The sequence below is a fragment of the Opisthocomus hoazin genome, chromosome 4 (genome assembly GCF_030867145.1).
Source record: "Opisthocomus hoazin isolate bOpiHoa1 chromosome 4, bOpiHoa1.hap1, whole genome shotgun sequence".
Classification (NCBI taxonomy): domain Eukaryota; kingdom Metazoa; phylum Chordata; class Aves; order Opisthocomiformes; family Opisthocomidae; genus Opisthocomus; species Opisthocomus hoazin.
The window spans coordinates 64,046,071-64,334,428 of record NC_134417.1 but is presented as its reverse complement, the minus strand read 5'-3'; the positions used below and the strand labels follow the sequence as shown (position 1 = coordinate 64,334,428).

At 37.5% G+C, this 288,358-nt stretch overlaps 2 protein-coding genes and 1 non-coding gene across 7 annotated transcripts; 2 read left to right on the top strand and 1 right to left on the bottom strand.

Annotated features, from left to right (window-relative positions):
- Positions 1 to 94,548: 94,548 nt before the first annotated feature.
- Positions 94,549 to 97,984, bottom strand: COXFA4 (cytochrome c oxidase associated subunit FA4). 2 transcript variants are annotated; one of them, XM_075419264.1, is made up of 4 exons: positions 97,794 to 97,963; positions 97,076 to 97,164; positions 96,718 to 96,778; positions 94,549 to 94,769 (listed from the first exon to the last, which is right to left on the bottom strand). In XM_075419264.1, exons 1-4 carry the CDS (start codon positions 97,833 to 97,835, stop codon positions 94,713 to 94,715), a joined length of 249 nt encoding a protein of 82 aa, XP_075275379.1. In that variant the 5' UTR covers positions 97,836 to 97,963; the 3' UTR covers positions 94,549 to 94,712. The 2 variants fall into 2 exon arrangements, with proteins under 2 accessions (XP_075275379.1, XP_075275378.1); XM_075419263.1 differs by lacking the exon at positions 94,549 to 94,769 and adding an exon at positions 94,776 to 95,602 and having other exon boundaries at positions 97,794 to 97,984.
- Positions 97,985 to 120,447: 22,463 nt separating this feature from the next.
- Positions 120,448 to 287,031, top strand: PHF14 (PHD finger protein 14). Of its 4 annotated transcripts, XM_075419260.1 has the most exons (20): positions 120,448 to 120,534; positions 120,985 to 121,095; positions 130,296 to 130,945; positions 135,302 to 135,446; positions 145,669 to 145,828; positions 153,186 to 153,297; positions 155,384 to 155,521; positions 157,408 to 157,554; positions 161,178 to 161,448; positions 162,035 to 162,141; positions 163,644 to 163,739; positions 165,319 to 165,422; positions 166,872 to 167,003; positions 175,693 to 175,861; positions 190,468 to 190,518; positions 190,678 to 190,799; positions 231,610 to 231,727; positions 252,624 to 252,737; positions 254,433 to 254,515; positions 286,840 to 287,031. In XM_075419260.1, coding segments are annotated over exons 1-19 (2,820 nt in total). In that variant the 5' UTR covers positions 120,448 to 120,533; the 3' UTR covers positions 254,505 to 254,515; positions 286,840 to 287,031. The 4 variants fall into 4 exon arrangements, with proteins under 4 accessions (XP_075275375.1, XP_075275374.1, XP_075275376.1 ...); XM_075419259.1 differs by lacking the exon at positions 254,433 to 254,515 and having other exon boundaries at positions 286,840 to 287,030; XM_075419261.1 differs by lacking the exons at positions 252,624 to 252,737; positions 254,433 to 254,515 and having other exon boundaries at positions 286,840 to 287,030.
- LOC142361264 (U6 spliceosomal RNA) lies at positions 124,707 to 124,809 on the top strand. The gene has a single exon (XR_012763859.1). It is a non-coding gene; the product is annotated as a U6 spliceosomal RNA (small nuclear RNA).
- Positions 287,032 to 288,358: the final 1,327 nt, after the last annotated feature.

Sequence of the window (288,358 nt, the reverse complement as noted above, 5' to 3'; positions counted from 1 at the left end):
CTCATGTAAAAGTTCAAACTCACAGAAAAGCTCGAACTCAAGAAAAAGGATCAAACTCAGGGAAAAGGGTTTTCTCCCCCTGGCCAACCTTCATTTATAAAATGAGCATGATGTCTATGGTATGGAATATTTCCATTGGTCAGCTTGGGTTAGCTGTCCGGCTGTGCTCCCTCCCAACTCTTGCACACCTGCTCATTAGCCAAACATGGAAATCGAAAAAAGTCCTTGATTTCTTAGCAACAACTAAAAACATCAGTTTATTATCAGTATGCTGCTCATACTGAATCCAAAACACAGCAGCCACTGGGGAAGACCAAAAACAGACCACATGACTTCCCAAAGAGCAATCAAAGGCAATTGCTTTTGTATCCCAAAACCTATCTCCAAAGATAACTACCAAAGGTCCAAAGGACCCTACCTAAGAAATGTTTGGAAGGATTATTCAGATCAGAGGCAATGGCAAGAATGCATTTTGTTACAAGCACTGGTTTAAAGGCAAAAGTAAGTTTGGGGTTTTAGACAAGGTTAAGCAACTGGAGAGATATCCAGTTACTAAGTATTTTAATTTCTTGTGTTTCTAAACTTGTCTTTTTGGGTTTGTACTTTTCAGTGTTGTTACATAAATCTTTATTTTGTTTCAGTGCTAAATGTAGATGGTGTTGGGGCAAGAAAATCACTGTGAAATCATTCAAGCTGAAGGTGCAATAAATCCACAGAGTTGGTGGAAACGAAACGATCTGTTCAGATTCCAGTCGAACAGAATCCAGCACCATGTATTTGAAAATCAGAAGCTGAAGCCTCTTTCCTATCAAGCTGAGAGAGGGAAAACATGAAGTCAGGATGCAAATTTTTAGAAAGGGCATCTTTACAGCAACATTGACTAGGGCCTCTCCAGAAAACTAACTCTGTAATGAGATATCCAAGAGATCCAGGCAATTCCCCAAGCACCAGAGGTAAGAGCTGGACTGGCACAAGTCTCTGTGAGAGAAACAGTAGAAAGGCAGAAACAAAGGAGCACAAGAAAACACACACAAAAAATCACTGGTACAAAACTTTAGTGCAAAATGCAAATAGTTTCCTGTTTGAAACATCCCATTTCAGGGAAACAGAACTTGTGCATTTTTCTGTAAGTAAATAAGACTGGCTAAAAAACTCCAATATGAAACTCTCCACCTAACTGAAACTATCTCAAGAGGTCCTGAATTTTGGTTAACAATCACAGGATGAAATGGACAGCTAAACAATCTATCATTGCTGCTTGTACTACTGTTAATGCTGTCCAGTCATGATGCTGATTCATATGTGCTGTGAATTGTAGACACACTGTGTGAAAGAGACAGTTTCTGTCCTCAGGAGATTAACATCTAAATTACCTCCAACCTTCTGAGGACTCACTGCTGAATGAGACTGCAGAAATATTTTCCAAACCTCATTTCCAATCTGTTTCCTCATCAACAATAATCCCAAGAATCAATGTTCCCACACCAGCTGAGCCAGTCTTCATCTATTAGTAAAAGATGTTTTAGCAACCTGATGGACCTTATTTCTTGTTTACCTTCAATGAGATTACAATTAATTTCTGAAAGGAAGCATCCATTTAATAGTGTACTCACCCAGGCTTACAGTCACACAAATTACTAAATTAAGGAAGAACAACACAGAGCTGCATTTTGGATTATTTCTTACATTCCTGTAGATAACGCTCAACACAAATACTTACAGTTAGCTTCTGTCAGTTCTGCCTTCTCAGACAGTCTCCTACCACTGGACAAAGCACTTCTTTCCTAAACCACATCAGCTGCGTCCACATCCTAGTACCTAATCAGTCAGGACCTTCCCTACTCCATGGACTCAGCTGAGAACACCTCAGCTTCCCAAACCAGGACAGTGTCCTTTCTTCCACTGACCTGTTCATTCTAGCAATTATAAATGTGCAACGGAATAATTCAAAGTAATCTGCAGCAGAGGTCCCTTTCACTCCTCTCCAAGTGTAGAAGTGCTGCCTGAAACATCCTTAACCTCTAACTCTGTAAGTGCAATGCCATAAGAAAGACCACAGAGAAATAAAGGCAGTAACAACTCTTTCAGGAAGCACTAGATGGAGATGGTCTTTTGGCAGCCAGGCAATAAAAATCTCCATTTGTTCCAGAAATCCTGGTTTGCTCCTGATTTCTATGCCTCAGAAGAATGAGGAATACCTGATACTCTGTAACAGTTCAACTATTTCAGCTGAAAATAAGCTATCAAACTACAATGATCCCTGCAACTCGCTGTGTATCCTTCTAAAGTTTGGCTTAGACCAATATGTCCACATTATTTTTCATTAAAATATCCATTATACCTCATTAAAAAATGTATTTTCACATCCATGCGCACACTAGCTAAATACCTAGCTGTAATATAAATACAATAAAAATCATTAGGTCAGCAAAGATTCACTAGCGCTCATTTACCAAAAAAAATAGAAAACGCAGTACAAAGTAATGGAAATGAAGACCCTAATGGATGGGACAGCTTGATCGTAAGAAGCCGTCTGTACATTGACATCTTTTATATATACTATTTTACTGTACCTCATCTGCTACAGAAGGGAAGCACATATGATGGAAAACATTTCAGTTATTACAATTAAAGTCACACCAAGGATGAGCTCTAATTGACGCTAGAGTTATACACTTTCTGTGTGTGACTTCTGTAGGGAAGCCAAACAAACCAAATCCATTCTACCACTGGAAAAAACTGAAACACGTATAGTGTTGATGTTACTTTAAAACATAGTATTTTAATACCATCCTTAATATCCCTTAATACATCCACTGGACGTCTGTAGACAAAGGTGACAGATAAAAACATTTCTTTGTGTTTAGTAAGGAAGATGTTTATTCGTGCTGATACATATGCATTATACAATTCTCTATGCTGCAATCTCTATAGCGTTAATACTTGTTTCTTGAAGCAAAAGATTTCCATTGAAAAAGAAAAAAAATGCCCACACTACTATTGATTAGAACAGTTTAATCCTAATCCTTTTTCTCTGATCTTGGCAGAGGATTTTTAGCAAGTGACTATATTTAAATAACTACCCAGAATTAATCTTTCTGGTTGCTCAAGGCATGAAGGGATAACAGTCAGAAACAAAGAATTCAGAAAAGTGTTGCAGCTGTTTCATAGAATTCACTATTTATAATTGAAAAGATTCTTTTTTTCTTTTCTTTTTTTTTTTGTGTGGTGTGAGGGTAACCTTCAAGTGCCTTGCTTGTCCTGTCTTTTTCACAATAGCAAACATCAAGAGAGAGACAGAGTAGATATAAAACATGTTCAGCATGAAGTTAAGTGTTTCTGACAGTTTACAGTGTGCAGCATAATGCTGTGTGTAGAAAGAAGATTCTTTCTTCTACATAGCTTGGGCTGATACAATAAAACTGGAAAAAAAACTTTTCCAAGTTTTTGTCTCAACAGTAATTGACTGAAAGTGTCAAGCTCATTCCTAGTTTGCAAAAATAGGAATTACATGTACTAAGAAGGAATTTTGTATGTAGCTTTAGTCTCCTTGATTCCACCTTCCTCTCATAACACTTGGTGCTTTAAAAGGTCCAAAAACTACCATGACCACCATGACCACTTCAATGTCAAGAACCACATCCAAAGTGTAAGTAAATCTTATTAGACCCATTTTAAAGAGCCAAAAATTGAGCCAAAAAGTACAGAATGCACATAAATAAGTGTTCTACTATTATCTCTGGTGAGACCCCTCCTGGAGCACTGTGTCCAGTGCTGGAGCCCTCCACACAGCAAAGACATGGACCTGTTGGGAGTGGGTCCAGAGGAGGGCCACAAAAATGATCAGAGGGATGGAACACCTCTCCTATGAAGAAAGGCTGAGAGAATTAGGGCTGTTCAGCCTGGAGAAGAGAAGGCTGCCGGGAGATCTTATTGCAACCTTCCAGTACCTGAAGGGGGACTACAAGAAAGCTGAAGAGGGACTTTTTAAAAGGGCATGTAGTGATAGGACAAGGGATAATGGATTTAAACTAAAAGAGGGCAGATTTAGAAAAAGAAATAAATTATTTTCTATGAGGGTGGTGAGGCACTGGAACAGGTTGCCCAGAGAAGTTGTGGATGCCCCCTCCCTGGAAGTGTTCAAGGCCAGGTTGAATGGAGCTTTGAGCAATCTGGTCTAGTGGAAGGTGTCCCTGCCCATGGCATGGAATTAGTTGATCTATAAGGTCCCCTCCAATCCAAACAATTCTATGATTCTATGATTAAGTAACCTATCTTTAGTGCATGAGTGTCTATGCCTTGCTCAAAGACTAGGTCTTTATAGTAGGTTTTGAATAGACAGAGAGCTAGGAAGATAGTTCTCAAGAACTCTCAATCTGCAGCATCCATTTCAAAACCTACAAAAATGCAGGTCAAAACATATAAAATAAATGAAATATTTGGGTATTCCAGCTGTACTTTTGACTTCTGCGAACAGCAGTCTGCATGAGGACTTGTAGGTAGAAGAGAGCAGCTGGGGTTTTATTATAGGAATTAGTTTTCCAAGAATGCAAAAACAAAGCTGATCAAAGAGTGAAAAGAAAAAGAATATCACATAAATTATCTTTCAATTTTTATAAATACATAAATAGTATTTATCCATCCACAGAGTAAGCTGTATTGGCACTTGTATCCCATAATTATAGCATTTCGACAAATCACCAACAATAATATCTTTACCGTATCACTGAGATAATCATGTGCCTCTGTAGACATTACGAATCAAAAGATTAAATCCAGAGAAAAGCAAATTGTTCAAGGTCACACAAGGAGTTGGGTGCAAAGCTAGACTTTTTTTCCTAGCCTTAGACATGAAACTCTGCTTCTTGAACAAATATAGAAATTATTATCTTTGTCAAGAATTAATGAAATAGGAGAGTTACTAAAAACTATTTAAAAAAATAAGCTTTCTTGTCTAAAAGAAATACAAGTCATGATAGCAAGTTCCTGTGTCTTGGTCGTTTGTCAGACTTCACTTCAATTATATGTTTCTTTTTCTGCTGTGTTTTCTCAGTTTTCCTGAATGCTATGCATTGGATCTCTTTTAAGTTATGGCCCAGCCTATATGCAATTCCTTATTGTCCTTTCGTCTCACACTTATGTAAATGTGTAAGAAGATGTCAATAACGGAAATCTCCTTGTAAAAAAATTATTACAATTCTTTCATCAGAACATTTTCATAGTCCTTGGGTCATATTTCTTACATTTGCATTGTAAATTCATATCTCTCTGAATGACAGGGTTTCCATTTTGTACAATTTTATATCCTTTGTCCTGATTATATTAGCAAAACTCCAGATCCAATTATAAAACATTTCTTTAATTCAGAAGTAGGTAGTGATCTCAGATTTCCAAAGCTATCTCTGTAAAATCTTGGACAAAGGATACTGGAATTCTTTAATTCTTCCACATTTTTGAGCAGTATCTATGGCACACGTAAGAGTAGGGTAATATCAGCTGGGAAACTAGTGGCACTTTTATCCCATGGGCTAACAGATTAGATAAAAGATCAATAGTAATAACTAAGTTGTTCCGAAAATAAACTAGTTGTGTGAAACATGCAAAATGCAAAGATTTCAAACATTTCAAGTGTTACTGGCATTTCTCCACATTTGATTACCATTTAGATGTAAAAGCTGAAAGCTCTTCCATCCCTGGTACTCATTGTTATTCAAATGACTTTTCTATCATCAGTAAGACTTCCGGTAGGTAGCTAAACGAAGTCAAGGAGGATGGTCAGCAAGTGCATGAAGAGGATGCACCAATCCGGGAAAAATCATGTTCTTCCTGAGTCAAGCAGTTACCAAGATAGTGCCCTGTTAAATGTAAATATTTTGTCACTCCAGCGAAATTCTGTGTTTTGTTTCACACATGATGTAGCCTGGGGTTCCCACAAACATGGCAGAGAGGAACCAAAGTTACTGGTAACAGACAAGTAAATTGATACCTAAGGGAGGGGTTATGAAAAATTAAAAAAAAAAGCCTGAATAATTGTGAATACAAAGCTGCTAACTGCTTTGCCTGCCTGCTTTATTTAAGAACGTACCACGAGTTTCAATCCATTACAGTTATAATAAAACATTGTGTCTCTACAGTTAAAAATGACACTCTGAAATATTTCTCCTCTTTTTTTCACCTTCTTCAGCCATGTGACATTGTTAACGCAGAAGAAAAATAAATTCCAGAAACCAAAGTCATGCTTTGTAGTCTATTAAAGCCCAGCTGTCGGCCAGAGTTAAGGAAATGATTGTGCTGTTTGTGCCATTTCTAATTAATAATAACTAAGGATTAATAAAGCAATTTGGAAAAAGAATGTACCAGGTAAGGATTTATAGGCAGATGAAAGTCATTTTATTGTAAATAATCACGGATAAAATTAAATGGGAGCTAAGACGTTTTATGGTGCAGCAAAAAATGTTTAACACATTTTTCAAGCTCTGCTTCTCTTGGAAGGATGTTAATGGAAGTGGAGGTACTGAAAAGTCGCAATTTCATCCCTGACAAATAGATAGTTAGCTCAGAGACATCTGCAATATTTAGTTGTTCTCCGCATTATTGCAAAAAGCATGAAAACTGATCTTATAGTGGGACTTTTCTCTGCCTATTGTGTATTAAGCCCCTTAGAGATTTCACAGCACGGTGGGTGACTTCTAACCACACTGCTGAGAAAGAAATGGTTTGGGCCTTTCAGGAACCAGACTCAGGAGCTGCCCTCAGGAACTCAGCCTACTGCAGCAGGTTTATTAGGTTTTGTAGCAAAAAAATACATACAGTTATCATGGTCATGAATTTTTCTGCTCATCAAAGAAGGAAAGAGCAATTCTCTACTTACCTCCTAAGGCAGCTCAAGACATGTATGAGGAGGAAGTTGTTCAGGTTTAGGGGAGTGTGCCGCAGTTGCCCTGACCAGAGCATCTCCTGCTCCACAGACCTACTACAGGCTGTTGATTTTCACATTCATACTCTAAACATGTGCCCAAACCCACTGTCTAGTCCTGGCCTGCCTGTCCGTGTGGCTTACATACAGCATTGGTGCAGCTTAGGTGCCTAAACTGAACTCACCTCGCACACATCGCTGGCGGAGAGCCAGCAGCTCCTCTCTGGGGAATCTCTCCTCGCTGGGGCCTCCAGGAGCTGCTTCTGAACGGCCCCAACGCAGACTGCCCTGCCCTCCCACACCGCTGGGCACACCCGGTGGGCCGTGGGGAAGGGGGGGCTGTGGGCTGCCCTGTGTGTGGGGGAGGCCACAAACCGCCCAGTCGGATCCGACACCGCTGTGAGCGCCCCATTGCCCGCCAAAACCTCCACCAGCTGAGGAGCACCTGCTGCCATGCAGATGGGAAATAGAGTCCAAGGGGACACGCAAGGGCGAAGGGATGACTGGGAAGAGATGGGCCGGTGCTCGCTCCAAGCCACTGCCCCGGCACAGCAGCCAGCAGCCTGCGGATCTGCCCAGGCTGCCATGCAGCTGGGCCCCAGCCGCCCCAGCCGCTGGGGGAGCAGCCGGCGGGCTGGCAGTGACCGCGCCAGCGGGGGAAGCCGACCCCTTGGATGCAGGAACTGAGGGCTTTGGGGCTGTGGGAGAGTAACATTTTAGTGTCATGTAAATTCGGAGCCTATATTGACAAAGTGTATAATACTTCGAGCCCAGCCATGGGCGCAGTCTGCGCTACGAACAGAGAGCACATGGGTAACATCCTTAGCCCTTCTTCTTCACCTCTTTTCAACCTCAGAACACAGACGGAGCCCAAATCTACAGTCATTCACTTCCCTGTCAGGCACCAGTTTCTTCTCTTCCTCTTACAAATGCTCTCTGGCCCACCAGAACTGTTATGGAACAGTTAGAGAGCCAGAAATTTCTTTGTAATCACTCAAAAATCTGCAGATTTTGTTTGCAGTAATGTGTCCTGTTCAGGGCCAGTAAGGCCTAGTAGTGCCTTCGGGAGCCTGACAGGTATATTGTGGCCAGGAGTTCAGGCTGGATGAAACCCCCTGTTACAACTCTTACACTGTGTATTTCATTAGATATTGTTTTCTTTCATGAACGATAAACACTTAATCATCTGTTGCCCTGCTGGAATAAATTCAGCTGCGTATTTGTTGAGAAAAATGCAAAATCAATATAGTTTATAGAACAGACATCACGGAGCTGACTCCACCTAAAATCTTGCTAGTCTATCTGCATCAGGGCCCTAATTTCCTTCTGTATCTATAGTTCTATACCTTTCAGAGCATCACGGCTACGCAGAGCTTTTACACCAGAGCCAGAGTGCCCAAAAATAGGTTTTACAGACATCTATGCATTTCTGTGCCACACCTTGGAAATGGGATCATATTCTCCAATCAGTGAAATTGATTGTTTTTAAACATCTAATTTCTTTTCAAAAATAAAGGAAGAAAAAAAGAAAGAAAGCACATAGATTTTGGTCTACTGACTGCCAAGGAATTTTGGAACTTTTAGTCCTTGGAACAGTTAGTCCTAGTTTCTTCTATGATTTACCTGTATGTTTATATACATATACAAATACACACATATGCACAGAATAACAGAGCCTGGTAGCTAGGAGACTGCACAGTTCCAGCTTGAATAATAAAAACATGATGCCTCAGGAAGGATTAGCAGAAGAGTTCAGATTGGCTTTATCAGTATCTATTCATATGTCCACTGTGAAGAAGTGTGACACAGGTATTTGTTGCTACTAGTGTCAAAATTCTGGAACTACTTCCACCAGGAATAGAAGCATTCTATAATTTAAAGGTGAATTTTTACACACGTGATAAATCTTGACCATGCACTGACAAAAAAGAGCTCAGATAAATCTGCCAAGCTGTAAATATTTCTTTTTAACCTTGAAACCTAAATTGAGGAAATAAACTGTTATTTAGGTTACTCCGTTTTTTCAGGGGAAGCTGTAACTGTGCTATGGTGATTCTTGCATTGTTCTTTTTCCTTGATTTCCATATTCATAAAGTAAATGCTTAGGCTGTCAGCTGCTCAGGTTAATTCTTTGCAGGACAATTGGATGAGAATCAAAGCAAACAATTTCTTTCTTTGATTAGCCATATGCCAAACACAGCTGTAGTTCTACCTTCTGATTATCTCTCTGCTTCAGTTTCATTTGGAGGATAACTTGTGTCAATAACAGAATAAATCGCTTTGTCAAGATGATGCATGTTATGGACACATTTTTGTCTTTTAGAAATAGCTACTAATTCTCAGCATAAAACTACCCAAATATCAAATATAGGATTATAGGAAAGGTTGGAAAGGAATAGTGTGGTCAGTTTAAGTAAGCCCAATATTTGTCTTAGTAAATTTATTATCCTGTACACCATCTTAAGTATATTTTAAAATGTAGGTCAAGTAAACTGTTTCTTAATCTTTATGTATCTGTTCACAGAATCTCAGAAATGCAGAATCAAAAAATGGTTGAAGTAGGAAGGGGCCTCCGAAGGTCACCTTACCTAATCTCACTGCTTAAGCAGTGACCCCTAGACCATGTCTAGGTGGTTTTTGAATATTTCCAATAAGGGAGATATTCAGTCTTTCAGGGCAACCTGTTCCAATGTTCTGTCACCCTGACAGTGCTTGCAGGAAGTTAGCTTTTAATCTTAACCAACTTTCTTGGATCTCTCTTCCATCCAGGGCCTTATCCCATGGGACTCTTCCAAGCAGATCCTTAAAGAGGCCAAAATCTGCTCTCTAAAGTCTGCTCTCTGAAGTTTGAGGTTGTGATCTTGCTTTTTGCCCTACTCCCTCTGTCAGATTCATGAACTCCACCATCTTATGCTCATTGAAGCCAAGGCTGCCTTCAACACTTGCATCTGCAATGAGCCTTCCCTCCTTTGTGAGTATGAGATCCAGCAAAGCACCTCTCTTCATAGGCTCCTCTATCATTTAGGGGAGGAAGTTGTCATCGATTCTCTCCAGGAATGTCCTTGCTTGCTTATATCCTGCTGTGTTGTTCCTCAATCATAGAATCATAGAAAGTTTTGGGTCGGAAGGGACCCCTAGAGGTCATCTAGTCCAACCCCCCCGCAGCAAGCAGGGACACTGCTAACTAGATCAGGTTGCTCAGAGCCCTGTCCAATCTGGTCTTGAATGTTGCCGGGGATGGGGCCTCCACTACCTCTCTGGGCAACCCGTTCCACTGTTTCACCACCCTCATTGTAAAGAATTTCTTTCTTATATCCAGCCTAAACCTACCCTGTTTTAGTTTAAAACCATTACCCCTCGTCCTGTCACTGTTGTCTCTACTAAAAAGATTGTCCCCATCTTTCCTATTGGCTCCCTTTAAGTACTGAAAGACTGCAATCAGGTCTCCCCGCAGCCTTCTCTTCTCCAGGCTGAACAAGCCCAACTCTCTCAGCCTGTCCTCATAGGAGAGGTGCTGGTTTTGGCTGGGGTAGAGTTAATTTTCTTCACAGTAGCTAGTATGGGGCTATGTTTTGGATTTGTGCTGAAAACAGTGTTGATAATACAGGAATGTTTTCATTATTGCTGAGCTGTGCTTATACAGCATCAAGGCCTTTTCTGCTTCTCACACCACCCCACCAGCAAGTAAGCTCGGGGTGCACAAGAAGTTGAGAGGGGACACAGCTGGGACAGCTGACTCCAACTGACGAAAACAATATCCCATACCATACGATGTCATGCTCAGCATGTAAAGCTGGGGAAAGAGGAAGGAAGTGGGGGACGTTTGGCGTTATGGCGTTTCTCTTCTCAAGTAGCCATTACGCATGATGGAGCCCTGCTTTCCTTGAGATGGCTGAACCGCTGCCTGCCAATGGGAAGTAGTAAATGAATTCTTTATTTTGCTTTGCTTATGCACATGGCTTTTGCTTTTTGCTTTATGTATTAAACTGTCTTTATCTCAGCCCATGAGTTTTTCTCTCTTTTACCCTTCTGATTCTCTCCCCTATCCCATGGGGGGGGGGAGTGAGCGAGTGGCTGTGCAGTGCCTAGTTGACAGCTGGGATTAAACCATAACAGTGCAGCAGATACCAGGGTGGCTGAAGTCCCCTGTAAGGACCAGGGCCTTTGAATATAAGCCTACTCATAGCTGTCTGTAGAAGGCCATGTCCACCTATTCTTCCTGATCAGGTGGCCTTTAGCAGGCACTACGGTGTCATCCATATTGATCTGCTCTTTAATCCTTACCTTTCAGATGGTTCACCACCAACCCCAAGGCAGAGCTCCATGTATTCCAGCTATTCTCTCACACAAAGACCAGCTTCCCCTCACCTTCCTGGCCTGTCCCACCTGAAGAGTCTGTATCCCTCCGTTGACTCCAATCTTGCCAGCCATCTCACTAAGACTCCATGATCCCAGCAGGATGGTAGCCCTACAACTGCACATAGATCTCCTTCGGTTTATTCCCCCTGCTATGGGCATTAGTATACAGGCACTTCAGTGAGGCACCTCAGTATGCTGATTTCCCAGAGAGAGTCTGGGGGGAGGTGGGTTGCCCCCAGAAAGGCACTTCCTTGCTCATATGGAAATACCAGACTTGGCTCTGCCTAAGTTCCATCTTGTTGATTTTGTGTTCGCCTCACTCCAGGTGCTTTGCTTGTCAGCCCATTCCCTCTTCCCTTCGTAGGGCTGCTGTTAACTCACTCTCAGTTATCCCACTCTACATACTTAGAGAAACAAACCTGTAAACTTACATACACAGAGAGGTTAGAACTACCTGAAATTTTTGTTTGTTTGCTCATTTTGCTATTTGCTTGTAATTTAATTAGTTTTAATGCAAAGTGTACTTATCTGTACAGAGTAACTTTTAAAAGCAGTTACTATAATTATTTCAGACTAACCTTGTTTCAAAAATCACCAAGAAAACACAAATAGTAATAAAAGAAACATCATTAGACATTCATTTCTCCTACAAAATAAAATCACGGACCAGATGTTCAGCTGGGCAAAGCAGAGGAAGTGTTCCATCACTTTTATCAGAATAATTGTACCCACGGACAACAGTAGAGTTCCACAAATTTACACCAGCCAAAGACTGGTCTGGTTTTCCTACCCCATTCACCCTAAGATTCTCATTATTTTTCTCTCAGGTTGTAGATTATTTATACAAATTTTGTCCAGATCTTTAAAGAGTGAACAAAGTCAGCTGCCCGTAGAATAATGACTGGTGCAGAAAAATGGAGAGGGATGTGTGCAGTTTGCTCCATTAGGAAAACTCACAGGCCAAGTTATAGCTTTGGGATGATTCTCGAAGCAGCAGCAACAGTTAAAGTAGTAAGGGCCTCCCATTCAGTAGGAGCTCAGGGTCACTTCAGCTTAGGACACAGGTTAACAAAATTCAGAATTTAAAACAGAAAATATGTAGGGGAGTTATCATTTTCCCATTCCTCTGTTGCTGTGAATGTGAATACATTTCCAGTTAGCAGTAGATTAGTTCCACATGCGTCTATTGCTGACTCTTGTGATGAGGAAGCATTACACTTGGAGTAAGAAAGCAAACTGAGAACATTATAAAAACAGGATATTTTGGTTTCATACTTACTTAATTCTTAAGCTGTCAGAACTTCACTATCAATAATGTTTTAAATAGATACAGTAGGCACTGTAGAAATGCAGCATTTCTGCAAGAATGTCACCTGCATTGCAAATGATACCAGAACAAGCTAATTGTTTTAGCGATAGAGAACAGTTTTTGACAAAGAGTAAAGGAGGAGGCCAAATATAAAACACATTTTTCTGTAAGGGAACCGACTCATACCAATACATAGGGAAATAAGGAGCACGTAATAAACTCCTCTTCATGTGGGTTTTTTAAAATGTCACTAGTTAATTGCTACGAATGTGTACTTCAGCATGCGGAAGGTAAAGTACTGACTGCTACAAGATACATGGGAACAGAGAATAGAAATTAGGAATTTGAACCTTGACAGTTTGTGCTTAAAGAAAAATATAAAATTAGGTCTTTATAGTCTTTTTAATCTTGCCTACATTCAAAGTATTCGACTCCTTTGAGTAACAACTCTGGGCTTCATTAAAAGTTTTACTTGTATAAGATCTACTCTATATGACCAAAGGAAGCAAAATCTTCATGATTTCCCAAGAACTTGAAGCCTTGTGTCCTGGTTTTGGCTGGGATGGAGTTAATTTTCTTTCCAGTACCTGATGTGTTCTGGATTTCGTATCAGAAGAATGTTGATAATACACTGATGTTTGTAGTTGTGCTAAGAAATTGAGGACTCTTCTCAGTTTCCCACACTTGGCTAATGATCAGGTCTACAAGAGCTGGGAGAGAGCACAGCCGGACAGCTAACCCAAGCTGGCCAATGGAAATATTCCATACCATAGACGTCCTGCTCAGTTTATAAACGGTGGTGGGCCAGGGGGGGAGCAACTTTTCCGAGTTCTGTGAGTTCAGCAGTTGCTGCTCAGGGACTGGCTGTGCAATCAGTTGTCAGGCGGTGAGAAATATTGTATTGTGTATCACTTGTTTTGCGTATTTATTATTATTATTCATTCCTTTATTCTCTTCTTAAACTGTCTTTATCCCAACTCACGAGTTTTACTTTTTGTCCACCCTCCTCCCCATCCGACTGCAGGGCAGAGGAGGAGTGAGCAAGCTGTTGTCTGGTCCTAGCTGCTGGCTACTCGGTTAAACCACAACACCCTGGATAATTTTCTTTATGACTAAATACAATATAACTCCATAAAGTGCATCTTTTAAATTGTTAAATATGAATTATTTTAAAGGGTAAATAAATTTCACCAGAGCATCCTTTTGCATCATGCTGCTATAGTAGAAGTGAGTTACCAAAAAAAGGAATCCTTCCAGGTATTGCATGGCTTGTCTGTGGCATGCAGCATGCTTTCAAGATGAGAATTTTTCAGATATAGCATTAGCAGTGAGGTCTGTGCTAAATTTATGCTGTTGGCTCAATTTCCACAAAGGATTATTTTACAAAAACTAGAACTCAGGTGCTGCTGTTCTACCACGCTTTTATAACATTAATGTGGGTCACAGACATGATGACAGAAAACTATGATTCATGTCAGCAGGGTTAAAATTTCAGACTTGAATAAAATGTTTCAGTCAGAAGGGACAATACTGTCAATGAACAAAAAGACATTTCCATTTATCTTATCTGATGGTAGAAAATATACAGTACAAGAAAGTACTACAGGAGCAGTTGCTAGCACCATTACAACTAAAGAGGACTTTCACACCAGGGAATGTTTTAAGCATTTTACTTTTAACTTGGATTCATTTCCCTTGCAATTACCTTTAAGGTGTTCTATCATTTTGGCTGCTCCCAATAACTACTACTAATGTATGCCCTCTGCTTCTCTTTGTCTACTTTGCAATTACATTAAAATCCATATTTTAGTGGCATTGGAGACTTTACTTGATGTATCCTGATGTGAGAATTAAGTCTGATCTATAAAAAAGGAACACATACTTAAAAAGTACTTGAACAGGTTTTTCATTCTGATGTATTGAAAAAAAATAGTTAATAACAAAGCATATCTTTGCTGATGATCTCAAATAGAAACAAACAAGATCTATAGATATGAGAACTATACCTGGTAAAATGTAAGGAACTTTTAAACTTTGCTCAGTGAAATTATTCCAAACTAAATATAATATATTCACCCTTAACACCAGAATGGACAATATTTTTTTACTCTATTACCTCTGTCCCAGCCTGGTGGAGATTTTTGCAGATGATTCCTTTGCTTCCAGTTAAGAGCTGATATAAATCTCAACTTTCTATTTAGTTACTCTTTATTTGCAGTGATAGATTCACAATCACATAATCAAAACATCAAAAAACACAGTGGAGAATGAGGTAGAAAAAATTGCTGGTAAAAATTCAGAATACAAACCTTAAACTGTGTTTAGGTTTTCCAACTTAAATACGGATAGAAAAGTTTCTTGCAGTCCATGCCTAGCAGCCATATCTTTGTCTCCCCTTGCATATGTATTGTGAGCTACTAATTCACCTAAAACTATTTCCTTAGGGACACTTCCTGACTAGAAAGTTAGCACGAGCTGCTGAAAACACTAATATCATTGCTAAGCCAAACCTTCACAAAAAATGTAAGACTTGGCTTAAAAATTGCTATGTTTAAAAAGTACAATGTGTGGACTTATTTGTTTTCATTCTTTAATGTGTTTTGAGAATTAGTGCAGCTTTCCTTGGACTATTTACCTATTGTCAGTTTGTCTTGGCTGTGCTTATTATGCCCTCTCCCACCAGAGAAAGTATTCTTGGCTTATACAACGACTCCAAATCCACAAAAGGAGAGGCACAGCCTACTAAGGCTAGACATTCTGCATTCCCAGGTTTTGCAGGAGAGCTTGGTCCAGTTTGAATTACTGCTTTCGGAAAGAACTTGGTTTTGAACCTGAACTTGCGAAAAGCTACAGTGAAGATAACGTCAATACCAGTGTTAGTGATGTCAGTGATGACAGAAGGCAGAAGTTACTATGTCTCGTTTTTGCAGAGAGATACCAGTGGCGGGTATGTAAGCTATCTTGGCCAAATTGAAATCTGACATATGTAAACTTCCTGTGGCATCCATTATTGGCAGTAAACCATCACCCATGAAAACAAATGCTCTCACAGGAGGGAAAAGAAAAGCTATAAAAAGATGCAAAAGATAACTTTTCAGCTGAACAGTTTCTGCTGGTAAATTCTTGATCCTGCCTTCCCCTACACTCAGAGACATTTCTGTGGAGCTATCAGAGTATGATTGAAAGAGATTCACAATTCAGTACAAAAGTTCATCATTTTGATACCTAGAGTAGGTTACAGGAAATGCTAGGAGTATCTTAGTAACAGATCTATCTGATAGTTGCCAGTGAAACCATTAAACCTTCTACCAACGAAAAAGTGTGGACTTAATTATAGCAAACTCCGTGAATGGCAGTGAAGACATTCAAGTTTGGCTTTAAGCCATGGCAATTTGGCTTTCAGCTGCTGAGTGAGTATAAGCAGCCTTCTTTGTCAACTCTGCTGGAATTTCATTGGTGAAGGGAAAAACACTGTCAAACAATGTCAGAACAACTCATGAAATACTACAATAATTCCTTGTGAAATGTTCTCAATCCAGCTGTTCTTACCTTTGTACCAAATAAAATGTTACAAAATCAAAAAGAATTAAGTTCATGACAAAGTTCTGGTTGACTTCAGATGACCAGGTCTTTTCTAAAGGCTTTCAAAACAAAATATATCATTAACTACGTAAAAACATTTAAAAAAACCCACTTCCAAGGTCAGTTGTCTATGGTGATTTTTACTGTATTGGAGTCACTCTTTAACAAATTCTGATTTTATGAAAAAAGTCTTTAGCACATCCCACAGAGCAGGTAAGAGACACGCTCCAGCTGTTTTGACAAGGTTATGTATTCATGAATTGCTGAGTCACATTCAACGATAAACCCCAATTCCCTGAAATCTGTAATTGAAGAGCTAACATGAGATCCATAGCAAGTGAGAAAAGACCAGGATGAACAACAAAGATATAGACTGTAAACCTAATGCCATTATATGCAGCATAAATACTCAGAAATTTTAAGACAGGTAAACCATCTTTTGTATATATTATACAGTATATACCTGGAGAAGCTGAAGGGAAACAGTGTAGCTATCAGTGCAAAACAACATTATAAATTCTGGAGAGCTTGCACCAGCTGACCCATGGTCAGCTCACCTGTAGCATCTTTATTTCCATGACTTCCTTCACATATCTTCATCACATTTTAGATTAGCTTCATATGGCAATCCACTAAAAACTGATTATGTTGAATAGTTATAGTCAAGTTATCTGTCAAAAGTGGATAAACTGAAGACGCTCGCTCCTTTGCTCTGAAAGGAAGCTGAAGGAAACAGCCATGGTAATTCCATATTTGTTTTGGTAGAAATACTACTAGCGAAAAATAAGAAGGTGTTAAGTCCTGTGCTCTACAACACAAGGAAGCAATTTCTATTTTTGCAGTTGTAGGTGTTTCAGCAGAAACACAGTGCATACTGCAAACTCTCAGCCATTTCTATTACTTAAAAAATCAAGATTCTGGAAAAGGCATACTTTTCAACCACTTTTCTTCTCAGCTTGGAAATGTCCTGTGCATTGGATCACCAGTGACAGCTGTAAGGTCTTGGGACCTTAGCCACAGAACGTGCTTTCCGATTACCTTGAACACACTCCACATGGCACCACGGCCTCTGTCACCCTGTAACTGCTTGTGCCAGACTCAGCTGTTCTGGTAGCATTTGGCAGATGGAGGAAGTGAGATGGAAGCTGCGGCAGTGCAAGGCAGTAGCCTTGTCTGACTACTCTCCCTGTGTAAGACTCCTACGCCACTTGGGCAAGGCTAATTTTCTCACAAAAAACCTGCTTTCAGATGGGGCCACTGACCTTTGACAATTCTACTGTAGTCTAAAAAATTTTCAGGAATATGAACAATTAAAGGATGGGCTAATTAGAGACTACTCATTTGTGACACTACCAATAAATAGTTCAAAGCCAGCAAGTAGTAATAAATGGATTTTTGAAGGGCTAATATTGTGTTTTGCAGAAAAGCAAACAAGCAGAGAAAGAACTCAAGAGCATATAATTACAAATGTCATAAAGACAAAATACAAGAGTAAACAAAAACTGAGATCAGATGGATTTGCAATAAGTGTTGAGCTAATCACAGCACAAAATAAAGGTACAACAGGTTCGTAGTTGTTTATTCAATAAAATTTCTTCTCATGTACTTGAAAGCACAAATGCACAGATTAGTTGCAATGTACTCCAGTGCACACATGCAGAGCCACTTTCACTTTGTCACAGCCACAGTACGCTTCACCAAGCCTCACTGGACACCGAAATCGTAATGTGCTGGTGAGTCTGCAGAATGACTCACCAGCATTTTCTTAAACTTTCTTCTGTTATTGTGAAAATTCACACTTGCTCAAATCCTTCACCGGTGTTTCTCTCTTATATCTTTCCCCTCATAACTATACTCCTCTATGTTTTATACTTCACTTTTTCACATTTATTCTGCTCCATCTAATTTCCTTCCAGCATGCTCTGATACTGCAGCCACTTGTCATTTTAAAGAACCAGACTTCCTCTCTTGTCGGACCTCTTCAACCTTCCAAATGATCCCAATAAGGGTGGCTTCCCTAAAGGCTGTGTCAAATAGCCTCCAATTTAATTAGTCCAGCAGAAGCCTTGTCTTTGGGATTTTGACTGACATGTTCTTTCAGACGTTAAGGTTTTCCTTAGCAATAGTCTTGTGTCAGTCTTAGCATTAGTCTTATAGGTAACAATTCCCTACAGAAAATCATCGAGTAACTGTGCTTTCTTGTGGCTGTAGCAGATACCAGGTCAGACCTCTGTTTTCTTTCAACTCTTGAATACGTAAGGGTCAACTATCCTGAGATCTGAAGCAGCACAACTTATTTATTCCATGTACTGCTGTATACAAGGTAGAAAATTTGTATACTTAATCCTCCATTCTTCTGCAAATACTTTTATTTCTTCTTTAACTCTCAAGTGTTTCCATATTTCTACTAACTTTCATTTTGATATGACAATAAGAGACAACATATTGTAAGTTTTAGCTCTCAATTTTTTCAGCTGGCTTAACCTTAAATGCAGCTTAGTGACTAAACCCTCACTTTTGAGAGGGCAGAAGCTTAAGCACTAATAACATATAGAAGATATTGCTTCTCTTTACATGGGCACAACTCAGTGGCTTCTGCCAAGTGAAGGAAAAAATTTGGTTCATTTAATTCATTTTATACTTGCTGACTGAATTCAGTGGTTAGGCCTATATATGATGGTCAATTTTCCATTTTCAGGACAAGTACATGCAGTAAGTGTGCTCTTCATTTAGTAAAATGGATCATTAACAAGCAATGCGAAGTGGTATAATAGATATTACTGTTGTTCTTTTGCATCTAATGCTGGGTTCAACTGTGGATTAAATTGCTTCATGTTCCACACATTAATAATTGCTAAGGGTGACATTTATGAGGGTAGCATGAAGGATATTTCAGGGTTTCAGATGAATGTCATTTCAGAGACTGTGGATTAGATGTTTACATGCTCATATGCCTGCTCATAATTAAAATGAACTTCAATTACTGGACATACAGATCAAACCTTTCTGACAAATATTAATAAGGTATAGATAATGCATATGTAGTATATGTAAGATATATATGATGCCAGTTAGGGTAGGTTTTCAGCAATAAACAAGATATTTCTTTACTCTCAAGTGTAAATTTACATTAGGCAAAAATTTTATCTGCTACTTAAATATTTTTAAAAAACAATCAATCCCAGTTTTTTCATGCAGAGGCGATACAGTTTTTCTGCTTTCATGGTGGAATGGAAAGTAATGATACATTCCAATAGAGGCATAATTCTTTCTTTTGGTGTTTATGATCAACTTCCATAAATACAATAAAGCACTGAGCTCAGGGTATAATACATGAATCCTGTAGTAGCAGAAATAGAAGTGATTATGCCTAAAGAGATATTAGCAAGTAAAAATGAATTGCCTGTAAAACTATTTCTTCATGCTGTAAGGCTGTTTGTTACAATGATCAACCTGTGCAAAGTTTCTGCTGACATCCATAATGCTATGTACCTACATTGCAGACTTTGGGTGAAGTATTGCTCTTTCCACCACTACCTCAGTGGACCAGAGTTTGAAATTCGGTTTGTTCTAGTTTCATTTTCCACTTTCTCTCCCCATCTAACATTGGCCTGCTCCTTGTATTCTTCAAGCAAGTCCATGGCCTGGTGTATTTACTTTTCCTTCCAGCACCTCAGGTTTAGCTATTCCGCAAAAGGAGTTTTGATTCCAGAACAGGTCAGTGTAAGTGATTTAGCTGTAATCTTGCCTATGGATATGCTGGGATCAAGACTGGACCTCCTGAGTACTCAGAGTCCCAGTTCTGCGTTGCAAATCTTGCAGTGAAGCTGAGCTGCCACGGATTCATTTCCTATGCTTAAACAAGCTAGATTAGAGTTGCCTCTGGTGTAATACTTCTGCTGCTATTTCTTACAGACTGTGCACTTACTTGATGGCAGCCAGGCAAAAAGCTGCCCTCTTTAAATTGGAATTCTCTAGCTCATTGCAAGTGATATCATATTTTATTCATAATTATTTGTTCTCTTTTTCCTTCTGAGATTGTTTAACTCCGGAATTAGAGCATTGAAACTGTCTGAGGATACTGCATATGAAGAGTTGCACTGCATTATTCCAGTCATTTGATCTTGAAACAAGCCATGTCATTTCAATAGACTAATGCAAAGCAAAACCAGGAAAAATACCTAAACCTGATCAGTAAATTTTATGTATGTATTGAGAAGAATATCAGTCATGTCTCATGAAAGAAAGGAGGGGTGAGATTTTAAGAGTCTGTTTATAAAAAAAAACCCAGTTAAATAGTAGTTTCTTAATACCCTCCAGATGACAAACGGACCAGATGTTGTTTAAAAAAGGGCAAGCACGAACTGAAAAATGCCAGAGAGAAATATGTTTTTGATTCCATGCTTTCTACACCTAAAGTATACCCTCACTGCTCTAATTTAAGAGATAATACCAAAATTCCTAAGATTATGACCATAGTTATAGAAGAGGGAAATCTCAAACAGAAGTACCTTAGAACAATTTTTTTAAGTCTTTACAAACTACCAGCGCCATCTTGAAATTATTCTACTGTTATGGGCAGCCAACTTAGAGAATGCTGGCAGGGGATAGTGGTATCAGAGTTGCTCAGACAAATAAATGAACACGTTTCTGCATTCCAAGAAGCTGCAGGGAACAGAAAAACCTGCATAAGCTATGCGAGAATTACAGTAAACATGCTTTTTGATCACAAGGGCACATATTGCTGTTGTGAGGTTAAGCACAACAGAAATAAAGTCAAGATTTTTTAAAGTGGTCAGTTGGGGAAGAAAAACTACCTTTTTCTACTAGAACTGATACATTTTTTTCCATGAGAGGGGATTATTTCTAAATATTGTGGAGGTTTTTGATTGTTTGGGGTGGTCCCATCCCCTCTCCCCCCAAAAAATAGGAAAATTAATTGCTATTTTTACTAAGCCAAAAGCAAGAAATTGCAGACATACTCAGGGCTTGCTCAGTCAAAGACCAAAGTCAGTGTCTCTATGACATGCATGTCTCTATGCAGCATATTTTCACTACCCTTTCACCACCACTTTCTCCCTGTAGCAGTTGTTCTCACAGGTGCCAAGGATTACATGGGCCTAACTATGTGTGACACATTATGAACGAATAACACTGTCATCAACTATAAAGATCTCGTTGTGAGTGTAGTCACAGGTACTGGTTTTTTAGAGCCCAAGTGTCTGACGTTGTGTGAGGGTTCTAGATTTTACTATCTTTGAGAAACAAATAATCTAAAATTACTTTTCCACTCCTTCTGTCTACGGGGGAGAAATTCACAACATAAAGATTCAAAAAAAAGAGGCCACAAGTACTAACAAAAAGTGTGGATTTGTGGATTTTTATCACAATTTTAACTACTCCTGTGTTTTTTTTAAAACGTGGGATATGGCTATGTTGTTAATGTGTCAACACAGGAAAACCTGCAATTACTATCGGAAAGGCACAAGTAGGAAACAGAAGTCCAGACATTTCAATGGATGTTCAGGTTTCCACAGAAAGCTGTAGTCTGACCCTGAATCTGAATCTCCTAAACTACAAACCAATCACTTATTCATTAAGCTAGCTTTATAATTTAGGTAATGTTTACTTTAATAAGAATAACTGATTGCTGAAACCAAAACTTTTGGGGATAAGTATTTTGCATAAAAAATACTTACAGGTACCTATGCAGTGAAATCAAGAGTGGGTAATAAGCTGTTGAACACCAAGCTTAGCACATGAAATTTGCAAGAGCTTGTAGAGGAAAGCTTAGTAATATTTCCCAAGTTTTTATTTAATTTTAAAATCTGAAGTATTTACCCTTATTCACTCCAAAACTAAAACAAAGTGCTTTTCATTTTTTGAAGTTTGTCTATTACGGAAGGCAGATAGAAAAGAAAGAGATCATATTAACAGAGAGTTTGACTTTTATTGAGATAAAAATTTTCAGTGAGCTTTGCATTGCTAACATCTACATTTGAAACATGTGAGGCAAGTTTGGTGAAAATCAGTGTACAGACCATGGCATGCAGATTTATTTGTTAATACTGCCTATGGAAACCAAAATGAAGTGTAGCAGAAGGTGGACATTCTTGCAAATATTGTGCAAAGGTATTGAAAGTCTCTATGTTTATGAATGTTTGCTAAGCCCTCTTTTATTATCTTCTATCTAAATATCTTCACAAGGAAATGTCTTTACTGATTGCTATTACCACTACTATTACTATGGGTAAATGATGAAAGGTATATTACATACAGCAAGTATTGAAAGGGCTGAATTCAGGAATAAAAGTAGGTTTATATGGCGTGTACTTCAGGATTTATAGCACAACCATCTTTTCAAGAAAGGGTCACTTTGCAACACAATAGTTGTTTCATTTATCTTGTGCTGAGTTATAATAGAGAGTGGGCTCAAAGTTGATTAAAAATTAAACTGCACTTTATTCAACATAATGGCAAAGCTATTCGGCATAAATTGAACTGACTTTTCCATTTCTCTCATCACAGTCTGCTCTCTGGTTTCTTTTCACTTGCTGATATTCTTAAATGCTGGACATTTTCTGAGAATTTAAATGTTAAGGATTAGAAGAGCTAATTGCTCCCAGGGCTAATGGCCACTATTACACGGAGAATGACTGGAACATTCTTCTGCTTCATTTGGTTCTCTGATATTCTCTTCCTTACAGTCAGGAGGTCACTTGCTATACTCATATGGCATAGAAATACAATGAAAGTATTTCCTACTCCATACATTTCACAGAAATATATGATAGAAATATATTTGTATTGCAGAGAAATGTGTTGGGCTTCAGTCCATGAAAATTTCCAGAATTGGACTTCACATTAATTCATCCTTACTGATAGGAAAAATTTTATCTGCTACTAAAGAAGATCTCAATTTTTCTGTCCTCAGATTAATTGTTAACATTTCAGAGTATGACCACAGTTACACAAGGTATAGCAATTCACAGATAAGTAAGAATGACAATTAAGACCACTTTCTCACAGGATTACACAACCAGTGTAATTTCTCATATGTAAACTTTTCAAAATTCCAGCTGATTTTTTTCCATCCTTCCCTTACATTCGGATTCTTTGATAGTCCTATTCATTCTAGGTAAGTAAAGCACTTAGCTGGCACAAAACATGTAAATATCTAAGTCCAGAGGCATCTTGTTCTATTACATTCTTCTCTTCTGTAAATGTGATTGCATTATCTTGAATACAGCTTAATTGTTTTCTTTCTCCCAATTATCCTAAACTGTTGTTAATATTATCATCAAATCTACTGCCTGTACCATCTTTTTACATAAAGCACCTTCCTGTCAGTGAGAAAGTTCATGCGCCTTTGATTTTTGGATCATTACTCTTTTTCATAGTGTGGTATCTACCCCCTACCTTCAGAATCCTCTTACTAAACATAGTTAGCATTTCACCATTTTCAGTTTTCTACTTCACATTGTTACTAGTCTTTTATATATTCTATGCAAAATGAAGTTGTTAACTGATATTGATTTGTTGTTAATATTTCTTTCTATATAAAATCAACAGATACTCTTAGGTGCTTTTATCGCTTTCCTGTGAGGCTTTTTACTGCTAGAAATCATGTCATGAAACACAGTAATTTCCAGGTAGCGAAGGAAATACTTAAAATAGATTACATTAAAAGACTCCAAGGTCCAAGAATATTTGTGGTTAGCCCGCTTTCTACTTCCCCTTTCCCAAGGCCTGGATCTCAGGTCAGCCATGCAACAGTTTTTAAGGTCAAAAAACTTGTTAGCTCGTTAAAAGGAACCAGCTTCAAAATGGAAAGGCCTGAAAATCACCCTTCTCCAGCATAGCCTCTGTTAAAAAACATCCCTTCTAAAGTCAGAACTTTGTAACAGAGTAGAGGAGAAGAGAGAAAGGAAGAATTACATGTGACAGATCCCAGTACCCTCACTTAATACATGCAGTAACACAGTTCTGAAAGTCATGAGCAACCACAAGTATGGGTAAGGATAGGTATCAGAAAGTAATAAAATTAGAGTCTAATTAGAATCAGCAGGAAAATGTAGATGACAAAACAATAAGCAAAAAAAACCCCTAATGCAATATTGTGGCTCCTTGCACATACTGGAGTGTCTCACATCAACATTATTTTGTGTGATTCTCTTTCATACATTATACAGCTGCAAATTCAGTTTCAAAGCCTCTTCTCACACCTTTTGTGCTGAAGTTGATTTTCCATACATTTTTCTTATTCCTCCATGCAGCTTCCTGTTGTATGCACAATGAATTATGTTTTGGATCGACCTATCTTTGTCCTGCCTCTAGGATTCTCTCGGATGGGCTTCTTCTGCACTGGGCTTAGGCTTCTCAGGATGGTTTCACTGGTTCCTTTTACAGCTTAGCAGCCTGTGCCATTTGGAAGGATTCATCTCATTTATTTGGAGGTATCTGCATGGGAATAACATAGGGGATAGATAAGCATTTATAATTCATTTTTTTGTATATTTTCAAAATTTTGCCTGTGGGCCGTGGCTCTCATGCTTCTGCCTAATGGTTCAATTTTTCTGCTGAAGCCTTCATACAAGGAAGTATTTCGTTGTTTTATCCTCTTGCTTAGAATCACAGCATTCATTAAGTTTTTGGCACTTTTTATTGTGACTGTGTAGAATTTGTGCTGTTCATTTCTTAGCCCTTCCACTTTTTTCCTCCTTTTGAATAGTAAAATCTTGATTTCTTTTCCTATGTCCCCTTTTCCTCCTTGATTTATTCTGTATAACAGTTCAGTTCTTAATTTCACCTTTTAAAACCAAATTAAAATCCAACTTTCTCAGCGATCATTCTCTATGTCCTTATGACTGCTCTTGACTTAATTCCAAATAGCAGGGAGAGTACTTTGAAGTCATCAGTCTCCTCATTAATGCTTCTGTATTACATGACATGGTCAAGGCCACACAGTCACTGATCACCTGCCCCCTTCAAACTCTGTTATCACTGGGTAAGAGCTGCTTTGTCGTACGTTTAGTCTCACAGAGGAATGAGAATTCAGACCACTGTGGGTACAACAGTGTGCAGACATTAGATAATGCATAGCAACTCCAGCCACAGGAGGGACAGCGATATACAGTAAAGGAGGTGTTTAAATCAGGGAGTTGGTATTGGGCACAAATGCTGAGGTCTGCTCAACAGGAGACCAGGGAACAGTAAAGAATGAGACAGGACAAGGAGGAAAAGGAGAACAGCAAAAATAAGATATGAAAAAAAGAAGAAAAAATGGTGAAAAGAGTCAGAAGACCTATAGGAGACAAACTATGTGGTGTTTAAGTCCCCAGAAAAGGAGAACGGGTTTCCCTAAACTAGGCTTCAGGTTGGAGCTTGTCAGTTCTGTTTATCTAATACTGATGGTTAACCAGTCTGGAACTATACTAAAGAAACTAACCTTAAAGGAATTTATTTTTAAGCTTTCCAAAATCATGTTAACCTTGCCAAATTAATAACCATAATAATTCTCTGCCTAGGATAACTTAAACTACAGCTCTATAAAATGGAATTTGCAAAGAGATCTGTGAATAGAAATAACAGTGGAAGGCAACGTATACTGCATGGAGTGCTGCCATCTTTTGGTTATAACAAATCAGGATTGTTACAAGAGAGCTCTGAATATATTTAAGCAAGATGAATACAGTCTGAAAGCATAATATGCAAGCTAAGTATTATTAAATACAATTACCATTATTATCAAAATGACTAAATTTTGTATTAAAGACTCACTCTGAAATGCAAGATTGCTACTTAAAATAACGAGTCATTTCATTTAGCCTTTCATTTTATTTATTTTTTAAACCTTTTGCTCTTTCAAAGGTCTGGCTAAGTAGAGCAATGAAGGATTCCTTCTGATCTTGTTGCAGAATAAGTGAAAACAGCATTTAAAGCACGCAGGAAATTACATTAATTAATAATTTCTACAAGTCTCTCTATTAAAAGCAGCAGATTGAAAGATAATATTATAGTATCCATATCATGTCGGCCTAATTTTACTTAGAAAATGATTTCCAATTGCTTTCCAAATTTAAAAACAAGAATCTCTCCTTAAAATATGTTATGTTTTAGAGATACTACACATTCCCATAGTCCTGTAGCAGAACAGCAGGCAGCAATTTCCAGCTATTTTTATGTTAACCAATAGTGATTGCATTTGTTACTAGTAATTAATAAAGAAGTAACCATCTTTTTGAGGAGGATTTCCAGCAGTTTGTTTTTACCTTTTTCCTTCCATATAAGGATGCAAATATTTTTCTTTCCGTGCATAATTCATTTGAATTAATGGTATACCCAAGTTCCACCCTCATCAGAGACATGTCTACACAAATGACTATCACATAATTACCTTTCTTTTATATAATTTCCACAGAAGAAAAAGTGTATTTATAGAGCACTAGTTTAGCTTTCGTAGAGCTTAGAACTGGATCAGGCCGTATTGTTCTGAAGGAAGTGAACCATTGGCCCTTGAGCAGAGTACTCTTATTTTGATCTTTCTTTCAAATCTTTAATGTTTCTTTACAGTTTAGTTTATTTAAGTCTCTGGATTCATGGCTAATAGTAAAAGCTTGAAAAGTTGACCTAAAAGGCATGAAAGTCAATTGGCAAATAAGAATTAAAACCAGGTTATTTTCTCTGAAAATTTTGAATATTCAAATTTCTAAATTTAAGATTTAAATCAATCTGGAAATGTATGTATTTGCCCTCAGATTTCTTTGCTTTTTCACTGTAGACTGACAGCTACAATAGGAAAAAAAAAAAAAAAAAAACACCACAGATACCCACCCAAAACCTATTACCTGCTGCAGTGGATTTTTGTGTTGTTTTCTGTGCAAAGCAGGTGTTTGCTGTGCCTAATACTGATATTTCTCACTTATTCAAAGTGGGTTTTTAGCTGTTAGGAGAACCAGTGTAACATCTTCTTGGCTCAGGCTGTTTCTTCAATGCACTTTACAAGCTTCCCAGTGATTTAGATTTCTTTTTGTTACAGGAGTGTTTTTTCTTGATGCAAAGACATTGGCATTCACTCTTCCACGTTGTGTATGTTTTGTCATTTTCTGATTCTGCTGATGCAGTGATATGTTTTCTGTCAAAGGCATTTTACAGGCACATTACCCTGCTTGACAGAAACAGCGAGCTACAAGGATTTCCTGAGGAGAAACTTCCAGATGCAATGTGTGAGATTTCTCATCTCCCAACTACATTAATTACATTATCTCCCTGAAACAACATTCTAAATGAAATCATTCACTGAAAGTCTTACACACAGTCCAGCTGCCTGGACTTCTCTAATGCTTCTGTCATCTATAAATAATTCACAGAAAGCCAGCTGGGAGGCTGCATACTCATTTTCTGCTCTCTCAATATCTGCCAGTCATGGGTAAGAAAAGATTTTCAACCTGGCAGCTGCGGGGAGACAGAAGTTTACCAATTGCAAGTCTTCAAAAAATCTCAGGTCCTGCTTTAATAAAAAATGAAATTGGCTTTAAAAAAAAAAAGGATTTTAAAATAGAATTTTAAAATATTTTAGCTCTTTTTATATACTTTGGTGTTCACTCAGGTCATATTTTCGCAAGCTGCATCATAATCAAGAGGACAAGAATTTTAGTTTGAAATGAAAAAACTGTCCTTTTTATATAGTCACACATCTCTGGAAGCTGGAACATTCAGAAAAAAAAAGGTAAGAAAAAACTTGAAAGCTGGAAAAAAATAATGAGAATTAGCAACACTGATACAGAAAGTTTCTTAACTTGGCAAGACGGAGCAGTCAGTTACAACAGAATAATACAATACCTTCCATAGGCAAAAGGATCATAAATATTGCTGTCCTCAATAGTTCAATAACATGGATGAAATTTGACACACACAAGCCCTGAAGCTATACCTAACAGGACTGGTTATTTTGCTCTCTGTGTGTCTTCTTTGCACATTAATGCTATGGGGGAAAAAAATTAATTAGGATGTCATTAATAACATAATTCCCATCAAAAGACAAGGAGGCTAAACTCAAATGTGGAGTAATTGAATTTGTACTTACAGCAGTTACAGATTTGGTTCATTATTTGTATTTTCATGTCGTGTCAAGTAGCAAAAACACTTTTTGACCTTGTGATCAAAGGGAAAAACACTCGCAATTTCCCTTTGAAAGACAAATGGGACATGCAGCTCTCTGAGTTATCTTTTTTATAGTTACGTCCTACCAACTTTGATTATAATAAAGGGAATTTTGACTGAAGATTAGAGTATTGGACCAATCCTAGACCTAATTTAGCTCCAAATAGAGAGAAGTCCATTAAAAACAATTGGTTGCATCTATTTACACCCGAACTGATTTTGGATCAGTTCCTTTGAGAGACTGTATTTCCCTTCAACTATTAGAATCTTGTCTCCCAAAGGCAGAGACATTATCGCATTATTTCAGAAAGAAACAACATCAAATGCTGCATACATAAGAATGGAAAATTAAGTTTTAAAAGAGCTGCATGTTTCTTCCTTCAGCACTTTGAGGAAGAAAGTATACAAGTGTGACCTTATATTCCAATATCTATGGGATGCTCCATGGAATGGAGAGTCCCAGATTCCAGTCTGCAAATTTTCGCTCTGCTTAATGTAGTCAGCTAAAATTTCCCCACAAATCCTCATTTAAAACAACTCAAGAGAAAAAGCTGGTAGCACCTGCAATGTTAGTCATACTTCTACATCTTCTTAAAATCACTGCAGAAAAAAAATGTATAAACGTCTTGGTGACTCTTTTGGAAAAAATACAATATTTGCTCTTACCGCCATGTCATGCTAGGCATTTTTCTGCATCTTGAAACTGCATGGTGAGTTTTTCTCTCTTCTTCATTGCCTTGCTGCATGTATTGTTTTCCTGTTTCCTGTGGAGCTGAAATGAATAAACTGCACAAACTACAAAATAGTAGTAATAAAAGGTGATTTTCAGTTCAGAGAAAACATAAGTATCTCTTTGTAGCATACCTGAGGATAGAATTGAAGAAACAAGACTCATTCACAGGCTTGACAGGATTAAGTTGCTAACAAATATCACCTTGTAGTGCCTCAATATTTTTATGAGATAGTCTCAGAACCAGCATTTTTGTTGCTTGAATCGGTAATCAGTTTCTGCATATACAGAGGTATTATTATTGCTTTGGACTCTCTCATAGGAAAGTCTCACAATCCATTTAAAATTAAGTTATTAATTTCTTAAATTATTGAGACTTGCATTTAGACAAAATGTTGTGAATAAGCCCTCCAAGCACTCTTTGATGGAGCTTTATACTCTGTGGTGCATCCCCTTTATAATATAAGGTCAGATCTGTATGTTTTCCCTCTCCTGAAAGTAAGAGTTTCCACTTCTGAAGTAACATTCATGTTCATCAGACACTTGAAGAATGCAGGCCTGAAATTCTTTGTTAAATATTTTTGAAGGATATTTTTAAATGTTTTATTAGGGTTTAAAAAGTGGGGGTTTTCTCTCAAGGGGGAGGGGGGAAAGGAAGCTCGTTAGTATAACTGTGTATAGCTTTAGTAACATACTTTGAACTGTTGCATTTGATAAGATGAAGAACATCTCAAGTAAAGATTATTTACATACTCTTTCAAACAATTCTTCTCTCTTCCTTTCTAAAATGTGACTATATGGAAAAGTAATTTTTCTTAAGACACAGATGTCAGAATCTGGATACTAGGTTGATCTTTCTGCTAGCAAAAATTAGCTGTTCTTAGAAGAAATAACCATGTCTTCTGTTGTCTCTCAGCCACTTGGTTATTAAAGTATGTCTACATTCACTGTAGGTAGGGTTCAACACACCAAATGTAGGCTTTTCTATTTAAGAGACTCCTAAAGTAGCTATCTAAATGAAAACCAGAAGAATCAGTTGTGATCATCTGTCCATAAAGAAGTCTGAAATTTGCAGAATTGGATAAGAGGGATAATAATGGTACCACAAAATTCTTATCCGTTTAGGTACCATAGACATACTTCTATCATATTTATTCAAAGCTGTTACAAAGATTTTGGCTGGGAAATAAATTTTATTTCCATTGTTTATTCTGAACGGCTAAAACCCACGTTTTTTTCAGTCAAAAATCCACATAACTAATACCTATTCAAAACTACAAGATTATAAGCAGTATTATGCCACTTCATTGACAGATTCACTCTTAAACTTCTGATACATAGCATAAAATCTCTCAAACAACAAGTTTTCAGAATGAGCTGTTGAGCAGTTGTCAAAATGTCAGATTCTACACATAGTACTGTCTTTAAAGAATGTAAGTGTTGGACTTGGGGAGGAAATAAAGATTTCTCTACTAGGATTGATGAATTAAGGCCAGTGTTTATGTCATATGAGATGAATTGTGGCATTGTTCCTTTCTCTGTCAGCATTTATGGACCTATTCTTTCTTCTGCTGTCTCTGTTTCAGTTAAAATTCTCAAGATCTATAATCAGTTTCTGAGAGGAGCATTTTCCATTCTTTTTGAGACATGCTGTGTATTTAGGCCAACTAGAACATGATGCATAGTGATCTCACACACAGAAAGAAAAAGCAGTCATGAAGATTTCCCTAGAAACTATACCAAATAAGTCTAGTATAGATATCAAACATAAAATCTCTTTCCTCTTGTTGTTTCATTCTTCATTTTATCATCATACTTAAATATCTAAAGCTGGACAACCAAGTCTATGAGGTCCAAAACAGCAGAGACGATGGATGAAATTTTGATATCTGATGAAAAGACTGATCTAAAAAGAAGTCTTTGACACTGAAAATAGTCATAAGATGCACTTCTTGTACCATGTCCCAAAATTATGTTTCTAAAACCTTCGTTTAACACATTTCTGTCTCAGGTGGTCTCCAAAACTCACTGAGCAACTGATTAGATTAGAAAGTTCTCTGGAGAATGTGATTCTGCTTTTGCACTTGCCTGAAATTGCTCTAGTATGGGTATATGGACCCTTTCAAAAAGCCAAAGCTGGAAGTGCACAGAATGGCCGCAAAGTAGTTAGAGGTTGCAAGACAATGGAAACATTCAGGGGACACCTACCATATAGCGGATAATACTGATGCCAAAATATAACAGTAGTTAAGCTTCCGGTTAAAACAAAAAAAAAAAAAAGAGTAAGAAAAAATGGACCATTCTTGTACTAGCAGGCATTATCAATGGAGTTGAGAAGGGCCCTGTGCTGTTCAGTAGATTAATAAATTACTCAGAAAAGGGTGAACACAACAAGGGTTGGATGATGACATATAATAACCAAACAAACAAACAAACAGCTTCTAGAGTGGACGGTATCTGACAGTGGCAACTCTTTCATACCCTACTGCTTTGTGGAAATGATTTTTCCCTATGAAATCTAAAATATAAGTGTATTTCAAGATAACCCTCCTGAGTTGCATCAGGCCCAATTCCTTCCTTCAAGACTTTGAAGTTTTAATGAACCTAAGTACTATTGTCTCTACTGCTGCAGTATTAAACCCTTTATTGAATACTATTTAAAAATCGTATTGAAACTCAGTCCAAGGCCTAACCTCTAAGACAACAGGAACTTCATTTATCATTCTGCTAAGAACAATCGTTTATCCTTATTCTTTCCTGTCAACAAAAACAAAATAATTATTCCTTTCACCGCATGTTATCAAACATAATAAATGTCTCCATGGGGTCTTTTCAGTTTTATTTTCTCTCTCTTCTCTCTTCAATTTCTAAATTTACCTGAATAATTTAATTTACCTCACTCACTTTCTTTGTACATCTGATTACATTTTCTACTAATTTCTGTATTTTCTACTCTTTGTAAGGGATTAACATGTCCCATTTTGAGACCATTACCTAATGCCTCTGTCTGTTTTGGACTAACAGAAACAGGTTGCATAGGCCATGATGGCATAATACAGTGCATTAATTACATCCAAGAAAGAAAATTCCTCTGTTATGCATCAGATATATTTGTCTGAGTTCTTCATATATAGGCATGTATCATCATGGTATTAGCTCTGTATCTGGACTACTGCAGCAAGTGGTGTGGGCACAATGCATCACCGACAGGGACAGTGATCATGGCTCCAACAAGCTGGGTCAGCAGTGCTCAGTATCTGTCCAGCACTTCAAAGAGCTATGTAACATGCCCATAGTTGTGGGACTGGCCAGTTTTTGGTCTTTTAATCCCAAATTAGGGCCTAAGTTGTTCATCATTTGTGCTGCATTATGTAAAGCCAAATATGATCCATGTATTCTCTGGAAAACATATGATGTTAGACTTGCTGTTGCTATGTTAATAATCCAACTTAAAATACTAGCATCTGCATATTCTAAAATTTAGGCCTTGTAGACACATTAGTTTATGTTAAATTAAATTACATGTGAAGTAAAAAAATTACCACGCTGTATTTCTCTGTTCTGAAAGACAACATGAATAAAAGTAATTTACTGAAGTGCCTAACTAAACAGAAGTCAACAAATTCTACAGACATTAGAGATAGTCTTAGAAATGGTTTAATAGTTTTTTCTCTTCAGATCTTAGAATGATGTTTCATGTCTTCTTAATCTCTCCCTCTCTGTGTCTTGTTTTTCTCACTTTCTCTGTTTATTCATAATTTAGATACAGTGAAATATAGATCCAGAAAATAAACACACTTGTATTAAGCCTGTAACTAGTGGTGTCCCCCAGGGGTCAGTACTGGGCCCAGTCTTGTTTAACTTCTTCATCAACGACCTGGATGAAGACTTAGAGTGCACCCTCAGCAAGTTTGCTGATGACACCAAACTGGGAGGGGTGGTAGATACAGCAGAAGGCTGTGCTGCCATTCAACGTGACCTGGATAGGCTGGAAAGTTGGTCAGAGAGGAACCTGATGAGGTTCAACAAGGGCAAATGCAGGGTCCTGCACCTGGGGAGGAACAACCCCATGCACCAGTACAAGCTTGGGGCAGACCTGCTGGAGTGCAGCTCTGCGGACAGGAACCTGGGTGTCCTGGTGGATGACAAGTTGACCATGAGCCAGCAGTGTGCCCTGGCTGCCAAGAAGGCCAATGGGATCCTGGGATACATTAGGAGGAGTGTGGCCAGTAGGTCGAGGGAGGTTTTCCTTCCCCTCTACTCTGCCCTAGTGAGGCCCCATCTGGAGTACTCTGTCCAGTTCTGGGCTCCTCAGTTCAAGAAAGATGAGGAGCTACTGGAGAGAGTCCAGCAGAGGGCTACAAGGATGATGAGGGGACTGGAGCATCTGTCCTATGAGGAAAGGCTGAGGGAGCTGGGCTTGTTCAGCCTGAAGAAGAGAAGGCTGAGAGGGAACCTAATAAATGCTTATAAATTTCTCAAGGGCAGGTGTCAGGAGGATGGGGCTAGACTGTTTTCAGTGATGCCCAGCAACAGGACAAGGGGCAATGGGCACAAACTGAAGCACAGGAAGTTCCGTCTGAACATGAGGAAGAATGTCTTCCCTCTGAGGGTGATGGAGCCCTGGAATAGGCTGCCCAGGGAGGTTGTGGAGTCTCCTTCTCTGGAGATATTCAAGACCCGCCTGGACAAGGTCTTGTGCAGCCTGCTGTAGGTGACCCTGCTTTGGCAGAGGAGTTGGACTACATGACCCACAGAGGTCCCTTCCAACCTCAAATATTCTGTGATTCTGTGATTCTGTATATCTGTATTTTTCTCTTTAGTTCATCGTCACTGACCTATTATATAGATAAGTGTCTTTTATTCCAGTGCCTTCTTTTCCTTTGTTTCTGACTTTGGATGTTGTGAATGTGTATGCAATTTCCTTTGCTATATTAAAACCAGCCTTTTCTTCCTCTTAGTGCAGCACAACCCAACAAAGGACGGTACAAGGACATAGAAACCATCATGAAATGCCTTTTATTTCACAGCTCTTTTCATCTGCTCAACAAATAACAGAAACCACAGTTAATCATTGCATATTTCTGGTTCCCTGGGCACTCATGGAGCTCTCCATATGGTCTGTTCAAAATGGAGGCACTTGCATATATCAGATCTAAATTATGCAAAGAAATATGATCATACAGTAGAACAGAGTAATAATAGAAAAGATACACGCTCAACAAAAACAGAAACCTAGCTAATAATCACTCTACATTTCCAACTCCCAGGGTAGGAGAACACTGTTCTAAATACATAAATCTCCATTCTGACATTAATTTCATAATCTTTAAAACATATTCACTCTTAAGCTTTAAATATTTTTCCTTCATGCAAGAAACCAAATAGTGCAATGAATAATTAGGTTTTCTTCATTCCTCTCTTCTTTTTGTCTTTTTTTCACCTTGCTTTTATACAATCGAGCTCCTCTAAGTCTTTGTCTTTACCATTTATTTTGCTTTCTATTGTTATTTTCATTTTCTTCTTCCTTTACTATTTTATCACTTGTTTTTAATTAGCATCCCCTAAGATAAGAGAGGTTTCTAAGAAATGCAGTATATGACTATTTTCTAGGGAGAAAAGTTTAAAATAATTTTATTCAGGTACTATAGGCATCACATTGAACAACCCGTAGAGAAGATTACAGATACATGTCACCACTGAGAAAAAGTATTTCTGATTAAACTTTTTTGCTTTAGCAGAGTTTGAGATGGTACATAAGTATTATGAACCAGGGGTACTATTCAGCAAAGAAAGCAGGCCAGAGCAAATAAATGAGTCCATTCTTACTTGGCAGTAGTAGATCAGACTCTCAGCTGGTGTAAACTAGCATTAGTAAAGTGGGTACCAGGTGTTGTTATCAAGGGCAACTAACAGATGCAATAGGTGCCACAGATTAGCCCTTTCAGGCAAAAGGAATTTATTCAAAAATCATTAAAACCGCACACGCACCAAAAAAAAGAATACTCAGACTGAAATTTCAGGAATCAAGTAATGCCAAATCTAAGTTTTCTTGTTAATTTAGCCCACATGTGTTGTGAGTCTAAGCCTAAGCCTTAGCCTGATTAGTATCAGTGCCTAGCTGAGCTGAAGGACACTTAACAGTCTGAAAAGTTGTGCAAGAAAATTATATATGCCTTAATTTGAAAAGTAACATAGATTGGATTTTACATCTGGCAGGAAGTAAATAAGGAAATTAGTAAGAATTACTCCTTCTCTTGTTTGGATTCAGGTTTTGATTGCTACATCTTGGAATTGGCACTTTAGTCACATATTAGCACTTTTAACAGCAGATCAGATAAAAATTACTGGAAAGAAAGCTTGGAAGAGTGAGCTAATTAAAAACTTTGGGGAGCTATGTGAATGATGTGAAGGGCAGGCGATAAAAAAATCCACACACAATCTACGAGCCTAGTATTTGCTTGAACCCTGGCAAGAGATCCCCAATCATCCATCCAACAATCCTTTAAGTAACAAGTATTTAGTCCTGCCAGATCCCTCTTCTCCACTAAATAAAGCTTGTCCTTGACAGCTGTACTGTAGTGTTTCTCCAAGGTAAAAAGACTTCATTTTCCTGTAGAGATAGAAGAGAACGTGCTATTACACAAAGTAACCACATAGTGTTTTTCCATGGGACTTTAAGTGTCTTATTTGGCACGTAAGATCATCAGCTACCTGGACATAAACCAGAGCTGTGTAGTGGGAAGAAAAAAAGGTAAGTGAATACAGCTAAAACTTCTAGTAGATCAGCTGGTGCTTTGAGATGTAAAGGTCCAGAACAAGCAAGGAAAATGATAGTAGTTGTGCAACTACAAACTTACAGTTCAATACCTGCTTCACACTGACAAAGTGAATGCCAGAGCTGGCTGCTGAGAAGATTCCTTCTGACACACTTTGAAGATGATATATACATGAGTTTCAACAGGGCAGAATCATCATCAGCAAGCTTAGCCTGAGCCACCTTCATTAGTGGGTTAGGCCAACTTGGTACTAAAGGAGAAAAGGCAAATTCCCTGTGTTTCATCCCTACGGCTTTGCCGGGAGGTGTCAATCACCTGCTGAGTGGTAATAATAGTTTATATTGCGCTACCCACTTGCAAGAACTGTGAAAGAAGTTTCTGAAACATCTCTTAACTGCTTTTTAAAATTACTGTAATAGAAAAGATATACTAAATATCGTATACACTTTTAAAATATTCACAGAGTTGCTTTTGTTCTTAAAACTGCATGTTAAAAAGGTAGACATAAATTTTTCTTAAAGAAGATGAGTTTGCACTTGAAGCTCTAAATCGTAGTTTGAATTTTTCCTTAACCAACGAGTTTCTCATTAATGGAAGACATCAGCCTTAGGGTTATCTACTGTTAAATATGTAGTAGAGCTGAGCACTTATCTAAGCTATCATCTTTATTCAGGACAGACCCTGGTAAACCTTTATTTTCTTATACACCTTTTAATGTGAAACTTCTCTTAGTATTTCCAGATAAAAGTTTAGCTAATTGTATGCATAAATGCATTTGTCTATGTGGTGATGGGGACAGATGATCTCCAGGGAGCTAGAATAATTTCTGAGACTTACCCTCACAGTATCCCCTCTTCCACTATGGAATGGAAGCCAGATCTGTCCCTCTACTTTGATGGATCCTGCAGTTCGGCCTCTTACTGGAAAGCTGTGTGGCCTTGCAATGCAGATACACTCCACTGGAATATACTTTCATCAGCTGCACCCATATAACGTGTCCCCTGCTTAATGTGTCCAAATAATTTTGGAGAAGTTTAATTTTAAGCTTAACTGCCACTGACACTAAGCACAGGTAAGACAATTTGGCTAAGACTTTAGCTAAACAACTCTAAACATGAAAGGGACTTAAACAGTGTCTTCTTTTTGTCTGGATTTGTTTCTTCTGCATTCAAATGAAGATTTGAATTCCATGTCCTGTGCTTGGTCCAGTACATCTTTTCCCCCCAAGGAAGTCTGGACTACCTGAATTAGACAAAAACTGTGTTTTTATGAACATCACAGTAACGTTGTCACATTGTTCTAGTCCTAAGAGTGAGATATTAAGAAAAAGCCTGCCTACTAGTCCTGCTCTCTCTACCAGCTATACTATTAGTAGAGTCTGCTAAAGGCAATTGTTTCTCTAGGACAAGGGATTGTCATTTAGCTTAGCCAGGAGCTAGCCCTTTGCCTTAAAAAATGTCTAACTCAATAGTATGCAGTATTTCATTTCCCTTATGTACAGCCAGCACAGTTTGATCAGTGAGCAGAGGGGCTGTATTCCCATGAGTGTGTGCGCACACACAAATGCAGACACACACCGAGGCACACATACACACACCCTTCACAACACCAACAAGAATGCAGGAACGGGGAGAGACCATGCCAGTCTACAGTGCTTCCTCAACTCTTCTTGCTGGTGGAGCTGCAGCCCTCTTAAAACACTATCTTCTGTCTTATCTTTCCTCTTTTCCACTTGCAAATCTCTATCTGTTTGAGAGGCCAGTTTCTTCTCAGCCATTTTAGGAAACAATTGAGTTTTTTCTTTTTCAAAAATATATGAGGAGTTGGGGTTTTATTCATTTTTTTAATGTCCATCTGCCCCATCATGGTTAACAAATGTACATTGTTTTTTACCTGCTTTTAAGCCTGTGACTCTATTTTAGGGCACCAGATGTTTCTCTGCATGAAAATAGTCTCAGGAGATCGTTAATTTCCTAGTTACTCTGAGCATTTTGTTTCAAAGTTCTGAACTGGACATGGCAATGCTCAAGGATCAGCACGGAATGGAATTCATTAGAGATATGCTGATGTACACTGACTTGGGCTGCAAATTGCTGCAAAGTGACCAAGCATGCATTTTAACCATCAATTTATTTAGAAGATGTTTTAATGAAGATCGTTTTTAATATTTTATTAATAGCACAAGGAACAGAATTCTAAGGCTCTCAGATACGAGTTTTAAGAAAGGCTATGGGTAGGTGGGGACAAAACACAAAGAACTAATTCAAGGTGAAAAAACTCAGGCATATGAAGCCGTATGGACGATGGCCTAGATAAAAGCAAGAGAAAAATTCAAAGCAATTAGTTGTGAAGCTCTGGGAGAATAGCATGGATATGAATTCAAGAATGTTGCTTGTCTCAATCTCGATTTGAATTCAATTTATCCTTTATCCCCTTCTCTTCTTACTTGCTTTAGTAGTGCAGAATACTAAAAAGAAATAAATCTTCCTACTCTTTTTCTATTTTGAATAGGAATTAATCAAATCGACTGGTTGTTTTGCATAATACATTTTGTTGTGACTATTTTCGCCAACACATGCAGATTTGATGCACTGTGTGATTACCGTTTCTGCAAATCTCAGACACCTAATCATTTCTTTTCTTAAATGTAGTGAGAACACATAAGATTCAACTAGACATCTAAGAAAAGTATGTGAACTCATTCACATTTGGTGCAATGCTTCAGTATTGTACACACACATCCAAATATATATAGTGAGCTGCTTCACTGGAAAAGGGACCTGAAACTTCTTGTGTTGTTAAACTAATGTCAGGGAAAGATTTGGTTGAGCTGAATTTGAGATATATGTCAAAATTTGCCTATGGTTTATCAAAATATTTTAATGAAATAACTGCATGTCCTAAGAAGATTGTGTTTTTTCATATTGGCTTAACAAACCAAATATTGATTGAAAAAAAGAAAATCTATACAGATCTGCATTAAAACAATTAAGTCAGTTTGAATTCATGATATTTGAAATTTCCATCATGAGTTTTGACAAGCTCTGAATCTAACCATGAGAAAAGCCAGTATAAAGGAAGTGGAATACTGACAAGAAGGGTACAAGTTCAGTTTCCAGGTATGTTAGAAATTGACTGTGTGGTCCCAAAAATATGCAGAACTATATGGTACTTTCTCAGTCAGTCCCCTGCTACCACAGGCAGCTGTGTCATTTAGTGCCTCACAGACTAGATGATCATTTCTGCTTGTAATACTATCTACTTCTAAACCTGAATAACTACACCTACAAACATGTTAAAAGGTTTAAACAATATTTGAAAATGTGTTGAGATTCACAGATTACAGATACTAAGGAAGTCCAGAACATTTAGGAGTTTTAATAGTGTTGCAGTTATCTGTGTTTTTCTCTTGTACTTTGATCTTCACAGCCACTTTCCATTTCAAAGCAATAAAATACTGAACAATTCCCTCAGATGTAGTTTCTGCATAAGAAATCTCAGTTCTTTCTAAGATACTCTGCGTGACAGCACTGGGATAACAAATGGTTATGTGTCTGAATTACGAAGAATCAGAATTGTATACATGCAATTAAAAATATGATATTTAATTTCCCTATTTGTTCTGAATAAAGCCGCAGTTAAGCAAACAGTTTACATTTCTCCTTACCCAAAATGTGATTTGATCAGTAGTGTAAAGCTAAAGGTATGCTTATTTGCTTGGCTAATCAAGGCCTCACGTGCATACCACCATAAAAGACAGTAAAGCTGTATGACAACATGCCTATATTTCCTTTTTATTTATTAGTCATCATATGAGCTTACAATTTATCGAAGACACCATTGTTTTTGATTCCCAGACAATGGTTGTGACGAATTGACTAAAAGACCAAATGCCCCTCACAGTCATTACCCGTGCAGCTCCAATGGACTCACACATGGAAGGCGAGAAGCATTCGGCTCATAAACTGCAATACCTTCAGTACTACAACTCCCTAATTTTCCAGGAGTGGCTCTGCTAACCCACAGACAAAGAAGAGCTGTATTCAGATCTAATATTCACATGCTATGTAATATATTTGTACATGCTCATTTATAACTGCATAGGTAGCAAAAATGAAGATGCATGTTGTCGTAGCACAGACAGCACTGGAATGCTTCTCCAGCCCGCTCCAATGTCTATATTAAAATGCAGGGAAGAAATGCCATAAGTACACTTCTTGAAACAGAATAGCACATCAGTAACAGTGTTTAAAGAGACTCTGTTCCAGAAATGAAATGTTCATTTCATTTACACTCAGCCTGAGGTGGGTTTTTTTCGCAAGAGGGAGGGGGAGAGAAGAGGGAATGTGGCCAAGTGAGCAAAGATGGGCACGGCTGCAAAGAAACATTTAGTCAGTAAAACACCATGCTTTCTCATAATGTCATGCATCTCACTCACAATAATTCTTTCTTATTAACTGCTTGGGAACAATTTATTTTCCTCTCAGGCTATGAAGGCAAGTGCAAGTGTAGCAGACTCTGGTCGGAGCTGATAAGCCATATTATAGAAGCAACACTGCTGGCATGATGAGATTTGTTAAGAGGACAATATCCCATTGGCTCAGACAAACCATGCTGTATATCAAACCTATCAACAATAATATCTGCAAAATAATACCTTTATGTAGCTGCCAACTGCCACAGAAAACTCTCTGGTGTTCCTTTGGAAATGTAGTTTGACTTTTTTTTATTTTAACTTCTTTTTTTTTTTTATTTTTGGCTTGACATATGAAACAGTTGAAGGCTCACCTAGTCTCACTTACATTTTACAGTATTTTTAAACCCAGCTTCCAAGAACACTAGGCAGAAAACTGCACTCAGTTAAAGACAAAATTATCAGTCCCTGCTGTAACAGAAAAATCAGCCTTTTCTTTCCAACATAAAATAAAGTTACCACATTTGCACTGTTAAATTATTGCTGTATCACTGTTTAGAATGTTTTAACTGAACTATATGATCCTATAAGAGCATGAATAAAGCAAAAGTCTTCTAGTCTCATGATTAAAACTGTATCTCCATTATCATAATTGCTTTTGAAATGCTTTTTTTTTTTTCCCCAAGTGATTCTGTTTACTATTTATAAAATTGTTTCAGATGTCATGCATTCAAACAGTAAGGGACAAATCCTGTTAAGAATTTTTTTATACTAAAAAAAACATGCTTAACTGTGTCTAATGAAAACTAGTGTTGGTCAAGGTCAGCAGAGTTCAATTTATTTTGGGAAAACTACTGTAAAGGACAACAGAAGTTTGACCATCATAGGAAGTAAATTTGCATCTCAAAGAGCTGTAAAGACAAAAAACAAATGTGAAAGTTATTTAAAACTACAGACTGAAGCTTACTTTTGTGTACTTCATATTCACATTCTGGCAGGAAGAATGAAGATCTCATAAAATTTCCGGGAGAACATTTCCTGTCAAATCTGTCAGTAAGTCTCAGGTTGAACAATTCAATAACAGTTTGAGTGGCAATATCATGAACAATTCAGACAGAAACTCTGTTTCTCTCTCCACTCATTTCATTACAAATATTTCTGGGAAATCAGTACTTATCTGAGTGGACTGCCCAGCTTAGATCATAAGCGCTGGACTCCTGCAGAGCTTAATTTGTTCAAAAATAAATTCCTTGTTGCATATTTTGCTAGTATCTCACCTTTCAGTGTAAAGCACAGGTTCCATATGTAGAAAACAGGAATGCAAGTATTTCTGCGCTGGGGGATAGAGAGGGTGGATGTGAGAATTCATGTACTGAATACAGGAAGCATTCCTCTCTCATTCACCGGAGTGGTGTAGGAGCAACATGTAGGCAGACAGGCACCTCCTATTGCAATGAAAATTAACAAACTATTTCTTTCTTCTTCACACACTGTTTTCCTGGGGTGGGCTGAAGTTATCTGTCTGGCTCATTAGCTCTTCCCTGTCACTGCTGCTGCAATCTCGACAATACCTACATCCTTACTACTGTACTGCAGCTCCTCTCCAATTCCCAGAACCCACCCGCCAAATCTAATCAATCAGAGCGAAGCTGCAATCAGTTGGGTCTATGTAAACAGGGGATGGGGAGGCTGCGAATAACAAAGAAGGAGGACTACGCCCACTCCCCAGCTAAAATCCCAAGTTGCCGGCACAACTCTATCATGTTGTACTATCTCCATTCACATATGGAGCTGTGTCTGCTCCTGTTCTTCGTGACCACACATGGAAGTTGGCCACACTGGCAGTGGCTCAGCTATACAAGGGCTCAGAGAGTGTGTATGCTGGCTGCTCCTGCACCCTGCATGCAGAATACACACAGGCACAGGGGTGAGAGGTGGATTAACTCCAGCTGACTGATACTGCCACTGCAGTAGTTTTCCTAAAAGAGAAAGCTGGTAGGCATCTCCATGGCTACAGGTCACTGGCAGGCCTCTACTTGCAGCCTTTTCATGCAAAACCATTCAAACACTGGAAGCACCTCTGGTGCTTTCTCCTTATTTTTCCTCCAGCTCCATGTAAGCAGAGCTGTTTTACACACGGAAGAGCAGTGGACACATATACTATTGTTTCAGCCTTGCAGAACATGACGATAGCTGCTTCCACGGAGCTCACATGCCTGCAGACTCAAGCAAAATGAAGTCTGTTCTTTTCAGTGGTCACAGATGACAGGTTTGGAGCATGGGCTCAAACGGTTGTAATCCATTTTATCATGATGGACAAGGTCTGAGGCTCTCTGCTATAGCCCCATACTGTTAAAAAGAAAAACTACTGAAGGAACATGAAGTTTAACGGTCATGCTGCTGGTTGAAAGTCTGTTTTGCCCTGCTTCTCCACAGATATCCAACACCCAATGCGTAATGGAGCATTAGGCAGATCCACCTCCTCCCGGTGAGATCTACCTGTCGGAAACGTAAGGCGCTCTTAACTCCCCTCAGTATTTGGGCTGTGATCTGTCATCTCTTTACTGAGCCATTCAGAGGGAAGAGGTTTTTTATATTACTGAATAAATTAATGCAGCATTTTCCAAAATGAAGCTTATTTACTGATTAGCACTTTCTGATTAACGCAAGCAATATCTGAAGATTATATTTGTAGTGTTCAGTTCAACAAAGCACTTAAGCTCATGCCAAACTTTAAATTCATCTCTAGTAAAACATGTTAAGAACATAATTTCCTTACTGTGGCAGAGCTGATACTAAGAAGCAAAACTCTTTCTGCTAAAGGACACTTCACACTGCTGAAATGCGATTGATAGCAAGCAGTTTATGACCAGGTTGAAATTTATCTATATAAAGAGATACAAAATAATAATAACTTTTTAACAATCACACTCATTGTACTGCAGCTTAAATTTTTAGAAGCACAAAGTGGCATTGAGAGCTAGTCTGAAATCTTTGTAGCTGAAATTGTCTACTGAACTTCTTTCATAAAAATATATCTTCTGCATATTCTGAAGAAAATATTCTCTATACTCCAGACCTCAAAGCTTCTGTTTTACATTGCTTGCAGTCTGAAAGAATCTTTCACACTGTCCACAAAATGCAAACTGTCCTTCTGGCAGCCACAGCTTCCCAAGTCCTTTCTTAGTTTTCTCTCCTTGTCTATCACATCTTTGACATTTCTGTCAGTAAGTAAAATCACAGGCAGAGGCAGGCATTGACGTCTTACCATAATCCAGGCAATAACTCCTGCAGAAGAGATTATGTTTAGTGTCATGCTTAAGCTGCCCACCTAAATGTGTCTCCAGTTTATCCCTAGACCTGAAAAACTGGCATATAGCAGTGTTAACCGGCATACTGCCATGCTGACAGATGGGCAGGAGTTTAAGCGGCCAGGAGAAAGAATATGATATCTAATGTGCATTTTATTTGTTGCTTTCCCAGCCAGGAATATCACTTCTGCAGCTTTTTCCCAATGCTTACGCCTATGGCTAAGGGGATACACCACCACTAGTTCAGCTCTGAGGTATATTCATTTAGATAACTAATGTCTGTTGTCCGTGCCATGAGGCATGGTTTCAGAGATTTAGCATTAGCTGTCTACAGAGGAGTCTCTTTGTCTTTGACTCTCTACCAACAGCTTCCACTGAATTGGCTGTTAAAACCCACAATATGTCAGCTGAGAGGTTGAGGCAGTTGTCCAGAAGTATTAACAAGATAAGATTAAGTTTTGAAGCAACTGTTATTACTGTTCCATAGCACTGAATAAATGGTGCAATACACAATCCTGAATACGCCATCAGATTGCAGAAAATCACACAGGACCATTTAGGTTGGAAGGGACCTCTTGAGATCATCTAGTCCGATGCCCCTGCTTAAGCAGAGTTGGCTATAGAGAGTAACTTAGGACCATGTCCAGACAGCTTCTGAACATCTCCACAGATGTATTCTCCACAGCCTGTCTGGGAAAACTGTTCCAGTGTTTGACCACTCCCATAGTAAAAAAGCTTTTCCTGTGTTCAGATGGAATTTCATGCCTCTTAATATGTGTCCATTGCTTCTTGTCCTGTCTCTGAGCACTACTGAGAAGAGTCTGTCTCCCTTTTCTTCATTGTCTCACATTGGTTATTTTGCACATTGATAAGATCCCTCTTGAGTCTTGTCTTCTCTAGGCTAAACAGTCCCAGCTCTCTCAGCCTTTCTTCACAGGAGAGATTCTCCAGTCCTCTCATCATCTTCGTGGCCCTTCACTGGATTCTTTTTAGCATGTCCATGTCTCTTTTGTACTGGGGAGCCCAGAACAGCAACCAGCACTCCAGGTGTGTCCTTGCCAGTGCTAAGTGGAGGGGAAAGATTACCTCCCTTGACCTGCTGGCTACCCTCCTGCTAATGCAGCCCAGGATGCTGTTGGCCTTCTTGCCATGAGGGTGCTCGGCTGGCTCATGGACAGCTTGTTGTCCACCACAACCCCAAGGTCCTTTTCTGCAGTGCTGCTTTCCAGCTGGGTGGCCTTAGCAGCTCAGGTCCCTTTTGGTGGCAGCACAACGCTCTGCTCTATCAGCCACTCCTCCCAATTTCATATCATCTGCTAACTTGCTTGGGGTGCTCTCTGTCCCATTCTCCAGATCGTTAACAAAGATGTCAAACAGCAGTGGTCCCAGTATCAGTCCCTCTGGTACACGACTAGTGACTGGCCTCCCTGGGTCTGACCATTCAGCCAGGATACATGTCTAACACTTGCATATTTCCAGTGAAGGTTTTCAGAAGCAGGTTTCTACGCTGTACATAGAAATTTACATAGTTCTTTTATTCTGGCTGCCGTGCATGCATCTGCAGAAGTTAAACATTACTAATGAGTCCAAGCAATGCAGAATGACATGATGGTGCCAAGACATATCCTTCTAGAAATAATTAATTTCATTCTTAGTTGGTAGTTATGCTAATTCTAGTCTTTCTGTTCGTATACAATCGTGCCAAAGTAGGTGGTAACTGGGTGTGATTTAACTTTTCATCCACACATGAGAGTAAACGAGAGCAACCAATTTCATCCCAGAGAATTTGGATTCAGCTGCCAAACACAAGTGGAAAATTGTGAAATGTGATTTGCTAAAATAATTTCAGTGGAAAAAAGATTAAGAACATGCAAAATGAAAGGTCTGATGGCTCCCACTAATTAAGGCTCAACTAAAGTGTTAGTGTAGCTCCCATTAACTTGTCATCTTTCTCTTTCAAATTTAAACTGAAGTGGATCATTTGTGCAAATTTTAAGAAAATAATGTTTTTTTTACCAGGTGAATCACAATTTAATTATAAAGATAACATACTTTCAGTTATGCTGCCATTCATACCACTAATTTTTCAGTGACCCATGAAAAGATAAAATTTAATGTTGCTTTTCTGTCCTTTGGTCATGAGAATTAATTTTTTTTTCCTGAAGCTGAATTCATGAATGCTGTCTGAAATGGCACTGTTTGCTTTTGGCTCTCTGCAGCTCTGGATCACTAGTTTAATACTCTGCACTGCTTTAAAAGGGATCCACATCAAAGTGGTAAACTTCCTTCTGCTACACTAGACAACAGAGTTGCTAAAGGATAACAATGCCCCCTGGGAAGGAATTGAAAAGACTTTCCTAAACTCTTGTAAATCAAACCAAAATTGTAACATTCTCTGTATTTGGAGGCAGAATAACATCAAGAAGAGGTATCAGAAAGGGTCTAGTCAGACACCAAACACAAAATGCAAGTTATCAGGATCAGAAAAAGTTTTATTTCTATTATTTGTTACAATTTCAAGTAAATAGCTCTATAGGGTTAAAAAAAGTGGTACCTTTAAAGTTGGAGAAGACACCTCTGTATCTGGCAAGTGAGTGTATTTCTTTTTTATAAATTATACTCTGTAATCCATTTGTACATGCAGAGACATAAATATATCTATTTGTCAAATTGTATCTATCAAAGCAGTCAAAATAGTCCTCCACATAGGTTTATAAAATGATAGCACATCTTAGAGTTATAATATTTATTGAATATAGCAAAAGTGACTTTTGAGTATTTCTTTTCTCTGCTACACTTTCTACTGAATGATTAGATTTTAATATGAAGAGGAAAGCCTTACAGAAGACAAAGCTGAAAGGGGAGTCATAGATTCCAACAACCCTTTGTCCATCTCTAAGCTTTCAACACCATATTTCTTTTATTTCTCAGTTGAAATGAAATGCATCAAACCCAGTTCAGTTTCTGCCTTTTAAAATACTGAAGGTGAAAAACAGGGAAGCTGTGGATAATGTGGTAAGCAAAAAAAAAGCTCCGTGAGAAGGGAATCTTTGTTCTGTATCAGCCATTGTCAGAAAAGAAAAGCGGCTGTTCAAAAAGAGAAATGAGAGGCTACATTTTCTTTTTAAATACCAGGCATAATATATTCTACAAAAGTATATGTGTGATATGTAGATCACCACTGAAAAAGTATTATAACAGAGGTAGGGGATAGGGGTGATGATAGTTATGGTAATAGAATAAAGGAAGAAATACTGCACAAGGATATGCATATGAGTGTCAGTTGATTAGGCAGTACCAAAACATACTTACAAACAACATCTGAGGACAAAAAATCATGGATACTTCACAAAGCAGTTAGCAAAATTTAAGTCAATGGCTAGATTTTTGCTAATACTGGCTGCTCTGTGTTTGGCTGCTACACTCACATTTAATTACTGTCTCAAGATAGTTCCCTTACCAGAGACGACTGCCCATACGAGTCAGGGCATTTGTTGCAGCCATCTCATCAGCCTGGCATTTGGTTCCAGTGTTGGAGGCACACATAGGAAACAGTTATTTACCATTCCTGAGGCCTGCTGAAATTCACTTTTTACTGGGGACCCGGCTTCATAGGCCTTATATGACCTCTCTCACAGACTGACCCAATCTTCTTCTGGAATATATAGGGACATTTTTCTTACTGTTCATCATTCAGATTTTAGGTACTGCTTTTAGATAGTGCCCTGCCCTCCATCCTTTTCTTCAACGGACTTGGGATCAAATACTGTCATAAGAGCCTTCCTAAAGGCACTTAACTAATCTCTCTTCATTATTCCAGCTGAGCTTGGTTCTGCTTTTACGGTTATGTGTTTGTTTGCATAGTCTTCCTATCACATCTTCTTAGGACTTTGTCTCCCTGTATTGCCTTAGTGGACACAAAAAATCAAGTCCCTTTTTTTCATGTACTTGTCTGTACTTTTCTTCCTCAGTGAAGTGACCAAGTTCATGTTCATGTGGAGCACCTGGCCTGCTACAACTGAAACTGGGTCTATCTTCATAGTTAAATAGAGCTATAATACTCCACAGACAGAGAAGAGAAGAATTTGATCTCTTTGTTCACACCTAAACTTCCTCTCTCAAGAATTTTTATTAGTAATTAATGGTTCTAGATAGCATATTATCTCAGTACTGAAATTGGGGGTTATGACTGTCTATTTAGGTTTGTCCAAAATCTGACAAGCAGCCATCAAACAAAACTGAAACGTTATCCCTTGCCTTTGCAGCTTTTCTAAGCCAAAGATACACCTATTTTTTGGTTTGTATCTATCTCACCTTATTACCTTTTTCTGAAAATCATATAAAAATATGTGTGTATTCTGTTTATATTTGTGACTTTTCTCAAGTAGTAGCTAAATTTTAACATCTTCTGTTGGAATTCATATTGATTTTACAACGATCTGACTTATATTACCTTCTAGGAGGAATTAGTGTAAAAGGACCTCAGAGATAGGCTGTTACAGGGCATAAACAGGAATAGAATACCTTCACACTTCTTCTACTTTCTTTCTTTCTTTTTCAAAACTGGGTATATAGCAACCATATAGAATAGGTATATTCTTGGTTTCTTTTCAAACATCCAAACAAACAAAATGAATGTGTAGAGAGTTTGTTTGGCTTCCCACTTCTTGTGTCTAATACTTCAGCGGAATTCAGTGGGTTGATACCAGAAGTTTTGTTGTTTGAACGTTCCTGATGTCTCTTGGAACTTTTCAAAATTCGGTTCCGCAACAGTGAGCTCAGCCAATGGTTGTTCACCTTTACTGAGCTCTTCATTAAAGAACTCGCCAAAATATCTCACCATCTATCTATAACTGCATTTTGTGTAAATGTGTATTCTATTCATGTGATAATTCCATTTTTGTCCTTTATTGAGCTTTGTTGTTGTTAATATTCTTGCCTCCGTACGGTGACATCCTCGTAAAATGACCTCACCTTATTAGTATTTCTATCCTGTTCCATCTGCTCTACCAAGCTAGGCAAGTATTGTCATTTGCATTGCTTTATCAGTCTCTTGGCATTTGTTTTATCTTGATCATATTCCTCAGCAGGAGTCTGACTCCCGCTCTGAACACATGCTGTTCTCACACTGCTAGCAGACAGTGTAAATAATTAACCTTTCTACTATTCGGTTTTGCCCACAAAAACAGCTTCAAAAGGCATTTACTCTACCTTGTTCTACACTTGCCTAGATCACAGAAATCACAACCTGAGTCTCTCTGTTGACCTTGTTGCACAGTGGTACCAGCTACACTGGAATTAACCAGAGTTTCAACCATCAGCCCAATCACAGAGTCGAAGTTACATAGGCTTCACGATGGGACCCAGAAACCCAGCAATACTGAGTGTGAGTTTTATCCCTCTTTCTATTTTCACATTTTAAGCAGAGAAGCAGCTGACTTATTTTTGGCCAACTGTACCTTTCACAGGTATCCTTCTGTTTAACTACAGTGCACTCTGGACTACTAATGCCAGGCAATAAGCCCTTCATCTGCTCAGACATAGACCTATTAAGTAACACACTTTTCTGTTCTACCCCAGCATTTCCAGATAATTAGATTCTGGAACCAAAGATGCAACACGGCTTTCCCTAAAGGGAATTTGATCTTCAGCTGGAATATTAAAGCAGCATAGCTCTGTTGACATCACTTTATATCAGCTGAGGATCTGGCCCATTGATTCTTTATTGAGACATGAGTATAATCAGTACCATTAATATCTTGCCAGAAGGCACTAATCCTACTTTTAGAGCTTATTGTTTTTTGTAATTTTTTCAATTGTCTTTGCTGCTGATTGAAAACAGATGCTTGCATTACTGATTTCAGTGAGGCTTAGAAGAATAAGAATGCAAAAAAAACAGGTTTGCATGTGGAGACACTTCTGAATTTATAGTATATTTGTTGGTTCATATAAATGACATTTGTGAGGGTGAATTGGTGGGTAATTTGTGGCAATTCTATGAGCCATTTTGTGCCATGCATAATTTTACCAGCAGATAAAATTGTTCTATGTAAAAGTACAAAGCTTCACGCTCTCCTCCACTCCTCAGATTTAACAGGCAAAAGTAGGCAAACAGTGAAATAAATGCAAGTGAAAGAATTTTTTTTTAAAAACCAGGGTATTATTCAATAAACAAGCTAATAGATGAACATTGTCCAAGAATAAATATTGTAGGGCAACAGAAAGATGCTGCTGAATAACAAATAGATTTGTTACAGAGACAGAGTTGTTTTCTGTGTTCTTCTGCACTCCTCTGTTCTTAATTTTCCCCCTTTTTCCTTCCTGCCTCTAAGCTGACTTTCCCTCTGTATGGGGCGGATAAGCCCCTCATTGCTTTTTCTATTTTCTTCACTTTTTCTCTACTTGTCCTTTTCTTCCAACTACAACTGGATTTCTCTTTATTGCATAATCAGTTTTCAACTGTAATCACATTTTTAAGTGCCTACTTTGTATCAGTATAGAGGTATTTTCAGTCTCGAACAAATGTGATTCCAGATGCACTACATGTCCATTGTGTCAAGTAGAAGGAAACCAAACATGACAAGTCCTAAGAGCAAGTTAGGAAATCCTCCAGTCTTTCACAGAGTCAGTTGCCCTCAGAAGAGGTGAAATAGCTGAATTTACTGAGCTGGTATAAAAACAAGGTCTCCAGGCATGCGTATTTCCCTTCCCACATCCTGCAGCACCCATGTGTAGAAAACACGGGACACCTTTCTAATGCAGCGATATTAATGTTTCCACTAACAAGGTCAACAACTTTCTATCAGTTGGAGCTATGGGTCTCCCAGATTGTGTCCATGACATACAGACTGCCAGACAGGGTCAGGAAATACTTTTTCCCTACTGAGCACTGGAGTAGTGTTTTCAGTCTTCCTCAGCTGGTGTTTTAATTGTACTGAGTAATTAATATCCAGCACAAACCATCTGTGTGTCACTTGGCACCTTGTCAGTGTTGAAGTGGTAGGGAAAGCCACAAGTTACCTAGTCCACTTTCTTGAGGAATGCCGTGAATTCCTGGGGAAGCCAGTGAGGAGCTCTACTAGTATTTAATTAATTTCCTGTGTTGATGAAATATGGCAAAAGGCAGACAACTCAGGTATAATAACTTTGATGGCTTCAAAGGACACTTACATTATTGCCGATTGGCATGGTGACGAGTGTGTCCGGCTCTGAGACTACAGAACCTCGTACATCACCTTTGGGTATGGCCAGGTTTTATTCCCTGCAGCGTCCAGACGGTAGGACATCGTACAAGTTCTGTCAAAACAGGTTTTCACAGAAATGCAGTGGGACTCCGCAGAAAGAAAGATGGTTGCATATTATCAGTTGAGGCCCACTGGGAAAGCAGCTACATAGACACCGGCCAAAACAAACTCTCTATAAAATGTCCAACTATTTTGATAGCCTAGCTTAAAATGAGAAAAACAATGAAAGGCAAAGTTTAAGCTGCCATTTCACCTTAATTTATGTCTTTGTACCAGTCCAGGCGTCTTTCCCTAGAAGTTTGCAGAACAGTAAAGGAAGGGAAATAAACTAATGACAGGACATGGAAATAAGACCAGCATTTTCATGAAAAAAAAAAACAAAAACATAAAAAAGCCCCACATAGCATTTTAATAAAAGTCAGTAACCAAACCTGATTTGTTTTTTTATTATCTCCTTTGTCATAGTATAACCAGGCAAATTAAGACAGTATTTACTGATTTAAAGGTATTTTAGTGAAGCGTTGGGATTGTTGGATTTTTTGCTTAAGGACTGAGTGGTAGGTTCTTCAAAATATTTTCAGTGTCATTATAAATTAAGTGAGAAAACTATCGCTTTATCTCAGGTGTTCGCAGTATAACATTGTGGAGAAGTTTTTTTGAAATCCTATACACAAATATATATGATAGAATAAACGACACCTGCCCAACAGTTTCAAAGTGCTCAGCTAGGAACACTGTGCCTTTCTCCTCTGATTTAATGGAAATTTGTTACATTCAGTGAAGTACAGTGAAGTGGAGACACCAGGTTCTTTCTTAAATGGGGGAAAATACGAGCCCCGTTACCTTTACATTTTATGAGTTGCTTGCTCTTTAGTGTTTGGCAAGACAAATAGAATTACATACTGTGAGTGACTCAGAACAGAACTTCACTATCAATCACCTGCCTGACTCTGCACAAATTCTGTAGGGCACTCAGGACATTTTGCTGCCTAGGAATATTTCAGACAAGATGAATCCCTAAAAGCTTCCTGATGGATTAATACTGGAAAGTAGGACTTTTTCTTGTTTTATAGCTGTTTGTCAAAATTCTATTGCCACTACTGTTCTGCAGTAGAAGCATATCTCTTTAAATGAAGGAGCTAACCCAGTGGAATATTGCTGACTCCTTTTATCACAAGTCATTTGAAAGTAATGATATTTAATATATTAATATTGTATGAATTACAACAGCGGAAAATGGAGAGTTGTATTAGCTTCTAAGCCTTTAATATGGCACTAATGAAAGTGAACTACAACAGATGCTTTAATAAAACCACATCAGCAGCCAGAGTCAGCCAAAGGTGCAGGCCATAGGCCTGGGTCTGTTGGAAATCTCTGAAGGTTCCCCAGCAAGCGCTATGGGAGGAGAGTCCTCCACACGTTACAGGCAGATTCTCTAATCCCAATAAAACTGTGCAGCTGTTGACTGTCTTTTTGTGATGACAAGCCACTTTTCTTGAAACTTTTCACTGCCAGACACTCTGGAAAGGGACCATTCTGTATACAGAAATGACTCTGATGATAACTCCAGCATACATGTTCATCACTTTCAAAGTGCATAGGATGGAGAATTGCTCTGTGAACACACTTACCTGCCCTAGGATGTCCAGTCACTAGTGCAAATAAGGCCTCCAAAATGTTTAATTTACCTCTACCCATAACAATTTTATAACAGGAAATTATCTTATTTTGATATTACATTGGCATCTTATTATTGGAGAACTAAAAGGGCAGCTGTCCATGCATCCTCAAGAGACTGTTCCAAAACCAACAGAATAGATTTTCTCTGATCTTTATGATACTTTGCTCACATTGGGGAAATCAGAAGTACCATCTGACACATCATTTTTATCAAAATATAATTTTGCTTGCATCTGATTCACTTAATTCATTATCTGTCCATCTAAGTACCTAGAAGGCGTCCATTAGTAAAGTGTCTATTTCTCTAATCAATCTACAACAAACTGCAGTTATCATGCACCAGGCATATGGAATCATGATTCAGTCAACAGACTATTCACCATAATGTCCACCCTTCAACCAACCTTGGACGCTATACCTTTACTACTGAAAAACCCTCTCGCTTTTCGCTCATCTCCAGCCTTAAACTGTGCTTCCACCTCCTGTTAAACAGCTGCTACATGCCAGTCCAAGGACAGCTGCATTTCAATTCATGTGAAAGAATTCCTTTATCTCCCATGACTAACTCTCCAGGTTGTTATAAGTATTAATTAAATTTTGCAGAAGGCTTAGAGACATTTGGATGCCTGCAAAGCATTATTAATTAGAACCTCATGCGAAAAGCAGATATCTTCAGACTTACACAAGTCCCAAACAAAGTGATACGTGCCTAAGCATTCTTGAACTTTGCAGCAGTTTTCACAAAAAGACATGAAATTTGGAGGTCAGGAGTACTTTCAGTCACAACATGAGTCTTTGCAGAACAGAAAGAAAATATTCCAACTTCCCTCATTTCATACTTTGTCAAAAGACAGAATATTTTTCTTTATTAGCACAAATATTAAACATGATCTGACTAGTATAACTGTGGTACATCTGTTGTAGTAATGGATATGAATTTGCCAAGCTATTCTCTCATTTTGTTGTAGTAAGAATAAAAAGCCCAGCCCATTAACGAGACAGGGTAAATGATCTCACTTCATCATTTTCAAAGGGACTGATGGAATATGAAATGAGTTTCATGGCAGTAAAGCATCACGGTATTACAGAAATTGTTTGAAATTACATAGATAAATGGACAGATACACAGATACCTGCAAATCAGTCTCTTGCATATTTGTGTGTAAATGTGTATTTATATGTGCCTGCATGTATATATATATGCATTTATATTTAGATTTGAATACAGATATAGCATAGTATTGTTGTCTCACTTCTATTATTTATACTTGTGGCATTGTATATGTCCTTACCAGACACATGCGCTTTCTGTGAGGAATCAAGTTGGTTTAAGTAATAACTGTTTTTTCCATCAGCTGAGGATCTGGCAATGCATGTGTTTATGTGTGTATGTATGTATGCATATAGATAGATGCATTTATATCTACATATACCAACACATACCATAAGGAAACTTGGAGTAAGAGCAGTTCAAGGTTTTCTTTTTCCATTATAAAATATTCTATGCCCTTTTTATGTCTTCTACCTTCACAGAATCACAGAATATTCGAGGTTGGAAGGGACCTCTGTGGGTCATCTAGTCCAACCCTCCTACTGAAGCAGGGTCACCTACAGCAGGCTGCACAGGACCTTGTCCAGGCAGGTCTTGAATATCTCCAGAGAAGGAGACTCCACAACCTCCCTGGGCAGCCTGTTCCAGTGCTCCATCACCCTCAGAGGGAAGAAGTTCTTCCTCATGTTCAGACGGAACTTCCTGTGCTTCAGTTTGTGCCCATTGCCCCTTATCCTGTCACTGGGCACCACTGAAAAGAGCTTGGCCCCATCCTCCTGACACCCACCCTTCAGATATTTATAAGCATTTATAAGGTCCCCTCGCAGCCTTCTCTTCTTCAGGCTGAACAAGCCCAGCTCCCTCAGCCTCTCCTCATAGGAGAGATGTTCCAGTCCCCTCACCATCCTCGTAGCCCTCCGCTGGACTCTCTCCAGTAGCTCCTCATCTTTCTTGAACTGGAGAGGCCAGAACTGGACACAGTACTCCAGATGGGGCCTCACTAGGGCAGTGTAGAGGGGAAGGAGAACCTCCCTCGTCCTGCTGGCGACACTCTTCTTGATGCACCCCAGGATCCCATTAGCTTTCTTGGCAGCCAGGACACACTGCTGGCTCATGGTTAACCTGTCGTCCACCAGGACACCCAGGTCCCTCTCCGCAGAGCTGCTCTCCAGCAGGTCTGCCCCAAGCCTATACTGATGCATGAGGTTGTTCCTCCCCAGGTGCAGGACCCTGCATTTGCCTTTGTTGAACCTCATCAGGTTCCTCTCTGCCCAACTTTCCAGCCTATCCAGGTCACGTTGAATGGCAGCACAGCCTTCTGGTGTCTACCACACTTCCCAGTTTGGTGTCATCAGCAAACTTGCTGAGGGTACATTCTAACTCTTCATGCAGGTTGTTGATGAAGAAGTTAAACAAGACTGGGCCCAGTACTGACCCCTGGGGGACACCACTTGTTACCAGCCTCCAACTAGACTCAGCGCCGCTGATGACAACCCTCTGAGTTCTGCCATTCAGCCAGTTCTCTATCCACTTCACCGACCACTCATCCAGCCCACAATTCCTGAGCTTCCCTAGGAGGATATCATGGGAGACTGTGTCGAAAGCCTTGCTGAAGTCGAGGTAGACAACATCCACGGCTCTCCCTTCGTCTACCCAGCCAGTCATGTCATCGTAGATGCAGCGGCCCCACATTGTCCCTAGCCTTTCTTTTGCTGCTGATGTAGTTGAAGAAGCCCTTCTTGTTGTTTTTGACATCCCTTGCCAGCTTCAGTTCCAGGTGGGCCTTGGCCTTCCTCGTCACATCCCTGCATGCTCTCACCAGGTTTCTGTACTCTTCCCAAGTGACCTGCCCCTCTTTCCACATTCCATGGACCTTTCTCTTCCACCTGAGCTCCGCTAGAAGCTCCTTGTTTAACCATGCAGGTCTCCTGCCTCCTTTGCTCCATTTCTTTCTCAGGGGGATGCGTTGCTCCTGTGCATGGAAGAATTGCTGTTTAAAGAGCGACCAGCTCTCTTGGACCCCCCTGCCTTCGAGAGCCCTGGCCCACGGGATTCCTCCCAGCAGCTCCTTGAAGAGGTCAAAGTCAGTCCTCCTGAGTTCCAGGGTTTTGATCCTGCTTATCGCCCTGCTTCCTCCACGCAGGACCATGAACTCGACAATTTCATGGTCACTGCAGCCAAGTCTACCTCCAACCTTCACATCCTCCACCAGTCCCTCCTTGTTTGTTAATACAAGGTCCAGCAGAGCGCCTTTCCTTGTTGATTCCTCCACCACTTGCATCAGAAAGTTATCATCGATGCTCTGTAGGAACCTCCTGGATTGCGAATGCCTAGCTGTGTGGTCTTCCCAGCTGGTGTCAGGGTGGTTGAAGTCCCCCATGAGAACCAGGGCCTGTGACTGTGACGCTGCTTGCAGCTGCCTGTAGAAGGCCTCATCAACCTCCTCCTCCTGGTCAGGTGGCCTGTAGTACACACCCACCGTAATGTCACCTGTGTGAGCCTCTCCCTTAATTCTAACCCACAAGCTTTCAACTTGTTCCTCATTTGCCCCCAGGCCAAGCTCAATGCATTCTACTTGCTCCCTCACATATAGAGCAACTCCCCCACCTCTCCTTGTTGGTCTGTCTTTCCTAAAGAGTCTGTAGCCATCTATGACAGCATGCCAGTCATGCGAGTTGTCCCACCACGTTTCTGTGATGGCGACCAAGTCGTAGCCGTCCTGCTGTATAATGGCTTCCAGCTCCTCCTGTTTATTGCCCATGCTACGTGCATTGGTGTAAACACACTTTGATGTAACAGGAAAAAATCAAGAAAGCAGAAAGAAAATCCATGTGAAAATGAAATGGCTTTGAAATTACATTAATGTTTAGCTGGATTTTTTATTTATTTATTTATTAAACAAGGTTAAAATCTTGGTTTGTTCTTCATTGGGTGGTTTCCTCAGAAAAGTTTTGGCCTTCTTCCCAGCAAATGTTCCAGAACTGGTCCCCGTATGATATGCTGTACCAGAGATGGACAAACTGTTGGACGTTGTACAGTGTTTCCAGACACAAAACCCAGGCTTGTTATCCTTTCAGAAATAAATACTTTTATAAATACTTTTATTTAGATTTGAAAGGATAAAAGGCACCTATTAAGGTTCTGGCTATCCTGACATATTCCTTACAAAATACAATGAAATACCGACTGTCCCTTGGCATATGATTAAAATGCTGAAACTCATCACGAATGGGTCACAGTTCTAAATCTCACAGCTGAATGAGGAAAAATATGATTATGGGGTTCTATGAATTCTTTCCTTTAAGAAAACTAAGAAATAACACTTTAAGTTCTGCTGTAAACGGTGGGGGGGTAGTTTGCAAAATCTCAGTTACACATTTAAGAAGTGTTAAATACGTGTTTTCTGCTTCTTTATGTAAAAATCTTATGATGGCTTAACTGATTATACACTATTTTTACATAATACTTTGGCTTTGTTCAACACACGACCTGCTCACACAGGGAAGGGGAACGAGGCTTGCACAAGCAGCTATGCATCTTAGCACTTCCTAATTTCTGTGAACATGATTTTGCAACCTAAATAATACTCCTTTTTTTTTTCCATACTCTTATATGTTCCACAATGTAAAAGTCCCTCGCATCATGATTTGCTCCCAGCTTCCTGTCCCTTAGGGAGCAGTTGAACCTCTCTGTGCCCTGACAGAAGGATATTGATAGCTGTAAGACTGGGATGGCTGCCCCTGGCAAAAACCACGCTGAGTTATGAAGGTCATCAATGAAGAATTATGTTCAGATTCTCTTATTTGCTAATCAAGCAAGAATACATTGTATTTGAGCAATAAAAGTGTTTTACAGTCAAATTTGTTATCTTTGCTCACCTAAGATTCCCACAGAATTCAGCAAATATATGGACATGTTCAAGAAATATGGCCCAAAATAAAGGAAGAAAAAAGAAGTATTAGTAATACCAAAGGATAATCCATACTTTAATGTTAAAATACAAATGTAAGAAACTTAGTAAACGGCTTCAGACAGACAGAAAATAATATTAATATTTCAGACACGTAAACACCAATTTTCAACACACAGACTATCATCTGCCAGGTGTAAATGTGAAATGATCCCCTGTTTCCTAAGAATCCTAGCTATTCGTTGCAGAATATTTCATGCCACATAATATATTTTCTAATATTCTGTAAATTAAATGTATGAACAGGTATTCCAAGTTTTAGTGTTGGAGGTGTGAAATTAGTTCTGTACTCACAGGTGTTTTCAGTTGTTGGGGATTTAGAACATCCAGAAGCTTAGGTAGAAAAAAATTGCTCCAGCTACATTATACTAAAGTTAATACAGAATAAGAATAAAATCAGAATAGATTTTTTACAGAATTTACCACGTAAAATTAAACAGTGATTTTTTAATACTGTTTTGGGGATTCAATGGATTTTAAAGAAACCCTTGTTTCAGGCACTAAACGTGGTAGTGCGCCTTATTACTCATAGCTTTGGAGCCTCCTTCACATTGCAGTTATCACAAATTCTCTATAATAACAAGATCATTTTGTTTACAAAACCATAATCTTGCAAAACATTTGCATCCCTCATGTAATTAAGTACTTGTGCACATGCTAATGTGTTCTACCGAATCTTAGGTTCACAAATTTTTAATTCTGTATAAGGGATAGAATTACAATTTTTTCCTTTTAGTAAATGCTTCAGGGTTTAATGACAAAAATTAACTGGATAGCATTAGTATACTCCAAGAGACAAGGAAATCTAGGCTGCAGGAAATTATCTTGCCACAAACAAACAAACAAAAATCTTTCCATGTAAATTTTACATGACTAATGCTAAGTATGTGCTGAGCTTTTAAGATAATAAACTGTTGTGCTATGTTGAACCATCATTTCATGCTCCAAACTCAGACAAAGTGAATAAATGCTAATCAAATACTCCTAATCCAGAACTCATTGATGTCAGCAGGAGACATTGTACTTGTTCGGCAGTCTATTAAAGTGTAACCAGTACTCTAGAAGCATAGGCTAAAATGAAACTCTGTTTGAAATGTTCTGAATTGAGACTAGGTGCTGTCTGTTAAAGCAAACTACTTTTAGGCATCTGTGCTACACCCCAAGGTGGAATACCTGCTCATTGTTATATTAAAAGCTCATGATTCCTAAATAGATTTTTCATTAATTACTGCCTAAGAAAACAATTGGCCTGAGCCAGACAAAATGCAGAATAATTATAATTGTCAAAGTGCACAGTCTCTTCTAGGACTGGATCCTCAGTATGGCTATATAATACACCACTAATGAGGCTTCATTAGAGAGTACCCTCTCAGTCTAAATAATTTCTGTATTCACATTCACTACAAAATAAAATGTGGGTTTGTTTGGTTTTCTAAGTGAGTCCTTTCCAAGTTTTTACCTATGAAAGTCCTAGATCTGCTTACTTATTTCTCCACATTAGTTTACATGTAATACTTAAAACACTTGACACTTACCACACAAAGTCATTAAGAAGAAATTGGTTACTAGGCCATATCTTCTTTGTCTTAGAAGCGATAGTTTCCAGGGTAGGGACATAAGTCATGTAAGTAAAACATGATAAACTTGTCAGCAAAGTAGCAGAAAGAAGAAGTCTCAGCTGTTCCAGTATGGTCAAGCGGTAATCCATGCAGTGATTCTTCACTCTTCTGGAGTGAGGATACAAGAGTTGAAAGACAATAAATACGAATTTAGGCCATGTCTAGCATATCCTGTTGAATGATCTAATCAGAAGCATGTCCCACCTAGGCTCCTTCCCCAGTCCTTAGCGTGACTGTGCTGGACACCAAATGACCGGGTTTACACGTGCTTCTATCTCCTCAAGATGCTCAGAGTATTTGAGTGGCCAGAAGGTAACTCAGAAATCCGATGTTCTCCTGCACCTAAAGCCTTTTATTCATGTAGTTCTAGTTACAATTACTGCAGCATTTACTGTTTCTGAACAATTTTAGTACCAGGTCCTAGGCAAGGGAGCTCCTACTGATTTAGTGTTTCTCAAGATGAAAAGGTTATCTAAGAGTTAGACTTAGAGATTAAATATGACAAAAACAATATTCATAAGAATTTTTGAAGATTTTAAATGTCCTGAACATAACATTTATCTTTCATTAGTCACTAGTAATGAACATTCAGTGAACAATTTCTTCTCCAAGAGTGTTTGCCTGCTCTTGGTACAAAGCCTCAGATCTACATTCAAATGTCATCCATTAACTAGGATAGTCTTTTAACTACTGAATACTGATTACCTGAACCTGTTTTCTTTCTTCTCCTGTTTCAAATAGTACTTAATTCAGGCACAAAAACACTATCAAATTAGCTCAGGGATCAGCTAAACTTCAAGAATTAATATTCAAGTGGACATGACTAAATTGTGTTCAGGTTATTACTAGTTATTTTCATTTCCAGAGACTGCTCAAGAAATGGGTCACAACATCCCCGCTCACAGAAGCACAGATCTCGTTAGAAAAGGGGACCACTCAGTTGCTTAATAAATGACTAACAGCAGAAGGGGTCATAAATTCTGCTGCACACTGGAGTGTCTTTACTTTCAAACACTTGACTTTGTAACCTTCGCATTGTTGCCTTAACATCTTTTTTTTTCTGTAGAGTTTTATAATGAAGATAGTTACTGAATATTTAAAGCTTGTCATATCCACTTAGAGTGTACTTAAGTATACTTCAGGCCACAGTGAAGCTATATTCATCACACTCTAGAAGTGGAAGACAAGTACCAAAGATTCAGTAAAAGCAAAGCATTATAAAACTGCAACGTTCATGAAGTCCATACGAAATAAAAAAAAATTCCATATGATTTATAACTTAATAAAAGCTGGTTTAATATAACATGTATCTATGCTTATGAGCTTCATATTAACACAAAATAAATTCTATCATAAAAACATCTAATACTGAAGTAGAAAAATAATAATCAAATAAGAAGTCAAAAATATACTACTATACCACCAGCACTGGTATTTTACTGTTGTAAAAGGTACGGGTCCAATTTCCCACATAGTGAAGAAAATAAAGACTAGATTTGTGTTCATCTAGGGAAGTTCAACATTCCTTTAGTTACTCTGACACATGAAGTTAACAGTCGGTGCCAAATTAAGATAAGCTTCCAACCCTTTTTTTGCATTGATTCCCAGAAGCCAGGTCTCACTGTCTTCTTTTACTGCTTTATGGTATTCACCATACCAGAGATTTTCCCATTTGTAGCTTCACAAAAGCCACATCAGAAAAAAAGATCATGGAAATTTATAATGTTTCAAAAATGAGACTCCAGTGTCCAAGTTCATATTTGGTCTCCTCCCTCCTGCTGTTCTCCTTTATGTTCTTCTCTGTCCCCAGAGTCTTTGGCAACCTGGCCAGTGTGATCTCCCCTCTCTGGTTTTCTGCTGCAGCCCTTGGAAAAGCTTTCATCCTCCTGCACAAAGGAAAGGGCCTCTAACTACAACAGACAGAGCAAAACAGCTAGTTCATACTGGATCTTGGGCAAAGAGAGAGCAACATACAAGAAGAGTAAGGCTGCGTATCAAAGCACTCAGCCCAGGAAACGTGTAGGTACACTGAGCAAGGCCAGTGCAGGCTGACTCCTACACTGACCCTGAATGCTATGCTCGAATCGGCCATTAAACAACACAATGCATGGAAAAAAGGTCAAATCCCACAAATTAATGCAGTTTGCCTGTATATACTTTGAGAGAAGCAGCGTGTTAAAGCTACTCAAATCACTTGCGTTGCACCTCAGCTGTTAGGTATGTTTTTCATTATTCACTGCAGGTTGCAGTCCCCATGTCATTCCCTTCAGGACTGTCTCTTCTTTTAGAGAAAAGAAAAAGCAATACAAGTTGTAAAAAACCTGGTTATTCAGACATGCATGCAGAAGCTGATTTATTTTTAATAGAACTGCAGTACTTTAGGTTTAAATCATATTAACGTAAAAGCATGTTTCCTAGCCCATTAAAGCTTAAATTGTGCAGATTAATATACTACTTCTACTACTGCTCTATTTTGGAAAGCAACCAAACTGAAAATTCAGTTCAGCCTGAAACAAACATATTTTTATTATTATCTTTGGTATAACTGGTCTTGTTACTAACAGTATATATCATGAGTGTAATTTGAAGCAATTGAAACAAATGAGGATATAGTTACGCCAGATAAAATATAAGACTATTTCATTTCCTCCCTGAAATGTCAAAGTTTACGATTCTGGTGTCTACAATAGAATAGAGTTGAGATAACCACAACCCACACAACAGTTTCATTTGTGGATTGCGACACTCCTTGATCTGTGCCAATAGATTACAGTAGCATGCTTTTAAAGAGCTCATCATTTATATAAAACGACAAGAGTTGAAATGAAAATGTGTAGAGGAAAACAGCCCTCATAAAGTGAAAGAAGCGCAAGATATCTGTAAGGTGACATAACATCTATCAGTGAAATGAAGCAGCTGTCTCGGGCAAGACAGATAAAAAGTAAATGACTTCAAAGCAGAGGAGGAAAGTCAGGACCAACCCTGGATTCCTCAGTCTTAAGGGAAGTCCATAATGAAGAAAGAGGCTTGAATACTAAACATAAGATTTAAAAAACTTCTCTGCATCTGGCAGCTGTTGGACAAGTATCGAACTAGCTGCTGTGTTGATGAGAATCTGTACGGTAATTTTTGTCATTCTTTGTATTCTTGGCATGCATATGACAAAACAGATTTTTTAGAGAAAACTTATAAATTTTTTAAATCATCACTCAATGACATTTCAAAAATTTCTGAAAGTATTTTTTCCACAAAACCCCCTCTGTTAAAGACATAACAATGATATAAAAAAAAAGCAGTATCTGTCTTATACAGAAAAAGTCATTACGGAAAATTGGAAATTACTGCTGAAAGCTGAAATGTTGAAGCAGTTCAGAGTTGAAGGTATTGACATTCCAATTAAATGAGAATTAGTGCCTGTTTCCTTAAAGTTTCCCTTAAAATTAAGCAAGTGAATAAGAACTAATGTAGTCTAGCCCAGAAGGAAATATAATTTTTAATGCCCTGCAGCAGATCAAGCAAAATAATCCTATTTCAAACATTATGTCATTAGATTTGATCGGGATGATTAGTTTTGATTGGGCAAAAAATAGCCTAACACCAAAGTACATTATCTGTTCAGATGAAATAATGGAGAGAGCTTTAAAATTGTTGCCGGGTGTTGGGTATTATTTTTATGCAAAGCGAAAATTGTGCACTCATAACCATGTTTTATGTTCCTCATTATCTGAAGTCTTACTTCCCTGCATTTGCATGTGAACTTGGATTTCTGTCATAGTTCTGAACACCTACTGATGAACAGGTCCACCATAGCACATACAAATAAAAGTGAAGGTGCTTGAACTCTTCATAAAGCTAATTAAGATACTGAGAACTGCTGATTTACACCCAGGAGGTGTCTGATTGACTGTAAGGTGGCAACACAAGCATTTTTCATGTCATCAGCCCACCAGAACACTGGAAACGGTAGTTAAAGGTGAAAGACTTTGTTTATTTTGTTCTTTTCTTGTATTCGTGCTGGAGGTGGTTTTTGGCAATTAAATTGGCCCACAAGCTATTCATATGTAATGAATGCATTCAAAGGTAATTTGCATTATTCAAGCAGTCTAATATACTCATATAAAGGAAATTTACTAAAATAGTGCCAAAGAAATATTTCCATTACATGCTAATATAAAAATAATTCACAGAATCACAGAATCACAGAATCACAGAATGGTAGGGGTTGGAAGGGACCTCTGTGGGTCATCCAGTACAACCATCCTGCCGAAGCAGGGTCACCTACAGCAGGCTGCACAGGACCGCGTCGAGGCGGGTCTTGAATATCTCCAGAGAAGGAGACTCCACAACCTCCCTGGGCAGCCTGTTCCAGTGCTCCGTCACCCTCAGAGGGAAGAAGTTTTTCCTCATGTTCAGACGGAACTTCCTGTGCCTCAGTTTGTGCCCATTGCCCCTTGTCCTGTCGCTGGGCACCACTGAAAAGAGTCTGGCCCCATCTTCCTGACACTCATCCTTGAGATATTTGTAAGCATATATTAGGTCCCCTCGCAGCCTTCTCTTCTTCAGGCTGAACAAGCCCAGCTCCCTCAGCCTCTCCTCATAGGAGAGATGCTCCAGTCCCCTCATCATCCTCGTAGCCCTCCGCTGGACTCTCTCCAGTAGCTCCTCATCTTTCTTGAAGTGGGGAGGCCAGAACTGGACACAGTACTCCAGATGGGGCCTCACTAGGGCAGTGTAGAGGGGAAGCAGAAACTCCCTCATCCTGCTGGCCACACTCCTCCTAATGCATCCCAGGATCCATTAGCTTTCTTGGCAACCAGGGCACACTGCTGGCTCATGGTCAACCTGTCGTCCACCAGGACACCCAGGTCCCTCTCCGCAGAGCTGCTCTCCAGCAGGTCTGCCCCAAGCCTGTACTGATGCATGGGGTTGTTTCTCCCCAGGTTCAGGACCCTGCATTTGCCCTTGTTGAACCCCATCAGGTTCCTCTCTGCCCAACTTTCCAGCATGTCCTGGTCACGCTGAATGGCAGCACAGCCTTCTGGTGTATCTACCACTCCTCCCAGTTTGGTGTCATCAGCAAACTTGCTGAGGGTACATTCTAACTCTTCATCCAGGTTGTTGATGAAGAAGTTAAACAAGACTGGGCCCAGTACTGATCCTTGGGAGACACCACTAGTTACCAGCCTCCAACTAGACTTAGAGCCGCTGTTGACAACCCTCTGAGTTCTGCCATTCAGCCAGTTCCCAATCCACCTCACCGACCACTCATCCAGCCCACACTTCCTGAGCTTCCCTAGGAGGATATTATGGGAGACTGTGTCGAAAGCCTTGCTGAAGTCGAGATAGAAAACATCCATGGCTCTCCCCTCATCTACCCAGCCAGTCATGTCATCGTAGAAAGCTATCAGATTGGTCAGGCATGATTTCCCCTTGGTGAATCCATGCTGACTACTCCTGATAACCTTCTTTTCCTCCACTTGCTTGTTGATGACCTCCAGGATAAGCTGCTTCATCACCTTTCCCGGGATGGAGGTGAGGCTGACCGGCCTGTAGTTCCCTGGGTCCTTCTTCTTGCCCTTTTTGAAGACTGGAGTGACATTGGCCTTTCTCCAGTCCTCGGGCACCTCACCTGTCCTCCAGGACCTCTCAAAGATGATGGAGAGTGACTCAGCAATGACATCTGCCAGCTCCCTCAGCACTCGTGGGTGCATTCCATCGGGGCCCATGGATTTGTGGGCATTCAGATTGCTCAAGCGATCCCTCACACAGTCCTCCTCGACGAACAGAAAGTCCTCCTCTCTGTGGGCTTCTTCTCTTTACCTCTGGGGCCTGGGATTCCTAAGGGTCTGCCTTGGCACTGAAGACTGAAGCAAAGAATGCATTCAGTAGCTCTGCCTTCTCTGCATCCTCCGTCACCAGGACGCCTGCCTCATTCAGCAGTGGCCCCACATTGTCCCTAGCCTTCCTTTTGCTGCTGATGTTGTTGAAGAAGCCCTTCTTGTTGTTTTTGACATCCCTTGCCAGCTTCAATTCCAGGTGGGCCTTGACCTTCCTCGTTGCATCCCTGCATGCTCTGACCACATTCCTGTACTCTTCCCAAGTGACCTGCCCCTCTTTCCACATTCCATGGACCTTTCTCTTCCACCTGAGCTCCGCTAGAAGCTCCTTGTTTAACCATGCAGGTCTCCTGCCTCCTTTGCTCCATTTCTTTCTCAGGGGAATGCACCACTCCTGAGCATGGAGGAAATGACATTTAAAGAGCAACCAGCTCTCTTGGACCCCCCTGCCTTCGAGAGCCCTGGCCCACGGGATTCCTCCCAGCAGCTCCTTGAAGAGGTCAAAGTCAGCCCTCCTGAGGTCCAAGGTTTTGATCCTGCTTATCGCCCTGCTTCCTCCACGCAGGACCATGAACTCAACGATTTCATGGTCACTGCAGCCAAGTCTACCTCCAACCTTCACATCCTCCACCAGTCCCTCCTTGTTTGTTAATACAAGGTCCAGCAGAGCGCCTTTCCTTGTTGATTCCTCCACCACTTGCATCAGAAAGTTATCATCGATGCTCTGTAGGAACCTCCTGGGTTGCGAATGCCTAGCTGTGTGGTCTTCCCAGCTGGTGTCAGGGTGGTTGAAGTCCCCCATGAGAACCAGGGCCTGTGATTGTGACGCTGCTTGCAGCTGCCTGTAGAAGGCCTCATCAACTTCCTCCTCCTGGTCAGGTGGCCTGTAGTACACACCCACCATAATGTCACCCATATGAGCCTGTCCCTTAATTCTAACCCATAAGCTCTCAACTCGTTCTTCATCTGGCCCCAGGCCAAGCTCAATGCATTCCAGTTGCTCCTTCACATATAGAGCAACTCCATCACCTCTCCTTGTTGGTCTGTCTTTCCTAAAGAGTCTGTAGCTGCAGTAGTGGCACAGCCCATTTTGCTAAATAATGAAAAAAACGCAGCCTTACATATGAAGAAATTATTGCTTCAGACAAGACCACGGACATTGGGGGAGAAAACCATGTCTGCAGAATGAAAAGGCTATGGCTTATGGACTAGTGCATGTTAGTGCTGTCAGTCACATTGCCAGTGAGGTCCAAAGGGCAGCTTTGGTTCAGCACCCTCCCAGGCTATGTCAGACATGGTACTGGATTTAACTCAGCCCAGGGAACAGTCTCACCAGGTGGTGTAGATGCATCCAGCCTATTCTGAAATGTTAGTTTAGCTGTAAGGATGTGACCCATAACCAGACAGCTGATCTGAAGCTGGAGAGGTGTTCACGGTCTGTTTACAGGCTTTTTTTGCTATTTGTCATGAATGTATCACTGAAAAATTCAATGGTTAGTGATACAGCAGCCAAAAAGCACATTCTCCCATAAGTATTATGGTAGGAAAGAGGAGGTGCATGCTATGTCTTCAGAAACATTTACTAGACTCCACCTCAAGTCCTTTGTCCTGCTCTGGAACCCTCAACACAGGAAAGACATGGACCTGTTGGAGCAGGTCCAGAGGAGGGCCACAAAAATGATCAGAGGGCTGGAGCACCTCTCTGATGAGGAAAGGCTGAGAAAGTTGGGGTTGTTCAGCCTGGAGACAAGGAGGCTCTGGGGAGAACTTATTGCCGTCTTTCAGTACTTAAACAGGGCTTAGAAGAAAGATGGGGACAAACTTTTTAGCAGGGCCTGTTGCAGTAGGACAAGGCATAATGATTTTAAACTAAAAGAGCATAGCTTTAGGCTACATATAAGCAAGAAATTTTTTACATTGAGAGTGGTGAAACACTGAAACAGGTTGCCCGGAGGGGTGGTAGATGCCCCATCCCTGCAAACATTCAAGGTCAGATTGGACAGGGCTCTGAGCAACCTGATCTAGTTGAAGACGTCCCTGCTCATTGCAGGGGGGTTGGACTAGATGACCTTTAAAGGTCCCTTCCAACCCAAATTCTTCTATGATCCTACGATTCTATGATTCTGCATCAGGCTTGGAGGATGGAGAACAAGAGCATCAGGATTATTAAACAGGGGAGATGCTGGCTTTTTAGAGGCTGACTTTGAGGTGTGGGTCACTGCTCTGAAAGATCTCTGCTGCTTTATCCGTGAAACTGGAACCAGACAATTACCCCTTGTGGTGGGTAGAACCTGGCTGGATGCCAGGTGACCACCATAGCTTCTCTATCACTCTCCTACTCAACTGGGCAGGGGAGATCAAATATAACAAAAGGCTCGTGGGTGAAGATAAGGACAGGGAGAGATCACTCACCAATTACCACCACGAGCAAAACAGACTCGACGTGGGGAAATGAATTTATTGCCAATCAAATCAGAGCAGGGTAATGAGAAACAAAACCAAATCTTAGAACACCTTGCGCCCACCCCTCCCTTCTTCCTGAGCTTAAATTTACTCACAATTTTCTCTGCCTCCTTCCCCTCAAGTGCTGCAGGGGGATGGGCAATGGGGGGTTGCGGTCAGTTCATCACACATTGTCTCTGTTACTCCTTCCTCCTCAAGGTGAGGACTTCTCACGCTCTTCCTCTGCTCCAGCATCAGATCTCTCTGACGGGAGACAGTCCTCCATGAACTTCTCCAATGTGAGTTCTTCCCATGTGCTGCAGTTCTTCACGATCTGCACCAGCATGGGTCCCTTCCATGGGGTGCAGTCCTTCAGGATCAGAGTGTTCCAGCATGGGCCCCCCCACGGGGTCACAAGCCCTGCCAGCAAACCTGCTCCAGCATGGGCTACTCTCTCCACAGATCCACAGGTCCTGCCAAGATCCTGCTCCTGTGCACGCTGCCCATGGGGTCACACCCTCCTTCAGGTCTGGGTTGACCCGAGGCTGCAGGTAGATATCTGCTCCACTGTGGACTTCCATGGTTTACAGAGGAATCTCTGCTCTGGTGCCTGGAGCACCTCCTCCCCCTCCTTTTTCACTGACCTTGGTGTAGGCATAGTTGTTTCTCTCACATATTCTCAACCCTCTCTTCCAATTGCTGCACCTGTTGCACAGAAACCTTTTCCCCTTCTTAAATATGTTATCACAGAGGTGTTACCACTATTTGCCTTGGCCAGGGGTGGGTCTGTCTTGGAGCTGTCTGACATTGGCTCTATATGTCATAGGGGAAGCTTCTAGCAGCTTCTCACAGAAGCCACTCCTGTAGCCTCCCCTGTTAGCAAAACCTTGCCTTGCAAACCCAATGCAACCCTTTTTTTCCAGCCTCCACCCTTGACTGACTTGATTTGACCTTCTCTCATCTAAGGAAGATGGCGGTGGTGATGGTGATGATGACTAAAATGTAACTGTTCGAAAAGAGGCAGCAACAGAGCTCACTGAAGAAGATTTACTTCAGGCAGTATGTTTCAGAGACCAAGCAGCTGCTCTGGTCCACACAGCCATCTACCAAAAAACTGGACAGTCCTGCTGATGCTTCTCTAACCTTACCATCTTGTGTGAGGTATACTGTCCCCATCAGATAAAAGACTATATATCTGCCATCATGTTGTTTGCTAATGTCTTTGATATCCTGAAGGATAATTCATTGTTTTAATGCGTGATATAGTGTAATTCATCATGCAGCAAGAACAATACTAATCACCCTTCCTGTTTGCATCAGCCATAAGTCTTAGGCCCTATTGTATCTGAATCAATCTGAGCTCGTTTATAATAATCATGAGTTGTTTGTACGGAAAAAAGCCAGTTGCAAAGTGTATGCAGAGGTACCATACTGCAGAGAAAAATATAGAGATTCGAGTATTACAAAAGATACAAAGAGGAAATCAGAAGGATGTTTTCGTTTCCTAGGTTTATAAAGCAAATAAATAGGTTAAACAAACAGCATATAATAAAATGTTACAGTGAAGAAAATATTCAGGAAACCTAGTGTGAAAATGCAGATAAGCTTATCTAAAAGAAATTGAAGAAGAATTTTCAAAATACCAGAAGACTTAAAAATTCCCTTCTGATTTGCACTCTTGGAGAACCGCAATACAAATACTATGAAATGTTGCATATAGCTTTTCAAGGGTACGGTCTCCAAGGCATAGCTCTCTATCAAGTTCAACGCATTTGCACTGAGATTTATCAACCTCCTCTTCTAAGTGTGCAAACTAGACATTTATTTATTTTGATTTCCATTTACAAGGGTTTTTTACATTACACATCAGCTGCTGGGCTTAATGCGGTATTCTATTGCTTGTAAAAAAAGATTAGCTTTAACGCTTCAGTTTACAATTAAACCTAAATATAAATGCTTCTTGCATTCATTTGTTACAAAAATGCATATGGCTAATTTTAAATCAAAAAATAATTTTACATCCAAAATAGTAACACTGAAACTAAGTGTGCCATCAGCAGTGAACTATATCCTTAAATAATTCTCTGACTCATGGCTATTACAATTTTCCATGGACATAATATGTCATAAACCAGTGTATTTTAAAGATGACAGTATGAGATCACCCTATACAATATTTCACACCAGTATTTCCCAAGGCACAGTATAAAACCAGGGTGTAAAGGTTGCTTATATAATTTAGAATTAACTGAGTCAAGAATTCTTGTTTTTCTCTTTAAGTTTTAATACTTATTAACCTGTCAGCTTGAATGTAAGCCAAAGACGATTTCCATATTTCTACTAATGACTAAGAAATTTTGTTTCCGAGTCTTAAACCTTATAATGGAATAGCTCGTAGAGAACAGTTTGAGACAACAATAAGAATAATCTAAAAGTACAGTTCAGCTACAACCATACTTTTTACATCGTCAATCCCATTTCAAAGGGTCAGTTCCCACAGAGTATTCATAAACTCCCTTGTAAGGTTCACAGCCATTAAATACAAGGAAACTGAGAAAATATAAGCAATCTTGATATCAAGGCAATATTTATCAGTAAGCGAGTTTAAAGTACAGCAGAATATTAGCATTAAAATAACCACAGGGAACAGAAGAAAGAAAATGCACTACTTTGAGCCAAGTCATTGGCTGACATTTTGGTAACCAGATCTGGTAATGGTGCCATTTTAAATGCCATGAAGAGGCTTTGATTCTCCTAGTTTTTGATTTACCAATTGCTCACAAGTTACAGCTCCTTCAGAGATATTGAAGTCATACATTTCTACCTGCTAATGCCCAAATACATGATGGAACTAAGATAAGGACTCAGGCTGCAGAAACAATCGGAACCTATTCACACTGAAAAAATCCTAGTACTGCAAGGCTTGTATTTTTATGTAAATTATTCCATTAATTTTTCATGGAGTTTTGTTTGTTTGTTTGTTTTCAGTGGTTTTTAACACAGAAAGAAAATAAGAGGCTGTCCCATTATCATGGTATGCGAGAAGGTGAAGAAACAACATTGGCAGCCTCCCTCAAAATGAGGCAAATAAGGGTGTTATCACTCTAGCAGTGTGGTGACACTGAACTTGAATATTAGGCTAAAAATTTCAGGAAAGCAGCAATAACAGGTTTGAAGGCACAACAACAGTCTCCCCTACAGGTTTCCAGGCATGACTTAGCATATGTATCAGAGTGCTGAGAGCACTGGGGGTTTTTAGGAATAGTAAAAACAAAATTTCATAAAGGTTCAAGCAAAAAAGGCTTGGTCTGAGAGGTAACATTATTGACAGGAGTTATTGAAAAGATAGGCAAACCATTAGATTATTACAAAATACAAAAATCTCTTTAAAGGATTCATTCATCCAAAACAGGATTGGAAAAATATTATTGAAGACACTCTGTTTGAGCTGGATATATGTTCTGCAGTGTGATTTTTGATATAGGAATTCCGTCATCCTCTTTATCATTTTCTATCTAAAAAGCAGACTTTGAAATGGCATTTTTCTTCTAAAATTAAGATTTATTGAAGAGATAATCAGAAAGATTAGACTTGTCAATGTCTGCTGGATGTATGATTTCAGCAACTCATTTTTCATTTTGCCAAACAATTTTTTAAGCTCAGAACAAGTTTTCTAAAAAGCACCCTTCATTGCATGAAGCCTTATTTTGGGAACTCTTTTAACTAGAGAAACAAGGTAACCGTCAGAATTATAAGACATCAGAAGTAATCCAAGACTCCTAACCATTCTTATGTTGCTTTAAGGACCATGACATGAAAAATTCACACCTTGTTCAGGTTTATTTCTATTTATTTCTGTATTCAACAGCTTTGTATAAATATACATAAACAAAACCTTGATAAAAGCACATTATACATCTCAAGGAGAAGGAAATTCTACTGGTATCCCCACTATTTGATTCATTGTATTAATTAATAAGTCTAGTCACATAGTAGCAGCCCTGAAACACGACAGGGAAGTAAATTGCTCTGTGTTATAAGTGGTGAGGTATTTACATATTTGTCCAATTTTTCTGCTGATCTATGAACATATTAGTGCTGTACATGATTTTTTTACTTTACAACTTGCACATAACATTTCTGCCTGAACATCAGATAAAAGCTTAAACGAAGGCTTGGTGTTTTAAAGAAAAACTCTTTTCTCACTTAGCAACAATTCATCATCCAAGCCTAGGGCCTCCTGAAAGCAACTGCAAAGAAAAGAGTGAATGTTCTGTTTTTTCACTTGCTTTCTTGCTGTCATTTATTTTATTAGCAACGCTACAGGGGACCAATTATAACAAGAATAAACAAGATATCTATCTGGGTTTTTCATTATTTGACTGCTGCAGCTCCTTTTCTTCTGTTAGACCTTTTCAGTTTCAAACACCCCATGGTTTTGTCTATAAACAGGTTTTTGGAAGCATACTTAGAATAATGGTATCCACTGGTGCAGAAAAAACTCAATCATAATGTTAAAATGCAGTCTCTGGGTTTGTTTCTGCACAACTGCAAGCTTCAGTGTGAATTTCAGTCTGGCTGCACCTTACACTACCTTTAAAAGAGTAATTGCAGTGCTGCCCTGTTTCAAAGACTTTGCCAGAAAAGAACAGCTTTAGCCAGTGGTCCCCTGTAGAGCTTTCAGGATATGTACTTAAATTAAATAATAGCTGTGCCCATGTGTCTAGGTCAACGTTGTCAAATTTACAACCTCTATCAAAGACAAGGCCAAGTCTTGCCTTTGTTGGCCCATGTGACTTATGACTTATCTTGTATATCCCTATGGCTTACGGTATTTGCCCTACTATAATAACCTTGGGAAGGAGGAGAAAAGCATACACTACAAACAGAAAATTTTTACTATGCTACAGCCATTTAGCATTGATTCACTGACATGTTTAAGACTTAAGTCTGTTAGTTCTTTTGAGTTTGCATGGAGGATCTGCCAATTTTAAAAAAATATAAAGATGTTGGACTCCGCCTGCCAAAGAAAGGAGTTTATATCACATCAAGACATTGGCTACTGCTTGGGCAGGAAAGTTTGGTGAAAGGACCATAAAAATCTACTTAAGGTATTTGTTCCTTTGATACTCCAAACACAGACTGGATGCAACCCCAAGATTTGCCCCTGTCAGAGTTATTTTTGATGATTATGATTCCAGCCATAATTTTCTACTAAAGCCCAAATATTTAATACCTTATGGACAAGAACTCAGAATAAGGGAAATATTCATACATCTTTTCACACTAATTAACACTTACAAATCTGTGAGAATCTCTGTGCAAAACTTTGCATTCTTACTTTCACCTTTGTTTTCATCTCGTATGAAGTTTTTCTGCTTTGAATGCTTCTATGCTTCCCAAGTTAATTTGTCTCACAGCTGCCCCATGTTTCTCTAAGTCTGTGAAATACCTTCCTTCTCAACCATATATAGACTTCTTTCTTCTAGAAGACAAAAAACCACCTGCCTACCTATCATCTGAGCATCAAAAAACTATGACAACATTCAAACTAACTATCAATAATCATTAGAGAAATAGGATGAGGTACTGTCCTTGTTAAATGTCATTTCTTCTCCCTCATATGTATTTTATGTAGATTATAAATCTTCTGGGCAAGAGCCCTTCCTTCTTCTGAAAAAGCATGAACAGTTGTAGCTGCATGTTTTGGATAAAAGTGGAGATAACCACACACTTTATGGTGTTGTGAATGTGGCCTGCCCATCACATTTTTTGAGTATAACTTGATGGCTGTTGGTTTTGTGATGGCATGTATGTTAGTGTGGAGGTCTCATGCACACACGGTGTTACCAATGTAGGTCGCTAGATTCTGTGCTGAAATTTTTATGTGGAAAGATGATGGCCTTGGGGTATTCCAGCATATTTGTCTGCTATAGAACTTTGCACTTGCTTGAAAATATCTGTTTCTTTCCAATTTATTACAATCTAATAAAAAATATTATTTCTTCATACAAGATTCAATACAAACAGGTGTTTCTATATTATTTATTTTTGTTAAGTAGATGTCACATTCATATTGCACAGGTAGTGTCTCTACACTTGACAAAAAGCATAGAAAAGTACAATGAATTTGTTTCAAATGATTATTAACACAATTTTACTTCCCTAGACAATAAAGTGCAAAGAAATTTATGAATTGTGTTCCAAGTTCAGAAAAAATAAAAGGAAGATCTTCACCTGGTAAATTTATGAGATCTATGACGATTAAACATAGGTGAGGTTCTGTCTCATAGTGTTGGAGGAGATGGTAAGAAATACACGATTTGGATTTCAATTTGGCTTTGGATTTCACCCGATGACACCTACTAAGTTTATGAGTGTGCTTAGGGAGTTAAAACCAATCTGACAGTGGTATCGTTACACATGTTTGTGAAGCCCCATCCTTCCTGACTGACTAAAACTAGTGGAGAAACATGAATTTCTTATTGATGAGATTGATACTAATGTTTCTCAAGAAGATAAGCTTCCAGTCCCACATAAACAAGAAGAAATTTTTGCTAAATAAGTCTTCTTCAGATATTAACAATCTCACCAGCTGTTATTCCTTCCTGAACTTGACAGGAGTATAGAAAAGCAGTCACAAGGTCCTCCTTCAGCTATATTTTTATTACACACATTTATGTTGTTTCTTTTAATCTAAGTTTGCAACTTTACAAAAGTCTTCAGTGATTACAGATATTTAAAACCAGTAATTTCTTACTAGTCGTGAATAAGAGATATCTATGAAAATCTGTGCAAGCTGTACTGTTAACCACAATAAATCCACTGCAAATCTTACAGAAGTAAATAGAAAGGCTCATTAATGAGTTCATTCATCACTCTCCAGAAGGCCCTGAGGTTCATATTGCAGAACTGCTTTTCTTCATCTGGGTCTGTGTATGCTATACCCTGTATAAGTCCATCTTTTCATCTTTCTATTTCAGTACAAAGATGAAGCCTAGATACAGCTCTCAGAAACCTTATCAAGTGCCTTGCAAAGAGAAGAAGCTAGATTAAAATAGTTATAAGAATTTTAAGAAAACAAAGAAATACAAGTTAACACAAAAAATATGTACTATACCCCAAGGATATCACAATTATTATAGTTCAAATCCATTAAACCTATTACAAAACCTTCATTCACACCAATAGCTTACATGCTATGTGGCCACCTGGGAGATTATGTCTGTCCAATGAATACCTCACAGTGAGCACCCACATGTCTGTCACAAAGAAGGTTCTCACTGAAATTAACAGGGTATTTTGAAATTTGATTCATAGGCCCACTTAAGTGACATTAATTTGTAATGCATCTACTCAACAGCTATCTGTTTATTCTTGGTTTGATTTATGCATTTGGCTGTGCTCTTTAAAACTCTCAAGTTTCAATAAAGAATGCCTTTTACACTTTTTACTGCTTTTCTAAAGAAAAACAGAAAGTTTAGCTTGGTATAGAAGACACGTGATGTTCAGTTTTGGGCCTTTCACAACAAGAAAGACACTGAGGTGCTGGAGAATGTTCGAAGAAGAGCAATGAAGCTGGTGAACAGTCTAGAGAGCAAGCCTCGTGAGGAGTGGCTGAGGGAACTGGGGTTGTTCAGTTTGGAGAAAAGGAGGCTCACGGTAGACCTTATTGTGCTCTACAACTACCTGAAAGGAGGCCGCAGTGATGTGGGTGTTGGACTCTTCTCATAAATAACAGGTGACACGGTGAGAGGAAACAGCCTCAAGTTGCACCAGAGGTTGAGACTGGACATTCGGAAAAATTTCTTCACCAAAAGGGTTATCAAGCATTGGAACAGGCTGCCTAGGGAAGTGGTGGGGGTCACCATCCCTGGAGGTATTTAAAAGAGGTGTACATGTGGCACTCAGGGCATGGTTTAGTGGTACTTAGCAGTGTTATGTTAATGGTTGGACTCGATGATCTTGAGGGTCTTTTCCAACTTAAATGATTCTATAACTCTATTATTCGATGAAATTTTAGCATTCCTTGGCTGACTTAAACTACTCCTTTAGCTGAGGGCTGCTACCTCTGAAAATGGACTCATTACAAGGCTGTCAGACCTCTATATAGAGAATCTCAGGCTTGATGCAAAATGTTTATTTAGCATTTAATGCTTTTGTTTCTGTCATTTCCATACTTCTTATTACTTTCATACTCAACATCAATTGCTACAGAAAAAACAGATAAACATTGTCTGAGTTGACTGACAAACTGCAATATTTGAGGCTTATCATTTGCAACTCAGAGCAACTCAGCCAACAAAAGCTGCATCTTTTCAGCCTGTTTCCTTAGCAGTTCCTTAAGGATTCCTTACCCTTAGTGCAAAGGATTTTCCAGATAATAATGAAATTAAGAGAAAGTTTTCACTGGTTTTTGGTCCATCTTTGGACAGTTTTTGTCAACATCATTTTACAGTGAAGAGGAATGTTCAGTTGTTCTAAGGATACAGAGGTCACAGACAGCAAAAGCTGCAACGCACTGGTGTAAAAGTGGCAAAAAAGAAATCTATAAATAACTAAAGACAGTGAATGCTAATTAATTAATCTAGATTAATTAGTCTATTCAGACCATAACCCTATAAAATCCTTTTACTTGATTTTGCCAAGCTTCCTGAATCTACACTAATTTACTCTTATTCTATGTACTGAGTTCCCATGTACTGAGTTCCCAGAGCTCTATCTGGAAGCCTACCTGTAGTAGCAGTACTGACAGAGTCATCCTTGTTTTATTTTATCCTAATTTAGTGGCTACGAAGAAAGTTTCATATGATCCATATAACAAATCCAAAGTACTACAGATCTAAATTACACTTTTGACCAATGTTTTTCAATATTTCTTGAAAGCAGGAGGAGGTTAGGAGAATTAAAAGCTCTTTGCTGCCATGAGAATGAGAGTTTGCAGTTGTTCATCCTGCAAGACTCCACAATGGGTATTTTTCACATGGAATAGAGCACTCGGTAGTAATGGGCCACCAGAAGCCAAGAAAGAGCATTTTGTTTATGTAGGAACTATTTTTCTCTGACATAAGTCTTCCATATTTATTGGTCTGATGCCTCATATATGGCAGAAATTAGAATCAGGGGTTTCCAGGAAAATAGCTAACAGATTTTGAGCAGTATAATGCTCCACCTAATCCTGAAAGCTGAATGAATCACATAAACAGTTTCAGGTAAAGGCTCATTGGGGCGGAGAACTCTGAAACATTGAATTATCCTCCAGTAAAGCCAATTTCACACAAAAATAGGATTTTAACACTATTCCCACTTTATAGCCCAAATCTAGTTGTCTCTCCCCACTGCTGAGAAACATTTTGATATGTTTACAATGCTTAAGAAGTACTATCGTGATTTATTCAACTTAAACTGTGCCAAAATAAATAAAATCTATCTGGTAGTTGATTCTTCTTTCTCTCCTAATGAGTTTTTGAAAGTATATTAAGGTTTCTTATGCAAAACAAGCAAAGACTTTGTTTCTATATCTGCCCATCTCTCCTTCCCTACCAATATGTACATCTGTTGACCTACTTTTAAAAGACAGAGGACGGTGGTTTAAGTTTCTAGAATGATTAGGTTACTACAAGCTTCATGAAAATTGGCAGCTGGAAAGAGGAGACCCAAATATGCTTCTCTGGTGTGAAGGGAGATAGAAATTCAAAAGTTATTGACTGTGGTTGTAATCAGTCAAATGGCCACACAACTAGCATGCTGGCTAGCCACAGCACGTGCTTCTGGTGGATGCCATGAGATGATGGAAAACTTGGGCTTACTCTTCTTGGAAGCGTTAAGGGGACAACATTAAAATCTGTAGGCAATGAGGCATTGATAATTCTACTACCCACAAAATAACTTCCTTTTATTGTGTTTATTCATGTACTTGATAGCTCAGAAATGTTAGGGAGTTTTTTATTTAAATGTGAATATTTATTACTACCATATAGGAAACAAACAAATTGCTCCTGGAATAAGTGGACTTTAATGGGGTACCTTCAGTATCACAGAAAAAGCAATTTCTAACAATGAGTAGGGAATTGTATCAGAGAAAGGAAGATGTTATTTTCCCAGAAACTAACTCTCTGACTCCCTGCCTCACAGCAGAGTTGCTGACTGTAACCCTTCCCACACCTCTTTCTCCCTAGTTCCTTGCAGCAATCTTAACAGAGAGTCTAGCTGATCCCATTATTTGACATGCAAATTTTTGAGAGAAATACTACATCTGAGAGAAAAAGGAGATATCTTTTGTGTAGCAAGTTTGTTTGGTTACTATTACTATTATTACTACTGTTATTACTCTTATAGATGCTTCATGATATTTAAGAGCTAAATATATAGCAAAAGAATTTTTAGGGAGATAAATAGCTGGAGGACTGAGAAAGTATTCAGTATTGCATAATAAATGTTTTTTTCAGATTATGATACCATTTCTTACATGGCTTTAATGCCAATATATATGGAATGTCTATTTACTTATATAGAACCCTGGAATTCTTCTGTATGTTGCAATTCTGACTTATTTCCTTTCTTTCTCCCAAAATGCTGAGATTTGCTATGAACCTACCACCGCCTCCCTAACATATTTCAGTTCAGTCATACTCATTATGAAAATTTGAGGATTTCTGACATAACTGCTAAACTTCCAATGAGGTGCTTGGAATTTAAAAACACTGCTCTCATTGACTTTAACAAGATTAGTGAGAATCTACTGCATGCAAAGCTCTGGAAATTTAGTTGGAACCGTTAAACCTTAATGACCGCAATGGTTAGCCTCAAATAAATTAAAACAATTGAACTAATAATACCATAGTGCCTCACCAGAATTTGATGATAGTTTCCCATAAAATAAAGAATACTTCATGAAGGAATTTTATTTTGTCCTTCCTTCAAATATTCCTTTTTGATGTCTCCTGTCAGCCATGACAAATAATTCCCACAGTAGTACTGTTTATTGTATTGTGCTGTACAGCTGGGTAAGCTCTTTTCTGTTTTCTGTTCGAAAAATAACAAAGGAAAAATGAAAATTGGTGAAGTAGTTCTGAAAATACAATATTTGTCTTAATGTTACAATGCATTTTAGTGATAGCAATGGGAAAATTGGTGGAGAAAGTACTAATTTTCAGTGTGGCTTGAAAAGATGAAATAATAACAAAAAGAATAAATCAGGTGTAAAAAGGCACAGTGTACAAAAACTAACAAATAAACATCAGCCTTTACTATGATAACTGAGGGAAGAAAGGGCCGTGGCCACTAGGAAGTCTGCAATCAGAGATTTTGTATGTAGAGGAATGTGAATTCTGCAACAAGATGCACACATCCGAGTGCATCATGGAAGGCAGCAATGTGGACCCCAACACACAGAGCTAGCAAGGAAAGCAGAAAAATAGAGCAAATGTCCAGCTTCTTTTCTGCTCATCTCTACCTGCTCTTGTCCCTAGCATCCCTCTGTAACAGGTGATCTGCAGATACTTCCCCAGAAACCTGTAGCTATCTGCTGGAAGCCTTCAGATGTGGAGAGCAGGAAGGCTGCTGTGATTTCTCAGTGGAATAGGGATGTGTACGGCACTGAGGAAACCCCAACTAAGGAAGGAGGCCATGGCTGCTGTGCTGGTGTGTTCTCAAGTCTCTGCTCTCTGCTGAAAGTATCACGAGCTCCAAAGTGTTGCTCCTCCAGAAAGCTTTGTACAGAACAGAACTGATTTGTCTGGGGCACCAGACGGATCCGAGCAAGCACAACCTCCTGTGCATAAGGGTGCACGGTTTGGTTTCAGAGACACTAGTCACATAAAAGAAGCTGTGCTTTTGATATATATTAGATTGGATCACTTTGTTATCTCAGTTATTTTTCCCTTCATGCAATATAGTTGTTATTCTTAAATAATCCTCCTGGTTATACAAGCAGAAAAAAAGCCACTTTAGACAATAAAGCTCTCTACATATATTTTTTTTTTTAATTCACCTAATTTTAAAGTAGCTGACTTCCCTCCTCTTCTATATTTGTCATTGAAACAAATAAACAAAATAACAAACAGAAAGTATTGCTTCTGGACTTACATTTTCTGTCATTTTTCTTCATGAGACAAATTTTTTACAAACGAGTTAAAAGCTCCTCAAAGGTCTTCTAACAAAAGTGCTGATGTAGTTTGGTAAGAGCTTTGGTAGTAGGATGCTCTAATTGGTGCAGATGGATAGCTACAAAACTGTCAGCTTAGCTCCACAGCAGTCACCTAACAAAGGAGTTTCTGTGTAAGCTATAGTGTTTTCTCCTGAGTTAGTTTCATTCTGACATTTATTTCCATTTGTACTCATGTTGTTTCTCACTGATTAAATTATTTCCCAAATCACCTTGTTTTTTCCATCTTTCCTTATAGTTCAGCACTACTACCAAATTGGTTCTGCTCAATTTACATATTAAATGCAGTAAAATGTGTTACCACAGAAGTATATGCCTTAGAATGTGACAACCTGAAAACATATAATTTTCTGTGTTAGTGGGTTCAAAAACTGTGAAATGTTTCATATTTTTTCTTGCCAGACAGCTAAATTTGCTCTATTTCTTGTCTGCCCTGGTCAGTTCTTTAAGTAATTTCTAAGCATTTAGCTCACAGTATGAGAAATGCTTTAATTTTGAAAAAATGAGTTTATATTTTTAAGTTCAAAGTAAGCCATCTTGGCCTAATTAGGTGGTTATTCAAAATATTCTGAGGACAAGTCAAACCTACAATGGTGAAATTGCACCGAAGACAAAGCAACTATGCTTCAATTTGGTCAGAAACATAAGTGGAAAGAGTAGCTTCACTACAGATTTTAACACAATCTCTGATCTCTAAGTAAAAATTCCCAGAGTTTCAGTGCAATTTAGGTAATTCGAGTTAATCAATCAAGTCTGTTTAAAATGAATAAAGGTTACAGTACTTTTCGTAGTGTAAGTGTACCTAAGTTGCTGGAGACCACTGGGCTCCCTAGGTCACCCATCACCCCATTTTCATTCTCACTTCTTTTCTGCCACGCTTTATGCCAGAAGGATGTGCCTGCCCCTGCTTGGTTACAAACTGCGATGCAGGAGCCTTTTAGGGCTTTACAGCGTCTCTGAACATTTCACACTGACCCTTAACAGCATACCGATTCCTCTAGATCTGTGTTGGGCTTAACAAAAGGAAGCTCTGGCTGTATCTGGGCAGCATAACTATTCGCTGTGGTTGGCAGGGAAAAGAAATTGTACCGAGACAGAGCCAAGGTGCAGAAGGATGGGGAGCTGTGTTACTTCAAGTAGCTAAGTTAGAAAAGGAAAATAATATTTGATTTTAAATAGGTACCAACTTCTTTAAGGACGTGCTCTCCCTCTAGACAATATGCTACTAGCTCTCTCCATTTCTAGAACAGAGGCTTACCTGAACCTCAGCTTCCTGCACTTATCCAGTATCCCAAATGTTGTATACACCCTATATTCATTAATAGCAATATATCTATTTACAGTTTCTATCATGATAGCATTCTATATTGAAAGTCAGCAGAATACATTTTCCATTTTCATAAATGCTATTCCTAATATCATAATGGAAATTAATATAGATAATTCCTTTCACTGATTCCACTGACCTTGGAGGTATTTAGTAGATCAGCAAGTTCTACTATTTTAAGCCAAGTAATATTTTATTGAGTACACAGAATTATGTAAGCATATAATGAACAGAACGGTGCTAATATATACACACAAAAAGTGCCCCAGGCAGATGCTGATCACAGTATACTCATATAGTCAAGTAATAAATATCAATAAATGCCGAAAACTAAAAAGAACCAAAATCATTGAGTTCCTTAACAAATTGACTTATAATCATTGGTTACATTTTAGTGCAACAGCTATTTTAAAAAAACCAGAATTTTTAGTATCTAACTATATTTTGTCAAATCACTTTTAAAATAACACATTTCTGACAATTTTGTAAGCTTGTGTACTAAGGTTATCTTAGTTCCTGTTTTATCTTATGCATGGTATAAAAATGAGCACTTTAAAATTCTAAAAGAAATTCTCAACAGTTTAAGTTTTATATTCCTTTAAACCAGTGTTCTTACGTTCACCAGGATGAAGTATACCTAAAAGCATTGCTTAATTAAAATTCAGTATATGATTCCCTGGGGTTTCACTTAAGCGAGTGAAAACTCACCAAGCAGCCTTCAGGTTTTGCTTTTCTCCCACAAAGAGAAAGAGTCATTGAAAAATAATTTATCACATTTTTTTCTTCCCCGCCTCGGCAGCCACAGGAGATGGAAAGCAAGCCCTCAAGCCTGACCAGGTATCCAAAAACATTTCTTATCCTGCAGTTTTCTTCTCAGTTCCCCCTTCCAACAGTGGATAAGGGCAAAAATTATCTGCATGCAATTACCAAGTTTGGGGATTTCTTACAGTGACTTGGTTTTAGGTACCTTGGTTCGGATACATAAGGCTAACGGAAAAAGAAACAACTTCCTGTTTCTGCTGGACCCTTGACAAAAGATGCTCAGCTTTTCCCACAGTTTATAAACTTCTCCAGTTTATACCCAGTAGATGGTTACAGATGCTCCAGGAAATGTTCTGAATCTTTTTCTTAGCCAGAAGACATTTATACAACTTCATATTGAAAGACTATGTTTTTTGATTTTTCTGCAATAGTAACCACATTGCTCTATAATGTAACAACGCTCACAAAGAAAATGAAGTTCTTGTTAGTGCCTGAACATTTTGTGCTGAACTACATATAATAGTTTTCTTTTTCCACACAGAAGGATTAGCTCAGGATAGGAAATAATGCAACACAGGAAAAGTAAATCTACCTGACCTTTGGGGGTAGATATTCATGTAGTCCTTGATGTGAGACGATAGCTGTATGGTCAGATACCTCTGGCTAACAAAATGTTTGCTCTCATTTGACCTTTCATTTATTAGGTCAATTAATTAAATTTATTTTACAAAGTATTTCACTTTGGCTTTCCTCATTAATTCCACCACCAGTAGTCAACTCCATTTAATCAGACAGGGAAACAAGAATTCTAGCTGCATGCCAAAGTTTCTCGTGAATTACATGGTCAAGCTTCAGTTTGAGAGACAATGACAGTTTCACAGAGACGTCCATGCTTTCTTCCATTCACTTCCACATTTTCAGAGGAATGGCCATTTGGAGTGCTGGTGGATTCACAAAGAAATGAAATGAGCCTTAATTTTGATTATGCTTCACAGAATCAGAAAAACAGGAACAGGGTTCATGTCCGGATTATTCCAAACACATCTGGACTTACTTTGCATCAGGACTAACCTACAGGATTCGTGGGTCTTGTGGACATATGTGTGTACAGGGCAGGATGTATATGACATGCATCAGACAGGACTTAGCACTGGATAGGGTTTGTGCTGAGCCTAGCCATCACGCAAAAGTGCTCTACACAGTCCTAGCTTCTCAAATAGCATCCCTTTTTTACTCCTCCACTGGCCTAGAAACCTTGTCGAACATCTGTGCTGTCTTCTGGATTTTGGTTGTCTGGTAATCCTGAAACTACAAAGTTTGAAAGTACAAAACAATAAAATACTGCTTGCTTGCTTTTTTTTTTTTTTCCCCCTTCACCATGCTTGTCTGTATATAAATCTATTGAATGCATCTTTCCTACTCTTTTTATCACCAATGTGGCTGCAATGCTGAGTTTAGGGTTGAGGTAATTTTACAAATGTTTATCAGTTCCAATGTTAAAAATAAATTGGACCAACTTGGTGTTTTCAGCTCTCAAAGTACAAACGTGAGAATTATAGCCAGTTATGCTGGGAACCAGAGATTTGGTGAACTCTAAGCTTTTCTTCAGGCAGAGGAAGCTACACTCATGCTTGTCAAGGAGATTAACGAGAAATCTGATTGAGTCTGGAAGACTATTGCTGCAGTGGATTACAAGTTTGATCTTCTCTCTTTTCGGGGATAAAAAAGCTCAAGGGCTAGGACACTGGCACAGAAAAGCAGATAATATCACCGGCTGTGAAGAAAAAGTGTGGCCACATGGCAAGCCCAATAAAAGAACGTAAATTAAAGTGAAGCAATACATGCAATAATAGTATGGTTATGCATCATTATACAAAATTGTTACTTTTAATTTTGTATTTGTAGATTAACATGTATGCTTTCTCCAACTCCTTTCTATCTTATTTATTCAGACTGCATATTCTTTGGGAAAGGCCAGTCTAGTATTAGGAGTATGCATTGGATTCTGGAGCTATCATAGTGCAAATGTTTAAAATCAAGTCTTTGAATAATCAGATTAAAATAAACAAAGGGATAAAGATTTATAGCTGCTGGTGGAGCATGGAATTTCTAAAACTACGTAGTATGCTACATACTAAAGAGAGACATTCAGGAGAATTTAGCAGTTGACAAAAGAGATGTACCCTTTAACTCTTTGAACTCAAGGACCACAAGTATTGAGAGAATACTTACCAAATTAAAAATTTAAATAAAAATAGAAACTCTCACAACTGGTCATTTCTCTCTAGACTGCATGTGACACTGTTTCTTAAACAGGCTGTATCCTTTAATATACAAACAAAAAACCCCAAACAAACAAACAAAAAAAAAGGGATAATGATAAAAAACCCCCAGGATTTCAAAGTCCTCCCTTGTAATATTTTATTGTATTCAAACACCATTGCAAGACAAAACACCACATATCTATTCTATGTATACTTATTAGCAAAAATAGGGCTACCTACCTACCCTAACACCCAAAAAGTAAACCACAGTAACACCCAAAAGCATTAATTTCAGTGATAGCACATCTGCACTAAATGCAGCTTTCACACTTCTGAGTGAATGCTTTCCGAGTAAAATCAAGAAAAGTATTCTGATGGTTTTAACTCTACCCTAAAGCAAGATGATCACTGAATCAGATAAACTATTAATCTGTTTAAAGCTTGTTACTCCTATTTTGCCAAGGCTGAGATGCTTTGCAGCAAAAAGCAGCCAGGACACTTCCTGCCAAGAACCAGATATCTCATGCATGTTTCATAAATATGTTTCTCTACTGAAAACACAAGGATTAAGCAAACACTAGTTCAGTTTGCAAGAGCTTCCACTAATGATTTTTAAAAAACTCTAAAAGAAACTTTGGCTCTATTTAAATCAACAGTAAATTCTCATTGCGTTCAGCATGTCCAAGATTTTACTTCTAATTTTCAGGCACAGTACAAACACCTTCAATTTTAAACAGGAGTAACAAAAAGACATACACCTGCACCGAATATGATGATGATTTTTTTTATTACACTTGTTAAACTTCTAAATAGCCAAGTAAATGCCTTTTTACTATTCAGTAAAATCTCCCTAAGATTTGGATAGAGAGATTAAAAGATTAAACCAAATTTATGTCTGCATTAAGTGTTCATAGTAAATATTAACTGAAAGAAGCCAAGATTTCATAATAAAGCTCTGCCATTTATAGCATAACATCACCACACACCCAGATTTCATATGAAATAGATCATTTCTCAAGGAAGCACCTTTTAAAGCCAGACAAAAGACATTTCAACAAAATATCAGTGTTATATCTAAAAAAGTGTTGATAGAGAGTCCTCCTTCACTTAGAAAACCATAAACTTTATGCAAGAACAGAGAAATAAAAATAAACAACAGCAAGGTTTGCTTTGCAAGCATGCTGGGATACCAACATGGAATATTAAAACGTGCTAAGAAGTAGGCTTATTGGCTGACATGCAGTATGAGCATAATTACTATCGCAGCACCTCACACACCTGGCAACCCAGTGGAGAGAAGATAAAGAGAAATTTTCCTTCCCAGGCAGTAAAATGGTAAGAGGGCTGTTTACGAGCAGCCACTGGGTGCCTGCAGCAGCCTCCACTGCTCTGATGATGCCCAGATGTTAGTGCAGCTGGAAGGGCTTGGCGGGCTGGCGCACCGTTCAGCGGACCGCTTCCGAGCCCGGCAACACGGAGCGAAGCCCTCGGAATCCTGCCTGCCGCTTGCCCGGCATGTCTGCCTCCTCCCTTTTAAAAACTGACATCCCTGTACAGATTGAGCTGTGAAAGGACACACCATACTCACAAAGGAGAGAAGAGCATATGCCATTTAAATGTCATGGGAGACAAGCGCTCTGTAGCAGCTGCATGCATGTCACCATATTAATATGTAACATAGCACCTGAAGTGCAAAGATTAAAAAATACTTCATGTGTGTTGACTATATCTGTATATAAGGCATGCATTATGTGTGCATATATGTGCACTCTCCACTAGAAAATATTTTTATACTCACAGCTGTACAAAAAGCGCTTCTTATTTATAACATACTTTCTTCACCCTGTTTGTATTTTGTAGCATGCAAACACAAAAAAAGGAAACCCCATGGCTCTTTTTCCTTCCAGTCAAAAAAACATCACAGAAACAGTCTAAATCCTTCAGTCTTGCCCTTTAAAATCATTATGTTCTAGACTGCATAAATTCACAAGGCAGAGGGCAGTGCTGCACAGCAATAATTGAGATAGCTCTTAACAAGCTGGCATGGAGACCGGCAGCCGTGGCCTGCCGGTAGCTCTGCTAGCCTGGGCAGATGCAGTGTGCTATGCTCATGTGGCTAGACTGCTACTAGTGTGAAAAAATAGGCTTGTTTGCCCAAAATCGTCCTGCTGCGGAGTACAGCATTTCGCTGAATAGGTTTTCTTAAGGCTTAGGGCATCCCTGAAAGCGAACCGTATGGTCCTTTGATGGCGTTAGCCAGAACATCCCAGCACACCTCTCACCAGAAACGAGAAGTTAATTTTTCTTCTCTGTTGGAAATTGCATGTGCTAATTAGTCCTAAGAAAATTAATATAGTTAAGATTGCTTAGAAAATACAAAGTTTATTTGGCTTAGGAAAGAGAGATAAAATAAAAAATAGTATGCATGCTACAGCATTAATGTTGTTGAGTCAAAAAATTATGAAAAAACTGACTTTGCTAAAGTTAAATGTATTTGTATGCATATACAAAATAGTAAAATACACAAAGTAGCTCTCAAAGTCGTCTCTGACACCTTGGATTGGTAAAGCAGCTTTTGTGAACCATCTTTACCAAGCTGAAAATCCAGTCCCAAAGGGAAATCTTAGCCTTATTCAAAGCCACCACAAAAATGCATTTGACAGTGACACGAAAATATCATCCTGGATGCTCCTTCCTTCCTCCCTCCTAAAGTCGTCGATAGGCTCTTAATGAAAAGCCTGCTGTAGCTGATGGGGAACAAGCCCTTAACTTCAACAGGTTTTGTATCAGTCCTGTCCAATACTACACAACACTGGCTAGAAGCAAGCATACCCCACCTCTGAATCTACAAAGGTCTCTACTTGGTATTAACAGTTTTTCAGTAGAAAACAAAGCAACACAGAATACAAATACCCTTGTGTCCTTTACTGATGCACTTTTCAGTCAAATATATATTTTCTTATAATCTTTGTGCATGTGGTGCATACCAAATCACATACTCATACAGTCTTAAAACAGGTAATAATCTTCTAGTTATTTAATGTACAGTGAATTCCCTTTTTCAGGTATTGTTATGGCCAGGATACGATATCCCTTCTTCTTCAGAGAGGTCAGGCTTCCACCAATGATCCTCGGTTTGTTGGTAGACACTTTTGTATCAAGGCAGTTTTCTATCTCAAATTCTACAAAGTTTTACTTGGATCACTTGACTTTCCTGCTGACTCAGAGAGCTGGTGTCACAGCTGTAATGAGATGTTGATGGGAAAAGGTGCTATTTCTTTTTAACACAAAAGTAGCCAGTGATTCTAGTGTGTCAGGAAACAGCATAGCCTAACAGAGGGAAAGCTCCTGACAAGCAGAAGATAGATGAGTGAAGAAGATTTCTCAGGCTAGTAAGCAGAAACCCTGGCTATCCAGCTGAGGAAAGGATGAGAGAATAAAGACTGAAGACAAGAAAAATGGAGACCTTAAGCAACGTATCTATGCACATTTATACACCGCTGTAACTGAGCTTTTTTTCATTTTCAATAAATGCATCATACAAACAAAAAATCCATCCAATTTTCTATGTCAAAATTCATGTACAAAACCATTTCCCTATGACAATAATTTGTAATGGAGGAATTCATTATGCTTCCACTGCACATTTTACATCTTCTGCCTTGCTATGCCTGAGCGAGTAGGCCACTTGTTTCTGTCTCTCCATTCTCCTTGCTTCGGATGTAACAAACCTCTGTTTCTGGGGTCTCAAAAAGCTCATTCTTCTTTCCCGTGAAAGCTCTCTCTGTAATGACTGAGAAACACAGCGAAATACATCCAAGTAGAATTTCAGATACACTACTGGACTGTTTATTTTGTGTTTGATGTGCACACAGGTAGATAATGGAATATTAAGCCTCATCCCAAAGAGCTCCATGAGCCGGTGCATGCAGCTACATGACTCTTTTGACTGCCAGGGCAAGCACCCAGGCTTCAGGATTAGGAGGGCTACTGCTATGTGCAATATAAATCATATCCACCTGCCTGACCACTGCATTCTGTGCTCTGTGGTGGAAATATTTCTTGGGGAAGATACTCTAAATTTGAGGATCCCATTTTAATTTTGTCCATTGTCCTCCATTATCAGCTCAAGCTCAGGTTATTAAACTGCAGAATTTGTAAAAAAAATTTGTGAAAGATTTTATTTGATATGGGAAATGGGTAAGGTTTGAGTCATCTTTTTTATAGTCCCCATGTAAAGATTGCGTGGCAGTTTAGATCACCTTTAAACGCATCGCTGTTGTAGCCCAGGCCATCAGGCAACTCCTGACCTTACTCCCCTCTGCCAGGGATTGAGAAAAACAAACAGTTGCCAAGGCCCTGGATAAAAATCAGGTTCATCTATCCATGCAAAAGAGTTCTTCCATATTTAGATGTTGTGCCACCAGCATAAAACAGCTCCTGGAAATTTTTTCTCTCTGTTTTGGGGAGAGGTATATTCAACTGCTTATTTTGTTACACTGCATTACAGAAAAATGGACAGGGTCCCTTCTCCGATGCTGAATAACAATTTGCTGAACAACTATTTCCAGTGATGCAGGTGTTTAATTTTCATACATAGGAATAAAATGAGATTTGAGATGGAGGATCTTCTGAAACCCTTTTCCTGTTGAAGGTATAAGACAAGTTTAATTCAGGTACAATAATGTAGGGTGAGATATAAAATACTACAATCTTAAACTAGTATAAACAGTTACCGACAGTGAAATCACTAACAGAAAGCATATCAAATTAAAATGCATACACTTCAGACATGATTAATATGTTTTACATTATTTGAATATTTCAAAATAAGTTAACCTTTAGAGAATGTCATTATGAGTCTGTAGAAAGAAATACTGCTGTTTTTCAAAATTAATCATAAACTTGTTTTTATTTTAATTTCACACTATTGCACGAATATAAACTTGTCGTTAGTAGTCTAAATTCAGAACAGGGTGCACCACACCTTCTTCTGTAGTTATTCTGCTACTGCTTTTTTATTTTGAGTAATAATTTAAACCCATTGGAATACCATGCTCTTGTTTTTACTCTCAACCTAATTCTCACTGCATCCTAATAGGCCAAGCAGTCACAGTATGTGTAATGAGCAACTTCTGTGTTTGTCAAATACATGTAGAAACTGATGGACATAAACAGAGAAAGCTCCTGCACTAAAACCAAGAACTTGCTGTAATTGATATAAACACTGATGCACCTTTATCTGCCTATCCCATCACATGTATATTACTCTTTTATTTCTGGAATAATTCCTGAATTTACCTGGGCTTTTATGAAGGGGAGGGAGAGATACGATTTGCACATGCAGAAAAACACTTTAGTGATCCTTGGTCATTTTAAGCACATTGTCTTTATTGCAGGGATGAATTTTCCTCCCCTAAGCTTCCAAAATGCTAGGAAGTTAAATCTGTTCGACAGGTCATGAAGATAAGTACAACATCTGAAGAAAATTATCCCCTTAACGCCGTACCAGAATCCCACAGACTATCATGAGATGTAAGAGGTACTAGAGTAGGAAGTTTGAAATTGGGATGAAATTCCTTTTTCTTCTGTTGATAACGAGTTCTGCTATTTTCCTGCTCTCAGTCTAGTAAAAAAAATAAAAAAGAAAGCAAAAATGTTATCAGTACTGAGGAAATCTTATTAGATTCAACTCTATTTTTAAATAGCTAGGACCAAAATCTTCATTCAGACACACTGGTGCCACCCCATGAAATTCCAGCAGTGGCACCACTGGTGGAGAAAGAATGGCACTCAGATTTTTCACCATTAAGTAATCTGTTTTCATTACCTTCACAGCAGTTTGTTTCATTTGCCTGCAGTAGGGAAACTAAAATTAGAAAACATTTCATGTTCATAGTTAGTTTGCTTCCAATGTGAAAAAAACAAGTCTACAGATTTGTCTATTGGGTTATGCCTTGTTCAGTTCTACTAAAAAAGTTGTCTTAACATTATAGTGATGAACCATAAATGGTGTAGTGCATTATTTTGTCCAAAGTAATTCAAATTAATGACCCTAGAAATATTATTTGAGGTGTCTAAGTTCTAAAGCATTGCCAACAGTCATTACTATTACCAGCAGAATTTCGATTCTCCTTTGTAATGTATACATTGCCATGTGTTAATAAACTATTTGCTGATCGTCTTCAGAACCTGCTGTCTCTTGCAGCAGTTCCACATGTCAGTCTTGTAGCAGTTCTAGCAGCAAATGAATGTCAGGCAAATGCTGACAGCAAACTATCAAAAGTTTGAATGCATTGTTCTTGCTTTGACTTGCATACTTAAGTTCTCATTTCACATTACCTAAAGTAATACTGATTCTGACTGAAAAGAAAATAGAAAAAAAAAAAATGAACAAGTCAAAGTGTGGTGATCTCATAGGCTCTTCAGCTGATAACTGAGAGAACAACATTAGCTTAGGAAGTCTAAAAATTATTTTTTTGTTTTATTTACATGAAACTTTAAAAAAGGAGAAAAAGAAAAAATGTAAAATACTTTTCTGGTTTAGATGAACGTTACTCTGGATGCTAAAATCAGATTTGCTTCTCAAGAATGGACGGGGTGTGTATTTTCTTGCATTGTACTGGCTCATGTCATTCTTACTAAGCAAGTTCAGCCTTACCAACCATAGATAATAAGATTTTGAAATTATTAAAAATCACCAAAGTTCATCCAAGCTGGATGGCACCAGAATTAACACACATTTGGGAAACATGCCATCATAGTGGTATCGAGAGGCACTCCTAAGAAGCTTAGAGATCAGAAGAGGAGATGAAATGATTTCAGCTTCATAGGAACATCTCATGATTAAATACTGATGCCAAGACCACTTCTAAGGACAAGTGGATGGATCACGAAAGCACGAAGTCAACCAACTTCTATATTTCAAAAGAGAGGACTGAAGAGTAAGGTTTTCTATGAAGTAATATATAAAACTTACTGTGGCAATGATGCAAGTGAACACCTATTTTTTGGAGTTCTCGTACGGCAGGCCGATAAGTAGAAACAATAACTTCGTGCGCACTTGCACATATCTAATGTTTTTCAATAACTCTTTTTCTGCTCTAAATACCTTCTTAAAATTCCTGTAATAACTTTTCAACCTTTCTTTCTGGCAAAGTATTACAGTCCAATCAGCATTAAACATACATTTGCTTAGTTTTAAAGGTCATTCCATAGTCACACACCAAACTAACTTTAAAGGTACAGCAGAGCTTGAAAACAGATCTGAAATTTATTTCCTCAGATGACATTTGGCTAGAAATCCTATGCAAAATTTAAATCATTCTTTTAATATCAGGCACACCCTTCTAATTTCTTAGAGGCAGTTAGATTTCTTCTACTTATGAGGAACTTTCCTTACTGCAGGCAAGTAACATAAATCCTACTTACTGGCTATACTAAATATACAAAGGAAAAACATTGCAACATGCTGCATGGTGTATGTGTCCACTTGCCAAAGCTATGGAAACCTGTATTTCTTTCCATCCTAGGTGGGCAGTATTACTTCCAGATTTGATCACCCTGCTGAGTACCAGGATCACTGATAAGGAGGCACACAATAATTGTGCTAACAGAAATCTGACAGTGGCAAGCACAATGCTGTGTTGTGAAAACAACAGACAAACCTTATGCAGGTGGCTCATTAAGAAGACATGCAGGCCAGGACGACACTGCTCATTCCACAAAAATCTGCCACAAACTGGAACGTAGCAGTTGTATCCATCTTAGTCAAAACATAAGACAGCAGAGTATCAGTCTCTTTCAGATAACACGTGACATCTGCTCAAGCAAAATTACAAGCCACAGTGTTAATGAAGGACCTCAGTTTTCCTATTAATGACAGGACTTATTTGTTTCACAAAAGTTAATTGCCAAAGATGAAGATTAGAAGCTAGGATCCTAAAAATCCAAACTACAATCGTTTCTTCATGCTATCTTCAGGGAATACAGTCTTGGACTTCACGAAGAAGAAAGAAGTAGAAGATGGCTTTAAAGAAGCAGCTTTAAAGAAGTGGGCTGAATATTTTAATATAGATAGAATATTGCTAATCTGTGAAAATGGTTCTCTTTCAGAAAGAGTACACTACAAAAATGCAAAGAAATGTACTGGATACCAGTAGACCACTATCAAGTAGTTATAAACTAGGGCCAAGCATGTGCTTTGGTTTTACAGGGAATAAAAGGTTCCTCTGTCCCTCAGGAAAACTCACAGTGAAAAAGGCAAGCAGGAATTTAAGACCTTACAGGACTAGAATTTTAAGAATAAAAAGAATATAAGAAACAACAAAAAAAATAACTAGGCACTAACAAAGTGCATTTGTGTGTTTAAAAAAAACCACAAAAACCACCGCAAACTACTGAAGAAATTGTAACAGATCACAGAACTGAATTACTAGGATAGATCTATCAACCCTTAAGTTAATTATAAAGTATCAAAAATTGTGGAACTTTTAGGGATTTGAACACACCTTGTCATGTTACCAATAAAGTTGGTGAACCTCAATGCTTCTGTGTTCCAAAGCTGAAGATTTATGCAAGTGCTTAATTTCTGCTCACAGAATAATTTAAGACAGACTTAGATTAAGTAGCTTGGCCTAAAGTCTCCATAGGTGTGAGGGTTCAACAAGAAAAACATCTGCAGTGAGAAACTAGGCCCATGGAACCAAAAAACAGCATCGTATGTTTGTTTGAAAATGTGTTATTGGTTGAGCTGCTAAGTCACACAAAATACACAGCATTCTTCATTTGACTCAGCTTCTTTTTTGAAATTATGTAACACTTCTCCATTACAAGACTGAGAAAGAAACAAAATTCTCATGACATTTATAAGTTTGGTAGGTAACGGTGACTATTGTCTGTTACCATCTAAAATAGGCCAGAAGCATACCCTCAAAAGGAGCGTCACCTCACTGTAACAGCTCTTAGAACAAAGTATGATGGTTCTAGCTCAAAAGACTTAAAAGTTCTGTGTATTTTCAGCAGCAACTATGCTGCTAGGAGGAAAGAGGAAGTAACATTGAATGAATTGCCTTTTTTGTTTTCTAGTCAACCCATATTCAAAGCTTTAAATAGCTTAAGTACTTGTTAAATATATTTTGAAATATGTCAGGGGCAGACTATTTATTTTATCTTATGTGCTTTTATTAAGAAAAACATGAGCCTATTACCTCTTCAGCTGTGACCAAAACAAGGTGAACAACCTTGTCTCATGTTAGTAAGAATGAGGTTTACTTCCAGATGGGATAATGGATTTTCTTCATGTCTGGAGAAACGACCTGCATTTGGAGACCACAGTAATACCAGCAAAATCCAAAAGGATTACCAACTAGCAAGCTGTAAGAACACCTCCCATTTTTACATGACATGTTTTTAAAACTAAAGAATGAAAAGTGTTGCAAGAGAACATTCTACTTCCTAAAAATATTTGGATTCAGACAACCACAGTCCCCAAGGACGCTTACAGACTTTGCCCACCACTGTAAACATCTCTGTCCTAACACTCATTTTCTTCTTCAGATTCCATGAGAGCCTCTCAAACAAGCAAGTGAAAATTGCAAGTAAATCCACCATTTTGGTATGTAATGAAGATGTTCTGAACTGCTACCAAATAAACCACATCCAATTGACCTGGAAGATTTTTCCATATAAAATATGAAGTCTTTGCAAATATGTGTTATTTTGCAGTCCATTACCACAGAACAGTAGTTCCTCTCCAGTAAGAGTTCTTGCTGCTGTTTCTTTGAATCCATCCTTATTATTTGTAACAGCAGCTATGGTTATCTACATTCTGAGTTCATTTTAACTGGACTGAAATGTATGAAGATCAGAACAGCTGTGCTCTGTCAGATAGTCCAGAATTATCTCCCTTAGCCAAGGAAATACCAGATGTTCACAGAAAGCCACAAAGAAGAACCTACTGTAAGCGACAAGACTTCAAAGTTCTTTTGTCTTCCCATAGCAAGACTCAGCAAAGTACTGAAGTACAAGAATTCACCCTTGCTGAGAGACATTTTTGTTCTTACGTGAACACCTAATTCTTTCTCAAATCCTGTACCGTTCTGCCTACTGTGTGCTTCCCCTCTTCAAAAGCGTGATCCACAGGAAATCTTGAGTATGTTCCTAGAATTGTTATTTTTTAAATATTTGTCTTCTGGTTTATTAACAAACTGCTTATGTCTTAAGAAAGAAAAGAAACAAAACATTTTGCAGAGAGCTTGGCCTTCTTCCTTTTTTCCCTTCCTTTCTGCAACATATGGCAACATCTGTTGCCTCGCAGCTGGACAATGACTTGTCTGCTACCAAGCCTTTTTAAAGTGGCAAGCAGAAATATTCAGATGCAATTGAAAAAAAAAAATACATACCCACATATAAATACGTGCTTTCAGTTCTTGCAGTTTGGTATACTGCATGAACATGCAATGATTTCTCTACAGTCAACAGAGTATAAAGCCCATCAAGCCAATTTTGCCTTCTTGTTGAAGAAACATGAATTAGCTTTTGCTTACTATTTGACTGATCATACAACAAACTGCTAATAGGAGGATTTTTTTTTTTTTGCAAAATTAGAGTAAAGAGTAGACACTTCAAGTTTCAGACATTTATTAAGCCTCATCAAACCACTTTCACACACATGACCAAGTGCAGTGTGAGGCAAGTTTGATTATTTCCTGGATGATCAAGCATGACAATTGTGCGGACGGCTTCCGGAAGACCTTTCTGTGCAGTTTATGGAGATGAGTGTGTTGTTCAGAAGTCAGGACGATCCTTTTTCAGTCTACTGTAGTCTACATTAACCGAGTAGAACTAGAAAAGACAGGGGAAAGCATGAGTAAGAAGCTCAATTATCCATTTTCCATGGTATTTACCAAAAAACCATACGTCATTTGAACAGATGTCAGGAAATTGAAATCATACTTTGAGTCTGTACACTAGACAATAATAAATAAAAACTTCAAAGAACAGTAACTTTTTAATATTACCCTCACTCTGCATACAATATTCAAAGCTCTGCATTTAAAATGAGGCAGTGCTTGCATCTACAACTAGAGAAAACCCACAGTATCTCTTCTTTAATCCCCAGAATTAAAAGCCCATTCACAGGAAGTTCTTACACTACTGCTGAGTTTATCCTTTTTGCCCCAAATCTATGTGCTCCTGTATACCAAAGGCAACACCCAGCTTGCCAAGTGGCACAAAGCATAGCATATGTGAACAGATAAAATCACAAGGGAACATTTAGAGCAGTGCTGCAAAAGCCAAGTCTGGTTTAAGTAGCTGCACCTGGAACTGCAAGGTATGACAAGGAGGAAGGAAAGTAAGAACAGATCCTTTAACACTCTTGGTTTATATTAATAAAGGTGGACCGCATTAAAAGCATTAAAAACAGCCTAAGTAGTCACAGACGACAATGAATTTAGAGACTAACAGCGTATTTTGGCATCCCAGCCTGACTTGACATCAAACATGTGATGCTATAGTTTTTCTTGAAAAAAAAGAAGAAATATTTATCTATTAGCTTATGCCCATATTTTTTTTTTTTACTTCTTCAGAGAAAACAGAACAGCCTACAGCACATTCAAATTACAGCTTTCTGTGCAGCTCCCACAGTAACGATCAGGTCTTCCAACTCCTTGAGTCTATAACAAAGAAAAGTTTAAAAAAGAAAAACTACTTCATCAAAAGCTAAAACTTGTTACATCACAGCTTTTTACTAAAGTCACCCTCAGTTTAGGGTATCTGCCTTTTCATTTCCCACAGTGCAGATTTGGAAAAAAAAATCCCCAATGATACACACATCCAAATATGGTAAACCCTGAGGTTGTGTTTGCATGCTAAGACAGAAGGGGAATGCAACACAAGGCATGCACTCTTTAAAAGAATTTGTGCTGCGCACTATGTTGAATTTGCTTCTTTTAGTTATTTTAGAAACAGCCACATTCCAGAAGCACCAATGAAAACAAAGTATTATGTTCTTCCTGGACCTTTAAGCGAACCGCAACATATTTTATTTTGAAGTCTGGTCTTTTTTTGCTTATTTCAATGATCGGAATCGTAAGAAATGGTATTGAACAGACATTAACTTTAAAAACATAGCAGGTTTGCTTTTTTAGTAGCTTGAAGATAATCTTAAAATATTCTTAACAGGAATCTATTAGACATCACTTTAGTGAAACACGATAGAAACATGATTTCTGTAAACTAACAGATGTTCTACACATCTTTGCATGCTTCTTCATTGGTTAAAAGAAATAACTTGAATATTACTTACAAGAACATTCTATGCCACCCATTTACTTACAATTGTTTTGTTCTCAAACAACCAACTGTAGAATTGAATTAGTGTTTATGTTAAACGCTGACATTTTCCTGCTTTGCTTCTCATGAGTTAGAGCAAACAGTTTAGAGCTTAGAAAGGTTTAGTTCAGAGATTACAAGGTTTTGTTCTCTCTAGTTCTGAGTATTAGGAGCTAGTATATTCTTCCTCTCGCATCTAATTCCTATTTCTCTTACTGCGCAATATATATGACTGCTTCCGTATAGACTCCTTTCGCCCCATTATCAACCAGCTTTAGGAAAGCATTAAATCTCAAACTCAGCTCTCTCGGCTCTAAGTTCTGGAGACAAACAAATGTTGCACAGCAGAGGAAATACACCATTCAGTCAGCTACTTGCCAATAAATGCAAACATCCTAAAGCAGTAGGCTACACCTTCGATATCATGTTTCCTAAAAACCTGTATTTTTCATTTTACCTTGTACTGGTCACTGGGAGACAGTTTGTTCCATGGTTCTGGATTGTTTTTCTTGTCCCAGCTATTGAGAGAAATGCAAAATATGAGACCATACTAAGAAAATCATACCAGCTTGAAAATAAATAAAATTTGTATGTGTACTGTGCTTATTAGGCCATGAAGTCACCCATCCAAGCAAGTTTCCACAGAAAAAGACACAGTCCTTGTCAGAAGTCTCTAAATATCATACGGTAAACAAACAAAACTCCAGATAAGGAAATCTCCACACGCTTAGCGCCAGTGATATCACAGCAAGACATTAAGGCCTCCAGAAACATGCAGCAAGAGGATTGGGCGCTGTGAGTTACTGTATACGTACCAGACATCAGGGTTGAACACTGCCAAACGCATGAGATACAGGCCTGCACCAACGCCTCCAGATCCAATGATCAAAAACAGAGGGATCAACTAGAACAACAAAACACTATTACTACATCGCATTCCTGACTCCTAGCAATGACAAACCGCAGAACAAGCTCACACGCTTTGAGCCGTAACGCGTGGCCCTCTAAAACCTTGGCATAAGCTCCTTGTGTGCAGGACATCCCTGGGGTCGCGAGGGAACTAACAGCTACGAAGGGGGAGACGTGAAAAAAATATTGCTGTGTGCACAACAATCAAACGCCCCGTAACAGCACATTTCTGAGGAACAAACATCAGTCCCTCCGCTGCTCAGAACAGCCCCTGCCATCTGTGCCCTGACCATAAGGTAAGAAAATGGGAGTCGGGCGACCCAGGGAAAAGACATGAGCGAGGGAAATGGAAGAGCCACTTGAGCCTTGCTGCTGCAGCATGAGAAAGGCCTACAGGTACCGGAGGAAGAAGGGGGCCCGACGGCCTCTCGCCGCTCGGCCCACAGGCCGCCGGCCCCGGCCCGCCCCAGGGCCAGACGCCCCGAGGGGAAGCAGACGGAAGCGCGAGGCGGCGGCACCCGGCGAGGCGGGGGCACGGGGCCCCGGCAGGGAAGGGGGCACGGGGCCCCGGCAGGGAAGGGGGCGGGGGCCCACCGGGCCGAGGTGCCGCCGGCCGCTACTCACGCTGGGGTGCTTCTTGGCGTGGCTGACTATAACGCGAAACATGGCAGCAGCGGGCGCAGGCGAAGCGAAGCGAAGCTCTCGCTCTCTACCAGGCTCCGCAGTCCGACCTCCCCGTCCGGCAGCCGAGGCCCAATGTCACCCGAGGCCCCCGGCGCGGCAGGTGCCCGCCGCCGCAGCCCGGATGTAGCAGCTCCGGCGTTCGCCTGTTCGCCCTCCGCCTGGCCCACCCTGCCCCACCCCCCCGGCTGGCGCCCTCCGCGGCGCCCCGCGCCGGCACGGCCTAGCGCCCCGGGCTCCGCAACCGCCGCCTCAGCGCGGCCCCCGGCCGCCCAGCGGGCACCGCTCTCGGCGAGCAGGCACCCGCCGGGGCACCCCGCGCCCGCCCCGCAGCACCGCCCCGCCCCGCCCGCCGCCGACCGCGCGGCGGGTGGCGGGGCGGGCAGGGCGCGAGGAGCCGCCAGCGGCCGGCCCCTGAGGGCCGCCCGGCCTCGGCGCTTTCCTCTCACGCCGGCTCCGAGCCGCTGCCGCGCAGGCGGGGGCCAGGAGCCGCCGCGGCCTTCCCGACGGGCTGTGGGTGCGCAGACCACGGGCGCCCGCGCTCGGCTTCTCCTCCGCCAGGCAAACCCGGCGCTGGAGGTCTTGTCTTTCCCATCGCCCGGGGTAAAAGCTGAGGGGGTGGTTTACAGGTGAGACAGGAGAGTTAGGGTTTCGTTGTCCTGAAAAGGGTTTAGGGGAGTGACATTCGTCGTGAAGCTGCCAATTTAATTACTCCGCTACAGTCAGGGTGGCAAAAGCTGGGTGTGTACACAGCACTGAGAGACACCTTTGGTTTTCAAATTTAATGTGCACGTGCCACCCAGAAGTCTTTGGCATAGAGGTTCATAGTGAAATCTTACTTATTTTGGCCAGCGTTGGGTTGGTTTTCATTACTAAGTAATTCTAAATGAGCAACAGAGCTACTTTATAGTGCTGAGCGTGTCCAAGTGCTGCCCTAGTTTGGTCTCCATTGCTGTAGATCTTACTTTATGTAGAACTGGGAACCTAATGCCTGTCTTTGGGTAGGATCACCAGCCACTTTGATTTCTTTCACCAAAGGAAAGTTTGCACCCAGTTGTTAAGAAACTCATTTTTAAGTAGAGGAAATACCGGCGTGCTACTAAGACAAAATGAGTCCCTTTCCTAGACTAGAAACAGAATAACTTCACGTGAATGCTGACGGTTTGTGTGGATGTATATCAAAGTAGAATTTTGAAGTAAAAAATTTAATTTTAGAGAGCAAATGTATTTAAGCAAACAGATGTCTTCTATTTCACTTACTACTTCCACAGGCAGACGAGCTTCTGCATATTTTCAAGAATTGCCTCAAATTGTCCTTGTCACAATAAATTCTGAAATAAATCACATGATTCCTTGCTTATCATTCTGTAATCCAACATTTTCAGTTTGTCAGAGCCAGTTTAATCTGGCTAACATAACCATGGAGAAGATAAAAATGCTGGCAGCTGGCGATATTCAGCAACTTGTACAGATACATTTGACAAGTCATTGGATGACACCAGAAAAAATAAAACAATGTTTTCTTTGGAGCAATGCAATCCTATTTTCTCTCTTATTTGTTTCAGAAAAGAGCATGTGTGTGCTCCAAGAGTCTGTTAACTGTTTCAGTGTATGTTATGTGGTGGGGCCAGTATTTTTCCATTTTTTCCGAATGAAAAGAGCAATTTGCCCACGCAGTTAAAAGTACTGAAAATAATAGTATCACCACCATTTCTTTTATAAGAGAGAAATACCTGAAACCTCCAAGGTTAGCCTGGAAGGTTACACTGCTCACCCTCTAGTACAGTAGTTGAACTTTCCACCGTGTATTTGGATCACAGGAAATACCAGGTGCCGGAGCAGCTGCAGGAAAACCTGGGAGAGACCAAAGGGGAGATAGATGTCCAGTAACCGTGTGGGGCTGCTCAGCAAAACTCGCCTCGGACTGAAACAGCCTGCTTTCGACAGAAGGCTAAGTGGCAGAAATTCAGAGACTTTGAGAAGCCGGTTTCTACCTTACTAAGGGAAGTCTGTCAGGGATACACTGTTTCCACTAGGCGTGTCTTGAGCACCTACTTTTAGGAAATACAGCATGGTTTTTATATGCTTCTCAGTATATATTTTTCCCAATGATTTATACTTTTGCTGGATTCTTGTGCTTGTATGAATTTAAACAGAGGCATAGCACCTGATCAATTTGCAAAATTTGTCATGCATTTTATGGGCTTTCATAAATTTTAACCACTGTGTACATCAGCTTTTATTGTCTGGGCCTGTATGGCTCAGCTGGTTCACTGCTCATATACGTGCCTTATTATTTGTGTTACTTGGACTTTTGTGTATGTTAATGAATATTACAGACAAGAAAATTAAAGTCTGAAAACAATCAGAAAACAGATTTTTTCATTATAATTTTAGAAATCGTGAGTTAATATTCTTAATGTACACCCAGTGCAAGCATTGCTAAAAATGCAATCTCTCGCTTGCTTGGCTTGGTGAAATTCTGAGTATAAATTGAAGCCGCTTCATGGTGTCTTGATGGTGGATCCATGGTTCCTGGAAATACCTACTTAGCTGCCATGTTTGTGTGCTTGAACTATGCTATAGTTACATAAATTGTATGTGTTAACTTATAGCAATGATGTCAATATATTGGCCATACTGGAAGACTTAATTTTCTGTTATGCATCAAGAATCCATCCATTCCCTTAAAAAGAGTGAACACTAGATAAAGGTAGAGAATTTTTCCACTCTTTTATCTGTCATTTAGCTACTCAAGCTGAAAGTAAACACATTTACTTCCTCTTAAAGTTTGGTGTCTTCGTGTTCACACCTGACAATTAAATTTATGATGCTTTAGTTAGACTAGTCACTTCTTTTATTCTGAGTAAAGTTATTTTTGTGTAGGTTTCTGCTTTTTAAATAAGTGAATCCATAAATCCTGTGGGTATTTTGGCAAGGTTTTGTGATGAACCGGTCCATTAAGAACCAAGGGGCTAGATTTGCAGTAGCGCTCAGCACTGCTGAAAATCAAGTCCTCGGGTTATTCCAGTGCTTTATCATTTATTTTTTCCTCTTTTCTTTTGTTCTCCTGTACAGCCTCACCTCATGCCTTCTGTCTCTCACTTGTCCTTCTTTGATTGCTATCATATCTTGTTCCTATCCTTAGGCTCTTTTGAGCTTTTTGTTTCAGAAACTTTTCCTGTATTCTAGATGCTTTGTCTTCATATTTCGTGACCTTCCTGTTTTTAAGCCTTTCTTCCCTAAACCTTACCTGTTATTATGAATCTCATATCCATAGATTTCTACTCTGTTTAACATCAGTTATGGTGTGCTTAATTTTTTTTTATATTAAAATCAATCGATTTTAGCCACAGATAAAATCATGTCTAATGTCCTGAAGAAGAGGAATATGAAGTTGTAATAAAATCAGACGTTATCTAAAGAATTGCACTCTTAAGGTTTGACAGAATCAGTTGATTAAAAACAAACGGAGACATAGTCACTTTGAAGTTACATATTTTATTTGGAGGAAAATAGGAAAGAAAGACTACTTGATTTGGACATGTTCCAGTTGGTCACACATCAAGAAACTAAATTCATTGTGAGTTGTCCTATACCATCAGGACAGTTCTCTGTTAATCAGAACAATGTATAAACTGAGAATTTTCTGTAGGACATACCAGTTTTGGTAAAAAGGCAAAGACTTTTCAAAATAATTCTTAGGAGGAAAAAGGAATTCTAGGAGAGCAAAAAGTATTTAAAAACTTTGAAAAAAAATGTTAACTTGTACATGTAAACCCTGGCTTTCATGCAACAAATACACAGGGATTCTTGTGATTTTTTGGTGGTTTGTGATTCTTTTTTTACGTCTTCTTGTCCCCATTTGTGTGTTTGTTCCTTCTGTTGTAAGTCATGTTCCTTTCTCTGCACTTAGCAGGGGCAACAGCAGAACAGGATATGTGTTTGCACACCTTTCCCAAACCTATTTGGACTAGTCTGTTTACATCTTCCTTCCAACGTATTTGTTTTTAACACAGTGAAATGGAGTGGCTGCATATCCTATTCTTGCATCCCTGGCCTAGGGGAACTTACGGGACTGAGGTGCATGCATAGGGGCAGTAACGTTGCAATATAGCATGTGGTGATAAAATCTTCCATTAAGTGTAAAAATTGTAAATATTATAACAGTTCTGCAAAAAAAGGCCAAGAATTTCAGTGTGTTACAGTTAGTCAAGTCAAATGTTATGTTTACAAAGAAAAAAATTTGAAAGAAAAAATTACAGATATAGACCAGATTTTTTTTTTTAATGCAACAAAAATACATGTGGCATTTAAGAGAACTATTGTGAAAGGAAAATAGCTACCGGAAATCTTGAATACTAGCAAAGTAACACAGGGCTGTAACTAAGAAGAAATTAATAACAAATGGTACTGAAATGCATGGTACAGAAATATTCTACTACTTCTCTCATTTGTCTGTCAAAAGTATGGTTTGATAAAGCTTCTTGTCTTCATACAACCCTTAAAAGTGCACAATAATTTTAGCATTATAAATAGATAATTATTTTTGAAAAAAACACCCAATTTCAGTTGGAATGAGTTGATATAAAGACATGTTATGAGGCATAACCTACTAGCAACCATAGAAGCAAAATTTCTGTTAAATAAATGTCTGGTGCTAGGCATCTGGAGAAGAAAAAAACTTGGCAGCAGTGGTTGTATGTTCTATTATTAAGGGAAGAATAGTTTTCTAGAGTTTATGTTCTGCTCAGCAAGTCACAGAATAATACTCTATTAATACCAAGAGAAAAAAATTCTTAGTTCACTTGCATTTGTGTACATAACTTAATTAATCATTTACATTAGAAATATAAATTGTGTCCTGGATTTTTACAATACTATTTATAAGCTTAAAGATATTAGCCCTAATGTATAGAACTTCTGTGATATCACACTTTTATTAAGTGCAAAGCTATATAGACTGCTGTGGCATTAAAGGAATTACAATTACTCTAAACTAAGTAAATCCTTACTTCAAAATACAGGGTTTCATTTTAAAATGAAAATAAATACACTCTTTATACAAAGAGAGTGAATATGTAAATATGTGCTATTTAGCAAAAGTGAAATTACCAGTAATAAAATGAAGCAAGGATTTCCTTAATCATTCTTTACTGAACTTACGCATCTTCTGGCGAAATGTGGATGTATTTACAAGTATTTAAAATTTTGTCCTTGAACATAATTTTAATAAAATCCCAGTTCTTCAGCTGTCATAAATTGTTACTGGTGAAATGGCATAAAAAATATGTAAGTTCTTTGTTTGTCCATACAGGATATAAAAAAGAATCATTGGGCGAGTATTTCTTAGTATAAAAGTGCTCTTATCCATTCCTTGCGTAGAAAACCTATTAAAGTGTGTATTTCACAGGGAACCTGGTGGCCATATGGGTTGTTCATAACAGAGTACTGAGGTTTTGTACCTGTCAGTTAACAGATTCAAATCTGTCTCAATTCAATCTCTTCAGAGCGTTTGGAGCAGCATGGGCTGAGACAGTGGGAAGCACCTCAGGTAACAGATCCCGCAGGAGCAAACAGGTTAAAGCACCTGTCACCAGCAAGAGTTCTTAGCCTACTGAAAACAAAACATTTCAGTAGAAAGACTTCAGCAGTTATGGGAGAAAAACAGAAACAGAGATGCGTAAGAGTAATAAGACATTCCCAAATGGATGAAAATACTCACGTTTTAAATACAAACATTTATAAAGTGTATGGGGTTTTTTTTAAATGCAGTATCGTTCTGTGACTATTAGGAACAGGAAGCGAGAAAGAGAATGACATGGCAAAAGCAGAACAGCTGAGAATCAAATACGTGAACTAAATTGTGGTCCCTGCTTACTCTCTAGGTTCAACACAGCAAATGAAACAGCTGATCTTTACATTTAAAATATAATTTGTTTCAAATTATATAATCTGCCAAAAGTTAGGATGCAGAAGTATAGGCCCCACACAGCTTGCACCCGACTGGAGGGCTTGAACCTTACCAGAAGACCACTAAAAACTATGGTGATTCAGTGCCATTTTACAGGCAATCTGTTTCCTGTGATTGCATCCATAGATGGTCTTTGCCTGTAAGCTGCTCTTGTGTTTGATTTGAAAAAACATCTGAACTATAAATAAAAGTTAAGTTTAATGGCACAATAGAAAGTCAAAATCTTCACTAAAAATGTAAACAAGACTGGTACTTGGAACTGTTTTTAACTAGGTGCTGCTTCAACTATTTAACAACTCATTAGAGACAAATTAGAACTGCTTCTGTTTCTAATGCCTGTAATTGTCTTAAGGTTTTTGATCATTCATATTAATACACAGGAGGTTAAATGATGCTTTTTAGTTTCTGCTGTGAAGTAAGAAGTACACTTGAACAATGCTTCCAGGACCATTCTGTGCCATTTCTTTTACATTTTCTGGGGAAGAAACAGATAGTCCTCACAAGTCCTCTGCTCTGATGGTCAAAACTTAAGTTAGCCTTTGATTAATCTTTTGTTTGCCTATAGTTTTACTGAAGTTTACTCAAACCTCAGCTGATCTTTTTTATGATGGGAGTCTATACTAACTGAGACAAGTCATGGCTTTCCAGAGCTGGCATGACAGTCAAGTTCATGCTACTAAAAACTGTTATATTTCATCAGCTATTGGCTAATTATTTATAAAAATCTGATCAGAGTTTGCTCTCTGAATAAAGCTATTCTCCTTTACTGGACAAGAATAATTTGGTATTGACAGGCCTTTCCAGGACATATTGCTGCTTAGGAGAAAGTGATGCAGCTGTCACAGGATTGACTCAAGCAGACAGTCTGGGAATAGAGCAAGCTGCTTATAAGCAGCTTCTGAAATGTAAAAATACAAAAAAAAACGTATAATTGACTGTGCAACAGCTGTAAGGAATGATGTATGAGACCTCACATTCACTATGTATTCCAAACATTAAAGACAACAATATAATGTTAACGAAGAAGCATGGAAACAGCATATGTTTACAAAGTATAGTCTTATTGCTGTGGCATTATTTGCACAAGCTGCGCCAACAAAGGATTACACAGTTAGAAAAGTATAAATAAATTTCGTGCTCTAATTTATTTTTCTATATTTTTTTTATTTAATGGAGAATGTCAGTATTTTAATGGAAACACAATTTATAGAAAGAATAAGGCTCCCAAATCTAACGGTTTCAATAAGACAAAACTTATTCTCATTTGAGACAGTGATAGAGCCTTTAGGGGAGAGGATGAGACATAATTTTGATCAAGCTATTTTCCGCAAACCTAGGCTGGAGAAAATATCATTTTTCTTCCATTAACATGAGTTGTATGGTTTTGTTTTCTTTATGGAAAGGGTAAAGAGGGATTCTTGCGATTTATGAACAGGACAGATACTGCTGTTTGGGAAGTAAGAATGTTATTCATGTACTTTCCAGAGAAAACTTTTTTTGCCTCTTTTTTCTGCTGTAGGTTTTAGAGGAAGGTTAATGCTTGCTAAGTTGAAGGGTTTACTGACCAGAAATTGCAAAAGAATGTTTTGGAGGTAGTTTAGAAATCCAGGATGTTTTATGCATTGCAGCAAGAAGAGGCACATCAATCCAGCTGCTAATACCGGAACTATTATTGATTAGTTCAGGAGTCTTTGAATTATGTTGCAGATCCTGACACTGTTGGGTAACACAGAGCCATCTAAAAAGCGTGAATGTGGAGCGTGTTTTGCTTGTGTTTCAGTGAATAACAGTGCCGTGGGGGCAATACATTTCACAAAACTTTAGAAATGCAAAAGTTAGAGGTTTAGTTTAAGCAAGTCTTCCTTCTGAAATCAGTGGAAAGATACAGGCAGCTCCCAGAAGCAATCTAAAGTAGACCTAGAATAAATAGCTCTTTCAGGATCTCATCCTTGGCCTTTGCCAAAATCACTGGAGATACAAGCTGATGCAGGGGGCTAGACTTCAGCTGCATTTCAGAAGATATTACTGGATAAACCTCATGCTTTCATTACCCTTCAGAGCAAAACCAAGACACCTCCAATATCCTGGTATGAACCTAGTAAGACCTGGACAGCTTGCGCAGAACATCTAATAATATCTGTTTCTTGCTATTCTCACATGGTTCACGCTGTGCAAAAACATTAGTCTTGGGGCTCCACCTACAAGAGCTAGGATGTCAGACACTGCAAAGGCTGATAAATTTTGTAGGCAGGCTGATTTTGCAGACAGTGGCATTTATAACTGATGATAAACTATTAATACCGTGGCAGTGGTTTAAACCTTCTTCCTGGCTTTGCCACCTGAAGTACAGTTTAGACATAAAGAAAATCTGCATGGAAAGGCATAGTGCCAGGTTCTTGTAAAGAAGCAAGTAGTGGATCTCCAAGCCCTCACCCTTTTACAATTACAATATCTCCAATTATCACATTCACTTGAATCATTAGTACTTTATACAGATAATTTCTAGTGTAGCGGAATATGAAATCTAGTCCCAGCTTGCCTACTTTCTGAGTTTTAGCCACTAAATAAATATACTGTACTCACTCTACTTGGGAGAAAGGAGATAGACCTGGATTCTTGTGCCTGGATGCACGTTGAAGTGCTGCATTGTACTCTTAACTCATCTGCCACATTTTGTGAAATGACATTGTTTGTCTGTATATACATTTTTCTAGATTAGTACAAAACTCAGCATTCTGTTTCTAACAAGACAAAGTATCACATGATCTCTAATAAATCACAAAAGCTTTATCAAAAAGTGCATGAAAGTAATTGCTTTGGCTACTCTTGAGTTTTACTTGTGGTTTTTTGGAAACTTCTACTCCGTTAAAAAATTATATGATGTACCACTTATCAAGAAGTAGTATTCCCATATTATAATCTCTTTAAATACAGTTTCATTTAAATCTAGGGAACTGTGTTATTGTATTTATGGGAGAAGGATAATAACGTGTTTTGATGTGTGACTGACGCCATCCTCCTCTGAAGGCTATATAGCGCATATCTGTAAGATTCACATTGTGTGATCGCAAGAAATATATACCTGTAATAAGACTTCTGAGCAGGAATTTCTTATTTTATTTGAACAGCAGAGTCTAGACTGAAGTGAAAATGATGTAAAGGGGAAAACTATAGCATATCTTGATTTTTTTTTTATATATGCTAAGACATCAAAAATTTTGTTTGAGAACAGGCAGAACATAAGAGCAAATTTAATTAGGAAGGAGTTTCATAAAGTACTTTCATTTTTTTTCTGTGAAATGCTGTTTTCATCTTACATCACACAAGAAATCAGATTAAAGACAACAGAATATTCTGTTTGCTTACTTGTTTGTTTCAGAACATCCTTGGTCCAAAAAAGTTGACTCCTATCTTTCACTAACCTCTTTGTCTGACTAAATTTGTCTGTATACTTTGCGATGTTACTCCATTGATGCTGTCTCTGCCCATCTGTTTTTCCTCTTTGGGACTTGCCCTTAAGAAACACCTCCTTCAGGCTGCCATCCCTATTTACGAAGACATAAACACTAACACTTGTGTGAAAGAGCTGTCTTAACAAACACATGTAGTACTCCTACAGGCATCCAATACTCTTGTCTTTTCTCCATGGAATGCAGAACAGATGTAGATGAAATGTGTAAATTTTAAAATTGGTATCTTCTACAAGCATAATTTGAAATGCTGGAGTTCTGAAAAGCAACACCAGGACAAAAAATATGTTCCATGGGAAATACATCTTACACACTCTCTCCACAGCAGAATCATTGCTAAATAAAAAAAAAAAAAACCACAACAAAACATGTAAGGAGGCTAGTCTAGAGATGAACTAAATTTTTTTTTAAGTGAAATAAATAAGTCTTTAAAAGAACAACCTGTCTTATCAAACTTGGATTCAGTGGATTTGTTTGTAGGGTAAAATGAGCTTTGATTAAAACTTGGCCAAACTGAAATGATTCATGTGACTTAAAATGAGAAAATTCCTATGCAATGAGTTTTGAAAGAAGTAATCCACACTGCATCTTCTGAGGAAACAAATCAGGATAGTGGGAATTTTTGATCCCCATCTCTTCCTCTCTGCTCCCCCATTTGATCTGGGAGGGGAGGAAGCATGATTTTCAAGGTCCTGGTTCTTTTAAATCGACTTGCTGGTGTACTATTTCATGACCACAGAATTTGGAAGAGAGAGAAGAGTCATTTGAGGGGCAACAGAAAAGACTGTGTCCTGTGGATTCTCCAAACCTTTTTTCTTTAGAGCCACCCTGAATCACAGAATACAAATAAATAGTAGTGAGAACACAGACAGGTATGGTTTTATTACATGGAACAGTAAAGGATGTAGTGAATCACTAAGACCGAGGTTACACAGTCATTTTAATTCACAGTAAGTCCAAAGTGCTACTCGAAGAGACAGTTTTATTCATCCTTTGCCCTTGGCTGCTCATATTCCGGCACCAGTTCACACAAGGCTGTGCAAAAGAGATGAAAGAAAAAGTTTTTATCTGGATCGATTCCATCTCATCGCTAATGCTAGCATAAAGGATGTGACTACAAAAAGCATCCAGCAGAAGCAAATGGGAGAGGGGCGATGGGATCGTACCCTCTCACTACAGGCTTGACTGATCTGATGACGTAGCTAGCGCCCGCTGTGTGTCTCACGCCCAGTCTAACAGGGACTGCTGGTGAGCTGGGCAGTTGTACCTGCTTTCCTCTCTCCCCACGTGCTCCTGTCCCTCCCTCTGGCTTGCACCAGAGCAATTGGTCTCGGAGCCACTGGGCTTCTTGGTAGGGTTGCTTTCTGTCAGATCAAAAAGCTAATCGGGCTCACTGTATGGTTGGATAATTGCAAAATTCGAAACGAGTATTAGGAATGGAAGATGTCAGACTTCATGTGAAACCGCACCCTACCATCACTGTCACGAAGGACACATCATTATGGTTGGACATTCTTATTAAAAAAAAACAAAAAAAACCACCAAGTTATAATCATGTCAGTGCAATTGAAAAAAACTTTTATATTTTAATTTTTACAGCATTTTCTGAGTTTGACAAATATTTAAAGCAATCTGGAAGTTGATTCCATTCTGTATTTGATGAGAAAAATCCCAGTGGTCTTATTCTTTTTCTTTGTGATTTCTTTCCCTTTCTAGTAGAAGTATTGAAGGGAAAGAGTTTAATCCAGGGTCTCTGATTTCTCCCCTTCTCTTCATCTGAGAATGGGAAGATGAGTGGAATGAGGAAGGGGAAGGGGTTAGGAAACCTTTTACAATTAAGATTTAAATTATGAAACATTTAGGAGGATGAAGAAAGGTACATCTTCAACATCAGATTGTTGTTCCTGCTAGACTGTAACAAATTAGCTTGTTAAAGCTCCGCTATTATTTTCTGAAATTAGGGTATTTTCTGTTAAATAATTTAAATACAGTGTTTTTGTTATTTCCCCTTATAATTGTCACAGTGGAATATGCATATTTAATCTGTATAAGCATAAAAATGATCATCACTATAGGATGATACTTAGCATACAAATATCTTCATGGAAGATGGAGTGTAATCATCTAGCTAGAAGTCTTGACCATATTTGGGACTAGAAGCGTTAAAGTCTCTTGAGAATCTCTGGTTTATGAACCATGACAATTACAGTAGATTCCATCTCCACTGAGTACCATTAAACCTTCCAAAACTGTGTACTGCCAAGCTAGGTTTCAAATAATGTAGAAATAAAAAAAAGAAAAAAGTCAGTGCTTCTCTTTTTCACATGGAACAGGTTATTATTCTGAATGTCTGGCTCAGCAATACAACAGCATGGAAGAAAATCAGCCTCTTTTTTAGAAGTTGTGCTGCTGCAGGATTTCATCCCAGTTCTCAAGAAATACTTGAAATTGAGACTGACTTGTTAAATATTAAGTTAGCACCATTATTTCTTAAACATTTATACCTTGAAATATTTATTTCACAGTAGCATGTAAAACACAATTACACAGAGACCTCTGAAGGTCCAGCTCTAACAAGGACTGTTCTGGGGGCTCTGCCATCACTTAGGGAGATAAAATCTCTTTCCCTGACTTGCAAAATCAATTCACCTTCCTGCCTCTGTTTTCAGGAACTTGTGCTTCTTGCCAAGCACTTGATGGTCGCAGGCCATAACACTGGCCTTTGCTGTAGTCTGTTTTCTCTCCAGCCACAGAATGAGATCAGACCTATCAGTTCTTGCTGTACTTTCCAGGCAAGGTGCCAGTGTTTTTGCCATATGCTGGCAGCAGGGTACCTTAACAGAGGCATGTCTTAGCGATTGTTTTTCTTTAAAAAAAAAAAAAAGAAAACTGTGTATATATGTCTTGATGAAATGGAACTCTAACATAACTGAATGTCTTTTCTTTTGCAATGGATTGGATCTTGAATCATCTCAAATTCTTAAAATACAATTTTTCAATAAAAAAAATGCATACTTTGGAAAAAACAGATGAAAACCAGATTAGTTTCTATAAGAATTACAACAAAAGATGTCTTCTATGTCTTTGCTACACATTGTGCTAATCAGTGAAATAATGCATGTTAGAAAAAGAAGCAAATTGATTCCTAAATGTCACAATTACATTTAACAGAGAACATTAAAAGCAGTTATTTCCTTTCTTTATTGCTTACTGTTTTCATTATTTCGTTATAATTTTTCATACAAATCCAAACTAGGCCAGTTCAGCTTCTTTTGTTTACAGACAATAACTAAATAGAATTTAAAAGGAAGCTACAGAAACCCCTTCAGTAGAACTTATTTTATAGCAATTCACAAAGATTTTTGTCAGGATAGCTGAAGCATCTTTTGTCCTCACTGAGATGAAAACAAGATTGTATTGGAAGAGTTTTATGTGAGAAGGGTCATTGACACTCACATTCAAAGTAATTATTCTTGTAAATTAATTAACTTTTTTTCTTTAAATACAAGCCCTTAGAATACTTCCCATTAGTAACAGCAGGTCTGTGCTTTTTATGTTCATTGTGGCAGATGTTCTTTACATCCCAGATTTTTTCAGAAAAATGGAATGGTTTGAAGGATGAAAGGCTGCGTCTGGAAAAAGTCTATCAGTCTTCATCATTAAAAGCGTGAGCCAGAGCCCACTGAAATCAGTGGGAATCACTGGCTTATGTTCACGTCTTTCAGATCTTGTTAAGAGGGAGCGAGCCTCGATTGTTAAAAAAGAACGGAATGACATTCTTTACTTGTATTGCACCTAATTTCTTTCTCCAACAATGAGGAAGAGAAAGGTTGTATTGGTGGGAGAATCTGTCATTGCACATATAGATGGCTGGGTTTGTGACCCCAAGAGGCTTGCAGGCTTGCATGGCGACTACCAGGTGGCAAACCCCCTTGGGGAGTCTGGATGGGCTCCTAAGAAGTGCTGTGAAGGAGTAATTGGCTGTGGTGCACCAGTACTATTGACAAAGGGAAGAACATTTAAGCAAACAAGGAAGCTAAAGACTAACCTTTCTATGACAGGATTTTGTAAAATGCTTCCTGCCCTACTTGGGACCATGGGAATAGGTGGAAAGGCAGATTTTTTACTACCGTTACTGGATAACATAAGTAGGAAGAATTAATATTCATCATGAATCGAGAACAGTTTCAGAATACAGGGAGCACTTTGAAATTCATCTGAACGAGGTGTCAGGGAGCTGCAAGAGGGAGTTGCTCCATAAGGGAAGGTGAATGAGGAGCTGGTGCTGACAGCAAGGCAGGGAGGGCAGAGTGCCAGGGTACCCAAAGAATAAGAGGAGAGCAGGTCTGGTGATGGTAACCAGGGTCAGCCAGTGGTTTGATGACTACCAGCCAGGTCGTAGTGATAAGGCAAGTCTATGGTCAAGCCAGGATCAGGCAAGATGCTGGTAAGATCAGGCAAGGCAATACAATGTTGTTCAGGCAGGGACCATGGGTAAGACCTGAGCTTAAATTCAGCTCCAGAGCTGCAGAGCACCCCCAGCAAGACTTCTCCCAGCTCTTTCTCACTGTCATGGTTTAACCCGGCAGCTGGCAACTAAGCACCAGACAGCCTCTCGCTCACCCCTTCCCTTCCCCTCAGCAGGAGAACTGGAGAAAAGGTAAAACTTGTGGGTTGAGATAAAGACAATTTAATAAGACAACAAAAGAACTACTACTACTACTACTACTACTACAACAACTACTGAATATGCAAAACAAACGATACACAATACAATTTTCTCACCACCCGACAGCCAGTTAGCAGCCAGTCCCCAAGCAACGATTGCGGAGCCCAGAACTCACAAATTTCACAGAACTCTCAAAAAAACGAAGAAACTCACAGAAAAGTTCGAACTCCCCTCCCAAAAAAGCATAGTTGAAACTGCCAGAAAAGAGAATTCCTGCTCCCTGGCCAACTCCATTCATAAACAGAGCGTGATGTCTATGGTATGGAATATTGCCATTGGCCAGCTTGGGCTAGCTCCGCTCCTGCGCACCTGCTCATTAGCTGAATGTGAGAAACTGTAAAAAGTCCTTGATTTCTTAGCAACAACTAAAATCATCAGTTTTATCAACATTCTTCTCGTACCAAATCCAAAACACAACAGCTACTAGGAGGAAAATTAACTTTATCGCAGCTGAAACCAGGACACTCACACAATTCTTTCTCTGGAGTCTGATCCAAGGTCACAGGGCTGGTCTTGAGTGTGGCACCCTGACACCCAGACTGCCCTGGGAGAGTTAAAAGCCTGTTGGTGCAGGTTCCTAACAACAAGTGACACTGTGTGATTTTAAGTTTTACACTTAAAATCTAGAAAGTCATAACTGAGCATTTAAACTGGAGACTGAAAGAGCTCACAAATGCACAAGAGCACGTGGCTCTGAAATGGCAATGCTGCTGAAAAGAAAAACTTGGAAGTTCTGTATCCTCCAATCCTCCAATCTAAGGATTGGCCAAAAGATGTAAATACTCAGGTAGGAAATGGGAAACTAACTGAATGTTATTTAAAAGAGTTTGCAAGATGGGAACAAAACAGAGGTACACACGCTTATAGGCAAATGCTAGAAGTATAAGAAATAAAATGGAGAAACATGAATGTTCTCCCTTACTTAAAAAAATTACATAGCAGGCATTGGAAATTTAGTGGGAAGAAGAAAATCAGTGGCATATGGTAATATCAAGACAGAAAATATACACGACATGATACAATAAACTGTGCCTGGGGCAAAGACATAGTATACATTCAGGAAATCAGAATCAAATAAAATCCACAAATTAACCACCTCACTGAATTTCTATGGATTGAAATTCCAGGCCTGAACTGGACAGAGGTGGTACTAGGTCTCTCTTAGTAACCACTCGGAAAGGATGGCAACACAGACTGCAATATTCTGAGAAAAATCAGGAAGGTAGCAGTTGTACTGAGGGACTTCAGTTACCCCCCTTCAGACTGGATGAACATGCTACTGAGATACAAGTGGAGATGAAAACAGTAGATGTTGTGAATGACTCCTTCATGGAATAAGTGGTTAGTGAACCCACATCCAAAAACACAGACACTGACTTCATAGCGAGCAACTAGCAGCATCTAATAAAAATGCAACTGCTAAATTGCTCTTCTCCAGCAGTGATCGCGTGCTTATTCAGCATTCCTACAAAGGCGACAGATCTCAAAAATCCACACTTCTTGTGCTCTACTTCAAAAGGGACATACAGGAAATTACGAAGCTTCTTAACAAGATATCCAAAAGGAACAGTCCAAGGAATTAAATCTGCATAGGCATGTAGCTACTGGAGAACATTGTACTGGAATCACAGCATTAGTGCTTATCACCTGTGGAAATGGAAGAGACATTATAAAAGGAAGCTGAAATCACTTTCCAGGAAAGTCAAGGAGACTACTATAAACAGGAAGGAATCCTTTAAATTGTATTTAAAACAAGAAAATAAAAAGTATCATAAGCTCTAATAGATTAAATGTAAAAATATGATCAATTAGGCAGAATGTAAAAATAACTTGAGGATCAACAAGATAAAAGAATCAAAGTTAGTACTAAGTCATATTTCAAACACAGCAAAAAATATGCCAGCATCCATTGGGCCAGCGGATGATTTGTATGAAATGTACTTAGGGAGATGAATTCTTTCCATGAGTATTTTCTGTGGAAAAGAAATTACAATACTCCCATAATAGAGTGCTATTCTCTGGAGGAAAAGGGCTCAGCAGACAATCTGTCTGAATTTGAAGTTATTGTGGAAGCAGCTACAGATAAAATATTAAGAAAAAAATATGAAATGCTCTGATAAAATACTAGGAAACCACCACTATCACAAAAACTCTGAAAGAACTCAGGTATGAGACAGTTCGGCTACTAATGGTGTAAACTCTTCTTTGACTGGACAGTAGATAAAACAGCAGATGAAATTCAATCTACATAAATGCAAAGCAAGTGAAATGCAGTGTAGATAAATGTAAAGAAATCAATGCTGCTGAGGAAAAGCAATTCTAGCTTCACAGATCAAATGATGGACTCTGAGTTGACTGTTTCCACTTAGGAAAAAGACCTTGGGATTACACTAGTTTTATGGAAGTGTCAGTTCAGTGCAGTCAGTGCTCACTCCATGTCCCAAGAAAAAAAAAAGTCTTAAAAATTACTAGGGAAATAATAGAGAACAAAACAGAAAACATTATTATTCAACTGAATAAATGCAGTATTTGCCTGTATTTCAGTGCTGTCCTCTCGTTACAGAAAGGCTACTTATAAAGATTGGAAAAGATTCATGGAAGGAAAACAAGGGTAATTGGAGAAATGGAAGTCTGTATCAGTCACAGTATCAGCAGTGACTGGATTGGCTGGGATTCTTCAGCCTGGGAAAGAGATGACTTAGGAGATATAGCAGAAGATGACAGCAGACAGGTTCAGAACAAACAAAGAAAGGTTGTTTTCATACATGAGGTGGTAGATCTGTGGAATTTTGTGCCAGATAATGTTATGATAATAAACAAATCTACATGGGTTACAAGAGAGAATGGACAAGTTCTTAGAAGAAAGATTCTTGAAAAAATACTCATTACAGGCCACTAAATGGACAAACCACATCAGGATGAAGAAATTGCCAAAGCTGAAAATAATTGGAAGTTGGGAGATCAATAGATAGTATCATATATACTTGCTCCATTCCTGCTTTTCTCTGACTGTCCACTTAGGCTAGATAGACCCTTAACCTGAACCAGTACGCACCTCTACAGTCTAATAATTTCATAATTCGTTATTATTATTAAACATATGTACTTCACAAACAAAAAGAACAGCTTACTTGAGCTCAGTATCTGAAAGTCACATGATAACAATTACTAATATTCCTTCTGCAGCTTTTATGTCTAGGAGGTTTAATCATGACTCAAAATTCTGCTACACCTGAAATAAATCACAGACAGAAAAACAATGAAAAAATGGAAATATTAAATCTGCCCCAAATGGACTGGAAATACAAGCATAGAACAAGAAACAGAAACAGACAGCTATAGCAGAGTAATACTCAAGTAAACTCTGAGACAACGTGAGAAACAGTATCCATTGGACCTTACAACATTTTTCGGGAGAATGGTGGTAGGAGCGTATTTTGAGAAGAAAAATGAACTGAGTTTGCAGGTATCTACATGGAATACACTTGAAGTATGAAGGATGCCTGGAAAAAATCCCCAAACTTGTCTGAAAATTTAACAGAGAACAGGAAGCCAATACATTGTGTTAAACACGTTTGCATGGCAAATGTCATCTGCCGTAAAGAAATGGCAGATAAAAGAAAGAGTAAACTGTGAATGTACTGAAATCAAACCCAAGAAATTTATGACTGATGCAGCAGAGGGGAATTCACTGGAGGGATGAAAATGGAAAAGGAATGTGGTAGAAGCTAAGAAGAATCATTACAATAGATATGGCAACATCAGAACTGCAGTTTTGAAAACTAGAGAAAGGAACATTGATGTAAATGTGCAGGGAGATGAGCCTAGACAAGAATTTTAGCTGAACGGAGAGACAGGAAAGCTGCATGTGAGATATGTTTTGTATTGAAGCTTTCAGACTTAACTGCTGTGGCGGGATCTGCAGTGAGGTCTGAATTGAGGCTGATGTCCTTTGTATGGGCATGAGAGATGGGGGGTGGTCTCACAGTGGCTGAAAAGGAGGTAGGCATATAGAGCATACAGAGCTAGGGTAAAGGCAGGAAGATCCCAGGGTTTAACACCTTCATCCTGTATCAGGAAGTAAAAGAGGGAGAAGGACCCATCTCTGCCTAATCCTAAAAAAAGACACACATTACTTAGCATAACAATTCACACATGACTAAAGATATAGGTAGCCCTAACTCTAATATTTCTTAACCTTTTCAATCTTTGTATATATATATTTCTTTAGTACAGAAAGCTATTGTATTGAACACATATGCTGTTATTTTTTACTTTACCTGGACTCTTTTACACCACGTGTACCACATAATCAAAAAAACTGAGTGTGGCCTAGGGAGCACAAGAAATATCTTAATATCTGATGGGAACATTCTCTGGCAGCATTTGACTGCAGTAGACCTTGTAGCAGTCTGCAGTCTATTATTTCAAAGTCTTATTTTTCAGAGATTTCAGATATGGATACTGAATTTCCTCCCTTTGCAATTTAAACCAGGAAGGACATCTGATTCAGTCTTTTTCTCTTTATATGTTACCATATAATACTAGACAAAAGAGCAGAGATCGCTGAGAGAGGTGCTTCCTGTTAAAGCACAGTTAGAGAGTGAAAGCCGGAACAATTCTCTTTGGAAAGATTTTTGAAGAGGTCAGTCTCCCTACTATAGATGGTGTTGTTTTGATGGACAAAAAAAGAGTTTGCTCTTTGGATTCAGACAGGTAGGTCACGGCTTTAACTGTCTGCTCACTGACAGGAAAAAAAAATAGACACAGGATTTGATACTATTATTTCTCCATTCACAGTTGATGGATGAGTTAAAAACGTATTTACTCTTGAGTTTATTCCCTAGGTGAGGAAATGTATTATTGTATTTCTTTCTTTGAAAACTTGACACTTTCATTAAGCTAAGAATGATATTTTTAAGGTAATTTATGTGAATGGGACTGTATTCTCTGCTGACTTGCTATTGTATAACTCCTCCTAAAATGGTCTTTACAGAACCACAACAAAGATTCCTTTTTTTCTTAGGGCAAAAGCACAGTCAGAAGATATTATTTTCTCTCTTTCTCCAGCAGTTGAAGAGCAGCATTGAAATGGAGATTCAGACACCTACTCTTGCAACAGGCTGTGCACTGAAGGCTCGACCTGAAGAGAACCACTGGAATGCTGAGATAATTGAAAGACCTGACGTGTTTGACATGACCTGATACACTGAAATATTTCTAGGCATTTTTTTAGGTATTATGTTAGTGATGGAGCTGCCATGACATTTTCATACTCGATGTAATATTTCAGCTTTTCATAATTTCACTGTAAAAATGACCTTTTAAGATAATTTTTTTGTATGTGTATGAGGGTAGTACTTAAAGGTGCTAAACTGACAACACTTACAAACTATTTAATGGATATAGCAATGTCATACAGTGCCCAGCTCCCAGCAGTGTGCCAGTTAATACCTCATTTCTTCAACCAAAAAGGAAACTGTACATTTCAACATCCTTGATTATCTGCTGAGATTGGCAAAGGCCTTGCAGAAATAAGGGGATCAGACATTCTCTCTAAAGGCTTCTTTCATTTGGAGCATGAATTCTCCCTTCTTTTCCCCTTATTTGAAATAATAGTCTGACTCCACTAAAGGAGGTTAACATCTACCAAGGGGAACTTATATTTTAGTAGATGTTTTAATAGAAGAAGAATAATGACCAAAGAATAATGACCAAAAGATAAACTGGTAATTCTAGGTAGTTTCTATGCTGTATGTTTTATTTACTTCTAATTACTAAACTTGGAGGATGTGTTGGTAAGCCCTATGTTTGTAGTGCACAGAAGTTTAGGGAAACAGTGAATACATTTTAGGTACTTCACAGTTCTTTTCATTTTATTGATGTGTTTTTTTTCTGTTGAGGAATGAGGGCGACTATGTAAGCTGACTACTGAAGATAACAAAGAACATGTGCATGCTATTTTCAGAAATAAAAGTAAGTGTGAATATTCCTTTGGAGAGGGGAAAAAGGAGAGGAAGAATAAAAAGAAAGATTTGGGACAAGAAATAGTAAGAAGAGCTGAGAGGGCTCAAGTCATTGGATAGAGTACAAAGAGCGAAGGAGGAAGAAGCAGTTGCACAATGTGAGGTAGTGATGAGGAGCAGGGGCAGCTGTTAATTAACTTCTGCTTGATCACCTATTCTTGCCAGAACTGCGTAGGCAGAAACTGGAATAATCCCAGCATTGCAGGCTGCCCCAGAGGGCTGAACTGAAAGCCAAACAGTCCCTACATCTGCTTTGACTTTCATGTTCAAAGGAATCGGAAGTTCCTCCACTGCTCTGCGTGGCGCTCCCCTCCCCTTGTCTGCATTACGTGCTGAAAGCCCTCATTCTTCAAAGCTGTCTGTGCCCCTCAGTCTGCTCTCCTATAGAAAGCGAAATCTGGGGTCAGTTCTGTTTACTTTTCCTTCCCTTTACAGGTGATTGAGTTGTCCTGCCAATCACCGTGTACGGGACAAGATCAGGGGCTTGTCCGTTGGCAGGCAGGGGGTTCTGCAGAACTCGTTGCTGTGCACGTTGGCACAGATCTGCAGAGTCTAAATGAAGGGATCTGAGCTCTGCTACGTGTCCTATTAAGGCTGAAATTGTGTGTGCAGAGAAAGTAGGATGGAGATGCCAGTTAAAGGGGGAAAAAAGCTCCTAAAGAGTGAAAAGCTAAGATGTATGCAACTCCTGCTGGAACATGGAAGCTGATTGGAGTTTTGAAGGAAAGACTAGACTGCATGGGCCGGTAGCATAGTTGGGTAAGACTGGCAAAACCAGATTCAGGGGTTCATTGTGCAATCAGGCTACCGATGTAGCCAAAGAATTGGGGGAGGAAACAGGAGGTGCCTGTGTGAACACATCAACTAGTGATGTGATAATGTGCTGTAAAAAACCCTAGGGAATTCAAGCACAGAATGAACACAGAACTCACATTTTTCTTTGGAATTTTCCGCCCTTCCAAAATACTCAAAATTGGAAACAAAATTATTACTGAAAGTATTTCAGATGCATAATTATTAACCGGCCATCTCTATGCGCTATTTAAAAAAAAAGACTAAACCACCCACAACGCACTACCTGTCCTTGCGATACCAAGAGGCGTTTTGGCTCTGGGAAGGCTTTCATGGCTGATACACGCAGAGCTGTGCTGAATGTAGCGCAGGCTCTTGTCATGGGTCCGTGCTTGCCAAATGTTACCTTCCCTCCACGCTTCATCGCAGAACTAGTTTGACCCTACTTGCATTTGTCCACCGTTGAACACACATCTTCCAATAATGTTCGGTTGCAAGCTGGCATGTTTATCACCGTTCTTGGTCCTCGAGCTCTTGAAGTCATACCAGTATGAGTTAAGATGTGCCTGTACTTCTAGTTACCACAACTAGTTTGGGGAAAAAGCTAAGTAACAGATTATTCCCTCGTCTGTTTTCAACACCTCATAAAGGTTTTGTGGCGCTTTGAGGCGGGGAACTGGCATTACCACGCATGCGCAGGGGCCGGCTCTCGCAGCTGGGGTGGTGTTGGGACTCCTTTGCAAAAGGCACCGCTCTTCTTCATAGAATCATTAAGGTTGGAAGAGACCTCTAAGATCATGAAGTCCAACCATCACCCCAACACCACCACGTCTGCTAAACCATGTCCTGAAGTGCCACATCTACACATTTTCTGAACACTTCCAGGGATGGTGACTCCACCACCTCCCTGGGCAGCCTGTCCCAGTGCCTGGACACTCTTTCAGTAAAGAAATTTTTCCTAATATGCAATGTAAACCTCCCCTGATGTAACTTGAGGCCCTAACTTTGCCGTCCATCTCTCACCAGGAGGTTTTGCGCTTAGCTCCTGGGCTCCTGTGGTCACACAAAAGCCCCTGGTTTTTCTTTTCTTCCCACATGCAATGCCGTTTTTCAAGAGTGCAAAAATGAGCTTGACAATGCAATGAAGTCCACAAGGAACCCAGCTCTTGGAACGGTGCTTAAACGGCTTCACTCCCACACGGGAATCAGAGGAAGCGCCAGACTGGGTTTTAAGCCGTTTTCCCTAAAAACTGAGATCCTGGGACATTCCCCCCCCCCCCCCCGGAAATAAACGGGTCTGCACTGGACTTGGCGTTAAGTGCCCCTGACTCCCGGGATCCCCGCACGCCCCGACACCGCAGCTCCCCGCGCTGCCCGGGACACTCCGAGCTCCACCCCCGCCGCGGCCCTCGCAGAGGCGGGAAGCGCCGGGCGGACGACGGGCGCTGCCCGCTCCTCGGCTTCACCCCGCGTCGCGCAGGCGCGCCCGGACGGCGCATGCGCCGCGGGGGCCGGCGGCGGGCAGGTGCGCAGGCGCAGCAGCGCGGGCCGGCCGCCGCGGGCGGGCGGGCGCGGGTCTGCATCCGGGTCGCCGCCGTGCCCATTGTCTGGGGAAGGGGCCCGGGGCTTGGCGGCTTCGCGGCGCTGCACCCGAGGGCCCCTGCCCGCCCGCCGCTCACCTGCACAGGCTTTAGTAAGTGATCTGCAGCGGCTCTTCCCGCCCCTGCCCCGGGGAGATGGCGGGGTGCCGGCGGAGCAGCCCCGGCCCCGGGCGGGCGGGCGCATCGCTGTCCCTCGGGCGGCCCCGGCTGCCCTTTCCCCGTGCCTCTAGTCGCTGGCGCCGGTGGATCGCGCTAAGGCGGCGCGTTTGGAGGTGCTGGTGGCCCCGCGGGCCTCAGGCGACCCCAGCGTCCGCCCAGCGCCCTGCGAGGTCCCGCCGGGGCCGCAGCCGGCACGGTGCCGTGCGGGGTGCCGGCGCCTGGGGGGTCGCTTCCCCCCCCCCCCGCGGGACCCCGGCGCCGCCCGCGCTTCGGGCGCTCTGGCGGAGGCTGTCTCGGCCGTTCTGCCTTTCCTTCTGCCTTTAACGACGCTGAATTCTCTTCATGCCTCCTGGTAACAGTGCTGTGTGTTTTTTTTCCTGCAGTGGACCGCAGTTCGAAGAGGAGACAAGTGAAGCCTTTGGCAGCTTCGCTGCTGGAAGCTTTAGATTATGATAGCTCTGATGACAGTGATTTTAAAGTTGGAGATGCCTCAGGTAAATATCCTTCCTCATCTCCTCGGTTCAGAATTATCTCATTTTTGGTTTATGGCTGCTCGTTTAGTATCATCTGGGAGACAGAATGGTGTTAGTGGACTGTTGGAACTTCGAGCCACTTCGAGTTCAGTGACTCAGTGGGACAACTGGGAATTCTTATGCTGTGAATAAGAAACAACTGATTAAACAAAACATCCATACAGTACTTCAATTGCAATTAATTTTTTCTCAACAGATAACTCATGATTATCAAACAAGTTTTGGCAGAAGTGTTTGAGTAGCTGCTGTGCCGACTGCCTTAGCTATATCTATTGCTTTTTATTTCTTCAGTGTAGAGATAATTTTTAAAAAATTCACTGCATTAGTATTGAAATAAGAATATTCTAAAGCCATTTTGTTTTGAATCAGTCTGGATAATAGTATGTTGTGGACTTAAGAACTTGACTGTTTCTCAAGGCTCATTCCACTCTGTGAGTGAAGACCTTCAGCAGAAAGAGAATTTGTTCAGGTTTTTATTGTTTTGTACAATAGACAAACTTATAGACAAAGTGTCCATTCAGCTAGCTATGCAGAAAGGTGTACACGTTTCATACTAGAAGGAAGTCCTTGCCTGAGAGTGGTTTTGTTCTGCAGTGTTTTCTGTGTGTGCAGATTCTTGTACCTGCAGTGAACATCCACAGAAACTGGAAGTAAACAAGATGCCAAAATAAAATTAATAAATTTAGGCATATAGGAGGGAAGGGAAAGAAGGGGCAGGACTGTGTTTGTGAATAAACCGCACATTGGATGTTCCATGACCTGTACTTAGGGAAATAAGCAAAGAGATGCAAGACGTGTAAGATGTAAGGGAAGCATTATGACAGCTTGTCAAATAACTTCACTTTGTTATGTCTGCACTGAGGATGCTAATCTGTGTTTTCATGTGAGTGTATTTTGCAAATATATTCCCCATCTCCATTTAAAGGCTTATTTTTTAACATTTGGCAAGCCCCTCCTTATTAATGAACTTAAAAATGCTTAATGATTATTTCACCACTGCCAGTTTTAAGATATGCCCTAATGCTCCTTGGTTTTTTTTTTCCCCAAGCTTAGACATACTTCCCTTGGTTGCTCTGGTAGAAGCAGGCTGCAATGATTTAAGAGAGTAAAACCGATATCATCTTACCAATTTCATGCTAAGATTTCTGGGGGCTTGTTTCATTCACTTTTTTAATCTTGTTTAGGGGATTTTTGATCTTTTCTTTACACTAAGGGCACTGTCTTTTTTTTAAAGACATAAAAGAAAATTCTTTTTAGTTGCCAAAGAAAATCTCCTTGTTCTGGAATAGTAGTGTAGGCAGGATTTAAGGGAAAAGGAGACTTGGAAATGGAGTGTGGGAGACGGACATGTAATTCGGAGCAATATATTATTTAATTAAAAGACAATCATTCATTAATTAAAAATAATGAATAAAGCTTCCTGACTCAAGTGTGTCTAAACGTAGAGGATTCATTTGCAACTGATATCCAGTTTGACTTTTAGGATATTGTATGTACACATGGCGAGGGCTCAGCGTCTAGCCTTGAGAGTATTTCAATCTCAGTTTCATTTTGAGGAAGTCAGATTGGTTTTCCTTTAAAAAAAGCAACACTGAATTGAAACAAGCATATGAGAAAAACCGAAGGTCTACTTACAAAATGTTTTTCTAATTACTGTTTTGTGTTCATGTATCTCGTATAGCTTTGTATTCACATTTCAGAACTTACGTCTGTTGCTTGTAGTAGAAATTAATGTTCTGTTTAATAGGATTTAAAATTTAATGAAAACACTTTGAAACAGCAGCAGTTTGACATTTTACACTTTATTAAAAGATTTTCAGTGTGAAAGGAGAAAGTTGTGAGGGTTTGAAGAAGTTGGAGAGTAGAAAGTTACTAAACATATAACCTATTAAGTTGAAAGAAAAAGGGAACGTTTGTTATATGTAATACAACTTAAACCAACAGTTGCAGGATATTTGAAACAGAAGATTTGTACTCATTTAAAATGAAGCTGGTATAACATAGCCTTAAATTTGGTTGTACCTAGTCCATTTAGATTTGGATGGAAGAAGCGCTGAAATAAAGGGACATTTTTACACACGTACATGTATATAAATAAAATGGATGATTTTAAAGTTATATATATGTAAAGAATATGTGTGTACACACACAAGCAGCCCCACTAGACTGCTCAAAATTCTGGATTGTTGCTAATAGGAAACAGGTTTTCCTTTTTTTTCACTGTTGGTTAAGCCTTCAAAGCATAATGTGTATTTCTCCAGTACAGTCAGGGCTGTTGCTCTTTTTCTTCTTTCAATGACCGTTGAGGTCTCTCCGTGTGTAGCCTGTTGCAAATCAGTATTTAGTATTTGCTTGAATTCAGAATTTCATAGCATAGTTTGCTTACAAAGGGAAATAAACGTGACAGAAGGAAGAAACAATCTATCTACATTGAAAACGACCATGAATTCTACTCATGTACGCCAAAAAGTCCCGTAAGTATGGTAGTTCCACAGCTCGGCAATGTGTGTTTATTTGATTCACAAATGCACATGTAGCTGTTTAAAAAAAAAAAAAAGTTTGACAATTAATGGGTCATATAAATACCGAATTAAAAGAATTCTGAAGTTGTTTACTCCCTGCTGGTTATGTTGTATCCATATGTATGAGCTTTGGGATGTAAAGTGATATGTACTAGTAGATGGTATTGTGCAGGACTAGGAGGGCTGAGTCCTGAACATTTAAGCTTTGACATGTGTTCATTGTTCTATCGGATTTCTGGGAATCTGAGATGCAGTAAGGATATGAGAAGTTGGTATTAAGTACTTTTAGGAAGGAATCAGCATTTCTGAATTTTTGTATTCAGAGTCCTGATGCCTTGGTAATTTTTTTTCATTACAGAAAATATTTCTAATCACTTAACCTCCATTTCCACCAAAAAAATCTGTAGGAGATATGGCCTTTACAATGTAATTAATTTCTTTTCTTTTGGATTTAGGTCACACGAACAGGCAATTACTGCCTTTTCCCCTTTGAAGTTCTCGTCATTCTGACATCTCTTCAGGGAAACTGATTTTAGAACTGTTATATTTTTGTAAATTTACTGAATGTAAATAGCTTTCAGGCCTGTGCACTTTTAATTATGTTAATATTGAATGAAGTAGTTTTTTAATGGCTTCTGTTTCTGTATAATACAAAGTAGTAATGCCATATTTTAAAGTACTGTAATTTTCTGGTTTTTATAAACATCTTGAAAAATTTATTCCTGAAGGAGTGTCATATTGAATCTTAATGTGGGATCAGTCAAAACCTGTCCCTTTGGAGTCAGAGCATATGAATATGTGACTTGAAATGATGATACTCTACTATACTCAACTGAAGCTTTTTAATAATGTGTTTCACAATACAGATTTGAAGCTTTGCATTTAAGTTAACTAGAGCATATTTCGGGTTTTTTGTTGTTGTTTTTTTTTAATAAGAGCAGCTGGAGATATACTGACGTCAGAAATCAGTGTACAGTTGTAGAGTAATTCCCAGCAGGACTCCAAAGCAAGGATTTGCTACTTTTCTTCTCTCTCATTGGTGAAGTTGTTCAGTTTTGGCAGCTCATATACTGCAACTGAAATGATACAGAGAAGTGTAGTATGGTCCCTGAACAAGAATGATGTGTGAATTTGAGTACTGGCTCTCTGTCTGAGTTTAGCTAAGAATAGCATAGCTGAATGCTGCCTTGAAGAACTGGATTCTGTCACTACTTCTGCTGCAAGTCTCCTAGACTCAAATTTTTAAAGACATTTGTAAATGTTTGGTTTTTTGGTGTTGAACATAGAGCCTGACTTGCATAAATATTACGTACTATTACTGCAATTTAGGATGGTAGGAGCTCTGTTTAAAATGTGTAATAATGTATATAAATGCATATATTAGGTATTCTGAAAAACCTGTGATTTGATCTAGAAGTGAAAAGTTGCAAATATCTTTATCTTTCTGTAATTCGTTTCCTCTTAGCACAATGGAGACTCCACTTTTGCTTTCCTCTACAGGATACTGTAGTATAAAGAAATGTTTGTGAAGCACCAAAATACTGTAGTGATAAACACTACTGAAATATTGATGAAGAGACCAATATATTTGTTTTTGAGAATAAATTTAAATGGTATGCAACAGAAAGGTTGTAGGGTGTTTCAGCAGACAGTGAAAGTAAGAGAAAATATTCAGTAGCTAATCATTAGTAAATTCTCATGTAATTGCATAATCTTAATTGTTACAGTCATTTCAAGGCTTGATTTTGCAGCTGCAGTGTGTAATCCCTCAGAATGGAATTCCCAAGGGCTTTTTCCCATTGAGAAAAAGGAAAATACGGGCATTATGTTCATTTGGATTATTGTCATCCCAAGTGAGATCTTTTATTTGTACAGATGTCTGCTGCTTGAAGTAACACTATGGAGTGACTGGTGGGCATTTTGAACTTGCATTCACTTTGGAAACACTGAGATTTCTGTTACTCCATGTGTTTACTGACAGCAGAGGAGTAATGTAGCGGAAATCTAGGCTTTCATTCCAGTGTCTGGGCAGGGTGGATTTAGTGATGGGGTGACATTTATTTTTCTTTGTTTTCCTCCTATTGTGACTCTCTGTGCCTCGTCTTTCCAGTCTGTCTGTCCCCTACGGAACCCTTGCTCATCAGTTCATTGTTGTTCTGCTTGTTCAGACAGTCTTGAACAGGATTTTCATCGTCTCCTACTTTACTACTCCTCCATTACTTTCTCTTGCATCTCCTCTTTTTTGTGTGTATGTCCATCTCTTGTGTATTTCCTGCCACATGGAGAAGATTCTTCTGTGCTTTATTAACTCCAGCTTAGTGAGATTGTCTGTTTGCAGCCTGGCCACCTCTGAGAGCCTAGACGTGCTCAGTGAGGATGGGACGTTTCAAGTGTTTCTTGAACGTATGCTTGGTACAGTGCTTCAGAGACTGAGACTTAGACTTAGCATGTCCCAGACAGATGTTCAGCTGTCTCCCAGATGTCACTTCCTTCGTACAAGATGTGAGACTCTTAGGTGTTTCTGGGAAAAATATCTATTCTTGCTCACTATTCAGTAATTTGTATTGGAATCCAATTGTATGGATTATTCAAGTCTGTAACTTCGCTGAGGGAAGTCATGAGGCATGCAGTGCTTCATCGCAAACAAGCAAAGTTTGAAAATGTTAAGAACTGTTGAGAACAGTGTCTGAAACTGGGAAACATTAAGCAAATTCAGGAGGCAGGGTAATCAATTCCATCTGTGTGTAACATTGTAAATAAGACAATTCCCAATGACTCAAGTCAAAGTTGGCAGCCTTTAGTTTTGAGTGCTTTTATGACTTGAGTAGACATCTACTGAAATGCTGTGTGATACAATTACTGCTAATGTAGAAGTGAGGAAACTGCCTTATAAACAACTTTCATTTGTTCCTCTTCCATTGGTTTTTCTATTAAACTAAATAGCTTCTGAAACAAGTGTGATTGTGGTTCGGTGATCAGTTTCATTTCCTACGCTGCCCAGTGTACACAGATTTTGAATATGGAATTTAGACACTTTTTTCCAAAACATTATTTGAGAAGTGAATTTCTCTCCTTAGAGCAGTATCTTAATCTATGTTGGTTTTGTATGTTCTTAATTGTTTTACTTTTGACAACTCCATTTTTTGTTTAGCTGCCAGCTTTACCAGTGTTGAATTTCCAGTAGCCTACCCGTGTTTAATCATCGTGCTCAGCAAAACAGCATAGAAAGGCAGTGGTTTATGTCTAACTGATGCCAGATCCTTGTTGAAGTTATGTTGAAAGTGAGGTGTTAAGCCTTTTCAGTTCTTGCTTTCAGTATAGTGACATTGGTCGTAGCATAGTGGACCTCTGTGGCTTTAATCTAATGGACAAGTGTGGCCAGGAATTTACCAGTTACGCAACTCTGCCTTTGGCAATTTAAAAGTTCATATTTTCCATATATGATCTAGGTTTCCTTAGCTTATTTTTACATCCAGCTATTAATATGAGAACTTTCTAGTTAGTGTAAGCATTTCCTTAAGGTATTTTTGAATCTTTAAATTTATTTGCAATTTCTACATCAGATGTATAGGAAATACATATGCTTTTACATGTTTGGTATAGCACGTGCAAAGGAGTTTTTGTGACTCTGGAGCTGTTCTTGTAAGGAAGTTTATGGGCAGAAGCTGCTGTCAACAAACGCTTTTTGCAGTGCTTTCCACTTTCCTCGTCTGTCAGGATGCAGGCAACCTGGGTAAGGGATTGTACATGGTGTGTAACACGGTGTTTTAGCAGAGATACCTGGGTAATTTCATGTCATCATGTCAGAGATGTCTGCTGTGTGATTAGGAGAAAAAGGCTAAGGGACCACTAGACAGGGTGATGGTGATCAACTGACTTTAACCTCCAAAAGCATTAACCTCACCTGTAGCCTGTTTTTTGTTACCACCCTTGAAAAGAGGGTATCATGAAGCACACTGTGGGCTGGATGGCTGACGTCGCACGTGATTCCTGTGGATTACTACTGAACAATATTATTTAGTAGGAATAACTTCAGTGTTCTGTATTGCATGCTCAGTTTTTCAAGTTTTTCACTCCTTTCAGTGTTCCAGAATCCTGGATTGGATTCTTCGTATGTAGCTTTCAACACCTGGGTGTAAGACTCAACCAGACAGTACTCAGTGCAGAAAAAAAAAGAACTTTCCAAAATGATGCCAGATTGCTTCTCTTCTGCTGCCTGGGGTTGGTTAGGCTTTGTTAGTGAAAGAGGCAAGCCCAAAACCAAGTCTGTGATTTCCTTTAACTAACTTATCCTTCAGACTTCACTTAAAAATGAGAAATAAGGCTGTTTTTTGCAGAGCTGCTTGTTAAGCTAAATACTACATTGAAGAATCAGCCTGTCTTCTGTGAGTGGGTGGCCATGTACTTTTGTACTGTAGCGCTTACTCTCTGTATACATGCATTTTCTAAGAATCTTTAAAAAAAAAAAAAAAAGGGTACCATGTTTAAAGTTGCTTGTAAGATGGTCCTGCAAAACCCTGGGAAGATTTTTTTAACTGCTGCAGTGATTTTGGTAGTTTTTTCTTACGTTAATTCTGTAGCATAATGTTCTGTCCCAGAGAATTCCTCTCAGAGATACCCACTTCAGATTTGACTGCCACCTGGTGTTGTGCTCAGTAGAGCTAAAGATACAAGGTGTACAGAAATAAATGATGCCTTTCTCACAACTGTTATTCCTTGTATTTGTTCTCAGTGAAACTCTATATTCTTCACTATTTGACAGTGTATCTGGCCCTATCTTTCACTGAGAGTAACTTGACTTCTCTCACATAGGGAATGACATGATATGGATGCCAATTTGAAAGAGCCATTCTGTAAAATTTCTTTCAAGGAGAAAATTGTATACTACAGCCTCTTCCTAACTGAAAGTGAATCTGACAGAAGAACACCTGCGAAAATGGCTGTTATCACAGAATAGCTCTTTCTAGAAAAGTACCGATCACGGTGGATGCATTCAGACAGAAGAGGGATATCCCTTACTATAGGTAGCTCTGGTGTGTACATGTGTGCAGAAAGGAGAGCACAAAGCATAATGTGCAGGCAGAAGGCAAAGAGAGTTTGGAGGAGAGAAGTGAATGAAATGAACGTTTATTTGTTCTCTGCTTTATATTGTTTTGTTTGCATGGCGTAAAGCAGCTGGAGAGTATCCTCAGCATTGTAGTATTGATGTACAAGAATCACTGTTGTTAATTTAGAGTGTTGTTAGAGATCAAACTATGCCCTAAGTTTCCCCGCAAAACAAAGTGGAACCTTAAATTCACAAGGAGTCTAATGTTGTGGTTTAGCCCCAGCTGGCAACATAAAACCACGTGGTCGGTCTCTCACTCCTCCCCCATGATGAGACAGGGAGGAGAATCAAAGGAAAAGGCAAAACTCAGGGGTTGGGATAAAAACGGTTCAACAGAACAGCAAAAGGGGAAGAAAATAACAACAATAATACACCTAAAAGGAGTATACGGAGTGCAGTTATCTGACTGCCCGATGCTCAGCTGGCTGCCTGATGCTCCACTCGCTACGAAGTAGCAAATCACCGTGCTCCAGGTAGCTAAAGTGATTAAGGATTTTTTTTAATTTGCAAGCATCAGCATGTTTCTTCTTTGCATCTGTGTGACAGCGCATCAGGAACTTGGTGGTGGCTCTGAACAAACTCAAAAACTGTAGCCATTACGTAATTGATCCCTGCATTGGATCAAGCAACTTTATATTTTGTTGTTAATTTTTAAAAATACTTTCAGAGATTTGTTTCTTTTAAACTAATACTTTAAATGAAAAGTAGTAGGTGAACATAAGATGAGAGATAGTCAGAGTGGATGATTTTTAAATTTAACAACTTGTCATCTTTTTCAATAAGTTTTACATGTACTTTATAGTACAGATGACTTATTTTTGTGATTTTTTTTTTTTTTTTTTTTTGTACAAATCCTCTTCTGTTCCTGTCTGTTGCACAGAATGGCCTGTGTTAATTAATGGAAATAATGACTACATGCAGAACAATACCATAGGAGTGAGAGAAGGTTAGAACTTATGCACTGTTGTGCAGCTGCAACACTGAATGAGGCATAGCATATGTGGGATAAGGGAAATAACATTGCAAATTAAAAGAGCCCCCAAACCCAGAAAAATAAACCTGTACTAAAAATGAAGGTGGGATTATCCATACTATTGTTAGTACTTGTTATGTAAACTGTTCATTTTGTAATTTTCAATCTTTTCTATTGGGTAGCCATTTTAATTTGAAGATTTAGAAAACGCCTCCAGAAATTAAAAACTGGAATGTTCTTTTAAGAGTTGACTTCACATGGAAATTATTCTGTGCTACTGCTTACTGTTATATGAGCTGCAGTTCAAAGGAACATTTAGAGTTCATTTAATAAATTCTGCCATCTTTTTTTTTCCATCTTAAAATGCACTCATGTTTAACAGATTCTCGACATACCACTTGAAATAGCAGTATTTGGACACCAGCTGAAAAAATAGGTGGAATACCTTATGAGGGAGGAACATGCGTCATTCTTTTGTTTAACAACTTGCTTCAACAGATTTTATTTTTGGGGGTACATTTGTGTCGGAATTTTTTTTAAATTTTCATCTGCTCAACAGATTCTGAAGGAAGTGGTCACGGGAGTGAAGATGCATCAAAGGACAGTGGTGAAGGTTCCTGTACTGAATCAGAAGAAAATGTCTTGGAGGAGGAACTAGCAGAAGTGAAAGTGGAAGAGCAACAGCCAAAAAGCTCCGCTGAAGAAGAGGTGCCAACAGCAGACAAAGAGGTAATTAAAACTGAAAAGAAAGAGCAAGAAGATGAAGAAGAAAAGCCAAAAAAGAAGAAAGAGAAAGAGAAAGCAGCTGAACCTGATGCTGTGGCTGATGAGCAAACAAATGAACCAAAAAAATGGAATTTGCGCAGGAACCGACCTTTGTTGGATTTTGTATCGATGGAAGAACTAAATGATATGGATGACTATGATAGTGAAGACGACAATGACTGGCGGCCTACTGCCGAGAAAAAAAAAGGAAAAAACGCACTGCGAAAAGAGGGCAGTGATGGAGATAATGAGGATGATGAAGATGATGGGAGTGGAAGTGATGAGGATGACAATGATGAGGAAGGTAATGAAGAAGATAATAGCAGCACGGCTAGTGATGGAGGATCCAAGAAGAAGAAGAGTAAAGTTCTTAACAGGAATAATGCAGATGATGAGGAATTGACAAATGATAGCCTGGCTCTTTCACAAAGCAAGAGTAATGAGGTAGTGCAACCAACTTTCTATAATATATCTGTTGACAAGTGGAAACTACTCCCCAGTAGCTATTCTGTTGATTTGAAAAGTTAAACTGATTGGCTGGAATTGTGTTTACAGGAATAAGCGAAGCAGCAAAATTGTGCTGAATAGGCACTGTGTATTAAATAACCTGGCTTGGATCATTTGGCCAATCTAATGTCACTGCGGTCAATAGAGAAACTTCTCTTGGCTCTAGGGGGCGTTAGATTAGTTCTAAAGCAAATAGGAGGTGCAGTATGCAAATCAACATGTATTAGCAAGACTTTTAGTTCTGTTTTAGCATAAAAGTTGCATATCTGTAAAGTTCTAAAAGTTAAAAGCATCTGTGACATGTACATAAAATAATGAATGATAAGTTATTCTTTATCCTAGCCCTTCTTTGTGACAAACATCAAAGTCTGAACACTAAGTTCACTGATAGAAGAATTCTAAGTAAAGAAATACGCACACTGGGTTTAAAGTCAAATAGGATAAGCATGACAATTTATGTTGGGTTTGCTTATAATGCTCACAAATGAAGTAATTCCTCACAGTACTAAAAGCATTTGGGAACTATATTGTTATGTTAAATATCTTCGAACTGCAGAATGGGAAAATTATACATTAAGTGTTTAATGCAGCTTTTTCTTCCTGTGCACAATTACATTTCCCTAAAGGTTGTGCGGGTGGAAAAATTCAGATATTAGGTTGTCAGAATGGTTGACTTCATGTCTTTCAGTAGCAAAATTTTGAACCAAGTAAAAACAGTTGCTGTAAAATTTACGTTCAATTTTCAGGAAATAATTGCAATGTCAGCATAACATTTGATAAATGCTAGTGGTGTGGCACTATTTTAAGTTCTGCTGTTACATTTAATCTTTATTTTAATGTGTCAAAAGAGAGGGAACTAAACAGAGTATTTGGAAGAATTAGTTGTCTCCATTTCAGATAGTTTGTTATGTATTTTATATATGTAAGATTGCAAACGAGCTGTGCTGTTTTAATTACTAGTAACAATTGTGCTTGAAAAAAAAAGCATTTTTTTTTTCACCTGTTGTATAGGCAGCATCTTTCATTGTCTAGCTCTGTAATTGTAGTGTTGTTACCTGTATTCTCTTGGCTCAGGAGCTGAAAGTGCTCTACCAGTACTGATCATCAGAACTTCAAACAGAGATAGGCAATTTTCTGTTGAAGTTGTTTCCCCTATCAAGTTGGAGATGTGAGTCTACATTCTTAGGGGTATATTCTTGAATATGTCCATAATTTCCACTTTATAACGGTATACTCTTACACTGCAGAAGCAAAGTTCTTAAAAACAGATGTCTGAATGCATAATTAATTTATGAAAGAATGTTCAGGTAGTTAACCCTGAACATGTAGTAGTGTCCTTAATATGCATTGTTCCTTTACTTACTTTTTGGGGGTGGATTGCTTGGGTTCTGTTTCTGTGTGATTTTTGTTTTTCAACATTTTATGAAAATATTTTGAGGTCTGGATAGACAGTATTTTTACCTGTGCTGTAATGAAATACTATGTGCTTTTCTACTGTATTAAGCACAGAAGACAAACAGAACTTTCTTTTCTAGGGTCAGGCATCATTAGTAGTAAATAGTGCTTTTCTGTTTTTATAATTGCTACCGTTTTATGGGATTCTTCTGTTCTATTTTATTTTATTGTATTCCTTTAAAGTTAGAAGTATAAAAGCATATAGCTTGAAATGCTCGCTTTCTTCATTAACACCACAGAAATGGGAATTACACAGTGATTCAGCTGAAATCCTTTCTCTCTCTCTGGTAGGGAACAGGACTTATTCAGGAGCTGGCAGCAGCTACCCTCTCTACAATGTAAAGTTCCTATGCTTTAGGCAAGTAGGGTCAGCTTATGGGATGGGGTCTTTCAGGTGCTTGCATGAACTAAGCAGGGGAGAGCAGCATACACACCGGATCGCTCCCTCTCCATGTCTGCGTAGAAAATTAAGTCATTCTGCTGCTCTGTTTGACCTGTTGGTTGTCTTCACATAAGGTAGACCATAATGGGTGGGGATCCTAACATTAGATCCAAATTTGCTGCCCTTCCGTCATTGCTTGTTTCTTTTTTTTTTAACCCATATTTGCATATGTTCTCACTGCCTAAACAGCTATTGTTATTTCAGTGTTGTTTTTACAGAGCAGTTCTGTTTATTTCTTTTAAGGTAATAATTTGGGGTTTTGGTTTTTTTGTGGGTTTTTTTTTCTTCTCTTTTTTTAATTATCAGACCTTGGGCTTCTGTAACAGTAGAGATTGCAAATTTCTTACAAACTTCTGTTAATTGAAGCCAAATAACTTGCTTAAGTCAAAGGTACTGTCAGAAAAAATTATTTCTGTAGAGTTGCGAGATGCGTCTGAGAAGCTTGTGCCATTGCACAATCATTCTGCCAAAGTTAAGGAGTAGCTACTACCATTTTCCTGTCTGTAATGTGAATGGTAAGCTAAATGTGGGTAATTTGAATAATGATGGGCCACAGCATTTTTGAAAAAAATGTGTAAGTTTCTTGCTTTCCTCAAAATGCTTTGCAGCTTTGTCCTAAAAGGAAGATGCTGGAAGAAGCAGCCTCTAAATCTGAACTCTGTAGGGGAGAATCTTGTATTTTTCACAATTAATGATATTCCTGTAAGCAAGAGTGACCGTGTGAGTGGTTTTATAATCTTTTTTACCTCTAGATGAGGAGTGGTTTTTTTTTTTTGAGAGGTCATGTTTCCTTACATTGTTTAGAGAAAATGAATGGGAGATCCAGAAGCCTTTCTTAACTGCTCAAAGTATGTGTTTGACCTTTCCTAGGTCAAAAGCATCACAACAAGCCACCTTTATTACTTGCGGTAAACTATTTGAGCCCAGCTTTAGGTGATAAGGTTACTATACCCCTTAATCTTGCTTTAAAGTCGGGCAAAGGTTCCCCCTCTTTACACTCCAGTTACCTGCCCAGATAAACCTAAATTACTATGAGACTTCTTTAATGATTCACTGAAAATTTTGTGCAGAGATTTACTGTATCAGATTGAGAAGCTGTTGTGAAATAATTGCATAGATTAGTGTGAGAATTTTAAGATCCTTGAGGCAGAATACCTACTTCAGGTAGCATTCATGAGACTTTTTGTCTGCTTAGGCTACACAGGCACAGTATTGGTGCTGTGTTTTATGTCATAAATGGGGCTTTGGAATGAGAAAAAGATGTTTGAGAGGGCACCTTCGGCCCTACCTTGCTGTGAATGCCACAGCTGTTTTGGAATATTTTCAGATCTCTAGTGTTTTCACTGGATGCCATTTAGGCTTGAACTGTCAGCCTCTGCTCTGAAACAGTTACTATTTCTTTATCCCACAATAATTTTTTTTTACTAGTATGCCTAATTTCACACTTCCCTATATGTCTTCATATCACCAATGAAAATATTCAAGCTCAGTGTTTGCTTTTAGTATAAAAATAAATGTATGGAAGCCATGAAACTTTGCAGAAGAGACAATGTCTGTTGCTCACAATGAAAATAATAAGAAGCCTAGATGGTGTTTATGAAAAAATTAAAATTTACCTACAGCTTTATTTGGTTTGTGAAACTCTTCTCTGTGTTTCCTTAGAGAAATTCCCTATTAAAAGCCAAATTCTTTTTAAATGGTGTGGTTCACATTTAAGTTTGCCAAAACAGAGCCATGTACTTGTTCTGCAAATCGTTATTCCTGTATATAATCAGAAGAAAACTAGTTGCTACAGCTTTAGTAAATCGTATGATTTTACACAGAGACATATACATTTGCAATACAACAAAATAAAAATGAGTTGATAATTTGTTGTATTTCACGTAAATGAAAACTTGTCAGGCTTGTGTTAGGTGTTTATTTTCAGATTTTTCAGATCCATGTGACTTTTTTTTCTGGAAGGTGCAAATTTTAACAAAATGAGGCAACTTGTCTGAATACTGGGACATTTGAAGACCACCTTTGCCCTTGGTGGGGTTTTTTTTGCTTTTAAATGGTTTCTTAGGTGTGTGTATTTGTTGCTTTTTGTAGAACATAAAGGGTTTAAAGACATACATGTTTCTGTCTCAGGAAAGAAGACCCTTGTCAGGCCTCTGGATCTTAACAGGTCTCTAGGTATATTGAGATCAGATTGTATCCATCCTTTCTCCCAGCTCCTATATTTGTGGATGAAGAGTTTAAATGTTTTGACAGCAGAAGCTTTTGTTCTTACGAAAATATTTTTCCATCTTTTTTTGTTTGTTGTTCAAAATTGAGCAAATAACAGATCTTTTGTTTGTTTTAAATAAAATTGAACTTCCTGGCATAATCCACATGTCTTCATTTTTCAATGTTAGGACTCATTGATCCTTGAGAAGTCTCAAAATTGGAGTTCCCAGAAAATGGACCATATTTTGATTTGTTGCGTTTGTCTTGGAGATAACAGTGAAGATGCTGATGAAATTATCCAGTGTGACAACTGTGGCATAACAGTGCATGAAGGTAATACGTTCATTCTCTTTGTGGGAGGAAAACATATGCTTTGCTTTTAATAAAATTTTGACTTGCTTTCTTCAAAAAAAAAAAAGAAGCCTTTGAACTCTGGCAGGTAAATTTTTTGTAACACTACATGAATCCGTTTTATTGGTGAAACATGAATCTTGTACTTTGGCGAAGCAAATATATGCAGCTACAGGACAGGACATACATGGACTACAGATACCTAAATAATGAGTCACATTGTGTAAAAACTAGAGGTAGAGATTATATTTTCAGGGCTTTGGGATATTTTGTTAAATGTATTTTTGTCTTACCTATTTCAGTATACAATTTTGATTGCATAACTGTGATGCAAGGTCATGAGAGTAGGAGGTCTCCTAACAGGAAAGGGTTTTTTACATATATTTTTGCTATATCAAAAAGGCAGAGGGATGGGAAGGAGGAGAGAAAGGCACTGTCCGTGGCGTTTAGTTGTAAGTGAAAACAGCTAGCCCTGAACTTTCCTGTCATTTTGACTGACAATTTGAAATGGGGAAATTTTAAAGTTAAAACATGCTCAGATTGTTGTTTTGCTAATTGCCTCGAAATCTAGTCTATGTTGTGTTATAAATGTAGGAAGTCTGGTTTTAAAGGAACACTTCTGGAGTAATTCTGAGGTGAGTGTATGGAATTTTAACAGCCTTACAGGGAAGGTGTATTGTGTGTCGTTGCTCTTTCTCTTGGGATGGAAGGTAGGACAGAAACCAACACAGAGAGGCATACCTATTTTGTTGTAAATGTTTTTTTTCCCTTCATTTATAAGGTTTCTTTTTTGTTTGTTTGTTTTTAGCATTTCTGATGTCCTGTACCTTTTTAGAGCTTCACTTTTTTTTAAGGTTTCACAGGAAAAGGAGATACGTTACTACTTTAAAAGCATAAAAGGCATTTATTTAATTTATGTAACTCCCATAATTTAAAAAATTTTTTTGAGCTGTTTAGCATGCCTTTTCAGGTAGGAAGTGCTTTTCTTAATCCCTTATTCCCCTTTTGTTTTCTCATACTAGATTGAAAATTGTTTCAAAACAGTATTTTTCATGCACTGAGCTGTAGTTCAGTTCTTCGCTTAACATCAGTTAGGAAACTGAGGATGGAATTTCTATCCTCAGGTCCCAGGTGCCTTATGTTAAGTGCCAACATCTTAACTCCTGAACTCCTGTTGTGATCCTGTGAAGAGCTAATCTGTAGTGTTAATGGAGCTTGGAGAGCAATTTATTTGAGCTAATTTGTGATGAGCTGAATCACACTCGGTGTCTTTGATGGCATTATGCAGGTCTTCATTGGCTATAACAAGTGTTAAGACTTCTAAGTTTACTTGTCTTGGTATGCTTGCAGAATTCCCTCCTCTGTGTCCGTAAAGTTTTTGCAAAGTAATGTGCAGAATATATTCAATTTGAGATGCAGTAAGCTACTAAAAGTTAGTTTTATAGAATCTTGATAGATTTCTTTTTCTCTGGCACAGTCTAATATGAACTTATGAGAAAGGAAAAATTGAATAGAAGTGTCTTTTTGCTGAGAGTTATGAATGCCTATTTGAGAATTCCCCAAATATTACATATAGTTGGTACATCTGAACCCTAAAGCCCTGGAACTCCCTGAAAATTCTTCTGTAGGGTTTATTTAATGATTGTACAGTTAGTCATATGAAAGTGCAGAATGACTGTGATAGGAACAGGGAAATTTTGACAGGGCTACAAGGATGGTGAGGGGACTGGAACATCTCTGCTACGAGGAGAAGCTGAGGGAGCTGGGCTTGTTCAGCCTGAAGAAGAGAAGGCTGCGAGGGGACCTTATAAATGCTTACAAATATCTGAAGGGTGGGTGTCAGGAGGATGGGGCCAAGCTCTTTTCAGTGGTGCCCAGTGACAGGACAAGGGGCAATGGGCACAAACTGAGGCACAGGAAGTTCCGTCTGAACATGAGGAAGAACTTCTTCCCTCTGAGGGTGACGGAGCACTGGAACAGGTTGCCCAGGGAGGCTGTGGAGTCTCCTTCTCTGGAGATATTTAAGACCCACCTGGACGCGGTCCTGTGCAGCCTGCTGTAGGTGACCCTGCTTCGGCAGGAGGGTTGTACTAGATGACCCACAGAGGTCCCTTCCAGCCCCTACCATTCTGTGATTCTGTAAAAGTGGTGATGTGGAACAGAGCAACATAGCCAAGAGTTAGAGGGGGATTCTGAGTCAGACTTAGTCATGGACTGTTAATAAACACTTTTACTTGCCTTACTGACAAGTTCTGAGATTCCTAGAAATTCGATTGCCTTTCCAATGCAACTATTTGCTGTGTGATGTTCGTATCACCTGCATGGCCTGCATCACTTGTCCAAAAGCTGTCTTTGCTCTGCAGACACGTGTCCAAACATCTATAAACTTTGTGGAGCAAATAACTGGTTCAAAATCACAGAAATCTGTAACTGCCTCTGTAAGCGCGTAAGTAGCATACTTGTAATGCTAATTAAATGCCCACTCTTATACTTTGTATTTGTCTAAACAACCTGGAATTAATTAATCATCAATTAAAAATTTGTTCTCATTTTACATACCAACTTATTTTCTTTTTCAAAAAAAAAAAAAAACAGGAAAAATTTTTACATTGCTAGGGAAAACATCTTATTGTATTTGTGGTAGTACTGTTGTTTTTCAGACTGTTTACTTCTGTGTGGAGATAATTCTCATTTCCTTTCACAAAAATCTTTAGGCACTAATCTGTCATTTTGGATAAGCGGTTTTGTGGTAAGATCTTGTAATAGTGGGACACCTCCAACTGTGGTGTCAGTTTTTTTGACGCATTGATTGCAGTGTGTCTGAAGAAAATGTCTGGTGCATATCATACACGGGCCGTAACTGTAGGCAGTACACTTGCCAGCTATTGCCCTTGGGTTAGTTGCTGTGAATTAAATGAGAGAAGTTCTAAATTTTTCTAGCTGTTTCTTTTCCATGCCCTCTATTGGTTTCTTACTTCAATGTGATGTGTATGGCAGGGAATAAAATTTCTCTCCCTAAAAGCAGTAGTGTAGTCGCCATATGATTTACAGCGTAGTAAAACGTTTTTGCACTTTAATTTTGCTGCTTACCCTGGTCTGCTGCTGTCTGGTATAAAAATTCATTTTGCGAAATCATGTACTTTAGTATTCTACATTTCCCAAATAAAAATACTGTTCTGAATTTATGATGCGTGAATTGATTGATGTCTTGATTCTAAACAGTTGGTCCAATTAAGGATTGACTGTAATGTGAGAGTACCCTCAGCAAGTTTGCTGATGAAACAAAACTAGGAGTGGTGTATACACTGGCAGGCTGTGCTGCCATTCAGCGTGACCTGGACAGGCTGAAAAGCTGGGCAGAGAGGAACCTGATGAGGTTCAACAAGGGCAAGTGCAGGATCCTGCACCTGGGGAGGAACAACCTCATGCACCATTACAGGCTTGGGGTGGACCTGCTGGAGAGCAGCTCTGCGGAGAGGGACCTGGGTGTCCTGGTGGATGACAAGTTAACCATGAGCCAGCAGTGTGTCCTGGCTGCCAAGAAGACCAATGGAATCCTGGGGTGCATTAAGAGGAATGTGGCCAGTAGGTTGACGGAGGTTTTCCTTCCCCTCTACACTGCCCTAGTGAGGCCCCATCTGGAGTATTCTGTCCAGTTCTGGGCTCCCCAGTTCAAGAAAGATGAGGAACTACTGGAGAGAGTCCAGCGGAGGGCTACAAGGATGATGAGGGGACTGGAGCATCTCTCCTACGAGGAGAGGCTGAGGGAGCTGGGCTTGTTCAGCCTGAAGAAGAGAAGGCTGCGAGGGGACCTGATAAATGCTTACAAATATCTGAAGGGTGGGTGTCAGGAGGATGGGGCCAGACTCTTTTCAGTGGTGCCCAGTGACAGGACAAGGGGCAATGGGCACAAACTGAGGCACAGGAAGTTCCGTCTGAACATGAGGAAGAACTTCTTCCCTCTGAGGGTGACGGAGCACTGGAACAGGTTGCCCAGGGAGGTTGTGGAGTCTCCTTCTCTGGAGATATTCCAGACCCGCCTGGACAAGGTCCTGTGCAGCCTGCTGTAGGAGACCCTGCTTTGGCAGGAGGGTTGTACTGGATGACCCACAGAGGTCCCTTCCAGCCCCTACCATTCTGTGATTCTGTGTGATTCTGTATTTTCAATACTGTGATGTCACAGCATTTATTATTGCAAGCCTATGGTTTACCTTAAAGTTCATGTTTTCATGATCTTTATAATAAGATTATGTTTCAGAGTGTATGTAGATGTAGTTAGTGTGTGCAGGTGTTCTGTTTGACTGGCAAAAAATTACCCTCTCAGAGAGATGGAGAAACAGATGCAGCCAAGGCAAGTATTAGGTCTCTCTTCCTGTTTCCCTCCGTGGTATAAATTTCGGAACAGTTGTTGTAGTGGTAGCATTTTGAGGTGTTTGTAGTTTCGTTTAATGATAATCAGATAAAAAATAAGCTATTGAGAGAGTGCAATGACTTTAAAATCAGGGAATAAAAAAGTTTGTTTACTGTTTAAAATGCTATACATTCGACAGACAACTTGGCTGTAGTTGCAATATATAGATGTGGTGTGTGAAACAGTAAATGTTGTGAGAGTTTTAATGTCTTGACTTTCATGTGTTTAAATTCATAGCTTAGCGTTATACTAAACCAGTTTTATTGTTTAGTGTAAGAGGTATTTAAGGAGGTGGCAGAAATGGAGTTGTGATACAGTAATTAAGAATTTACAAACATGAGGATTTACTGAACTTAAGTTGAAAAGGGGCTCTCGCGTTTTCTAAAGATCCCAAATTCAAAATTTTTGTGAACGTTAAGGAAAGACAGCATGCATTTTAAGCGAAATGTTTAAAAGATGTTTTATTTTCTTCAGCATATTTTCCAGTCAAAGGGGCGGGTGGTTGACTTAATGCTGAATAGGTCAGAGGTGCAGGGATAATAACTGAATCCAAACATGTTGTTTACAAGCTGTGTATGCTTTTCTTTGTTGTCCGTTCATTCCTTAGGTAGTCACACCAGCTACACAACTGTGGTGCTTTTAGAAAAATCTAAAGATTACCTCCTGATGTTGCTTGGGAGATCTACTTGTAGCAAGTCCTTACTTTGCTTTCTGTTCCAACACCAGTAATTCCAAACAATTAATATGGGAAAGTTGGACAGCCTTTTCTTGCTCATCACTGTTTAATACTAGAATGGAAAGATTTATTGAGCAGCAGCTTCGTGTCTCTGTGTCTGTGCATTTTCAAGAGTCATAAAAATATTGCTTTTTAAAATTTTTGTTAATATGATCAAAAAAATTCTTTCAGTATAGGAAAAGAAAGGAGACAGTAAGAAGCTGAACCTTTGTTGTACTCAGTAGTTTTAATTATCCTAAAATTATGTGTTTAAAGAGGTAATTATCTGTGACAGAGAAAAGAATAGTACCGTGGTAGAAATATAAAAATACAGACGTTTTTAAAAACTCTGAACTCTTGATCTGTATATTGTAACTTTTCAGACAGATTTGGACAAATGTACATTTAGACTTACCAAGTGCCTTTTGTACTGTAGCTCTGATTTAATATACAAAAATTCAATTATAGTCATGCAGTAGAAAACACTTTTGCCAGTTTCAGCTCATTAAGGGATACATGAATGATACCATGATATTATGATAGCATGGCTATCATAAACTTGCTTGAAATTGGAAAGTGAAAGCCACTAAAAGCGTGATCTAGAACTGCAAGTTCATCTTTTTCATTGGTGCTAATTAATTGCATCTGCGTGCTTGAATGTGTTTGATAATCTGTTTATCCACAATTCTAAATTTTGACAAAGTGCGTGTAGGATTCTGCTTTTTAAAAACGTGTTGTTAATCCTGTCAAATTAGTTTTTCCTGTTGGCAGTTAATATTAGAACTTGTGATAATGAGAAAAAATGAAGTCAGTATGTTGAGAAACTTTTAAAATTTATTTTTTTAATTTTGACACTACAGATGCTTACTAGATGAGCAGCATTCCTCAGCTTTGCCAGGATTTTCATTGTGGTTGCTAGTTAATAACCAGGAAGTAGATTTCCGTTTTGTGAAAAACTGTAAAGTATTGAAGTTTTTTGTTTCACAACATCTTGGAACAATTTTGACTTGCTGTAGTTAAGCTGCAGAATTAGTAAACATCTAGTATAATAAATACTGTAGTGTTTACATGCAGAAGTGGAGCAACTCATGGAAGAGACTGAGGTATTTATTCCAGAGTAACTACTACCTGTGATCAGAGCACTGAGTATGGAAGAATAGATTGATATCCTTGCTCTGGTTTGGACTGGGCAGGGACTTCAGGCTTTCACATCCCAGGTGAGTGCTGTAATGATCTTAGCTTTGCATTGTTCCAAATACACTTACTTGGACTGAAATTCAAAGTTTTAGCAAAATTGATATATTTCTACAATAGGGTTTTGTTCTGAAACTGCTTTTGCCTTCATATCTCAATTGAAGTGAAATAGATTTTTTTTATTCCTTCTACATATAAAAACCAAACACTACATCTGCTCCTATACATATCTGGCATCTTAATGTCAAATGACATCATCATTGTGTCATCACTTGTTCTTCAAATCAGAACAAATATATTTTGTCATTGATTATTTTTTATTAGTTATTTCGATGTTTTTGAATAATGAAAGTTTTATTGTTTAAAAATTGAGCTACTGGTGATTTTTTTGCTTCACTATATGTTTCTGGGCTGCAAGGAACTTCCACTGCTAGTTTTTTTACAGGAATGTAGTTCTCTTCATGTGCACACTGATTTTTGGTGTGAAAAGCACGTGCAAGACTTGTCATCTTACACATTCTAGCTTTACAGCTATTTCATGAATACAGCTGTTCAACAGGTTTGTTATTATCTGTATGAATATTATATTGACAAAATTTGACCTCTCCTTTGGTTTCTGTTACCACTAAACAACCCAAAAGCAGCAAATGCCCCATTATAGCAAGCATATGAAAAATTTGGGGTTAAAATAGTTGGGTATCCTTAGCAAAAAATACAGTGTAAGAAGTGGTTTCTAATTAATTTTTGGGACTCAGCTCTTCATTTGTTTTTAACTATTGTTAGATCAAATTGAAAATTCAGCTGTTGGGTTGCAAGACTTGAGTAGAAGTTTTTTATGGTGCATTACCTAATTACCTATTTAAGAGCATTGTTCATAAAGCTGTGTTTTGTTTCACTGTATATATACATTAATCCCTACTCCTAAAAAGTAAACTCTCCAGACATATTACGTAGAGTTCAGGCTTATTTTGGAGCATACTGAAATTGGTCCATGCCACTACTCAGTCAAGAACAATTACATAGCACCTTCTCTGAAACCTTGCACTGAAGTTTTTTTCCCTCGTGGTTGAAGCTAGTCATCTGATGATGTATGTGGGTATACAAAGCTGCCTCCAAGTGCAGCCGTTTTGTTGCTTGTGTGGCTTTAAGCAAACAAGGCTTTGTATTGCACCTTTGATTCTGTAGCTTTATTTGACAGGGTACCCTGAGTCGGCAGCGGGCTTATGGGCTGGATTTCCTTTTCTTCAGCTCTGCTGTGGACAAGATGGTTTCAATGTATTTATTAGCAAGGATTAATGGTAATCTAGTCTATTTTCTCCAGCTAATGACTACCCCTTTTGCTGGTTGTAACAGTATGGTGTTTAGCTTTTGCTAAATGGCAGTTAGAGAAAAGAGTAAATGCCTCCTTGTCTGTTAGAGATCTAAAAGTCTTTAAAGCTCTCACTAAGAATTCTGTATATATAGGGACAAAACATTTGAGTTAAAAATCCAGGATTTTTTTTAATCTATGTGAAAAAGGGATCTAGATTTGTATTGTTATAGAAACAGTGTTTCATGTCAACATATATGGTAAAGATGGAAGCAATTACAGCACACATGTCACTTTCTAGGAAGAAATAAAAAAAAACCATATAAAAATGACTGAGAAGTACTATTTCAGAATGAAGGTAAAAATTGGGGGAAGTCACCATTGTGATTTTAGCAGACTAATGGCACTTATGTAAGAAAAGGAAACCTAATTACTTTCAATTGGTGAAGAAGCATCAGTGGAAGAAACTGATTTTATTTTGGCATATGGATTGATGACAGTATTACTGCTTCTACAGTGTTAGGTAATTTTTAATAAGTACATTTAGGAAAATGTTCCTATGGTAAGAATCAGTAGGAATTACGAAAAGCTTAATTATTCATCAGCTCTATGATATTAATGGGCTTTGTGTTTGCACATTAATGCAATTGCTGAAAAGTAGCTTTACTGGCATGTATTCAAGATTGTGTTATTAGGACTTAAAAAATGACTTTTTGGAATATCACCTGAAGCATTTATAAAGAAAATGGAGTTACCTTATGTGTGAGCTACATGACATTTTATATACCTAATGAAACTCGTCTGTGAATGCACTTCTGCGCATTACTTGTCCTTTGATTCGGGAATACTTTTGTAATGAAAGGAAACATGCTGGCTTCTTCTTTTAATTCTTATTGATGAACCTCATTCTGTAATGGAAGACTATATTTCTTAAGCAGTTCCTACAGTATTGTTGTGTATTTCCTGAATGTAGGTTTAGTCTATTATGCAGAGCTCTGTTTCTGTCACAAGGGGAGTTAGAGCACTGTTGCTATTTTATTACAGTCAGTGGGTAATGAACCAAGGTAACAAATCATGTGGCTATTTAATTGCAGAATTCAATAGTTTTAACTGTTCTGCAAGCACAGATGTTGACTTGATCACTGTTTTTGACAAATGGCCGAATTTAGTATTTTACTGACGTTTCTACTGTGGTTTAAATGTTGACAATGAAATCCTATTTTCTATTATTGAATAACATATACACATTCAAAGTGTGGCATATGCAGAAATACAGTTTTGTGGTGATAAGCTTTAAGATTTTCCTTTTTGTCATTTGCAGTAGTAATACTACTACTCTTATTCCTGTGCAGGATTTAAATAACATGTTTCTAAATCACTTTGAACATAGTGTTTTCCTAAATTTTGTGGTGATTAAGCGTGCGTAGGCACCTTAACAATCATAAAGAATGCAGTGGATATACCAAAGAAGAATGGAGACACTAAATGATTGAGTTTAGCCATAATTTAAAACCAGGTAAAAAGTGATAATGTTGATTGAAGTATATTAGGGGGGGTTTTAAGCAGTCTGGTGTCTCAAATCTGTCAGCTTGTGTTCTGCAAACTACTCTGCGGTTTTGAAGTTGTAGAAGATCTTCTAAGCTCAGTCCCACAAGCCCTGAAGTGTGCAAATAGTGTTTTTTTATTTCATCTGTATATTCTCTTCTAGCTGATTTGGATGCTGAATGCAAAGTAGAAAAGCGGAGTGCAGATTTGTTGACTGGATACTTCTGGCATAATCAACCTCAAAAAGAAACAAACCCCACACCAAAACATTGTTCATTTTCAGGATAGGGAGAAGTAGAAGGATATCCAAGCGAAGCCTGCAGGTGCTCACAAAACTGCAATCTGACCCATCATGTACATGGATTCTTCACTTGGTGCTAGTATTCAGGAAATAATTTTATAATTTGGGTTAGACTGTTGATCCAACTGAAAGTGGACTTGACAGGTTGCTTGGGACGATAGGTAGCTCAACATAAGTGCTAGACCTGCCACACTGGAGGAGTGGGATGAGGTATATAGCATCTTATAGGATAATAATAAAGGAATGAATAACTGTTCATGTAAATTTCTCCATAAAATAGTGTAATTGATCAGTGTTTTATTGGGATTTTTAAAGTTTTCCCTTAGCTTGTGGCATTTTAACTTAATATATTATTTGAATAAATGGTTGGAGTTTTTTTCAGTCTTTGTTTGTTGCTTGAAGTCTTGTTTTCTTACTTTCCTTCTTAAGGGATAGTCTGGAAGAACACCAAGCATCATTAAAAGAATAAAGTAAACCAGCCTTTTTCTTCTTGTTTTTCAGTTGTACTCGAAGACAGTCGCATAAAATAGCTTCTTAGAATCAGGTTCTCTTTGAAATGTAAATTTGGCACTAAAGATAATATATTTGCAAAAATAATATAAGCTTTCTTGGGACTTCCAATGTCATTCCTCTGAATGTATATCTGTGTATGTTTCCTGCTGAAACCACAACTGTCTGCTTTTACAGTTGTCTTTCCTTATATTGGTCTTCCATTTTTCGTGTGTGTAGGTTGCTATGGTGTTGATGGAGAGAGTGACTCTATCATGAGCTCAGCTTCAGAAAATTCCACGGAACCTTGGTTTTGTGATGCATGCAAATGTGGTGTCACACCCAGTTGTGAACTGTGTCCTAACCAGGATGGGATCTTCAAGGAGACTGATGCAGGCAGGTAAGGCTGAAGAAGTGATGTTTTGAAGTTGATGTCATCTTACATTTAAAAGATTGGGTTTTTCCCTAGTCTGTTCTTGTAGAAGACAGTGTCATAAATTAAACTTTGTTGTTGATGTCCTCTCTCTTTCACCTCACTTAAGAGTTGGGTGCTCTTTGGACAGTCAATCACCTAATTTTTTTGTGTGCTTCTAAAATTCTTCACGCCCACTATAATATTAGGAAGATGTTGTCTTAAGGTGAATTTGAGAATGAAGACTTACGGACCTATGAGAAAAAGATGTACTAGGTGAAAATTGTGTAGCTGTTTTGGGTTTGCTCAAGCTTGGAGGTTGCAGTGAGAAAAGCAGGGCTTGAATCCCTTGAGCCTCACTGCTGTATAGTAACAGTATGTTCCAGCAAGGCCAGCTGATGGGACTGGTCACAGTGGTTCTCTGACAGTAACTGAGCTTATACTTTTTGGTACCTGCTGTCAGTCATGGTAGAACATGAACATGTGTTCTGCTAGTTCAGTTTAATCAGCTGCTAGAAAGCTGCATTTTATGCCTTGCTAGTATTGTGTGTATTTCATGGTTAGTCCTGCAGAGTAGCAAAACACCAAAGTGCTCTTCTTTAGTTAATAATGCCACAAAAAAGAATGATGAAGTCGACAGCAGAGGAGAAAAACACCTTCCAGACTTCTTGTTGTACTGGATTGGGAGAAGTATGTGGCCGTTGGAAAAATCAAAGTTGTGCTACATTTGAAGGAAGGAAAAGTAGACTTTATTCTTCTGATATTCTGCTTCGTGCAAGGTAACATCACTGCATCCTTGTACAGACTCTGCTCAAGTCTCTCGACTTTCAAGTATGATGGAAGTCAGAGGACAACTCCATGCTTCTTTTTGGGAGGGCTAAGGACTGGGTGTTGCTGATGTCAGTAGTGGAAGAAAGTAACAAAATTATATTGAAGTTGTGCTAAAGGTATTCAGACAGATCTAGTACGTTATGATTATTTTGAATGATGAAAATTATGTTCTTGATTTTTGAGAGTATGCTTCACTTCTGATAATTTCCAGCCAGAGATGGGCTTTTTAGGAAGGAGTTTAGGTCTAATTTGAGAGTAAGCAGATTAATTCTTGTGATGTTTTCCATTCCTGTCGCATTTGGAGAATAAGATGTAGATATCAATTTTAACTGATTTTCTATAATAAATGAGAGATCAGGGTTATCAGTGATGTCTAATTTATGGCTAGTGTTACTGATTTTTTGGTAGGTGGTTTTGGTTTTTTGTTTTTTTAAGACCATTACAATTAAGTTCTTTTTCCATACATTTTACAGTTACATAAATTGTAGATACGTGGTGATATACAAAGCTTTCAGATGCTGGGCCTGTCATAAGCTTTTCATTGATCATGTTAATACAGGAAGGCAATAATTAGTTGGTAAAGCTGTTCAGAGGAGAAAGAAGCTTTATTAATCCTGTTTCAATGTATCTGTTTGAGATGTAGGAATATAAAAATCTGCAGACATATCTTACTGATGGTGATGGGTGAGTTGGAAAGAATCCCGTTAGATATTCAGTATTAGTACAAACACTTTAAGTGCTCTAAAAATCAGAAATGTCAGCATCTGTTACTGTAAAACTATTTGTATTTTTTAACATGAATTCATAGACACATTGCTATTTACACTTAGCTATATATTTTAGAACAACATCTTTTGTACTAGCAAATCACAAAATATAGCCATGCCTTCGCTCTTTCTTCACCTGCTGGTTTGTGGTGGTCTTTGGTTTTCCCTACTCGTTGTGAGGAGTTCCCTAGTTAGACTTGCACAAACACTAGGACGTGAGTTAAAATTAAGTAGAAGTTTAATATTACAACCTGTGTTAGCAAGCTTTTGTATATGTTATCGCTTAATTATACAGCCGTCTTGTAATGTGTGCATAAGCATATCCATATCTGTCAGTCTTTTCCCTTTTTCCCCAGTTTGCTATATATATTTTTTTTTTCTTTCCAGTCTTACACAGACTTTACTGTTTCTAATACTGTAACAATCTGGTCCTTCCATCATTAAAAGCTCAGCAGAGCTCAGAGTGATGTTTTGGAAAGCTTTTTTTGACATACTGTGTTGTCTGTGTTCAGAAAAGTAAATACAGTGTTACAATGTCATAAGCTGATTCAAGCTTTGTGGATTAAATTGTACGTGCTCTTGCATTTCTCCCTTAGTTTGTATTTTTTCCTGATAGCAGACACAATTTGATTTTGGTATTGGGAATAAAGAGATAACGAGGATATTCATAACACTGAACTTTGACCGTTGGATGCAGATGCCAGCAATAACCTTTGCAGGATTCTGCCTTTCTCCATTGAATATACATTGAGCTCAGCTTCTGTGTTTGTAGCTGAGATGCATTTTAAAGGTATATATATACAGTACGGAAAAGAAATCTTTTTTTTCCCTTCGTGTCTTCTACATGCATCTTATAAAGGGGAAACAATGGAAGTAGAAGAAAATACTGTGCTATTTTAAAACAAAAAAGTTACAGAAGTGGGTCAGGATTTGTAGTGAATGATTTTGACCTCACAGAAGCAGTTGTGCTTCTTTTTAAATGCTTTCGGGGTTCAGATCCTCAGTTTCTAGTCTGTCTTATGTTCCACAGTGTCTGTGTGTCTTCCTTATAAAACTCTTACACAATTAAACAAATTTTAGTTTCCAGTTCTGATTTCTATTTTAATGATAATGCTGTTATATGGAAAAAAGTGTTTTCAAAGACTAAAGTCCGTTGTCTAACAGTTAGGAAATGTGAGAATCAATATCATGTGGCGAATTTTATTTCAGCCTTCTTAACCCTGTGTTCTGTAGGGCAGATTAAACACTATATATAATTTCCCAGGTAACCGTAATACGAAGTACAGTCAACATGTAAAAAATTGCTTAAATTTCTTCTTGTGAAATAGTAGTATGCTTTTGTTTAATGTGGAAGTGTTTTCTCTGTGACACTGGTTCTCTCTGCAGAAGCACATGCCTTTGGTGATTGTGGGCATTAACACATTAATTTATTATCGTTATTACTGTATTTTCACCTGCTAGATAATGTGATATGGCCATCATGAATAAGTTTATTCCCCCAGATGAATAGAGCTTATGTACTAGAAAAAACAAATACTAACTACCAAGTGAAAATTTCTGTGCTCTCTGTTTCTATCATTTATTTACAAATTTAAATTCTCAAGGGTAATGGGGCACTACAGGCTAAGGGTAGGGTCTTGGGGCAGGCAATGTCCATTATGTTTTCATTGTACTCAGTAAACTGCAACCCAGTTCAATTCTTTTCTTGAGATACTAGCAGAGAGAGGCTACTGAATAAAAATAACTGACCGTTGTTCTCCATCCCCTTACCACCTTTATAAAAGAAATTCTTCGTTTGCGTCGGTGCTGGAAATTACACAAACAAACCTATTCAGTTTCTCTTCGTAATCAAGTTGGAATAATTTCTCTGTTCCTATGTGAAAGGTGAATCATTAGAATAATGAGGTGCTTAATTTCTCAGCAGAAGCCTTTTCACATTAACCTCGCAGTTGCACAAAAAATAAATGTGAACTTATGAAATTTTATTTCTCAAAATGCTATTACCAAAGAATATGAATTCTGTCCTTGTTTCGTTATGGAGTTTTTCTTTTTCCCTAATCAACATCTGTCATCATTGCTCCAAGCTAAATGGATGGTAGAGTAACAAGGAAGATTATTCTTCTTTGATTACCCAATTTGTCTTAATTACAAGCTTCTAAAACATGTGCAGCTAAACAAATGAGCAGGAAAATATTTAGAACTGCTGTTAAAAGCAGCTGAAATTGCTTCAGCTGTGAACTTGAGTGACTTGTGTATGTTTTGTAATAAAGATTCAGGCCTGAGTTCGCATAAAGGTGGTTATAGAAATGAGGCACTTGTGTGCCAGTCACACTGAAATGGCAGTTTAAATCTGTAGTACTGTAATACTTGGGTGACATGTACTAAAACATTCTGAGAAGGTCAGTATGAAGCAAGCAGCCAGCTGTTGGGTTTATCATAGATAAACTCCTACGGAGTGCAGCAGCATTTAATACACCAGTGGAGCATGAAAAAACTGTGCAAATTAAATTGAGAAGCAGCTGCTTGTAGAAGATGTGTATCTTTATATTGAACTTTGGAGGGTACATTTAAGAGACTGTGTTAAAACTTACTATCAAAAATCTCCAACCAAAACCTTGGATTTTTGTGAAGATTTGTAATTGTAGAGATGTGTACCTTCTGTTCATACAAATTTGTCCTATAGAACATGTCTTAAATCAATGGAAGGGTAGCGAAAAGAAGCCGTAAAGAATTCAGATGTTTTTTATTTACAAAGAAGCAGCTCTTTATCTGAAGGTTACATGTCTCATTCTGCACGGGGTGTTTTACCTTTTTTTTTTAAAAAAAAAAAAGTATTTTGATTCCTTCTGAAAACAAGTACAGTATGCTCATTGAAATGAAGTATTTATTTTAGTAAATGCTTAATATTTACCAAAAATACACATTTATGCACATGCATACACTTTTTTGTAGATTAATATTTCCTAAAAGTATGGTAGTGATTGAGGCCAAACTATGGGTGGTTCTGGATGCAGTGTGCAAGGGCAGAAAAATTCCTATTAAAATCACTTTTGCAAATACTTTTGACAGTGATTCTTTAAGCAATCCAAACCACTGATTTGCAACAACGTGATACCAGGTGCTCCATTGCTCCCCCGCAGGAATATCTTGTGCCTCGATTGCTTTTGTGGGGAGACAGACGGAAGATGCATTTTTCATGTAGTAATGAGAAGAATATTATTTTTTGCATGTAACATTGTATGAAGTTAGGGGGTTGTGCTGGCATGCTGGAGTGTTTATACTGTAATAAAATCAGCAATGAGCTTTACTCCCTATCTGAGCAGCAAGAAGTTTGGCAGAACACTTGAGTATCTCAGCTTGTTCTCTGACAGCTGGTATGCTGTCATATTTGTATCATGTTATTTAAAGACAAGGTTGTAACTCATCTTTAAATTTTCTTTGAGTCTTCAAGTAGTTACAGTGCTGTGACTAAACCCTTTTGTGGATGTGGAGAACCCTAATAAAATCTGTAAAGACAAAGCAATGCAGTTGTTGCATATAAATGTGTATTTGGTATATACATTCTTCTCATTGTTTTAAGCTTTCATGTTTTAAAGGGAATTTACCACTTAGCATCTCAAACCTGAGTGATTTAGCAATAGGGTAAAAACTTGTTTTCTAATAGACAGGTGAGAAGAGCCTTGTCAGATATGACACTATGCATAAGTCAGTGTTGTGACTTATGTTAGATTTATGGAGGAGTTTGTTGTAGTGAAGTGAGTTAGTGGCTTCTAAGTAGTTTCTTACCATTACTAGGATTTTTCTGTTATCCAGTTATTATCGTGGACTATTTTTTGGGAAAATGCTAAATAAATAGTCTATCCACCAGTTTTGTACGTTGCAAGATCATTGTTTTCTTTTGTAAAGACTTATATGTATATCTATTCTTGAGCTTGCTATTGAGTCTTTCATATCTAACTTTTTTGAATTTCCGTTTGGATATAGGAGTCATATATAATTAACATGAAATTTAATAATTCTGAGTATGATAAATTCCAGCCTTGCAGGTCTAAGGATCCCTGAGGAGAAACGTGCTGATGTGGGAAACATGAGAAATCATGTTAATAAACATGCGGTTAAGTGCAGCTAAAACTAGGATCTTACTGTGCTGGTCCTAGTTGAATTTTTTTTTTTTATAGACACACAAAACAAAGAGGAGGGAGAGGAGATAGGCTGAACAGTGGTAGAAGATTGCAAGAAAAGAGCATAGCTGTATGGATGCATGTTTAGGTGGGTGGTAACAGGTCTGTGCTGAACCCCTGCTGTTTAGGGAGATTGGAAAATTGCAGTATGTGGGTAATGAAAGAGCCAAGGGAAGAAGTGTTTCTGGCATCATCATGAGTCTTCTTGAATACAGGGAGCAGATTCTGTGATTCTGTTAGAACAGAAGCGTTAGTCTTCACTAGTGATATATTTGCTGTTAATGTCTGGAAAGACCGTGAAGTGCTGAATTGACTTGCTGTCTAGAGGTCAAACAAAGGATATTTCAGCTCAGTTACGTCCAAAGTGTCTAGTTGTATCCCAAGTCATATGGGAGCTCATAGGTTGAAAGTGGTAGCTACACACCTCTGCAGTTGTAAGGCTGTTTTCTTGAATATTTTAAGATAACAGAGAGTAGCAAACTTCATCTGTCTATGACAGTTTGCTCCCACCCAGTGACTTAGCAAGGGGTAGCAAATAGTTTTTGGAATTTTGATAAAACAGAACGATTATTTTGGGGAGGAACACTTTTTAGAGTAGTTTGTCTCAGTTAATTTGAGTTGTGCATGCTATGTAGAACAGATTTTGAGTTTGTCACTAGCTGATGGTTTGTAATAATGAGAGTTGGATCTTTTAGAAAGTGTTCATTCTATAAGAAGAAGAAAATGTGTCTTCTGCTGCAAGGCTGTCTTTTGGTAACTGAGAGTGTCAGGAGATAATGAAGATGTCTGTCAAAGTCAGACTTAAGGCTGAAGCCTTTATCATTGTGTTGTATTTAATTACTAGATACCAAGGTGCGGGTTCATACTGTCTCATTTTATGCCCCTCAGGGCTGGAAATTTAGACCTATTGCCCTCCAGTTTGTTTATGGCCAGTGAAGAAGAGTATAGCTAAGTAACAGTCTGTTCATCTGAGTTTCATAGGCATTTGTGTAATACAACTCAGGTATGTTTATAACTGAATACAGATACTGTCCATGTGGCTTAAAAGTAGTTTTGCTGATACTAACGGGTGTAACTGTAACAGTTCGAAGACTGACTGATGCTGTGTTGTAGGTACTTCACAGTTGTATTCCTAGAGCTCAGTGTTACTGTGACTACCTCTACAATTTTGTTCCTCCCCTTCCCCCTGCCTCACCCTGTCATGAAAATGTCTGTCTGCCTTAGCTTTAAAAGTAATATCAAAATCTTCATATATGTTTCATGTTGCATAAAAAGTGGGGTTGAGCCCCAGGTGAGAGCCATCAGAACAGAAAGGTGATGGTAGCCCAGCCCTAGATCCAGACAGGCAGAGTGATCCCAGTGGCTTTGAAAAACCTTATTCTGTTGTGTGTGTGAGCTGCTGAATTCCAAATATGTGTTCTCTCCCTGCTTCTAATGTACTTTCCTTCAAACACATTTCTTCTAGCATCTGTAACATCTACCAGACACTTTGAAATCTGCATGTGGTGAGTATAATACAGGAACAGAACGTAGATAACGGTAATCTAATTTTATCTGCTATTTTAGGTGGGTCCATATTGTTTGTGCCCTCTATGTTCCAGGAGTGGCATTTGGAGATATTGACAAACTGCGGCCAGTAACGCTTACTGAAATGAATTATTCAAAGTACGGTGCCAAGGTAAGTTTAGAAGAGATGTACTGCCAGCAAGCAGCTTTATTTTATATTTTTACATGTAGTAGAATAACATACATCTTCTCAACTTAATTTTTCTCGTTAATAGCAATTGCAGTGAGGTTCAGGACTAAAAGTGAAATGAAGTTTGTTAATTGTTGTTATACCATTGCTCTTCCCTGCCTCTTTCTTTCTATTTTTCTTACCACGGTTCTCCATAATTTCGTCATTTCTGTTCTGATTTCCCCCTAATTTCCCTTATTTTTTTTGCAGGTGCCAATTACTTTCTTTTGCAGTCAGTTAGTGGCAAGTTGCCAAAATGTGGATAGAAAGTGAAGAGGATTTATGGGATGAGAAATGGAAAGTTAGGTTGATTAAGAAAGTGACAGATGCACTTTCAGTAAGAATTACTTTAGGGTCTATAGCATTGTAAGCTAGAATTCATAAAAAAAAAGGTTGTTGCAAAGCAGTATTTAAGAAAACTCACAACAACAGGGGGCCCTCAACTTGAACTTGAAACATAGCTCCAAATTAGGATGGTTGTAGGTGCATACGTTTTCAATCCAGATGAAAATGATCATATACGAACCATACAGAAAACCGTGGCACTGGGCAGAGGACAGCACCCAGTAATTTGCTAAATACTGTTTCTGTAGCTGATGGGGACAGTGTGGAGAAGCCACATGTATCAGGCCAATGTGAGGGAAGGTGGTTGTACTCCTGCTGTTCTAATGCGTCGTTTGTGCATAGTCAAGTTCATTTCCTGGAATGTCCATTTGTCACGTTGAATACTAAATGAAAATACATAGTACATTTTAAAAAATACATATAATATATAAAATAAATTAAAACACTTTGGGTTGCCTGTGTGCAACATACCTGTATCAGAAGCATGTTCAGCATGGGCCTGTTGAGGCAGTTAGTACTGTTTAGAAATGTTTGTATAAAAAAAAGTTGGAGCAAGTTCCCAAAACCCTACAAACTGTTGTTGCAATGTATCATGCATTTTTTTTTTTATGAACATGAATGATGTGTAGGAGCAGGGCTAAGAATCTGGGTGTATTTCATTATCATAAGGTAAGTGAACTTCACAGATGAGGATTCATGACTCTTGCAGAGATGTAAACAAATGCTGTTTGCTGTATCAGGTGTGGAAATTACAGCTTCCTTAGCTAAATTTCCACCTGCAAAACCAGCTTAATATAATACCCTTTTTCACTTCATTTCTTACCTGTTACGTGTTGGTGTTGCACAGGTAAAGGGTGTGCTTTTAGGGTAGTGTATGTTGTGTTTTGAGATTCTTCAATCACTGAGTTTTCTTTCCCATTGCTTTCTGGTTTTGTTTTAACTCTCTGTGTGGAGATTATTTTCTGTAGGTGGTGCACAGCTTTGCTCTGTATTTAGCGTGTGAGGGATCAAGAAATGCATGCCTGTATATAATAAGTTTGTTTTTTTTTTTCCAAGTCACATTAAGAGATACCAGTTCGCTGTGTTGCAAAGGGCTGTGCCTAAAATGCATGTAGCTGATACCCAAGTGCAGTGTTGAAGTGAATCACAACCTCCTTTACTGATATTTAAGATTCTTTAGTATTTCTTTCTGCATTGTCACGCATTTGCTTCTCAGTCTTTGCTTGTCAAAGGACATGTGTGTAATTATCTGTGCTTTTCAGTCATCCAGAGCACTGCTCTTTTCTTGTTGTTTGTCCTCTGAACTTGTTGAAAATTGAACATTTGCTGAGCAGCAATGTTGTTTTATGATACCTTACTTTTGTGTAAGTAATTGTGCATGAATTGCTTGGGTGGTATTTAGTTGTTGCTCTTAAGGGGAATACGAGACATGGAAGTTCATATAAAAATTCATCCAACATGCTGTTTAGGTTGTTTAAACACAGTTCTGTTGCTGTTTGAAAAAGAAATCAATAGTGGGGATTGGGAAGGGATGAAGTTTGAAGTATTGTCAATTGTCAGCAGCACACTTGGTGTCCGGAGTAAGCTACCTGTTTGGTTTTTATGTGTAAGACGTAAACTATCAAATATTAGGCAAAACACACCTGAAATATTTACTGTGGCATTTTTCACTCTCTTTATAAAGGAATGCAGTTTCTGTGAAGATCCTCGTTTTGCCAGGACTGGTGTATGCATTAGTTGTGATGCTGGGATGTGCAGAGCTTACTTCCATGTGACGTGCGCTCAGAAGGAAGGCCTCCTCTCAGAAGCAGCAGCAGAAGAGGTAGCTATGGATAGAATAAGAGTTGTGTTGAAAGGTTGTGGCGATGGCCTGAAATTGTGCCTTTTTTGCTCACGAAGCCTGAACAAAGTTTTTGTAAATCAATAGCAAGTCATAGGCCGAGTAAAGGGACTGTCCAGGGAGGGTTCTTTGTTTACCAAATTGTCCAACTCTGAGCACCTTTTGAAATGGTCTGGAAAGAGGGATAGAAAAGGTTAACACAGAAGTTGACTTAATAGGCTGTCAGTCAATACAGATGTGAATTCTGACTCTAATTCTTGAACTTCACCTATGATGACATACTTACCTAGGTGTTTATGTGGTATAGTAATATCTCTCTCATAACAAATAGGACTTTCTTGAGAAATTAACTACGTTTCTAATGCTGTTCTTTCATGCATGTCTGCCAGTATTTTCTTCAAATTGCAGTATGGGTATATGACTTTCCTTGTGGTAACATTTATATTAGGAATCAGAATGAAGAGCAAACATTTATAACTTACTGATAACTTTTTAATATCTGTTCTTACCAGTTTTCTGCCTGTAATATGATTAAAGCAATTTAGATTTGAAGCTCCTACTTCTGAATTAGTTTTCATGGTATAAGTACTGTTACGTTGCCAAATTTCATCCTGATATGTATCATTTGGATTAAGCTTGTCATGTTCATAGCTGCACGATTTAACTTCTTACTGCTTTAGGAAGTACCACAGGTAAAGCACAAACAAGCATCACATGCACTATTGACACTGATACTTTTGTTTATGAAAACAGTGGGCCACTAAGTTGTCCTTAAAGGAATCCCAAAATAAATTCTTCTGTGAGATTGATAAATAGGAAGATAGTACAATTACCTCATTGTTGTTGTCATAATAAATTATGTGTAACGTTGAGTCTTCGAACACGCTGTATGGATTTCTTCTAGGTATATGCATTTACTTGCCTTTACACCTTAAAATTTTCTCACGTTTTCTGTAACCAAAATATTTTTAATCAGGGCCTCACAGAATCTCATTTTAGAGTGCTGCTAATTTTTGTAAGTAAGTTGTCACACACTGTGAAATTGTAAGTAAAAATAAAGTATGTTTTTAAGGAAAGCCTGTGTAGATTTTGTAGGTCTGTGTTTTATGGGTGGAGTAAAGGAAAATTTGGCAGGCAAATTATTAATATTTTTATTACTTTATGAAGGAAGACTGCTTGAAGTTCTTAGTCTGTACACTTATGATAACATTTCTACACTTTTGAAAATATACTGGCAATGAAATATACTCTCAAACCATATTTCTTCATGGCTCGGATATTTGTAGTCTGCTTGCAAGGTTTGCAAGTGCAAGAACTTGCTATAAACTTAGAGCCATGATAATGTGCAGATCTGATGGCGCGAAGCATGAAGAATGGAAAAAAAAAATACCGTCTAAGATATGGTAAATCATGTGGGGATATAGCCACCAAAAACATTTGGAAAATCATTTGAGAAAACTGAATATGTTTCAGAATTGCTGATCGCTTGTAGGATATAATGCAAAAAATTACACAGTGAAGCAGCACAAAGTTAACAATACATGCTATGAGTTTACGAATTTGTACGTGGGAATTTCTTCTGCTGTTTCTTCTGGGAATGAGAAACTACAGATTGAACAGCAGAGTTGAATAGTTGGTGCACTTAAAAACGTTTAGGGTCACACAATGAAAACAGTGGAAAAACACTTTGTATGATAAATTACATCAACGTGACAAAATTGATTTAGAAACATACATATTAGCTGTTTTTAAAAACGTCAATTTGAGCATGAGAACTGATTGCCAGAATGTTTATGCTGTTAAGAGCCTTTTGACCTTGTATGTCTTACTTTGTTTTTGTTCCTTCCCCTTTGTTTTCTCTGAAACAGGATATAGCTGACCCTTTTTTTGCTTATTGTAAACAGCACGCAGACAGGTTAGACAGAAAATGGAAGCGGAAGAACTACTTGGCATTACAGTCTTACTGTAAAATGTCCTTGCAGGAGAGAGAAAAACAGCTCTCACCAGAAGCTCAGGTATTGTATTCATGACACAAATGTGTCTATACTAATCATCCATGTTAAACAAGAAAGAAATGAAGAGGATGGGAAATTGTTATTATGGTAGGAAATGAAATGTGAAATATATTGATAGTGCATGGTCATTTAACGAAGCAGTGAATTTGTACATTTTAGTCTCTCTCTGTTATTAGGTAGGAATATCTATGCTTGTCTGACTTGAAAAATCTTACTTTGGTTTTGTGGTAAAAGGTTGATAATTACATTTCCATTGTAATTCATAGATTTTGTTGAACATTTTCTTCAAGATTCTTAACAAAAAAAGACAAGAAATTAGGTATATTTCTACATCTGAGTTCAGTAAAAATCCACTTTTTTTGCTTAGTAATATATTGAACTTGGCATAATAGTTTAGCTTGCCTAAAGGTTTTTCTTGTTAGATCCTTTTTCACTTTTTGTAGGCCTATGTAGAATTTTGTATGCTGGTTTTTTTTCATAGTTAAGATTTCCTAGACAAAAAATTATGTAGGTATGGAAACCGAGTCTGCGCTGCTGGGTGGGAGTTGTCTGCAAATCTTAGGCAAAGTCGATATCCCTATCTAGTGGCAGATCCATGTAAAACTATTAGTTACTGCATAAGCTCAACTGATAAATGCCCTGTTGATGTAAAGGTTTCAGTCCTTCTGAAGGAAGTTATGGGAGAGAAATAACTGCTTTTTTCTGAAGAGAGAGCTGTAGTGTAATGATCAGAAAATAAATCTTCATATCATTAAAATTTTTATTTAAAAAAACATACCTTTCTGGTTCTTCAGAGATCTTTGAGTAGGTGAAAATAATACTAAATTAAAATGACCTGTGCATGTGAGAATGAATATGAGCAAGCTCTGTCACAGAAAAATTTTGAATAAAATATTTCTGTGGGTTTTGTATTGAGCTTTATGTAGCTCGATTTAAAACTGGTTACATAATTCTTGCTGAATACACTCAGATCTCAGTTACGTGAAATGCACCTGTGTGGTGGAGAAATCGCAGTAATATGAATACTACCCAGCATAATGGTAAGTGCAGACTCAGTTTGGGTCCAGAAGGGCTTATTAGCTCTGTTTTCATGCATTTGTTAAGCAGTGCAGATAATGCTGATAAGTTCCTAGCATTTCCCTCTCTTCTTCCTCTTCCCCCCAAACCAAGACCCTGCAGATTTTTTTAATCCAAATTATTTGGATTAAATGCTTAGAAACTGAAAGAATGAATGCTGAAAACTGCAGGTGGAATTACTTAACAAGGTGTCATAGGCACCTTGATACAAATTTGATAACTTGCATACATTTTGTATAACCACTCGATTTCAGTATTGATGGCTCTGGCATTGTTTGAGTTTGTGTTAGCATTGTGTGTGTGCGCCTGAGTTTAAATGGATGGAAACAGACTGGATGCTTGAAAAACACATTTCTATGTCCAATTGTATGTATTGGGATTTTAAGAGGCAATTGAGTTGTTTCTGTGCCTTTTTAGAAATGCAGAACTGTAACGGGTACTTACTACATACTAGAAATGTTTGACTGAGGAGTTGACCCGAAGTGTGTATGATTTCACCCCTTACCTTACCCTGTGTTGTCTGCGTGAGGAAGTTAAAACCCCACCAGTAAATCATAGAATCATAGAATTGTAGGTTGGAAAATACCTCTAAGATCATCAAGTCCAACCGTCACCCCAACACCACCGTGCCTACTAAACCATGTCTCGAAGTGTCACATCTACATGGTTTTTGAACACCTCCAGGGACAGTGACTCCAGCACTTCCCTGGGCAGCCTGTTCCAATGCCTGACTGCTCTTTCAGTAAAGAAATTTTTCCTACCATCCCATTTCTCACGTCCAACTATCTTTGTTAAATTAGGATTTTGTCTAAGAACTAAGAATCTTGAGACAGCTTAGTCTGTTTAAAAAGATTAATTAGTAAATATATATTTATAGTGTGTATATATATGTATGTACATACAAAAGCTCACTTCCACAGGAGTTCATAGGCTTAATTAAGGTTTACAAATACTGAGCTAACACAAAGAAGTATGTAGTTATACAAAGAATTTATCTGGTATTGTGAAAGTGGATTTTTGAGACACGCTTTTGAGGAGAAAGAAATATTTGATGCTTTGTAGCACCAAATAACTGAGCAGGAATAGCTGAGCCTGTGGTCTGGCAAGTCCTGTGGCTCGGGAAAGTAAATCCCGCTAGAGACTATAACATATAAAGCTGTCTAGGACTGTTATGGATTGTTGGAAGATGTTCTACTTTGAAATACTCTTTTTATATCAATAAAGGAAATATACATTCCCTGAGTGAAGCGTATACTTGAAAATTGCTTAAGTCCAAGTAACTTAAGTTCAGGATTTCATTTAGACATTAGTCATTTTAATGCCATCTACATCTGGAATAAAGCTCTAGGTATACAGTTGTATGACATCTTAAATGACCCCAAGGGTTTCAGACTGGAGCATGTAATCAGTAAAGAAGCATCTTAGATGAGGAAACTATAAACCATCCTTGGTCCTTCAAGTGGAGAACAAAGCGAGGCGGTGGCTTTAGGTGGATCTGTTGCTTGCTGCTGTGGGTCCAAGAAAAAAGCCTTTGGGTCAGAGCTGGTCTGCAAGTCACATTGGCCGTGTTTCTTGGTCATCAGTGTTCAAGACCTAATAAGGTAACGTGTGTTAAAGTGTCTGTAGTATTACCTTTAGCGATGCTATTTGTAATCAGAGATGTTCCTTAACCGTAGCGTGTATATATGCACACTTTTTTGCTTTTGTCTCAGGAGTATCTCATACCATATGGTGGGGCAGTTGGATTAGTTTAGTTTCTTCTTTGTGCAGGCAAGTAAACAACTTCAACTGATAGTCAGCTGGAGTTTTGTCTCTGAAGGTTTGTATGTTGATGTCATTTTCTGCTGGAATTGCCACTACACAGAGTTCGCGCAAGACAGTGTTTTTCTACTGTCAGTGACAACTTGATCTTCTGGGGTTGGTCTCCCAGATGGTCACAAATATACAGATGTCATCAACAATACATACTGTGAGCTTCTCTTGCCTACTTCACTTCTGTTCGGATTGTGTTTTTGGCACGTTATAATCAGCTAGTTTAACATATATAAGGAGATGTGGCATTGGGAAAGGAGTTCCTATGAGAAGATGTCAAATATGGCAAAAATGCTATTCATCAACTTCTGTTGCTCATGTAGATACCAATTTAAAGTGTATCTAAATGTATTTTTGATAGGTCAGCCAAGGCTTTTTCCAGCGGTGAGTTTTCACAGTCCCATCAAATTATCATTATTAGAAGGGATTTTCTGAAAGCCAGCAGTCATTTGTGCTGCTTTCATTGGTGGGGACATCTCATTAAGAAACTCTGAATACGTCCAAAACCTAGTGAAAGGACAATATTATTTGTGTATGTGTTTTGAAGTAAAATCAAATATGTGTATTGGTGACTGTTTCTTGACTCATAGTGTTCCAGAATGAAAATAGTGTTAATTAGATCGTGCAGCTTATAAAATACAAATAAATTGCAGAGGTGTTCCAAAAGGATATAACTCAAAATCAATTTTGAATTGTTCCCTTATGTTTTTAATTTATGGAATTCTTTATTGCAGGCTCGAATCAATGCCAGGCTACAGCAGTATCGTGCCAAGGCGGAGCTGGCCCGCACCACCAGGCCTCAGGCTTGGGTTCCCAGGGAGAAGCTACCACGACCACTTACTAGCAGTGCTTCAGCCATACGTAAGCTTATGCGCAAAGCTGAGTTAATGGGAATTAGTACAGACATTTTTCCAGTGGATACTTCAGATACTAGTTCCAGTGTTGATGGAAGAAGAAAACATAAACAACCAGCTCTCACTGCTGATTTTGTGAATTATTACCTTGGTAAGAATGAAAATTGCATATTTTTCTCCATTAAAAAGTATCATTATGCTGTATCTGTACTGTGCTGATTCATTGGCTTTTTAATTTTTCTTGTGTTTCGTTATTGATAGATAAATATGAATTATGGCTTCATTTTAGATCAGGTATATTGTTATTTGGTATCTGTATTTACACAGAAAGGTAGTGATTTTTGAAAAAAAAATTTCAGAAAAGAAGAAAACCTTTCAAATATGAACAGGAGGCAGTGTCTTTGCTAGGAAGGGAGTGGAAGCATAGGTACCTTTGGTGTCGTTTGTTTTTTTTTTCTTGCGTTTTCCTCCCTTTCTGTGTGTAATAGTGTGATTTTGTCGTTGGGACTGGAAACTACATGACTGATCAAAGCTCACTGTTTAAATAACTATGCTAGTTATGCAGCAGAAAGTAAATGTTGTAACTGTTCATTCTGTTCAGTTTGTGTAATAAACCTGTAGGCTATGGTTTTGTGTTTTTGTTATTTTGGTTTTATGCTTTTCATTGCTTCACTTTTTTCAGTGCATAAAACTGGAAAGTATAGCCAAGAATAGTAATGCAATTTTCTTTTAAATAGAGAGAAATATGCGCATGATTCAAATCCAGGAGAATATGGCTGAACAGAAGAATATCAAGGATAAATTAGAAAATGAGCAAGAAAAACTTCATGTGGAGTATAATAAGGTGAAGAAAAAGGGATAATAAACCATTGTACAGTTTTAGTATTGCTGCTGTTAACTTTTATAGCATTTTGCTTTCCGAACAAAATGACTTGGAAAGAAAGATACAAACCATTCTTTGTTTAAAAGTAGTATTTAAAAATATTTTTCCTCTTTTAAAAATATTCTGTGTTCCACTGCCTCCAGCCCCATGCAAGCAGAATCAACTTGCAAAATGTCGGCTGGGCACAAGTTCTGTAACTGACCCCACTGAGAGCTCCGGTAACGAATTGCATGTGGACAGACAGATCCCTCTCATGAGTGAATTGTGTCTTAAGGCCCTGCTTTTTTTCATTCTTTTGAGGCTTTGAGACAACAGAATTTGAGTCCTTTCTTTCTCTCTGGTTTTTTTTTTTCTTTTTTGTTTTGCTTTGTTTTGTTGGTGTGTAGCTCTAGGTTCTTTTTGAACTTGCTTGGAATCCTACTTCGTAATTAGGAAACTAGGATTGTCAGTGTTTGTTTATTTATTTATTTATGTCAGCTTCTACTGCAGTTGTGTTCATCCTAGATTTAGTGACTTAAATTTTTCAGGCTGAAATAATCAGTATTCATCCATAGTGTCCTCGGAGTGTTTTGTTTGAGAACAGGAGATTTGGGACCCATAAATGATGGCATTGCTCTCCCAAAATGTTGCTAGTGTAATTTTTTATTAACTAATCATCATGGTTAAAAAAGTGTTTTTTTAAATTGCATTTTTACAAAATAATTATTTATTTATTTTAATCTTTAAATATTTTTAAATGCAACATAAAAATACTGTGTCTTTTGTGACAGATGACATGCTGCAATTCTTGCTGAATTCAGCAACATATAAAATGATGGTTAGTGATGACAAAAAATAGTGTTACTATTAAATCTTAAACTGTTGGGTGTGTGTTTTAAATAAGAACATACGGAAATGAAGCAGCAGGTCCTTGTGAACTGCCCAAAGATGATAAAGAGAAGGAGATTGTGTGGGGGGCTTTTCAGCAAATTAATAGGTTTTATATGCTGTGTGGTAACTAACAGTTACTTCCAGAAGAAAAAAAACCATTTTTGTCTGCTTGCATCCTTTAATAAATTACATCTTTTTCTGTAAGAGTGAGTGAATGCTCTATGATAATGCAATATAGAGCTTGAATTCATTTATGTGGTTATTTGTTATACTCTTGGTGCTGAAGTAGTGTGGAGAACATATACAAGATGTCACTGTATTTTAGTTTTGTTTTCTAGTTGACTTTATGAAACCTTATACTCAAGCTGAAATGCTTCAGATCTTTACAAGATAGGTGGCTGCCCAGGTTTTCATCTTAGTTCCATTAAATTGCTGAATGATTGCACTGGTCTCAGCTATATTGACATGAGTTTGATTGTTTCTTAATCCCACAATAAAGTAATGCACCCTAGATTGGTAAGAAGTTTAATAAAATTTATTAGATAGTTGTTAGTGGATTTTCATTCCTGTTGTTTTTTTCTTTAACTCTTCAGCTGTGTGAGTCCTTGGAAGAGCTACAAAATATGAATGGGAAACTGCGAAATGAAGGGCAAGGCATTTGGGCTCTGCTGGGTAGAATCATTGGACAGGTTGGTTGGTTTCTCCACCACCCCCCCCCCCCTTTTATAGTTCATAGGCAGACCTGGTTTTCCAAGGATAGGCCTTTTTGTTTCTGTCTGTCACTTCTGTGACCAAATACCTTGATTTGATCAGACCCAGGCTTTACTCTGGGAATAATGTTTCCTGATTGAAATATCTAGACTTCTGCAAACCACCTACTGGGAACTTGTAGCTTAATTTTGTTGTTGTAATAGCAGTCTTGTTTGCAAAATTCTTTCATTTGGTATAACTGATTGACCTGTCATTTGTGATGAACTTTAACATGAAGCGTGAGTTAATCCTACCATTTTTGTCTCCACTTTGTGCTTAGTTACTGTAGGCTTCAAATGATACAATAGCTCTTTATGGCTTTTATAAGATATAAATCTTTAAAACTACAGTATATATGTGATGGTTTTTAACTGGACAAAGCAGAATATTTTGGTGAAATGAATATAAATATCTAGGAGAACAGAAAATCTGAATTACTTCCTGTTGCCAGCAGTTATCTTTGTTCTCATTGATACGCATGGGAGAAAGAAGTATAGATTCTTGCCATGTTTTGATATATGTTTTGTGTCAAAAGTATTAAATGACAACGAACATTTTGGATGTCAGAGAGAGACTGAAATGATTTCCAATAATGATTTTGAGGAAAATTTGACGAAACTGTTCATTGTGAAAATGCAGACATACACACAGTTTTGTTGTGCCCTTTGGTACTGCTGAGTTTGTGCTGCTCTTTAGAAAATAAAGCTTATCCTTTCTTTATGCAGTAGTAGTTCTTACAGTATGCTAGCTTTTTCTGGTTTATTTGTCCGCCTGTCTTTTCTACTTGTGAAGAAAGATTCTCACATAACGTGTCTCTTGAATCAAGATATTTTTTTTTTTCCCCTCCTTTTTAAGATGGCTTTGAGTAAGTATTCACAAATATATTTCCTGGTGCAAATGTTACTAAATTAAAAAAAAAAAAGAAGAAAAGTTACGTAGAATTCATTTGCACAGCTTGCATGACATTTTTTTTCCAGTTGGTTGAACAGATGCAGACCCACGGGGCTGCTGAGAAATGACTTTGATAGATGGTTGCTGTCTGAGAAGCTAGCATGCTGCAGATTAGTAGAAACCCGAAGAGAATCTCATCTGCTTTGTGGAGGGCTTGGTCCAATAAGATAATTTTTCTAATTAACCTGTCGAGCACCAGTGTAGCTGGGATGTTGGGGAAAATAAACTGCCCCAGTATTCTTCTGTCGATTTTGTGAATTTGCCTTTGTTTGTTTCAGCTGCCTAGACAAATGCATCCTTGTCCACCCCTCTATTTGAAGCTTGAAGAAAAATTTTAAAAGCTAGTATTTGAATGCATTTTTATTCATTGAATTGAAAAAAAAATTAGTGCAATATTACTTTATCCCAGTATGATTTTGTAATATAAACATCTGTAGTAGCTCTTGTCTGCAATATAGCTAGCTAAGCGATTTTCCACTCATAATTTGAGTCTTGTTCTTGAGACTGGAGTGATATTCCCTAAAATTCTGAAGACTCATGTATACTGCATTTGTTCAAATCCAATAGAAATTGAACATACCAGCAATTTTACGTGCTCCTAAGGAAAGGAAACCAAGTAAAAAGGAAGGAGGAACGCAAAAGACGTCTATACTTCCAGCTGTACTTTATAGGCAAGTAATGAAGTCTTGACAGAATAGATACAATATCTAGTAAGTTATAGTTTCACTAAAATGTTTAGATAAAATTGTTTGCTTTGGTTTTGATTAACAAAATGCTTCACAACTGTACATTTTACTTCTGAAGGCTAAGTTGAACAGTAGTGAAATCTTCACCTTAGCACACATCAGTAAGGTTTGGGGTTTTTTTCTAATATGACAGCAGTGCTTTAAGGACAAAGGTAACTCTTTACAGCTGAAAGAGAAGGGTCATTTGTCTCTGTGATGTGAAAACTTTTAACTGGTCATCTTGTCTTTTGAATGTAGTCATCTTTGTTTAATGATTTTGCGAACACTGCTGCTGCTGTTTAGTTACTGTGGCTGAGTGCATAAAACACTTGTCATAATAAGGATTTTTGCTTTTTGCTCATGGGTGGTCAAATGCTTTGGGATATCTTGTGTTTTAAATTTCCCTATTTCTATTAATTCCCAATAAAATAAAACGTGTTCACTTATTCTGGCATTGTTCCACCTTTTCCCACTCTTCTGTAAGGTGTGAAGCTACTGACTTGATTTTAACTGAGCCAAACAGTGGAACATAGACTAGGATCCCAGAGCATGACTGTGCAAAATACACATACCGTCTTGGATCTTCTCTTGCCACCGGCTGAGCAGCGGCATGGTCTGTCACTTATCTAGAGAACAGCAGCCAGGCCTCCAGCCACAGCAAGTGGGCAGTATCTTGTCCAGCTAGCAGGCTAAATGAAGAAGACGGGTTACATAAGTGAAAGTTAATTCTAGTGCTATGAGAGGTGGAAATCTTGAGCACATGGCAGTGGGCTGAGGATTTGGTGATTTAGACCTGTACACAAACAAATAATAGGAGTCGTACTTTGCTAGTTCTTTTTCATTCAAATCCGGTCATTTAGTTCCTCCCACTCTATAATGGAATCAATGAACGCTTCATCTTTTTGAAATAACTAAAATTTAAATTCCAGTAAAATAATAATTAAAAGGAAATGTAATTTCTTGTATTGGGTAATGTATCAACTCATCAGCACAGACCTATTTCAGGGTGCTTGCATTATTGAAGTAAGCATATGATTGTTAAGACTGATAATAGCAGCATAATTTTCTATTTAGGTGTTTGGATGGCACAGGTAGTATTTTTTTCCTTTTGCCAGTGGTACATTTTGTTGAAATATCAGGTGATTACTTACTGGGTAGAGGTCCTCAGAAAAGAAGATTGAAAGCCGTTTTATTGTTAACTGTATTTAGGTGCCTTTTATGCTTTGCTGTGTATAGGTAGAAGCTCCATAAAAAGTAATTGTGCACTTAAATGATGCATTCAAATTGAAGTTGCCACACATTTGTATAGAAACTGGAGAATGTGCTGGGATGTATTGTTTTTTCTTTATGATTTCAAATGTAATTATAATGCTTTTCTGCTACCTTCATTCAAAGTTGTGGAATTTGCAAGAAGAACCATGATCAACACCTACTGCTACTGTGTGATACTTGTAAACTCCATTACCATCTTGGTTGCCTGGATCCGCCTCTTACAAGGATGCCAAGGAAGACCAAGAACAGTTACTGGTAAGAGTGCAGTTGGTGTGTTGTCTTGTGCTATATCTGTACTTAAACATGAATAGACTTGCAGATTCTAGGTGCTTTAGACATCTCTATAATGCAGACTGAACTGAGTTATTTTATTTTCGGGTTATTAGCACTGATATTTCAAGGTAACAAAAATAGTTATAAAGATTTTTTTCATTATTAGGCACTGTGTAGAAATAGATTATAGCTTTAATTTTCTTAGTTTTCAAGTTCATTTGTGATTATTAATGCTGCTGTATAATAATGATAGGAAACTATAGGCTACCTTCAGGAAATGAAAGACTTGGTTTTGTGTTAATTTTAGGACCCAGATATGCAACACTCTGTCCAGATCTTTGGGAAGATACATGTAAATACTTACAAGTAAACTTTTAAGTAGTAGATCCGTTTATTGCAATATGGGAAATCAATTGGGTTTGCTTCTGTCTTACGGCTCTTCTCTGCAGTGGCAGAAGCATATGCATAACTGTGCTTAAATGCAGTTACATTTACATGAATTAATATTCTTTTTGTGCCAGTGGAGCAGAACAAAAGCTAAGTGGTACAATGGAGGACTGATAATGGGGTAAAGGTGCTGATTTCCAACCTCTCATAAAATGAGTGTGCTGCTGTGTTGGGTTAGCATTCTGCCTGTTTCTACACTGTTTTGAACTGTGTTAGAAGCAGTTATTCAGAAGCAGTTTTTATCTAGCAAGAAGTTAGTGTACAGCATCTCCAGGAATCATCATCACCTCATCTGAACATTAAGGTACCAAATCAGAATAGTATGAGAATTCCCTCTAAAAATACAATAAAACTGTTTTAATTGAGAAAACTTGGTTGTATATTTTTCTTCATATGCCTCTTAATTTTTTTTTAATTTTTTAAATATTTCTATAAAACATCTACTTCAGTCATCTTTTTGTGTGGTTTTGATGATTGTGTGGAGAGCAAGATGGCTGATACATGAAATAAGAGATCTCTTGGTTTTTTTGTGTCTTAGAATGACAAATTCTGGATTTACCCCAGTAAATTTAGTAAATTAATAGAGATTTCCTTTAAAAGCTGAAAATCTCGGAAAGGTTTTCACCATCACTAATATTTTTCCGATGTTAATTTTCCTTGGATTATGCAATGTAGTCTGTGATTTTTGACTTTTCATTATTTCAAGGGCATTCTGAGTTCTTTGGTCAAATTTCCTAAGTAGTTATGTTAAATTGAAGCTTTTTTTTTCTTTTTTGGTAGCTTGTGCATTTGCACAGGAGGTTCTTGATTTTTGTTCTACATTTCAACGAAGCTGAAAAGGCTTACTAAAAGCCATCAGTCCGAAAAGATGTAAGACTACAATTCTCAGTAGGTGTTAAAGGCAAAATAGGTCAGGTTAGGTAGTAAAACTCTTTCATTTCAAAGCTATAACTTCGCTTTGTTGTGAATTTCATGCTTCAATTATATCTCAGATCACAAACGTAGCTTTTACTTCTAATTAGCTAGGGCATATTCTGGAGTGTGAGATTATAGCAGACAAATTGAGCTGTATTGATTGCATTCTTTTCATCATTGGACATGCCTTTATGTATTCTTTTCAGGATCAGTAGAGAGAATATAGAATGGACCCTTGATCTGAGTTCAGGAGGTTTTTCCCCCCTGCTGTTTTGAATGCAAGTTTAATCTTTTGATTAAGCTATGAAGAAAAGTACAGGGTTTTTTTATACGTGGGCCATGTATTTTTCAGTTGTTTGTATAGGGTATAATGGGAACTTACACAAAAAGGTAAAGCAAGAAAATGGGTATAGTGGGAAATATCTTGAAGCATTAGGAAGGTTGAAAGACTTTAAAGTGGTTAAAAATGTTGACTTGAGTCCTCTTTTAAATAGTAAGCAGGAAACAGTTAAAAATAATTGTTTCTTAATATTTTTGCTTTCTATTCCATTATCACTGCTTAATCATTTACTCATAATTGCTATCTTGAGCCTTTGAAAAAGGTTTGATGATTAGTCATACACTTTGTCAATACATATTTATTTAAACATTGGGTAGTTTAGCATGAGTTTATTCCATATGCTTCGTATTTTGTACTCTATTTGAGGATGCTAAATGATTCAGCTTATGTGTCCAATGCTATGTAGATTAGTTAATAGTTATACGTTTTGTCCATTTCGTGCTCAACATTTAGTAGAAATATAAATTACAGTATACAAAAAAGAATTTTGAAATTGTTTAACTAAATCCACTATTACATGTAATGGTAAGAAAAAAATATTTTTTACATTTAAATGCTAATTTGTTAAACAAAGCACAAATTATAATTAGTTATCTCAATGTTTCTAAACATTAAAAGCAGGTAATGATTTTAGTCTTAGTGAAATTGTGGTAAGAGTTTAGACGTGGTGAGCATCAGTGTCTCACAGCTTATTAGAAACTTGTTTCAAGCATTTAACACTAAGAAGTTCCGCTGTTCAAAGCCTGACAGTTTTCTGCAAGGTAACATTTATACATCTTGAATATTTTAGAAGGAAATTGTTTGTAATGTAGTGAGTTCAAAGCCTGTACTCATTTCAGATGGATCTGTTTTGAGAGGAAGAGCATAACAACTGTTTTATGTAATAAAACATGAAAACATTAATTTTTGTCTGCTCTGATGTGGTGCTTTCGAAGTAGACCAGCAGTTCTAATCATAGAGTAAAATGCTGTGGCATACTTTTATTTAAAAATGTGGAAATTTTCAGTTTCTTAGAAATCCTTGTGATTAAACACTAGAATATTATTTGGATTCACATGTTATCATAAAATTAAGTCTTGTCATTCTCTCTGACAATTGGTGTGCTTTTATGCTTCTGCCCATTCTAGATGGGCTGGAAACTGTGTATTTTCCTGGTAGAGAATGATATGAACTGATACAAAAGCAATACAGAAGTATGGACAGACAATACAATGAATCAAAATCTGATTGTGAAATATTGATATTTTCATTAAGAAAATACTTGGCAGCTACCGACAGAGACTAGCTCTTTCTATTGAAATGAGATTACTGAAAAATAGTAATAACTTCTGGTAGCGTATGAGGTGCTGAGGACTGAGATGAACCAAACAAGGACTAAAGATCGTAACAGGCTTAGTGTTTTTTATTTTCCTTCTGGAAGGCCAAGTTATAGTGGTAACTGCTGTGGGGAGTATTGGCCACAGGACAGAGTGAGCTGTGGCGTTTCAGACCCATAGTCCCGTGAACACTCATTCGGTATCTGTATGTTGATTCATATTCCTGACTCCACTCATTCAGTACTGATCCACCACATGTTGATTGTTTTTTCATCCTGAATCACTGGATAATGATACAAAATTATTAATTTCTAGAAGTGTGAGTGCAATATAAAATTGCATATAACACAGATTTTTATGTATTTATCACTTACCCTAATTGAAGGATGTTGGAGGTCGTTGCAAATGCCAAATTTTCAGTACCTTTACTGTTCGAAAGAGGTTCTTCGAAGCTCTTTGACAAACTATTTTTGGTTCATATTTACTGTCTTTTATCTCCAGAATAAGAGCAGTCCTCCTTTTTTCCACTTCCAGTACATCATTCAATATGTGTGATTTATTCAAATTACCAGAGCACAGGTGTCATCTTAAATCTATGGTCCATGTTTCTCAAGGTCAAAGTGGTTTAATTCTTTGCTAACACTGCAAGAAGTGATTTATCACAGAGTATGTGTATGAGACCTGTTTCGTCCTAATTAAAAACAAGCCAAACTAATTAATAACTGTACAGTTTTCCTTTTTAAACACTGAGGGCAGAACTGTTTCCTGGAAGCGCTGCAGTGGTGTTCACTCGGCACAGAACACTTAAATTTACGCTTTTCACAGTAAGCACTGTGTGCAGAGGATGCTAGTTTCCTCCAAATCGCTTCTGGCCTAATGCCCAGTTGTGCTTATAAGAACAAGCGTCTTGCTCGAACCGAGGCCTTTGTATTTCTGTCACACAAGCCACTCTAAAACTATGTCTCATAACACAGTTAAGGCAGTCAAATTCATCTGCAATGTGATAAATGAACAAAACCTCAGTTTTTTCCTAATTTTTGTAGTGTTACCTTTTCAATAAAATATTTTCTCATGTTTTTATCTGGTTTTCTGTCTTGTATAGCAAAGATGTTTTTTGCTTCATTATTAAAATTTCAAAAATGAAAACAGATTCATGTAAAGTTTACCAGTGTGTTGGCTTTGAATCCTGTTTGTGAGATCTTCAGCTTTGTGACCTTTCATTTATTAAGGAATGGTGTTCAGTGTTTCTTCAGCTTTTCTCATCATCTTTTCACAAATTTCTGTGTGCCAGGCCCATCAGTTAAAGTGCATTTAGATTTTTTTGATGTGTAAAGCTGCAGCGTACAGAAGCATCATAATGTCATTGTTTGCACTAATTTTTTTGCAAAATAATGGGGTTTTCTCTCTACGGTTTTCATTGCCACTTCACCAGAAAACCACCCCATCTCCAAACTGTCTCTCCCCTTTCTGTTTTCTCAGTGGTGTAGGTGTTCACTTTTTCACTTTGTAACAATTTCTGGGTTAAAGGCCTCATGCCGTCAGTTTCTAAAAATTCATGGGCAGAAACCACTCTTTGGTCTTTGAGTGCTTACTAAAGCCCCAAAGTCAAGTCCCATTAGAGGTTCACATGTTTCTTGAAGCTGTCCATACTCAAAAATCTATTCATCACCAGGCAATGCAGAAACATTTGCATCATGCAGTTACACAAAAAGTGTTTCAGTGTTAGCCTGGACCATTAATAATTTTTGAAAATTAATAATAGGTATTCATTTTCACTTGCTGTTCTTGACGCTTTTGCTAGTGAGTTGAGACTATCCGTTTGCTTTGTGAGATGGGAAGGTATCACCGTGAAGGTGGTGGGGCACTGAAAAAGGTTGCCCAAAGAAGTTGTAGATGCCCCCTCTCTCGAAGTGTTGAAGGCCAGGCTGGATGGGGCTTTGAGCAACCTGGTGTAGTGGAAAGTGTCCCTGCCCATGGCAGGGACGGTGATACTAGATGGTCGTTAAGGTCTCTTCCAACCCAAACCATTCTGTGATTCTATGACTCTGTTTCTGGTACCATTGGTTCTTATACCAAGTCATACAGAAAACACAACAAAACCATGCAGTGTTTTTTCTTGAGTAGGTTATTAGCGCTTAATCATAGACTTTCTGTATTATTAAAAGGTTTCATATTATCACTGACATTTCTTGATAGATCAAACATTTCCAGTAATTTTTAGTAGAAGGCACATTTTAATAGTAGACATATTATTGCCTACTACAGATTTTATCTGAGAGTCTAGATTAGGCAATTCCAGACTGAAAACAAAACAAAACCTGTGTACAGAAGTTGTATCTTTGACAGCGTTTCTTGTGTTAATTTGCTTGTGCTGCATGCCAATGCTTGCAAATTTAGAGGTAGTCAAAAGTTGTTGGAAGAGTTGGAAAGATGACCAGTTGTGGTAGGTTCACTATTCACTGATTGTCCTTAAAGAGGTGAAATTAAATGAGTGTGACTTTAGCGTAGCCAAAAGAAGGAGGAGGAGTCATATGTCTGCTTTCAATAAATATATTTGGATTAAACAGCAGAGTGGGAAAAGAGTTCTTTAAACTCAAGAACCATCTTGAAATAAACCATAATAGGAGCTGAAAGTTAGGAGATTGTTTCCAAGTCAGAGGAGTGTGTGTGTGTCTGTAATAGCTTTTCTGTGGGCCCTATGGGAGCTACCAACCAAACTACATTATAGTTGAAGCTTGACTGCTTTGTAATAGGCTTCATAAGGCGTGGTTGCCTGTGATAGTAGAGGCTGTTCCAGTAAATCAATAGGTTGCTTGTAAGTTCATGTTTATAACTTTCCTTTTTTCCCCTCACCTTTCATTTATTTGTGAAGTTTTATTCTGTGATTCCACCCCAGTCCCGTCCCCATCATGATATAATTTTGCAGCTTGGTTTTTGTAGGTCTAGCTTTTTTCTGCTTTTGATTGCTGAGACAGTTGCACCACCTGTTTCAGAGTAAGCTTGGTCATAAAAATGGAATTTCAGGAACTTGTATGCAGTACATTATCTGTTGATTGAGATGTTTCTTGTCTTCCTCACTAACATAAAAGTTAAAATATTTATTTATATTTAAGTAGGGCCCTAATGAAACTAAGGTACTTTACTGATCTGCATAGTTAGTTTCTGTACAAGTGTCTGAGCTTATGTAGCAGTGTCTTTCCCTTTTAACACTGCAGAGCTGAAAACCAGGAATTATATCAATTATGGGTGTAAGGGGTAGATCCAAGAGACTGGGTTACCAACTCCAAATGTTGCTGTAAAAGCATACTACTGTTTTTTTTTTTGTCTTATAAAAATTCAATTTTTTTAATGCTGCTCTTTGGTTGTAGAATGCTTTTTTTTTAATTTATGTGTAGTACATATTTTTACCGTAACAGTGGGGAAAATAAACTTTTTGTAAGAATTGCTCATCACAGTATTTTGGAACACTTTCATAGCTATTGCTTACATCTGCATAAGCAGATCATAGTAAGTACTTCCAGTTGTGCTTTCCAGTACCTAAGTTAATGACATGACTGATGCTGCAGTATTAGGGAGGGTTGTGGTCTCTGATGCTTGCCAAACAGAAAATCTCCTTAGAGTTTTGAGCTGGACAACTTGAAGACAATGAGTCATATAAAAGTAAAGAACACAAAGTAACCTTCAGCTAAGCAGACACACAAAATTTTGAGGGAATGCTGTTATCTCTAAAGCTTCTCTTTCCTGTTAGGTCAATGGAGAGCATTTCTCCATAAAATCTTACCATAATAGTAGTCTGTGTGCTTTTGTTTTACTGCAGTGCATGTGTATACATATTTGTGTGTGTTTATGCACACAAATTTATGTAATCATAACTGTAAACAGTGACATATTGTGAATGTTATTATACCTTATATTTTTTTATTGGTTTTAGATTATAGTGTCCTAAAGAGACCTAGAAATACTCACAGGTCCTATGTCTGTAGCGAACTGAGGTTTGTAAATAGCAGGAAGAATAGAGTATTACACACTTATATGCTGGCCCAAAACTGTTTGCAAAGTATAAAAACTGCATAAACCGACTTCCTTGTGTTTTGGCTAATGAAGTCTCCATAGTTACATGAGGAAGGGGAGAGACTGCAATCTGCCCTGTAGTACTTCTGCTTTTCTAGACCAGCAAATACTTCTAGCACTGGCATGTGTCCTATTTCCAGTGGTCTGAAGTGCTTTAGAGATACGTGATTAATCTTCATAACATTATGATGTAGCCACAATTATCTTAATTTTACAGATGGAAAAATTGGAGGAGAAAGGTGTTGCCTTAGCCTAGGTTACACTTGTAAATTACGCAATCCAGGATTAGATCCCCTCTAGTTTCACTTGGTAGCCACTGGTCTGTCTGGCAGACCATGATGACTGCTGTTGTTTTCTGGTATAGCCAGGAGAGATCTGAGATAATACTGCTTGAATTAGTTTGAAAGAATTAGAAAGCATGGAATGTTGATGGCGTTGATCTTGTGTCAGATCTTACTGAAGTTCACAGGAGAGAAATTATTCCTGTTGAATATCTACATGTGGTGAAATCAGCTCAGACACAACGTACATACCTGACTTTGTGCTTTTGTTTAGATATGTGTATGACTTCTTGTCACAAGTGTGTGTTAACATTTAACATCAAATAATTAAATACATGTATTTTGCTTGTCTCCTTCCAAAGCAAATTTGCTCCTTTGTTTAGAGAATTTTAATGTGTGTATCCCTGTTAATGCCAATTAATAGCAGAACATAAGGTTGGGGGTTTTTTTGGTAGTTAATATGACAACAGAGATGAGCTGGAATTTGTTTGAATGGATTTATAGTTTTTTTGAATTGGAAGTGTAATGTGAGAAGGAATTAAAAAAAAAGGCTCTTATCAGTGGATATAATATTTAAGTTTTCATTAACATATTTTTAGTTATTTTCTCCAAGTAAGACAGTTTGATGAATTCCTGTGCTATTAATTCTGTCATGGAGTTTGTTAATAGCCTTACCTTAGCATCTGTTCACTTTTGAAGTTCTAATTGTGAGTTTGTACTTTTTCAGAAACTCAGTAGGCATTGTTTTCAACTTAGTGTTCAGAGTTTGTTGATATACGTCTCTAGCTTGTGTATCTTTAATTGTCTTCACTATTTTTGGGGGGATTAAAACCCACTCCCTTGGAAAATACATATTAAAATTGATTTTCTTAACAGACATTTCTTCTAAATCTCTGCCACTAAAGACTGTTCTCAGAATGAATTCAGCAGCGTGTTGTTGTAAAGATTAAACTGCAGCAGCAGTTACAATAATGAATACATTACAAATCAGTGGGCACCATTAAAAATGGGGATATGGTAGGATGCAAATTGTGAAATACAGCACATCTTTCTTGAAGGTTAAGTCCTACGTTCAAAGTCTCGGTTTTCAAAGTTTAAATACTGTCAAAAAAACCCAGCAATAAGAACATCTTGCCCATTTTTTGCTTAGTTGCTTAAAATATTATATGTTTGAGGGACTTCTTTAGGTGTCCATTGAGTTTCTTGACCTTTGATTTTGTTTTAAACCCAAACACTTCAATATGTTTCTTTTTTTTTCTGATGTGACTGGAGTTTTGAATAGAAAATCTTCCACTTTGCAGGCAATGCTCAGAGTGTGACCAGGCAGGTAGCAGTGACATGGAGGCTGATATCGCCATGGAAACCTTACCAGATGGGACCAAACGATCAAGGAGACAGATTAAGGAACCAGTGAAATTTGTTCCTCAGGATGTGCCACCAGAACCGAAGAAAATTCCAATCAGAAACACGGTAATGATGGTTGAGTTGTTGTTATGCAGCTCGTATTCATAATAGCTTTGTTTAAGATGACTTATGTTTTGGACATTCTGAATTACGGGATTTCAATTTGACTGATGTTGTATTTCTGTTATAAATTCCCTTTCCTCTGTTTAATGCTTTATTACTACTGTTAAATACATAGTTTTGCTGAAGTAAAAAGCTGGGAAACGTGGTACTGAACTGAAGAGCTGTATAAGCTTTTCCTTCTACCTGGGTCATGAAGTCCTCTGTTAATTGCAGAAAAAGGGAAAATTCAGTTTGCACTTAAACTTAGACTTTACAGCTGTTCTTCACCTTAGTAGTAAGGGAACTTTGTTCTTATATGCGAAGATTTAAATATATCAAATTCCCAATTACAGCTGTAAAGCAATTAGTCCTTTCCTTATGTAGAGGCAACCTACAGACTGACTGCACATTTTGTGACTGTCACAAGACCCTTTTATTTCAGTTTGTTTAGCTTCCTGGTCTTACTAGTCATTGTACTTTTTCACGAACTTTCCTGGTGGGTAGTTTTTTGAGAAGAGAAGGAAAAGCTCGTGCTTCCTGTACTGACAAAATATCTAGCATATTTCTTTCATTTGAAAATAGAACTTTTTTGTTAATCACTGTGCTCTAATCCTTAAAATTTTGCTCTCTTACTTGCTCATAAAAGAAGATTTTTCATGTGTAATGTCACATCACCTATAAAATGTACAGAAAAGTATCACAGGGCTTTTAGGTCCGGTTTAGGGAATAAGTAGTGTTTCCATGACTGTTTGGCCGTGAATGGTAATTACATATAAGCTGGTGGTTCATCGTCCAGTATACTACTTAGTATTAGGAAATACTTAAAGCCTCTCGTGTTAGGGCTAGACATATTTCATCTCATGCAGCACAACTTTGTTTTCCCCACAAAGCTTTCCAGACTTTTATGCTTGTACTAGCAGATACCATACTTAACTCTTCGGAGCACACGCTGATAGGATTAAGCAAGTATTTTCCTGACCTAACCTTAAATGTTTGCCTTAATTAAATTTCGGTATATTTTGAATGTTTAGGCCATAGCTTTGATTTACCTAATGGCTTCCTTTTCGTGGTCTATGACTAAGAAGAACTTTAAGAATGGCTCAAGCCAAACTGATTAATTTAGCTCAAGCTATTAGGAGTGCGAGTAATCCAAAATTAAATTTTGTGAATAATTGAGAACCTTTCTGTAGGGGAGAAACTTCTTTTTATTGCTTTTTCTCATTGAGGGAAAGTTCCCTTCTTCCCTTCTTCCCTATGTGTAAGAACACATAGGTTCTTACAGATGTCTGGGAAGGCTGAACTGGCTGTCATCACACTGTTGTTCACACAGAAAGAAGACTTACCTGGTGTTCCTGCCCTTTGCATCTCCTCTCCCCTTTTTCTTCTTTCTCTCTCTCTTTCCTCTTTTTATACCTAGTATAGTGATATTAGAGGGTGGTAAATCATGATTATGGGACTAAAGAGAACTAAAATTCTTGTAGGATACACATTCATAGTAGTAATAGACAAGAGAGTGATATAAGGCATGTTACAGACATCCATAGGAAGACAAGACTGGTTTGTTCTAATGCCCATGTAATAATTGCCAAGCTGCTTCTGTGCTAAATGGAGAGAAGTTTGATTGCTCTGAAGGGTTCCCCTCATGCTGTGACACTGCCATGTACTACACTGGTGATTTGGCACCTCACGTGTGGAGTGCATCTACACACATTGTGGTGTGTAATGTAGAGATTAAATTTACTTAGAGTGGACTAGCATGTTGGTACAGCACAGCATTGCACCATGGAAGAATTACTGCTGCCAGTCTGAGAAAGACCTTGTTCTTCTGCTTGAATTTTTAGGCTCTCTTTCAGTTCTCTCCGGTTCTCTGCTTCTCTACAGCACATGGATTTACAAGATAGCATCTTTGCTGTCCTGTGGGCAGGGCTCCTCTGTCAAAGTTATCTCTGCTCTTCGCTTTCCCATAGCTGCTAGCTTGTTGTTTGCTTGTTTGGGTTTTTTTTTTTTTTTAATTTTATTTCCTGCTGTCTTCTACTTAACTAGGAAAGAGAAGGTTCACAGCTTTGACATCTGCTGGATTTCTTTCTCTGAGCTAGGTTTAATTTCTTCGTTTCAGCTCTTTCATGATCTTGGTGCCTTTAGGCTGTATAACAAAATGAAGATAACAGACCTCTGAAGACTTAGTAGATATTTCCTGACAGTATGGGATTCCCACTTACCTTTGCTATGAACCTGGGAAAGCTGGTGTTTGTTTTGGTTTGTTTTTTTTAGGAACAGAATACTTCTTAATTCATTAGTTCTGGGGCTGCCTGTATATTCGAAGGAAGAAAACCTGACCTTGAACAACTCCTCATATGGAGTGGAGTCTGACTACACAGAGGACATCTATGTGGTGCATTTCAACAACGACTAGATACTTGTTCTGTCCTTTGTGTACTCACTGCTCAGATCCTTTAAAAGAGTTTAAAATAAAGAAGAAAAAATTGACAATTAAAAAATATACTGACTTCACAGTCCTCTCTTCTGGGTGGACTGGGCATGTTGTATTCAATTTAGTTTTATTTTGGAAGGAATTGATAAACCCGCTTAGCTAACAGTGTGTAATCAGCCTTGCTTACAGTTATAATCAACAAGTACAATTATAGGACTGTTGAATTGTGTATCTGTTTCTCTTAAGGATATTTCCATTTGTTTTGCATAAATTTATCTTGAATTGATATAATTGAAAGAAGGTTTTTTTGCCACATACCTAAGAGAACAGAATGCATATTACATGTTTGTATTGCATTGTAGTTGTTTTTTATAGTTAACTCTTCATTACTTTGTTGATAGTAATTGTGGGTAAGCCCTAATATTTTATTTTTATAAAGTTGCATTAGATGTTACTGATGACAGTAATAGCTGGTATCTATGAGACATTTTATACAAATATATGCTATCTATATGAAAAAAAAATTCATGTTAAATTGTACTTTCAGAATTGACATTTTGCAGTCAACTTGTTCTGCAGTTCTGGTTTGGTAACGTTGATTTCAGAGATGATAAAGCATACCCCCTTTCATGAAAAACTGCTTTTTTCCTTATTTGTGATATTGTTTTTTTTTTTATTTCTGTCTGCATGGGGTGTACTATGAAGAGTAAAAGGCCCTTTTAGAAGTGTTCATAATTTTACCATTGTTTCTTGTTCCATGTAGTTATGGATGTGTACTTAAGTCCTGTAAATTTTTTTTCTTTAGTTTCTTTTTGTTATCCTTTGAAGCGCCTCAGTTCATTGATGTTGTGGATTTTCTTTTCGGTGGGTAAATTGTTTCTTGAAGAAAATAGTGGTTGTTTTTTCAGCTTTAAAAGTAACCTTACAATTTCCTTTTGTTTTGCATTATTGCTAGAAATAATAAGTACTTCTAATTTTAATTTCTGTAACCTGTAATATCTCTCCTCCTTTTCTTTTGTGAACTTAACAGTTCTTTTCAGGTTTTTCTCATCTTAAGTACTTAGCCTTACATCTATGTCAGGATACTCTTAGCAGAGATTTAGAATGGGATGCTCTGCATTATTTTGAATGAGGTGCCGTTTCTTCATATCTTCAGTCTACTTGTGCAAAAAGCTGTGCTAATAACTAATTACTGGCTTGGAAGACCTGTGAGGAATATTAATTTTCCAACTCATTGAGAGGAAGGTGAGACTGTTCAATGAAAATTCAGGTTTTCTTCTAGGGACTACATTGTTCAAATCTTAATTCAGTCTAATCTTACATCAGAACCATGATGGCCAGAGACCTGTGGCAACTAGACTACACTAGTTTCACAGATTTTACGTGTTATCAGTTTCCTTCTGTAGTTTAGAAGTGTGAGAGAAGTAAGACTGAAGCAGGTTATTGAGAGTCAGGATGGTGCTTCTTCCTCATGCAGTTCTCTACGTTAATTGTGTGCCAGGGCAGTGTTTTGCATCCTAATGGTATATAAACTTTTTAAAACAACCCTGTGAAAACTCTATAGTGTTTCCATCTCTTAGCTTGCAAAAACTTTGGAGGGTATTTATACAAAGAAGAGCAGTTTTTTCAGAGAAAATGGGAGGACAGAGAGAAAGTCCTGCCATTTGGACTGCATTGTTGTGGCGAGAGTGCCTATCGTATTGTACCTTGAAACGTAGCTGAAGTTTACAAGAAGACCTTCCTGACTGTAAATTTTATGAGAAATACTGTGTAAGAGAATGTACTAAAATGCACGAGGGTAAAATTAAACATGTAGAATTCTACTCTGAGTCAGGGTCTATACAAATTATAAATGAATGTAAATAGACAAGACATCAGGCCTTTATACTTTAATCTGTTGTATAAGGGCTGTATTTGTGGGCAGAATTTAATTCACTGTTTATGCTTATACATTTCAAGCCATATTTAGTGATCTTTTAAACAATTTTCTGAATTTCAGTGAATAACTCTTTAGACTTACTTTATTTAAAATATGTAATCTTTGTAATTCCGATTTCATACTTGTCTGAGCTTCACAAGTCATTATTTCTGCTGCTAGTTAATTTCAGAGAAATTAATAGCTAATGATTAGCTAATGGCTAATAGAAATCAATAGCTAATCTGTGTAAACCAGTAGATGTCTATAAACACTTTTCTGTATTTGTTAAAAACCTGAAGATGTATTTTAACATTTGCTTTTCAGAACTGTACAGTTTTTTCATATTGGATATTATTATTAGGAAGATTAAAAGTGTGCAATAGTCTGTTTATTTGGAAAAAATTTTGCAGATAGTGCTTTACAGCAGGAAGTTGAGAGATTAATGCTTTTTTCTTTACTTTAAAATTTCATTAAGTATGCTTTACCTACTGTCTGTGCTGTCATCTGGAAGTGTAATGGAATTTCTGTAAGAAATGTTGAATACCTGCACATCTTCTAAAGCAATATTGTGCAGCTGGGGCTAGCTGTGTGCTGTAAGAGGTGGTAGGGGATGTGTTTTCCTGTAATTCTGGTATATGCTTTGAAGTTAAGTAGTTTATGTTGTTGAACGTTCCATCCTCCAACAAATGCTGTCAGACCCTGGTACTCTTACTGAGCATATTAGAAGGTGGTATGGGGTTTTTTAATGTGGAAATTCCGTTTTTTGTTCCTTTCTATTGCAAGGAAGTATCTTGCCAGTGTTATAAAGGTGAAAAAGGCTTTTTGGAAAGGCATTTTGAATTGTTTAATGAGGGATTTAAATAAAACCTTCTGATCTTCTGATACCAAACTTACTTTCGTTATCTAAAACCTGGAAATCTGATAGCTTTTTTTCTGTAATTACATTGTATAAAATCAAATGAGCAGACAGTGGTTTTTCTGTGTAGTAGTAAAAGGTGTGTGTTTTGGGGAATGAATTACTAGCCAACACTATGCTGTGCATTCTTTGGAACATGGAAGAAAACAAATATGTGCCTGAGGGGTGGTGATCTAAGTAGATTCGTTTTAAAAAATGATAATAATAAAAAAAACCTGACAAAGCCCCTACAAAGTGATTTTAGCTCACAGAGTTGTGTTTACTGCTTTTATTTTATGAATAAGTACTGTTATTTAGATTAAATTATTATTTCTTGCTTTTGTTTCAAATAGGAAAAGATAGCAGAGGAATGATTATTTTTTGTCTTACAAAGTAGATTAAAAAATAAACAGCATTGTTATATTGTATGTAACTGAAGCATTTCCACTGAAGTGCTTTCCAAACATCTATTGTGTAACTTAATTATGTGATGTCATAGATACAAGTTTTGAATAAAAGATGGCTACAGGAGGAAAACAGAACATAAGTTCCAATTTGAGTGTAAGTATCAGTGTTTCATAATAAACAGCAAATAATTCAAAAACACTTGTCTGTAGTTCTCAGTCATCATTTTAACTAACATTGTCGGTGATTGGTCAATTCACTTAAATACGACTGCTAAATGACCTGGAGGACCTTTAAAGCAACTGTCTAATAGTAGTGTTTTTGACATTTTTCAACTTAAAAGAAGTTGCTGTCAACTGAACATTAACGCTCTGGAGCAAAATAATCAGGACTTACTCAGCTTTCTGAAACTTAAGGTTTTCATTGTAAAGAATGTTATAAATTACTTTTTTTTTCTTCAACACTGAATGTAAAAGCTCAACTGAGTCTATGACATGTCAATACAAACATAAAAGCTAGATCAATCAGCCTGCCAAATACATGGATACATACTAGTGTAGGACTCTGTCTTTTGGCTTGAGGTCAAATTTAGAAAGGAGGAAACTAATATAAATTGATGCAGCTCTTCCACAATACTTGAAGTGAATGGAGTATATCCGAGTTTTGCTTTTGGCTTTTTTTTGTCGGTTTGGGGGTTGTTTTGTTCGTTTGGTTGCTTCTTTTTTTAAGAAAGCGGGGGAAAAAGCCCATAGATGAAAGATCACTTCTTTGTGATGTAGCAAAGACATGAAGAGATGGACATATTCCAAATGGTATTCCATTGGTGTAAATACAGACACCTCTGTAAGGAAAGCTAACTAGCATATCTGTCACTTCTGCAGATAAGTGCATTTAAGTTCAATTTTCCAGAAAATAATCACTTGTTTTAACAGCATCTGCAAACTGACTTTTTCTGGCCTTTTTACCTTCCCACTTCTGTTTCAGTTCTCCAAAGGTGCGTGCTTTGAAGGAAATTAGTGCTGGAAAGCATGTAAAGTAATCCTGCTAGTTCTCAAATTCTGTTGTATGTTTAAGTCTTAGAAACAGGAGTTTCAAATTAATTGCCAGATTCAGTGATAGCATAGCTTGACAGCAGGAATGTTGCAAAACTTTTGCTTTTCTAGAAAATAAAAGTTTGAGAGTGAATGGAAACTAAAAAAAAAAAAGGTGGAAATTGTAATTCTGTGTAATGAAGCTTCATGGTTGACTTGTTTCCCTTTATAATCATATTTTGATTTACTGCTGTTTCTTTTTGTCTGACAGTTCCCTTTTTATTACTGCCAGCTTTCTGGAAAATGAAATAAATATTTCAGCGATATATTTTGAATAGTAGTGATATGTACCATTTAAGGTATTCACTTTGATCTGTATTGAGCGAGTGTGCCATCTGGTGTCTGGTGTAGCTGTCCTTTATTTAAAATAATTTTATGCCTGTGTGGTGCCATCAGTAGATTTTTTTATTATTATTGTTTTTAACCTGCCTTTTAACAAAGGAAAGGAAGTCAAAGGTTTTTTTCTGCAACTGGCTTGATTATAACTTTTTCATTGGGAAAGGATGTTTATAACATTGAACTCTTAATAAGGGTTGGGTGACATCATGGCTTAAAAATTGCTGTCTTAGCAAAAAGGTCATGGTTTGTGTTTAACAGGAGAGAGATCACATTATCTGTGCAGTTTCAACCTGTGATTGTTTTCTCAGGTGTTTGAAAATCTGTAGTTTGCTTTATACATGCTGTTGATGGTTAGCACAGTGATTTCATTAGGTTACTTTTTTGGTAGTAGTGGAAATTTTCCCAGTTCTGTTTTCAGAGAGTGTTCTGTTCTGCTGATGTTTCTTATTAGGGTCGTCATCTGTTCTGTAGTCATGACTCCTTGCCACAAGCTCTTTGTTTGGAATGATTCCATAGCATTCTGATACTGATTTCTTCTATTTTTTTTGTCTTTAGATTCTTGTTAACAAGTGTATTTTAAAGGCTGTATGACAGAGAGGGTTGGGGTTAGGAAGTTTTTGATATGTGCAATATGTATCAATGAACTATAATTTGGTACATGGTAGAACTGTGGAAGGATATCTTTAATATTAGTGTGTCAACTATAAGGTGACATAAGATAAAAATAAAAATGACTGAAGCATTCAGTTAGGAAACAAAGTTAAAACACAGTTGCAATCTTATGCTGGCCCTCTTTGCTGTGTATTTCATGTAGCTGTGTGTCTTTCTAGGGCAGCTACCATAGCTGCAGGTCAGTCAGGGAAACAAAAATATGTGCTATTTCAGAGAAGAAACGTGAGATTTGCAGATCTACAAAAATCAAAGCATCTGAAGTTCTTCACATTTGGCCCTCTAATAATTACAACAAAAACCAACAGCTACAGGCTTCTTATGCAATAATGAAATTATAGTACGAATAGTTTTGTCAGTTGTATCTTTAGTAATGTAATGAATTTTTAATGTGAAATCTGTGACTGGTTTCAAATTATTTATATGAAATACTGAGATTGAATACTCAATTTATTGAATACTCGAATGAAGAAGAAATGAAATAAGTGACAGTATGAATTTTTATCCTTCAGGAGCACTTCAGTACATGCTCGGTATTTAACAGGAGCATATACTTGTGACTCGTGGGAACTGCCTCCCCACTTTTTGTCAGTTGACGAGTTCTGGATCACGTTGGTTTTCCTTTTCTTCCAGCTGACAAAGCAAAACTGCTCCAAGAGAACGTTCTGCCTTCTGTTACTGTCTTTGGATGAACAGGTTTAAAGCATTTGTCTTCCAGAGTCACAACAACGTGGTTTGGCGACAGCCATGGTGGTTTTGGGTCCTGCGGGCACCCATTGAGTCGTGTTCAGTTTTCTGTGTTCACTCTTGGAAACTCACATAGCAACTTGTTGCACCTGTGAGTGATGGTGAACAGGCTGTTTCTTTGCAGCTTTGCTTTGCCCCTTTGTTTCCCTCCTTGTTTTGCAAACGGTCTGTTTCCTGTCAGAGAGTGTAGGATTCATCCCAGGCTTTATTTGTCCCTTACAGATGTCTTTCATTTGTCTTGTGGAATTTATTTTTCTGATAATATTCAAAATCTTGCAGTCAATGCATTATCTAATCTTTTTTATTGTACATGTGTTTCATACTGTTGTCCAGTTGTTACTGAGTTGCTTATAAATAACTTGAGTGTGAAATTTAAGCATTCACTTCTAGCTTCTCCACATCCAAAATGGAGACTCCCACTTCAGTCTTTCTTCTCCCACTTTTGGGTTGACCACTGGTGATCACATTTTCCCTCAGCATTTTTCATTCCATTTTGGACAGGTTTTTTTAACTGATTTTTTTTTAAGTGTCTGGAGTACACTACTTCCTTCCAGGTGTTGGAATCACATTATCCCCACACCTCTACTGATTTCTTGTCCAGTTATCTTCTAAAAATGTCACCTCAGATCACTCATGCATTTATCTGCTTCATCACTGATTATTCCTTTTTTATGTCAGAAGTCTGTGTTTCAGAAATTGTCATCTATGTCCTGATTCTTCTAATTCCCTAAGAAGATACGCAAGTTTCTACACCGTGACAGTAGGATGCTGCACAGCACAGATGGGTACTTTTGTGATACAAAACACGTCTGAAAGAAACTCAGTTTTTAAATTTATCTTTCCCATGGCTATGGAAGTGTATGCTCTAGTTCTCCTAATTTCTTCTTTTTTTTGAGACATTCACTAACATTCTTTTTTAACTGTGTTTTATTGCTTACATTATATATAATAAAATACTATATATTTTACAGAATATTTTAATAACTATCAGATCATTAGAAATTAGATTAGACAAGAGGCAAACAGAAGTTGGATTTTTTTTGCTTCTCTTCAGGTTTGATAGCTGTTGGCATGTCGTGGGCATCACTGTTTCTCTATAGGTAGTCTTGTAATGTTTTGTGTGAATTTTTAAAATGTTGAGACAAGAGGCAGTGGGGGAGGGGGTCCAAATTTTGAGTAGAAGGTCAGAAGTTAATGAAATAACTTCATGGTATATGCTTTAATACTGTGGGATGATTCTGTAACTTGCACAGGTGATAAGCTTTGAAGTAAAAGACCAGAAGAGACGTTGTTAATCTTTAGGTTTCATTTACCCAAGCATTACTCTTTTCTGAGGAAGAGCATTAAGATTGCCGTGAAGGCTAAACCTTAGTAAGATGTACTCAGAAAAGATGGCTTGCTTTCACCATGATGTTTTCATTGAATCAAAGGGCTCAGTCTCTTTACCTGAGGAACATCATCATATGGGATTTTAAAGAGTTGAATTAGAAGTCGGTTCACTGACCTATAGAGTTGTTTTTTTCTCCTCAAAATGTTATGGTAAAAATGAATCCTAGGAAGGATTTAATCTATTTTAAAATTTTATTATTTTTAATTTTTTCATTGGGTTTTTTTGTTTGTTTTGTTTAAAAATACTTCCATTTTATGCTTGCATCTTAATTTTAATTCATTGATCTTTCTTGGTCTGCTCAGATTATTTTGGGATGTATTGCTAATGAAATAAGATACTTTATTTTTCTTTTTCATTTCTGTTCAGTGTAAGATGTGTTCTTTGTGGCACAGCAGCTAGATCTTTTGTTTCTTTATTTCAAAAAAGAATAGCTTTTGACTTGATTTTTTAACAAAAAGAAGTTAATGCAGTTACCTTACCATTCTAGTAGCATGCCCTCTAGTAACCTGTTGATCTGTTACGGCAAAATTTGATAGAGGTATGTATGCCTAAGGTAATTAAGCTCTTGGGTATTTGTAGAGCAGCTGGATGGGAAGGATGAGTGCGGAGTGAGGAAGAGATTTTAGTTGTGAGCTCAGTTATCCTTTGCAGTTGGTCTCTTGCAGTCCAGTGTAGAAGACGTGTAGTTTGGAACCTGTCCCAGTGTGTCCTCACTTTAACTGGGGAGTGTGAGGAGAACTTTGGCATATGGTGGGAGACATGGTTTGAATAGAGTAGAGGATAGGTTAAGAAGTCACTAGAGAAGGAGAAGAATAGGACTATTATGGTATAGTATTAGGAAGTCAAATGTGACTAGTTCAGCTGTTTCTAGCATCTGTTAATTTATTTATTTTTATTGTTTAAGGGCCCTATTTCTGAAACAAAATGAAATGAAAAACAATATCTGCCTTGTGTGTTGTGATTACAACCTTGGCATCAATTTGATTTTCTGGGGTTGTTAAGGCTATATAGGATCAGTACTTAATTAGCCCTTAGCTATAGGCATATAATTTATTTGCCAACATAAATCTTAAGCTGCCTGTGTAGTAACCAGAGTGTAGATGCTTGCACGGTGATTCCATTGACGCTGTGGGGTCTAAAGCTCAGTGGCTGGAATCCTCCTGTTAATAGCAGGGAAGTGTCTGAGCACATGGCACACTTACCCCTTACTTGAGTACGCACTGAATGAATTCCAGAGTTGTGTAAGTGTAGAACTTCGGATGAGACACAATCAAAGACGTCCCAGTCAGCTGTCATTAAATGTGAACATTCAAAATCGTTTGTTAGAGAAACCTTCTACATATAGAAAAATATAGTTACATATTTTGAACCACATTCCATTGTTCAGTACTTTCGTTGACTCCTGTCCAAAAGTGTCATCTTGTGGCAGTTGCCATATACGGGTTGCATCTGTCTATTCCAGATCTAGCCATGTTTTGTTCTGGACTGACCTGTCCATTCCAAATGATAGGTATTTTAGAGCATAGCTACCTTTTGTAGTGAAACAAAAAACCTGCTGGGATAGCGCTGATGTTAATGGGGATTTTGGTTGGATACTGGTGACATGACTTAGTGCTTTCCTGACTTATTGTCTGAGCACTTTGGAAATGCAGGGGCAGATTTCACAAAACTGGCTTGCTCCGTTTTATGATACAGAAAAGTCCTAAATTGAAGGTCTCTCTACAGTATTGAGTTGCCAAGTGTTTTGGTTAAAAGATCACTGCCTTTATATGCATTTTATACTGGATTAACATCTGGTTCCAGGAAAGTTCTGAATATGAACAAGTTTATTTCAGGTGTAGTATTTAACATTGGACATATATAATAATTTTGTTCCTTTAAGCTTTTCTTTTATAAGAAATCTTAAATTTTAGATTGTTTATGGCAAGTACATGCAACTCTAATGATTACAATCTCTGATGTTCTGATTCTGAGCCCGCTAATGAGAGAAATTATTCAAAGCATTTTGAAATGCAAATACAGTACTTTGAGGCAAACAGCAATGAAAAATACTGAACCAAGTAATCCAGGTATCTGATTCTTTTCTGTGAACGTGTAAGGTAACCAGCGAGAACATATGTAAAATTACTAATGCCTAATTACTGAAAGCCTGTTGTTGAGAACCACAGACTATTCTGCTTTCAATTGTGAATTTGATGTTATTTTCCATTGTGAATGCTGGCAGTAGTATAATGATTCTGAGCAGAAGTTAGCACTGCAAATATGTTTAAGTGTGGAAATCAGTTTGGAAAAACACTAATGTAAAATTCTGTTCTTAAACAGAATTTTTTTTCTTATATAAAATAATATAAAATATCCTATAAATGTGTATGTTTTCTCGTGATTGTCAAACAGATTCAAGTAGGCTTGAAGGTTTAGAAGTCTAATGGAAGCATAATGCAAGTATAATTTAATGTGACGTGTCCTATGCATCACACATTATGTGGCAGACAAATGAAAACCAACATTTTCTTGACAAAGGTGACCAAATTATTTGTACATCTTGTCTCTCCATTTTGCTGAAGTTTAAATATGTTTTATCACTTCTTAGAATATAGTGAATAACTTGTAGTCTTTTCCACTTAGGATAAAAAATAATTTCATTGTTACGTATATTTCCAAGTTATGTATCAGTTTTCAAGATGGCATTGCTCTGACTGTACAAAGCATACGTTATTGTCTCTTGCTGCTTAAACATGGAGAATGAGGACCATAACACTACATACATTGACATGCACCTTTACACCTACTTCTTTTTAATCTTTGCACAGCTACATTCAACAGGGCCTATGGCTTAAAATTGTCAGAGTTTGTAAGTTTTCTTAGGACTAATGCCAGAGGTTGAAAGTACTAAAATAGGCAGTTAATGTGCTGATGTCTGATCAAACTTTTTTTTTGTCTGATTTTAATTTACAGTGACCTTGGGTTGTGTAACATGTAGGTGATGTAACCCATGTTACGTTATTATCTCTAATACTACATTGATAAATTCAGTTACCTGTCGTAAATCAGTTCTACCAGATGTGGACACTTAGGTATCTACTGTGTGGCTTGTGGAAGGCAGAACACCTCAATTATGACTGCATTGTTACAAGTATTGTAAATATTGATGTGTATTAAATAGATAAGGTTTTACAATTTTTTGTAAATCTTTTTTAGGGAAATGTGAAAGAGAATCTCAGTGGTAATTAAAGTATTCTAAAGAGGTACAAAATAGACTAGCATTTTCTGTTCTACTGCATTCCTTTCTACTACAGAGTTAATTCTGGCCTAAAACCAAAAAAAACTTCCCTAACACTATGTTAACATGCGCAGATCAAAGTCTGCATAGGTAGAAAGGTATAGATGTGTTGAAGTGGCAGATTTATTTACAGTGTAACTATAATTAAATGTGTAAGGCAGTTTAAAATACTGAATTTGAAACTAGTGTAAATCCCCTTCAAAGAGGGCTCCAAACAGGAGAAACATATTAGTAGCTTCTTCGGAATTGAATTTATGGCTGCTTATGATTGTCAGCTGGCTTAAAATCTTTTTGATCAGCTGGTTTTTACTTTTTCTGAGATGCACGCTAGCTGCTTCAAAAAAAGTTTTAAGAAATCATGAATTAGGCAGTGTTTTTTTTATTGTATAACAAACTACTTCCTAAGGTGATCATTTCCTCGCAGAAAAACAAGCATTTTAAAGTTTATTTATGTATTTATTTATGTATTTTATTAGTGTCAAAGTATCAGACATTATGGGGTAGTGGAATAGTCTCTGATGTTTTTCATTTCCTTCCATATCCCTTCTAATTTTCTTTCCTTGTTAAACAAGGAGGAGAGAGTGTGATATTGTCAGCTTGAGGCAGTTATTTAAAACATGCAGGTTATAATGCTGCTATTTCAGAGATGAAAATGTAGTGACTGAGACTGGACTTGTGTGAGATGCATGTAGTTACTTAGAGCTGCTTGTAAACCTTTGATGTTTGCTGTTACAGTCGGTGGAAACATCTTTTCCCTTGACACTTGATGTTTAGATTTTTTGGCCAACTTTAATACTGAAATAATTTCCACTTTTTGTATTATCCATTCCATGTGTTGTGTACCAGTCATATGCTGGTATATGTTGTAGCTTTATGAGCATCTGCCATGCACCCATTGTATTAAGGTTCACTGCGAAAGCTTTAATTCTTGCTTGTTCCTCAAAAGTTGTAAGAATTATTTTCTGTTTCTGTTTTGATGAAGAGTTTCAATTTTGATTTTTTTGAATCTGGTCGCTTGGCTTACAAGTAGAACACTTCTAAATGCTCAAAGAATTTACTGTAAAATACTGTTTTTCAATTTTCAAATTATACATTTTAGTATTGGAAGTTTGTGCAAAGTCTGTAAGACATTCGTAATTCTGGCAGCAGTCTTTTTTAGAATAAGACTCCACATGCTCAGGTGAACAAACATTTATATTTACTTTCTGGCTACTTCTGTGAATTTATATACAGAATCTGAAGCTGTTGTTCTAACATCTGTTATTGTAGTTGTCTTGCAATGGTTCTGTACTTAATGCTTTAAATTATTTTTTTGTGGTATGTTGATGTTGTTGTTACGAATAATAGATAAATAGCGAAAAAGTTCTGTTACCTAATATTGTATTTTAAATATATTTTCTTCTAGAGAACTAGAGGACGAAAACGAAGCTTTGTGCCTGAAGAAGAAAAACCTGAGGTTGGAATATAGTGTTTTGTTTGTTTGTTTTTTTAACAGTTTCACAAAAAAATTAAACTTTGGGCTGAAGTGTTACTTTCAGTGCTGTAATTGAAAATATTTGCTTTCCTTCCCTCCTTTCCCCCCCCCATTCCTTTCTTTTGCCTTCTGCTGTGGCAGGAACGGATTCCCAGAGAAAGAAGACAGCGACAGTCTGTTCTACAAAAGAAGCCCAAGTCAGAGGATTTAAGGACTGAATGTGCTACCTGTAAAGGGACTGGAGACAACGAAAATCTAGTCAGGTAAGTTTGATGCTCTGACCTTACGAGGAATTAAAGTTCCATCTTCATGGCTTTGTCATCATGAATATAATGAAGCAAATGTGCTTTTTGAAAAAAATAAACAAAAACTTATTTAGGGGAAACATTACATCAGAAATATTGGCTTGATTCACTTATTGACCTGCCAAACACATTTACATGGTGGATTAAGATGTAAATAACCAAGATAATCTCTTTTTATAACACAAGAGAATTAATTTTCTCTTGCCAGGGTGAATTGTCAGTGTTTTAGACCAGGTCAGAAAGCTAAACAAACCAGCAGTTTAATGACGCTAAAGCTACAGGAGCATCCTAAAAGTAATTAAATTAGCATCATTAATAGTTTTATGAGCTGAAATGTGGGTTATGAGGAATTTATATTTTTAAAAATGTATTAATGCTACTTCCATTAATGCAGATCATGAAAGGGTTTGATAGTCGTGTTTCTTATCTGAAACAGAAGTGAAAAAAAAAAGGCTGTTGAATGGTGTTTTAGTAGGTGCAGAAATCTAATTAAAGTTTAGAATAGCTGGCAATGAATAGTTACTGTTGACCACAACTTCTGCTGATTTAGACTTTAAGGCCGGCATTGTGGCCTCTTGCGAAGCTGTAGAAACTGCTCACCGTTCTTGAAAGAAGAATAATGGACCGTAGCAACAAGAAAGCGGATTTTAATTGAGTCTACTGAGCTTTCATTAAAATGATCGTGTAATAAGTTCAGATAAAAAAATAGTATTGCTAAATGTCTTGTATACTTCAACTAGGTTTTTCGGGACCAGATCTCTTTAGCTCAGATATAATTGTTTTTAACAGGAAGGATTATTTCAAAATACATTTTTTCAATTATTTCAAGGAATCAGAGTTATAAGAAAAGTCAGAATCAGTGATATATGCAAGCAACACATAGCTTTAGAATCAGGATGTGTCCCAGGTACAGATGTCTTGTCCTCAGAAGAGCTGATTTTAGTATCAATTACACCATATGATTTGCTGTAGAAGTTGATACAATCTCAAGGGTTTTGTGCCAACTCGTATTTTTATTTTCAGATTGGAGGTGGAGTACCTGTTGTAGCTCATCAGTAACTGCATGACTGTTTCATACATAGAGGAGCTGCTACTGCTAGGTGCTCCTAGATCCTGCTCAGTACCAGACTGTGAGACAGAGGCGGGGTGTTGCAGTGGTTGCTGATGCAGTCACACTGATGAGAACTGATGGCAGCAGTTTCTAACTGCCTGTGACAAGATAAAGGGCTTTCTTCAGCCCTGTTGTCTGCAAGAAATAAAAGATGCAGGAAGACCGTTTTGTTGTGGGAAGGAATCCTGGGAACAACATGTACTGTGCTTTACTGTGAAAAAGGCAGTGAATTAGTTTTCTTCTTCATGCTTTCTGTAGAAGTGTTAAAGATCACATTTGAGTACATAAAGGATAAGATGATGAAATGCTCTGAAGAACAGTGTATTTAAGTTGCAATTAAAAATATGGTAGAAAACTAGTGGTATATCTTGTTTACTACATGAAAATATTTTAGTAGTGACGTAGATGGGCCAAAAATAAGCATACTACATGCCAAAACCCAACAAATTCTTTATAAACCAGCCTCATAATTAGCATTGGAAACAGAATAATAATCCTGCATGGGAGGAGAAAAAGAGTTTCTTATGTTCTAATCCTTTGTTCATAATTTTCTGAAAAATATTTTCTTAAATTTTCTGCCTTATTTTCTGTATTAGTTTTTAAGGTTATGTATTTAAAACTTTATTTTCTTCAGATAGTTCCTATAAATAGCTGTAATTTTGTGAAATTTAGGTGACTTCTAAAGTGCTTTGGAGGCTCATTTTTGATAATTATTAAATGATGGTGAAGTATTTAGTTAATAGGAATTTTTTAGTTTTTAAAGCTGTATTTCTTTTGATGAGGGTAAATTCATGGCCTGTAATAAGATGCTAGCTATTAGATAGGCTTTCTGCTCTGCAGCCAAAGCTGTGTAGGGCTGTGATCCACAGTGTTGCTATGTCAGAGACAATTCTCAGAATCCGTTTTTCTCTTACCTTGTCACAAAGTAAGAGAAGTGAACTTCTGCCTGCACTGCGTGTTTCTCCTGTCTGTACCGTCGTGCAGGACTCCTTTGTGGTAGCAGAAACAGAGTGTTATTTTAAATATGAGTTGGCAGGGCTCCTTGTAGGCAAAAGATGTTTAGGAGGGGCAACAGAAGTATGTTTTCAATATCCATTTTGTTTGGCACTATCTGTTATTAAAGCCAGGCTTTCACAGAAACTAGTAATATTTGTCATCATCTTTCCTCTTCACTCAACAAATGTTTTGTAATTACTGGGTTTTATTTTCACCCTTTCCTACTCATCTGCAACTAAGAAAAGGGAGGTTTGTGGGGAGGTCGTAGAGAGACTTTCTGAGCATGAAAGTTATCACTAAGTTAAATGGAAATACGCAACTGCTGAAACTGCAGATTTAAGGAATAGTCTTGATGGGCCTTCTAGCTTTTCCTGTTGGGTGTGACCTCAAACAGGGCTGGTTACAATCAGCTTGTACAAATTGTAGTTTTTTCTAAAATTTACGTGGCACTCACTTCAGGGTTGCTATAACTGAGTAGGGATTAGAGGAAGATAGGCAATTATGTCTTATTTTAAAAGAATGCAGCAGAGTATTTAGTATTGAATCTGGAATAAAAAAAATTGTTTAACTAGTTATTAGTGTTTGACTAATGGAGATTCATTTTTTTTTGATCTCCATCTTAGGTGCTTGTGTGCAGCATTGGATGTCTGAAGGATTATTTGATATATGTGTAGTGTCTGTACTTAACCTGTTGTTCATACGTTTTAAAAATCTTTAAGTAATTGCCTGCGAAGAGATATAAAATTCTTCCTAAAAAAAGCACATTTCATTCTGATAAATTATAATGGTTCATTAATTAGCTGAAGTTTCCCTTAATGACTATATTTCTGTACCAAAAAAAGAGATTAATGTTAGAATATCTTTAATTATGAGCTTTTGTCTGAAGTAAATTGACACATTCCCTACTTTTGTATGTGCTAATAGATGCCGTATGTATATATTACAGACATGCCAAGACAGTGCTTTTCTAATCATTGATGTCAGATTATATAGATAAACTGTTTGATATAGTGACATGCCCTAGAACTGAAAGTTTAGGATTTGTGGGTTTGTCCACAAGAAAGGATCAATCCTGTGATCCTTTTGTGCTACACTTTTTTTTTTAATTTAGAATTTACAGTGAATTATTTTATAAATACTTTTATATGTATCTGTGTAAGTTTTACTGAGCTAAATGCTGCCATTTTTACCTTCTGCAAGGTGAGTGGCACAGTTGTGATTTACAAGATTAGATGAACAGTGAAAATTTGATTGAAAACATTTACTCAAATGAAGCAAAGTCTGATCTGTAACATTGTAAATGACAGTAAGGAAGTTATATCTGTAATTAGAGAGAAGTGTGGGTTTTGAATATCATTTAGCTCAAATGAATGGTAATTGAGTTTTGAGAGGAATAGGAAAAAATGGAGGGTTCTTAGTATTTTATATTTGATGCAGATAGGTTTGATATAAGGCACGGAGACATACCACTTTTTCAAAGAGGTAAGACTTCAGTGAAAGGAGTTATATTGTGCACTTGAAACTGAAGTATTTTTAAACCAGAGGGTACCTATGGCAATATATTGCTCAATCTTAAGAAGTAATCAAATACTGAAAATATTTGTTTGAAACTGAAGGCATGTTGAAACATGGGAGTTTCTAAAGTTTGATGTGACAGATAAATTTTCTTTCTAAGAAATTCAGAAAATAATTTTAAAGTATACATTTGTTTTCAGAGGTTCAGACCACTACTGTTTGGTTTAGAAAACATTTATGTAACTATGCTTTCTTTTGTTTTGTTTTGTGAATCTTTTAAAGTTGTATATAGTTTAGACATTTAATAGCTTTCCTGAGTGGTTTATTACAGTATTGCATGAATCACTTAGAATGATAGATCTTTCAGAGGAATAACTTGATTCATAAATATCTCCTTATTTTTTTGTGAGGCCATATCTCACTAATCCAAATCTTTAGAAATAGCTCCCTAAAAGCTCTCTTTAGAACTTAACTGTATTTAGTAGAGATGTTGGTAAGGAAGTATATTTCAGGTGGGTCAATACGTAATAAGTAAAGCTTTCCCTCCATCTTGCAGCATACTCCAGAGTGAGTGATTGTACCACTGTACACACAATGTGCTTCTAGAACAGTATTACTGTCTATTCCATTTTGGTAAAAGAAAAAATTAACATGAATTGTGTATTTTATTTTAATATTTTGAACATTTTTTTTAAAGAAGAATCCACGGGCTAATCTAATTTAAAATCTTCCAGTGGAAGACTTCTAAATGTCTTCGCTTCTAAGGAAGTGGCATCTGCTCAAAAAATAATCCAGTTCTCAACTACTGCTATTTAAAAAAAAATGTATTATAGCTTCAGTTGTTCGCTTTAAGTTGTGTTTGTAATATTTAGGAATATAGTGTGTTAGACAAAATTGATATCTCAATATTAGATATGAGAAAAGTATAGTAAAATTAGAATATCATTTATGTGTGGCGCAAAATCATATTTGACCAGGTTAAAGAAATCTCTGAAAAAGCATAAGATTTCTTCATCCCACAATTTAGAGCAAGCATATAGTAATACATTCTTTTATAGTTTTGTGTATTGAATTTTTATGGTTTATTGTCAGTTAAGTTAGAATTTTCCATTTTGTTTGATTTGTAGCAACTAAGGCAAAATTATTACTTCAGCGTTACAGAGAGTGTAAATAGACTAAGGTCAAATATTTGAAAGAATATAGAATAGATTTTTTTGAAAACATGGATTTGAATGCTTGTTATAAAGTATTCAAAAAGTGTAAAGCTGCAAAGCAAATTATTAAGCACATATGTAGTATTTATTTTTAATGCAGATGCTTACTAGGAAATAAGCAATTGTGAAAGTATTTATTTTTTCCAATATACTAAGTCTCACGTTTCAAGCAAGTGTAGTGTTCTGCACGTGCAGTCGCTGTATCAAGGCAGGTCTGAAAGGGGAAGGTGAGGAGCAGGAAGGGAGAAAGAGGCAAACATATGCAGTGTCATATTTACTAAAGAAAAAAACTGGAGTAGAGTTGCCTATAAGGTTTGTCATAACTTTAAGTCATCAAATCGTAGTATAACTGATCTTTAAAATGAATGCAACATCTGTAATTCTGGTTCTACAAATATAAATATCAAATTTAGGATAATAGTTTATACTGTATAAAGGATTGAGTCCTTAGCTGCACAAAGTGATCTACTTTAATTCTGGTTTTGACAGAAAGTATGTTCTAGACAGGGTCTTCCGAATTCTCTGATAATTTTTTCTCTGAAATTGTAAATTGCTGTATTTCTGTAATTGCATTTGTCTTGTATAGGTTCTGCTTTGTGTTTTGGTTCCTTACATTGCCATGCAGAGGGGCATGCTAACCTTCAAGTTAAGGATTTCTTCCTTATCTGTTAGCTGCTAGTTTTGAAGCTCTGCATGAGCTGAAGTTTGTTCCAGAAAAAGCATATGAATTATTAATGACTTCAGTACACTGCAACAAAATGAGCAATCCATCATAGTAACTGAAAGCCTGTGATTTACAGTAGTTTTAGAAGTTTAAGGCTGCTAATGTAGAGATTAATCACAAGGAAAATGTTAGTTAATTCAGCCACAATTTTCAACAATCTTATGTTTTGCAGAGGATTACGAATGCAATATTTTATTGAAATGAACTACTTGAGTGAAAGGAAAGTTAACATTCAGTTGTGTAGTTTATTTCTGCTATATAAATTGCAGGGATTAATTCTGCGTATTACGTTTTCTAATTGCCAGAGTTACCTGTTAGATCATTTTTTCTGTCATTGACTCTATTTTATTGCCTTCTAAGAAGTGTTTCTTTTTATGCTAGATAGCAGGATAATAAGTACAATGGCAGATGCACGTTTTTGTTCACAGGGGACTTTATTCAAACTGAATTACCTGTGCTGCATTGTACTGTACTGTAAAACACCACAGATTTTTCATTTTCAGTAAATCCATGTGCTAGGGCAGATATTGAAAAAAAGCTGTAGGCATTGTGAAACTCTCTTGCAAAGCGTCTAGAAGTTGGGCGTAGGTCTGGTAGCAAGACTCATACTGCTCTAGCAGCAGAGTGCTAGGCATGGTGGCGTGTTGGCTGCTCAGCCACCTCAAGCTGCACGAGCCTGGAGCATTTGAAGCCGTACTGCAAAAAGTCCGCGGCAGACTCTTGGTTTTCTGTGAACTGGGAACCAGTCAATTTACCTGGTACCTAAAGGATTTCTGTAGTACATCTGTCTGTTAGTTTCCTGAAGTGAAATGGCAGAATCTGAACTGAAGCTCAGATTATTTTATTTTCTCTTCATTGTGTTGCTGGTTAATCTGAGCAAAATTTAAGCCGCTTAAAGAATAGAAGCTCAGGTCTTTGGATACTGATTTTGTGTTCCATCTCTGGTTTGCCTCTCGGCATTGTATGATCTTGAAGGAAATATTTTAGAGGTAGTCTATGCGGGATTGACCCAAACCTGAAATTTTGGAGACACTGCTATCAGTATAAGACTCGTTTGAGAATTATGCATTATCAGAATTGGGAAAGTCAGGTTGAGAAAGGATGCCCCCCCCCCCCAAAGAGGGTAGAATTTCTGTGAATTTCCTTTTTTTTTTTCTTTTCTTTATTTAATGGTATGTCTGTTAAAACATTGTGAAGAAGTGAATTTTTTAAATATCTAGAATAGAGAAAAAAATGCATGTTTGGCTTTCTTCAGTATTATGAAGTTCTAAAACTTTACTTGAGTATTATTGTGATATTTGGCAAGGTTTATTAGTGTTCCTCTTACCAGCTGATTGGGAGGACATGTATGCATCCCCCAAATGCTTTTCTTGACGTTATTTCCTGGACTACTGAGTGATCTGTTAGTCAGATCTCCTGGAAGTCCAATGATAGATCTTTTTGTGGTTGTAGACCAGTGATGCCCAAGCTCTCATATACTGGGCTTTAATCTGTAGAACCTTTGTGAACAGGAGAAATTTGTGATAAACTCTTCAGGTACAAGTTTGGTTCAGGTGTTTAATTGTCAAAAGTTCTTGATATTTAAAGTCTGCTGATCCAAAAAACTTGTGTACCAGTATCGTAAACTTTTGAAGTATGTAACAGGATAACCACTTGTAAATGTTTCAAGCAATTCTGTCTGCAGGCTTACTTTGTTTTCTGTTAAGAAGTAGTACATTACCTTTTTTGATCAGTGAAGTTTTAAAAATATAGTTACTATTTCCTCTTCTTCAGTTATGGCTGCTTGATCAAGTCTGTGCTGCAGTCATGGATTTGTACATTACAGCTTGAAACTATATTTGGCCATTGTAATCTGTTCCCAAAACAGCTATGCATTTCGGGATTTATGTATTATTTTTCTGGTTGCCTTAGGAAATACATGCATCAGAGACGTTCATGCCTTTTTGTCTTCTATAATTCCTAGGATTTGGAAGATTTTGTAGAATAAAAGAATACATTGCTGAGGATGTCCTAATTATCTTTTCTGTAAGTAATGAGTTCTTTAGACAAAGTGGTGATTGAGGGAGGTGCCTCTTCAGAAGATAAAAATTACTTTACTGAAACAAGGGACAGAGAATATAAAATCACATTATCTGTGACGACAGAGCAGGCCGATGACATCAAATTATTTCCCAGTCTGGTTACCCGTAATAGGTTATGGCTGCAAAAATATCTGTCTTGATGGGTCAGTAGCTTCCTATTTTTGTGGACATTCTTAGGAATTTTTTTCTTACAGCATCAAAATTGCATCAAATAATTCAATTCAGTTTGCGTTTGAATGTGTCAGATACTCCATGATTCTGGCTGAACTGCTTCAGTCACTTCCAGTGCAGCAAGGTTATCACATCAGAGCATTGCATAGTATAGGAAAAAAAGAGTAGCATTCTTTATCAATTCAGTTGTTTTGCATCGTTAAACTACCCTTGCTATGGAAGCCATGAAATTGAAATTTATACATATGAAACTTATAACCTGAGAATGTTTGTGTTCAGGTATTTAAATAATGGGGTAGAAGACCACAACAGAATTACAGAATCACACAGAATCGCAGAATGTTCGGGGTTGGAAGGGACCTCTGTGGGTCATCTAGTCCAACCCCCCTGCCGAAGCAGGGTCACCTACAGCAGGCTGCACAGGACCTTGTCCAGACGGGTCTTGAATATCTCCAGAGAAGGAGATAAGTTTCATTACGTTATAACAACCTCATTCTTCTTCAGATTTTTTCCTAAACATTCGCCCCTCAATGGATTTTTTAATACTTGCCGTTTGCCTAAAAGTGTTTTTTTGTTTTGGTTTTGTTTTTTTTTTTTTTTTTAAATCTTGTCTTTTGAACAGGTGTTCTTTGGATATTGTTGTCTTATGGAGATGAGAAACACGCAATTTAAGAATTTTACCATGCTGTCTTGAATGAGGTTACAGCTAAATTTTTAAGCCTATCTCTCATTTCATCTTGTGGAAGGCGTAGTAACTTCACTTAGTTTAGAGAAGAAAAGCTGTGGAAAGGATGTGGAAGAAAAAAAATGCTTATGTTTTCTTCAGGAATATGTAAAAGCTTTTAGCAGAGACTAATATGGATCCGTTCCCTTTTTTGTATCACTGGTTGTAGCAATACAAAGGTCAAGCGTAAATTAATGTGGAGTTCTTTGATTAACTGTCTGAACAGATTCCCCCCCCCAACCTGTCAGTTAAACTAAGTATAGTAATGCTATTGTATTGCATGTGTACTTAGTGTTGAGGAACAGGAACAATAAATCCCTCTAATTCTGACTTTGAGATCTGATGTGATGTCATATTAGGGAGATACACAGTAAAGTGTAAGCTGACATTGGAATACAGTGTAGTAACTGACTTTTACCATTGCACATAAACAGAGTAATTATTCTAAATCATAGCATCACTTTCAGCTGGATAACCACTAAAATCACTGCACTGTGGTTTCCTGAAAATGCCACAATCCTTCAACTGCCAAATTAAGCCCAGGGAGATCAACCATCAGTAGTGCCTGCAGAGTTATGTAGAGGGATGAGCCCTGAACCAAGTGAAAAGATGTTCTGGAAGAACAGTAACCTTTCCCATGATGTGCACATTTTCCATTACATTTCTGACACAAAATGCTGTGAAATGATTTAATGGTGACATTTTGTTTTGCTGACTTTCCTTTTTCTTATTAAAAAGAAACAAAAGTTAGGTTAGAAGAGTAGAGGAAGAGTGGCCAAGCATTTGAATTCTATTACAGAAATCTGTTCTGTTTTAAAGACAAAAACAAAGCCATTCTCGGTGTACATTGTTTCTGACATTGGATCTTACTGGTTTTGGGGGAAGGGAAACGTACGTATCTTCAGCATCAGTATTGAGCACCTTGTTTGGTAAGGTTAATTTATGTTGTTGCTTTGCAGTAATTGCATACCAAGTGTGATAATTCAGTAAAGCATCCTTTCTAATTAGCAATCACAGAGACCTTACACATCAGCTATACAGCACATGCAGTACACTTATTTTTACTTGTCATTTTTGATGTATATTACTGAAAACGATTCTAGACGGGAGCAGAGCATGAGCAGACATAGTACACTGAAAGGTCAGAACTTGTCACTTGGAAAAGGATAAATTTTTATGGAGTGAGAAAACAGAAAGCTTCTACCCATTGGTGTCATACAGGAGCGTGTCTGCATCTAAAGTAATACATGTAAGAATGCTTGGACAGAACAATTGCTTGTCTAAAGTGTGGTTCATGCATCCTTTGGCAGCTTTCGATTTGCTGTTTCAGAACTGATGAAAAGCCTTGCTTGTTTCTAACACAGTATACAATTTTATCTTTGAAAAACAGAGCTTTTGCTTTTGTTTTCTTAAGGGTGTGTGAAGTTTTCTTGGCACTAAATTTATTTTATCCTTCTCCCATCCAGTTTGATTGTGTTACATGATGGTTGCTGTCATTGTAAGTCATTCTGTTTCCCTGAGGGGGCATCTAAATATGGATAAAACATTTTAGTTTGGAGTCACTGAAAATAAACATAGGGTTTTAGTTGCACAGTAATTTACTTGAGAGAAAATATGTCTATGTTGGAACATGTTTGCTGTTACATTACTTACTGGTTGGCCAAGAAGGCATGCTGGCTTTGACAAACGAAAAGTAAGTTCTGGGCAGAGAACCTGGGTTTGTTCAACTGAATTCTAAAACCCAAATCACGTATATTATATAAGTATTTGGAGCTAGAAGTAAACACAGACAACTAACTCCCTACTTCTCTGGAAACCTAATGCGTACATTGGGTGTTAAGAGTAGGATGTGTCTTACGAAAACTGTGTGGCAACTGATAGCACCTTCAGGACTTTATGAAAGCTTCAGCATCCCACATATGCTAAAACAGTTTTGATGAGTTGTTTGTGTTTTGGAGAGGAAGATGAAATGGTAGTGATAGCCAGAGGTGAATACGGTACTGATATTGCAAAATTGAAATGTTACTCAGTTTTAGCTTGGTTAGATAGAAATAAATACAAGTACAAGTCAGTGATATCAGTGGACTGATAGCTAACTTAGTAAATTCTAAAAAATAATGTTCTAATAAAGGCTAAAATAATTGTAAAAACTGTAATGGCAGTAACCTAAACAATACCATTTGTTGACATTTATTTGACCATAATATGTAAACAATAATTTCAGAGCAGTTTCTTACAAAAGGCTATTAAAAATGAAATAGATATGATGAAATGGTTTTGGCAGCCTTTAGCTGTTTGCTAACAATTTAATACAGCAATAAAAGTTAGCAATAGCAGCACCAAAATTGCATAGCAGAAACTTGATTATAATTTGGTAAGAAAATACTGTATGAATAAAAGTGCACACTTCAGTGTAAACTGCAGCCAAGGCTTATCCTTGGGTTTAAAAATCTCGTAAATTTAAAGATCTTTCTAAAGTGTTCTTGTTACTAAAAGTCAGAGACAAATTATGCCTGGTGCTGATGTTGCTACCTAGGGAAACAGAGGAGAGGAGTTAAATCTTCTGTTTTGTAAGTATGCCAGTATTAAGCCTTCCTAGGCCTCAAAACAAAAGTGTCTTTGGACCTTGTGATATGGACTACTTATTTAAATATTCCCATGTCTGCTCAGCGATCCAGGAGAATAAAACATAAAAGAGAATGGATGAGACTGCTGCCTGCCTTGTTGCATCTAATGGAGGGCATGCTGAGTAGCACAACCAAGCGGGAACCCAGATTGTGGTTTATGCCTGGCGAAAGGCAATTAAAACAAACAAAAAAAATTAATCTTTAAAACCTATGAAATTGTGAAGCCCACTGAAATTGTGAATTTGACTGTTGTTTGCTTTGTAGAGCCATTTTTGAGGTAATGAAGTCTATATGCATTTCTGAATTGACCACCCTTTAACTTGTGTATAGAAACTCAGAGTGTATGAGGACATGTAGTCTGAGGAGGAGGAAGAATTTTCTGGAAGAGAAACATCTTTTATTATAAACATTTATTGAACTAGACATTGAGGATGTGCAATAGATTACATAGTTGGTTTAAGGGGCAAGAATCTGCAAGTGCAGAGCAATTTTTATTTGAGAAGATAAACTGTTTTTGAGAATTTAGGATTTTTAAATTATATTTGTATTTAAATTACATTTTTAAAAGTATTGTGAGAAAAAGGTGAAAATGTGGAAATGCTGTTCAAGAGGGAGCTTCTAGAAAGCTGAGGAAAGAAAATGAGGTAAAAGAAGGGCTAAGTAGGCAGAGAGGAATGTAAATGAGTAATGAATAGAGGAGAAAGCATATATCTAGTTCTTTAAATCTCTAAGTAGTGGACAAAGATCTGAAATTTCACATGGAGGCAAGAAGGAATCCAGTCTAGAAACTGCTGTGGATGTAACTTCTTGACAGTGTATATCTCATATTACCATTTGATGTTTCTGAAATTGAGAAGAGGAAAGATGATGGTGTTTGAGCGTGGTACAAAATGTGACCAGAATATCAGCATTGAAAAAGACTAGTTGATTTTTGAAGATGTTCAGAAAGAATAACATGGGATTCAGTAACAGCATGAGAAATTGTGGCAGGGATAATCTTATTTATAAAGCTGTTTGCTTCAATATTGAAGACCATTTTGTAATAAATGAGAAGAAAAGAGAGCAACTTTTAGGTTTTTCTGGCTTGATGAGGACTATTTGTAACTGCCAAACGTATAAGTCTATGGAGGGATGTTAAGAAAAGCACTTGAGGAAAAAAATACTAAAAATGTCCTTTTTTGAAAGCAAATGTCTGCTAAGATTTTAGGTTTGCATGAGTAAAATCAATATTGATGGTTTTAGTAGTCCGGTTGTGTGATGTGCATCAGTCTAGTAATATTGAGGTTTTTCTACATTCTGGAGAGATTATGCAAGTACTGGTATATAAAAAGTGGGGAAGCAGCAGTTTAATTTTTAAAATACAGAGCAGATGGAAAGAAAAAAACCTAGTGTTACTTTGTAACCAGTCTTAGTAGAAATTGTTTAAATTTGCATAAAAACAGCCTTTTGTCTGCTGGTACCTACTGACAGTTCTTTTAATAACACTTGCTGTGAAAAAGAGATAAGAAAACCAGCGGGCTTTTAAAACTCCAGTGGTAATCTTAGTTTTTCACATTAAAGAACAATAAGTAAACTGCAGGACTTTTAATTCTGAAAGGCTTGTCTAAACTATTTCCGATTTTATTAAAAGCGGAATCACAGAGTAGTTGAGATTGGAAGAGACTAGAGCTGGTCTGGTCCCCAGCCCCCTTGCTCAAAACAAGGTCAGATAGAGCACATGACTCAGGGCAATGTCTAGTTGGGTTTTGAATTTCTCCAGGGATGGGGTCTCTCCAGCCTCTCTGGGCAGCCTGTTCTGTTGTTTGCCCCTCCTCACAGTAAAAAAAAGATTCTTCTTAGGTTTAAACAAAATTTTCTTTATTTTAGTTTGTGCATGTTGCCTCTTGTCCTTTTCAGTGGGCAGTCTGGCAGAGTTTTCTCCCGCTATCAGGTATTGATGCACACTGAGAAGATTCCTACTGAGCCTCCTCTTCTCCAGACTAAACAATCCCAGTCCTATCAGCCTCTCCTTTTACGACAAATACAGCAATCTCTTAATCATCTTCATGGTCCCTTTGCTGGACTTGCCCCAGTAATTCTGTTCTCTTTTTTGTATTGGGGAGCCCAGAATTGGACACAGTGCTCCAGGTGTGTTTTCACCAGTGCTGAGTGAAGGGAAGAAGCATATTTATTGTCCATAACAGTAAATAATTAAAAAAAAAATTCTTCTATTGTGTAAAACAGACAAAACTTTGTTTGTTATAAACGAAATATCTTCATGCGATCAGTATACTGAGACATTAAGGACACTGCTTAAGGTGGAGAGAGTATTTCGTGCTTATTTGATGCGTATTTCATGCTTATTAAATCCATGTCTTAGGAAGACCATGTTGTAGTTTAAAGGCTTACTTCATTGAGCATCGTACTGGAGAACTACCAGGTTTACCTGCTTTTAGTTTTTCTTTGAAAGTTTATCACTTGGAGGCCTCCACTCTTCCCCATTAGTCACCTCTAGGTAAGTTAAGGTGAAATATCCACAGTTCCAACACCTTCCTCTACTTTCTTTGAAAATTGCCTCTTCCAAATGCGTTTCCAAATTTGGTGCATTAGAGTATCATCCCACATAACAATAGCTTTCAGTGGGCACCTGTCAAATAGCATTAAAAGAGCTGTATCATCTAACCTAGCAGTGGACTGAGAAAAAGAACACAAAACCTCCCAAAAATCAACTATGAAGGGCTGTTTGCTAATTTCTTTCAAGCCCAGTAAATAATAAATAACAACATCATAGCTGAAACTCCACATTTTGTCTGAACTACAAAGTCTAGCAGCATTACACTAGAGGAGCAATGTCCCTTTCCTGAGGGATGGAGAACATGAAGACAGGAGGATTGTCAGCTTCTAAATTATCCTTTGCATCCTTTCTGGTGGGTAGTGGGTGTGGTTTTTACAGATGCTAAGAGTGGAGATCCGCCCCCCCCCCATTCCAAACAGAAGTGGGAAAGGGTGAGCTGGCTTTCTGTAGAAGGACAGAAGAGTACTAACAGTAAGGCTTTTTTCTGATACAGATCCTAGTTCCTTGAAGACTTGATCCAAACACTTTGTGCTAGTTAGGCATGAATTTCTAAGCTATACCAATACCATTGTGGCCTCTTCTTCTCACCTTGTAGGTAGTAGCTCATATCTGTGTATAGTCTGTTGCTAAGTGTGTGCGCATGTATGTGTGCATATGTGGACTGGTCAACGTAAGTGAGAGCAAACAGTGTTAGGCATGTCCTGTATTCCTGTTTGCTGTCATTTCTTCCAGATTCTTTTATGAAAGAAAATGACGCCTTAAAAAAAAAATTATTAGCCTGTACTGGCCTGTTTGATTGCTGGGTGTTTATAACAGCGTATGTTTTGTATCTTGCGGAAAGGAAACGTGGATGAAGTTTATAGTATGTAATACTTTGTACCTAAATATTTTTGCTTTTTTCAGTTGGTCCTGCTTACCATAGAAAACACATAAGATTATATTTTTAAAAGACCCGAGACCTTTATTTTGCAACTTCAGTTAATAGTGTATGTACTTAGTTCTACTTAAATATCTTATTGTCTCATTCCAATTACGAAAATACTTGAATATTTCATTCAAAGCTAGTTCACTGTTCCATGAGATGCTTCAGAAAAATTCCCATACTCGCTTCATTTTTGCATTTAAATTTTATATTAAGCCATGCGTATGAGGTGATAATTAACTTTTTTAGTAATAAAAATTGATAAAATTCTGAATTTAAGCAGCACAGTATTTTCGGTGTAGATTAATCGATACTTTAAATTTTTGAATTACGTTTTCTTTGACAAATATATGTAGAAATGTTTATGTGAAACTGGTGGGTTTTATAAATTAAAGTATTAAGGTTCAAAATGTAACTCTTGTCAGCTTAAGCAAAATTTATCAATTTACGATGAGCTTAATGCATATATTTGACAAGTTACTGGAAGAAAAGGAAAAAACTGTGTTTCCAGTTAAATGTTGCTGCAGTTGCCTTTTTCAGTGGCTTGAGCGTATGTAATGTTCTCTGCCAGCCCCGAAGATGGGAACTTTTTTAGAGTGCTATTTTTCATTTTGCTGTTTTGTAAGATGTATGTAACATTTTCATTGTTCAAACAGCCCAAAAAATTTCCTCTGTCTTGGGCACCAGAGCTTTGGGAAAAACAGTGCTAAGTTGGTCATCATATTTGAGGCTTTCTGTGTCTCTGTTATGTCAACAAAGGAAAAAAGTTATCTGGAATTCATTAAAGAAGTCATTGCTGAATGAGTTAAAAGTTAATGTTTGATTACATTTTTTTTCAGAAGCATTTTTTAATGAACATTTGGTTCTTTTAGAATGTTAATTTCAGTTCATTTATTTCAAATTCATATTATTATTTTTTGTTTCTAAAATAGTGAAAGTTAACCATTCTATTTCATCAAGAATCACGAATGATGCGTATTCTGTACGACTGTGTTATGAAATGTTGACTTATACAGGCAGTGAAAGGAGATACGGTGAAATGCTCAAACAAAATGTCCATGACTGAAACTTAGCAGTGGATGTTAACTGGCATTGGTACAGAAAGTTAGATATGGTGGGCAATGGTAATAATTGCAGTACCAGTCCCTATTTTCAGTTTCTTATTACTTGTAAAACTCTAATCACTTGGACTCAAAATTCTCCTTAACTCCTGTGTCTCTTTATTAGGCTTGATGTTTTCAGTCATAATTGTTAATCTGTGACTGGAGCGTGTTGCCTTGCCCACGTCCCCCCTCCAATACATACATACATAGGCCTTTAAGAAGAAAAGTGAAATTAAGTCTTTGATCAGTAAATTGAACTTTGGTGAAGACCTCCCTTGCTTTCCCACGGACAGAGCAGAAAGATATCCATGTCAATTTGATGAAATCTGGAGAGTTGGAAGCCTTTAAGAATATTGTGAGAGGAATAGTTTGCTCGTAACTACCAGAGGCATGGTACAGCAGTTTTTAGATCTTTTGTTGCCTGTGCTTTGAGCCTGCTGTGGGCCAGCTGAGCATGCTTATCCCTGCAGTTGCAGCGCTAAATTGGTACAGGACTGGCAAAGAAAAGAAATGTGGGTTGAGAACAAAGAGCTCAATGATATGTCGGTAGCTGGTAATTTGAAGTCTGTTTGATTCAGATGCAGAGTGGACAAGTGCTACACTAGATGACAATAAAATGGGGCAGTGAGTGTGGGCAGGTGTGTAACTCCTTCTTCTGGGTCACTTCAGTCATCTTTTGTCATTCACAGAGACATGCAAGCAGGATAGACATGTTGCTAGGCTAAGCTTTAGTACGAGTATCACACCCAGTGCAGGTATCTGATGAATCTTTGCTGGTCAGGCAGTCATAGGTAAGGTGAAGGTGTTTCAGCTTCTGTGTTCCTTAGACCAGGCTTGTCCCGATCTTGCTGAATTGCCATCTTTAGGTTCTCCACTGTATTCTCAGGAGTTTTAGTTTGTGGGTTTTTTGGTTTTGTTTGGTTTTTTTTCTTGAGTTACTACTGTGTACCATTTCAAATTAACAGACACAATGAGATTTTTTTACTCATCTAGCAGAGTTTGGCTTTTGTACTATATTACATCTCTTGTTTCCTCAGCCAAAGTCACGCAGGTGTGCTGTATGACACAGGGCCTTGGGTTATGGACAGACGAACCCTCGAGCTGTGACTGCCTGGGCAAAATGACTGGTACACACAGCCAAGTATGGAGATCATGGTGGGACTGAGACTGGTGGGCTGGAGAAGGACACGAGTTTGGATGGTAAATATGCAGAAATAGAATTGAGACACAGTGGTAAGCTCATGTGCTGCGGCAGCAAAATCCAGTTTTTTCAAGCTCCAGGACTTAAAAGAAGAAAGTTCCACTGGTTAGAGAAAGTTCGACTGGAACAAGAAAACCGTGTAGATGGTAGTTGGAGGAGGGGAGATACTGAAACTGTTTAAAGAGCCGTGGAGAGGGAGTTGTGTATAGGAAGCCTGTGTGGAAAGGAGAGGTTTGCTATGGTCAAGACAAGTCAGTGGAGCTGAGATGGGGAGTGGGTGACTGAAAAATGACTTCTTAGTGAATTTTCAGCTACTTTGTAGGTGGCAGTGGATATTTATTTATTATGATCATGAAAGTTCTCTTTGATACTGATACGTTATTTTGAAAATACTGAAGATACATGGATAGAAGAGCTTTTTCATCCCCAGTCCTTTCTCAAGGTGTTTTGTTGTCGTTTTTCTTCCCTTCCTCTTAGCTGTCTCGTGGTACATTTGAGCGTCAGCGTGTGCAGTGTCGTAGGAGATCAATGGTTGTTTAAACAGCTTTTGTCAAAATTACTTACAAGTTGAGAGGCACAGTACACAAGCTAGACAAAGTGGCCTCTAAGGTGTTTGTTTATGATGATATACAGCACTCTCTGATGTACAAAAATCTAATAGAAGTACACCAAATAGATGAAGATGGATTCTGCCAAATTTTTTTTACTGATCAATCAAAATATTAGTAAAGCTCCTAACTGAACAAGAAAGTATGTTTAAAAAAAAAATCTGAACAGTAAGCATTAAAGAAAAAAAAGTGCTAAACCATAATTAGCATTGCTTATGTAATTACAGTCACAAGGTATTCATTTTGCATACTTAGAAAGACTTCATTCTAAATGCAGAAAAATGTTGGATATATGACTTAATTAAGCAAATATATATGGATTAGTAATCCTTCATAAAGTTTTTTTTTACTTAAATTCTGTGGTTTAAGTTTTTTTGTATTTTCTTTGATGTTGCACACTATCTGTCATCTATCCTGACCAACTAATTAAAAAATAGATAAAGTAGTCAAGACCTCAGTTGGAATAATTTCATTTTCTTCTGTTCTCCAAGAAGAAGTATGAAGGGAGAGCTTTCAGAAATCAGTTAATCACAGTCACAGATTCAAGCATTCTGCAATTTTCTTCAAATCAAATTCTTTAACTTCTTTGTATGCATCTTTTTTACCTTTTGTATGTCCATCATTCCAACGGGTCAATACATTCACATTCTATAGTGTTTTCTTCTTGAGAGGAAAAAAAATAGTGAAAAGGAATAGAGGAGGCACAAGGGCATTTCAGGATAACCATGACCATTAATAAGGCAAAAGGCCAAATCTGTTCTCTGTAGTTCCGAATTTATACAGAATGCCATACAGTCATCTTTTATTTCATGTTTTTCTCCCCAAATTCATGTTCTGAAGACAGGAAGTTATGCAGGTGCATTGTATGAAATGCATTTAAGCCTGTTACTAACTTTTTTTGAAAGCAGTTTCATTTCTGCCTGGACTAAATGTTGAATTTGTTGACATGTTGCAAAGGGAATTTTACTGTGGCGCAGATCTGGCTGAAAGTGGCCAGCAACAGCAGTAACAAAAGTTTAGGAAACTGGTAAAATGGAAAAACAATTTGATTCACCTTACATGCAGCATGGCATAGGGTGAGACGTCAGTTCACCCTACTGGTTTGTTTTGCTTTAGGTTTGTTTCACATAAATTTTACTGCCAAGATGTAATATAATGAGAATATATATTACAAATAAAATATTATTTTCCTATCTAAAGAAGTTATTGCATCTTGTGATTCAGTTGAAACAAACCATACTTTGTCCTTCATCTGCACTATGTTGTTGATGTACCTATTAAAAATAATATTCAGGAATACCGTTATGTGGTAATGAAATTGCTAAAAATCTGCAAAAAATCTCCTACTTGACTTCCATTTTTGTTATAGTGAAATAATTTTGTTGAGAGCCCTTTTTTATATTGTTTGAGAAAAATCTTAAATAAACAGGTTACAATGTACATCATGGTGTTATTTCACTGATTTTTTAGTTCTCTGGGAAATGATTTATATAATACTGTGCACAGAGTTCTGCAAATAGAGTATCTTCTTAATACACTTTTATCAGACTTCTGGCATTGTTTTAAATGCTATTAATGAAGAGATTTTTGTAGATAAAGCAACTAGTCTTTGTCATTGCTTTTAAAATTTATGTATGGTATCTGAATTTTATTTGCATGCATGCTCTCAGCCATGGCGTAGAACAACCATGTTATAACAACTGTTGTTCGAAATACTTTGTCTAAATAGTTATTTTCAGAAGTGCTGTATGATGATTTTTGTATATGGCTTGATTAGATAGAAATGTACATGTATTTGTTTTTTATACGTACTAGTTAATTTCTGGCTGAATTTGGAAAAATTATTACTAAATATTGCAAGCTCCAGAACTAGTTTCAAAGAAAACCATAATTCCTGTTTTTGTGTATTTCAGATTTATTGTATTTTTAGTCCTTTTCCACTTAGACATCTGCCATTTTTGGTTTAGAAAGTTTTAAAAATGAAGAGTGAAAATGAATTATGAAGTGATAATGGACTATATGAAATGTTTTCCTTGTAAGTTGAGCAAATATATTTGAAACACATCTTTAAAGCCTTTCTGTATCAATGAGTTTGAAAAACTTCCTGGCCTTTGAAAAAAAACGACCCAGCATTACAAAGTGTGTTTTAAAGTACAGGCATATGTATGTACTGTGCAAGTGAATGCATTACATTGTCCATGCCGTTCTTTTCTGACTTATTTTACATTTTGTTTGTAAACATATCTGGGAACTTTTTACTTAGGCCATTTCATGTATGAAGTTTTTTATTGTGGAGTTGTAAATATACATGAATAATTCTAGTTTTCTGGGGATTTTTATTATGATGGCTACAAATATGCTTTAGATATGCTTACAGTTATAAAACTTAGCCACATAACCTTTCTTGACTTTTACTTGGTGAAATATTTACAGTATCTAGGTTTCAGTAGAATATAAAATCACCTTTCAATGAAAGAAAAGGGCCTTGATTGTGACAAATATCGTTGCATTGTAGGATGGCATCGGGGCACAATATTTCACTATTTGTGCACAACGAGACTGATGTTAAATCAGTCTAGGACACCTCTTAGAAATCTAGTATTGGCATGTGGACAGTCAGATGCTGTCTATAAGAGGACTGGGAAGCAAATTTCTTACTAGTCCTAGTAACTAACAGAAATCCACTACTGACCCAGACATTGGGCGTCGCAGGTTTTTTTTCAATGTACCTGCTTCCCACCCTGGTCATAAGAATCAGCAGTATTTAAAAATAATGGCTGAAGTAGGGATTACTCCTCTTCTAATACCTGAAATGAAAGCTTTTAGAATGTCAAAACCAAATTATTATAACTTCTTGGTTGACTGTTCCCATACCCAAGAGTCCTGAGTACCCTCGGAGCTTGCTGCACTGTTCCTTGCAATGAAGAAGCTGCTACCATCTGCTCTGAGCCTCGCAAGCTGCAGGCAGTGGCTGTGAGCCCGTGATGAGGAGAGTTTGGCCATGTTGTTTGTGTCACTGCCCTTCAGGTGGCTGTTGGTTGCAGCTCGATCCCCCTGCCTTGCCCCATAGCGTCCTCTTTCCCAGACCAGGTAAGGCCAGCTCCCTCAGCCTCTGCTCACAGGTGGTATGCTGCAGGCCCCCTGCCACCTCGGTAGCTGTTAAGAGAACTCTGTTTTCTCATCTCTCTTGAACTAGGTGGCCTGAAACTGGTTATGGAGTTTTAAGCACAGTCTTCGTAGCTCTGAGTAGAGAGCAATAATAACCTCTCTTGATTTGCTGGTCCTGCTTTTGTTCAGTCTTACCGGGTTTGACATTCATTTTCACCTTCAGGTTCCTTTTAGCAGGACCAGGTACTTCTCAGTCTGCACTGATGCATGGAGTTATCAGCCCTCCATGCAAAATTTAATTCCACTTCTTGATGAACTTCACGATTATGTGCTGGTCCAGTCCTCAAGTTTCTCAAGCAAATTTTTGATTGGAGCTTCACTGTTCAATGTCTCAGGCACCCTTCCTAACTTAGAGTCATTCTTAAATTTGCAGAGGGTGAATTTAGTCTCAATAAGATGATTTTTTATGAACTATATTAGCCCTAAAATCACCCCTTGTTGTACGTAGTTATTGGAGACCGTCAAATCTCAAGCTATTGTCTGCTGCTCTTTGAGCCCAGCAGTCCAGCTGGCTTTCAACCCATTCATCCAGCCTTGTACTTAATTTAGTAATGAAATTGTTGTAGGAGACTGTCTGAAAAGCTTATGCCAAATACACTTTGGTATGTTAGCACCACCACTCTTCCCTCAGTCGTGTCAACAGTTGTTTTGTTATAGAAGGCAGTAAGTAAGGTTGGTCAAACATAACCAACCCATTTACCCATGATTAATCTCTGCTGAGTGCTCTGGGTTACTTCCTTCCCCTCATGTGTTAGAAAATGGATCCCAAGAGGACATGCTCCTTGGTCTTTCCTGGGGCAGAGGTGAGGCTGACCAGCCTGTGATTTCGTAGGTCCTGCTTACTGCCTTTTTTGAAAGGACATGTCTTAGCTCTGTAAGAGGGATGTGTCTTAGCATTTTTCAGTTGTCAGCGACCTGCCTTGTTTGTCATGATGTTTGTTAGATCTTACACAGGAGCCCAGCGGAGGTGGCAAGCATCCTTTTCAGAAATGTTGGATAGTCCCCGTAGATTTGAATGTATGCATGGTGGAACAGACCCTGACTCGTTGCTTTCCTGCCGTTGGCTATCCTTCTTTTTACCAGATCACGTTGGTAGGCATGGAAATCTGAGAGCAAGTTTTCACTGGGCAGAGTGAGACATTGAGCACAAAGGCATCAATTACATCAGCCCCTTCTGTGTTACCTGCTGAAATCCAATCCATGTTTGCTCTGAACTTCCTTTCACTGCTGACATTCTTCTAGAAATACTTTCTGTTTCTTATTGGATCCATCTGGGGTTTTGCCTTCTGAATGTTGTCCGTAAGTGCTTGAGCAACCTTTTAATACTCCTCCTCTGTAACTTGTTTCCATTTCTTATGTGTTACCACCACTCATTTTGCATATCTAGTTGAATAGGAGGATTCTTGCTTAAGCAAACAGATATTCTGCTGGATTTCCTCATCTCCTGTACAATGGGATGATGTGTTTCTCTCAGCTCTGAGTAATTTTTTTTTTTTTAAATCATCCATCTCTCACTTGATAACTTTCCCTTTCATGACAGCCACGTGCAGGATTCTACCTAGAAGTTCCTTTGACAAGCCAAGGTTTCCTCTTCCAAACCCGTGATACAGCTTTTTGTATTGTTTGTGATGAAGTAGTAAATCTTTCTGTATTTTTTTAAACCATGACAGTGATAAGGAGACTGTGCTTACACCTCCTTTTGTTCTCTGCAATGAAGTTTCAGTAGTGCCATTAATCTTCTCAAGCTAAACTAGGAATGAAACCTGATCTCAATGGATTCCTGCATTTCACAGTCATAGTAGCAACTGCATCACGGATTTTGACCTGGGCTATGATATACAGCAGTTTGGTATAGAGGTTCCATGTGATGCTGTAGAGCCTTGAATGGCTCACAGTAGAACTGTTACAGTTTCAAGGTTTATAGGAGTGGGAGTTTAGGGAGGAAAAAACCCTGTAAATATCTTAAAGAATAAATTGTTTCAAAATGGAAGAAAAAATACTCATCTGTTAGCCCTGAATTTGTGTTTTAAACTGAGCAGACTAATATACTTACATGAAGCCTGTTAGCCACGGTGGAACAGCTCGCACTGACTGTTAGACACTTGCTTGATAGACCAGGTGGGCGGGAAAGCAGAATTTCTACTTTGGCTTGTCTTGTGGCACTCTGATAGTTATGCTTAGATTTTAACATATTGAAGTCACACAGGAGGTTCTAAATGCTTCACAGATACCAATAAACCATCAATAACTGATGGCTAACTTAGTGGGTTAGGCCTGTATTTTCATTAACAACAGCGTGAAAATCATTCAGTCCAGTGGCTCTGCAACCCCTTTAAACCCTGGTGGTGACTGTCTAGTGCTAAAACTTAGACATTGGAGTTAAAGTTAGATTTTCCTGTCAGAACTCATCTCTCCCCAGTGACAAAGAGCCAACCCACAAAAATGACTCCATCTAGTTTTCTATAAAAAATAAACAAAATAATAATAATGATGACAACAACAACCAACTTTAGACTTTATTTAATATACTGACATGGAAAAAATATAATTCCGACCTAAACAAGACTGTTCCTGTTAATTTTTTTTATATCAAGTAAATCTTCTCTAGTTCATTGTGCTGTAGCACAATAATAATATTTCTCACAGTATATTCTAAGAATAGTAACAATAACAAGCAATCAAAGCCAGTTCTGTATTTGAAAGAAGTTTAGATTTTTATTTCCAGTAAATGATTTGATCTGAAAGATAAATGGTATGTTAGCATATTTATATACTACTTAAGAAGGAGTACAAGGTTATCACAGTAACAGAAACAGTTACAGTGAGGGACAGTACTCATAATAAAAAGAAACTAATATATAAAATGTAAACATTTTTATTGAGTTTATGCTGTTGACTTACTTTGTTGATAGATAAAGTGTTAACTACACACAGTTTATGCAAGAGAGAATTTTACTGGGAAGATACTCTCTAACTATGATCGTCAACAGAATCCGAAGCCCTTTTAGCCTGCATTGGGATCAGGCAGACAAAATGGTTGATGCTGCAGGTTAGGTTGTGGTTTCTCTGCAGATGTTTCTATGGGCATGTCCGGGGCATATGCTGCTTTGGAGCAGCTTGAATGTTCCCGCTGCTATAGGTACCTCAAAACTCTTAAAACTTTGAAGTATATAGATTTGACATTAAAAATTGAATTACAGCAGAACTTGCATCGTATTCTGTGATACAAAAAGTTGGGAAGCCACTGAAGGACTGGCAGTTCAGAGGAAAGCTCACATTTTTGCCTTTAAGCCAGCTAGTCATGTTTAGTTGGTCAAACATGTTTTGTGTGCACAGATAGCCTAAGACTAAGGCTGGGTGAGCAAAGGCCAACTTAGTTCTGTGGTGAAAATGTTTTCCTAAATTTTTCTTTCACTTCATTCCACCTTCATGAAATAAAAATAAGGGGGAAATAAGCTCCAGACTGTGTGAGGAAATACCAGATGGCTTTCTTGTAAGGCAAAGTTTTTCTTTTCAAAACATATGTATACTTATGTAGGGGATCAGAAGTATTTCGAAAATGACATTTCAGTTGTTTAAGAAGTATAAAATTCTGCTATGAAGGACCAGCTTTCACATAATTCAAAATTAAAATATTCTGTCCTTAAATTGGTGTGTACTTCTGTAGGTAAAATAGGTTTTTTAATTTCTGTGCTTATATTGCCTTTCTCTTCTTCTTTTGTTGCTTTGACATTTTTTAAATCCATCTTGTTGGGTGAAACAATTGAACATAATGTGTAACTTTGCTGTCAGGATAGATATGCATTTAATAAGACTTCCCATCCTTTTGCTTTCAAAACCAAGCCAGCATACAGACTGAGAAAAACTAAGCATGTGGTAAAGGCATTACAGTGTAGATGATGCAGTAAGCTGCTGAGCTCCACTGTTTCAGGTCAAATTTAGTTGTATTTTGTCGTACTAACTTTATCACATGGTTACTTTCGGCTTATTTGTACTAATGTTCCATTGATAAATTTGCCCTGCATCGCAGTGTATTAAGGAAGATGACTCTTAGTCCTTTAAACAGGAGAGTGAAAAGCAGTTTGCTACATGCAAATATGTTTAAAATATAAAATTCTGTCTTATATTGGAACTGACAGCTCCATTTCTTTTTTAAATTGTCACTAAGGGCTTATTTTTGAAAAAGATCACTTCCTGAATGAGAGACAAAATGACTGCAGTTGAAAAAGTTGTACTGAATTTCGGGGAAAATACCTTTGCTAAAGTGCACACCGATACACGTAAGTCACTTGGAGTCTGAGGTGCGCATCAGTGTCAGTGTTCCCCTTAATTCCGATGACATGTAAACAAGGGTTCCGATGTGTAGCAGTGCAGCAACCTACATGCACAGGATCCATGGACAGTGAGTGGCCCACTCATTTCCCCTCAAGCCTTTGTTAACTCAACATCTATATCACAATTTTTTTTCTTTAAGATTTATGCTGTTTAATTGTGAAGCTCCTGCTGGCACACCTCTTTTCTGTTAAAACCGTTGTAAACCAAACTTGTGTAGGAAGATATGACTTCATACATATCATATTCATGTTTATAAATTTTTATGCTCATTTTATACCAAGCAGTTTTTTTTCTTTTGAACACACCTAAGTACTCAACTGAAAGTTAGTACAGTCTGTTACAGCATAGATTACATGATATTGTGCAGTTGGGATTGAGTATTAGTTTAGTACTGTCACATGACCTTGTATTATACAAGACCTAACTCGGTATTTCAGTTAATAACAGTAATAAAAATTACGTTCTATGACCTGTTTTTCTAACCGCATGGTGAATATGTTAGCAGTCACAAGATCCGGTTGAATTCACGGGGTGGCATTCAGTTGAGTGTATTTTGTCTTACAGTGAATGCAGAGATGAAACTTGAAAATGCTCTCCTCGTGTGCTCATTCAGAATAATAGCAGGAGGAAGGAAGAGTTTTGCTTTAAGTGGGAAGGGATAGTCACTGCTTGCACTTGGACGCTGAAGCAGATAGAGACAGCTGCAGAGGGAAGATATGCATGGCAAAACCCAGATCAATTGGGTTCGGTCACATCCAAATGAAATTACATCAGTCAATAACCTTCCTTTCAAGTTGCTGAAATCTTCCTGGCCCAAATTTCTCTTGCCAGGTTACTGAGTTTTGAGTGATTAAAGTATCTTGAAATTGCTTCGATACCATCAAGGACCTTGTTGTGACAAGGTCTGTAAATGCAGTCTCTTAAAAGAGAAAGCTGGGTTTCATGTAGAGTATTGAGTGTATTGACTGAAATTTTTTTTCATGGGTTCTCAGAAGCTTGTATTCACAAAGACAGTGCAGAAGGAAGGAAAATGACACTTGTATTAACAAATGAAAGCATTTCACATATGTGATACCAATATTTTATTTAATCTTTTGTATAGGATATGTCATTTTTTTCCAGACTTTAAAATACTTGGAAAGTGTGTTCTCGTTTTGAAGTGGGCTTAGTACTTGGAGAACAGAATTCTGTAAATCGTGACTACAGTTAGTCTTATTAGATTATCTCAGTCATCATGTTTATCCAGTGACCAGCTCTAAATGTCACTATTTATGCTCCAGGTGACAGTTATTAGAATGAATCAAAGCTTTTCTATTCCATTGTTAGTACCTCAGATGCTGTGATGTTTAGTCTGGCAGATAACGTTTTTACAGGCTAATCGACATGTAGATTAGTAAATAGAAATCTGTAACCATTCGGGAAGCATTTATTAATATTTATAACTTGATCAATACTGAGAGGAAGTAATGAACAGTGTCTAGAAGAGACATTGCTTATCATTGTTTTGGGGGTCTGTCTGTTTGTTTGTTTGTTCCACTAACTAGCTTTGTAACTCTCACCCAGTTAATGGAGTTGTGGGTACACATAATTCTGGGTATCAGGAGGTGTGCCTTGAGCAACCTGAATTTTAAAAATGCGTATTACTTATATCACCTTCAAATGGTTTGGTGTTTGTTGCAGATACGGTTCCTTGCCTTCTAAAATTGTTCTTTGTCAGCACTTCCTCTGTAATTAAATAGCTCTATTTTCTGTCTCTTTCGTTACCATCTTACCTCATTATATCTTTTCCGAAAAAACTCTTAGGCTTAACAGACTTACCTGGTGGGAGAGTCCTGATGTTTCAGAATTGGTAAGGTGTGCTGAAGCAGACCTTTGAAGATAAACTGAGCTTACGTTATGGTCGCAAATGTGTTTTACTTGTGCCCAGTTAACAGCCAGAAACATTGTTCTCACAACAGGTATTTAAACTGATGCAAGCAAGAATGAAAATGCCTAAAAATGAATAAGGATCAAAGCTCCTAAGCATTACGTTTGTCTGCAGTTTGCACTTTTCAGTATCTGTTACACAAACGAAGAGGGCCTTTGGCAATTCCAGTAGAAAACAGTGAAATGATTTGTGGGGTTTCTTGTGCTGTAAATTCCTTTGAAATTAAAATTTGCGTGTATTCATAGACCATCCCCTCCACCCATTATGTATATTTACTTAACTGAGCAAGCAGCTTGCGGCCATATGTGTTTAGGGGGAGAGTGGGAGAGATTGGTGCGTTTCTCTCCCTTCATACCAAAGCTTGAAGGAAAATGCTCTCTTAGTTCTTTTTGTCCCGGAGTGAAGGAGAGCTGGCACAGAACAGCTCTTCTTCTAAATGACTAAATATGCAAATAAGAACCTCCCTGTTGAAAGCATCTATTGCAGCATTACCTGTGATGCTTTTTTCTGTCTGCTGTTTGTTCCAGCTGCTGGTGAGGAAGCACAGCTGTTCAGTTTTGCTTACTGTCCTTATTTCAGATTTTTGTGTCCAGTAAATCCTTTTCCTAACTAAGGCTGAAAATGCGCAGGCAGCTCTGGGTAGTGCAGTCAGTACAAATTGAAGTGGATGTATCGGTGCCTCAATTCAGTGTAAAACCTCTGTAGTTCATTCCATCATATTTGAGTAAGTGCCAGGAGGTTGTTAAGCGTGTGTAGGAATGGGAACAGTTCTTTGGATAAGGGAGGGTTGGGAAATAGTGTGTAGGGGTGGGAGAAAAGCAAAAGCTGAGAACAGAACAGGAGAAATGTTATCAGTGGGGGAGGTCCCAGGAAAAAATTTTTAGGAAGTAGTTCTCCAAAATCAGTAGTCAGTTATTAGATGAGTTTGTGGTTTACGAGCTTAAAAACACTATTGTATTTATCCATGTGTATTCGTTTGTCTTTCAGCAATCTGTTGCTGATTAGAAGTGTGTTTAAACAAAGTCAGTAGTGATTCCTTAAATAAATAATACTTCAGAGATGAGAGGGGTGAAGGTAACCCTAAATCATGTAAAATAAATGATGTCAAGTCAAATCTTAAAAACAGTAGAAATGGAAAAATTGTCCAACCATTTAGAAAGTAAATTCAATTTAATGTATCAGTAAACATAATATTCTTTAAAATTTCATAATATGTTCTTACAAATCAAAATGCAATACAGATAAATAGCATAGGAATCATTAGTGGAGGTATAGGCTATTTACACTTCCTACTTGATGCCTGTGTTCTTGCAGCCTTACTGAAAGTACTACAAAAAGTTAGAATCTTTGACTTTGCTCTATAGTTACAAGTTTACTCTGTGAGCCTTGTTTGTCTTCTATTACTTTGATTTGTGAACTGGCTGTTAAATTTTATCTTACTATTTTATTAGTTCAACTATGAGGTTTGTTTCATATGCATATATTTACATAAATATAATTTTATGTGAAAATAATTTATAAATATAAATTGATTTTTATATAAATCAAGTGCGTATACATATATATGAGTTACATATACATACATATATATGTGCGTATAGATACACAGACTCATTTTGAGAAACAGAAATAAAAACTTGTATTAAAAGTATGGATTGCTCTATTCATGTCCAAACCTTGCTAGCCCAGGCAGTGCATAGCCCACCACGCTCTGATGACCTGACTCTGATGGCAGCTGCCACTACTCATGCTGTTGCTGAGAGTGTAGAGGTAGCACAAAGACCTTGAGCTTGTCTCGAATTGTTTACTGATGCTACTCTTCATATTTCTGCACTGGAGTGTGCACCCATGTCGACCTCACCCACTCTGAGGTGATGAGAACAAAACCAGTTGCACTGGCTGAGGGAAGGGGACTGTAATAAGATGACTGTTAAAAATATTTCTATTTTACAACTCAGCTTTTCTTCAGCTTTCTTGAAAAGTTCAAAGTTGGACTTTAGTATTGCAGTTGAGTACACCTGATTTAAAATTCTGATCATGTCCTGAGTAAGAGATGAAATGAGAATTAAAGTGGATTTACATATACTGCTTCCTTGCTGTCCCTCTATTTCTTACACTCAAAATTAAAATTAGTTTGCAAGGAACTGTTATTGGAACATGCAGTGACACTATGGCTCCTGTTCATCAGCTTGTTATTTTATTATTTGTTGAAAGTGTGACAGCAGTTTAGAATTCCTTTTTATTTACAATTCTACTTTAATATCTTTCAAAGTAGAAAACAAAACAAATACAGTGAAGATTTTATATAGGTCTTTCTTTCAAAACTGATGTGTATTTGATACGCCAGCACAGCTTAAAGACAACGTGGATATTTTTCTACTTAAAATCTCGCAATGCTGTCAGTTATGTTAATTTGCTATATTGCAAAAAAGAGTTTAAAATGTAGAGAAACAGCATTTTAAAATTGTATTTATTTAAAAAAAGTAAAGCATCCTTGAAAAGTACATATGTCATGAGAGTGTCAAAAGACAGGCAATACAAGTATGAAAAAAGCTGTGAAGACTTTCGAATGATTGCGTCAAAGACATTGTTTCAGAAGTGACTAAAGCTTTCTATGTACTGAATTAGTAAATTACATTATGAAAGAAACCCTCCCTTTCTTAATGCTTCCTGAATCTTAAGCCTTATTTTCTTTCAAAAGCCATTCTATAAAAAGAACATTTGTTAAGGTTTTAATAGAGTACCCATGTTGTTTGGGCTTGTCATGTAGTCAGTCCCATAGCTACATTTGCGTGGCTTTCAAGTATGAGGAAAATGCCAGCTTCACAATCAAGCCTGCTTGTATTAAATTGTTGCTTTTATGGTGAAAAAAAAAAAAAAAAAAAGAAAAAAGAAAAGTATCTACTCTCTGTCTTATGGTGGACTGCCTTTGTTCTTTGAGCTGTGCTGAGAAAAAGTTAAAAGGATGCTATATTTAGTTTAATGCTTTTGACACTTGGAGACTTTTGAAAATTTATTATGAGTGTCTTATACTATTTGGATCTGAGCATACGTGTTGCTTGAATCTAGTGTGATGTTAAAATGTTTCATAAGACAGAGCAGATCTGCTATGATCTTTCAATGTTAATATTTTTTTCTTATCACTTTACCGTGTAGATACCCTTCATGAGACACAACTCTGCCACAACTCATCCTCGGAGGCAATCCTGGAAACCTCTTTTATAAATATGATTTTTAAATGTGGATAAAGCTCTCAATAGAGTACCTAAAATAAAGGAGAACAGCTACTTTGTCTCTACTATAAGATTATTATGACAAAAAGTTGAGTTTGCTTGTCAGGCTCGGATAGAATGTAATTGATTGGTTTGTTATTTGGACTGACAAGGTAGTTAATTTGCCTGCATTTTTTTTGCACTAATCAGGAACATTTCATATGTGCATTGTTGAAAAATCCCAGATAATGTCTTGTCAGAATTGTCCTATTAAGTAATGTCTTTTTCCCCTGTGCTTCGTTGGCAAATGATGTTATACAATGCTTGGATTCACTGAAGAGTGACAGAAGCCTGTGGGACTTAAATATTGTGCGTTCCTCTATGGTGATACCGAATGAAATAAGCGACGGTTTGCCATCCGCCTGCTGCTCTACTTATATGCAGTTTAATAAGAACATTTCTATATAGAACACCTTGTTGTATATAGACCTTACTGTAAAAAGGATTGTTTCCTAAAAAAAAAATGTTCAGTGATAATGAGACCTGTAAAACACTTGAGACTTACTATTCTGAAGGAATAGATTTGCCACGGAAAAATTAATTTTATGCTTATTAGTGTGAACTAATTGTTTCTGACTTCAGAGCGAATAGAACTATACCTATATTGCTCTCTGAAATTTTTTTAAGAAAAAGAAAAGTTTGAGTATATGCAGACATTTGTTTTATTTGGCTTACTTCTCTGGCACTGTTCAGGACAAGCTCATCTCCTCACAATACAAATATGAAATTGTTATATAAGTTGGGGAAGGAATGAAGAACTGATCACACAGCATGACAGCTGAGATCTTCGTCTTCGTCCATATATATCCTGGTAGATGCAGACATAGTATTTTGATCTACAAATGGTACCCGTCCGGTTCTTAAATCTGCAAGTAGCAGTGTGTTGACATCTTCATTGTTTTCATCTTGAACTTGCTTGGAAAAATTCTGCTCAAATGCAATTACACGTGTAACTTTATGACATATAATCTTTGAATTTCTTGAGATATGGTGGTTATTGTCATCTATCAAGGCACATTTCCATTTGAAAATATTTTTTAATCTTAAGAAAGAAATGCTGTAATCAGTAATAGGAGAAATATACAAATTTGTGTATACTTATCTACAAGTCATATCTTACCAGGGCATTTCATGTTTGGATATTATATTAAATAAAATTAACCTGATGTCTAAAATGTCGTTCTGTTTTAAAAAGGGGGTGGGATGATATCAGAGTAAGATTTTTGTCTGAAGTATCAGGAATGTTTACCCTTCTGTATTGACAAGGCACATCAAGACACCTTTAAAATAAAGAATTTTGCACTAGGAAATAGACATTAATGCAGGAATTTGATTAGGAATTGATGAATCCATTTTAGGAAGATAAAACTAAGTTTAGTGATGACTTGTCCAGAATTTTAAAGTACAGTTAAGAAGTTATATCCAAACACTGTGCTGACCAGGGGGAAAAAAACGCTACATCAGACTGAGTTTAGAAAAAAGAGATAGAAAGTAATGTTTACTGTGATTTATGATCAGTTATAAAACTAACACAGCATAGGTGTCGTGAGTAGGAGAGAATGATAAATATACCATATCTTGGCTTTAGTAAGACTTTTAAAATACTTTTGTGTGTGACATTCTGCTGAATAAGTTAGAGGAATTTTCTGTTAATTAAGCTACAGTAAGGTATGTAGCTGATTAGAAAAGCAGACTAGTTACCACAGACTCACTGTCAAATGATATTGCACTCACTGGGTTCCACTCAGGACTGTCCTGGACTCAGTATTATTATTTTTTTGTTAATTTTTGCTCTGGTCTGTTAGGTGCTGGAATAAAGAGTTTGGTTACATTTGCAGGTGACATCAGTATGATGTAAGGGATTACAGGATTAGATGTAAAAATGAAATTTTAAGCAAGTATCCAGAAAAAGGATGCAGTGCAGTAAAGGAAAAAGCAAATCACTGTTTAGTGCACAATTATGGTACAGAGAGTAACTAGTTAGGAAGTGTGTCTTCAAAAGAGAAGGTATTGGGGACTCTGGATGACAAACTGTTTGTGAATCAAACTGATCATACTTGAGATGTACAGAGAGAGGTGTTACATTTAACACATCAAAGTACGCCTCCTGATTATGCAGAAGACTGATACCTCAGCCTTGGAAAAGCCTCAGCTAGCATATTCTGTCCACTTTGGCAAAAAGCGTGTAGAGAAAGTCCAAAGCAAACTGAATTGAATGATAAGAAGGCTACAGGAGACAGCATAAGTTAATACAAAGATAATGAAGAGAGAAGCTGCAAAGAAGGGAAGAAAGTTGTTCTTCAAATCTGGTCAGACCAAAATTAAGTCTGAAGTTTTAGCAAGATGATTTGGTGATAGAAAGGGGTTTTTTTTCTGATGATAAGAATAACTGCACTGGAGAAGTTTGTTAAAGAAGTTGAGTAATGTCTGCTGTTGGAGGCTTTTAAGGACAGACTAGTGTGTGCTATGACCTTTTTGAGTATTTTTGATACTCCCTTGGGCATTCTTGATACTGTAAGGTGACCTGCTGTATTTTGTATGTTTGTGCCCCCCCTGTACAGCTTGTTTTTAGGATTTTGTTTCTTTCCTGGCACTTTCTTTTGACATTAAGTATTAGATTAGTTTTTAATCTCTCTCTTTCATATGATTCATTATGCGTCTTGCCTCTTTTTCTGGAAAACGAAATGTTAATGCTCAATATTTCACCTTTTGAAAGAAGTTTGATGGCAATCTTCGAATCTGTAGTGGACTTCTCTAGTAGTTCACAAACAATACACTGTTCACTATGGCTAAGTATATTAGTTGAATACCTGAGAATGGCACTATAGATGCAATCATCTGTTATGACTAGAATGTATTCCAGAAAAACTAATGCAGCATTTGCATGGGCTGTCCTGGTTCTTTCAGAATTTCCTGTCTTTCCTAAGAAAGAAAAGATTTTGGACTTTTTTGGGAGCTGTAATTCGTGTAGCATTTGGACAAGGCTCTGAGCAGCATGATCTAGTTGAAGATGTCCTTGCTCTTTGCAGGGGGGTTAGACTAGATGGCCTTTAACGGTCCCCTTCAACCCAAACTATGCTATGATTCTATGAATACGTGTCTTGGAGGTATTGTCTTCACAGAAATACTTAATTTAAACTTAAAAATACTGTAAATACAAACTCTACACAGTAGCTGTATAATATTAACAAAACCAAACACTTTTGACATAGTGTTTGCATCAATATACTCCCCTTGTATATGTGAGCCCTTAATGGATTTTGCAAAATAATTTTATCAAAGCCATGTGTTTTATAATTTTGAAGTACTATGAGAGAGAGAGAAGTGAACACTTCTTGCTGAAAAGAAGCTGTTCATGCAAAGGTATAGTAAATAAAGTTTCTTCATAGCATTCGTATAATTCATTCTGTACATGCAAACTAAGTTTTGTGAAAGAGATTAATTGTGGACCATTCAGAAAAAATCTGGATTACATAGAAATGTCACATAATGGTAGGCAATTCAGATTCTTCCTTACCCATAAAAAATCAGTGTTAAGTTTTGGGGATTGGGGGTGGTTTGTTTGTTTCAGTATTAAAAAGCATGAATAAAATCAAGTAGGAGAGGTGGCAGTTTTGGGTTTAGCATAATAAATTTAGCTGCACAGATGTCTGTCAGATGAATGCTTACTTTCCTTTGCTCATTTGTGGTATCAATGATCAACACTATTTGTCAGTTCTGCTAAAGTGAAGTAGTTGATGTTCAGGTTTTGTGATGATAAGCATTGGGGGGGAGGGAACAAGAATAGAAACTACATGAAATGTTTTTTTCCTTTTGAGTTTATAGGTAGAATGTTTTCTTTACTTTTTTTGCTTTAAAGTAGAACTTCCTAAAGGTCAAAACCATAGCAGTTCATGCTGTTGTGTTCTAAGTAGTGTTGAAGACATGATATTTTAAATACTAACATCATGTAGCAGATGCTGAAAAGTGTGGCAGAGATCCTCTGAATGAGTGAAGGCTTCTCTACAGGATTATTGTACACTAAAGAGAAAAAATGGTCATTTTATTAATGCTGGACAGCAATTTGAGTAAATTACAGGTTATACAGTTTCCCACATCCAAAATGGTGTAGGTTCTTTATCCTGAAACTACCATTAGCTGATGATCAGAAAGTTCATCCTGCTCTGTCAGGCCGTGTGTCCATCTTGCCTGTACACTGTCTTCATCAGTAGTAGGTAGATAGAAAAACCAGAATGTATTAATCATCCTGCGTCTGGTCTATTGTCTCACCTTTCAGCAGTTGCCGTGCCCCTCTCTCTTCCAGGTTTAACAGAAGAATCTACTGGCTCATCAAATTTTGTAAACTATGGAAGTCAGGAACTTCCTTTCATATTCTTGCATTATACCTGCCATAATAAAATTTGAATGTGGCTTTTAATTACTTTGGTAATACCTTAAGCATTATCTTTCCCAGAAATAGTATTTCACTTATCTTAAAATTATGACAGTACTGGAATCCAGAAAGATTTAGGTTAGAAGGAGCCTCTGGAGGACATCTGTTCCAGCCGCTCACTCAAAGCAGGGCTGACTGCAAAGTTAGATCTAACTTTGAAATTAGAACAAGTTCGTCAAGAGTTATATCCAACTTCATTGTGAGCATCTTTGGAGATAGAGACCATATCAGGATAACCAGTACCTGTGTTTGAAGAAGCAATATAATAGGGCTATATCCTGGTTTACAGTCAGTATTTTATGCATGTGCCTTCATGTAAGAATTTTAGTGCTGGAATCTGTCACACTCAGATGCTGAAGTCACCTAAAGCTTGGCTGGCCTACGTGAGAAGACTTTTAAATTACCCTTGTCCTAATAATTTTGTAAAACTGTTCTATAGACCAGAAACTGCAAGATGACTTAACTATCCGTTTCTAGCTGATAGGCCACTTATAGGAAAGGGAAGAAATGTAAAAGTGAGGAAGAGGAAAACCAGCTTTTTCCATGGTTTTCCCTTTTGACAATATTCTGCCTAAAAACAAGAGTTGCTCAGGATCTGTAAATACAGCACTGCATCGCTTTTGTTTTGTGCTTGGCCTATGACATGTCACAGCAAAATGAAAGCAATTTCTGTCGGGATCCATGAGGTTGAATTGAAGAGTTTTGGTGTAGAATGGCAGGGTAAGATATGAAGACTTATCTTCACTTATCTTCACTTTGTTTCAAGAAATGTCAGAAAAGAAAGCTAAAAAGAAGAATGTGTGCCACATATTCTGTAATAAAAACTCTTGTTTTGGGTCCTCCCTCAGTAAGTAGAATAAATGTACTTTTTGGACAGCATTAATAACAGTGCAGTAAATACATGATTATACAATTATTTCACATGGAGGTCTTTAATTTTATTCTTTAAATAAGGGCACAGGGAAATGTGCCTTTGACATTAGACGTAAGAATTGGTGTTATAACCCATCCCATAGTATTCATTAGTATCACCCCGAATTTATCACTTCAGTGGTCTGGTTGCAATGAAGGTGTCAGAGGAGCGCTCCTCACCTACTCCACTCCACAATCAGTCATCTTGGCTTCTGCAGTCTGAAGTCACTTGAGCTACCTCAGCTTACTCTCTTTTTTTAGGAATGCTTACATGCTCCTTGCCACGGGATCTACCACACAGCCGCTAACAAGAACAAAACGATGGCAGTGCCTTAAACTGTTGTAGCTGGTTTAAAGTTGTTCATCTAAACCCAAGAATATTCTGCAATTTAAAATGAAGCTGTGTGCATGTCTCCAGCTGTTTGTGGTTTCAGAGGGGCCTGGCACTTGGACACTGAGGGATTAAAGGGGAGAGAGATGAGTGCCTGAAAAGAAACATATTATTTTTTAGGTGTTTAAGAACCTTTAGTCAGAAATGGGGTGCAAAACAAGCCAACAAGTAAAGATGTGTGTATCAATAGTTAAATCCACACAAGTGCTGCAATAGCCGTCATGTTGCATCCCCCCAGCTAATGCGTGGGCGAATGCGCACCCATCCCACTGCAGTTCTTTGAGAGTTTAAAAATTCTGGATTAGATTACTTCTAATTTTGTTCTGGTTAATTCTGTTTGCCAGAGTAAAATTTACGTGACAAGTTCTCTAATTTTAACTGTGATGATGGTTTGTCAATATGTATCAAAGTTTTCTATCTTTTTTCCATTAAAGTAACTCTTTCTAACCTGTTGTGATAAAAGGGAGTGGTATATATATTTTGCAATTCTGTATTTTGTTCAACACGGTACCTTTTGGCATGACATTGCAGACGATGTGCAATGATGTGTACATAAGTGAGAGATTTGCTGTAGTCTCTGAAGCATATTTGGAAAGTTGTATTTAAAGATTAGCTTATTAATGTTGTGTTTCAGGGACATGTAGGTAATTACTTTTACAGCTATAGATGGGTGATGCTGTCTTGTGAATGCAAAGTAGGTTTCTTCACTCTGGCTGAATCAGCTCTTTGTGGTTTTCAGTGATATTAACCAGTGCCTTATGAATGTGCCGGTGCTGGGCAGGTTTTGCGTTCGCTGTTCCTCTGTAAAAGCACAGGTCTTTTTCCCCAGCGCTCACAGGAAGCCTTCTGCAGGCCAACTGATAAGACTCCCTCCTGTGCAGGTAGATGCAACGTAATGAAATTGGATGTGTGTGCTGGGCTTTGTAAATTAAATGAGATTGACCCCAGCCATTATCTCATTTATCTCATTTACATTGTAAAATCAGTATCTACACTATTGATTAGGGCATAATTAGTTAATTATGAACAGGAAAATGCAGAGTGATGTAGGGCTTGAGCACAGCCAGCTGTACTGCTAAAAAACTAATAAAAACAATCCAAGGACATGAGCAGATGGAGATCACTTTATTAAAAGAACAAAGCAGGCATATTTCAGGTATGGAAATGCCTAATCAAGCTTTCTTGCTGTGAAAGTGTAGCTGACCTGCATTCTATACTTTTATAAATGAAAAATGTTTTCTTTTACAATGTTTTAATTGATTAATCTAACTCCTTCAGAATTCACCTTTCTTTTTCACACCTCGTTTTCCCAGTATGTAGTGGGCATGTATCTATCCTCATTAATTGCTGGAATGAGGAACACAGCAATTGCTAATTGTGATGCATAAAGTAATTTCAGGCTAGTTAAAACACTGATAGTAAGCAATTACCTGTCAGTTAGAGGTAGTGTGGGAGGTTAGGTTAGCTTGTCTTTGTGTGGAGCTCTGTTTTTATTTTCGCAAAGTTTTTGGTACAACTACTAGCCAGGCCACGAAAGGTGGCTGTGCGCTCAGTTGCGTTTGTAAATCATGTACTTAACCACAGAAAAAGTTACCCACATATAATAACAAGCTAAAATATCTGCTAGTTTAAGGACTGTTCTGAAGGTGTGACCTTGAATCCGCAAGGATAAAAATTTTAACAGAACCTTTAAAGTGGAGGAAGCGGTTTCTTCACACCCCCCCCCCCCCGCCCTCCCCAGCCCTGTGCAATTAAGCCATCTGGAGGCTGGAAGCGGATGGTATTTGTAAATGACAGTGCCGTGTGGCTCCTTTGCTCCGTAAATGTCCGTACGGTGATTGATCTGTGAGGGCATTGACTGAAAGCCTGCGAGACTGTCGGCATGACGCCTTTTGTGACCCAACAATTTCATTCTCTAATGAAGCTGAAAGTGCTCCTCGTTTTGTGTTGCTTTCTTATTTTCTGAATCTGAGAGTGGATTTTCTATCGTTTTATGTTGCTAGACAAAAGAACACGAGTAATAGTACACACTTGAGGACTTAATCTCATTTTACTAGTGCGATTTTAACTTAGGTATAAGGTTTTCTTTCGGAATTAGGATTTAAGAATGCCATTTTTTTTTTCTGCACTGTGATGCGTGTAAGCTTCACATTTTGTCCCAAGTCAGTCTCAGCTGACGAGAACTGCTAGACAGCCAGGGCAGCATCTTTAACCAAGGTACAGTGTGTATTCATCCATTTCCCCAGCATCATGCTCTGGGAGCTGCAGAATCGGTGAATTTGTGTTCCACAATACAGAATTTGTATTCTAATAAAAAGCAGTAAGAAGGAAGTGTTTAAAAATACTTAGTATAGTTTCATTTTTACCACCAGGCAGCTTTTTTTGTTGTGATACATGAAAATGTGCTTTTGTTATCTGCATTTTCTCAGCTGTGCAGATGCAGGTAGAAGCTGTCAGTATCTGAAAACTTTCATATAGACATTTTAAACTGATTCTAAGAAAAAGTAGTTTTTCATCTGCCAAACTGAACAGCTCGGAAGTGATAAAAATTAATGACAATAAATATTAAAAACATTCAGCTTTAGAATGCTGTCTCCAGGTCTGTATTTAGTTTCATAATGTTATGGTTATTTCAGCCCAGCCTTCTAACTCCCTCAGCATACTTCTGCAACATGGCTGAAGGTGCAGTCGGGAAATACCACATTCTAGGTACAAAGTGAAAAAGATGGAAGGAGAGATGGCAAAGCATAATTTTAAAGGGGAAACATTTGTTAGTACTGTTTAAAGTCAGATGTAGATTTTAGTATTAAGCTCTGAAAATACAGTAAATCAGTCAGAAATAACGTGATGCTTTATTTTGTGATACTTAGAGGATCCCAGAGTGTTTATGAGAAGAGACTTCTGATAAGCACTACTCAAATACAAGCAGTTACGTGCATAAGACTCTAGACGTAGAAATAGGTTAGTAAAAATATATTCCTTTATAGATGAGAACCTTGAGGCTCAAAGGAGGCTGAATCTTTTGCTGAAGGTCACATACACTGTTGGAATGTAGAAGTGTAACCTATCTCATCTTCCACTCTCAACCTTTTTGTTATTTTAATGTGTCTTTCACAAGAAAGAAAACTGCATATATTCTTATTTGTAAATAAGGTATTTCTACATTAGAACTCTTCTGTTCTAACAACTGAGACTGGTTTCCTTTTTGAAGTGTTTTCTTTGTCCTAGAATTAGATTGAGTTATTACTAAACAATCCTAAGGATAAAGATTGTCATACAGTATCTCCCCTTTTTTAAAAGTACCAAACCCATGTCAGTCCAGTGTTGCATACTGTGGATTGGAAGATTATTGCTTTTGATTTCTACTTAGCGGAAGACAGTACGTGCAATACCCTTACCAGTGCGCATGTCTTGCATAGAACTGCTAAAACCAGGCGACTTCCCTAGCAAGCACAACCGTGACAGACAAAAGCATTTACTCAGATTAAACAATCAGAAAACGGTTACTTCTTTTTATTTGGAGACTAATCCTTGGAGAAAAGTCACATGAACATTTTCTTGTGTTAATACAGCAGTATGTTCTGTTACTTGAATCCTCTTTCTGTGATGCACCATGTGTTCTGCTGATAAATTGCATCCCTCTGTCTTTGATCTGATGATGCCTGTGCCATGCTATTATTGCAATTTTTGGAGATTTTTCTGTTGCATGTTTTGTAGAGGAGAAAATGACTGGCCATGGAAACAGAGAAAGAAAGTGTAAGGAATTTCTTAGACAATTTGATTTTTAAACATTTACTCTGTTTCCTGTTTTTGGATATTTTATATTGGCTTTAATTCAAAGTTTAAAGTCATTTAGTGAAGAGAATATTGCAAAGTAAATTTGGAAAAAAAGCTTTCTTTTTCACACAATACAGGGGGCTATGCAAATAAAATGAAGTTCAGTAGGGTATGTGAAAATCTCTATTATTTACTTGCAAATCTTTTTCTCGTTTTGAGCATATTATTGTACTGATTTAAAAATCCTTTCATGAAGCACTTGTTACATTGTAGCATTTCTTCAGTGCTAGTACATTAAGAATGGGTGAACAATAGCTATGCTGTATGTTTTGATTTTTTTATGTGGACCATGCATAGTATAAAACACTAATGAACATAAAATTGTTGGGTTTACATAGCGCAGTTTTATGAGTGAAAAATCACAGTGACATCTGTTTAAATTATTGCCCCTTTCCAGAAAATTCAAAGCAAATCAGAAAATATTTTGTGCATTTATGTATCAACCACATAATCCTGGTGTAAAAAATAAAATCCATAGCTGTAAATTGAACTGTTGAATATGTGAGCAAACATTTCACAGAGTTTTCCTTGGAAAAGCAGGTGTGTGAAATAGTGTCTTAAAACTGTGAAAATCAATATTGTCACTGTCTAAAAAAAAATCACGAACTTCTGAAAATAAATGGCAATGAATAACATTGAAATACCTAAAAAATTGAGCTGGTTATACATTTTTTCTTTAATTTGCAAGTGTATGAAATAAGATCATTTGTATAAGATGTAGGCAAAGGTCATGTATGAGTGTCTGCATCAGAATATTCCAAATTAGGTACACCCTACTTGAAGTAATTGTGTTTGAAGATACCCCTTGTAGAAGATGGATTTTCCATATCATGGTAATGGAAATCTTATGCTGAGAATTGCAGGAAAGGTCAATCTAAAATAGTACAGAAGTACCATTTATATATATATATATATATATATTTTTTTTTTTTTTCGATTGCAGGTGTGATGAATGCAGACTTTGCTACCATTTTGGCTGTCTAGACCCTCCCTTGAAAAAGTCTCCTAAACAGACTGGCTATGGATGGATTTGTCAGGAATGTGACTCTACATCCTCCAAAGTAAGTTAATTCATCCTGTGAAACAGCTGAAGTATTCTGGTTTTAGCAGTCTTACTTAGCGTCTGAAGATTTTGTTGAATTGCTGTACGTAGGTCTCCTCTGAAAAACAGTAGGTCATAAAATAATGATTTCAGATTCTCTGTAAAACAGGTGAAAACCAGAATGTATGCAAAATGGAAATAATCAATAAAGAGAATTTTGTTTTCCTAGTTAAATACTTTTTTTTCACATTGCATTCTGTCTGAGAAAGGAGTGAGTATGAATACTATATCAGAACTGGTAACTATTGACAAGTGAGAGTATTTCAGGAGTAGTGCAGAATACAAACCTTTAAAGACAGAGTTAGAAAATACATGTTCTTCTAAATAAATCAAGATGATTTGAATTACGAAAGCTGTTTTTTCCATTGGGATATTGTATAAAGGTTGTTAATACTTCATATAGATTGGTGTGCCTTGATCAAATACAACATTTTAAAGCTAGAACTAAATTTTTGACGTGAATTAAATCTCTTTAATAATATTGACAGTAATATTATGCTTCTGTAGTACTGACTTTTCAAAAAATAAAGGTTTTGATTCTTTCTTTGCCCAGAAGATTCTTTAGTACTGGTGTTCTTTTCTATTGTCAGCACATCTCTGAAGAGACACTTTCCAATTGATTTTCAGAATTGGTTTTATAAATGCATCTGATACCTCAGCGTTAAAATAACAGAGCCTTCTAAAAGTCTTTAAAATTTTACAGGCTATTCTGCCACTTTCTTTGTAGTTCGCAGAATTGTTTAACTAGTGAGGAAGTGACTCAGTGTTTGGATACCCAGGGACACAGCTATGCAAAGATGCTGTCAGAAGTTACGTGTTAGCGTACTTGGATACTTAAACTCTCTCATTATATTACTCTTAAAAATGGGAGATACAAAATGTTCAGAGAGAGTTATAATATTTTGACTTGCTAGTGTCCCTTTCCAACTGGAGAAATACGGTATTCAGTTTCACCTGGGAGGGTTAATCTAATTGTTCTTGTGTAAGGAGATATGAAGACAGACGTCGGAAATTAGCTGTCCACTATAGTTTGGACATCAAGCAATCTTTCTTGAATGCCACTTACATGCAGCGGATGTTCCAAGAGTGAAATAAAATTGTTATTGAATTTCCGTCACCTGCTTAAACTAAGAGGGGTTCTTGATAGCGTTGGTGAAAATCTTGCATCTCCTGTTTTCTTCGTTTCTTCTGAATAAACAGAATAAATAGGGTTCGTAATTTGAATGTGTTTTGCAGGAAATTAGAACACTGTGTACCAGATGAAATTTTAAAAATACTTTATCATGTAAATTGAGTGTGATTGATTTCACTTAGCACAAGACGTGTTCGTTTTAAGGTGCATGTTAAAAAATACATTGTTCTGAAGAGTAAACAAAGTTTATCATTAGAATGATGATAAATATTGTGTTAACTTAGTGATTAGTACAAATGAAAAAAAACAACTTCTTATTGTGTCTAATTTTCTTTTTCATTCATAGACATTTTTAATGAGTAATTTTAAATAAAGTCTGGCACTTTCAAGCTCAGGCGATTTGAATTGTGTAGGAGTGCAGATGTAGTGCATGTGAAAGGTCCTGAAAACTGGTCTTGTGGGGACTCCTTGTGGCTTTGCTTAGGCACTTCCCCATGGCTTTTCCATGGAGTTGTGCAGAGAAGTTTCTCTGAAAAAAAGCTGTATTGCTCTCTCCGTTTTAGAAAGTTTTCTTAGGTAGCTTTTTTATTTTTGCTGTATTCCATAGCGCGTAACAAAATCAAAGCACATGGTCTTGAGTTAAACTCCTTACAGACCTTCATTAATGTGAACGTACTATTTAAAGGATTAGGGCTTTGTCTATGTACACAATAGTTTTCAAAGTCAATATTCTGTACGGCTTTAGGATTGCGTATTATTTACCCGCGATACTGCACAGCTTTTCGCAGCCAGGAGGAGCTGGGACGATAGAGGCTTTTTGTGCCCCTCGCTAGAGGGAGTAGTCTCTCAGAGGTGTACTTAGCGCTCCGAGGAGGAAAACCGTAGAGAAGGTTACGATGTTTGCTGCACTCTGCCTGACCTGTGAGTGAATTGCAAGCCTGAGCTACCAGCAATTTCAATCTCTCAGTCACTCACTAAATCCAATTTTTGGTGTGTCACCGTGAAGTTTCTTGTACGGGTTAAAGCAGTGAAATGGGATTGATTTTCCAGCGTTGGCCAAGGAGGCTATTGTTTAGTTTTCTTTCCTTCAACTTTGTTACAGTACACATTTTAAAATTCCTCAATATATATCTTCTCTAGCAGTGTTGGGCCTTGAAAACAATTGACAGGTAAATTACACTGCTTCAGTGACGAGAGAGATTATAGTGCACAGCATATAATGGTTCAGTTAGTTTTTATTTCTAATTATGAATTTCAATTTTAGATGCTCAGGAAAACTTGCATACTGCTGACAACAAAGATTTCAGATTTTGCTAAGCACTTGCAGGTGTCAGCAGTATACAGGGATGTAATTTAGCAGCAATAAACATATGCTTTAAATTGTTATCTGTCACAAGTGTTGGACATGCTACTTCCATTTTGCTCATACTACTCACAGGTTTCTCCAGCAATTGTGTCAGTTTTTCTGCCAGCGTAACGTATTCCCATATTACCCTGCCTGTCAAATAATAGACAGACAGTGACTTTGCTTTAGGGCATGAGGGCAACAGCTTCTCTGCTGGTAATACTTGCTGTCACTTTTATGGAATGGGTGATGCTCACTACTAAAGTCTGACAAGCTCTCTCATCTCAGAAACATTGTAGATTTTGTTACATCACATGAAAGCTGAAGTAAACCTATAAGCTCTCCATTTCTATAACATTATCCACCTACCCTGTGAAAGGATTACGGTGCGCTTTCAGGATTGCCAAACAGCACTCTAAATCATAAATTTCCTGATAGTTTCACATAGTGATATGCAGAAGGAATATAGAACCTTATTTGAGTTGAATTTAATAAAAAGAAGATAAACAAAATATGAACCAAATTATTCAGTAGTATGATGTGGTATTCACTAGAAATAAATGTGGCCTGACCATTTGTTTGTTATGTGCGATAGGGGTCCCGTTATGAGGCCTCCTTATTATTAGATGTGGATTCCTTTCTGTTGCCTTCCATTTAAAAAGTACTGTTTAAAACATCTCCTCCAATTTTGAAAATTTGCAAAGGACCAAGGCAGCAAAGAATTTAAACATATATCATGATGGTTACAATGACCATGCTAGTTAGGTTTCTATCGGCTCATCTTTGCGTACAATCTGTTTTGCAAAACGCTGCAGAGTGTACATGTCAGGTCATTATTTGAGTGCTGCAAGATCAGCTGCCTTGTCTCCAGACTTCTGTTTAGTTTGCTTTTATTTCATCTTTTTACTGATTGCAGTTTGTCAGTGAAAATAAATTGTCAGTATATATGCATAGAATTCTCATCTAAACCCCTCAGGAAGTATTTTCTGCAGCTACAAATACATGACATGCCAACCCTGGCAAGCAGTATTTTTTTGTACACTTTTTGTGTTGGAAAGCAATCATGGGTGATTTTTCTCATTAGCCAAGTAGAAGCATTTCTTTGGGTATATCTTGCTTTCACACAGTGAATAAGCAAATGCAATTGGACACTGTAATATTAAAATAGTGAATATAATGTTTGAAATAATATTTTGAATTAAAAATACTGCTAAAATGTACAGTGTATTTCAAACCTCTTAATTTGGTCAGATAAAAAGAAAAAAGTGAGCAATTCAATTTAATTCCTGTAGTCCGTGTAATTTTATTCTGGTAAAAAATAAAGTGGGTGGTTAAGAAGGCCTATGAGGAGTGTAGAAGTTGCTGATCCTGCTCGTGAGTTGTGCAGGTGACAATCTCATTATGGTTTAGCTATCTAATTTGATTTTCTTCATTATGCCTTTTTTTTCAAACTCAGGAAGCATTTCCTCATACATGTAGTTTCACACAAGTGTGTTAAAAAATAAACAATGAATCCAGAAATTCCTGATGTCAAGGTCTGAAAATTTAGGAAATACCAAAATTAAGGTGGCATGCCACGCTTTAAGTCCTTTTGTGGCTATGCGTGAATGTGCAGCCTTTAAACACGTCATGCTGTGATTTATTTATTTTTTCCCCCCTATAGGACCCCTGCCTTCTCTGATTTATCTGTCAGGGGTCAAAAAAAGGGATTAGTTTGGGTTGGCTATTAGAAGAAGATACTGTCTTTAGGTTTTGTAAGGCATTAAAACTGAAGCCGTAATTTCAGGAATAGAACCGAAATTTGTCTTACCCCAGAGCTCCTGTGAAAATTAGACCAACTAAAATTTTCAAATGTTCAGTAATTTTTTTCTCCTTGTTTGCTGTTGCACAGCTTGGATCCCTTGGCCCAACATGCAAAAATGCTGAATTCTCAAAAGCTGCGGTGGGTGATAGAGTAAGCTGTGTTTTGAAAGTACAAAGTCTCCGTAATTACGTGGTCTGGACTATTGGAAATTGAATAAGTGATTTAATAGAAATTTTAGTTCTTACTCTCCCTGTGTCTTGGCTTCTGTTCTGTAAAATGTCAATACTGCTCCCTTATTTTAGACATTTTCCTTAGATTTGGATGAACTCTTCTCTGGAGCTGCCTTTTCCTGTCCGCTGGCTATAGGAGGGAGCCGAGACAGCTAGTTTAGATTAGCGAGGGTTATAGTTTAGGTGGGATTCTCCTTGCCTGAGTACACACAGAAGAGGATTGAATCAGCATTGCATGGACAGACTTTGTGTAGGCGTTTACTAAATGTTCAGAACAAAACATTTTAAATATAGCCAATATCTTTAACATTTTATATATACAGGAAAGCCCTATTTGAATATAATACATGAGGTTGGCATACAGTGGTAATATATAGTCATGTTTAGTCATGTCTTAAGTATGTTTTATGTATGATCTGTTATTCAATACAATGTGATTTTAAGTAGTTATATTCGAAATACATCTTTCAAAAAATAAACCAAAAAATCCTTAAAGGTCTTTTGTATTCAAACTTGTTTCAGTTGCGTATTCTGACAAAGGGTAACTGCAACCGTAAAGAAACTGTGACCCTAATTTCGTCAGCTTACGTCAGAGAGGCTATTGCATCAGAGCACCTTCTTTTGAGGACACAACACACAAGCAAATGTACTGCCACCATGGCAAACAGCAGTGCTGGTGGAAAATGATAAAAGAATACTGCTAATAAACCTGCTTGCTGATACAAGCAGAACATAATATAATGGAAAGAAGTTCAATTTTCATGCAACATTTTTCAGCCAGGATTTAGGAGTATTTCAAACTGGTTTACAGAATAACAAATTGCATAGTGTAATTCACTGAATTAATTTGTGAAGGTAGGATCTGTCTTCACTTTTACTAGGTATGGATATTATGATCTATTTTATTGTAGGGTCATCAAGAAAGGTGGAGTTAAACATTTTTGTGTGTATTCATCTGTTTTAAAGTTGGGTGAGGAGAGTCGAATTATGCTACATAAATCAGCTTAGGAGTTTGGTGTCTTGTCTGGCATGGAACAAAAGATGTTTTTTATTTAGCAACTGGAAAATATGTGATACTTTGAAATCATTGTTGTCTTCCTAGGTTTGTGAGGAGCTGTCAAACATTGGCACTGGAATGGTTTCCTTAAAATTAAACAACAGAAAATTACGCAAATCTGTAAGGCCATGTGAAGGTTTAACACAAGTTCTTACACCACTTATGCCCTTGTTTTAAGAACTTCAGTGATGCCAAACCGTGGCACAGAATCGAATTTCACTATCAAGATGGTCAAAAAAAAAAAAGGGTGAAATTGCAGCGTATGGTAATTCTTATCAGTTGGCTGAAATCTTGCCAGCTGTGTTTTGATATTTGCTCCCCAGGTATCATATTGAAAAAAAGGAGTTGGCATGGCCTCTGCTATTTTCTGGCAAACAGGTATAATACAACTATGTAATGATGAATTTATACCATAAAATATTCCAAAAATAATCAGCCTTGAAATTAACTTAAGATGGGACTTGATTTATGAATAGCGGATAAGCTCAGCATAAAGTTAGTTGGTATTAAATCCCCAAATTAATCCAAATAATCAGATACACTTAGTTGGCAGAAGGTTCCTATAGTATAGGTGGGAAGCTTAGGCTTTAATGAAAAAAAAGGTTAAGCACTGTAAAGTATTTCTGGAGAGGATGCTTATTTTAAATATTTTAATCCTCCTCATCAAAATCAGTTCTACCAGTTCCAGTACCCTGTGGTACTGACTGCCATATCCTCATCATGGACTTCTAGTGCTTGTGCTGCTTCTTAGGTGCAACTTAACTGTAGTAAAAAATAGACAGTACAGTACAGCATTGTCTTTCCTATAACGTTGTCTGAACAAGTCTCTTTGACTGGTTAAACAGATGACAGTACAATTAATACCAGCCAGAAGTTTAAAGAAATTGGAATATAGGGATCCTTTTCTTAGTGAGGTATTGTTGTTCCAAAGGTAATACCAGATTTCTGATTTTGAAGGATAACACTGGGATAGATCAAAGAGCATTAATTAAAATATGTAAAATATAAAGTACCAATTAGGAGTGCAAAGCAGAATACATAATTTTGTCTTGCATTAAACTTTGTCAATAACCATCTGTTATAATAAACCTGGTAAGAGTCTCTTTTCCCAGACACTGCTATGCACAGCAGTTTTAAATGAGTATTTTTGTCAAAAAGCCCCATTTTAATGGTGCTTGGTCCAAAAATTGTTTGGTTTGCAAGATTCATTTTCTTCCCCATATTTTTTCTCATCCAGGAGACTGAAGAAATGCCTTGCTGCTAAACTTCATTCACTCTTTTGCATAAACAACCCAACAATGCAGAATATTTTTCCAAAGCTGAAACTTTGCACTTTGTAAGTTCTTTTTCTTAATGGGGGAGCAGCAGTATCATTTAATGCCTTCCATAACGCTGAATATTTTGTGACAAAAGCAGGAGGAAAAAGTACTTCGAATACTACTGAAAAGAGTGATTCATTCTGATGCCATTACATGTATACCCCTTATATTACCTTTAAAATGAAGCAAATTGTTTTTTTCAAGAGGCTTTGTGAGTGTCTCACCAGTCAAATTATTACTGGGTTAGTCCTGCTTTTCATAAGTTGTCTTGACAGTTTGCTTTTTGGCGACTAAAAATATGCTACTAACGTAAAAACAAACAAGGATGGGTGAAATTAGAAACAAGCTTGGTCATAAATAATTGCTTTGGTTAAAATACACACCCATGTTTAATTTCCAGTGGGACATTGAAGAGACATGTGATTAGTAAAGTACTGGACTTAAAAATAATTAAATTGTAAACACAGCATAGTGATTATACATGTTTCCTGCATGTAATCTGAATATACAGAATCTAATATTTTAATGACTAAACCTCTACTTTAGATGTGGTTTAGTTTAGGTAGAACAAGTATTACCTACTCTAAGGTAGTGGTTAAGGAAGCACAATCTCTTCATGGGCAGCTGTTAGAAATGCCAGTGCTACTCTGCACCTTATTTAGGTTATGCTTCTAACAAAATCTGCTTACAGTTATGGTTTATCTGGGAAGTAGCTCTTCTGCTGTATTATGACTTCCACTTACTAAGCCATGACAAAATGAATTTACAGCCTATGTTGCCTGCTGCTGTAGTGCTGAGTGCCAAGGGATCTCTGCTGAGACCTATCTGCAATTGGGAAAAATCCAAAACGCAGCCAGCATCATGTTTGAAGTAAAGCCACTAAACCTGATTTTATGCTAACGCAGCGCGAGAGAAGAAGAAACGAGAGCGCTTTCTCCACCCTGAGCAGCACCCCGCAACAGGAAGATTTTACACCTCCTCTCTGGTGTGCAGCTGTGCATGCTCCCAAAGAAAGTGAGAGGGCCAAAAGAGGAGTAGTGTCTGGGAAGGACAAGGGGAATGGTTGCTCCTAAAAGAACTGAAGGCTTTCTCTGTCTTGCTTTTGAAAATCAGTTTCTAGATATTTATAATATTGAACAGCATTGCGACAGTGAATTTTACATATTGAAGACCCTATACTGAATGTAAAAGACACAGAGATAGTAGTTTTAGCTCGTTTTCTCTGTTTTACATTCCTTTTTAAGTGAAGTCGCGAAAGGGGATATATGCATTTGAAAGTCACCAAATTGTAGCTGCCAAAGCATCATAGCTTACCCCACTGATACACGTGCAGATGTACTGCATCAATCCAGTTGCCTTCCTACTTCTGGAGTTCCTAAAATAATGAGCCTTTGGAGTATTGATAATGAGGGGCTTCATGCTGACAGTGGAGTCGTAAACAAATTTACAATAAATTGTAATTGACTACTTTCTGTTAGCAACCCTATTGGAAGTTTTGATTGTTATTTACTTAATAGTAGAACACATGTTGATTTTTTTAAAGCATCTGAAAAAAGTGTGAATGAAAAGCTTGTAGCTGACTTCTGAATTTTTTTCATCTTTTGAGCCTTGATAAAATTCTTGGTTTAGATGATGTAAGCTGCCAGGAGGGCAGTATTAAAAAACAATACTCATGAAGAATTGAAGACTCAACAGAAAATAACAAAGGGTTTGTGCTTTTTAATGACATAAACAAAGGGAGTCCTGAGAGGTGCAAAGGTGTATCTGGAGTCTGGTGACATCCTGTTCCACTCTAATTTTGCAAAGTAGTGTTCTGTTTTTACCAAATTCCTGAGATAAATTTCTTTACCTAGAAATATATTTCTTGCCTTATGTTTTGTAGAGAACTAGAAGGCATGTAATTAAGGAAGAATTATATATCTTAATTGCTTACTAGTCCAACTTTATTACCCTGCAGATTATCTCAACACATCACCTGTAATCGTATTCTGTATGACGGAAGAAGAATTAGATCTTTAATTGTTAGTCTCTGGATAAGATCTGAACATACTACCATAGTTGCCTAATTACCTGCTCATGTTTACTCTCAAGGTTGATTTTATTTTAAAGTCTTCTCAAAGGAATGCAGCCATTTATCACTATAAGTAATGTGTCACTCATCAGTATAAATTACTAATGCTAAATCTGATCATATTGAACCAGGAGAGAGAAAGGAGAGGGGGGAAAGAAACCAAAAAGGTGCTGTTTTGTGAAGTGCTAAGCAAGTAATGAATTCTAGCAGAGTCAAGATTTGCTTTTCGTCGCGGTGTTACATAGTGGCAGTGAGGTTTAGTTGCCATTCGCAAATAGAGGTTCTCTTAGTGCCAGCCACATTTAATCACATTTTGTAGAAGACAGCTGGGCATTGCCCGTTTGTGCTGTGTCAGCCACTTTCTGTGCAAAGGAGTCTCATCGCTTGGATTTTAGCATTCTGTAGCAGAAAAGTTCCCTCTGCTTAAAATTGCCTCAGCAAACAGCTTGTATGGGAACATAACTGTAAGAGCATTACAATCAGCTCTACCAAGAAAAAGCACAAATATTATGTGGAATTATAAGATTTTTTTTTAGAAGATTTTTCGCAAGACCTTTAAAATGTATAGTGCAGTGTTAGAATCTGGTAGCAATTAAGTTTATCTTATTTTTTTTTTTAGTAAATGTGTCTTTGGTAGCGGTTGAAAATGATTATCTGGTTCAGTGGTTTGAAACACCTTTGGGCATGTTTGAAAAGTCTTAAGTGTATTTCAGCTGCATCAAATGGTACCAAAAGATTTCATATGCGGAAAACCTTGGAATCTGTAGATATCAAGATTTTTTCTAGCTACTAATCTCATGAAGACTGAAGGGCAGATGGTATCCTTTCAGATGTGGTATAAATAGCCAAAGAAAAGAAGTATCAAAAAGGAAATAGCAAGATAACTCAGTATTTATGGAAGGTACACACAAGTGTACTTAGAGTGGGTTAATCACATTGCGTATTTATTTTTGGAAATTGAAGAGTGGCAGCAGATTGACACAGTCATTGACATGATGAATTTTATATGTGTAACCAGTCCTGCGCAATAAATAAGGATACATATCAGGTACTAATATTTGCAAGTGTATTGTGTAGTAAATGAATATGCAGTTTGTCGTGCCATTTTTTTCTAGCACATAGTATCTCCACTGCTTGTTTATGTTGAAAGTATTGCAGAAGGCAGAGGAACTTCAGAGCAAAATGGTATTCCAAATACTTTTTTAATTGCTAGTGGTGAGGAGCTCTTTGAAGGTTATTACAGGATGTCTGTATTAATGTAAGGATAGCTTCAAGAATCTTACATTTCAAAGGTAATTATAAGAAAATACAAAAAGTTTGAGATTTGGGAGCTGTGATTTATAAATTTCTTATTAATTCTCTCACTGGAATGACCTGTAGACCTATATTTGTTTATGTGCTTTCTGGGTACAGCATAGACAGAGACTGAAAAGCTCCTTGATATGAAATAGTAAAATATTCAGCAGACAATTTGTACCATTTCTCAGATGCCCTGGTTAATACACAATGAATCATTTTACCCACTGACTCATTCTTCCATGCAAAGCGATGTGGTTCAGGTAATGAATAGTAAGATGGCTTAAGCAATCCCTTGGGAAATATGATTTTGAACCCTCTAAAAGAGGAGGAAGAGGCAAGTGAACCAGGAGCTTCCTATGATGGTTGAATGTACTCACCAAGTAATTAAAGGGCAGCAATCAAACCATCATCTAAAAGTAAGGCATTAAGTGTGTGTATTTTTTTTTTAATTTGTAAAAATGAAGAAAAAAAAAAAAGGAGGGAGGGGAAGTTGTTAGACCCCAGAGAGCTTTCGGTGTAGTGAATTTCAGGAGGAGGAATGGAACTGTTGATAATCCAGGGTAATACTAGTGAATTCTGCATAAAGCTAGTATTTAAAATTCTCTGTTACTTTGAACATTTTGTATTGATTAGCTTAAATGGTTCTACACTGCCGTATACTTGTTTTCATGGATCTGCATTTGAGGTATCTTAGTGTGTATTTGTCTTAGCATTTTGGTTAAGATCAGGAATGAATTTTTGAAAGCAGTCACCCCATTGCCACCAGTCGCTACACTATGGTTCACATTACAGAGCGATCTCGAGTGTGCAGACCCTGTTCCTGTCAGGAGACACTAAAGCTGAGGATGTATTCTGGCTGTGAACGGGCATGCCATCTCTGCAACCAAACGTGGTATCTTTGAAACATGTGTAGCACATCTGGCTGATCCTCAGCACCAGCTGCTGTGCTCTGCAGGGCTGTTCCTGTCGCACCAGGATAGCTACTGGTGTGAAGTGACTATTAAAACCACGCTTAGGTTTGCTGTATTGAATTTATATTTGTGGTTTAGTTTCATTGGCTACAAAAGTTATTTCATTCTTATTTTCAGAAGAGAATTTGTGGAATTCACGCATCAGTATTCTCGAGGTTGAAAGCTTAAAAATTAATACGCGGGTATATACTGCTACGTTATTAAATTTTATAATTTATATGTTTGTATAAGCACTGTATGCGTATGTGATGTTATGAGCAACTATATTTAAGAGGAAGGGACTTGGTGTGTGTTTTTACTACAGATGAGAAACATAAAAAGGATTTTTGTCTGACAGATGTAATCTTTAAAAAAAAGAAAACAACACAGGGAAAATATTAATGTCTCCTAAAACAAGGCAGTAAAGTTGAAATTTAAATGAATTTAGCCCCATCATTCCATGTATCATTTACAGTGTTCTTAATTAGAGAAGAATGAGGAATTTCCAGGCCTTTCTGAGGATGCTTTAAAACAGCGGCACTAGTTGTGACCTTTCAGTTCCTGTGGGCTCAGCAAAAGATGGCTGATTAATGTCACATCTTAAATTGTGGCAACTGGGCTCCTCATTGCCTCCTTAGTAAACAGCCCGCTGTCAGTGTAGCTCAGTTTGACAGAATAAAATATCCTTCTGCTTTAGCTGGCTACTTCATATTAATAAGAGTATCTGTCTCTATTTAGTAGTATAAAGTTATATGGACATTTTCTTTAATTACTCTAGTGAATAGCGTGAAGGAGTAATTCAGGGTCACCCACAAAATAGTGTTCCTAGCATTTGTTTGAAGCTTCTTAAAGGATGTCCAAGAGATTTTTTTAATTTGGCAGATTCAGATGTTAGATCTGAAAAGGAGGATGTAAGACAGATTTTTATAAAACTTTTCTGTAGATAGATTCATTCTTTAAAAATGTTTTTGTGGTCTTGAATTAATGTTTTATTTTTCTGCTTTATCAGTTGAAAATAAATCTGCTACTTTTCAAGAAAAGACAGAGAGAGAGGAAGTGAGGGGGAGAGGGAAAAGCAGAATGGGAAAAAAATAATGAGACTGCAAGAAGCACCCTTGGCGTAGAAGGGGAAATGTGAGCGCACACAGGCTCATAAGAATGAGAAAATTCTACATGGAGTAACACAAAGAAACCCTTATGGAGGAGAATGGGATGAATTAAGAAAAAGAGCCATGGCACAGTGCAGAGAAGGATGTGGAGGGCACACAGAGAGCCTTCCCCCAGAGCAGGGTAGAGTGCTTATGGAAAACCTCTGGAGCACAGGCAGATAAGGGGGTGCCATATAAGGAAAGTTTAGGGAGCTATAAAACTTGCCTAATAAACTTAAACTGCAAAAAATGATGTACTGTGCAATCCCTTTCTTTATTTCATCTTGTTACTGGAAAAAAATTCTGGAAGTGGGGAGAGATGAAAACCAGCCTTGATTTAATAAGTAGCCTTTGATGATTTTGTGATGATTTTAGTGATCACACATTTTAATATCACTCTGTTTTGCATTATGTTGGGAAAATCTGGACTCAAGGAGTTGAAGAGCAAGAATCAGTGCTGATGAAGATGTAAGGAGATAAATAAATATTACTTAAAGGACTTCTCAAAGGGGGAAAAAACCCAGCCCTATGAATGTGCTGACCCTGTCTTGAGAATTAAGTTAGATGGTACAATTTAAAGCTTTGTTCCAACATCTGACAGACACACTCTGCATGCTGATGCATAATATCTGAAGATTGTGTGCTTGAAAGAAAGCCTTTTCTGAGCTACGTTCTATTTTTGTTAGAATAAAGCAGCTGCTTTTTGGAGCAGCGATCTTCTCAAGTGCTCAGTCTTCTAGTTCAAGTTCAGTATTAGCCAAGTATTGTCAGCTAATTCTGCGTATGCTTTCTCTCGAGTTGCTGAAGTGGAGTGAAGCAGACTACTTCGACCATAAATGGTGCAAATGTGCAGCTTGACCCTGAGAGGTGGAAGTGAGTTTGCTGCTGTACCTTGCTCCCAAGTTGTCACCGCCTCAGCAATCCAAGAGCGTGGAAAGTTTGGGGCAATTTAAACCTGATTTGATAAGAAGTACAGATGGAGTAAAACTATCTTTCAGAAACACTAAATGGATAGATTTCTGTGGCCTGCCCGTGATCATTTCTGCAGGAAGAAAACATTGCTTAAGGAACCAGACAACTGCAAAGCCAAATGTAGCATTACTAATGGAGCAGTTGTAGCTGCAGCACTGCCTTCCACAAGTAATAGCAGGTGGCTTTGTACCTCTGTTTTCTAGAAAAAAATTGTTTTAAATCTGAGGTCTGAAGTGCCGCTATCATTCTGTAAATATATTGAAGTCAACAATTGCAAGTTATGTGCAACGTACGGAGAGCCACACAGTAAGCACCACACTACTGTGGCTGTAGATGCATGTGCTGTGTTTGAGAATTTGTTTTGCGACTTTTGATGTTTTTTTCTTTCAGAGGGGAGAAAAAAGGATCAGAGAGATCAGAGCTGTACAAAGTGGGCCCAGGGAAGATGAAATATCCAGATCCAGCAGTAATAAATTATGTGTGTATTGTCTTAAAAGAGCTTTTAGAACTCCATAAAATAACTTTTAAAATCCATAAAATATAAAATTAGACCAAAAATAACTTTCTAGGCTTTAGTATATGCCTATAACCTAATTCATAATAAAAAAATAGCAGAACAATATGTGGGAAGAAAGCAGTGTGGACGAAAAAAGAAAAAATATTGAGTTACTCTTATATGCAATGATAATGGCATAGTATAGCAGTCTTTCCAGTATATTAATATCCTGCAAAAGGATATTCATATAAAATCTGTTGCTCTGGTGCACCACATAATTACCAAATTATGCAAGACATAGGAGATTTAGCACAAAAAGGATAGATACTGGCTTTTGCTTTTATTGAAGGAAATCTAGAAATTTCTGGTGATGAAAAGAGATGTTCCTTTTTGTACAGTAATTTTTGCCAATAGTTTGAGCCATGCTGTAGCTGTTATCAGTTGCTTTAATCCATGACAGTAACAGGAAAGTTATATTCCTTTGCGTTATATATACAAAATGAGATTACTGTGGTGAATCTATATTTTGAAGTTTAATTCCATGTTTTGTATTCTTATGAGGTTTTATTAATTACATGTTTTAAGAGTTGATTTTGAATACAGTTCAGAGACTTTGGGGGTCAGAAAAAACTATTGAAAGTCAGGGAAGCTGAAAGAACAGCTTTTAAATGTTGGGAAACAATGAATGATGAGAAAGTAAAAGGGGAATAAAATAATCTAGGAGATTTTGATTTGAAAAGTGGAGGACTGAGTCCAAATAGAGGTAGAATTAGTACACTAATGGAAATGTAGAAAATGTGTGGGTTAGCAAGAGGAGGCTAATTCAGGTTCCAGACGTCAGTGAATTGTAATACCTTCAAATGGTAGCATGTTCTCCTGTTTAGTCCTTTTTGCGTGTGATAAAGTTGGAAGAATAAACATGAAAAACATTATTTTGAGAATGCTCTTTCTAGCTTTAAATATATGTAATTTTTTTTTTCCATTTGAAAAAGGCATCCAGAGAAAATGTATGACCCTGTTTCCTTTTGTACTTTGTTCAAACACTTATAGTAAGATACTGGCAATAGTAGCTTCCTTATTTTAAAACAACTGTAAAAGCAGGATTTCACCCTTTGACACTTGGTAGATTTCAGAGATGCAAGCTTGCTTTGTCACTGCTGTAGTTTATTGAAAGATAGAGGGATAATAAATTGAAACAGATGGGTATTTATTGGAAACTTCTTGTAACTTTATTACTTCAGATTGCACAGTGTATTTGAAGAAAAAAAATAGTGTGAGGCTAAAGAATGTAATGAAGTTTCTATGTTTGGAAAACAGAGAATTGTAAAACATTTTTCTTTTGTTTCGGGTTTTAAAAGAAGGCAGAGGTTTTAGAGCTAGGTTAAGGTTTATTACCTGAACTGGGGTAGTTTCAGAATCAGCTGAGAATGAGACGCTGTTTGTATAAACATAGAAGTCATTGTCCCCTTCTCAAGAGAGAGGAAAAATAGCCAAGGACAGAACAACGGCGTTGCCTCTGTGACTGGCAGCATAGGAGGTTAGCACATGTTTGTTGAAGGTTGCATTTGTAATTTCCTATCTTGGGGGAGGGCAGAGGAAGGCGGGAGATTGTCAGATGTTAAATAAATAAAATCAGCATGAGGAGAGTGACAAAGGCAGAATAAAAATAGGAAAGGAAATCCTACAGCTGTGGAGCATGACTTAGAAGTTTAAGGCCCGTGTTCTTCCCTCATTAATGAACAGAGGGTAAAATCTAGGAATGGCAGAGTGGTTGATCTTGCAGGTGTAAGTAAGTTGAGATGAGCTCTGCGTTTCTCCTGGGAATTTACTTTGGCCACCCGTGAACTGTGGAGGGCTGCAGATACCTCGTCTTTGCTAGATTTTACCAAATCCTGGCTAAGGTGTTGTGAACACTTTCAAAGTATGCCCCTGGGTTGTGAGAAAGACTAAGGACAGGTAGGAGTAGTCAGTCAGCTGATGGAGGGATGCTCTGCGCTCTGGGCGAGAGAGGCTCCTTCAGTCTGACCCAGAAGGGCTTTTCCTGCGCCGCACCGAAAATGATGCTCTGGGAGGCTACGAGCACTTCAATAACAATGTGCTAATTTCTTTCCGTAGTCCTTCAGCCTTAAGAAGCTGGCTTCATGCTTCAAAAAGGGCTTTTTTTCCCCCTTCCATAAGTGTAAAGGGGACAAATATTTCTACTTTGTTACTGTTAGAAGTCTTTGTTAGTAACTTTGGCTTCCAATTCATTACTGCAGTCATGTTTTCAGAGCCTGGTGTGAGAGATAAACCCGTTGCAAATGAAGAAAGCATCCATTTTCTTTCTACCTCAGGCCACACAGAATTGATTGGGGTAATAAAATGACAGTACCATGTAATGTACTGTCGGCTCTTTAATTTGAAAACTAGTTCCAGGCTGATTCAAAACTTGTTTAAAGCTAATTTATGACTTCTGTAATTTTCAACGGGACCAAGGTAAAGGATGATGTATGAAAACTGATGCAGAGTTAACGTAATATATTCAAACCTGTCAGTCTGAAATCGTCTATAAAGGCTTTGTGGGTTTGTGGGTTGATTTGTTTCGATTCTTTTTTAGTTCAGTTTTGTTCTAAAGTAGCAATGGCAGAAAAAATAGCAGATGCTTACCTTGTATAAATACCATTGTAAGACACTATTTTTCCATCATCTTGTTTCAAATGCAGCTTCTTATGCTTTCTAGCGAAGTATTTTATGCACAGGGTTTTCTTCATATACATTGGTTCTCTATTTTCTTCAAAATCAGAAGCTGTGTATGGTTTCTTTTTCGCATAAATCAACATCTGGGCTGACGGTAATGTGGATTGGTAAACAACTGCAATATTTTGTTACCATAACATTCCCTATGAATAAGCGTGTCTGTGTACATGTATCTGTATCATATTTACATATACAATACATATCTGTATTTGTGTATGGATCTTGTGTTTAATGGTTTGGTTTTTAAAAAGAAACAAAAAGTAAAAATAGTCAAGCCCTAAATTTAAGCCACAATATCAGCATAGCGTAAAATGTAAATATTTTCCTCTGAAATCTTATCACTTATACGTAGCTCACAAATGAAATACACAGCTGTTCTATATGCACTATTGATTTTTCAGCATACTGTATCGGTAATACTTGTGCACAGCAAAGGACAAAACTAAAAGAACAGTGTTTGCTTCTGTTGCTGTAGGTGGAAATAGCAAATATGCCAAGTGGGATGAAGGGGAGAAAACAACTGAAACTTTGAGGGAGGTGCTACAGTTGGGTGCACCTTCCACCTTTGAGTTCTCACCTCCTACCAGTCATCGTCACCTTTTATCTCTGCTAAGCTGAATTTAAAAAAAAGTAAAAATGCTAAATGTCCAGGACTCAGAATTTAACCAGCTACGTTTTTGTCTGCTGCCAAGACTAGCAAGCAAGTTCCATCCGAGGACTAGAATATCTGATTTGTTACATATTTGTGTCAACACATAATTCAAATACTATTTATATTGCAGAAGTGTGATTGATTCTAGCCAGTGCTGTTGTGGTACCTTAAACTGCGTGAACATTTAGGTCATATGAAAACAGACATAGTTCCAAGCAGGCTTTTCTTGCGTAAACATAATAGAATGTCTACACATTTTACGTTACCTCTTCAAGATTTCATAACTCCAAGAAGGATCATGTTCTGAGGGGCTTTGGTCAAAATCGGCATTTTGCAGGGAAAGTATAATTACTGAGCATTCTGAATTTATTTGTTTATGATGCACTTATATTTTGGTAAAAAACTTCAGTATTTTTGGGAGACTGGAAGTACCGCATAATAGTGCTTTTCCCCATATTTTATGAATTAATATAATTAAATATTGTGATCCATTAGAAAGCTATGTCTTGATCTGTCCAACCTGAAAATGCAGATGTGTGAGCTTTCATATGTAGGTTGGAAAATATAATAGTATTTTAATGAGATGACAAGGGCTTAAGCACTAGAAGAGATGTGTACCAAATTACTTATTGTATAGGTTACACGTCCATGAACAGTTGCATCCTTCACTGCTAAAGGTGAGGCTCACAGATCAAGGAGAAGTGCCATTGACATGGTTTTCATCATACAAGGCCTTGAAAAAAGAAAGAAGTGACTTCTTACAACGTCAGTCCAGTATATTACGGTATAAATAAATTAGGAATGACAAGAAACTAATTCTAATTATTTTTAAATACATTTTTCCTTTTAACACTTCTTCAATAAAAATGTTGTTTCAGTTCAGAGATACAGGTATTTTGCTTTTCTTTACAAAAGTAAACAATGCTAATACTTTTTTCAGGTTGTTTTATTTGCTGAGTACAAGTCAAGGTACCAGGATTTGTTACCAGAACTGTTGCGTGTTTGGCCATGTACTCATAACACACTGAGAAGAAGCTCTATGAAAGTTCTCACTTGCACCTTGTAGCATTTTTATTGTTCTACCTGACATGAAAGGATCTCATTCCACTTACTGTGTTTATTTGTGAAAGCTGTACTTCACGTGTTGCCAGACTAGTTCAGAGCAACGTCGATTGCCTTTCTTATATGTGTTCAGGTTCTATACAGTTTTCCTAAGAAGTGACAGCAGTGTGAACAGAGATAATAAAACTGGTGTCATTGAAAAGGGAGATGCATTTTCTCAGCTTCGTTTCTGAATAATAAAGTAAATTTGATTTCCATCCATCTCCTTAAAAATGGAAATGTTGTATTAGCGAACTGATTCTTAAGAAAACTATTGAGAAGGATGACCAGGGTGCTTGGAAAGAAGATACTTGAGACTTGATGGGGGAAGAGAATCCGTGACATGCTGGTCCTGTTGAGGCAGGAGGATGGAACAGGAACGTAAGTTTACCAAATTACAGTTGTTCAGACCATTTTTGAAAGTCGTTGTTCATTACTTTCAAAAATCATAAGTAACAAAAAAATGTTGCTACCGCAATCTGGCCACAGATCATAGCAACATAAGAAAAGTTTGTTCAGACACAGAAGACAGGCAGAATTCCAGGAGAGAAAGCACTGAACCAAGGAATTCAGACTAAGTAGATCATTTTCTTCCAGCAGATGTGGTTGTTACTTTTGGTTTTGTAAGCAGCGCAGAAACATATTGAGCTGATAAATAGCATGGTGGTGGTTTAACTTTCCAGTTCTCAAGGAGAAAACAAAGCAGTACTCTTCAGTACTCAGAGTCAGTTCATGGCTAATTGGGTCATCAAGAAGAGATAGACTCATCGTCATAACTTTCTGGTGACCAAACTGAGGCAGTCTTTGAGAGAGTGTTTGCCTGTGGAAGTCCAGATCTGCTAGGGAAAACAGTGAGCTGTCAGGATGAACATGGTGCAAAGTTTGTTTTGATGGCATATAGAGCATGGGGCTTTCATATAGTCGATAGATAAAAATAAGAGTTTTATTATCAGAATGCTAGAGATGTTTCTCCTTGTAGTTCATTGTGTTTAGCCATGGTGTTATTCTTTTGAGGAACTGAGAAAGCTGAAAAATAGTGTTTTATCATTCCTGTCATGGAATTATTTGGGATGGTAGTTCTGCCAAAAGGTATCTTATTTTTCCTTTTGTTCCACATATCCAGTGCGTATGGCTGTAAAACAGTTCAGTGCCATGGCAGCTGGACTTCATTGTTAACATTTTAATTAACAGTACTTTTTAGTTACCGCTGCAAGCTGATTTTTCCTAAAATGTCTTCCTCATACTGAACCTTAAACTTTAGGTGGTTTGCCACAAAATGGGCCAGAATATCCTTTTTGTAAGTCACAGAGAGGTGGTGCAATGACAAAGGCATAGAAAACTTTATTTGAAATTTTTAAACTCATTAAAGCTATTTTAAAGGGGTTCACCTGAAAAGGCATATGAAATAGAGATACTAGAGTATTCTCCTCTCCAGGCCCAAAGATATTTTTCCAACTTCAGCCTCCAGCAACCCCCTCCATGTATTAATTCTTTTACAATATCTGGTCTTAACCTGTGATTCTCCATATGTTTCAGTACGGGTGTTGGACCACAGTGTACACTTTTTGCCTTCCAGCAATCCAAACATACGTTGGGCTAAACTGCAAATGCTGAATATTATCATTGTGAAATTTTAATTTACTTTTTAGAGGTTGTTATGTTGAAAAACTTAATAATGAGCTTTGGAGCTTGCAGTTTCCAAAAGTATAATCTTGATTTTCTTGCAATTAATGACTGTAGAGAGAAAGTGATATATCAAAAGCACATATTCTGCTTGCTAAGCAATGACATCTAAAATATCTTCTGTAATGAGCATTACTACAAGCACGGTAGAGATAGTACCGATTAATGGATTTTTTTCTCTGTAGTAAAATGTCTCAAACTATGCAGTTATCAAAACGACTGTGTCAAGCAGTGAAGGTATTGAGGCGGTTTTTGTTTGGACTGATCTAGTCATGTTGCGTTCCAAAGTCAAGGTAATTTATAAAGTAGAAGGTAAACTACTTAGGAATTTTTATTGTATTTGTTTTACTATAGAGTTAAAGTTACTAATAGACAGCCAACTCTACTAACTTTTCTAACTTTACCAGGTTGTGTGCTATGTCAATTTGCAGTTATTGTTAAAATATATCTGGGGGGGCGTTGTTCTAGCATGGTCCCAGCTGTTTTGCAGGAACGTCCATCTTGAATAAGGGAATGAAATATAATATTCCCTTCCTTGCAGTTCAGGAGCAGGGGTAGGTATGGGCGAAACAAGTATGCTTATTCGGAACTTTGCAATTCTAGCATGCCATATAGCTGTAAAATAAGTCTTACAATGCTCTTGTGATGAAAGTATTACCATTTTAAGAGAAAATGTATGACAGATATTCTTCCCTCCGGGGTAAAAGAGGTTGCCCAGAGTAAAAAGAGTAGACTTTTAAACCCTGAGTATTTTTCATTTCTCTATCTGTGCATAGAGCGCAGTTTCTCTGAAGTCTCATTTTCTTGGCGTGCCACATCAACACGCTGCTGAGGGTTCTATTTGTCTCTGTTGCCCTCAGGACTCCGAGCCGTCAAATGAGGTGGTCTCAGAGGCCCCGGGTAATGTGGTACCCTCTACCTCAAGAAGTAGCTCTGAAGAGCTGGTATCGGTGGCACAGAAACCTCCAGAAGAGGTAGGACATTCTGTGTCTATTCTTTTCCAAGAATAACTGTTGGGGGATGCGCATTTGCCTCTGGTTTTCATGCCTAGTGTTGTTTTACTCATAGCAGAGAGTTTTTGAAGCTAAAGCTCAAGCTTATCCTCCCATACCAAAAACATACAAGACCAAGGTAAATCTCAGGAGCTTGATTAATGGTACCTATAAGCCAAGTATATTCTGTCTGCTACCTTTTTAGTACTGTTTCTTGTTACCAGTGATTAGGAAGATATTTTTTCTTGTTCCTGTCTTCCACACTGTGACAGTAACAGGAGTCCCATTAGATTCTGCCAAATTAAACTTTATGACACTAAAGAGTCAGAAGTAGAATCTGTACATATGTATATAGGTAGATGTAAAGCTTTTGTCATCTTTCACTAAATTTAAATACAGCTAACTGCTGGGTTGTGCAAAGGAAAGACCCTCACTAATATTGTGCCTTTTTTTGTGCCCTTGTTCTCAAAAAAAGTGATATGAGATGCTAATGATGTAGTATGATCGTAAGTCCATACTCCCTGCTGTTACAAGAAAAGGTGCTGGCTTGTAAGGCAGTTCTAGAATGTAGCCAATGACATGTGTTTTTTTTCTGTCCCTGCAGTGGGTACTTGTTACAGTACACCGTAGCTGGAGAGAGGTTGTCTGCAGATTTCATACTCGCAACTTCATTTTATGGTAGCAATCATCCTTTCAGAGAACCTTTATTATCCTTATATTAGCCCTTCCTGTGAGAAGGAAGTCCTTCATTTGACATAGTCTTAACATTATTAATCTTGGCTTCCTCAGTTTAGTTGTTATTATTAAAGACATTACAAGTACCAGGTAATATGAAAACTAGTCTTTCCTGCTCTTTTCTAAGATTTCTTTTGACTATAATCTTACCAGTAAAGGAGAGTATGAAATAGTAGCCATAGGAAATACAGTGCCATTTATTAGTTCTTTAGTGCAGCCTTTAGATAACTACCAAAAACCTTCTTGAATTTCTCCTTTCCTCTGATAGTCTTGTCACTTTGTCTGAAGAAGAGGGAAGTCCGCAGTACAGGGCCAGGAGAATTCTTATGAGTGCCTTCTGGATTAAGACCAAATAGGTACTTCATTTATTTTGGAGTATCACCACGTATTCTAAGGTAGAAAATAAGGTTATCACATCTAAGCGGTCTTGAGGATAGAGTAATATAAGCTTTTAGTAATACTTTTGTGTGTATTCTTGAGCAGCAAAGGAGTCTCTAGTCTATGGAGGGCCATGGGTTCTGCCTCTTAACATCTCAGCTTTGCCAACTTATCTCTCCACTGGAGAAATTAAAACTGAGAGCACAGATTATATTTAAAAATAAAAATAGGGGAAAAGTGGTGCAGAAAGAGGAATGAAACATGATTAGTTAGTAAAAGGCGACCAAGAGAAAGATGGGTATACAGTTTTTGCCTTCGCAGCACAAAAATAGGTGAACTGTGGGGGAGAGGAAACTTCAGAGAATTGAAAGACGGAAATAGACCTTTTGAATTTTACTAATATCTCATTAATAGTTTATGCTGAAGTTGTTTTACTGAATGTGGGGTCATAAAGTATTGTATGTGTTTTATAAGGGAATGAGACTTTCTCCAATCGTATTTACTGCAGTTTATATAAAAACAGAGAGAGGTGAGTCAGAAAGAGTTTTGTGGTTGGATTTGCAGGGAACCTTGAGAGGGGAGCACCAGTATGCTGAGTTTCCAAATTCAGAACCCACCATGAAACAACCCATCTAAGTTACGCATGGGTAAGTCAGCACAGTAAACAAGCATTTGTGAGTTACACCCTAAAAAGGTCTTTAACAAAACAAAAGTGTTTGCAGAGCTTTATTTCAACTAATGCCTTTTTTATTTCTCATTTTGTTTGAACTCTCCTGGTACATCACTCCCTTATGTTCTTTCAGTATCTGCTTAATGAGTTAATATTTGGTATTAACTGCAGCTGCTAACAGATGCATTATTTGTATAATAATTACTGTCTCATCTGAACTCGATCTGTCGGTATTGGTGAGAAGGCCGTTGTTAAGGAAAAGCTCAAATGCAGCCATGGAAAAGAGAAATAGGAGAAAGGTTTAAAGAGGGCAAAATGGCTATCAGACTAAGGATTTCAGGAAGGTGGAGGAGAATCGGGAAGGATGTGGAAAGTGATGTTCAAACAGAGTCTCAGGCTTGCAAATGTGAGGAGAGACAGTTTCTGGTAGGAGAAAGTAAGGAAAATCCCATGAGTTGCCACGTCAATTTGTATAAAGCATAGTTTTTTTCCTGCTTACAATTTGTTTTCCTCTTAGGTAGGCCAGTCTGAATCTAACACTAAGTTACCTGTGTCATCAGTTTTAACTTTGTGGGATGTTGTTTGATCGCTTGGGTGAGGCTTTGTTTTGCATGTCCAGTCGTTCCTCCTAGTAGAAACGATGGTTGGATTTCAAGTTTTGCTCAACAAGAGGGCAAGGTGGCATCCACCTCTCTTACTGCCTCTGTTCTTTCCAGCCACTTTTCGTGCTTTAAAATCAGGTTTAGATCTGCGTGGTATAGGGAAAGTGCCCAGCTATGTGGCATATGACAAAAGCCACTGCAGAAATAATTAATTGGGTGTTTAGATTTAGATAGCTGTGAAGGATTCAGGAAAGTGCGTGTATTCATCGGTGTATTTCAGATGCAGAAACACTTTGGGCTATAAAATAACCAAACTGTATTTAAAGTTAGAAAGATACCTTATTCTGTGTTTTCAAAAGCTTTGCAATCCTCAGTAAAATTTAAGTTGTATAGATTTGCATGACTGAATGATCTTGATTGGAATCCATACTAAAATGAGGATGTTTCTTGTGTGATTGTTGCATTAATACTGTATATATTTAATGTCTTTTTTAAGAATTGGAATTGAAAAATGGAATTGAAAGAAAAATTCCATGCATTTGACAGGGGACAGATGTGTGCCATCCAAATTTCAGTGTCAATAGACTTTCTTAGCAGTTGCTTAGAAAACTGTAGAATAAAACTGCTTTTCATACAACATTATACTAAATTGTGTAGTTTTGGTGGTTTCCTCCAACAATAATGCTTAAAATAGGAATTTTGTCCCCACAACTCTTTCAAAATTCACAACTGCACTATTGTTGGTACGATCTGCATCACTACATTGAATTATATTTCTGATGTCACTCATTCTTTACCATGAATTGATGAAAAAATATTCTCTGGACATGTTGATTATGTAAGATTTAGAGCATTTAAAGTGTTTAAAATGTATGAATAAATTTGCTTGAATAACACTGTAATGGTTTCATAAAATTGAAAGTCCGATGAAATAGGTTTCATGGCCCTTGCTTTGTTTTCTGTGGTCACTTTCATTGTGCGTCTGGCACTTGCAGTATATGTAGTTAATATATTTATAGAGATTTTTAGATGAATATACAGTGATGTTGAAGAAAGTGAAGGTTTGTTGTTAAAGTAGTTTTGCATTCCCTTTTTCATGTCGTGACCGAAGAACAGGACGGGTGGGCTGTATCTTGATACCATTTCTCATCAGCAGCACTTCAATGTACGTGGAGTGATGGTGTCAATGGTTGGGTATCTAAGCAAGAAGAGACTAGTTTTGACAGTTCCCTTAAACCCAAGTCTCGTAAGAGGCATATCCTCTTCTTTAATTAGAAGTAAAATAGAAATACATGTGTTATGTGTATTCATTTCCTTTGCTGATCCTGTGGCAAATCAATTAATCATGTTTTGATAGTGTAAGCCTAGAGGCTAACAGGGCTGTTCTTTCTGAATGGCTGCATTTCCAGAGCAGTACAAATACAGATGAAATGCTGTGCCATTCTCTCTCTTGGATAAAAAAATGAGTTAAACAGCCAACCAACCCCCTACTTCCAACGCAAAAAAGCATGTATATGTGTTCTGGAGCATTTTAGGGTAAAATATGAATGACGTGACTGTAGCATATGAAGAGGAATAGCTTATGTATCTGTGGTGCTTTCTGAGTTCTGTATTAAAAATATAAAAACTGTGCAAAGCATTGTGAATCTCAACTAAAGAAAGATGAAGATAGGTATCCATTAATCTGTTTCTGAACTATTAGACATTCAGTGCTTGCAGTTTATCTGAATACAGCGCAGACTTTTTCCCACTAGTCATGAACAGCTGAGGTATAGTGTTTTATTTTATAGGAAGAGACGTGTCCCGCACTTAAGTCATCTGCCATTAGTCATAAATACGGTACAAGCAGCTTAAAAGGATTATAGAATTCAGTGTTAAAATTGTTGCATTATTCCTGGAAAATCTGGGGGAGCCATCTGCATTATTTCATATACAAAGGGATCATTTCTTAATTTTTATGAAAGCAACTGGCAGCTGATATTATCTTCTGTTTCCTGAGTTATGTTCCTTCCTTGATCTCTGGATAAAAACCTTTCCAAAAGAGTCCCAAAAGAGTCTTTAAGTTAGTACGAAAAGAGATTTTTTTTTTTTTAAACCCGACGCTATAAACTTCATCAGCAGAGCATCCAACCCATGCTTATGCTATTTTATTACACTGAGGTGTTTGCTTTTTAAACAAAGTGTGATGTAACATGTTCTGAAGGAACTGAACAAAAAGTAGTTCCATGGAGAAGCTGGTAATAAAGCTTCAGTGGTATTTTCTGCATCTCTGTTATTAGAAGACTGTTCAATAACTGGATTTCCATCGCTGACATCTTTCATTTGAGAAAATAACTCAGTCATCATGTGGAATAACCATTGGCAAGAAGCAGAAAGATGATTTGCACTGTTAGAGAACAGAAGAAATTGTTAAAGAAGATATACATTTGTATATCTCTAAGTGCAAAGCTTTTATGCTTGTGCTGGTGCAAAGGCTGTGCGTTCTTTTCTGAACTTCATAGGCCTAGCAATATTTTCCCTCTGTTCTGTGTAACTGCTAGCTTGAACTCATTTAATGGAAGAATTGTGTCAGACTGTGGTTGCTATAAATATGTCGTTCTTCCTGACGCGCTGTTAATTGAAAACAAAATAGTTACCCACATAGAGTGGGTTGGACTGCATATTTACTCTTGGGCAGTAACTTTTTTGTTTAACTTTGAAAGAGCTTTCCTGCTCAGAAAAGTCATTGGAAATTTCCATGGTGTGTGGACCTAGCAGACTGTTTTCTGATGAAAAATCAGAAGTGATAATTTACTAGGTATTCTGTATCGTAGATGAATAATTTCCCTTTATATCAGAAGTTGCAGGCCGGTGATTTTGGAACCGAAGCTGGTTTGTGCTCTGAACCTGCCACTCCACTGAAAACAGGGTGTTCATGTCGTGCAACACCACAAACACTACATGGCGTTCTTTAACAAAGAGAGGAAAACACGTTAGCTCATCTGTGTCATCCATCCCCTAGCAGACATAGGATTGATCCCTCAAGTGCATTTGTTAGTACTTTATTCTGGTTTTAAAGCTTCTGAGCAATGGCAGTTTTCACACTTTCAGAGCCTTTTCCTTTAAACTCCTATTCAAAGCATCTTGCAGAAGATTTATTGCTCCCCTCCTCTGTTTTCTTTGTGTTGCAACTCTCGTTGCAGCAGATTACAGATCTGGAATTGCTGTGCATTTGGAATGTTTTCTGGACCAAAGTCGCATTCAGAAGACTGAAATTTCTGGACCTGAGTCAGATTCCAAAGACTGAAATTTGGTTACTTGGCTGCGATGCGGTGATTTGGCCCATAATCCAGCTCCTCGTGTTAGAGTGTGGGTTCCAACCATCAGACTCATTTATCAAAATAGAGGAGTTGAGTCACCTGTTCAGATCATTTGGCACTCAGAGGATTTGTTTGCTTTTACTTTTTATGCTTCTACAAATAATTGTTACGATTACTGTAGTTCCCATTAATATTTCGTAACAAAAGTGCTAAGCCACATGCCTAGAAAGTCTTAGAGTCGCACTGTGTTAAAAGTGAATTAATAATGAACAGAGAAGAGAAGATAATACCTTTGACTACTGAAGTGATTCCTCTGTGAAATAAACTGGGAAATACAGTAAGCATGCAAATGCTCTGCAGTTAGGAATTCATATTTTCCATCTAATCTCTTCACATGACTGTTTTATGTAATCTTCTTAATAACAAAACATAAAGGTCGCAAGATGGCTGGAAAATGCTGTCAAGCAGTTCTGCTTTTGAAGTCAAAATTTATTTATGTATATTTAAACTGTAAATGGCCTTATGGAATGAGGGCTCCTCATGGAAGAACATTATTAATTTCAAAAATGAATTAGGTCTGTTTAAAATTTCCACAAATCCAAGGCATTTTTCTTTATTTAACCTTTTCACAGTTTCTGCCATTCTTTAAAGTACATTCAGTCCTATATCATCTGTTACTCAGGAAGGTATTTAATACATGACTTGGCATCATTTGCATTATACAAGAAGATTAACTTTACAAGCTCTGCTATTAATCTGAGTAGCTCTACATATTGACCTATGAAAGAACATAATTAAGTTAGCTTAATTAAGTTAATTAATTGTTACACTCTGATGAACTTACTATTGAGAGGAAATTAAAGTCAAATAGAAAATGGCATTCATTGGTTTGAAATCATATTTTAAGGAATTTTACAAAGATACATTATATTTAGATGACGAAAATATCTATTGTGTAATAACCAAAGCAGAGGCAATTAAAAATGTCAAAAGCTGAGAATCCCTGCAGTATTCTTTCTTATTGCCTGACATTCAGCCACATTTCTAAAAGCAATAAAAAGAGCGTGCTAGAAATTTAGGAGACAACTGTTGTGACGTTTTTTTCCCAATACCCAAATAACTGAATTCAGGAGTTGACACCATTGCCTATGCATGGACTACAGAGAAAAGCACGCTATAAAAGTTAGATAAGTGTTATAATCTGGTATCAGACTCTCCTCTGAGGGGGAGAAAAGGGGGAAGGTTTGAAAGACAACACCGGGCAGCAAGCAGTATCCTGTCAAAAGTACAGACTCACATGTCAGCAGAAGAATATCTTTCTTATGCAATGATGGAGGGGAAAGGAGACGCCCAGCTCCTGGGATTTCCTCCGCCAGGTGCATTTCTGTTGTCAGGAGTGCCTGCAAGTTTGCTGCGGGAAAACGAACAGGGTTACTGCACAGACCCTCCGCCTGCCTCAGCATCTGAGGCGCGCTCGTCCATCTCTGTACACACTGAGGTGTACCCTGGAGATCATCAGTTCCAAGTAGCCATAATTAATAAAAAGTAAGAGAAAAATGGTGAAACATGCAAAAATGTGCCACGATAAATACTGCCAAATGAGCAGTTTATTAATCTGTCAGATTCATTAATTTTACCATGGCTTTAGTTTGAAATTAATTTGTCTGAGCAATTAGTATTTCTTTACTAATTTTTTTCCCCCAGATATATAGATTTTCTGGATGGCGTCCTCGGTGATTTTAGGATTTCATGCTTTCTTTCTACTGTAAAAATGAGTATTTTATCTCAAGTGAAAACAGTATTTTCCCTGAGGTATTATTCTGTGGCATTTCCAGATCACATGAAAGGGTCATTGCTCTGTGGATACATTATCTGGAAAAATAGCAGCATTGAAAATGGGAAGCCAGCGCCATTTAGAATCACTTGTGTACAAATTTGTATTCATATTCTGAATACAGATAAGTTGGAATTTCATTCCTTCAAAGAAAAAAAAATCTTTCCTTGAATGATACTAGGTTCTTTTTAATTTGAAAAAAAAAAAAATCTGAAACATTCTTTAAAACAGATGGGATCAGAAGAAACAAGTAAATTACAGCTACTATATATTTAATAAGATATATTGTTTTCTTTAACACCTTTCCCACAAAAAAAAATAGTTTTAATTTTTGTAAATTCAATTTCAAATGAACACGTTGTTATATTTGGCCACTTCAAAGTGCTATAGAGTGTTAAACAACCAGTTATATTCTAAGAAGAAAGAACAGCTTTGATTTCAGCTTAAATGACATGCTGTAAATCATATTTTTTGGATTTTTTTTGCTAGAGGATAAATTACAATTAAACAAGCTTTAGGTGGGAAAATAGCAGCAAGTTGTGCAAGTTGAAGGCTGTTTCCCACCTGCTGTACATTTTAATGGCTGTACTGATATCAGTGGACTTCACTGTATCTGTGTGGACTGTCTGGTCAGATATGACTGGATTGTTTTGAGGTATTCATGCTGTGACATGATACGATGTCATGTAAGCTACTGTTGTCATTTGCTGTGCGGCACCTGTGATACACAATGGAAGTTCTTTCCTGGAGGAAAGTAAACGTAACTCCTATCTTCAGTATGTTATGTACACACTCTTAGTGTTCTTTTTTCTGTCTTTTCTGAAGGGTTTGCTATCATCTGTCTTATCTGTAATATTTGTATGAAAAATTAAGCAAATACGTTCTCTGGTCATTGTATGCAGTGTAAATATTAGACTTTACTTAGCATGGTGTGAACAAAGCAATGATCCTTTTTCTAGGGGATAAGTAATGTCAGAAATTTTCTGTTTCAGTTTGATATGTCAGGTTGAAAATATCTTCAGAACCCTTTTAAGTTATTATAGTCTAGACTTCGGATAATGAAGCTTGAGCAGAGTTGAAAATTTCAATGTCATCTTTAAGGTAGTGAAGATAAGCAGAGGTCGGTCAGTAGTCATTAATAACACAGGTTATATAGGTTTTTCCCTACCCAGTTGTTTCAGGGTTATCTCTGAACCGTAGTGCAATCCCAATAGTATCGCAATGCTGCTTCATCAAAGTATTGTTTCTGTAAATTTCTCTCACTGTTAAGCAGAAGATTTAGACATTGAAGAGTTCGTATTACGTAAATATTTTAGCACAGTAGGATCAGTGATGTGTTATTTATTCAAACAGCTCTTTTTGCTATTAATGTGTATTTTTGTGGTAGTCTTATATATATTAATCTACCCTAATAAGAAGTAAATTAAACCTAAAATTATGTTAACGCCAAGTATGTATTTTCTGAAGAGTATGAAGTAGGTTAACATACACCATTAACTTTCATAGCCCTCATTGACCTGCTAAATCCTTTTTAAGTGAACAGTTCTCCTGTAATTAATTTTTTGTTTTTTAAAAGCGGCTACTCAGCTATCATAGTCTCTCAAAACCTCTAGATTACCTGGAATACCCAGAACTACATATTCTGTGCTGTTGTTATGGGCTTTGTTTTATCTAGAAACTGTGAAAACTTTACTGAAAATACAGTTAAATTCAGAGAGACTTGGACTATGATCTTTGGGAAGCTGGTGATCCGTTATCCAGTTCTGATGTGTTTTTCTCTGGTAAGATTCCTGTTTAAATTGATTGAAGTCAGCATAGGAAATTAGCACACACCTTCTGTCAATGAAGATACTTTTGTGACCTCTCATAAAGACTGCTTTGGTGTTATTCTGTATTCTCCATATACACAAAAGAGGTGGAGATACGTCTGCCGCACAACTTAGCTGGATAAAAATACTTCTCTAAACCTCCGCAGATTGTGCCAGTGTTCCCTGGGAAAGATGCTTGCAGAGGGCTTTTCAGGGCCCCCAGAGTCGACTTTCAGCTAGGGGAATGTATTTCACTGCTGGCCAAGGCAGGGGCCAGAGGTGCTTGGCCATTCAGCAGCCAGCAGAGCACATCTCTGGGCAGGTTACCCCAGCCCAAGCCCACGCTGCTGCTGTCCCCGCCGCCCGCCTGCTGCTCCCCTGGGACCAGAAGATGAGCGAGCTGGGTCCGTGGGCTGAGCTGGCAGACCGTGGGGTGGCATCCACAGCGGGTGGAGGGAATGCCGAGCTGTGGACCATGACCTCCCTCTTCAGTGGCAGCCTGCAGTTAAATGACTGCATTGTTATTTCAGTGCTCTAGAGAAATTAAATTAAAATAACCCTCTGAATACCTGCTAGTGTTTCTGGCTTTAGTGCATTGGCCAGTTCTTCTGTATTTATCCATCCAAAAGGAGCACTTTTTCCTCATTTTACAGCTCTCCTCTCAACCCGTAAGAGTAGGCTTGTCATGTTTGGGTTGTTCAGGAGATTAACTAAAATTAAGAGCTACTGCTTTATATTGTAGCTAATGAAAATCCTGCTCTTCTTTCTGCAAATTAGGATCAATTACTACTTGTAAGATTTTCAGACAGGTGATTAGTTACACAAAATTTAGACTGTGGTTTGAAATCAAGAACCACAGGCATTGGAATACACAGAATGTGATATACATGTGCTGGTATCCTTGTGACTTTTTTGGTGATCTTTATCAGAAGACAGATTTTCAGACTGTTAGTGCGCAGGGGTGTATCCACACCTTGCTTGCTGGAAATCTGTCACTGTTGGTTTGCATTCAGCAAGGTATATGGAACCATAGGCAAATCTAGGACTCTAATCTGAGCATCCTTTCTCCAAAAACAGTAAATTGAAGTAGTAGGTTCTAATACGGGGTAGATTTATGACCGAAATTCCAAAATGAGCAGTCAGTGTAGAAAGTTGCCTTAAATCCATACAAGCAATTGATGGTAGAAGTGTTACCTGTATCCTTGGTTAATTGTTTGGGGGTTTTTTTAGTGTGTTAAATATTAGTCATAACTTCAGTCTTATTAATCTGTAGCTAGGTGTCATTCTCTAAGGTTCATAGATTAGAAGACCAGGAGAGATATTATCAGGTAGTCTTATTTATTATGTGGTATATGCCATAGTACTTCTAAATTTCTTGTGGATTAAAGCGTGTTTTTGCAGAGAAGGTATCCATCTTCATTAAAAACATTTCAAATGATACAGAGTGAATGCAAGCCCTTGAATAATAATTTGCTTCATGTGCTAATGACCTCCAGTGTTAAATATTAGTTAGTCTGGATTTGTAATAGTTCGGCTTCTATCATTGTCAGCTAGATCAGAGGCTCATTTGCTTTGGATTTTATTTTCCCTGTATAAGCCTTTATGGACTGTGAGCTACTAGTCTTCCACTTTAACATATGTTTTCCAAACCTTTGATGGTACTTGACTCCATTTTTCTCCAATTTTTCAACAGACTTTTTGCGTGTAGGCACTCACTATAGGTAAAGTCAGTTAATCCAATATTGGTCACACAAGGTATTATGAAGATAAATACCCATAGTTTAGGAGGATAAAGACATACCTTTAGAAAGTATCATCTTAGAGAATTGCGGAAAATTAAACAGAAAGTCAAGAATAAGGGCATATTTGTTCTAATGTAGGTCTGAAACTGGGTGCTGTAATAGTCAAAATGGAAGACAAGATACGAAAAAGTAGGAAGTATGAAGAAAGAGAACATAAAGAAGGGAGCAGAGCAGTGTTTCTGCATTTTAGATGCTTATTTTTATTCTCATTTTCTGACAGTCTTTATTTATATAGTTAGCTCTGGGAAAAAGATCTCAGGAAGTCAGCATTTAAAAATGGAATCACCCATAGAATATAATTTATGTGTGTGTGTGCATGCTGTGCAAAATTTGAGATGTTTGTTTCTGCAAAATGTTGCTTGTTTTAACATCCTCTTTATATTTTCAAGGGTGGTATTTGAAATGGGGATAGAGGCAAGAATGATGCAGTGCCATTCAGAGCCTGTAGATAATCCAAAAGCCACCATTGTTCGTATTTTAGCCTGATAAGCAGCAGAGTAAAAATAATCCAATTCCAAAGTCATGTTGTTACTGGAGAAAGCTTTCAGTGTCTGCAGAGGCACCACGTTATTAAAAAAGGGGAAGCACATGAAAGAATTACAAAAAACGAAATCCAACCCCTGTTCCTGTAGGAAAGATTGAGCAGAGGAAACTTCCTTCTACACCACAAGTGTGACACCCTGCAAGATCTCTGCTCTTCTCGTGGAGGAAAATACATTTGATCCCTCCATCCCTGCCTCAAGATCTCATGCAGAAACATTGAACACTTAGAGAAAATTTAAAAATAAACTTTTATTTTAATTACTTCATGTAAGATCAAAAGGTGGAAGAATTTATGGTGTTCCTTAAAATAATATTACTGATACTAAGTATTTCAGGTGAAATTTCTTTATCTCAAATATTATTGTATTTAGTAATAACATTTAATGAGGGAAACTAATAGGGGTAAATTTGTTCTTGCCTTCACCTTGCAGTCTTCCCTGGGCATCTGCCTGTGGCCATTGAAGGCAACAAGAAACTGGGCTAGAAAAAGATCTGTTGTTACCCAGTGCATTTATTTATGCCAGAAGTCAACCTGCCAGTGTTCAGGTGAAGTGATGAAGCTGAGAAATAGTGTCAGAAATTAAAACCTTTCAGATGCAAGATTGCATACATGGTGTGGTTTCAGTCTTTTTTCTTCTACTAAGTTAGCATCTATAAATTAGGTTTTGTAGTTCACTGTTTAATACAAATGTAGCACACTGAGAAGATGGCTTAGCCAGTTTTTCCAGAGTACTATAACTTTAGAACTTCCTGATTCTTATTTATTGAATTAATACTAGCTTATTTTCATTTAAATCAATATGCATTTTAATTTGAATTTAATAAGCAAGGAGTCTTTCTGTTACAGTCTGTGAAGCTCCGGTAACACAAATGAGCAAATAATTCTGTTCAATGGCAATCTTACCCCAAGAGCTTGTAATTTTCAGTATTTATTTTTAACTCCATGATTTGTATTGTGAGTACATTTCAATTTTGCAGCAGGGCTATATGATTAAAAACACTGAATCAAAAAAAATTTATCTATTTCTAGTAGAAAATCAGACATTCTGGATAAAAAAAAAATTAAATCATGTTGTGTTGGTTCTGTCACTACATTTTGGCTAGGGTTTGCACTTAATAGGAGAGGGTTTTTTTTAAAAGGAAAGATTCATAAGACAACTGATAACATTGTTTCAAATGTTTGGAGATATCACTGTTTTTTTCCTGCAGAGTTTATTATTTGGCACTTTATAATAGCCTCTACTTCTCTACGTAATACAGAAACTTCAGTTAGTAATAGAAACAAAATTAAAGACAGTGAGCAGATCACATAATGGAAGACATGGATTCCCAGTCTTATTAATTGGTAAACTTAAGCTGGAGATATATTGCACATATGAACTGGGAAAATGGAAGGCTATTTGCATAAATATTTTTCCACTGTTAAAACACATCATTAATAGACTTCGTCAGATCAGACCAAGGATCTGTATCAAGCAGCTTCATCATCCATGTAGTCATGAAGTGAATGTCATCAGAAATCACTGGGCTTAAACACTTACCAGCTCAATATGATAAAATGACTGCATTTTTATTTACACAAGAACCTCAAATCCTCATATTAAAAAGTGGCAAATTTTTTTGCCCTTTGCTGTTTTAAGTGTGACACATGTAACAATTATTCATCATTCCGTAATGGATCATTCTTATCATAGTTCTGTGTCTCTTCTGTATATATAGAATAAATATTTATGTTTTCTCATTTTTCTGAACTAGAAGATACTGGTAGAATAGGTTTGAAGTGTCAGCTATAATTCATTGCCTGCAAAGAAAACCTTTATACTGATACTGTATGAAAGGAAAAGAATATCTAAATCATTTCAGCAGTGAGCTTATAACCAAGATAATATCAGCATTTTCCTTCTTGAAAATATATCTGCCATAAATTAAAGGAGGTCTTCAGTATTTTATTAAAATGCTTCTGACAAGTTTAACCCCATCTACAACAGGAATGTATGTATGAATACAAAAAACTTCTTTTTTAAAAAGTGAAGGTCGAGTGAAAGTTAAAACAAGCTTGCAGTAAGCTTCATATTAATTCAGCAAATATTTTGCTTAGAACACATTAACAAATAATGATGCTTATTTGCTATCAGTCTAAAGGTACACATTTTATTACAGAAAGCTTAGGATATATGTAGCACTTCTGTTTTGTACAATAGTAATATAGTTTGCAAAAAATCCCATGAAATACGTGTATACTGAGTATATTTGAGTGAACTCTTAATTTAGTTAAAATTAGTCTTAGCATTAAACATAATAGAGGAGAGGTGCATATCATAGTATATAGTTATGTTCAAATATATGCAGAGCAAAGTAATTGCATTAATATAATTAGAACTCAAAGTATGTTTGTAATGAAACATTTTACACACAAATACTGTGGTTCAGTATCTTAACATGTTTTCAGATATTGCTTCCACTTTCTTTAACAAGAAAATGCAAGGAAGTGTTGGTACTATTCCTAATGAAGTGATAGCACAAGAGGAAGGTTGTATGTGATGAAACCCTGCACCTGTTTTGCAGAATTCATAGCTGTGCCTTTGTTATTTTTTAAAACCATTTGATTTGAAGTACTATAAAGGGTCATATACTGCCTTTCTCTAACAAGGGGAGAAATGTAGCTGCTTCCCATTCAAAGGCGAGTGGCTAAGTTCCGTGATTTCTTTGTTTTCCCACATTTACAGCCACTTGCTCCATAATTCCAGCTGCTGCTGGAGAGTGCGTGTCTTCTGAGGGGGTGCTCTCCAAGGCTCTTGGGCAGAAGAGACATTTCTTTTCTGGGTCCAGGCCCATCCACAAAAGACCCAAAGCAACTGTCACAGGCTGGAACAGCTTTTTGCAAATAAGTAGAAAGCTGAAACGAAGTTTTGGTGTTTCTGATGTACGAGAATTTTACTTTCAACCCCGAGTGTTTTTTTTCCTGCAATAAATTTAACTTTGATCACTAATTAGTATCACATCACATTGATGTTGAAACGAGCTGGAAGATTTTGAATGGTCAAGTACTTAATAGGAAACTTATGAAAATATAGTTTTATGAGGTATACCAAACATTTGAGTTTGCAACTGCTGCATAGAAACTTGATAATTGTTTTCTCTAAAAAATCAAATATTAAAAAATGTGAGAATGAATCCTTCCTTTCCATGACAAAACCATGGAAGCAGTCCTTCATTTTGGAAGCAACTAGTGTGTTAGGAAGGTCATTATTGTAAAGCTATGCATTTGTCCCTGCTAGTGACATGAATAGCTAAGTGATCTTATGGTATTTGCTGTTGTCAAATTGCATTAACATCTTAGGCATGATGAGAATGTCATTAATGTGAAACAAAAGTTAATTACTATGATAAGACAATAAAAAATATTGCATGATCTGTAGCTTGAAAGAAACTTGCGATTTCAATTTGAATTCCTTCTGTAAATATTTCCAGTTCCTACAGACTCTGAATCTTTACCTTTTGTGATTATATACAGAGAGAGTGGAATTTACTCTTGGATGGACACTCTGTAGAAACAAAGTGTTATGGGTGACTCCGTTTGCTTGCCATCTGTCCTTGCCGTAAAGTTTTTAGCATATGTATTAGGGAATTGTTGCACTATCCCATCCCGAAATCAAAGTGGAAGATAAGGGTGATAAGCTATGTTCTGGGCATTCCTTCTGCTGTCCACCGAGTGCATCTTGTGTAAGCAAATTGTGTAACTTTCAGAGAGCTCAAATGCAGGAAAGGTGAATTTGAGTCATGGTCAATGAAATTAACAGAGGTTCTGTATCAAACTGCGTAAAAGTGAATTGATTAGCTCTGTTGACATTTCATTCAGGTTTTTAGGCATCTTTTTTAAGATGATGCTGTTAATGTACTCTGAATTTTGGTCAGCCACCTCAAAAGGCCTCGAAATAACACAGTACTTCAACCCAAACAGCTCCCTACATGTGGGATGAGAACCTCCTTTCACTGGTAGGTTCTGCTGCTTATTAGAGAGAAGCAATGGCACCGATCGCATTTGTGTCTATAAATTCTGCACACTTGATTTACAAGGAGCATAATACCAGAAAGATTGTTATTTTCTGGACAGCAGACAACCATTTATATTTGGTCTTGTCCTGCAGATTCATTGGGTCCTCTTACCTTTTGAAGAATCTGAACAAATGAATAGTAATAAAGGCAGGAAATCAACTGCATCGTTCCATTTTCCACCAGTTGCTCCAAGTGAGACTGTAAACTGTTTTTTAGGATAAAAGCTTTTCTTTTAGTGTTGTTCTACTCAAAATGAAGGCATTTGATGTGGAAAATAAACCTTGACTAGGTGGACAACACACAATTCAGAATCAATTCAGCATTTCATTCAAAAAAATCAGTGTGTCTATATCTGTATGGATCTGCTTCTGGAGGGCTATCTAGAGCTTTCAATTGTTTGCATACAATGAAGTGCATACCAAGAACTTAGAATTCACAACAGCCCATTGTTCTTTCCTTGAAAATATTTTGTTTGAGTACAAGAGAGATGCTATATGAGTATATGTCTGTATAGAAGTATGAGGTCATACCTGTTGTAAATCAGGCACTCGTGTTAGGCTGTCACATGCTTTTGGCTATGAAGAGGCGTGCTAGTAACTTAGCATTCGCAGCGCATCTGTCGATGAATTGGCTTCTGCTATACTGTGGGACGAGTTCGTCAGACAAAAACTGTGTTAGGCTACCAATACATGTACTTGCATACAGCAGAGGCTTTTCGTGCTCTGGAAAAGCCTCAGTATCTTCTGTTCCAAGAAAGTGAGTACATTAGATATTGATTTATTACAAGTCAGCTTTCTGTGCTTTGAAATGGAAGTAAATACTTGGTTGTGCTCATCCCTTCCTGAACTGCAGGAGCCTGCCTACATTTCAGAACGAGTATGATCCCTTCATGGCAAATAGAGCAGACATACTGACTGCTACCTACTTCACACTTTTCAAACATACAGCAATATTCTGAGGCAAGCAAACTCCAGGATTGTATAATCTGGTAGATTTCCATTTACTAGTAGTGACTTCTGAATTTCACCATGAGAATTCACATCTTCATAGTGCTCTATGCGGAGCTCGCTTCACATCTTCCAGCACCAAAAGACTTCATTAAGGAAGCCTGCTGTTAGTCAGAAGCAAAGTCATATTGCCTTTTTCATATTAGCTCCATAATAGCTGGCTGTAAGTGTGTGGCTTAGAAATTGCAGCAAGTCAGCCAGTCTTGCTTTTGAAAGTGTTATTTCATGGAGACAGTCAGGAGAGATATACCTAGGGCTGTCTGAAGTGCTGATTTCTTAGACCACATATGCTTGCTTGAGTGTGCCTCTTGGAGAGTATGAAAAAAATGGTTAACTGCAGAGTATCTGCTGCTCGATTTTGCAGGGCTTGATAGATCACTGGTTCATAAACAGTAACGTGGAAAGCAGGAGAATGATGCACAAGCTGTTGGGGAGATCTGGCCTTTCACATGTTTGGACAGGCATGACATTTTGTTGTCCATTGACTCTTCTTATCCTTTCCTGCCATGGATTATGAAATCATGTGCCCTGAGGAAAGGGAATTCAATTATGCATTTAACATTTTTGGATTAGTGGTGAATATGCATCTGGTGTGGTGAAAGCAGGATGGTTTTATCTATAAAAGTTAGAGAGAAAAAGTTATCTCAGTTGATATAAATATGATCACAACCTGCTGTATTCCTCAGAAAATCTGTAGCACTTGAGACAAAGGCTGCTATTATCACTGTTAGAATCTAAATATTTTTTTCAGCAAGATGAAAAATTAATGTGATGGGACTTTTAAAATATTAAAAAGTTTGGCTTATGAAAGTGATGATAGAAATCTGACACCTTGTCCAACAAGAATGTAGGGGCAATGGCTGACATGACAGCTGACCAGCAAATAGACCAGTACAATGCAACTTGAGATGTCTGCTCCACCTCATCCCAACCCCACTAAAATTTTTCCATTTTTGACAATTCCTTTTGCATGAAAAGGCTTGGAAGCTTAATTTTCCAGGTACAGAAGAAAAATAAAATAAAATAATGGAATGAGTAGTGACTGGATGCTGCTAAGTGAGGATTAGTGATTTAGTCGTGAACTAGTTCTCTTCCCAAAGGAGAGAAGAAGGACTGACATCTGGCAATTGCTGTTATTGGCTATGGAATAGACAGATCTGAAAGAAGCAAACAAACAAAAAAGCTGAACACATAGTCAGCTGGAAAATTAATTTCTGTGTAATATCCAATTATCTGAAATGTTTAATTTTTAGACTCCCAATCATTGCTGGTGAGGTGGATTAAGTATGTTGCTCAACAGAATAAAACTGAGGTTAAATATCGCTTCATATATTCCCTGTCAGAAAACAAGACTTTTGGCTTAAAAGGTCTTTATGACAGATGAATGGGTTGAAAATTACATTTATCAGTGAAATATTCAGTGCCTATGTCAGCCATTACAAAACAAAGCCCATATGTGGTGGTTTTCTGGTGGGAACACATTGCCATATCACCAAATGTATTTCTAATTTTCTAGAGATAGAGACTGGCGCCTGTTTCAGTTTTTTTTCTGTTGAATACCCTTAAATGTCAGATCAGAGCAAAAATTATGATTCAGAATTAAAAAAAGCAAACCAACTACCAGATACTTCCTTTCTAAGAAAATCTCCTCAGTCCCCCCACCTTGAACATACCTATAAGTGGTAAGCTGTTATTTCTACCGTATCCTTCTATCAAGAGAAAATGTTCTTTTGAGGAAGTAGACAGAGAACAACATCAAAGAAAGAAGAGCCTGCGTCTAAAGGAACGGACACTAAGATTTTAAGCGTTATCCTAAGGATCTTCAGAAACGTTCCTGGATGAAAAGATGAGAATGTTGTGAAGTAGGCTTTGAAAGCTAGAAGGCAACGAGCCTGAAGATGGTGAAGCATCCACCAAAGGGTGAAGTTCTACACATGTTGAGAAGGCAGCAAAACGAAATAGTTTGTGAGAGGAAGGTGGCACGGCCTTGAGACGTGATGTTTTCACCTGCTTTTGTCTAAAGCTATCAGCGCAAAATAAAACAACCAAAAGGGCATGAAGGAAATTCCGTTTAATTCTTTGTAGTAATGGATAAGATATTGAAAATGAAAAAATGTGTTTGGAACTTTACCCAAGTAATAGGGAAGGTCTGTGTTGCATTTAATGAAACTTTCAGACAAAATAAAATTCTTAGCTCTCACCTCAGTCGCTCAGAGAAGCAACAGGAAAAAAAAAAATCACAGATACAGCCCGTATTTTTACATAGGCCAGGAATGCAAATCCTTTTCATTAAGCAAGAATACTAGCTTATTGCTGAGAGCCAGTGCAGGCAAAGTGCAATTCAAATCACCTTGGAAAGAATATTGCCAGGAAATGTATTTTCCATTTTCTTGGGTCTTCTTCCTGCTTCATGCACACTTTCATGCTTCTACCAGCTTAACTCTGAAATATCTTTTATAAGCAAAATCCTTATATCATGTGCGAAATTGTAGAAATTATTAAGGAACAATTTACCTTTCTGTGGAGAAGTATATTTGGCTATGCAAAAGGAACTACATTAAGAAAATACATGCTTCACAAATGGTAGAAAATACCATTTCCTTTTTGCAGTGGTAGCCAGTTGAGAACTTAGCACAGATCCCCAGGCTACAGAATTAACATGAGTTACCTCCCCTTTGTCCTGGAGGGATAAATACATATTTGTCCTGTTTTCCCACTGTGAAGGGAAGTAGGAGAGCTACAGATAGGTACTGAAGGTTGATGGAGTGAGCTCTGGCACCCGATTCACTTGCATTGTGCTTTCTGCAGATTCTGAGTTGTAGGACTGTAATCCATTAGTTTATTGAAATCTGCTTTTAATTTGGGTAGGTACAGTTTTCTTTCTCCTGTTTCTGCTCAAGGCAGGAGTTAAGAGACAACTATGAATAGATACTAGTTTGGCTAGGATGAGAAGGTGTGTGGCACTGAATGTTGTGATGGGAATATCTTAGTGGTATGCTTTCGTCATGTTTAAGTTGCTTAAAGATTTTGGGGTTTGTATTTTTGATTTAAATACCTGGTGAATCTCACTGTGCTGACGAAGTCTGACATCATATCCACAAGTGATGAGCAGCAATGTTGTGTTGCCTTAGAGTCATCAGTGGAGCCAGAGCTTCTGCAAGGAAGATAAGGTGATGCTGGTTTTCTGGCCCTTTTTTGCCAGGACACATAGATGGCAAACCACTGGCATCGACGAGCGTCTGTCATTTTCAGGACATTGTCCAACTTGTCACCTGTGGTTAATCAGTCTAAGAAAGAAAAAGCAAAAGTAGCAATGTACAATGTAGTATTGTTTTCTGTGGCAGTAAAATATCGGTAAGGATTTCCTGAATGGGCTCCTGTCTGCTGTAGGGTGGCTGTTCAATGTCCGCATGGGTGCTTTGGCCTGTAGAAAAGAGGAGATAATACCTGCTAATGAGGAGGCTCTTGCTGAACAGTGTAGCTTATACACTTACAGGCTGCACCAGCAAAGTACCTAATGCCGTAATAACCTACAAATCTGAGCTATTCAGGTTGGGATAAGTATTATAATCAATTATTGTGGCTTTCAGTAGAGTGCCTGTTCCTCTTCTTCTTGTCAGCTTTAGCCTCTTACCTGCCTTGTTGAGTCATATCTTGATGTGAAATAATTATATCCGGTCATAGCTAGCGCTGAATGCTGGTTCGTGTGAAGCTATCTGTGGGTTAAACTTCTCAGTTAATGAGGAGCTGACTGTGGGGGATTGGATTACCACCTGGATTAAATTTCTAACACAATTCATTTCCAGGCATCCTCTTTCAGTATTTTCACTACTCTTTAGTCTATATTAAGGTGGAAATTGGATTAAAAGGACAAAGCGTGAAGTCATTTGCTGAAGCAAACAGAGTGTTAGTGCCAAATTTTGTATAGAAGGATGCTGCTGAAAGGACTGCGGGTCTCTCTTCTAATCCACGGAGAATCCCTCCGCCTCTGAGTTTAAGGACTTCGTTTCCAAACACAATGCACAGGGGGTACATAAACCCCTGTTAAACAGTTCATTTTGTGCATTCATCTCTTGTTTGTTTACGGTATTAAAAATGTTGTTTTCAGCCTGGAACAATCTCATTCATGCAGAAATCACTATGTAAATGTAGATACTGTCTTAGTGACAGCTCTGTTCAGAACAAGCATTTTAACCTGTTGGGCAGTACCAATAGCTGTCCCCCTATAATTAAGATTTTAAATATATGAAAGAAAATTCTGCTTTTTATTTTTCTCAGCAAAATAAAGATTTTCAAGAGGAAAAATTGGTTATATGTAGAGGCAATGCCCACTATATCTGAAAATGTGTTGCTAGCACAAATGAATTTTTGCTGTTCGTGGATGAAGGGAATGTTGTGTGTGGAACTTCCACTGTCCATTGAGTAAACAGCAAAGTTTGAATTGTAAGCACAAGACAGGACATTTTCAAAATCCAAAATCAGAAACTGAATATCCAAAAGTTTGTGCACCCAAAGATGCAATTCTGGGCCACAACCTTAACAATTATCATCACACGATTCAAGATAGCCTAAATATGAAAGTATATTCACATAGAACAAACTGATCTAACTCAAGCTGATGACTGCAGCTGTCACAGAGAGGGTATTGACTACCACTTAAACGCTATGATGTACTAACGCTGACTTGGTAGTTACTTCCTTATTTCATTATATTTATAAAATTGACTCCATTCTCTCTTCATCGTTCCAAACCAGACACCTTTTTTATGTATTCCCTTCTCATTGCTTTCAAAGCGTCTTTCCAATTAAATAATTTCCTGATGAAAACCAAGTTTATATGAAGTAGAACTGATTTTCATATGCTTTATAGCTTGCTGCATATTATACCATATTGTGTATCATAAAATTCCTGCTATTGATGGTTGTTTACTTTTCCTAGAGACAAAAAATATGCATCAGAATTTAAAACCAGACAATTTTGTGCAATATCTGCACTCACTTTATGTCTTCTTTGCTGGTTTCGGAAAGAACAGGTGATGTTCTTCACTAGAAAATTAATGCTTTTAAAGCCTTCTGTGCTTTCTGAATGTAATAACAATGACAGCACTTAGCACTTTTATAAATCTTTTCATGCATAGAGCTCCATCCTGACATTGAAAGTATTATTATTCATATTTTACGGATAACTTCTTTAATGTAGTGAGTTCATGTCCTCCAGGCCAAATATGTATTATAGTAGGGGGACAAATGTCAGAAATTTTAGCTGAGAAATTCCTCATCCAAGTCTCAGCCCCGGCTTTACTATGGATACATAGATTAGCTTTATCCTGGTTTCTGCTAGTGACCCTCCTCTAGATTATAAATCCTGTTACGTACCTCTCCTCCATTTTTTCCTCTTCTCCAGTGACATTTTTCAGCTCACTACCCAGAGGTTTTCTCAGCGTTCTCCACACACCATGCTTCATACGGGGAGTTCTCACCTTGACCTCAACTCTTTCCCCCACAGAAGCACACCTCTACAGACTGACTCCTCAAGGCCCAGTGCTGTTTTGATAGAATATCTGCAATAACTGTCTGATTTTTTATGTCTGTCCTATATAGTCAGTATTTATAAAGAAAAATAAAATATTCCTATATGAGACAGTTTTATATACATTTTTATTATAAATATGTTTTAATCATTCTTCCTTTATTAGCCATACTTGGCACAAAAATGCGATTGAGATACATGCCTGTTATCCTGACCCACTTAGCTTTTATGATGTTTTACTTCTTGTCTTCTTTCATTTTTTTCATAACTGATTTTAGACCCTGCAAGATCAGACTCTCCGGATGTGTTTGTACAGTATGTGGCAAGATAATGACTTGGCTGAGATTTGGATTATTAATTAATATTATAGTCAAATAAATATTATATCGATATATTACTATGTGTCAAATTGAACAGCAAAATCTTGAAAGGAGATAGAGACTTTTCTATATTTGGGTCTTAAAAGGCATCATTTTGAGGGTTTGGAATGGACAGGGGATGCAACAGCTAACAAAATTTTTCAGGTTTTCCCTGTTTGAGGACTTAACCTCCTGAAAAGTTTCTCTGAAGTGAAATTAACTGAAAATGCTTCAGTCCAAGTCACAACTGATTAATGCCAGTAACTGTCACTGATGTTAAGGAGAGTACTGACAGACAAAGGGAAGCATCAATTAATACAGGAAGAATAAGATCTTTGATTTGTTGGTCTACCAAAACAGACAGCATTTGCTGTATTTTCTTCTTAGTCTTCATGTTCTTAATAATCGTATTTTAAAATCACGCTGACAGATGAAATAGTACAGTCACATGTCTGTTTCTAAATTTAAATGCTGATTTAAATGGCAGTGCTACAGACTTCTGTACTTGTCAATGTGTTGCGTTGTCTAAGGTACATCTTAATGAGAGGAAGCAGGCAAAATGAGTTGTACCAAATACTAGGTAGTATTTGCTGCAGGAAAACATGATTCTGTTTTTTCTGCATAACTTTTTTTTTTTTTAACTACCTGTTCTGTTTTGTGAGTAAAGGAGACATATGATGATTATGTTAAATCATCAGTAAACAGAAAATAATGCAGCAGTTACCAGCTGTTAGAATCATGATATCCAATTCCTGGAGTTCCTGTATGTGCAGAAAAAGAAAAGCTGATGAATAAAAACAGACACATAGGTTGCAAGTAAGTAAAATGAATGAATATGTAAGATTTTGCTTGATGTTGTTAGGTAACCCTGACAGTTACCAGAGCAGCTGTTGTACAAGAGCAGAGAGCAGCAACTACCGAACGTCGCTGCAGGGCCATTGCAGATCCTGCCTAAGGTGCTGGGCAGAAACTCTTTAGAGGCAGCTGGCTGCCAGCACTAGGATTTCAGGAAAAAACAGCCTTCTGAAAATAGTCTCAACTTCCTCTCAAATACCTGTTAAATAATTAGAATGCCATGCTTGATCCAAGAGCTGTTTAAATTCAGTATTCTATTGAAGAAGGGCCTTGTTCTACAGTATATTTCGTATGTAGCCCCAGTAAATAGCACTGTTCAGTTCGGTGATCAGAGGAGTTGAATGTAACGATGCATGTGTACATGTTTGCAAGTTGTAGCCCTTAATGGTTGTGAAGTATATAATGTCTTGGAAGTACCGTGATACAGCGTAATAGGAGACAAAAAACCTTCTGAGTGAGTAGTCTTCTGAGGAATGGAGTTTAGTGAGCTTCAAAAGGAGTTTCAACAAATGATATTGCATAGCTTCAGTATTTTAAGGAAAAAGTAGATAAACAGTGATTTATAATGTGAGCTCTGTAATGAGCTCTTCTACCATAAATATGCAAAACACTAATTAGTTATAGCCAAATTCCCCTAGATTTGGGAATCTTTCAGAATACAGCTTTTCAGTAATTGAATCACATCAAAGTATTTTTTCTCCCACTCTTCTAACAAAGCTGTGTATGATTTGTTGGAGGGCGGGCAGAGCTGGGAACCAAGCTATTGACAAACCACAAGGTGGCTTTGATGTGTTATCGTGAAGCAATAACTTCTAGATTTATCAGAAAGAAATGCACCATGAACCTGTAAGGAATTCTGCACCGAGGTGAGGTCAGTCAATTCATTTGATTCTAAGTTTCTGATTGGCAACTAATCTCTTTTTTTTTTTTTTAATGAAGTGTATAAATATTGTTAAAGAAGAAGTTTTGAAAGGATATCAGAGTGTGTTTGCAGGCAGATGCTGCTTTTACAGGGCAGGTTTTTGTGAAGTTCCTTTTGATGATAGCATTACCTTAAATGGTTGGACATTGCATTGTTTCCAGCTGGAAGAGTTTCATCAGATTCTGACTTCAAAAAATTACAGTGAAGCAAGATAGCTATCATGACAAATTACCAAAACGTCCCTCAGTATACTCACTGAATTAAATAGCATTTGGCTTTAGAACCTCACTTGGAAATGCAAAGACGAGTGGAGGTTGAAGACAATTCATTCTGCTGTTAAACCAAATACATTCATTTTTTAGTTTAGAAGCTGTTCAGCTTGAAACTACTGAAACCTTGGTATATTAAATGTTACAATTTTGACTCAAAATTGACTGTGTTTATTACCAATACACCCTCGATGCTTAAAATACAGCTGAGCTGATCTATTGTATGAAACAGGACTGTTCAGGCATTGTTACCAGATCAGAACAGCACGTGTCATCTTCAAATACAGAACTAAAGTTGAAATACAAAACCAAATAAATCTACAAGACTTCCTTTGCCATCAGACCAACTGAATTCCAATTTATAAAGCCATAGATTTCTTGTCTTGTTTGTTTTTAGGTCCATAGCCATATGTTTGGGTTATATTATCAAATTAAAAGTATGTTTGTACAGTTTGTAAAGGAATGATTTTTACTTATGGACAGGTCTGCAGTGCTAGTGTTAATTTAGAGGAGGTGAATGATAGCAGTAGGTAAGATGTAGGTCTTCCAGGAGGGATTGTACCTGGGTTGTTAACATGAAGATGTGGATCTAGTCCTAGCCTAGAATATTCTTTGGAGATTTTATGTAATGGATGTTGAAATAATTGAAACGTGTGTCTAGTTATAGTTGCTTGATTCTGAATTTAAATGTCAGTACATGTTTGGGGGGACCTACTGAGAGGAACTGTGATTTTTTTAAAAAATCAAAAGTCTCTTCCATCTCTGATTTCTTCATCAGTAGCACAGGTTCTATTTGCTGTCATAGCCTGTCCTTCATCTGCTTTTGCAGCTTGGTCCATTTCTATCAGCTTTGTTCACAACTTTATGGATTGTGATTAAATATAGGCATTCACTATTACAACAAATACAAAGCTGTTTTTACAGCATTTACTTATATCACCTTTTGGAAAATAGGTGACTAAAATGAAGGCCTTTGCTGTGTTGTTCAGACTCCTATGTCATTGTATGAACTCCATTGAAAGATACATCTTTTATGCCTTGAGCCTGAACAGAATTTCATGGCTGTACTCAGGTGGAATGTTCTAATGAAATATAAAAGAAAGGAGAAAAAAGCTTTCTGATTTGTTAGCTGTCACATTATAGCAATATTTCCATGAATTCCCAAGCTATTAAATTTATAATACTGCAGTAGACTTTCTCTAATTAAATGTGCATTTTCTTTTGTCATAAGGAAGGAAAAAACTTTGGTTATGCTTTATACAGTAATTTAATTAAGCATTTCCTGTAAGTTCATTTTGGTATCTATTATGGCTCACTAAAGTTGGAATTCAGTATAGAATGGTAGATTAATTGCCCTTTGTCTTAGATGAAATAAGAATCCTAAATATGCAGAGTCATGAAATTTAATTGTGTTCCTCAATTGCTTATTCAATGCTTTGGAAACCTGAATCAAGAAATACTGAAGAAGAGGGCCAAAGGTTGTTAAATGTTGCGAGTAACACAGATTTTGAACTTTACTTAATGAACCGAGTGTTTATTACTATGAAATAAATGCACCATTTAAGGAATTATGGTGGAAATGTAAAACATTAAAACTCTAATTAATTTTGGTCAGAAGCATGCAATGCACTCATTTATCCTAAAACATTTTCACTAGGGTCTAGGTTTTCTCTGTTATTGAGATAAATTTATTCCTTTCATATGGTAGTGCTGTCTTTTTCCATTAAAAAACATGTACTTCAGTCATGTTTAGAGTGGTGTCTTTCAGCTGCCTTCGACTGTAGGCAGCACTTCTTGATCGTAGCTTACAGAAACATTTTTATATAACTCATAGCAGCATTTTTATGTAACTCAGTTGTGCCTACTTTTCCATTTAATGTTGTTAATCATTTTGGAAACAAAGAATGTTAAGACCTCTTGATGAAAGGCTGTATATAGCCAAACCTCTTGGTGAAAACCAGTAAAGCATGAAAAAAAAATCTTCAGCCATCATTTAGTAACTATCTATATATGTATAACCTAACAATTGAGCAGTTAAAGATTAGCCGCTTATTTGTTTATTTTTTATTAAACAGTACTTAGAAATAAAATTGTTTAAAAGAGCTATGAATTCCTTGTTGTTGGCCTGATCATCATTTGTTCTCACGTAGCTATTGTAAGAAGAAGCCATTTTATTTCTTAGTATCAAGAATACAAACATGAAGAAGTTTTGCTTTTTATAATTTAGTAAATGCGTAGTGTAAATGTGGTGGGAGTATAACCATGAATATTTAAAGTCATCTAGATTTGAATAGAATATGCATTTCTAGGCTATGGTATGCTATTTTGTAGTAGCATTATGAGTATATATAAAGTGGAACTTTCTGTTTTAATTTATAAGTCATAAAAATGATTACATTGCCACATAAGTAGAAAATGGTATTGCGATTTCCATATATATGTTTACATTTCCATATATATGTTTACAAATGCACAGATGTAATTATTACAATTTAGTGACAAATTTGCCTTAGAAAGGATGTTAATCAGGACGGTGTCAGACTTGAAGGCTTGCAAACTAATGCAAGCGTGCACTCTGAGACCAGAGTGGAAATTAAGGAGGTCAGTCCCATACAGGCACAGTACATCCCCTTAAATAAAGTTGCTTTTTGTCTATTTCTTAGTTGATGTTTCAGGTTTGTGATGTCTCAGCACTTACAGATACAGTATAAAGTTTATAAATGTAAATGTTTAAAGACAAGTTGTTAAAGAGGAAACATTTTCCTCTTACTTTCTTCAAGGAGAACCAGCTGAACTTATAAAACAATGGTTGGGTTTCAAGCACCACCTGCCCTGAAGAGCATCCCAACTGCAGTGGCAGGCAGCCAAAAGGGCCACTCAGTGGAATGGTTGCCTCCTAAAAAGGAGAGAAACAGATGGAGGATTTGAAATCTGGCATGAAATTCCACTTCTGTACTAAGCGTTAAATGAAATTTGACTGTAAGGGCTCTTGCAATGGTACATTTATCTGTGTAATCAGAATTAGAAACAAGGAAGTAGAAAATACAGAACACTGACAAACATTTCAAAAAGACTTAAAGTTCTTGTACCAGCGCAAGTTGAAGGAAAGAGTTTGTGGTAAACATGCAGCTGCTTGTAGCTTCTGAAGAGGAGCTGCAGCATAAAAATGGTTCTCCTAGTCTTGCATTGCCACCTAGAGCACGATGCCATCTACTGCACCGGTGAAGGAAGCCTCCCGCAGTTAAACGTTGCTCTTTTTACTACACAAAATGGGGTGGAGCGCTGCTTCCAGTTCATCGATGTCATGTTTACTTACGTTATAACGGTTAGTTCGTTCAAAGCCTCCATTTTTTTAATGTGCCAGATCAGCAGAGATTTCCTTGCAGGAAGTTGGTGGACTTTGACAGTAAGATTTAATGGAGATGAGCATTAAAAGGTACGACTGTCAGCTTGCCAGTGGTCCCAGAGGGGGCATTTTCTTGATGGCTGCTTCAGAATACTTCACGAAGCAAATGTCAAGCTTGTCAAGGCTGTCACTATGAAAATGATCCATGTAGCAAGGGTCTCCTTTTCTTGGGAAACAAACAGCTGCCTTATCACTGCAGAACTACTGTGACAGAAAACTGTCGTCTATCACAAGAAAATTGTATTTGCTTCTAATACGCATTGGTAAAGAACTGTTCCAGTTGTACTCTGTGTTTTTGCACCACTCTTCATTAACAAGAGTTGTCAGTAATGCATTTGAAGGAGATAGCATAGGCGCTGGAAGAAAAATAACTTTTAAATTTCAGTAATGGGTGCTCATCTTTTGCCGATTTAACAGGGGGACTGATTGAACTCTCAGTTTTTAGCCTTGAAACTCCTCTTCCTACAAATTTGGCCTGTGACATTGGAAAGCTGGACTTTAACCTACACAAAGAAAAGCTCTTGTAGTTTCTAAAGTCCCTTTTTCCTGATGTATTTTTGAAGAGTACTGAAAGTATTTTTACCTGCTTCTGCCTGGTGTTTTGCTAGCTAGAATCTGTGAGGTGGGAGATGAAATACCGGCTGGACACTCTTCACTGGAGCTTAGTGTGTTAGTCATCTTACAGCTCTGTTGGGTGAAGATACTGTGAAAAGTAATAGTATCCTAATTTAGTCCTGAGTGTTTTTGAAATATTTCTAGATTGTGTGATAGCATAGAGAACCCTTTAGTCGTTCCTCATTATAGTAGGATATTTTTGTGTTTTGCGTGCTTTCTTATTATTCAGATGTTCATTTACATCACACTGTAACATACAGCTGTTAAGTAAGTTTAGAATATGGGTTACAGTTTGCAAAGCACACAACAGCGAGTTTGTTTTAGTAAGTACACCTTTGTAATGCAACTTCAGGAATTACAGGTGTGGTATAGTGCACAAATCTGTGAATTGATGCATTTCCTAGCACAGTTAATTGAGGTGTGATCCGTTCTACATACAGAGTAGTGTCAGATTCCCCGTGGAGTTAAGAATTGTTAATTCATTGTCATCTTCAAGATTTCATTTCATTAATTACTGGAATAAAAAAAAAATCCTCAGGCATTTAGAATGAAATTGGTTGGAGGGGGGGGAAAGAGAAAGGGACACCCAAATCCCTATTTCTAGGCTTCTTTTTTTTTTAATGCCAGAATTTGTCTACAGGGGATTATTCTGGAATAATTACTACAAAATTAACTTTCCATGTGGGACCTGTTATTCTCTGCTTGGAGCACCATTTGCAGTTGACCTTAAACATACATTCAAAGGGGGTGAAGTTGTAGGACAGTATCTCTCAACTGTCAGATCAAAATTTGCAGAAATAGGATCTTAAAAGTCATCTTCTTATCATTAGTTTTTGGCACCTAAAGACCATCTAAACATCAGAGTATTTCCATTAACTTCAGCAAATCTGTTGAATGCGCAGTACTTTATTACTTACTTTTTTTATTAATTTTATTAATTAAATTGTATTAATTTTTACTAAATTTTATTAATTTTTATTAATATTTTACTAATATTTATTACTTTGTTACTAATAATAACTCACAACACACATTTAGGTGGCAGATTGTAGGGTCTCAGTTTTAAATTCTTGGCCCTGTTCTGTTACTGTGACCCATAAACACTCAGCTATCAAGTGTAGACTATGTAGTTTGAGGGAAGACATGTCCATAGGACCTTTGAAGACATCCACAGAGCATCCAAAGGACCTTTTAATCCAATACCTTGTTTCCATCAGGGAAAAGGAGTGATGCCTGGGGAAAGGATATGGGAAAAAAAGTTATGTGGAAGGTCCATCGGCCCATCAGCATCATCAGGACGCTGATGAGATGTCCAGTCATCAGTGGCTTAAGGAGCTCCTGAGCTGACATTTCAGTTCAGAGTGTTGGCTTTAACAACACTTCATAAAGCCCTTTGTACTTTTCCACACTGTTTGTTTTGTAAATCTGAAAGAACCTCAATTCCAGACAAGTAAACTTCATTCATTTCAACATGAAGATGATCTTTGGGCTGTTAAAGGCACTTGTTCAATAAAAGTAGTAATACAGTCTTGAGTGATTCACTTCCCTTTGCTACTCTTACATGTCACCAGATATGTACTGAGGCATCTTTTAGGTGGGTGTTCAAAATTCAGTGTATAATATTTGAGTCTGTGGTTGTCTGTAGTCAAAAAAGATACGGAAAGAAGTTTGATTTGTGACATCTGCTAGCAAAAACTACTTTTATTGTTGAAAATTTTAACATCAAAATGACTGTGCAGAATGCTTAGGGCAGAAAGCACTAAACAGTAGAGTCATAGGTGACTGGAAGCAAAATAAGTACTAACATGAAGCAGAGATGTGAGGCATTAACAGAAATAATGTAAACTGAATTTTTGTGAAACAGAAACTTGGAATTCAGTATTTTGTCTGCTGTGTAGCCACTGGTAATAGCAACTTCACACACTACCGTCATGGACTATTTTTTAACAGATAACATGGAAATAAAACGTTTTCCGTTTCTATCCATCAGAATTAAAAGCGTTATAATGATGATAATGATAGGTGGTAATTAGTAAAACAAATATATTAAATATGTTTAATCTGCAGTCTGCTTGGCATCATTTCTTGATAATTAGGCTATATAGGCTATTTAGCTGAAAATTCAAACATTATTAATGACATTAGAAACTCCAACCAATTCAGTATTCTGTGTGCAATCACTGGGATGCCTCATGGGCTATTAAAAAAAAAGATAAAACCTTTCATAGAAATTTTGCATTGTCAGGAAGCAAACTGAAAGAATAGTGAGTCTTCACATCTTGGAGTATGGTTAATACGCGTTCTCTAAATTGCCAGTTCAAATCTTTCCCAAGTATACTAGCAGTGATATTGAACTTATTATAATTTATAAGAGTTCACACCTCAAAATTTTCTGATAATTTTCACTCATTGGTAAATTTGCTATTCTCAGGCCACAGCTGTCAGTATTTTTTTCTGGCAGAAAGCTGCATGGGTGCCAGGACTGGTGGATCATGCTTTCCAGTGTCCTCCGCCAGTCATTTCTGCTATCTCTTTTGGCACTCTGCACAGGTCTGGGAACTGGTCTGGCTGAAGAAATATCTGACAATGAAGAAGTTTTATTCCCTTGATAATTGATACTCTGAGAAAGATCAACCATCATTGCTTTGCGTTTTGCACAGCAGTCACCCATGTTCAGAGATATTAGATTTCTTTTTCAAAATGTTTGTTTCTGTTTTTAGAAAACAGAGGCTCTACAAAATTAAGATGTGCTATGTAGAACATGGGTTACTACAAAACTATACAGAAAACTTTCATGCATAAAAGTATCAAAATAACAAAAAATAACAAAATATCAGTCAGGGACTTGGATGACTTGTGGGTGGGATTCTGCCCGTGTAAGTCCACTTTCCTGGTAAATTTTACCTATTTGAATAGATTTTACCTGGTTGAAGCAACAGGAGGTGAACAAAGGAAAGAGTAGTGGTACTGCAAAATATCCCAAAGCAGATGCTTCCATCTTCACTATTCACGCAGAGCAAATCCTGGACTTGCTGTACCCACTCAGCCATCCTTTCTGCATCTCAGAAAACACTGAGGACTGCAGCTGCTGCTGTAACCTAGGAAATCTGCCAGAGAGCAAGCATGACCTTATGAGCACAGAAATAAAACATTTCAAGTCTACACAAAGCTAGAAGATTCTGTCACAAAATCTCTTTCGCTGGATGAAACGTTTTTGTCTACAAAAAATAGACTCAGGAAGCTGATGTTCAGTATTGAGCCTAATATCCCTTCACTCTCTTGTAGCCCACAGTGAAGGTACAGCTCTGTAGTCTCTGAAATTTCTGCATGCTCCGTCTGTTAGGAGAGGAAGCCCTAAGCAGTATGTCAAGTGTGCTGGGAAAAGGAGGTTGTGTAGTGTTTATATTCCATCTATGAGGGAGTACGAGTCAAGACATTGGAATAATGGCAGGCTGTGTGCTAGGGAGATGGATTAGTTGGCGTTGAGGACAGTAAGGATACAACTTCTGTAGGTAAGGACCTTGAAAAACATGCAGATTTGCAGTTCTTTTATTAACAAATCCTTCGTGGGAGAACCTGGTCGTTCTTCCATAACAGCCAAAAGTTACTGTGGGTGGCTCTTTTTTTCAATTATTTTCTTTGTCACCTATAAACAGTTCTTCTAAGCTCAGTTACACACTGCTGCTTTGTTGTTTCCCATTCTGCCAGGCCTTTATTTTCTTTAGAAGTTTGACCTTTGTGTGTGTACTATACCTTTCTCTCTCCTGAATGTATGCTACACTTGTAATTTCAATGAATCATCAATCTTTGGTTTCACACATATGCACAGACATCTTCGCTCACCTGAACTAAAAGAGCCAAAGGGCTCACTACATATTTTAAAGGTAATTGAAGAGATGACAGTCCAGAAAGATAAGAAAAAAAAAAAAAGGATTTAGCCTTTAGTGGTCAGTCATGTAAATGTCTCTCAGTGCCTAGCCTATTCCCAGAAGGCGGGAGGATTTAGAAGCCAAAAGGTTTGTAGTATAGGTTTCTTTAATAGCACAACAAGCTTTTTGATTTTATTTTAGTGTGTAATGTGATACAAGACCACATATTTTTTAATGAGATTTTCCATTGCTCTTCTATTTTGTGCTGCCCGTGTGATCTTCCCATATGTTTTGTACCTCTAAATCTTTATTTTAATTATCCTTACAAAACACCCTTTAATGGTGAAAGGAGGGTTAGGATGCAAAAAGATAAAGTTATTTTTGTAGAAGAATGAAAGTGCTGTTTTAAAGCAAGCAACTGCACCTCGGGTTCCTGGGTCCCACATAATGTCCCTGACACTTCCTTTCTCTCAGGTGTTGACTCGTGATGAGTGCTGTTGCAGCAGCCAGCACGCTTCTTCATTCCCAAATGTCTATTCATTACTTCTCCTTCGTGTTTTTGGAATGAGGAAGATTCCCTGTATAGCGAATTAAAATGCAGGCAGGAAAACTGGCCATACTTTGAATGTGTGATAAGGACTGTTCATGATGGGTTACAAGTTGCCTTGTGAAATGGTTTTCTCAGTCTTCCATAATTTATACTTTGGAGGTCACGATTTTGTACTGGAAACAAAATAGTATCCATTCCTATGGAAACGGGCATTATGATGTCACTTCATTTTTTCAGTGAGATCCAGAGGAACCCGTAGTGAATTATGAGCCCTACTCTTGGAGCTGAAGCTGTAGAATATTGTAAGCATACTGCTGCCTGACGTGCTCATGTTTCCTATTTTAGACCTGACTGATCTTCAGATAACATATGGTGGTACAAGTAATTGGAAAATTGGCAGACCTGTCAAGAAAATATGCTAGATGGGACAAAAATATGATGCTGCAGCACATAAAGTGTCTCTGAAGTTAAATTTATTGTCTTTTATCAAATGGTGAAGTAAACGTATCTGGTCTCAAAAAAATGAAACATTTTTCAATGGCAGATGCTTTTCAAAAGTAATTTTTAGAACAGTGATGAAAGTTCTTGTATTTGAAAGTAATTTAGTAGAAACCTCTGGTCAAGAACAAAGGAAAGGTGTGTAATACTGTGTGCTGCAGACGTTTTAGTATCTTGTCATCCGTGTCTGGTTTAGTAATTTCTTTATGTAACCATCCAGTAAATTGGTCAGTGAAATGTTTACTCATCAAATTATTCTTCTACTGTCAATGTAGGTAATTAGACTTGTTTAAATTTCTTATCATTTTTATTTCAACTCTTGAGCAACATCAAATGCTTGAATAAGTGACATTTCTTGCTTATTTTTCTGCTTATTGGTCAGGCAAAAGGTGACAAAAGTCTCTACAGAATTCTATACGTAAAAGTGTACTTCTTCAATAAGTTGATTAATGTTCAGGTTTTCATTTTCTTTTACAGGAAGATGAAAATGAAGCTGAGGCAGAAAATCCATCTCAGGACCTGAATTTGGAACAGAAAAAATCAAAAAAATAGAAGATTGCTTTCTTGTTTGAAATATTTGCAGGTTGTGTAACAGTGATTATAGTTTCTCATTGTAAAAATAACAAAAAAAGTTCTCAATAAAGTCATTGAAAATTAAATTCATGCTGCACTGCGGAATTAATTAAGTAGCTCCTGGTGATATTCTTGATTGCATTAAAAGCTGAATTATCAGAACTGAGCACCATACCGATAAAATTCTAAGAGCTTTTTGAACATAGTATAGAAAGCTGATGGGTTATTCATCATTAATAGCATTTACTAAGCAACAGGTCAATTTTTTTTATTTTTTTTTTTACTATACAAAGCACTGTTATCCTTAAAGGATTGTTATGACTCAGACATATTTTGGTACTTCTGAGCAAGAGCTTTGATTCTTAAAAGTTAGATAAATATATTCTGCTAAATGAGTTGTGAATTTTCTTTTGATCAGCAATTAAAATAAATGTTGCTGACGACTGGGTGGAGGCAAGGATTTTTTGGCATATAGAGGATGTAGTTAGTTTTACATATCTGTATCTCGTGATTTTTAATTGGCTTTGTGTCGCATTATCGTTTTCTTTCACATAAATCTTTTCCATCTTCATGACAGATCATTGTCAGCTAATGAATGTCAAGCTTTTGTCTTGATGAGGCCATCTTACACAGGTACAATTCCTTCATACCAATCTTTCTGTTCTAACACAATAAAATAACTTCTTGCTGTGTCATTAGAGCGTTAAGTGAATAGTAATAATCCAAAATAAAAACCCCTTCTTCCAAAAGTCTTACTGAGTCTTTTTAGGATTGGAGCAACACTCACTGAAGTCCTGTGAGTGAAGTTTATCTTGCTCTAGGAGAAATGAATCATCTTCAATTGAAAAAGTTCTTTTTTCCCACTCTTCCATATATTTACTGTTACTCTGTATATTGAGTGTTAAATCGGATTGTAAATAGTATTCATCCTCAATTTTATCCTGTCTGTATAAATTATAGTTTCAGATATTTTAAAAACAACATGCCTGTGCTTAAGCAGTATTTTTAAAATTCTTTTCTGGTTCATGAGGTTCAAATGTCTGTAGCTTGTGGACAAATTTCAATCACAATTACTCTACAGGAGTTTAATAACACTAGATCTCATTTTAACGCATGCAGCTATCATGTAAATTAGCATATAAAAGAAATTCAGCATTGGTCCGTTTGGTGCAGATCAACCACTGTAGCCACCTCAGAAAGGAAGGGGAATATGATACTGACTTCACTGCAGTGGAAGAGACAGATTTAGGAAAGACAGAAGCACTGATTTACCACGCAGGACGTTATGGACCGTTCTCTGCACAGTGGTGTGTAGAATTGCAGGGGAGAGGAGAACAAAGTGAATATTTTTCCTTTTTTTCAGGCTAACGCAGAAAGCCAAGGTCAGTTCTGAGAGCTTGGTACTCATCAGGGTCTGAAGAAG

Bases quoted from the DNA above. Each gene is read 5' to 3' on its own strand.
- COXFA4 (XM_075419263.1), bottom strand. From the start codon at position 97,835: ATGTTTCGCGTTATAGTCAGCCACGCCAAGAAGCACCCCAGC. The intron at 97,165-97,793 runs GTGAGTAGCGGC...TTGTTGTTCTAG, and splicing joins ACGCCAAGAAGCACCCCAGC to TTGATCCCTCTGTTTTTGAT. The intron at 95,603-96,717 runs GTAAAATGAAAA...TCTTTGTTATAG, and splicing joins CTCCCAGTGACCAGTACAAG to ACTCAAGGAGTTGGAAGACC.
- PHF14 (XM_075419259.1), top strand. The intron at 145,829-153,185 runs GTAAGGCTGAAG...CTGCTATTTTAG, and splicing joins AAGGAGACTGATGCAGGCAG to GTGGGTCCATATTGTTTGTG. The intron at 155,522-157,407 runs GTAGCTATGGAT...TCTCTGAAACAG, and splicing joins CAGAAGCAGCAGCAGAAGAG to GATATAGCTGACCCTTTTTT.